The sequence below is a fragment of the Polyodon spathula genome, chromosome 12 (genome assembly GCF_017654505.1).
Source record: "Polyodon spathula isolate WHYD16114869_AA chromosome 12, ASM1765450v1, whole genome shotgun sequence".
Classification (NCBI taxonomy): domain Eukaryota; kingdom Metazoa; phylum Chordata; class Actinopteri; order Acipenseriformes; family Polyodontidae; genus Polyodon; species Polyodon spathula.
In genome coordinates this window covers 13,720,291-13,988,546 of record NC_054545.1, presented here as the reverse complement: position 1 = coordinate 13,988,546, position 268,256 = coordinate 13,720,291, and the positions used below count along the sequence as shown (strand labels likewise).

At 37.4% G+C, this 268,256-nt stretch overlaps 2 protein-coding genes across 5 annotated transcripts in view; both read left to right on the top strand.

Moving 5' to 3' along the window:
• LOC121323814 (60 kDa lysophospholipase-like) overlaps window positions 1-11,635 on the top strand; it is a 40,887-nt gene extending 29,252 nt beyond the window's left edge. Inside the window, exons 14-18 of one of the 2 annotated variants that reach the window (XM_041265041.1) lie at window positions 5,274-5,360; window positions 6,686-6,785; window positions 8,573-8,638; window positions 9,421-9,444; window positions 11,113-11,635. In XM_041265041.1, the coding sequence (XP_041120975.1) occupies window positions 5,274-5,360; window positions 6,686-6,785; window positions 8,573-8,638; window positions 9,421-9,444; window positions 11,113-11,163 (328 nt within the window). In that variant the 3' untranslated portion in view covers window positions 11,164-11,635. Of the gene's footprint in view, window positions 1-5,273; window positions 5,361-6,685; window positions 6,786-8,572; window positions 8,639-9,420; window positions 9,445-9,854; window positions 10,175-11,112 lie in introns of those variants that run through there. The other variant, XM_041265040.1, reaches the window with a different exon arrangement.
• Window positions 11,636-26,578: 14,943 nt separating this feature from the next.
• LOC121324411 (kinesin-like protein KIF26A) lies at window positions 26,579-137,734 on the top strand. 3 transcript variants are annotated; one of them, XM_041266249.1, is made up of 16 exons: window positions 26,579-27,255; window positions 31,211-31,462; window positions 86,800-87,300; window positions 93,124-93,302; window positions 113,767-113,950; window positions 120,451-120,660; window positions 121,120-121,213; window positions 122,870-123,132; window positions 123,928-124,111; window positions 126,011-126,170; window positions 126,739-126,901; window positions 127,217-130,511; window positions 132,936-133,129; window positions 133,612-133,632; window positions 133,989-134,139; window positions 136,152-137,734. In XM_041266249.1, exons 1-16 carry the CDS (start codon window positions 27,121-27,123, stop codon window positions 136,328-136,330), a joined length of 6,165 nt encoding a protein of 2,054 aa, XP_041122183.1. In that variant the 5' UTR covers window positions 26,579-27,120; the 3' UTR covers window positions 136,331-137,734. The 3 variants fall into 3 exon arrangements, with proteins under 3 accessions (XP_041122183.1, XP_041122182.1, XP_041122184.1); XM_041266248.1 differs by having other exon boundaries at window positions 133,609-133,632; XM_041266250.1 differs by lacking the exon at window positions 26,579-27,255 and adding an exon at window positions 30,343-30,717 and having other exon boundaries at window positions 133,609-133,632.
• The last annotated feature ends 130,522 nt before the right edge of the window (window positions 137,735-268,256 follow it).

Genomic DNA, 268,256 nt, shown 5'->3' with positions numbered 1-268,256 from the left:
ATTTATCATTGATTAGGTGACACTAAAAAGAACATAATGAGTTGTTATGATCTGCAACATGTGTTTAATTTTTAAATTTGTGTTATTGTATACTGTTATGGTTATATTGGATTACTGTTGAATGGTTTTAGTTGCTACAGCATCTGTGAATTGAAGAAAAAAGTCAAATTTTTTTCACTCTGGAAATCTGGTATTTCTAAACTACATTGACAGTGCGAGAAACTAAAACTGTGATAAAAAAAAAAAAGTTGTCAGACACCAAAATCCAAGTCGAATTGGACAAAACTCAAAAACAGTAAAATATATTCAGTATTTTCTCAAATGTCTTTGTTTAATGCCACCAGTAGGAGAACAGCACAGAATTTCATAACTGCATACTGTACTATTCTACTGCTGTCTGTAGACTTTCAAGAAATGTATTAATCAAATTAGCAAAGTGCTCCCCCAGTTTTTTCTTCCACAGCAATATGTAAGAATCTAATTCAATAGCTGCTATATTTTAATATGCTTTGCAGGATATTGTAAACATACAGCCTGAAAGTAAATTTCACTTTGGTTATCTGTGTAGATCCTCCTGTGTTAAGACCATTCTACTTAGAGGTCATCACAGAGAGTCCACAGTGTTAACAACAATAATTTGTCATGACAACATTCTTTTGTATTGTCAATCAGTGGCAGTTTTCATGAATAGAATGCAGCCGGTGTGTTTCTGGTCCTTAATGACTCGTCTGTTGCTGGGCAGCTATACATTTGATTGGAATGAAAAATGTAGAGAACACCTGTGATTGGCTGAAACAAAGAGGTGTTCTGACATACCAAAACCTGGAAAAACACCTCAGTGCAGCCCAGAATGGAAAGCAATTGGTGGTTTGTTATTTGGCACGAGAACCCCCACATGCCAGAACAGGTTTCTGGCTTGAAATTTTATCAAGCAGTGTCTATTTTCCAAAGTATGACAAGCGATTTGCAGTTTGTTTAAATAGCAATTAATGTTCAGTCATTCAATTGGAAGTCTGAAACTTTAGTTTGGGGACAGCTCTGAACATACACCTAAATAAATGATAATTAATTCCTCGCTTGCTAGAATTATTTTTAGGACCTTAGCGAGTTTCTATTTGTTGTGGTTGAAATGGTTAAATATTAATATGTATCATAGTTTTTTTTTTTTTTTTGTTAAACCATTGCTGACTGTGTGGAGCCATTTTGTTGTGCTACTTTCTGTAAATTAGATTCTACAAGATTGTGAGATCATCTGAAGGGTAGTGTGTACGATATTCTTTAAAGGAGAATCCTTTCCTGATCCTGCTCTTTTAAATTCTTGCCTGACAGCCAAGATTAAGAGTTACTATCAAAGAAATGGAAGATGAGAGAAGAACATTTGGAAATTAATCTCTAATGATCACAGCAGGGGAATTTTCTGCACCTTCTCCTACCCTTAAGAAAGGCAGTAATGCAATCAGGTGGAACAGGCTACTATTAAAGATATAATTGAAAGGATTTAAACGTATTGGTCACATGTATCATTAATATGAATTGGTTTTCAATTCATGTCTTGTTTCTGTTTTTCATTACATCACTAAGACTTATGTTTAAAAGGTGTGAACTCAGCGAGGTTTATAGCCACAAGTCTGGCTGCTGAAGACAATTTCAACTAGTCTTAGTTTAGTATCCCACATGTTGGGCTTTTTATGTCATCAATGTGAGACTAAAAGTTAAGAGTAAAAGACTAACTTGATTACTAGTCTGCCCGTCAACACTTGTGTCTGCTTCCTTGCAGATAATTGTGTTGTTATGAGTGATTTGTAGTTTAGTCAATTGCTGCTGTTAAGATGGATTAAATGGGGTGTTTTTGTTTTTTGTTTTTTTTTGTAATTGGGAGAAATGCCGTAATTTTATATTTATGTAGCATTGGATCTGAAACTGGTTTGTTTGTATTTAGAAATTGGTTGGTTTGTATTGTCCCCTTTGTGTTTAAATATTTCTATGGCTCTGTCACAAAGACGGCTGCAGTGGGTGATGTCAGACCAGAACCAGGAACCAGGAAATAAACAACAGAGAGGTGGGGTTTAGTGCAACTAAGCGATTTGTTATCGCTCATTATTTAATAATGAAACAGACAGAAAATAAAATGTTGAAAGACAAACAAGATACAAGACACAGGACACGGCACCCGTAGCTAAAACAAAAAGACAAACAAAACTGACTACACAGACAAAAGACGGTGAGCTTGTATTTTAACTATTAACTATTCTTATTACCTCCGTCTCCAATCCCGTTCTCCACTCACCGAACACACAAGTTGCGTGAAAACATGCAGCTTTTATGCAGTTGTACCGAGACTCGATTGCTAAACAATCATTCAGTTGGAGTCGCGGTACAACTGCACATTAATTAATAAAGTGCAATTCCCTATGCTCACATATTATTATATTTTGCTTGCACGTGAAGTGCTGTGCAATCCTCATGCCTAAATAAAAATATACATTTTAAACACTTGTGTTACACAGACCCGTTTATATCCCGTGTACCAATGACTATACACCAACATTAACACACAACATACAACACAAAATACACACAGGGGCAGGGCACTTTGCCACATATACCCCCCCTTGTGCAAAGCCGTGCTGACAGCTCCCAGACTGACTCCTTCAGCCGGGGCAAGTCCAGCAGCGGAAAAGCTGCTGGGGTTGGTGGTCTCCAGACTTGGGCGAAGCGAGGCAGGCATCCTTGGGCGAAGCGAGGCAGGCATCCTTGGGCAAAGCGAGGCAGGCATCCTTGGGCAAAGCGAGGCAGGCATCCTTGGGCATAGCGAGGCAGGCATCCTTGGGCATAGCGAGGCAGGCATCCTTGGGCGAAGCGAGGCAGGCATCCTTTGGCGAAGCAAGGCAGGGAGTCAGGACAAGCTGGGGTGCGTGTGTTGGCCCTCTTCTCGGCCACTGCAGCTGGGCAGTTCTTACCCATGCTTCCCGCAGCATCCTATGCAAGGGCTGCTGAGGACTGCCAGCATCTATTCCTGGTCCTTCTGGTGAAGGGAGAGGCAGCTCCTGCTCCTCTCCCCCTGATGGTGATGGAGACAGAGGCAGCTCCAGCTCCTCTCCTCATGATGGTGGGGGAAGTGATACCAGCAGGCATTCACTCTCTGCTGGTGGACGGGGACCCAGCAGGCATTCACCCTCTGCTGGTGGACAGGGATCCAGCAGGCATTCACCCTCTGCTGGTGGACGGGGACCCAACAGGCATTCACCCTCTGCTGGTGGATGGGGACCCAGCAGGCATTCACCCTCTGCTGGTGGACGGGGACCCAGCAGGCATTCACCCTCTGGTGGTGGAGGCAGAGGCAGCTCCTGCTGCTCTGCTTCTGGCGGTGGAGGAGGCAGAGGCAGTTCCTGCTGCTTTGCTCCTGGTGGTGGAGGTGGTAGAGGCAGCTCCTGCTGCTCTGCTCCTGCTGATGGAGGTGGCGGAGGTGTGTAGTCTCCTTGCTGTGGAGGTGGGAGCGGCGTGTAGTCTCCTGGCGGCGGAGGTGGGAGTGGCGTGTAGTCTCCTGGAGGCGGATGTGGGAGCGGCGTATACTCTGCCCTTATTACAGGGGACTGTTGTGGCTCTCCCTCACTTGCATGGGACTGGTGTGGCTCTCCTTCACTTGCTGGGAAATTTGATGATGCCAGAGGAAGCACCTGCTCCTCTCCTCCAGGTGGTGATGGTAGGGGTAGTGATACCCGCTGGCACTCACCCTCTGCTGGTGGAGATGGAGACAGCAGGCATTCTTCCTCTGCTGGTGGAGATGGGGTCAGCAGGCATTCTTCCTCTGTTGGTGGAGGTGGCAACAGCAGTCCCTCGGGATTTGGTTTCCCGCAGTCCCCCCGTCTGGGTGCTGGCTGCTCACGGTTCCCACCGTCTGGGCGGTGGACACTCGCGGTCCCCCCATGTGGGTGCTGGATGCATGGGCTCCTCCCACACAGGCATTACTTCCGCCTCTGTATATTGCATAGGGCAGATGGCCAACATGTGCCCATACCCCCACAGTTGGGGCACAGCTCTGCCACGAGGTTCTTTTAAAAAAAAAAAAAAAACTCCCAACTGTCATCCCCGACCTCCTCCTGCTGTTTCCTGCCAATCCTTCTCCTCACCTTTCTATCCCTGGCCAGTTCCTCCTCCTCCTCTTGGAAGGAGCAGACAGCCACCACATGCCCGTACACCCCGCTGGCAAGGCACCAGCCTTGGTCCTCCATGCAGCCATCTCTCCAGCCTTACATTTTTGTTTTTTCAAAAAAAAAAAACACTGCAGTTCCCGCTCTGGTCTGCGTCTAGGAGGCGTTAGTAATCCCGCGATGTCACAAAGACGGCTGCAGTGGGTGACTTCAGACCAGAACCAGGAACCAGGAAATAAACAACAGAGAGGTTCCTGGTTTAATAACGAAGCAGACAAAAAATAAAAGGTTGAAAGACAAAGAAGACACAGGACACGGCACTTGTAGCCAAAACAAAAAGACAAACAAAACGGACTACACAGACAACACACGGTGAATTTGTATTTCAACTATTAACTATTCTTATTATCTCCATCTCCAATCCCATTCTCCACTCACCGAACACACAACCCCGAGTGAGTGAAAACGTGCTGCTTTTATGCAGTTGTACCAAGACTCGATTGCTAATCAATCATTCAATTGGAGTTGCAGTACAGCTGCACGTGAATTAATAAAGTGCAATTCCTCGTGCTCACATATTATTATATTTTGCTTGCACGTGAAGTGCTGTGCAATCCTCATGCCTAAATACAAATATACATTTTAAACACTCATGTTACACAGACCTGCTTATATCCCGTGTACCAATGACTATACACCAACATTAACACACAACATACAACACAAAATACACACAGGGGTGGGGCACTTTGCCACAGGCTCGCTAGAAACTATTGTGGTGCGCCGTGATGTAAACAACTGCAGTAGCAGGATTATTTTGGTGGGTTAGTTTTCCTATATTGTAATCCTAGAAGCATTTCAAAATTGTAATTTGTGGTAAATCATTGAAGAATTACATTGCTGAAGACATTGGCCAAAACATTTGACTAGTTTTATCTTATTCACACGAAACAAAATACTTGCTACAGAGGCCTACAGTGCATAACTCATGAAGATCCTTTGTGCTTTCACATGAAAAGTTGCACACAACTCTACAGCTTATATAGATCTACTAAATTACATCCGGTAGTGTGACATTTTAAGGGGGTCTGTATCGAGCTTGTCTATTTCTTCTTTTTCCAGGCACAAGGAGATTATTGGTCTCTTACGGCAGACAGGGGCCCATCTTTCTCGTGAAGAGATGGAGGTAGCGGGGACAGAACTTTGCAAGTGAGTAGAAAACATCTTGTCATATTGTGTCAGTGTTGTCATGTAAGAAACCATGATAGTTTAGTGCTACAGTTTAAGAGAACAATTAACATGAGAAAATAGAATCAGTTACCCTACCACCTTATAAACTCTCTTCATTACTGTTATATTGGCTGGTTTCACATACCCCAATTAGCACTAATCTTGGACTGCCTTACTTAAAGCAACATTAGGTGGTCCAAGATTATTGCAAATTGGGGTCTGTGAGAAACTAGCCAAATATGTGTTATCCATTACCATTGACTCTTTCACAATAATCAGTGTTATTTCTTTTCAGTATCTTTCAGTTTAAGAATTAAGATTTCGTCAATTCAGTGCTGTTTTTGTGTCATTTCCAATCTACAAAATAATTTCTGTTTGATTTCTTTGTACCAAAATGTCTTATGCTATGACATATACAGCTATGCTTTTCTTGCAATCCTGTTGCTAAGAGTCCTAATAGAAACAAATGGCTTTCAAATGAGTGCCGTTGACAGATAAAGACCTGGCTTAGACTGAGCCCTCTCTCCCAAAGCACTTGCTAGTAGTGACCCCCACCACCATCCCACTCACCTTCACTGTTGCAGAGCCCTGTTGAACCAGCTTGTCCAGAATGGAAGTTAAGCAAGCCATGGAATGTGGTCAAGCAACATGGCAGAAATGCAGTGTGGGTGTGTTAAATGTGTTTTCAAATAAAAAAAAGGTATGAATCTACTGCACTGTATTAAGTAATTGTACTTTATTTTATAGAACTGATAAGCCAGAGACAGCTTCTGCAGTTGCTAGATTTCCTAAGTACACCACCACTATGATTGCAATCAAAATTTGAATGGGCTGACAGTATGGGCTTAGACACTTTGTATGTACAGTTCATTATACCATATCCATATAATACTTTTTACTGAAGCTTTCTCTTCTTACCTGGTACAGTATCTTGTAATTGTTCCATTTTAGGCAGTAAAATAAATGAGGTAAGGTAATCACAAGTATGTCAAGAATGTAGGGTGATTGAGTAGTCATGGCCACCATTGTAGAGTCAGAAGATCAATAGTGCAGTTCGGTGTTGTATACATGTAAGTGAATAGTATGATGGGATTCATTTATGTACCCAGAATAAGGATATCATGGCAAATAATACTGGCAGATTGAAATTACTGTGCCCCTGGGAATCACTTGCTTCCACACAACTACTTCTTGTGGATCAGTCAGGATCACTGGTATTGCTTGAAGCACAGATCTGCATATCAGCTGCAGGTTCTGGATGAGTTAGCATCATCTCCCTAATACCCCTCATGTGTTTCTCTCAGCTTGGCAGCAAATGCTGACCTAGTGGGGCTTGAGATTTGGGAGCTCGCTGGTGCTCGCATGGATGTGACCGGCTACGATGGAAAAACTCCCCTGGAAGTGGTAAGCTTGTTGATTCTGGGTTGGGTCTGAAAGCAATAATAATTGCTCTTGTTGGATTCGATGTGACATAACTCTAGAGTATGCCACATTATTTGTTACTAGTTTTGTTAAATGAACAGTTTCCAATAATGGTACAAGTTGCTCTTTTGGCATGAAGACCTCTATACGTTTTATCCCTTTGGTTTAGCTGTGCTACCATATTGTAGTTGATTGTTTAACATTATTATGTATGCGTATGTTTGTGTATGTTTAAATAACTGCAGTCACAGACAAAAGTATTTGGGCAGTAAAAAAAAAGAGAAAAACCACAAAAAAAGTGATTAGTAGAATTTAATTGTATTTATAATAAAACAACAAATTAGTACATAACATGCATACGAAAAATAACATGCAAAAACAAATTTCATACTGAATATCCATGAGCGAAAACCAAGATGTAAGCCTTTGTTAAAAACAATATACAAAAGAAAGCAATTGGAGTTTTCTATTGAATACCTGAAGAAGCCTGATGTTCTTCAACCAAATTTTATGGTCAGACGAATCCAAAATGTAACTTTTTTTCACCAAAAAAGCAACAATATGTTTAGAGAAAGAGAGGAGAAAAATTTAAAGAAAAGTTCATCATGCCGGGTGTTAAACATGGTGGAGGTTGTGTGATGGTATGGGCTTGTTTTTCTTCCTCAGACACTTGTGACCTTTATATTGTAGAAGGATCAATGAATGTTGCAAAATATCAATACATTTTGCACTCTCATTCATTACTACCAGTGCTAGAAGACTTATTGCACAGAAGTTTGTATTCTAGCAGGATAATGACCCTAAGCATTCTATGAAGTCTGTAAAAGAATTTCTGAAAAAAAAGGAACATTCCAGTTATGGTTTGGCCATCTCAGTCCCCAGACTTGAATCCCATCAAGATGTTGTGGATTGACTTGAAGGCTGCTGTTGCAAAAAGGAAACCAAAGTCGATTGCAGATCTCAAAGCTGTATGTGCCGAGGAATGGGAAGAAATATCTCTGGAAAGATGCCAGGAATTGATTTCAAAATACAAAAAAAAGGCTGCAAACTGTAAACTAACAAAGGGTGGGCACACAAAATGCTAATGCAAGGGTGCCCAAATACTTTTGTAAAAGTATGAAATTAGTTTTTGCTGGTTATTTGTTCATTTTATGCATGTTATGTAATAATGTGTTGTTTTATTATAAAGCTGAATCTCTAATTTATGTCTTTCAGTAGAACAATTAGAAATTATAGAAAACGCTTTCTTCATGGTTTTTCTCGTTTTATTTAAGTGCACAAATACTTTTGTTTTGCGACTGTAGTTTTATCATCTAATGTTAAAAAATGTTATCCTACTATATGGGCAGATCATAATCTGGTTTAATGTTCTGCCGAGTTGGGTGTAGCTGTCTTTCCTGGTGCATAACACCCTGACACATTGATAGAATACCTTTTTAAATCATTTTATGTTTACAGTCTAGCTTGGAATGCCAATATTTTCATATGCAATAGTATCTGTTTACAGACTACTTTTTTTTTTTTTTTTACAAGGTGCAAGGAATGGGATCTAGTTACAATAACTAGCTTTTCTTTATCGAAAGAAAAAACACAAAACTGGACTAAAATAGAAATAAATCACCTGTGCTAGAGGGATTGCTCGTTTAAAATACATTTGTAATATATATTGGGTAGTTAAATGTATTCACAATTGAAACGATCAGAAGAGTTTTCTTGTGGGTGCAGTTTTGGTGACAGAAATACTTGTGTGCTTTGTTTTTTGCACACAGGCACAAACAGCCGGGAATGAGGAGGTGAATGCATTTTTTCAACAAACACATCTGCGCAGAGGACAGGTAAGAGAAGCAGCAGGATGCAAGCTATAGAGGGGATCAAAGAGAGGCCTTGCATGCAGGATCAAATAAGCCCAAGCATTTACCATAAATAAGTGCTATGGCATTGCAAATGTATACAAAAAATAAAGAAACTGAAGAAAGAGTCGACAGCCAGGAACTATTGCAGATCATGAATGAAACCTTAAATTCCTGTAGCGTAATTGATATAACATGGGCTGCTTGCTGTATATTATACGCACTCACCAAAAACAATTCAATTGAAAGAAGTAATAATAATAATAATAATAATAATAATAATAATAATAATAATAATAATAATAATAATAATAATACCATACACACATACAGTGTATATATCCATGTATAAAATATGCTGAGTTTCAGTAACAGTAGGCGTTGGAGAATATATTTTGTTGTGGCTGCAAAGAGATTGCCCACCATACATTTCTAGATGTCTGCATATTTATTTTCCCATAGCTTGCACACATGCAGGCAAGGTGGAAAATTATATATTTTACTTGCTTTAAGTCTGTGAGGTTTTCTAAAAGGGCATGATAGATTTACAGGAATTGTGCATATGCAGTCTTGGGACTGAGCTATGACCAGCGTATCTCATTTTACGTCACAGCATCCTTAATCTTACTGGGTTTAGAATTAATTTTTTTACAGCGAAACCACCAATCAGGTGCAACAGGTTACTCTGCACTGTACCGAGGTGGAACTTCAGATTGAAATGAAGGATGTCAACACATTTAACACACTTGTTTTGTGCTTGGTTACAGCTACTGCCAGATGAAAATAACAAGGTAAAACAAACTTTTTTTTTTAAATACTGCCCCTAAATACGAACATCTGTCAGCACTTCTTGTTTCTGCCTTTGTTCACCTTTTATGGAGCAGGTTCTGCTACAGAATCTAAATTAATCTGGAATTTAGGTTTTTGATTCCCACAGCTGTGTTACATATTGACGCATATGAAAAAAGCTAGCTGATGCAGGCATACATAGAAAAATGAGTGACTGTGTCTATTATACATGACTACCTATATTTCCCCTTTTACACAGAAAACAGAAATTTACAATACGATGTAAGATATGGACCAATACACTGATTTAACGTACCATTTGATGGATGTATACAAAGTTGATGTGGAATACAAGTAATAACGTCTAAATGATTCTACGCTACTTTATTTATTTATTCATTTTTTTCCCCAGTTTCTCCCCAATTTGGAATGCCCAGTTATTATTTTTGTATCCCGGTTCACCGCTGTAACCCCACGGTGACTCGGAAAACGGATGCTGAAACACGCGTCCTCCGAGACGTGTTCCTGCCAGTCCGTCATTTTTCGCATTGTGAATCCACAGCGAAGCCACCAGACCTATAGTGGAAGGACAACACAGATCTGAATGGCTCCACTGCAGACCTGCATGTGCCTTATAAGCCCAGGGGTCGCTGCTGCGCGGTGAACCATGGATTGCCCTGCTGACCTAAGCGCTCCTTACCCGGGCAGCGCTCGGCCCATTGTGCTCTGCCCCTTAGGAACCCCCAGTCACAATCAGCAACGACAGCCTGGATTCGAACCTGCGATCTCCAGGCTATAGGTTGCATCCTGCACTCCACGCAGAGCGCCTTTGCTGGATGCGCCACTTGAGAGCTGCAATGCTACTTTTAATAGTATTATGTATTTTTTTTTTTTTAAAGTAGCCTACGTGCTTCAGTACTTGTACTGCTTGTAGTTTGCTGTTATGAAAAGTTATCTTCAAGGTAATTTTGCAGTTTTAACAGGATTTTCCAATGGCTATACTATACATTTGCCATAGTTCACTATAGTTTGCCATGTTTATTAATATGGTTTACCATAACTCTTTGGGCTTGGCAATGCTTTGCCTTGCTTTCACTATGCTTGATTAAACTCCTTTGCTTTTACTATGACAAACTTTTGTAAGGGCGGATACATTTATTTATTTTTTCTCTGTATGTCAGTCAAAGCTGGATAAAAGGTTTATGAAATACTTTCATTTACAGTTCTATCTATAGTTTGTAAGAACTTGTGATGTTTTCAGAAAGGTAAACCTGTACTGCAAACAACAATGAAAACATAGCTGTGCCAGTTACTCTTACTTTACATTTGATATGAAGTGGACAATTTGCCTGCAGGTTGCCCATAGTGGAAAATACAGTCCATGATGTAATTATATTAGCAGCCTGTGGAACATTAACAACATTTCACATGATAGCCCCTATCTCACTCCCACGTTTCAGCCATTCTGTCAGCAAGGGCTTCTATATTCAAAACTGCTCAAATTACTTGTAAAGAACAATTGAATCACCTTGCAGTTCCACCAGGACGAGAGTGTCATTCTGGGTGCTAAATATTTTTTCCCAACCCATGTATGTGGTCCTCATAACAACCTGGATCAGACTGTGGAAACAAACAGATCTCTCTGCTTCATTGATTTTCTTTTCATTTAGATTTTTCAGAATGGTGAGTTTATTGAGTTCACCGGCCCTAGAAGAACCTGAACACCTACAGTATCGGCATCACCTACAAGACAATGGAGACTGCATGCTGCTGATCATCCATAATCTTACAGCAGATCAGCTTCAAATGGACTCTACTGAAAATTGCTGTCATCACTATAGTGGAATACTTGCTCAGTGCCACACTATCCTAAGCCTAGAGTTAGTGTAATTGAAGTCTTGTGTATCCATGTGTGAAAAAAATAGAAGCTGAAAGACTCCTTTTGTTTTTGTTATATATATAACCTTAATGTCAACTAAACTGGGTGCAGCAGTATTTGTTGATTTGTTTCAAACAAGGTGTAGACAGGGAAGTCTTTAAAAAAGAACTTGGTTCATGTAAAACATTTCTACTTGTGTTTTTATTTTATTTTTTTAAATCCCTGTTTGTTGTCAGGTGGAACTACTCAGAATGATTACAAACATGAAATTGCAAGGGGAAAGTTATAATAAATCTCTCTCTCTCTCTCTCTCCCCCCCTATATATATATATATATATATATATATATATATATATATATATATATATATATATATATATATATATATATATATATATATATATATATATATATATATATATATATATATATATATATATATATATATATATATATATATATATATATATATATATATATATATGTATATATATATGTATGTACACACATACCAAATTGTTTTACCATCAGAAATTAATTCAGATAATATGGACAGGAAGATGATTTATTATGAACGGATAACCCATTGGACCAGAAGAAATGATGAACAAACCTGGTTTATTAATATCAAATTTATATTTGCATTAAAGTTTGTCTAAGAGGAAATCGATGAAAAGATCAAGGATGACCAACTACTTTTAAGAAGCTATAAAGCAAGTACAGTATGCTGTATATGCTTTTTTTTTAAGTTTTTGCTTTCTCCGTCATCTTGTCTTATCCAGGGTATCCCTCCCTTCTATTACCCTGGATAATCGAGAGTTTACTGTATATTATTGTGTAAATTGCTCACAAAAAGTCAAACGGGTAAAAGTATGAGAATGAATGCATATTTTAAAAATGACCCCCAGACTGGAGACAATCCTTACCAGCAATCATGTTTAGTATAAAAGCAACCATTATATTACTAGCCAAGATCTAAATCACAATGTTTGAAAAAACTAAAGCTCTTGTCGTAAGTCAGCTTCATATTTTTATTTGAATGGATTAAATGTGCACTTGCATATATTTTGTGTAGGAGAGGATTCTATCAGGCATTTTACTATCATGATGTTACCATGTAAATCAAGTTTGGACAGCAGAATGAATATAGAAACTGGCCGTTCTGATTGTATTTGGTCCTGTAGACCTATGTCACTGGTGAACACAGATAACGTGTAACGTGTTTTTATTGAAGTTTGTTATTTGAAGTAATTTTATTGTATACTTTGACTTAATTTGTGTTGCTGTTTCATTATGTAATGTTCCTCTCTCAGTACCTATATACTGGAAACCAAGTGTTTATTCTAAATGGTATCATTTCTAAATGATTAGAATTATGTTGCCATCCAGTTATCTCAACAAATATAAAACACATTCAGTCAAACTTAAATGTCAGTATTTTTGTTTCATGTATTAGTATTATAATGGATTGATTTTACATCTTAAATGTATTGTGTATTCGTGCAAATAAAAATAAAGATTCAATTGACTTTGTTTTGTGTGTCATGAAGGTTTGGGTGAAGGAAAGAGAATCCTTTGTAAGATTCATGAATAATGCCTGTATTTGCATAGAGCATAGATAAAATAAATAAATAGGCTAATATTAAAAATGTATTATTACTGCAATTTTTATCTGAAAGGAAGAAAACACCATTCAAATTCTACAACTAAGAAGAAACACCTTAAAACTACTTAGAAGTTCCAAAGTTAAAAGTCTTAGTTGTTTACGTATTTATTGGGTGAGTTTCTCCATTCTAAAAAATAAAATTGCTAATGATGATTTTGAGTAAAAAGCTTTGAGCATTTAGACCCATGAGTCCACTGTGTCTTTGAAAACACAATATAATGAAAGCAAAGCAAACACATCTGGCCTTGGCTGTTTAACCTAAACAATCACTTCACTGGTCCTGTCTTTGTGTTCATTCCTTTCCTGGTTCTGACGTCACCCACCCGGCTGTCTTTGTGACAAAGTACCATGGGGTTCATTTCAGAAATGAACTTGTCTATTGCCACATTTTTATTTTTTTAACTGCTCTGTAGGCCTGTAGCTTGTGTATATTTTTTAAAGTCATCAGAATCCACAGACCAGCAGTACACAGCATTTTTTTTTTCAATTTTGTCAATTTTTAGAGCATGTGTATGTCTTCTCATGTTAATGCTTTACAGCATTGATTGGTTTAAGATATTATGGACCAGATTTATCAAGTGTTATTACAAAACAAGTAACAAACCATGTGTATGCTGTGCCTGCATTGTAACATAACATAACCAGCTTTACTTTTCTGTCACATAAAATATCCTTCAAGTTGCATTTTGTGATAAAGACCCACTAAATATGAACCTATACATCTATGTTTTGTCTTACTGTTGTTCACACTGTTCATCAGGCTGCAGCCATGGCTGTTAGGGTTGGTTGTGAGGGTCTCCTCTGTTTTGCTGTGAGCACCATCAAATAGGTGCACCAAGCCAGGGACCCCAGAGAGATGCTGTTGCAGAGCTGGTAGGGTACAGCTGGCATTGAACAAGAAACTGACAACATGTGAATGCTCAGATAATGGATAAACAGGGGCTGTAATTAATATAGTAGGAGGGTGCCCTCACTCCTCCGGAACTTCAGCGAGGCTAAATACAATTTTAAATGCAGCATAATATTGGGGGGAGCAGGAATTACAAGATGAAAAGAAGGTGTAATACATATAAAGGTTATCCGAGTTTAAAAACCTTTTCTACTCATTTGTAGACAAATTCTTTAAAATGTTGTTATTGGTGTCAGAAAGCCTTTTATATATCTGGCGTAATATAATCCTACTTTAAACTTTCTCCAGTCAGATTTGTAATGTTGCAGCCAATGATAAAATGCAGAATAGTTAGCAAGGGGCTGCCAGATCTGTTTGTGAGAGTGCGTGTGTGGGGGAGGGTATGTGTATATTTAAGCACTAGTACTGAAGTAGGACAATAGCAACAATACCCCATTTAAAACAATATTGGCATAAAAAGAATTCTAGTCCTCTCTGTAACGTTAACCTAACACTAAGCATAACCTAGACCTTAACTCGTGGGCCCATAGTGTTCTATGGGTGAATGTTTTGAACAGCCAATGCATTATATGCACCTGTAAAAATGTAATTACTATGCATGGTCTCTTAGCTGATGCCACTTGTGTGGGTGTGGTTTCTCTCTCACCCTTCTGAGAAGTACTGCATACTCCCAAACCTGTCTGACAGTCTTTCTGTCTTAGTGTGGTTTCACCTGGCAGGTAACGTTTCCTGCCAATTCTATTGGAACCTTGAAAAACTGGTCAGGTCGGGCAATAACTTCATTCCTTTACTGATTAGAGGGCAAGGCATTCTGCCTACCGACAAGAGAATGCATAAAAAGACGCAAGCCACAGACAAGAACAACAGTTGAGTGGTGAGCAGTCTCTGAACGCAGCAAACTAATCTCTTGCAAGGTAAGTGGCCTACAACAAATATACAATGCAGGTGGGAAATAATGACAAATATGGATTACAAACTGGAAACATTTACAGTATACTTAAAATGTATACTTATTTTTAATAAGTGTGTTTTACATCACTGTAACAGTGATAATGTAACTATTTTTAAAGTTTAAAGGTCATCTTTGTAAAATTAAATCATAAACAATAATCTGATTTCTTTAACTAAAGTACACATACTTATTTTTGTATTTATTTATTTTTTTAAATAGACATAACCCAAGTTTTGCTGCTTGGATGTTGGAAAAAGACTGTGCTCCACTTGTCCTGGGAATTGAGGATGGCTTTTCTGGTGCAGTGGTTCTAAACAGTTCAACAGTTCTTTAGCACAATTGTGAAATGTTTAGGACCACTTGATCAGGGTGGCAGTAACATCAACACAGAGGACACAGGTGGAAAATTAAGAGAGATGAGAAAGGAAGATGCAGCAAATATAAACCACTTTTAACAGCTTAACATATGGGATTAGGATTAGCATCATGTTGCTTCGACAGTACTATGGTTCTATCAATTGTTTTTTTTAATTAAAAAGTCCCAGCATGTAAGATTGTGGGATGGCACTCACTGGTATACATTGTTTAGTTCCTAAGCAGATTTGACTGAACAAAAATATGCCAACAAACATATACAGAAAAAGTACTGGATCAGTATAAACTCTGCATGGAAAAGCATTACCTTCTGCAATGGATTCTTAAATTAAATAATGTACTATATATTTTAAACATTCTCCAGTCCTGTCGTATAGGCATACATTAGCATTTTAATGTTGTCATCCTAGTTTGTGTAATTTAGTCAAATAAAATCTAGACTCTACCATAACTGTAAATTGCATCCAGAGTACTGGAAGCATTGATCCATAAAGTATCCATACTTTAATGATTGTGTTGATGGTGAATTTGTGTGGGTTAAGCATGTTCATTTTTAATTTCACACAAGGGCGCTGAAACTAGGGATGCTGGGGGTGCAGTAGCACCCCCTTGGTTTGCATAGCTTCCAGTATCTTCTGTCTTTAACCAGTCAGCCAATTAGATTCATACCGATAAAAATCAGTATATGAGAAATCCGATTTTGGCTGTGTGTTTATTTTCATTTATTTATTTCATTTACAAACATGTGTTGTTATTTATTGATTATACTTTCTGTATATATTTTTGTAATCAAAATAAAATCTACCAAACCAGGGATTAAAGATTTAATCATTTTTTTATTGAAGATTTGGTTTTAGCATACTAAGAATACATGTATAACATGTCTGAATAATAAATATATTTTTAATTTGTCATTGTCATCATAGATATCAACTTCAATATCAATGACTTTATACAGGCGTACCATTGCTATATGCAGTTTATGTAAGCAATACATAATATAAATATATATATATATATATATATATATATATATATATATATATATATATATATATATATATATATATATATATATAAGATATATATATATATTTTATCATCAATTTCTAACTGGACCTATGTGTGTAAAAGTCATCTAATGACATATATTTTTAAATCATTTCTGAGATGAGTTTTAAATTGCTCTAAATAGTTAGAAACCTAGTTTTATTGGGTTTTGCCTCTATGGCTGGTCTATTCAAGGTAACAAAATGTCGACTGAAAGAGTTAATAAGCTGTAACACATAATAAATCTAAATACATGTATTATTTTTGAAGATTCTTCAAAAAATTATCAATAAGTAAAGGACACAAGTAATTTACTTATTTTAAATTATTAAAGAAATAACTAGAATAACTATATATATATATATATATATATATATACACATATATATATATATATATATATATATATATATATATATATATATATATATATATATATATATATATATATATATATATATATAATATATATACACACACACACATATATATATATTGTGAACTCACATATTACTCACTCAGGTTCGTTTGCCCTTTTAAAAATGGGACCCAGACACAAGATTTGAATATTTTTTTGCATGTATGTGCACTTTTATTATTTGCAAAAACAAAAAGTAATAAAACAGAAACCAAAAGCCTAGCTCATACAAGAAAGCTAACTAAACTTTCCACGAACCTAAGCTAACAAACTGGACACTTGACAGCTAAGCTGTTTACCAGTTTCAAAAGCACAAACAAAACAACAAAGGCTCACAGAGTACCGTTTTGCTAACTCATCACTGTGACAGCCTCATTTCACTCAGTTTAGAGACTGGCTAAAACAAACATTTCTTCTGGTTTAAATACCTGTCTGCTAATTGCAGGCAGGTAATAATGATTACAGGCTGGAGCCAGGTGAACCCCATCCTGTCTCACTCCCGTGGCATTCTGGGGGTTGTAGTCCTGCAGCTCCATTTTGGGATATAATATTTCTCCTCCCCCCAATTTTGTAACTATATATATATATATATATAATATATATATATATATATATATATATATATATATTATATATATATTGAACTTAATAAAATATGTTTTATTCACACTTGTAAATAAATCGCTAATTAAAGTAATTAGACTTATTTTACATTTTTTAACTTAATCACTTTTTTAGTAAAAAAAAAAAAAAATTCCTTCATTTTCTGAAAAGTGTAAACTATAGAGATATAGAGCCCTCTGTTGTTCAGTATAGTATTGTCACAGTTCAGTAAAGTCAAGATTTATCTGAGCCTTCTTGGCATACTTAAAGCATGCCATACACTTCCTTTTGCATGCCATTTTAATACTGCTCACTGATGTATTTAATTCCTAACAAAAGTTATTGTTGCCAACGACACCCCTTGTTCAAACCTAGGAACAATTACTCATGTGATACAGAGCCACGGGTCCTTATACAATTAGGTATGGGTCACAATACACTTTCAATAAAAACCCAAGACTAGAAATTTCATAAAACAGGCAAAACCTCAGCTTTATTTCAGCTCCACGTACAACTGGAAGGGGTGGTTGGCTGGAAACACATCTTTGCTCAACCGCCATGGTAAACCGTGACATCAAATAACTACGAAAATATAAACTCTGTGACAATATACTACTTAAAGCTGTTATATATATATATATATATATATATATATATATATATATATATATATATATATATATATATATATATATATATATATATATATATGTGTGTGTGTGTGTTTGTATCATATAGTACCAACAAGTAGGGCCTATTTTAATCAAAATGACATCAGATTACAATACTGTTGCAATATTACAGATTCAACATTATTTTGGGGGACAAATGCACTTAATAGACTCACATGTACTGTCCTGTATAACGAATTGTGTTAAATTGCTGCAGGCTGCTTGTGTCCTGTAGTATTTTCAACTCATCCTATAGTTTCATAAAATCATCAATACATTATATTTACAGTATTTTTTACAATGACAGTAAATAGATAAACCTAACGCATATTTGAATTGATTTTGTTAATTTTAAATCGGTTTACAGACTAAGAGTGCTATACATTAAGAAATGTAGACACTAAACAGGTTTTTGCTGAAACGATCCAAGGCAATGTTTAGTGAATTTATGGCGCCACCTGCTGGATACAAACAACAACAAAAAACTGCTGTATTATTGTTCAAATATAGAGTAAAAGCTCGAGCAACCATTCAGTTTTGAAATGTTTGCAAATTGGTTATGTAAAACTCACATGAATCAATGTTAACTTTTAACATTTAATAAATAATAATAATAATAATAAAAAAACATTATACATTTTATGGGTTATATTTTACGGAGGGCTTGTAACCCTGAGCAAGTCACTTAACCTCCTTATGTTCCGTCTTCCGAGTGCAACGTTGTTGTAAGTGACTCTGCAGCTGATGCATAGTTCACACACCCTAGTCTTTGTAAGTAGCCCTAGACAAAGGCGTCTGCTAAATAAATGAATAATAATAATATGGCAGTTTTACTAAAATCGTCCAATCGGGTTGGATGCTGGAGCAAGGCTGTAATGTTCTCAAAGAGACAGAAAACCTGCAACTGTTGGTGTGTTTTAAATTATGTGCTTCTGGAAAACTGTCAGCAACTTATCCTTTACGTGGAGAAACAACTGCAGTTATAACTATCCTTAAGGTACTGGGCAGTCAACAAAGCCCTGTTTCTGATTAGGTGAACTGCATAAGAAGTAACCATGGAAGAATGGCCAATGTACACATTAATCACATGCTAGTATCTGCATAACATGGCCCGTGTTTGTGGAAAACTGCTTTACAGTAATTGATGGTCATCACACGTGGAATTCTGGGGATTGAAAGGAAGTGAATTACTGCAGCAAAAGAGAAAGATCTTGACTGAATTTGAATTGGCAACGTGGAACCCCTACAGCTTTAAACAAGGACAGTGTCTTAGCCAGGTTACACGTGCTGGAGATGATGTGTCAGTCAATCAATACCTAACCTTTCTCGTATGCGTAGAATGAATTACATTATTAGGCGTTTTCATTCTAAGTATTCACTGGCCATTACTAAAGAATGTTAACAAATTAAATTTTAGGGGGAAAAAATAAAGTAGATTCAACAACTCTGGAAATATACTTCACACCACACAGCATACATCTACACCACACAACCACACTCACAGCTGATACAAAACAACCATATTTGCTGTTTGAGTCAGTAGTATTAGAAAGGCATCTGCACCCTCTAGTGCTGGTTAGAGTCTGAAGCATATTTGCGGGGAAAGCTAGGACAGTAGCACATCGGCTTGTTATTGCAAGTACTGTACACCATATCCGAGGGGCAGATCTTTTTGCTAACACCATACTGTACATTGAAAATCAGGAAAACATCGATACTATATTATTGTACATGTTGGGAAAAAAAAAAAAAAAAAAAAAAAAAAACTACTTCACCGTTTTACATTTATGTTGTCACTTACATGTATTACCTTCAACTAATGTATAGTTTTTTTGTTTGTTTGTTTTTTTAAGAGACATACAAAACACATTTTAAACGTATGGACAGTTTTAAATTCACGAACACATTATTCAAAAGGAAGTAATTAATCGCTTGTAATTACCTGGATACGGTTAGCTTCCTCTTGTCAAGGAGTCAATAAACAGTAATCTAGTGTTTTATGGCAAGGTTTCGTGGTATGGGTGACGTAATGAAAGGGGACATTTCTGCGCTGACCATGGTGCTGAAATCCAGTCTCGTTCATTTCAGCCCTGCTTGCTCGATCACAGTAGCCTACAGTAGTTTGACTTATGTTAAGTAAATAACCAATGTTTTTAATATTTACAATGTAAAAGCTTAATACTGCAATGTAAATGTCAGTGACGTTAGGATCATAATCTTGTGAGTGAGTGTTTGAGACTTGGATGAATCTTAGGACAATGTCTTGTTTGAACTATAATATTCGTGTTGCAACACATTATATACTTGTTATATGAGAAAAAGAAACATATGCTTTTGTAAACATATAATGTATACTATATGGATGATATATAGATAGTTTAATTACTAATAACTAAATTAAGAAAACTAAGCTTAAAATTCACACATTGAGACGTAAACAAACAGAGCAGGAAAGCATGGCAAAGATGTGTTCCCTTCCTGATACGGCCTTCTGCACAAAATCAATATGGTCAGAGGTCATTTAACTAGTATTAAAGATCAACAATCTAAATTAATAGAGCAATAAAATACTATAAAAATATGGTTGTTGATAAGTGTATAGTGTTTAAGGCGCTGTGTTTAAATGACAGTTGCCAAAAAACATTGGGCGCAACCAAACAAGCAACAGAGAGTTAAATGGAGGCTCGAGGACTACTTCTCTTCATGAATTGCAAATCGAAATGGAAATTGAAAAGCTTAAATGCAGAATTCCACACGCCTGTCGGACACGGGCTACTGAGCAAACTACTGCATGTAACTGTCTTTCATTAGTAAATGTCAGTCTCTGCCCCTCCTGACCTTCAGCGATTGTTTGTTTAACACTAAATTACCTTTCTGAAGCGGATCGCTGGTGAGAGCGATAATGGAAATAAAGACCTGTGGCTGTTTCTGAAACAATAAAAAAGCCACGACGGATCCTACCGCTTTATAAAATACAGGGGTTGGCCAAATAATTGGGCAAATAACACCCGCGAAATATAACGCACATATGTGCATGAATTGTCTGTCCCTAGACGGGCTGTCCCAGTTTCGTTTACGGTGGGCTTGCATGTCTGAATTTCATTGGGATCTGATAGAATGTGCTCGTTTGAGAGGATCCTTCTTTGTCCAAGAATGCAATTGTTTTCGCTAGACACTGGGAATTCGAGACAGAAATCACTGAGGAATGATCAAGTGTTCCTCTGTCTAGAACAATACAAAAAATCTAATTGAAAACAACTGATGTTGAACTAATAGTCCAGGCTACCAAAACTGTTATTACTTTAAAATATAAACTCTAATATAATCACTTTACAATGAGTATGCATTCATTAATGTGAATATTTGTAGTAGCCTATTCATAAATCGAACTCTCTCTCTCTCTCTCTCTCTCTCTCTCTCTCTCTCTCTCTCTCTCTCTCTATCTATATATATATATATATATATATATATATATATGCGCCACTGTAAGTGCTGTCTTTAGATCAATCGAATATGACTTCTATGCATTTATTTACATATGTATTTATTTATTATAAGTTTGGAACTGCAGAAAGTACTGAATATTCAGTGATGGCATGACACGATAATAGCTAGTCTGACTTCATAACAGAACAATGATATTTTATGAAATCTACTAATATACACCTACAACGTCTGTACCTTTTTATTAACCCGAGGCGTATTACATTTCGAAACAAACATCAAAAACATTTTTAACGTTTTCGCTTGGCTAACACTACTGCAGATAACATTAGGCCTATTAATTAATTAATTTAAAAAAATGACCCGAGATGAGCTTCTTTTTCTTCTATTTATCTTTTGCTTCTCATTTGCATGGTATTATTTCTTTGCGTTTTTAAGCTGACCTCAACAACACTTTGCTTGAAAACATGTGCATCTGATAACTGTCTTTCTAACGTTCTGGTGGCAACATGCTAGGATGTGGCTGACAACATTTTGCAGTGCTAGTAATGAGATGCTCGCCCTGGGCAATTTCATCCATTTCTGAGGACAGCAGATGTGAGAAGTCCTCAGGGATAAGATCTTTGGAATTTCATCAGCATTCACTGGCGACCCAGCCTTTTCAAGCAGGATGATGGACACGATGAATCATCTTTACAACGAATTCTAATTATCGTTTATGTGGCCTGGGTGCCTCGCGAAAAGAATGATACTTGTCCCATTGGTTCCAGATTTTGTTTATTGTGGATGACGCGTGGAGGGAGTTTCCCCCGTAATCCTCGTCTAGGAGGGATTGGAATATGTCTAGATAGCTTTTACTTTAAATCAGTGTTTATTTACTCCTTATAGAAACACTCAATTAAGTTACACAGAGGCCGAGAGAAGGGCAAATCGAATTCACCTCCAATTAAACTATGCTCTGCAGTTTGTGATATGATTAATAATATAGAATTATAGCAATAAATGCTTTAATGCTTCCCTGATTAGTGCGTTATATTGGATTTCACGGATTCTTGCGCTCAGTCGTCAAGATTTCCCCTGGGCCTTAGACAAATCAAACCTTTGTATCTTTGTAAATTAAATGTAAAATCTTTCATAATGATAACACCATATTGTGATTTCAGAATTGCAACACCAGACTTCAGTGATCTCTTTCGATCATTGTAAACAACCAATCTCGTACTACGCTTTTGACGAGTTCTATATTTATTTATCTAACTTATCTCTCATAATTACTATATATCATGTTTTCTTAAATCGCGTTACTATCCTCTTATCAGTGTTCAGTGTATTGTCAAGTAGGCCTACAGGTGCGTCACTGAAATGTACATCATGAAGTACTGCACCTCACAATATAGGCTACTGATAGAAACATGCAAACTTTCCAATTGGCTGGTAAATGTGTCATGCTGAGTAAATATTTGAGAGCTGAGTACGACACTGATTCCTATGGGTTGTATTGTTGCATGTCCTTGTTCAGAAGCGTTTGTTACTACGGTTACTGTCTCTGGAGTATTTCTGTACAATTCACATCAACCACAGCACAACCATATGCGTCAATGTTCACGATTCGAAGTGTTTTTTTTTTAAATAATTATTATTAAATAGGTCATCATCTGAGGCAAATGGTAACACAAGCGCAGCAGCTTTAAAATAATGTACAGGGTAGCAACTGAATTGTATCACGTTTTGGACAAGCTTGGTAAACAGTTGTTTTGTGTGTCTGAATGCGGTTAACTAATGACGCAAATAACTGAACCTTGATGTATTGCACAGTCAACATGACACCTTAGGAACAAGGACTGTTTCTTAATGGTACTTCTGAAATCTTGAAGTAAACAGACTATTCATTATGGACATATTAGGAGAGTCAGCCTCCGGGACGCTACCAATAGACCCTATAGTTAAATCATTATATACCAAAACACACACACACACACACACACACACACGCACACGCACACGCGTGCTCGCGCGGCAAAACATACAAGTCAGATTAATATTCAAGTGGTTTAGATGTAGGCCCACAGCTATGTCTAAATTGGATTTAAATACAATACAGATAAATGCATTTTATAGTTGTTGTGCTTTAGTTATTTAACGTGTGTTGGCCTGCCTGTCATATAGGCCTACCACACACAATGAAACAAGTTGCGTCCTCTAGTCTCACTTGTAGTACTGTACGACACCTTTACGAATTTATTTTAGACGTCTGTCTATGCATGGTCTTAATTAAATATGTTAGACTGGTCCGGGGAATACACTCTCCTCACATTTCAGCAGGGGAAGACTTTTTACATCTGGAAACAAATGCCCTGTGTTAATACAGACTCAACATAACGACTATGAACGGAATATACAGCGCGTTAGCCAAGAAGTATAGGGCCAAATTCACAATACGTTTACACCAATGTTTTGTTATCATAGCACACTGGTTAAGGCCTTAATTAACACGGGTCATGTAATTAATGTTGCCCCACGGGCCTAGTGGATCTCCAGCTCTCAATCCAATTGAGTTCAGTTAAAGAAGTTGGTGAAAAGGGACAGCATTTAAGCATGGCAAGAGATCCTCCTTTTCTATACCTATAATAGCAATCTAGATCACGGAATATTTTCGAGCAATGTGCAACCAAAAGTCACAAAACCGACATCTATATTAAACTCAGCATAAAAAAACAAACAAAAAACAAAAACAAAACTAATTTAACTTACAAATAGATCCTACATTTGATGTACCGTCCCCTCCCCAAGACACCTACAATTAGATGTTGGTTTCTAAACGTATTTGAAAGAGCTAAACTGTAAGCTATAACTGGTGTTGCTGTTTGGAGCTGATAGATAGAATGCCCAAGTGATGCCTACCTTTAATCAGTTGAAAATATTAAAAGTCTCCATAGCTCTTCTGATTGAATATTGCCTCACTCCCCCACCCTCAACTCGTTTTCAATTACAGATCTTTACTTAATCAAAACGCAGTCCATTGAGACATTATATGCGGAAAATCGTTCCTTAAATCTTAAGCCTGTAAACAATGAATGGGATAAACACCGAGCTGGCCGAAAGGGATACTTTTAAAGCCGGTTTGACAGAAATTAGTATATTATGGAGGTAATGACCGTCTGCTTATCTAGAGCGACGTCCTCTGTGTCCACGCTATAAGATGTGTATTAAGAGCCTGACGTTACTGCCTGAGTTTCGCTTTCGAAGAACACAAGAATAATGAACTTTATCTTCTCTATTAGGTTTTGTGCTCAGTCGGCTTGCCGGTGTTTTACTCTTGCTTTAGACGACAAACGTTCAGCAGTCGTAATAACACGTTTCCTACGGTAGCGGTTTATGTTTGGGGCAGCTGGGGATGTTTTGCCAACACATCAAAGCCAGTTTAACAAGACGCTTTAAAAAATGAACTGCTCAATCGAGTCTCTTCTTTTTGAACCATGCGTTTTGCACGAGAAATGCATGTCACGCAGACATCAACATCGTAATGTATAAAGGTATATAGGTAGCTTTAACTGTATTTCACGTTAAATCAGTAAGCTTATGTGAACAATTATTATCTGTAGGGATCCCACTAAGAATGCTTCGATAAATGAATTAAATACACGTAAATAGATTAATGATCCCTCTAATTCATGTTTTTAATATAATGTTATTAATGCTTATTAAGATACACATTTCCACCCAGTAAATCCAGTTTGAATATTATTCCATATTTTATGCATTTCAATAAAAACAGTCATATTTTCTTATCCAGTAGGACTACAGAGTGTCCTGAGCTGAACACGAGCTGTTGCTGCTGTTCCAGTTCAAGATGTTTTCCCCTAAGGCACTGAACGTGGCATTATACACAGGAAACCAGTTTATACACATAGTATGCATCTGCATGCAAGTAGAACTCCTTAATTACTTTATGTATGACACTATTGTCAAAAAACATGCGGTACATTTTATTGGCTCAAAAGTGGTATTTTATTCTAAAATAACAGGAAACATAAGAGTTTGGAAGATGTTTCAAAACAAAATTAAAACGCTGGTTCCTTTTTTGTGTGATTTGATGCAAATATATATATATATATTTTTTTTGTGCTTGTTCCATGTTAAGCAGTCTGCAGTAGCCATGTGCCTGTTATTCTGTCTTGAGATACAATAGTTTAAGGTTGTTTGGGAGATGATGTGCTTCGTTTCGACATAATTAAGACACAAACTGAACTTACATGTAATTTGTATAAAAAATATGCTTTGGTGATTCCCAGAGGATTTAATCGTGCTTTAAGCGTAACCAAATGATGATAAGAATTTGGAAACATTATTATTTCACAGGGCGTGAAGTGGGCAACAGCATATATGCACTGAAGCAGGCAAATGAATACAGACGGTAAGATTTTAGTTGAACACATTTTTTTTTTTTTTTTTTTTCCGGATCGATTTTATATCTGACAATATTACTGTTGCAAGTCTTTTGTTGGAGAATGGAATCTGTGTATGCAATAATATGGAGAATATGCACGGATTAAATAATTGCATGGGGCTCTTTTCCATATGTAGGTCTGGATCGATTATTTAATGCGCTGTCATCCTGTCCTTAGATCTTGTCACACACATGTTGTCCACACTGGGATTGTTTTCGAAGCATCTACAGGAGTGCTGATCTGGCTACTAATATTTCCAGGCTGGCAGACAACAATTAACACACTTCATTAGGATCCTAGCCATGTTTCATGCAAGATACACCTAACCATGTAAAAAAAAAGGGGAGCTGGCTATGGAAAGCATGTGGCTGTTTTACTGTTTTAGCAGGCGTGAAGGTTTGCTTGCACTTCACAACTAATGGATTGGATGAATTTATGGATATATTGTATATCAGTTTTGTCTTGGAAATACACAGCAAGAAAATCGAGTGAAATATGATTAATAAATGAGTTATATCCATTTAACAAAGTCTTAAAACGTATATGCTTTTTCTTAATTTCTGAAAAAAATGTGGGTAAAGAAAACGTGCATTTCCTGTTTATTTATTTTTTAGATCTGTACACACATAGTTATTTTCCGGACATGCTGTTTAATTCTGACGTTAACGTTCTTTTTAATGTTTAAAGTGACAACTGGAATGAAAACTGGCTATGGGACCGCTTTCTTTCTCTCGGCGCTTGAAGCAGAAAATGTATTTAGTCTCCAAAGCGATGAGAGCGAGGGAGAGTGAGTGGGTGAGTGAGTGAGTGAGTGAGCGAGAGAGTTGATCTTAAGGTGCTTATGTTGGTTTTTCGATTCCACTCTCAGCCATGCAGTGGTGAAGGACGGAAGCGTGGCCGCACTGTACAGTCAGTCAGGCGTCCGATAGTATTACCAAATACGACACAACAGATAAGCTGGATGTTCTGATGGATGTTGGTTGCTGATGGATATTGGTGGTGTATTGCGCAGTTGGACTACTGGAGACGGCGAGGATCCCGGCAAGAATAGGTTGCCTTGGTGGGACATAGAGGGGAGTGGTTCTGAAAGACAGTAAGCTCATTAAGAGCGCATCGTTGTGTGAAGAAGAGATATCGCTGAGTGGAATATATTTAATTAAAAAAAAAAAAAAAAAAAAAAAAAACTTGCAATGGCCGTCAGAAGGAATACATAAATGCCCACCCTGCAACTCCGGGCTCAGTATTTTTAACATTTACATGTCATGGCTTTACAAAACACACCAGAGACTTCTGGGACAAACAAGACAAACACCAGTATTCTAGACCTGGGCACTTTCTACGTGGACTCAGATATCATATTTGGATTTACAAGCCACCTTTTGAGGCGGAAAGCTAAGGTTTGTGTATTTTAACTTCCAAAAATAATAAGGATTTGTTTTTTTAAATAAACTTTCCTATTCTGAGATAGTTTATTAAAATTGTAGAAATGTCACATTTAAAACATTTTAAAACTTCATGTGCACTTTAACCATTTTAAATTTGAGAAGTAAATCTCAGCCTTAAACGGTGTTCTAACGTTATCTGATACAAGTGCATGTGCACATTACTTCGTACGGCTCGTGGTAGCCAGAAAAGGCTATTCAGCACCACGAATAGTTCTTCTTCATCGAACATGTTTCAATGTTCGTTCTTAACAAATGCTGGGTGATTCTGGTTAATATTGTCTTTCCTCATCTAGCACAAATCTATGAATATTCTTTGTAGTTTTAAAGCCTTACAAACTTACAAGCCTTACAAACCACACCTGGCAATTTGGTTACACCATTTAAAAAAAAAAAAAAAAATGGTAGTTGTTTTTTTGCATTGAACAATTCTATAAATTCTATAAAAGTTATTTGGCATTAACTCATTATATACTCCTGAATACTATAGGGCTTGTGTGGAATATACTCTGTGATCAACTCACGTTAAGTACATATTTGGACAAGCTTCTGTTCTAACGGAAATGAATATTTCCAAGGAAGGCGATTGTTCCATGAAGGGAATTTCAATCAAACGTTGTATGAGCAGGGGGTAGTTTGCTCTGCTTTACATTTATTCACCTCTTAGACTGATTCAGCGTGGAGAGAGAGAGGGAGCATCAGCTTTCTGAGACCTGGCCCTGTCCTAAACAATATAACAACATAAAATGAGACGATATGTCAAATGCTCAGCTATCAAAGGGATACATCATTAAATGTTTTACTTATTAATTATAATCGGGTTTTGAATGGGAGTGAAATTCTAAATGTTTAAGACCGTGTTACATGTAGCAATCTTATAAAGTCCTGGGTGTTTCCTAAACAGCGGGAGAACAGCCAGTCTTTTCTATGCCCAGTAAACAACTTACTGGGGTATCGCCGTAACGTGGAGGCTGGACCCATATGCTTTGTCTGGGACAATACTATTTTTATTTTTTTTATCTGAATGTTGTCCACAACTCTGAACTATTAGAGTTATAACAATCTGCCAGTCCCTGATTTGTGTCATATACTATGTTTCTCTCTCTCCGCCCCCCCCCCCCCCCCCCACCCCCCACCCACTTTCCTAATAGGATTATATCATATGATTATTTGTATGTAAAGTAAAGTCTGATCTATCTATCTATCTATCTATCTATCTATCTATCTATCTATCTATCTATCTATCTATCTATCTATCTATCTATCTATATACTTTAGTATTAGTGGTAGTTATAGTTAACAATATAAGACAATGCAACGCGATTGCATATTTGAATAAGTACATAAGTATGTTTACATTAGTTTAAAATTATAATAAATACATAAAATGCAAGTTCACATCCTCTTAAAACACTTTTTGTGTGAGCCATTTGAAGACACTAAACTTAGTTTAGTTAACAATATAAGACAATGCAACGCGATTGCATATTTGAATAAGTACATAAGTATGTTTACATTAGTTTAAAATTATAATAAATACATAAAATGCAAGTTCACATCCTCTTAAAACACTTTTTGTGTGAGCCATTTGAAGACAGTACTGTCATTAATATAATATATATATATATATATATATATATATATATATATATATATATATATATATATATATATATATATATATATATGCTTTTCATTTATTACATCATCGTCATTAAATATAAAAAGACTAAACATGAAATATTTAATGATAACCCAGATCCTGTAGGATTAGTCACCCAAGTTCTGCCAAACCACCAAAAGGTGGCGCCAAAGTAACAAAGACGGGAAGCTCCTGCTAATTCCCCGATCCAGCAGTGGGAGAACAGGGTACAGTCACTGCAATAGCCAAGACTACCTACTCTACTTTTGAAATAACAGATGACATCTGGAATGTAACCTACAGAAGGCAGACCACGAGACGCCGCAGACACTCTGAAATGCATTTTGGCACAATGCCATTCTACAATTATCTTAAAGCCCATGTGAATCTGAGTTCGATTATATTACCTTGGTCATTCAGTTCACTGAATGCATTATGTGTACAGTAGACCTATGTCAGAAAATTATGCAGAACCTTCTCTATAGTAATTCAAAGTCATAACTATCAATAGCCCAAATGCATTGTTGTATTCGTACACACAGAAACATGTTTTTTGTTGATCATACTAGCCGAGACCAGATTGTTTATTTATTTATTTATTTTTATAAACTGTTTCTGCTATAACCTCGGCCCATTTGGGTATTTATGAATGTATTGAGCAGGTTTTGTGGTTTATTTTTCCCCACTAACACCTCAATTCGTCACACTTAAATAACATCCCCTGCCTCCTAATATCCCTGGCAAACTTTACCAAATACGGAGCGGTTTAGCAGTAGCATGAGTTTCGCATTGAATCAATGGCATTTCTGTTTTGTAAACGTGTTAGCTGTGCGTAGCTGTTTGACTTCGTGTATAGCGTGAAAATAGTAGCGTGGAATGCGCTTCTTGGTTAAACCCTAAATCCTTGAATTGTATGCACAGCACAGGTAACAAAACCTTTGCATCGCTCTAGAAAGTAAACGCCTGATAGTCAAGTGTGCTTTTGTGACCAAAAAAGTTTGTGTTTAACTCTTTGTGGGTGTGCGTTTTAAATGCACAGGACCTCAACTGATTAAGCTTACAAAATGTGCATTTTTTTCAGTCTGGGCCAATCGTGAAATTAATTAAGCACTCGTACTCGACCAAATTGTGACATCTGTAGTAAATTTACGCAGAACTAACAGCAAGATGCCATACTTGGTACTGCTAAAAAACACATTTTTAATAGGCTGTTTTTCTTAAGCTACTTATTTGCACCCGGTCTTGAAAAATAGGCTTGCATTAAACTCTTGGGTCTAATAAAGGTCATGTTTGTTGCAAGTGTTGCTGCTGAGAGCGTTGAAGACTACGCTATACTGACTTGCTGTCAATTTCAGCAGTCAGTTCTTTCTCTGCGGGCGTCGAGGCTCCACCCACCTCGCTCAATAGAGCCGAACACAAACTTGTCCTAAACTTTCCTCCCAATGTTTTTGACAACGACATGGGATTGAAACAGCAAGTGTCTGCGTGGGGGATTCTGTGTTGCGTTTCGAAAACCAGGCAGGGATCAGAACATCTTGTCCTTCGTAATTATTGTACAAAAAAGAAAGAACTGGATGGAAACCCCTTCACTAAAGAGCTATGCAGTAATACGATTGTTTGAAAGAACGAAAGCGGTTGTACCTCGCAGCAACCAGCCAAGTTACCTTAAATAGCTTGAGTGAAATTGGCACATGATTTCTGACTTGAATCTGAGGATGAACTCGGTTTCAGTGAATGGCACTCTGGGGTTAGAGGCTGAGAACCGGAGGTTGACGGTGAGTGTACAATGTCAAAAGTTGTTATAAGTTTGTAAACTTGACGTATCCAAAACGAGTGATACCAGTCTTCAGGGTACTGCAGACATAAGCGGTACATTTTTAGGAGGTCGCCACAGATTGCTAGTTTGCTTAAATTAATTAATTTATTAATACGTAATTTATTAATATATTAAACATATTGTGCATTACTGTCTCTATGATACAGATCTGTATATAAACTAGTACAGTACTACCGCGATCTAAATCGATTTCAGTTAGTCCAGTTAGCATGAAGTAAATAACACCTACTCTCATGTAATACAAATCGTGCTATTAACACAGAAAAAAAAAAAAAAAAAAAAAACATTGTGTTGTGTATACATTGTTGCAAAATGCTTGACTTGACACATGATAATTGTTTCTGCTTTAAAAGGTTTAAGGAGAATGCTTGATCTCCTCGTGGTATTTCTTTTCTCCTTCGTCCAAATCTAAGCCGTTTTATCTCACACAGGTCGTAGAAGGTTGCTCCAGCAGAGAAACCCCACTGTCTCTGGAACTCGGACCCAGGAAGAGGCGTCAATTTGCAGAAGAGGATCAATGTAGCAGCCGACCGCCTCCAGAGGGGGCCGGGTCGGTTACCGTCTCAGAGTCGAGCCCCTTAGAGAGGAGGGAAGGGAAGGGAAGCTTGTGCAAAAAATGCCAGCTTAAACTGGCAGAACTGAAGAGGCAGGCTCTTGCACTAGCCGTACCCGGATCATTCAAGGTTTGTAGAACTACAGCCCATTTTCTTTTACACCAGTATTGACAATGACGCATAGCTCATATACCATTAACCCGTGCTCTAAAGGGTTAATCGGATTAATAACTCATTGTCATAGAATAGTTTTGAATGTCATTTTTAAACTTCAAGTATTACAATAGTTTCCATTAACAACATGACAATGCTAAACTCTGTGCTTGGGGTTTGAGAATAGTCTATGTTATATCAATAAGAAAACCATTGTATAGTGTAACTAGTATAATTGCAATGTATTTTTACAGTTAAAGGAATACAACAAAAAGTGACGCAAAAAAAGACAATCCCACTACCCAAGTGGCAATTTTACAATAACGGTACTGTACTTTAACTTAACAGACTCAGTTCCATAACTGGAGTGATTATAGTTCATAACCAATGCACTCTGCTATTAGTTAAGCCTTTAATTAGCAATAGATAGTAATGCTTTTGTGATCCTATGTTTTTTCAAGACTTTATTTCACCTTGACCCAGGTGCAGCCACTAGCTCACTTCCTGTGTTGCAGGTACAGTAATTAGACCCCCTGAGCATTACATTTTGAATTTAGTGCTGCACATTGGTAGATGGTAGATATACTTATTTTGCCTTTAACACACGATCAGAACAAGGAGATTAAATGTATGGTTTAGTTTAGTGGCAAGTAAAGCCTGCAAAAGTAAAAGACCAACAGCAAGACAGTATTATACATGTGAAAATGAACTAGTTCTGTGGCTTTCTCATTTACTGTTTTAAACAGGCTAGCCAGCTTTTTCACAGCCCATTTAGATTATGCTTTGGTGCATGGTGGCTGTGCCCAAAGTTTTAGCTAATGGTGTGAATACATCAGCCTGCTGATTGAAAGAGTGACATTTTAACTTGCAGGCTTTTCTGATTTAACTCTTTCAACACTTCAGATTTTGGAAAGATAATGCCACATACAATTTCAAACCAGTAAACCAATCTTGTGTTTATTTTTCAGTGTAATTAACTGCAAGTCTTTAATTAGATGCCTTAGGTTTATCTTTTGGAATTTGGTACAGGAAGAGTTAATATAACTATTGTTAATATAGTCCTCCCTGTAGAACCAAAGCCATTTATTTGGACTTTTCCTCTGCTTGATTCCCCTATAACTGCTGTTGCTTGTTCAGACTTATACAGTTGATGTATAAGCTAAAAGCACCAGCATATTTTACTTACCAAAGCAATGTGGTTTCTTTAAAGAGATAAGTTTGCAATGGAAAGTATGTCACAAACTCACTGTTTCAGGGGAAAAGAATTACTGCTGCATGTCCCTAATGGACATTTTTATACTGGCTTCTTAAAAGAAATTCCTGTTTGTTCAGTCATGCTTTTAGATGTAGAGGTAAAATATGCTGGTGACTTTATTAAACATAAAATCCATTAGGACAGAAACCTAAATAAAGTATGATTTGTACCATGGGATAATTAACAGATAACAAATTAAGTATTATGCAAGCATTCAGTCACAAATATTGTGTTTTTTTAGTATGCATTGTTTGATAGAAACAGTATGTGCAAATTATTTATAGTATTCTGTTTTATAGTTTTTAACATTGTCAATATGGGAAAAATGGGCTATGATTTAATTGTGTGCAGTGTATTTATTTGATTTAACTTTACATGCAGAGATAAGCTGCAGCAAAGATTGTCTGGGAGATTTAAATGGATTTGGAAGTGGCACATTGTTTTGGAAAACAATGCTTATCGCTGTGATTTGTTAAAAAAAAAAACTTGCAAGAAGCAGAGTCTGTAAAGGAAGTTAAACACAGACGACCTTCACTTTGCATTGAATGTGTTCCTGTATGTACTGCTCTAGAATTCCCAGAGTTGTTAAATATAGTTTTCAGACTTTGCTGTCGCTGCCTTTGCTGGGATCAAGTTTTTTTAGTTGTTGTTAGAATGGAAGGTCTTGTACTTGGCTTGGATTACAAGCCCCCAGTCTCTGGACCCCCCTCCAACTGCTCCTGTATCATTGACAGGGAATAGAAGTTATATTTTCCCATTGTTAAGCTGCAGGCTATATGCACTAACAAGTCTGGCTGCATACAATAGCAAGCTTATTTTAGATATATAAACAAGTCTTTATCTATGGATGGGAGTTAGTGGGGACCCTTGTCATGGGAACCAAACTTTGCTTGAGTCCTTAGCCAGGTGTCCAGGTGGGCCTCAGTGAGTGGACAGCCTTGTGTGGTCCTTTCCCGGAAAGACATTAGTTGCACGTTGACAGCTAAATTAGACCCTAATTTTAGACGTACACAATATTGGTGAATTGTTTGTGTGCTTTGGAAAAATAAGGTATCATTTACCTGCATATCCATGGATCCATTGTCTGAGCAGTCACACAGCACATCTGAAAGGTTTGTTTTGTTACACAGCTCTGGCTGATAAGATCAGTGTTGTTGGCGGGGCTGTTTATGTGGTGATGGCGCGCAAAGCTAGAGAAAGGTATCATGCTTTATCAGCTGTTTAGTGGGGTAAGGTAACCGGAGCACCTCCTTATCGTCCTTTATTTAAGATGACTAAGAGACCTGTTTTCATTTGTTCTAATGACCACCATAGTCTTGCATTCATTCCCAATACCCTCACTCCCAGTCTTAGAGACTTTACCCTGTACATTGTGAATGGTATTGAGACATGCTGTGTTAGTTCAACTGTAAGAGTAGTGGGTTAGTTTGAGATAACAAGCAATACTTTATTGATGAGCTTTTCTTAATAATGACTATTAACTTTTTTTCTGCTCTTAAAGAAAATAAAATCAGATTGGGTTTCCATTATAATACTTCTGGTGTGTAACCTGTGCCCCTGAATACTGGGCCATTTCATTCCATTGTAGTGTTACTGCGTTGCTCTCTAACCCTTTGTGAATGGTAACCTCAATGCTGTTTGCATTATTGGGTTATTAAATGCACTTGTGTTTATCACTTTGATCTGCATCCAATTTAAAGTGGCAACCGCAGTGACAAGCTACAAACAACAAACAACTGGGGTTTTAAGGCTTGCGACAGGGTAAAGAATGTGTTTGGAAAGCTCAGCTGTGTTGAGTGAGTGATTAAATTCAGGGCTTATCAGATGAACAGTCATGCTAACTAATGACTTCTTTACAGCTGACCAACACAGCCAGGAAAATCTCTTCAGCTTGAACATGTAGATGGTGCTTTTATTGCATTTACCTTGTTTGTGAAACTTTTAACTTCAACTTTTTCTGAAGCTGGGATATTGAATCTCAAAGAGAAACTGTAAACCTTCTTAAAAAAAAAGAGAAAAGTTTAACGAATGCCAACATTTGTGTGATGCACTAAACTGATTTAAGAAAGTAACTAGGTACCTTAAAATTGTTGCTTCCTGAACCAAATTAAATCTTGAAGATGTCTTTTTCTTTTGAACAATTATTTGTATTAATTCTCGATTTTCTCCCAATTGTGGAATGTTCAATTATTCTGGCTCACCACTGCAATCCCTGCACTTACTCTGGAGAGACGAAGACAAACACACGCGTCATCTGAAACAAGTGCCATCAACCATCTGCTTTTTTTTACTCTGCAAGCCTGCCTTGCAGTCATCTCAGAACTTATAGCCTCAGAGACCACACAGTTTCGAATTGCATACAGGTAGGCCTGCGGCACCCGTCAGCCACAAGTGTCGCTGGTGTGCGGTGAGCCAAGGACTCCCCAGCTGACCTATCCCCTCCCTGCCTGGGCAGCGCTTGGCCAATTGTGTGCTGTCCCCTGGAAACTCCCGTCCATGGTCAGAAGTGGCATAGCTTGGATCTTCAAGCTATAGGTTGCATCCTGCACTCCTGGTGGAGTGCCTTAACCAGATGTGTCCCTTGGGAGCCCCCTAAAATGTCTTTATAACAGTCATTATAAATGATTGTACTTCTGGAATTAGCCTAGTAGTAAGGTCTCCCCGCCAGGTTATTTGGCTCACCTACTGGTGTTTCCAATGTATCTTGTTCCTCCACAAGAAACAATAGCTTTGGGGAATGTAACCAAACTGGACTGTCATGATATGTCTTTTAATAAAGTTGCATGTGAAGAATTTTCCACAAAAATCCTATTTTCCTAATATACTGTAGCTTTAAAATGTTCCACTATACTAGAGTGGTATACTAACAGCATGTTAAGATTTAACAGTTGAAAGAAGTTAGCCTTCAGAGCCATCATGGTTTGAAAGTATTTCTTTCCATTGGTTTAATAATAACGGGATTTTTCAACATTATTTCAGAGTGGTCCCTTGCACAACTGCTGTCTTTGGTGCTGGTGGGTGTGTTTTCTTTAGTGGGGGAATTCAATGAAGAGACCATATTGTGGCAATGAAAGAGGAAGTCTTTATCAAAATAGTTTACTATCTGATGTAGTTGAATGCTGTGGATAGACAATTTCAGAAAATTTAAATTTAAATTTAAGGTTAAATTGAGGTAACTGCCTGGACATTTTGTTCAGTTTTATGCCACGAATGATGAGGAATGAAGCAACATGATTTTATAAACCACTGCATAAAACTACAACGGATTTGATGTCATCTGGTGTGGTTAACAAAAAAAAAAAAAAAAAAAGTTTCCATGTTCAAATTCCTACATTCCTGATGTTTTGTGATGAAGCATCAGTTAAAGTCTGTGCCAGATAAAGTGATTCTTTCTATCTTATCTGCTTATCTGGTTAGGGCTGGAAAAAAGCTTTTAGGGAGAAAAAACAGCATCTAAGTTGACTTTTATATGTATGATGGTAATCTGATTGTTCCGAAGAGCCATCATTGCAATGTTTCAGTGTGGCTAGCAGACCTCGCAGGAGCCTATATTGCATGATTATATTGTAATATTATTTAATATTAAATATGGGGGTCATCAACACTTTAAAATATATTTCTGTATATCTGTAATTATTCAAGTTCCCTTATATATGATGCTCACAATGGGTATTGCAGTATTTCTAAAGAAAAATATATCTATAACTACCTCTGGCAGGGCCACTATAGGCAGCAAAACTAATTTGACTGCATGGTTTTGAAATTGTTCTGAAGGAAAGCATTACCATTCTTCAATGATTCCTTCCTTTTTGGCTTGTGGGTGGCTGAAAATCTGCAGCAAATTAAGTTCTCCCAAATGTCCCTTAGAGTTATCACTTTGGAGACACATAAAAGATTAGTCAAGGATAGTGAAGCACCTATCAACCGAACACCTAATATTAATCCTTTGTCAAAGTCTGTCAGACTTTGGGGATGTAATTTGTATATACTAAAGGAATGAAAATTAATCAGTCATATTGGGACCAATCACACACACGTGTATGTTGACGGTGTTTCTCTTTGTCCCACCCCTGCATACTATATGTGTGTGTGTACACAGTCTTAAGCATTGCAATAGTCTAGCCATCATAGAGAACAGAATTATCTGATAAATCCAGTCTCCCTGAGGCAATGAGATCAGTGACTCAATGTGGGATGCTTGCACAGTGTAAAGAAGCCGACGTATGACAAAGGCAGATAAGATATTCTAGGCTGATTAAACCCGAAGGTTAGTGTGCTCTGCTATCTAGAATCCAGCCCTCAGATGTTGAAGCATCCAGAGACATGTATTGAGACATTCTTTCCTTCCATCAGCAGTGCTCTGCTTACTTCTCTGAGCTGATGGTGTGTGCTTTGCTTAGATCCCCATCCTGATTAACATATGCCAATACCTGCAGCGCTTCAATGAGAATGTTTCAGAAAGACTAGAGGGGGGGGATCTCTCATCACAGCCCTGGCCGCACGTTGAGTGTAATGGAGCTGGAAAGCTGATTCTTATCAAGACATGTCTGTGTTTGAAAAGCTTAGAGAACGGGAACAGGGCTTTGTGATGAGAAAATAAAACACAAATACATTAACTAAACAAAGGTACAGAGCTCCCAAAGTTTTCAATTCTAGTAGGTTATTACCTTATGAGTCGATATTGAAAATGTATACCAGAGAGCTCCAGATATTTGCTATTAAGGTAAAGCTTTAACAAAATTAAGACAGGTCACCCCCCCAGTTTTTTTGGAACTTACTGTAAGAAATCTGATCGAAGAAATTAATAATTGTTACACCTGTGTAGTTTTAGTAGTGGTACCTATTTGCCTGAAAGTAAAAGCCAAGCAGGTAGGTTTCAAATGTGTGTGTGTGTGTGTGTGTGTGTGTGTGTATATGTGGGCAGGTATTACTATCAATGGGCAGACAAAATTTGAAAAAAATGTCCCCACAAAGATAGTAACTCCTGAAAAAACGATTTTGTGAGGGCGTCCCCACTTTGTAAAACACCTTTTAAAGAAATAAATTTGCCTTAAAAAAATTAAATAATAAAAGTGCCAAAATATTTTGTTTGTTGTCGACTTTCACCTTGTGTGGAGTTTTATCTGACTGGACTCAGAAATAGTAAATAAAAATATAGTGAGAGTCAATGAGAAGTCTCCCAAAATATAGGAATGGGGGGGGGGGGGGGGGGGTGATATTATGTAAACAAACTGGAATGCAAACAAGGTTGATCATATGATAAAACTGAGTGCATAGGCAGGCTAACCTGCAGAAGAATGTGGAAAAGAATCATGTTGTAGATGTACATATCAGAAAATTGGTACCGAGGTCAACACTCAACAAATAATGAAAAGAGAAGCAACTAATGAATAACAAGACTGATGGACAGATGCCAATATGTGGACTGCATAATAAAAATGAATTGATCTATGGAAATTGATTCGTCCTGTCAGTAACGGGATCCACAAATCAGGTCAGATATTTCTTATTGAACAGCCAATATGAAAGCACTGAATCTTTAGGGACTGTACTAATGAAGAAAATTCCCTTCAGTTCAATAGAACGTGCGGCATGTACGTTTGTATAGTTGTTATGCTGATCAGTTCTCTGGTCTTTTTTCTGTGATTATATTAAAGCCACCTGCCTAGTGCAAATTTCAATCGCTTTGGCCAAGGCAGCAGATCTAAAGGGCTGTTAGTACATGTAGGTGCTCCATATCTAAGACTGCACAAACTGTTCTTGTTTAATGTGGAACAATCTCAAAAGTGATGACAGTGGACATTCTGGATAAATACCTGCAGATTCCCCAACTTCCCTGCTGAGGGTAATCGCTGAGAAATGGTCAAGTATCATTGTTTAGGACACATCCCAGACTGTAATGTATTCAGTTGATTTAAAAAAAAAAAAAAAAAACTAGCTATCGGTAGTGGTTAATTAGGAGAAGAATGTGTTGTGTACTTCCTCAACCTATTTAGTTTGATTGCATTAAACCTGCAAATTAAACACAATGTCTCCAGTTATAATACAGCTGTTGGACACAAAAGCAGTCATAGTGCAGTTCAGTGATGCTAATTGCGATGACTTTGTAATTCCAGCAATTTTACCCTCTGACTAGCTAAATAACTGAAGAGGAATTGCCACTTCCTTTACATATCAATTAAAATCAACACATCTTAACTAGAACTTTAAGACGCTGTTTAAATGCAGGTTGAACAGCCGCTGTTTTAAAGGACGGGATCTTATTGCTACAGCAGTGTCTGAGAGAGGTATAGGGTTAAAAGAGCACACACTTCTTTTTGATTCATTTGCAGTTCAGGAGACAGCAAGCTGGTGCTAACACATCCCTTAACAAGGGCACACAGGAAGTGTCACTGACAGGCCCATTTAAATTCTATATTAACCTTTGCCCTTTGTGCCCCAGGTCACAGGGGAACATGCCTATCTTTGCATATCTGTACAAGACGCTCTCAATCCCCAGACACCCAGGGAGACCCAGGAAAGGGCAATAATGCAACCTCGCCACACCTGGAATGAAAGATTTTATTAGTGTGCACATGGCATTAAATGTGCTGTGTGTTTGCCCACCAATGAAGTCTAAATAAGATATTGAGCCAATATGCATTCTGTCAGAGATAAAGGTAATGGGAGGTGTGGTAGAGATTGCCTGCACCCAGCAATTATTAATCCAACTACAAAGTGTGTATACTCAGTTTACTTTGTGTTTTATTTTGTAGATAGTGTCTTTTAAAGGCATATTACCTGAAATGAAATCCAATATGTTTATACTTTAAAAATGCTTGTTGAAAATATCAGAGATTTTGCCAGTATAGCAAAAATACAATAGAAAAGTCAGTCTCCTTTTTAAATCTCTTCCTATGATATAATAGAGCTTGGATATTTAATGGATAACTTCCTACAGCTGTAAATAATAGCAGGAGCATGCCTGTTTGGTTCAAAGAGTGACATAATGGCAGGTTTAAAGTGACAACGTTTTAGTATGGACTCTTTTCTATTTAATAATCTAAATTAAAATAAACAAAACAAAAAGAAACCAAAATTAAAACTGAAATTAAAAAACTAAAACAAAAAAAGCTACTCACTAATATAGTCTTTTGCCTTCTACAAAGCAAAATAAAACCATGTGGTTTCAGTCTATGGTATTTGATCTACAAGGGTTTATACAGAGTAACTGAAATACCAGTGCTATGTAGCACACTCTTCTGTGTAAATTGATCAGCAGATCTGACAGACTTCTATTCTGTTGGCAGGATTTCTGTATCCTAGACAACCACAAATACTGATTTTCCAAGCAACAGTTAGTCTGATTCAAAATGGTGAATCAGACCAAGTTCCCTGAAGGAATTAGAGGCTGTAATTTCATTTCATAGCTTTTCCAGTTCAATTCTAAATGATGGCACAAAGCTGCAGTTTAAATCACTGCTTAATCTTTTGGCAGTTGTAAAGGAGACAAATGTTGCTTGTAACATCAAACTTTAAGCTGATCTCCATGCATCTGTGCGCTGATTTAAAAAAAGGGATTTGTGCTACAAATTCTTGTGGTGTTCATTGATTTGAAGCTACGGTATCAGGAGGCGCTGGAGTTCAACTTCCTGTGCTCTCCCTTGTATAGACTGGGACCCTTAACTCTTAGAAAGCACAAGAGAGTTGGGGTGGCTTTTTAATTTGGATGTGGAATGCAGGGGAATGAGACAGCTGGTGTAGCATGGGAGATGTGTAGCACATGTCAAATGAATATTGTGTTTGTTACTGCTTGAGAAAGACCCCAGATAAGGAATGAGGTACTCTTGCAGAGCTGTAAAGGAAAGCTGTAACAGCATCTGCCGGCACCATTCTTTACTATAGCCAACTCCAGTGTCCCTGCCCTGATAGTGTTTGATCAAGGCTGCTGTAAGATTTTTATTAGACCTTTATCTTTTGTAAGTTTCTACTAGATTTTATTTACCTTGCTTTGAGCATCTCTATATTGTGTTGTATTGATCTGGCTTTTTCCCTTTAAAGGGCTAAGACATGCACTAGATGATTGATTCATATCCAAGTCCCCTCATCTCTTCTTAAGCATGCCCGATAACTCTCTGCAGGGCATGCCTCTGGCATCCCCTATCATTGTTGCTAGCTCACTGACCTTTTGTCCAATCTGCTTCTGTTTCATTGAAGTGTAGGATTTCAGGACTCTTACCAGGATCACAACCGGTGGAAGGTAATTGGTTTGCTGGAGGTGGTGTCAAGACTAAGTGATCTTAAACACAGGCCAACGCACTATAGCGATGAAATCTGAGCCCCAGGAGTAGAATAGCTCCAGATCACATTCATACCATTTCCAACCAATTCAGCACGGTTATTAGTGGAAAACACATGTTTATTGAAGGGATTTCAGTGACCTGTAAAAGAATTAGGGGTTTAGTCTGAGCCAGAGTGAGAGACCAAGTACATCAAAGTGAGAACCTTCCACTAAAAATACATAACATTGCGATAAACTGGAGTGCTAAGCCCGGAGATATTCCAGTGCTGTGTGTGAATTGAAGTTAAATGTAATCAATAGCATTTTACAATAAGATGTTGCATTGTAGTATTATAATGCTATATAGCTCATGATTACTGTAATTTCGTGTTTGGTTAGATGGTTGTCGGATTTAGTGCTCAAATCAACAGAGCTCATCTAGCACAGTCACATGTAATGCTTTTAGTTTGGGGAACAATTTGAACAAAAACTATAAGATCCATTACCACTGCGATGTCTTGACAAGCCAGTGGAACCTCTGTTAGCTAAAGTGTTTAATGATTTTCTTTTTATTAAAGCAAACAATTATAATATAAGAGTGATTATATTCAAATAAGATAAGGGTGCACCCAGAATACAAAACAAACAAACAAACAAAAAAACTAAACACATTAAGAAAATATAAGTATATTGGCATCTAAAATAGAAGTAATACAATAATCTAACCTTTTTCTTTTCTTACTTACTGAAACATTTGATTATAACATGATTTTATATTAGAAAATAGGATACAACATAAAAGAACACAAGTCATCATTTATTTATTTATTTAATTTTGCTTCCTTCGCACAGAAAGCCATGCAAAGCAATATTTTGTGTTTTAGGGTTGTCTGATTCAGGATAAAACTCCCCACACTAACATAATTTCCGCATAATAATGTGAGCTTTATGGAAATCTAATTGACATTACATATGCTCTCCAATACCATATGCAGACTCAAATAGAATAATCTGTCCATTTAATGGTGAGCTGTTCGGAACAGATAATGTTTCTGATGACGTGTACTGTAATCAGCGTGAGCTGATGACCGTTGAGTTTGTTCTGCTAGCCAACCGACTGACATTCATTAGTTATGGTGAGAAATAGTCCTGTGTATAGAAGGGTAAGCATGCATTACATGTGCTGAGCGTGCTACTTTGTATTGAATTAGGGTGTGGTTAATCAAATGAAAGCCAGTGTTTCGGTAAGCAAGATGAACTAAACTTGAAATTGGAATGGCATTACATGGCACCACATCTGCCTGGGAAAAGCCTTGCAAATTTAAGCAGACTGAGATCAGACTCAATTGAGATGTGCAAACGCATCCATCAGAATGATAAGATCACCTGCTAGAACCGCAGCTCTTCAGTATTTTCCTGGTTATTCTGTCTTAGTTTATAGCATGCTGGCTGCATAAAGGTGGCGAGTAATAATCTAAGTGTGGTAAATGGAAACCTGTAAATCTTTTTTGTATTGTTCAGTGGGGAAATTGATATGCTTAGATAGATGTGTTTATATTATGTTTCTAATTCAAAGTAATGAATTATCAGTTGTGAGGTTTGACCTCTTGAGGTGCGTGGTTTATTGTGCACAGGTGCATGGGTGATGCAATCCAGATTGTAATCCGATATGGAAAAGTGATTCTTTATTTTATAATCCAGGTATGGTAACCAAAACAGTGATCCCCGGCAATGCACAGCAATGCATAATTCACGGGGTAAATAATAATGGGTTTGCAGTCCCAAACAATAAACACAGGTATCTCTCCCACAATATACAAACATGGTCACCAGTCCTGGGTGCATGCTGTAGTACTCGTGGTGAGTGATACAGTTTAATTCGTGACAATAGTGTAGTGCTGTTCCGGGTTTTATACTGGCCCTTAGCGACTGCTTCGGAAAGTGTTAGCCTTCTATGAAAACACAAGTAACAATTATAGACAAGACAAAAAAACACTCACGAGATCTCACAATTACTGCACAGGTCATTCTGGGGTATATTTCGTAACCAAAGGAACAGAATATGATTCTACGTCCCCCTTATATGCTGTCACGCATGACCTCTTGGTAAACGAGTGCAGCTGCCTTTACAATCTGCGGCTGCTACATCGTTTCCCTTCCAGGTCAATACCTTCTTGCAAGGGAGTCTCGCCTTCTTCCAGACTGACCGACTTCCCGACATGGGGAAAGAACTGTCAGGCCAGCCCGTCCAAAGAACTCTGTCCTTGCTGCTTAGCACCCTCACAGGTTGGGAGGGAGATTTACAACCAAGATTCATTGTATTTCTGTCACAGGTGTTATCAAGTTTTACATCTGAGACATAGATATGTGGACATTTATGTGCTTTTACACTGTCCTGAAGAAACACAGTCTGCTGGGTAAGTTATTAACACCCTTCTTAGCTATATAGATGATAATATAATAGAAATAGAAACATGTTACAATGGGTAATGGGTATTTGCATTGCTTGTTTAATTGTAGCTTGTACAGTGCTTTAACATACTTCTCTATGCTTTACCATGATTTTAAAATGCTATGCACTTACCATGAAATATCAAACAGCGGATGTAGAAATGGTTCATTTTATTAGCCTCGTAGACCAGCATGCCTATCTACGCTAGTGTCTGGTATTCATATTTGTGTGCCGGAGATGCAAGTGGAAAAGAAAAAACATAGCCTGCGACCTTATATGTATTGGATTCCATTCTGGCAACAACAATGGGAAATGACCATCCATTTTGGCATGTTTCGCAGGAAGTGTAAGTGAGAGCAGAGGCAAATGTTTAATCATCATAGTTTGATATGGCCATTGCTGAAGTACAAGAAAGAAAAAAAAAAAAAGATATGAAGCAATGAAAGCCTCTGTTGGGGATTCCCCGGAATGTGTAACACTAAATTGCAGTCCTACTTGTCTCCACTGTTTACGGCCTTATTTCTGAATTCCTAACAGGATACAGCAAGCACTGCTTCCTAATCACCTCTTTTATAGCCACACACTTCAAATTATCCACAAAACATGCACCTACTGTTACATTCAAAGAAGAAGAATCAATAGCACCATGTAACAATTTTTTTTTTTTTGTTCCTAGGTAGTAAGTGTTATTTCCTAATTGCTTATGCCTCAAAAGTATAGAAAATGGCTATTATTCCCCACAAACTTTGCTTTTGTGACCAGGACAGTGATATTTCAAAATATCACTATTTCCAATGGGAAAACGGGCAAATGTGTGTCTTTTCGTTCACATAAAGTCAGAAAAAAACAACATATGAATCCAAATTAACATGTATTTATACTAAAGTAATACAAAAATGACTACAAAAGATTTAGAAGTGAGTAGTTTTTCGAGATTTACGATTATACTGTAAATTTAATTTGGATTTATATGTTGTTTTTTTCTGACTTTATGTGAACGAAAAGACACACATTTGCCCGTTTTCCCATTGGAAATAGTGATATTTTGAAATATCACTGTCCTGGTCACAAAAGCAAAGTTTGTGGGGAATAATAGCCATTTTCTATACTTTTGAGGCATAAGCAATTAGGAAATAACACTTACTACCCAGGAACAAAAATTGTGTTACATAGTGTAATCTAGGAGATTGCCTCAGGACAAATATATGCTCTCCAACAAGTGAGAACTGTATATGTGTATCGTTTCATATATGTACACTGTCTGGCCGAAAAAATAGAGAATGACCCTCATAATGGATATAACTGCTTGTCCCTGGACACTGTTCAAGTGGAAACTGGATGAAGGTTTCTGGAATTTGCGACACTGTGACACATCTGTTGATTGTCAAATTGGTGGTTTCCTGCAGACATTGCCATTTCAGGAACACCTGTGGAACTGTCTTGATTGTTGATCATTGCAGCCTCTGTGTTGGGGGACTATCTTGTTGCATGGGCTCCCATTATCATTCCCCTTGTGAAGTCACAAAGATCCTTCTGCTTTCTTATATTCTTGGCTGAACACTCCAACTCACCTTATATAGGTCAAGGGGATTTTATTATTTGATTTCCATTCTCTAATTTGTTTAATGCATTCACACCATAGTAGCCCTTACCTGAGTTGTATTTACACCACATGCTCTTTGGATATAGTTTCATAGCCAGCATGAATTCTTAGTTTGCTGAATCCATTTTGACTAGGTTTGATTTCCATAGCGTCTTTAATGGCTTCTTTCCTTCTACCTTTTGAATTGACCAGGTGTCCTTTAGGCTGGAGAGGGCATGCCCTGACCCTGTCAACAGCAAAGTAATTGTGCTGATAACACCATATTACATTGATGATTAGTGCATTGCAAGATGCAGTCATACTTCAATCTTTTTTGACAGTGAAAAAGGCACCATTGAGTTAAGTTAGTACAATCATTAAAAAAAAATAAAACTGGCTTCAAAAAGCTTTTAAATTACCATGGAGACACATATCATTTGAAGGTGGTTTTTGGGCGGATTTTTTTAATAACCAGTTTTGTTTTAATTTATGAGTGCCTGCTGTAAAGACTTGTACAATGCTCAGAATTCATTGGACAGTAATACATTAATACAAACTTAGACAGTTATGGGGCAAGGTGTGGTGTTACAATATTAGCTGAAAAATGAACAAGGTAAGGTTTAATCCTTTGCTGCTAGTCTTTGTAAAAATTTATAATATAGTCATTGTTTTGTCTGAAAAGCCTTCTTCAACTGCCTGGCAATAAATTATATCAATACACTTTGCAGTCAGTGTCAAGGAATCTGAATATAGGTCGCAAACACGGAACCTTGCATTCTATATAAGCTGCATCTCCCTCTTGCAAGTTTTAGTGACAGTGGGACAGACAGAAGGGAAGTTAGGGGGCACTCAGTTTAGCATGTGCTTACATAGCCAAGACTGCACGGTTGAAAGATGCACTGGGCCACTGGAGAACACACTGCATCTCCTTCCAAGGAAGCTGGGAGTAGAAATTGAATCTACCACCCTGGCTCTCCATGATGGCTCTTCCTTACTGAAAGTGTTATTAATGACTTTGAAAAATGTTATGTTGAACATAACTATACATCTTTTACAAAATTCTGTTTTGGATTGGCTATACCACTACCGGCTAGCCAATTTCTTGTCACCTGGGTTAGCTTGTCTTTAGTATGCCACATTTAGAATTTGAGCCTCATGTTTAATACTATAGCTGTACTATATTAAAACATTATTGATTTATATCAGTAAGATATGTTGTACGTCATATAAAGATAAAATATAAACACCACAACAATGTTGCTTTCAGTGTGTTTTTATTACTGCATGGCATTAAGGTGAAGTAATCTAAATATTACCTTAGCAGGACTTTTATAGACACAAAAAGATGCACTGTAGTAACCCATGAGAAAATCTCATATTTTCCTACAGCAGGTTTATTGTTAGCATATGCACACATTGAAACTTGTGAGCATTCCTTGGCATGCTGCACTCTGAGCTGTAATGTCTTTGACAGGAGGGAGTCGTTATTGTAATTGTCAGCAGTGCTCAAAAAAGAGCCTACAGGATCTGCCTTCCTTTTATGCTGTGCAATGTACAGCAATAAAATCTTACAATATCCACTTGAGAGTGCCAAGAGTGGCAGGGTAAAGCAGGCAGGAGGCGGGGCTACCCTGAGTGTCTCCAGACAGGGGGCCTCCAGGCTCTCCAGCACAAATACTTTTAACAGGGTCCAGTCCTGGTGCCATCACATTGCAGACATGGATGCAGGTTTTGATTTGGTTTGGTTTATAGCATACTTGAAGAAAGTGGTATGTGTGGATACCATTATAGTCAAACAATCTCAATAGAGATAATTTGGTAAGACTACACTGTTGTAATATTCCAATACTGCACTTCAGTGTGACTACCATATACAGAGTGCAACCTCATTTGCTGCTCCACATATAGATATACAATGTATAGAAATATAAATAGAGAGTGGGTTTTTGTTTATGTATGCCAGACGTCCTGTCATTTGTTATACTATATATTCTACACTGTTTATCGTAGTTTGACCTTAGAGTTAAACAATATGCTACGTGTAATATCAATAAACATATATAAATATTATATATAATATATTATATATAGATATATATATATATATATATATATGATATAATATATATATATATATACATATCTAGTATATACTACATAAGGATGAATTGGATGAATTGTGTAAAAGATCATGCAGTGATGTAATATGTGTTTTTCCATCTACCTCTTTAAATAGATAATGTGCTTGTATAAGATATGTAATAGTAATGTATAAAATATAAATGTATATATACGTACTGAATATTGTGGCAGATTAAGGGGGTGAGAGGTAGTAGTATTATCATTGTGCAGACAAATTGAGAAAATGCCCCCACAAAGATAATAACTCCTGAAAAAACAACATTGTTGTCGACTTTCACCTTGTGTGGAGCTCTGTGTGACTGGAGTTAGAAATAGTGAATAAAAATATAATGAGAGTCAATGAGAAGTCCCCACAAATATTGGAATGCAAACGTGTGTGTGTGTGTGTGTGTGTGTGTGTGTGTGTGTGTGTGTGTGTGTGTGTGTTTGACTGGTAAACGGCTTAGCTGTCAAGTTTAGTTAGAAATGGAGAAGAAAGTATTGTTTAAAATCCATGTGGGAGTTAGGTTTTTGTTTTGATTTATTTTATTTCTGTAATTAATTATAAAAAAGTACTGTTCTCGGTCTGCTTTTACAGGGTGCAAACGAACATTGTACTTGGAAAATCTTTCACAATATATACAGTAGCCACAGTATTTGTGGATGTTTTAGATGTGACGGAGCAATGCAAGCAGCAGAGGCAAGAAAATGCAGAGAGGAATATTTTGTCTGAGGCTGTTTTGAACCAGGCCTTTGATTGTGATTCACTGTTCAGCACTATTCTGTGACATTAATTACTTTATAGTAACCAGATCTGCATGAGCTAAAGAGGAAATCCTGTCACACATGGCCCTGATCTGAAATGCTGGCCTAATGTAATGCAGGTTGGCCTGGCCAGCAATGCCAGAACAACACTGTCTCAGCTAATTAATGGGGATGGTTTACTGAACTGAGTGAAATGAGGTCATTTTTCTGCCTCTTTCAATCGTTCAGTCAATCACAGCACAAAAGATATACATACGCAATAGGAGACTACAGTCTGGTGTCCACATTATTCAAGTGCTGTTGTGATTGAATTCAACATGTAATATTTAGCCAACTCGAATTAGAGATGGAACTCACAGTTTGAAAGGATCACAATTCAAGATGAATGCCACTTTGGTCTCTTGCCACAAGGCATTGGTAACTTGTAATGATTTGGCACCAGAATCTGTGTTCAGCTGAGCCAAATATTGTTAAATACCAGACTGATTTAAATCTGGCATTGAAAGGCACTAGTAAAAATAATTTTTCCATATGGGGTATTCTGACTTCATTGGAACATATGTAATGTTTAATATCTGAATATTAATTAATTGTAATTGAGTTATTATTATTTAATCACTTAGCAGATGCTTTTATTCAAAGTGACTAGGGGGTGAACTATAAATCACAACTGCTACTGCAGAATAATTTACAATAGGACCTCAGTTTTACATCTCATCCAAAGTATGGAACACAAGGAGGTTAAGTGACTTGCTTAGGGTCACAAACAGTGAGTTAGTGGCTGAACTGGGATTGAACCTGGAACCTCCTGTTCGAACCCTCTTTCATTAACCACTGGACCACCAAACATCCTTGGGAGTTACTGTTACTTTACTGCAGACACGGTATACTTGCTGTTAGCCTTTTAATCGATATACCTAATTTGTAAGGCAAATGTTTGTAAATGCAAGACTTTGGTTTTGTGCACCACATATTTGAGCCCCATTAGAATATTTTTTACCATTGACACTTGTATGCTTCTTTACATTAACCAACAAAATTGGCATGGTGCACAGGAGTGCTATGCTGTAGGGGTTACCTTATTTAAACGAGCCACGTAGAATCCGTGGTCCAGATTTACCAAAGTTCTTCTCCAAAGTGTTATTTGCACCATCTAGTTACAGTAACAAGCAACTCAGAAGTTTGATTGGAAGCACATTCCAACATGTGTAACACTTAATAGTTTATTTTCCTTTCACAAAGCAATGGGGCAAAATGCACTTTGTCATAAAGACCTTGATATAATGAGCCCTAAATGTCTTGTGGTAGATTAAAGAACTGTCCGTGGAGACCGAACTGACTGAACCCAACCAAAGAATTGTTTTTGAGTTCAAATCAACCATAATTGCACCAATGCATCCTTTAATTATATCAGTTAAATAACAGACCACCAAAAATATTCAATTATAAAACAAAGAAATAAATAACCCTAAAAAGGCTTTAGCACATGCCAGGGTCAGACTCCATGTCTCCTTTCCAAGTGCCTGATGCCTTCCTTTGGATTCCATAACAACAGGGCACAGGGTCACCATCTCTAAATTGGAAATCAATTCAGCATATTGTCCGGTTTTGGTTGAATTGAGAAAACCATGGCAACCAGAGTGAAGGATAGATTGTAGTTGGCTAATAAGCAGGCCTTTTATGTCATCATATTTTGGGAGTCAATGGGGCTGAGTAAGGCAATTAAGCCCCTTGGTTAGCCAAAGGTTGTCCCTAAACAGGCGTTAGGCGATATTGTGAAATGGCTTGGCCAATTTTTGATTAGCACATTGTCCCATCATGATTTAGAAAAGCACAATCACCCCACTAATCCTGATATTGCTTTTTACTTCTAAACTGTTTAAATTAGTTTATGTTACTGCTGTCAAGTTGTGAAAAATGCCTTCTTACCCAAGTTTCAACAGAAATATAGATTACAGAATCAGTGTGTACTGTATGTCACTTAGGATATGGAGACAAGGTGTTAAAGTGATGGTGGTAGGTTAGGACCACCCTGCCTATTTTGATTGACAAATGATATGTTGATTTATCAAGCGTCTTGAAACATGTAATCAGTTGATAGCTCATGAATACGAGGACTGTTAAGTATTAATATTGTACCGTGAAGTGCTATATTTCTTACAAGTGTTAAGAAAATAAGCTGTCAGCTTTATTTCACTGCAAAACACAATTCTGGTAAGGTGGTACGTTCTATGAAAAGAATGGCTACAAAGTTTAGTTTAACATGAGAGTGTATATAGGTGTATGCCTAGGTTTGTGTTTGTATGGTATTAAAAAGGGAAAAGATTTTAAATGTAGTATACAGAAGGCTGAATTTGGTGGTGCATTTACTTATAGACAAACACATTTATTGGACTTGGGTCATAGGTTTGTTATTTTGGATCACAGGGATTTGGAATGTTGAGGTCTGCTAATGGTTCTGCAACAGTTTTACCATTTGGTATTTTAATAGTTTTTTTTTTTTTGTGGATGGGATTTTACATTTAATGTTTATTCATTCTAAGAGTACCCATTAAAATAGATTACTTCCAAAGTGGCCTAACAACAATAAACAAAAGTGACTAGGCAGCAAGAAAAGAACAGTTGAAAAGAGTCTTGGGAAACCAAGGCAAGGACACTTTGGCTATCATAGTAAAAATACGAGAGAAAAAAAAAGAAGATATTTATTGAAATAGAGCCAGCAGCTGCACAGCTCAATCCTTAGTCACTTACAAGCTGGAGCCTGGCAAGGGATGGCTTCTCATAATAGGTGCCATCAGCCCCTGTCATTAACCTGGAAAGGATGTCTGGACGTGCTTATCAGTGGACTAGCAGGAGGCCTGACAATTCTGAGCCGGGGTGGCAAAAAAACTATCTGAGCATAATAAAATAACCTAGGAATGCGGGAAGATTCACACTGAATGACAAACTAAGTGGGGCATGAGCTGGATCAGTGCAACAGTTGTTGAGATTGTATGCTTTTATATCTGCTGGCTGGCTCATTTTTCTTTCCCCTCTCCACGAGCGTCTGGCTGCTACTGATAGGAGCCTGTGAAGTCAATCTGCTATATTGACTTGGATGGCTCGAAGGGAATGTACGTTTTGGGTCACATCTCACCTCTCTGGCACAGGGGCTCGGTTGGAGTGATGAGTTCTGATGAGCTTGATCTGTTGTCGGTCCTTCATCTCTTTACAGCAGCCTGTGCTGTCTTGTTTCCCCATGCTCGCTAACAAGATTTGCAGTGTTCTCTCATAGCTTCTTTCATATGTTTTTGTTGGTTTCTCAGTGGGAAGGACAGAAACTGGGGCTTAATGCAGAGAAATAAAAAAAAATGGTAATGCACTTGTAATTATTCCTTAGAAACACTAGGAAACAGAAAATGCCGCATTCAGGGTACACTGTCTTAAATGAACAACCAGGCTTTCTCAATGGCTGCTTACTAAGCTAAGTAAATGTCTTCACATTTCTCAGACTGTAAACAGATTGAAAACAACCTATGAGTTAACCAAATAATAATGTGTACTATATAAATGAGAAAGGTCTGTAAACTAAGGCAAATAAAAGCAATCTACCTCAAGATTTGGGGACATTCACATACACAGAATGACTCGTAAACCACAAACCATATGAGAAATCTGTTGCAGAAAATATGCAAGGCACATGGTAGTTCTCTGATTCCAGTTATCTCTGATATTGTCCAGAACGTCTGGTGTGATGCCTGCACGCTCTGTCTAGGTTTTGTCCTGCATCTCCTGGGGTTTTCAGTGTACACTCCTGACTTCAGGAGGCCCCACAAGAAGCAATCCTTGAGCTTCAAGTCTGGTGAACAGGGTGGCCACCCTACAGGGCCCCTGTGACCTATCAAACAGCCTGGGAACAAGCTGACGCAGGCATGTTCTTAAATGGTTTTATCCCGTTGTTTATGAATCACTTTGAATGTACTGAAGTCTTCTGTCTTTATAAGGGTACTTAATTTGCTATCTTATTTTCGAATTTGATTTATGTACTTTTTTTTTTTTTTAAAACAAACTTTAAAGCATGTTGAGATAAATTATACCATTGTGGAATCACACCCATTACTGCACTCAACATTTCAATTATTATCACTCTTCCCTGTTAGGGCTGCATTCTTTTTCACTCTCTTATCTTTATAGCCTGGTGTTGCTTGATTGGAGTTTTGCTTTCAAACTGACTGACTTTTAATGCTGGTGTATGATCAAGCTGATCATGCTGTTGCTATCTTTTGTGATTGCGTAGCCAAAATACAGTACATTATATGTGCTGACAGATTATGCCTTGCTTTTTGTATTTGATATGCAACTGCAGATTTTTTATCAGGTTCTTTTGTTTTATTCTATTTTGCTCAACTCTTTCACGATCCCTTGAAATTCTTCTTCTTCTTCTTCTTCTTCTTAGTAGAAGTAGTTATAGTAGGAGATTAATGGCAAGCCAAATATACATGTGCTAGCCTTACACAGTAGTTTGACGTTGATGGCCTTATCCAGTATTACAAACCTTGTTCATAAAATGGCTGAACTGGTTTGAATGCTTCTACTTGATTAACAAGTATACCTCTGAAATATTTTGCTCACACCAAGTATTCTATTTTAATGTTCTAAACTGTGACTGAACTCTATACCAATCTGGTCAATAATTAACATCACTACGTGCAATAAAAATAGAATGAACCGAGGTTAGCGATAAATCAAGTTCATACATTTTAGGGTGAGGATATTAAAAAACAGACACTATAGATCATTATAATAGACCCTGATCTGTGTTTTCATTTGTAGACCCCAACAAAAATAACACTTTGAACAATTCTGAGACCTTCAAATCATTCATTCAGGTTCCTCTTTAAACCCTTGCAAAAACATTTGCTGGTGTCTCCAGCCTATTCTTACCTAGTTGTTAGGAGTGAAGTTGGCTATTTGTTGGGTGAAAGGGTTTCTTTCCCTGCTTCCTTCTTTGCTGCTCTGCTTAAGTTTATGAAAGCCTCTTGCTGTGGGACAAAAAAAAGCAAATCCTGTGTGACTTTATAGTTAATCAACAGGATGGAACATTTAATGCAGACTGCACAATAACAAGCAAAGCATTTCTTGGGAACATCTCTCACTGTAAACTGTGATAACAGTAAAGCTGGAGCTGTAAAGTAATTAGGTTCCGGCCCAGCTAAATAGGTCCATGTTTATGTGCACCTTTTTTGTTGCATAAATGCTTATGGCATGTAGGGGTACCTATATAAAAGCAGCACTGTATTGCACCTGATGTTTTCTATACGATTAAACTTAAAGCAGTGTCAGTATTTTGGACAACTTTTTTTCAGAGGGGTCTGCTTGTGTCAAGCGTTGCAGCTGATTGGATCAAACACAAGTTAAAGCAACTTATGTTCATGTATGGCAGATTCATTATCTGGATATAAGTTAACAAAGACAGAGTCGATATTGTTGCTTTTGCTTCAGTGGTCAGTGAAGTTCTGATTTAATTTTACAATTCAAAATAAAATGCACACAATTATAGAAAAGAAGCAGTGCGTTGGGATAGCATATACTTCAGAAATAACCATTTATACAATAACATTTGAGTTATTTTCATCCATACGTTAAACATGTGGCCCTGTAGTCTTCAGAAATATCCAAGTGGTTATGCGATACTTACTGTTTATTTTTATAAGGATGTTGTGGTCTAGTGGCTAAAGAAACGGGCTTATAACCAAGAGGTCCCAGGTTCATATCCCAGCTCAGCCACTGACTCATTGTATGACCCTGAGCAAGTCGCTTAACCTCCTTGTGCTCTGTCTTTTGGGTGAGACGTTGTTGTAAGGTTTTATATACCTTTAGCTATTCACCAGTCACTCTTCTGTGTCTCTAGTGTCCATATAAGTGCTACTCCCAGACACTGGAAATGAACTGTGCTGTACATTCCACACAGGTAGCAGGACTACAAGTGAGGGGATGGCAACAAAATCCTTTGTGATAGGCGGGAACACTGGGAGATAAGCAGCTGTGTTAGTCATGCAATATGAGAGCACTCGACTTATCTCTTGCCATTTCTTCATGCTGATGCATAGTTTACACACCCTAGTCTTGTATCTTGTAAAGCGCTTTGTGATGGTGGTCCACTATGAAAGGTGCTATATTAAAATTATTATAAGGTTCTTAAGGAGCAATAAATAGTGTATTAAACTTTGAATATACTAACTTGGATATAACTTAATAAAGACAGGGTTTGAATTGCTGATTTTGTTTCAGTGGTCAGTGAAGTTATAAAGAAAAAGCAACGCTAGTCTATATCTGGCTACCTCAGACCTTGCCACCTAAAGGCTGCCTTCCAGACTACAGGACTGTAGTATACACAAAAAATATGCATTATTCATATATTTCACAAGCATTCAATTATTCCTGTAGGTAAGAGCAAGGAGTTAGATGGTTCATATCCGAGTTCGGCTGCTGACTTTGTGGCATGTAACTGTCTGCCTCTGCCCTACTCTGTGTATTTAAGTATATGCTTCATTAGGTTTATCAGTTATATTAGTATGTACAGCATAATCATCATACAGCAAAAGTGAAGTGATTTTTCACAGGGATACAGAGCAGGTCAGTACTCGATGAACCAGCAACCTAGCTAGCATGGGCCCAAATTTCCCCAGTGTTAGGTTTGCTCCTTACCATTCATTGCATTGGTGCAAATAAAACATTAGCTATGCTCATTCTTTCTTGTAAACTGGTTTACAGGTAAAGCACTGTTAGTTAAAAGGTTCCTGATTCTGTGGTACTATAAGGAGGGTGTCAACAGTGGAATTTATCTTCATTTATAATAAGAGGAGATTGAGAAGAATGGAACCTACCACAGGGTTCCACTCACCAGACAAGACAGGCACTTCCAGAAAAAATTCTCAGATACTTGTGAATTGCCATATTGTATCAGAAGTGAAGTCTTAGACTTCCCAGGTCTACTAAGAAAGCACATCCTGGCACCCACAATGTAACACCTTAATCCTCATTCAAGCAGTAAAGGTATTCCCTCATAAACCTGACAATGAGCTAAATTCACATTTTTTTGATTAATACAATGGGGTTTGATATTCATGAATCTTTTCTAGTGTTATTACAAACTAGAAACAATAGAAAATGCAACTTTCTGTTTTTTGTAATGCTTTGTGACTTGGGGCAGCACAATCTTGTTTATTAAAAATAGCTTAAAATTAGATGTTTGCATTATAAATGTACAAATATCTATTAATTATTTTTAATTGTAATAATAGATGACTGCACTGGGCTTATTTATTCATAGAAGCCTTTTAAAAGTCTGTCCTGATAGTGAATCTTTCATCCTACCTGCTGAAGCCCTGATATGTTGCTTACCATATAGGAAACATTAAGTGGCAAAGCTGTTTTCTAATTCGGAGGTCAAAGTTCATTAGCTAGCCTTAATTTCCTGATTTGGACTTTTTTCTGTTTTTGGGGAGGTGGGAGCGGGTTCCTTTCGCACTTCCTGGCAAAACAGGAAATGACAAGAATGAAAGGGAAGAGAGGAAAGTGTTTCATTAATCTGTTTACTAAAGGACCAGCCCCATTGACAGAGGGCTAAATATATGAAAAACAAACTCATAAATGACAGGAACCACAGCAGGACTCCTGACTGGTATATTTATCACTCCAAAAAAAGAAATCTCAATCTTTTTTTCCAGCTGTTTATATGGTTCTCCATAACAGTATATTCCGAAAAGGAATAATTTGGAATGGGGTTAGGCCCACCTATAATGGTGATAGCTGTCATTTATTATTTATTTAGATATTGTTTGAGCAAGATAGCCCTGTTGGGGTGGAGTATGTTTTTTTTTTTCCAATGGGGGTCCTCCCAGTTCTACCCAGTTTAATAGCTAGGCGGAACTGAAGCACGATCATAGTTGCCTCCTTTTCAAGGGGTAAAACCTAGATAGACGTTATGAGGGTCAAAGTTTAATGGTCAGGCATCCACCCAAGGCTCCAGGAACTTTTGGTGAATTATTGTAAAAATTCTGAAAAAAGACTCAGTTGAGGTATGCATTTCCATATATGAAGAATGAAAACTACTGGAAAAATGGGCCGTTTTTCAGCACTAAAAGTTGCATATAAATGGCACTTACAGCCATCTTTTCAGGAAACAGGAGAAAAAGGTTAATTCCTGGACTGTCCAGGCAGAATCTCAAGGGGGGCTCGAGCAAATCAAAATTAGGTCAAGTGACTGAGCCTGAAATTCATATCCAGTATGAAGACCGAGTTTGAATCCTAAAATGTTCCCTTGGATGCCTTGTTCTAAATGCAACCACTGCCGTAATGGGAGAACTGAACGGAACATTTATACTTTCAACTCAATGATTAGCTGTTGCCAAGACACAGAGGCCTCTCAATTAATCTATTTGGCTCATCACTTTGCTGGAACATAGGTCTACAAACCTTGAAGGAGTATGTACTGTTACTGGACTGAAATAAAATGAGGACCTTTCCATTTGCATGTCCCTACAGGAAACTGATTTCTTTCACTTTACCAGAACAACAATTGTACGTTTTGTCTAAATGAATTTACAAACCGTTGCTCAGATGAGGACCTTGGTTGTTTTCATATAGGCCTTGTCATGTTTCTTCTTTACTGGCACCATTGTGTTTAAGTGGCTTAATTGGTTTAATGGTGTGCAAAGGTTTAACAAACAGCAGGAGTTTATCATAATAAAACAACCTCGATTTCTTTTGTTCGAAATTCTCCATGGATATAAAATGCATGATGGCTTTAACATCAAGGGAGTTACTTAAACTTATTCATGCTTGAACTGGTGTTTTGTTAGCATCTCAATGGATAATGCAAAACAAATAATCATAAATTTATCTGATAATTAAAAAAAACAAAAAAATTAAAAATAACAACCTACTGTAAGGCTGAAAAACAAGGATATATTTTGTTCAAAACACAATAATGTTTGTGGAATTCTAACTAAGAGTTGCTTGCTTTTTCAAAGAACCAGTGTTATTTGACCTAACATGCCCCTCAAAACCTAATTTGAAAACAGTTTTTGTCACATGTGTTTAGATAAATTAAATAAGTCTTTTCCTGGCTCTTTCTATTGAGGGTATGGTGTATATTTTTGTTTCAAACTACTGTATTATTTAACCTTCGTAAACAATGACAAAGAATGTTTTTGAATGGAAGTCACAGAAGGAGCAGTTTCTAAAATCATACGAGTCTTCAGCTGTTATTATTCTTACTTTTGAGTGATTTTAGACTTTGAGTACATATATTTTTCAGTAAGCTTAAAATGATATGGTTCATCAGCTGCTCTTTGTGTGGCTGACAGCAGAGATTAAGCAGAGGGCAAGACAAGGAGACTACTACTGCTATACTAAAAAAGCAAAGGAGTCCACAATTTCTGTCAATGTGTTAACAAGGAGGAAGTTTACTAGCTGTTTTAATTTCAGTTGAAATGTCCATATTTGAACATAAAGGTATTTTAAAGTTACATTCCTCTATAAAGTTTTAATACAGTAAAAAAAACAAAATGAAACAGCAGTGGCATCTGGTTTGCGTATCAACAGTTGTTTTATACATAACGTAGCTTGTTTGTGTTAACCAAGCTATAAAAATAAATGTCTTTTACTCAAAGAAGTGTTTTAAAGGGTATCATATCCAGCATGAAAACCAAAGCTGACGGCACTATTCATTCACTTTACATGACAGAGCCCCGGTCTACAGTTACTCTGTCATGAGAAAGTAAACTCCAGAGGAAGTTCCTGTTTCCAGCGAGGCTTGGGGTTTATGCAGTAGAACTATGTTGTGGGGCTAATTGCTCTAAAAAAACTGAAATTTCCTCTACAGCATGATATGTTCATTGGCGTTGTTGGCAAGCTTTGCACAGAGCTGGAACGTAGAGGACACTCTTTCCTGGTTGGATGTTGTGAACTCAGGAAAGCCAATAGGTCTTAGACTGTCCCACCCTACACTGTTAAAGAAAAACAAAACAGCAGCTGGATGTGTGTTGTGCCCACCACAGAGTATTAAGGTGTTCAGTAGCTTTTGATTATCTTGGAACTGGAGAGCACTAATTTCCTTGCTGTGCTTTCAGACATAATTAGAAAAGTCAGTACTTCTAGGTTAGGGTAATCCTTTTAATGAGTAATGTATCATTTCAAAAAGGCAGATCTTGCTACATTCACTGATTGGAGGGCAGTAACCCCTCACAGGCCCCTGTGCTATATGAAACAACATCAAATGCAGATGCTGTTTGAGTAGCACCTTAATTCAAGTTGTAATGTCTCACAATCATGTTCAGTTTTATTGTAAAATGTGTTTCCTGGTTGACTGTTCCCTACAGTCTTCCGTAGCTTAGCTTTCTGTGCATTGTACTTAATCACACCTTGTTGACAATCCAGTTGGTTCCATTCAATAAAAGTAGTTTCATATTGTTGAAGGGTGTTCTGGGGTAAACACTGAGGCAAAGGTCTATACTCACTGGCATGCCTGTTACCTGACAACTGTGTGTGAGTGTGTATTTATGTGCTTGTGTGTGCGTAAGTGATTAGAAGGGGAACACTCACAGATCTGGCAAAGCTGAACAGATGTCATACAGCGGCACTTGTTTTGAGATTTTAAGGATTTCTTTGTACTGGACAAAAAATGTTTAACAAAACCAGTTTAAAACCAAGCAAATATCACCAACAATGGAAGGTCTGTAGCATGGCATCCTGAATGGAAGATTCGATAACCTGATACTTCAGACAACATCTGGGGTTCTTGCATAGGTACGTGCTTGTTGAGTGAAAGTTTAAGCTGGTTCAGCTATGGTTCTTCCTCAATCCATCACAGATGCGGCACTGGTTCAGCAAAAAAAAAAAAAAAAAAAACAGGAGTGGGGGAGATGATTGGTCATTTTAATGCATTCAAAAGCTTAATCTGGTGTAAGCAAAACTGTAAAAAAATTTTTTTTTTAAACCATACAGGGAAAGCACTTTACCTTAAATGACCAAAATTCAACCTTTCAGCACATAAAGTATCACATTCAATTAATTTAATAATAACAGGCACATCATAATAGCCTGATTTTAGTAAGCAATCAGATATAGTGTATGTTGACACATTTCATCAAAAATCTGGAATGCTTTTGTCATGTATACTGCCAACTGCGTGTCTGTCATTCAGCTTGTGATTACTAGTAAAGGAACAAGCCTTTCAATAAAAGCACCTCTTTGAGGAAACTTTCAAACATATGAAGTGTTTTGTACTTGTTTTCATTCTGAAGTTACTTCCTTGAAAAAACCCAAGCAGGATCCCAGCTCAAGCCCTACTGCATGCAATGACAAGAAATTGAAAGAGTACTGCGTTAAAAAGCCCAAGTTGAAGCTTAGCTACGCCAAATTGCTTCCTGCCTCATCTGTATGAATGCAGCCCATGTTTTGCCCTTAATCTGAGGTTGTTTTTTTCAACACAGACGGGTACACTTCAGCAAGGGAGCACTTCATGTTGGCCTTGCGACATATCCCTAGAAGAGGCACAATATGATGGAAATAAAAAGGCTCCTAGTGTTACGACAGAAGGGGACTGAATTTAAACTTTTCATCAGCCACACAATTAACCATTGACCTTTGGTCCCCATAATCAGACCTATGTTATGAGCTGCACGTGCGGCTGCATCCAAAAAGAGTTTGCAATTAGCAATTTAGGTCCGAGTGGCCTGACATAGTGTTTGCTTAGGGGGTAGTAGCAGTTTCTGTGTCTCGTCTCAGGGCTATTGCGAGGATATATGTGAGGACATTGATAGTTCAGGGATGTTTTTGCAACCCCCAAGGCATTGGCTATCAAATAATTGCAGCAAGGCCGATTTGACTAGTCTGGGGCTGAGAGTTCAACATATATTATAGATTGGCCCATTACTCCCAAGGCTTTTTTAAAAAAAAAAGGCTTATATTAAAAATATAAAGACATTATTTTGCTACATTAACGAGGTTTATTGTTTTGAGGGGCTTTGTCTCATCCATTTTAAGTAAGACGCACACATGCTGGCAAATAACTCTTTTTTTTATTCCATGGGCAAGCTCAATTCATTTGTATGTAAAGTAGCTTTCTGTGGCATGAGGTTTTGCAATTGTATTGTTTTTGGATGTGAATGAGGCAATTAACTAGTTAGAACAAAGGATATGAAACTTTTTTTATGCTGTGGAAATATAAACAAAAAACAATGCTAAAAAAATAAAAAGAAAAAATGAACAAATGTCCAATTCAGTTTATCAAATTCAGGCTTTGGTGCAGTATAGGAGATAATGTTGCAACAGGAAGGGATAGACAGAAAGGCAGGTAGAGATGTATCTCTGATGGATAGCATTTTTCATATGGAATGTGCCAATGCATAAATAAACTATATAAACCAAGCTAGAAATGCAAAAACAAGCTAAAAACACTAAAATATTTAAAGCAAAATAGGTTTGCATTGGAAAGGTGCATGAAATTGCGTGCATGATTAGATTATTCACTCTTAATTTTAACCTGAAGAAGGCTGTAAAGCCAAAATGTTAACGTCTAATCATTTTTAATATTTTCTGAGTGAAGGAAAAAAGAACCCTATTTTCTTTCTAGAAAGAACAGACAAGCAGATGTCTTACACAAGTGCACAAGTGTAGGGACAGGTTGGCAGGCAGACTGACATTGATAAAGAGAGAGATAAGAGCCTTATTATGGTTTATAGTAACCAAAGAGTTTGAATTGAGTCATAGCACTGTGATAGTAAAAACTGTTTTTTTGGTGCCCAGTGTGGTGATGAAAACATTTCAGACTTGGGAGGTAGTCTGTTGCATTGCCCAAATGTCAACACAGTCTTTGATCACAGGAAAGTCTTAAGAAACAGCTGGCTTGAAAAAACGATTGTAAATACATATAGAATACATACCATTAAAACATGAATAAGATATTCACCAGACATTTGTAACATTGTGTAATTTAAACCATGTACTATTAACATGGTCCACTCTGATTTACCATTATCAACTGCTGTTGAGTATATGGCACTACAGCTAAACTACATATTTTCCATTACATGGAACATGTTTTCCAGAACGTGGCCATAGATCACAACCAGTCATTGTTATACCATGAGCTACTGTCATGGTAAACAATGATACCATAGTTCTCCAAAGGTCTGGGTCCTATTTTTCCTGAAGTTTTGTGAAACCAGATGTTTTTGTTCCTCAGATGCTGATATTTTAGCATTCAGTTTTATACATGTAACCATGTAACTTGTGGAGCCATTTCTTGTAATTACTCTTGAGATAGTCAGGGTTATTTTGCTTTTGGGTTACTTGTCGTCTTTGTAAGTAAAGGAACAGCCAAAAGGGTAATTGTGCCCCAGGGCAGCATGGATAAAAAAACAAAAACAAATGAAAGGAACCTGCAAGGGCAAGTGTAAATCACATTGAAAATAGTTTTTTTTTTTTTTTCAAATCTATTTCTTTTTACAGAAAAGCAAATGAAGCACATTGTATTTTAATCTTTATAATGACTTGTGGTTTTGTATATACTAGTATATCAAATTTGCAAATAGGTGACAAACCATTTTTTGTGTGTATACACAGAAGTGTTTTTCAGTTATATTTGAACTGGATTGCTTAGGCTCCTGCAAATGTATGTTGTGAATTTAAGTGAGTTTTAAGATTCTAAAGTCCTGACATCTTTTAGAGGGCATCTACCTGTGAGATAATAACCAATCCATTCAGAATCTGATCTGATCCATGAGGAATATAAGTTAGAGGATGGACTTTAAAAGATAGTCAGTTATACTTACATACAGCTGCAAAGAACTACAAAACATCTCAGTGCCTGATGTTTTAAATTAGACTGATCTGGGGCACACACTTACATCCAGTCTGCTACAGATGTGGAGTCATGCATGCAAAAGAACGTCTACCAAAGCCTGTCTGAGCTCCTTCAATGTGACAATGATGGGAGCTCTAGTGGAACTGGATGAATCTAGAGTCAAATAAATATGTATAAAGGGCATATGTTGTTTGCAATATATAAAGAGAGAGTGGAGAAAAACTATCAAATATACGGTGCCCAGACATTTTGAGAAACCACTGTACACTATCATTGCATGATTGTTATAATGAAAATGTATATGAGTTGAACGTAGTGTGTCTGTTGTTCTATATACCAAGCATGGACTGTCAGAGGTTAACTATGTTTAATAATGGGCAAATGAGCCTAGACCACATTATTAGTACCTGGATTACCCATCTGAATGCCTCAGCTATTTCAGTTGTTCACACTTTAATATCACGTGGAGAAAAGTAAAAAAAGTTGGAAAAATTGTATTTTTCACATTCTTCTTCTTGTTTTTCTCCTTGTACTAAGGACCAGCCCTTTAAATATGTGATATAAAATTCTAAACAATTGCTTTGTCCTGGCTTACAGTAAATATGCAGAGGTGGTAGTTGTTTTTAATTTTGTTCTATAGTGTGCCCCCTCACAGCTAAGGGCCTCCATCTCATTGGAATTTAAAAGGACTCAAAGGAAGTGAGAACCCTTTTTATGGCACTACAAGGTTGCCTGTATTTTTCCTATTGTTCCCGACTGACAACGTGCTAAATAACCATTGTCAGAGCTCTTGATAAGCAGAGCATTTACAACAAAAAACCTTCACAATCATTAAGTGGATTAGTACTCCATGTTTTTTCAATAGGCAGTGAAGTTTTTGTGTAAAGCCTTATCTTTAAAAAAACAAAACAAAAAACAAGCAGACAAATGTCTAGACAACTCCTATTAGCACATACAAGCAATTACCCATGCTTCTGCTACTGCTAAGGTTCATTTGAAGTTTATAAAGAACTTTTTAATGAAATTAGATTATTTTTTTCAAGGAGAGATAGCTATTTGTACCTTCTCCCCTGAGATTTAAATGTTAAAGTCAATGAATCTTTGGGAAGCAGTCAAGGACCGAGTATTTGTTTCTAATCAGCTAGGGAAGTTTGTCTACTCAGAAAGGTACTATAAAACCCATGCTGGTTCTTGCATCTTGTTGGTGCAAGCTTTTCCAGCTTAAGGACAAAGTACTTTATGATATATTCAGAAATCTCATATATCTGATGTCTCCCATATCCTGTTCAGATGACATTTATATGGAAAGGGAAAATATATCAAGGACGTCATTCCAAATTGAAATGTGTGTAATAAAACAGTAGTTACAAAACTAGTAATGAGCTACCAATACCATTTAGATACCATTATAATACCAGTGTATTATCAGAAAAAAGAAGCCATTATTAGCAGACTACAGTGTTAATAATGACAATGCATTTGGAATAAAATAGTACACTTTGGTACCATTATTCCAAATGCCACATGTTCCCCTGCACCACTGCTCCAAAGTAAAGAACTCTCAATTTTAGAATTCCACTGCCTTGCCACTGGAGATGATTTGGGAATGATTGGCAAGGCACGGGTCTGATGTTACTGTATGGGTCCTTCCCAATCCCGATAAAGCGTTTCAGTCCAATCCTTAAAGCCCACCCCTCACTGCTATTCAGTTAGGGGCCTCTCCCTAGCAGAGAGTGTCAGCCTAACTCTACTATAAGAGCTCCACTAACAGATTGAAGCCCTCAAACGTGTAAGACTTCAGCTGGATGCTAACCCAGGACATCAGAGGTTACAGGCGTGTGCATTATCCACTGTGCTAATAGTCACCCAAATATTACCAGCGGACATTGACTACATAAGTTCAGTCAGGCATCATTCACAAATGAATCAGTCGTTGTAAAGATGATGCAGTATATTAGGTCTCTCGCAGGTTATTGTATAAGACATTTTGTTCTTGGATCTTTATGGGACAGGGATCTGTACTGGGTTTCTCTGCTGAATGTGTCTCGCAGCAGCATTTCAATCATGCGCTGATTACTACTCTTGCTGTTCCATTTCTTTTTTTATGTAAAGAGTGGAGTTGCCTAGAAAAGTAATTACTGTCCATCATTACATTAACATTGAAAGGATGTTGGCTGTGTGAGAGGTTTAGTATTCCATATCTGTAGGTGGTTCACAGTGCCTATTAGGATGACAATGAGGGTTAAACATACTGTAATACTGTAAACACACACACACACACGCACACCAAGGGGGTTTCTTCATGCAGAGAGGTATTTTTGTTGACAAAAAAACCCAAAATGTTGACTTATTGAACAAAAAATATACTGAATTTCTTTTAGATAAAAGTGGATTGTAGTTAATTTAGTTCCGATACTGCTACAACCATATTGCATTATTACATATGATGTCAGATAGGCTGGTGAGCGCAACACAACTGATCTTATTTGCACGTTGTACATGGACACTGCTCTGAGGATCACAGGTAGATACACTCTAGAAAAATGGTGTGCTTCTATAAAACTATTTATTATTATAGTTGATAAATGTGTCCTGCCTGGAAGTTGATAGAATTTTACAATAAGTAAAGACAATGATTTGTCAAAACCTTCAAAAGTCCTTGCCCATTGCACTGGTCTGTGTACACTGGATTCTCACAGGACAAAAGAACAAGGACTTCAGAGTAGCCTGGTACAACAACCTGAACTTGGCAGTCACATGCTTTTGCCAGATTTTCATTTCCCGGTGAAGGAGAGGAACCTTAAAAACCAGCCCCCTTCAGTCTCTTTGGTGCATGGTAAATTCACTTTCTCTGTACATGGTACTGTAGATGTAACAGAGTGACAAGAGATATTGACAAGTTAATGGACAGATAAATGGATACAATTTTCTGTAATTGTATCATCTATCCTTTAACTTGTTCATTTTGGAGAGAGTTAGACAGAGCAGAAATGCACATTCTTGAAAAATGTGCAAGGAATAGTTCCATTCTAATATGACATGATGTTGATTTTAAGTTATTATTATTATTATTATTATTATTATTATTATTATTATTATTATTATTATTATTATTGACCCATAAGTTACCTGCGTTTATAGTTTTGTATAGTGTTAGCGTTCTAAATCAAACTATTAATTAAACATAAAAGGTGTCACTATACTGCAATCATCTTATTTCCAGACTCCCCTAACTTGCAAGTCAAAAACAAACCTATTTTACATTTGAGGAAGCCTTTGTCATGTTTCTACCACACGTTCTGTCATTTGAATTCAATGCTAGCATTTTAACTCTAATTTGAAAGTAAAATTAACATGAAGTAATTTTATGATTAAGCCCCACATTGCTTACATTGTGCTTCTATTTAGTAAGCTATATATAATATACAATCATTATCTGTGCAAGTAACGACAAAACAAATAAACAAATTACTAAATTAATCTAGTGGCTAATATTTAAGTTTAAACAATAGAGAATGGCGAAAAGGTTTCATAGTTTGATATTCATTAAACTTTTCCAGTCTATTGTCCAGTCTATAGATGGTTTATGAAAATCAAAATTCATGTAATTAATTCATATTGATTTTAGCAAAAATACTGATTTGGGCCCTACATTTCCCAAATTTGTAACAGCTGTTTATAGAACCTTATGGGGCTGTGCTGTCGAGTGCTTATAATGTGCTTCTACCCCAGGCCAAACATCACTGGTGTGGGCCAGCATTGAGCAGCAGGGGGTCAATAAACAACAGATGTTTCAGTTAGAAAAAAAAATACAAAGACTTTAAAAATCCAACTGAGATTCCCTGAAGAAAGATAAAGCACTCAAAGCTACAAGTGTTGGTGTTCAACATCTGTACCTTTACTTTCCACGGAACTGTTGTCTTGAAGACAATAGATTTACTGTTTACATTTCATATTAAGTGCTACTTATAAATACACCCTATATAGAGAATTATTACACCAGTGATTAAACCTTGATCATTATTACATCCTACTGTTTTAGCTACCCTTGTGCTACCATTGACTCTTAATGCAGAACCATTTTAGTGCTTAAACATTGGCACAGCACATCATTCAGTAAACAAAGTATTGATTTCAGTGTTATATTTTGGTTTTACTTGAAACCATGTACAGCGTGTACTTAAATATAATGTATTCCAATTAAATGCAGACATGATAATCCTGCATGCATAATTTCAGTAGAAGTACATACTCAAATTAATCAAATGACATTGAATTGTCACGATAACAAGCTTTACACACACATTACAGGAACCTACTTTGCATTTGCTAAATAAAACATTTCTGTTCTGCTTATACCATTATTGGGATAATAATATACAGTAAGAGATCATTCTGGTAAGATTCAGCTTTCGTCTGTTTTTCTACTGCCCATTCAGTAGAGGTCACCACCCTTTTTACTATATATTCTAGACACTGCTGTGAATATTGAGCTCAGAAGGGTTAAAACTCAGCCTACAGTTAAGTCAAGAAGCTGCAAATTTTCACACCAGGTAGTCTGTTGGGAGAAAACAAAGGAACCTGCCGTTATCCTATAGCCCAATTAGAGTTTCACGGCTTGTTTAATTGCTGTCAGTGTGGAGCGGCCTTTTGTCAACCACCAAGCTTAAAGGTGAAGCAAAGAGCTCATCAAGCCTCCTATCGTAGTATGTGGTTTAGACTAACGGTGTCTGTTTCTGTTTAGAAGTTTCATTTTGTGTTAGTGGACTAGGGATGAAAGCTAGTACAGTGCTGCTAGATAGTGTCTTAGAGAGAAAGTGACAGTATGGATTGATCAATTACCTTCCTCAGTACATTACTAATATCTGAGATATGTAACAGACACTTTTGTGTAACTAGGCTGTGCCTAACATGAATGTTTAATGTTCATCTATAAAAGCAGCGTCCCCCTGTTGGCAAGTTGTAAGATTGACAGACTTTTATAGAGCAGCTGGTAAGCACTTGGTTGACAGGTGCTTCTCTATCTAAGTGACTCAAAGGAAGTAATGATAATGAATGGATACCTCTAGAACAATTTAAACTCTTTGCAGACATCACTTTAACTTATATCATTTATTGGGGAGGACCAAGGACTGAGAACCATTAAAACCTGTTCAGAAACCTCTAATCATCAATTAACCAAACAAACAAGTCCACAGTCCCAAACTCCATCTGACTGATTTACCTTTTTAAATTCAATTTATCTTTTTAAATATAGGCTTCTGTGTTTTCCCACTGCAAGGAGAATAGCAACTCCTGGAGATGATAGCAGAACAGAGGCAGAAGGAGTTACAATGCTCAAAGTCAGTGCAGATCCCCTGTGACCTGTATAGTCTGTGCTTTCCCCATCTTCTTTCACTTCTAAACCCCCTGAGGTTCTTAGCAAACATCCTCAACAAGCCTTCCAGCAAAAACTAAATGTGCCTTTTGGTAAAACAGCAAAGCACCAAAAGTGAAGACTTTAAAAGAAACCAAGTAGGCAGTTGCATTTCCTAGCAAATGTATTTTAATTTTCAAATGCAAGTAAGCCATAACATAATTACAGCTAAACTTTAGAGCCCATTTGGGACAATTTACAGAGGTGTAACTTTTATTTGATCAGTCCTGAGCTTCAAAGCAGTAGGAAGGAAGTACAATGTTGGGTGAGGAGAATGGAGAGGAGCTGTCAGCAACTGGGCTTGGGTTTTCTAAGTATAATGAAGGGTATTGAGCGCATACTTTTACAGGGCTTTTCATAGGAAGTTGAAATTGAATTATAATGCAATTTAAGGGATTCTGTCAAACTGGGTGACTCAGAAGACTGTTAAAGGAGCCTGGTTTCCTTTTCATTTCCAGCCCTTCTTCATGAAACATGGAGGTCTGAGACAATTTCACAGTATATAGGTATCACAAAATCATTATAATACAAACAAGTGAAAAGTGTGTTTGCCATACCTCCTCAGTAGATATATATATATATATATATATATATATATATATATATATATATATATATATATATATATATATATATATATATATAACTTAATTCTCCTGAGCTCTCTTAGCCTAGTACTTTTAGTCTGCTAAATTCCTCTACAAAATCTGGACAAGTTCCAGTGTTCATGACTGCATTCAATTAAATTTTAATTAGTTAAGAGAGTCACAGTTCACACAGTACACATAGTGGAGACATGTCCCTTGCCGCAAGTTGTAATATTCTTGAAAATAGATTATTCATTTTTATAAATTAAGATCTGCAAAGAAAATGTGAATATTTATGAAATACTCATATTCTCTATAGCCTTTTTCTGCACATAAGTAATTTATATAACAACCAAAAAGTAACCTCTAAAATATACAGTATATAGACAGATGTTTTGGCTGAGGCTGTACTGGTATGTCAAGGTTGATCTGGGAGTAGGAACAAAAAATTGTAATTGATCTCAATGCATTATTACTAGGTTGGGTATTTGGTTCCTCCCCATTAGAATCCCAATATTAAGACAATTCAACTGTATAGTAAGAGCTACACATACACCCAAAATATAAAATAGAGAGTTCTGCCAGTAAAAAAAAAATAAAAATAAAATAATGACCTCATAGACAGACTTCATAAATTAGGTTTTTAATCTCCCTGTCCCAGTTTCCAGTCCCCAGCACTAAATGCCAGGTTACATTATGTCACAATGCACTGAGCAGCCCTGTGTGAGGAATCATAATAAGCTCTCATTGCTTATCCTTTAAAGCGCTTATTATAGATTCAAATCTATAATTTCTGTTTGCTTTGCAGGGGAGAAATGTCCACAGAGTTTACTCGCTTAAATGCTGCTCCCCTTTTACTGCCTTAGGCTTAGAGATTATACCCAAAGCCATTCGATAATTTCCATCATGCATTTGGGGAGCACCAAGATTATTCAAACCACATCACACAAACTAACCATAAACACCAATTTTGTATTATTACACAGCACATCCGACAGGACCTGCAGAGAGTTTAGTAATATAGTAATGTGAGCATGAACCTGCTAAGATCAACAGCCTCTTCTGTGAGCTGATAACAGCATGACTGATCCAAAATAAAGTGTGATTGGGCTGCTGGTGTTAATGCACACAGACTTGGGGATGTCAGAGAGAGAAGACTAAACAGTCTGTGCTTGTGTGGGTGAGACTGCAAAAAGTAGATTAATTGGTACAATATGATGACAAATAGATAGATAGATAGATAGATAGATAGACAGATAAATAGACAGAAATGCAGGTAGGTGAGATGTAGACAAACACAAGCTTTGTATACATTACTGCCGCACAGCTATGGCCAAAGGTTTTGCTTCACCTAGAATTTTAGGATTGATGCATAATTAAAAAAAAACTAAAACTATGTGAACATCATGTAATCAAAGAAACTGCAAAATGGTATCAAAAAGGTCTACCGGAAACCATAATAGTAGTACAGTATTTCATGTTAGATTTCAAAATGTCACATTTTTTTAATTTGTGAAAACTACAAAGAGGTATATAATTCAATATTTTATCTTAACATTCAGAAGGTTTCATTTGACTTTATGAAGAAAGATTTGTTGGTTCTATAGGGTGATGCAAAACTTTTGTCTAGCTTCTGCATTTCATTTTTCACTCCTCAAAAGCATTTGGAAATGACATTAGATTAGACAGTAGATTTATAGGCCGATCTATGCTATTATTGTGAAATGTATGTTGGTAGTAGCTGTAGATAGAAACCAAATTTCCATATCTTAATTTCTATTGTTGTGTTGTGTTGTGTTGGTCAATGTGAATGCCCATCCTACACATAGGTATTATTTTGTTTAAACCTTTTATTTTGGCCCTCATGCCATGTTTGTTTTGTTAAATAAACATCCAGTAACATCTTGGGCTGTGACACTATCCTGTCACACTGTTACTTTATGACTATCTCTATGTGAAAATTGGTAGCAATAATGTTGGGGTATGGTAGTCTGGCTCTGGGAGTGTTCTACCCAACATTAAAGTGAGAGAAAAGAAACAGAGATCCTAGGGTTAAATCCCACCTCGGCTGATGAAATTCAGTAACTGTACTTCAGTCCCTTCAAATGAAGTTATTGTTATAAGTTACATTTGCCTTAAAATTCAGCTTCCTCTCAAGAGAAACGAGGGGCTTTTCAAACAAATGGCCACACCATTATGACAGATGCATGAGAGCTGTGTTGTTTCACAGTGAGTAACGACTCAGGCCCAGATTTCTAAAAGGATTGCGCATGTTTTACGACTGTAAAATGGGCACTGAGGGTTCTGAATTCTTGGATGAGATTTATAAAACACACGCAATGGCATAAACACGCAATTAAGACATGATTTGAGGGGGCAATTTCTCTGTGCGCTTTAGCCTTTGATGTAATTCTGTATATGCATATGTAATTCTGGGGCATTTCTGAAAGAAACTGCTAAAATTGGAAGGGGATTTTGCTAATTAGGTCTAATAAATATTCTGTCTAATTTATTAAAGCTTCTGGTAATTGCAGGCCTTGTATTTGCATGATTACTTTAAGAACTCTGAAAAGCAGGCGTTAATTTGCCGAGGAGAACGAAAGAAAAAGTCGCTCATCCTCCACCGTTATTTTAGTAATGCCTACAGAATGTATTTTTTGTGGTATGGCGCACTGGTATTTAACAATACTGGTTCAGGCCGTATTGTTAAATTGGAGTTGGAAAGAAAACGGTAAAAAAAAAAAAGGACGGAGGAACAGATAATGCAGTTAGTTTGTAGCTAGAGAAAGTACAGTTTTTTGACCATATATACCATACAGATATGCTTACAAATCATACAGAGTAAGAAATACAGACAAACATAAGAAATAGGAGAGTTGTAACTGCATAAAACTTTGAGAAGATATAAGTCGTAGTTAAACTGAAGACTGTTTGTGTGCAGCTGTATTGTTGCTGAACATATTGCTGTACAACAATGGAAGGATTATCCACCCGTTTGGCTGCCATGGTGTAAGTAAATAAAACTAATTGTTTCTGACATTTGAAAAGTCTATATGCTTGGAATTATTCTAACAAAATAAGAAGTTGAACTAATATGCGAAGCACAGTAACTGGATGATGCGTCGTAATGTATAAGCAACCTACTACAAACTCTGAAGTTGTGCATTTGTTTATTAAGAAGCCACCGCACATTCCATATTATATCAATTTGTTCTGGTGAGGTATTTCGAGCTTGTAACACATCTTCATGTGCTACAAGTACTGCTTATACTGAAATCTCCAATTCCATATTGGTAAATTTCAGTTTTCGCTTCTGAGCATCCTTATCACCATGGTTAGTCTTTGTGTGCCATTCATTTTCTATTGGAATGTGTAGCCTACACATGCAGGGTTGACCCAAACCTGCTATTTATTGTGCGAGATGTGTAATTTTCCATCACTAATTGTGGTGAAGGGTATTTAAATTGGTTGATTACGGAATCGCCTGCTTTATCTAATTAGTCTTATAAAATAGGTCATTATTTTGACGGTGAGTGTGGCTGTACTGAACACGCACATTATGTGGCTCAGTTTTTCCCATTATAAATGTGGGCCTCAGTTTTGGTAATAAAAGGAATTCCTTGGGCTGCACAATGAAACTGTTACAACTCTCCAGATATATATCCGGAAAGATAAATAGAAAACAGCGTTTACTCTGTTCAGCTTCTGGAAAAAATATATTGTGTGAGAGTTCTTTCAGAACAAGAACACACAAAAAAAAACACTGCATTTTTTATGGATCTACTTTGTACAGTATACTTTTTCAGACGATGCTGCATACTAAACGTGCAGCTTTTAGTCATCTCTTATCTGGGTCAGTTCTAACTCTTAAAAGTTTTAACTTTTAAAGCCTCTTTCTGTATTTATCTGTCCGTATAATGTATGTTTCACAGTCTCACAGTATCTTCATAGTAAATAAAACAAGGGTCTGGTGGCTTACTCCTACCAAATGATTTTCAAAGGCAATGCAGTGGCCCTACAATGGCAATGCAAGGATATTATGGAGGATTTAACAGAGTTTTGTGTGTAACCTCACATGCCATCCTGTTTTTGCTGTGCACTGCTGCACTGAATTCACAGAAGAAAAAAAAAAATTACAAATCAAAGTTCATAGGTTTGCATCCTTCTCAACGAAGGTCCAAGTCATTATTATTCCGTATCTTCCAACACCCAGCATGATGTGTCTGTGTATATGTCTGGGCGTGTGTATAGAGGGTCACATGAGAGATAAACCCAAGGTCCTGTCTGCTTGGCAGATGTTAAAGATCCCACAGTGATTGGTAATAAAGCAGTGGCTGTATTGACCCCAATACCAGAGCTTTGCTTTACCTCCCCAGCTTGGCTTGAGGACAAGCTTTGGAAATGAGCAAGTATGCTACTTAATTATTTAATGAATTCAATGCGGCCAGCCTCCAGTACCAATGTCTTTTGTTCTTTGTGATCAGTGTTTTTAATTTAAACATTGTTTTAAGTCATTTGGGGTAGTTCAAATATCTAACATTCAAAATGCAATAAGCTGATATGCAAGCACATCAATTCGCCCCCGTCAATTCGTCCCGCAACAATTGGTCCCTGATAATTGGTCCCGGGAACAATTGGTCCCCATGATAATTGGTCACAGTGACAATTCTCCCCTGTGACAATTGGTCCCCAAAAGATATTCTCCATACGAATATTTGTAATGACAAGCAAGTGTTTAAAGCTGTTGGAATATCATTGCAAACTGTAAGAATTACTTGTGAAACGGTTGTGTGAAGAACGGGGCATGTTGGGAAACGCAGGTTGTGTATGGCTTATGTCTCTTTCTCCTCTCGCTATTGCTTCAGCTGTCAGGTCTCTGTCCCTCCCTGCTGTGCGTGATCAGCCGCTATGCATAGCACGCTGGTCTGAGTTCACGTGGTCTGGTTAGGAATATACAAATCGAGACTGCAAATATGAGCCAATGTGATGTAGAGTTAACTGCAGTTCCGGTGGTCAAATTCCAGTTTGAGGATTGGTAACGTCTTCAAACTTTTCTTAAGTTGCATCTGGGGGCAAAAATGCAGCTCTTTCGAAGTCAGTCATTACTGATTATGGATTCATGTCAGGCTTGAATTCCTGAAGTTTTTCTAGGAGACGCATGTATGTCTGATTTCTTCTATGGGAGAAAAGAACATATACTGCGGAAAATATTTTATCGTGTCTTTCTGAGTGTATTGTGTAGAGCTGATCCAAGAGTGGTGGTGCAGCAGTAAATGTTCCGTCAGCATAGCATTCACCAGATACTTCCAGCAAGTCAGGATTTTTGGGGGGTTGCAAAGGTGAGAATTCTCTCACCAGCAGGAAGTGGAATGGGATCTTCAGAGCTGTCATACACCAGAAAGAGCTACTCATTGCCATTGTCTCCATACATTCACAAGTCATCAAGAATATGCAGTTCAAACAGTGTGGCAGGGTTTGCTGGAGCTGCTGCTGCTTGCACTTTGGCTCGTCGGACTAATCGTCTGAGGTTGGCATCTTTTAGCCTCCCCTCTAGCTTGAGCAATTCCTGTCTTTGCAAAATGCAAACTTTGAATTGTACTTGACTGAGTAGTAGTAGTAGCCATTCCTTTTGCTTTATTTGCAACCTGTATTTCTTTTACTTTGGATCTAGTACTGGCATGTGTGTGCTGGTTGACTCGGTTGATAGTTTGCCCATCTAATATATGGATTCTTGCACTACAGAATCTTTGTTTCTTTTTGTATTCTTCACAGCACCATATCACTTTCCCTTCTCTTCACTCTTTTTGGCGACCAGTACACGTAATTTTGTTCATCCACGTATTTTCTTTTGCCTTTCTAAGAAAATAATATTTCTGCCATTCCATTTACCGATAACCAGTGCTTTATTCCCACAATTACTTGACCCGTACAGAAAGTCAACCGGAACTACTGAGTTTAATTTAGCCAGTTTAATCTGTAAAGAAATGTAGGTTTTCTAGTGATTTTTTGTAAAATGTAAAAAATGACTTTTGTTATTGATTCAATAAAGAATTATTATTATTGTTTTATTGTTATTATTAACAGTGCCACAGCATAGCCCACTCTATGACAATGTGATAACCTGAACTTGCAGGAATATCACTTTTAATAATTTATGTGTTGATAAATAAATAATTTTATTTGAGGGGAAAAAAAAAAAAGCTTTGCTTGGTGGAGATCGAACCTACAACTCCTGCGTTGCAGCACAATTTCCTTACCCTCTGTACCATAGCGCTTCAGTAGGAAAACTTGAAACATTTGTTTTAATTCCTGTTTGCGGCCAGCTTATTAAAAAACATTTTGAAAGAGACACCACAGCTGAAGCATCAGTGAGAGGAGAAAGAGACATCAACCATACACAACCTGCGTTTCCCAACACACCCCGTTCACACAAGTGGTTCACAATGAATTCTTACAGTTTGCAGTGATATTCCAACAGCTTTAAACACTTGCACGTCATTACAAATGTTCATAAGGAGAATATCTTTTGGGGACCAATTGTCACAGGGGCGAATTGTCGCGGGGACCAATTGTTGGCGGGACTAATTTAAGTGTGGTTTTAATGCACCTAAGAGTTGCTCAATGGTAATTTAAGAAACCCAATAGCGGTTTGCAGTCAAACTGATTCAAAGGAGTTAAGTTGCAGTCTATGTAGACAGCTTAGATGCCTACCATAATTTACTGCACTTTTGCTGGGAGAAAGTGTTTTTCATATGGGACTGAAAACAAAATAAGCATTTTAAGCAACAGTAAAATCAAAAGATGCTCCAGTGGGAGGGAAAACAGGTTAATTGGTTTAAACAAAGGAGTGTCTAACTGTGGTAAGAATGTGGATTTGTTGTCTTTCAGGTAAGAAACGTCCCCCATATGATTGGTTTAGCCCAGGCTGAGGCAGCCCCACCTGGGTTGACTACCCACAACAACTGCAACATGCAACATCCATAACCACTTAGCTGCTTGTGGGCTATAAACTCTGTTCCACTAGCATGTGCTAATAGGTAAATCATCAAACTACAGGTTTGACAGAAGTATAAAAATAAGCAAACAGTCCTGGCCTTGGTGGAAAGAGAGCTAACACTTTCAGCAAGGCTCTATAATTGTATTTATTGATTTAACAATTAGAATTAGTGAAGGAATAAATCACAACTGTCACAATGTTTACAGTGTTGCTGTAGTGACCAGCAGAGCTATACCTTTTTTTCTTGTTGGGATACAAGCTAATACTTGTTTGTTAGAGCACATGAGTCTGTTGCTTGTTTTATTTTTTAATTTTTAATCCCTTTATTTTTTAAACTTTAATCCCATTCGTGGGACATTATAGCACAAGGGCATGTGGTTTGTTTAGCTTTCAGACATTTATGTTTTCTTTTGTGTTCCAAATGAAATTATTTCAGTTTCAATTAATCTTAGTTACAGCTTACACAAAGATGTTTTCATTGCATAGAGAGATCTGGAACGTTTTTGTCCTCTGCACTCACTCAGTACTGGCTTTTCTGCATGTCTTCAAATGAAATATATGTGTTTACATAATGTATGGAAGCATGCCACATCTGGAATCGTTTAGATAAACTTGAAGTATTTGACCTGGATAACTGTTTTCTTTTCACTCCTAATGCAAACTTTTTTCTTTTCTTTGGCTGCTATTTTAGGTTTCATTAATAAATAAAGAGGATCACTATGTTTTACAGTGGCTCCCATGATGAAATATAAAGTGTAAAAGTACAAGGAAATTCCATAATTGTGGACCATTGTGGATGTAACACATACCTTTCTAGTATTTTAAAATTTTCCACTTCGAGTATTTTGAAGTGCTAGTCTTTTGAATGTTGAATATAGACTTCCTAGGCGGATGCAGCATAAACAATATTGCCATGGCACATGAAATAGCAGGATGCGCAGTCATACTAAAATATGCATTTTAAATGTTGTTGGATGTCTCAGCTTGAATAAGTTTAAGCAGAGCAGAGTTCATTATTTAAAAAAAAAAAAAAAAAAACATTTTCACACATAATTTCATTTAATTGCAAAAATAATTATTTTAATTGGTCTCTATAATTCTCCCTTTTGGTATACTTTTAGGTACTGTAAATGACAATTAACCTTGTTAAATATGGCTTTGAATAACTTAACACTGCACAGAAATATAGTCAGAACTAGAGTTCTGTTTTATTTTTATTGAGAGTGGGGGTGGGGTACAGAAGTCAGTCAGTCAGGAAGGCGCAAACAGAACCCCAGATGTAGAAGTTATGTGTTGGTCTATGCTGGAAACAAAATGTATTAGACAAGGAGAGTGGGTAGTTGGAGGATTGAGTGTCTGTTGTTATACAGGATTTAAACCAAAGATAAACTTTTAATGCCAACTCCAACTTATCAGCAATATAGTTTTATAATATTTTAACCCTGAATGTGTTTTAGGTCATTTATGAAATGTATCCTGAAATTGAAAGTTGAACGAGGAGTGTGATTTTCCCATAGTTAGCATTATTATGACCAAATGGGCATGGTGTACTGTTTGTTTAGTTTATTTAAAACTGCAGAATACATTTCAATTGTCACTTCTATCTAGCTTTGACTCAGTATTCACATTATGTTATTGACTTTGGAACAGATAACAACAGCAAGCAAAAATTGAATATATAGTATTACTGTAAATGTTGAGCCATAATAATTCACTCAAATAAAAGTGTGTTGCTTGGTTAAACTTCCAGCAATAACAGAGGAACAGCTTGTAAATAATTAAGTTAAACACCCATTAAATGTGATTCATCAATATTGCAAGAAGTCCAACCAATCAGGCTTTGTTAAGTACTATGAAGACTGATTAACAGTAAGTAGATCTAGGCAGTCTATGAAATAAAAGTAGACAAACACCTCTTTTTAGTATGATGCACACAAAATACATAGTGGCAGCCAATATTTCAGAGATAAAATTTTGAAACAGAATGATAATAACCTCTGTTTATATGGGAACGACTCCTTTTTATTTTTAGCACTGTATTAAAATCCAGCGGGGCAGTTTGCAAGTTTTGTTGATGCCTTTAGCCAATTGACAGTGCGAGTGGGAGAGGCCTGAAGGTAATTAGTGAGTCTGATGGCTGGAAGGTTGGTTCACATCATTTGTTCACGCTGTGGGGTTAGAGTCACACCGCCAAGGATAAGGTTACTAATAGATGTCTGATGTGTCTGACGCTGCGCCTAGGTTTTATTTTATCTGTAGTACTGCTTTAGGCTGTTCACTTCGCAGAAGACTGTAGTACACCCAGTGGAATAAGTGCGCGCTCTGCGTAAACGTTTTAAGTACAGGTAAGTTTGCATTGTACTGTACTGTGTTCTACATAACTTGTAGGTAAACGAACCTGTTTTGCACTGCAGATGCGAGACTAATTTTAACGTGCTTCAGTGGAGTTTTACGCTGAGTAGCGCTAGTGGACTGCCAGATAAAGTAATGCTGCTGTTAAGGAAGTTACATTTTACACTGTGTAGAACTTCGCTGATACGCGTTGCTAAATTACACCAGCAAGTGCAACGCGTTTACATTAATTTCTGAACAAAAGCCCGGCTGTAATTCAAGGTTAATTGGAAAACTAACTGCTTATAGTAAAGGTATATCAATCGAGCTTTTTTCGTCCATCTTATTTCTTTTAAACCGTTTAACCCAGGAAGCAATGTGTGCTTTTTTATAGTAGCAAATAAGGAGTTTTTCGTTTGTAAGAGATTACCGGGTTTTACAATGACGAGCCAGTAAACAAATCATAAAAACGCTTTTTATGTCAATAAATGTCACGCTGCAACTGGCAGTCAGTCGACCAGGACAGGAATCAACATTTCGAACGCAGAGAAGTGATGCAGAAAAAAGACAACCCGGGGATGAACTAGGCACGAAAGAGTTCTATACGTTTGAAATAAAATATATCTCACCATTGCACGTTCAAAATAATTGAGTTCCATGGACTTTTCTTGATGGCGGTTACTTCCTTGATGTTAACAACAGCGGTACAGTTTCAGGAAAGTTACAGCCTTGAAAACGTCTGTGGATATTATTAGCTTCATAATAACAACATGAATTCGAGAATTTTGCATTGAAAATATAGGAGGGTGCCGATTTTGTAAAGTAATGGAACATTACCCCGTAGGCCTACCACTTATATCAAATAGCACCTTTTAAAGGTTATTTTAAGAGTTACTAATCCTGAGCACATCCAGGTAGTTATCTTTATGTAACCGAGATTGTGAAAAAGAAAACCTATATTGTAAATCTTCCTCTTTATTTTTTGGATAACCACTACCTGGTATGTGCAATCGCATGTAAAATGCAGGTAATCGGCCTGGGTTTCATGAACAATAGGCATTGAAAAGTCCATCACACAGCACCTTAACAACAAAGAAGAGGTAACATCCAAGGTTTAAGAATTCTTATTGAAAGAGGCTTGATCAGGTATCCTGATACTACAGTAAAAGCCGACAGTTAAAAATGGTAAACATTGACTCCTTGAGACAGAATTACAATTTTACAGTGGTCATTTTTATACCCAAATGATTTTGTGTGGTAATCTATCTTTCCAATCAAGTATATCCTAACATGGTTTTTGATCGCCTTGTCATGTGACATTTGGAAAACATACTTTATTCCATCTAATGAATTTGAAATGCAGCTGAAGGCAAAGGGCAACGGGGACCCTCTTCACTATTCATAATAATAATTATTTTATTATTTTTGTTCCTACAAATGTGTTAAATGTTATAGTCCACATCCTTAAATAGTGCCCATGTCGGTGGAAATTGGGCAATTCTGAAAGTTTCTTATGAGGTGTTGGACACAAATTTAAACTGAAATGCAACATTTGATTGATGTTAACAGTGGTCTTCATTCTTCATGGCTGTCAAGAATATACGAAACACTAACAGACTTGAATTGTCAAAGGGTGCCCAGGTGTTGGAGCACAATATTGGTAGTCTAGCCATATAACCAGAATTTAATCACACATGCTGGTCCTGATTAGGCAAACCCTGCTTCGCTTATTTAACAAATTGCCTTAATTACAGAAGCAATAACAAAGGACTTATTTTACAACATGCCAGCTACACCATCAGTCCCAAGTAAAAGTGGAGTTTCTAATTGAAAGCAGTAATTCTATATGAAATATTTTATTATAATCATGTGTCACCGTAGTATTAATTTTGAGAGAGAGAGTTTTAAGAAAAAGTTAAAGTAAAATAAGTCAGTTTGTGTTGTCCTTAACAGATCTTGGTTCTGGTTTCAATAGCTAGGCAACAAAAAAAGAAATTAAATAATTTGTGTTCTAAATCTTGTAGATCACACAGTTCACCAGCCATTTTTAAGCCACTGAATATTTAGGGTGTGCCTCGGGGATGCCATGTTGACAGAAGCAATAAAACTATAAAAAAAGCAGATGCTACCATACAGCTGTCTTTTGATAATGGCTGATCTCTGATAGATGTAACTATAGTGTGTGGTTGTCATATCAAGTGTGTCCATCAGTAGACCATTCCAATGGGCCATAAACAGATGTGCAGAAACTTTCTTGAGGCCAAATTTAGTGTGCAGTTCTGTAGTTGATCTCTCCTGATCTTAAACAGATATCCTATCTGAAGTATTGCATAAATAATGATCCATGCAATGTTCTGATAGTTATTGGTCTAGATCAGGGGTGGCCAACACCGTCCTGGAACACCTCAGGGTGTCCTGGTTTTTGTTTTACCCCAGCCTTTTAATGATTTAATTGACTTAGAGTGGGCTTAATTGGTCAGAATTACTGTTTGTTCCTGGTATTTAGTGATTGATGATTTAGAGCTACCTACAAAACCTGCAGGATTGATGCTTTCCAGGAACATGGGTTGGCCACTCCTAGTCTAGATGATCTCAGCTATGTCCAACCTCAAAAATGTTTTTGGTTGAAGTGTAAAATACGGGGTAGGTGTCATTTTAAGACAGCGGTAATCACTGAGACGAGTGTTATTATAAATTTCAAAACTAGTGGTCTTAATTGAATTCATCAATGCAAGTCGTCTTGAGTTATCTTGCTGGTAAATGGCTTAACCAGTTGTCTTAGAACAACAGTTTTAACATGTGAAAGTAAAAACCCCTCTGAGCATTATTTAGGGTATGCAGAGATGTAAAAGAGATGCCTAATGCATAGCAGTTTTACCCATTCCATATTTTACTATGAGCTTGATTAGCCCCAGTGTATAGGGAACAAGCCCAGGTGTGTCTTATTAAAGTCAAAACCAGGTTGGGATCATACTGCTATGCAATGAGTGTCTTTTCTATCTCTGGTACATGGTAGCTCTTATCACAATAGAGGGGCCTGTCACAAATTTCAAACTAGTTCTTCGCAATTTTAGAAAGTGGAGCTTTGTACATTCACTGATGGCTTTAATTGTTAGAAAACTGGTCTTCTGAGGAATCCGTCCTAGAGCTTTATTCGAACAGTTATGTTTTTTTTATAATTAAACTTTAGGGTGAACAGTAGCCCTGCGATACTGGACTGTGTTTACTTGTGTGCTCTAAAACTCATTGGAATATTTTAAGAAGCTTACAAACCAGACATCAGTTTAATACACTTTAGCAAATCAAGCTAAATTCTACCCTTTTATTTATTTATTTTTTAAAGCATGTCCCATTAATACTGCTATTTTTTAAATCTGCAATTGAGGCTAAAAGATGTTGTGACAATGACTTGTTCTTTATTAGGAGGGATGGTGGGTTTTATTTACGGAGGTCTAATTGTGACTGGAGTGTTATAATACTAGGCTTTTCACACTGGAGGTTTGAGGTTTACAGCACAGCAGGCTCTTCCTGTCAGGTTACTTTTCCCTTGTCTTTCTGAGGACCTGTAATTATGGCTGGAGTTGTTCTGTTCTACAGAGGCCCAGGCACCCTGCAGTTAATAGCCCCCCTCCCCCCTTCTTTAAATATTGCTGTGGAATTTGTATCAGGGTTTTTGCATGATTTGGTGAGGGAGTCATGGTGTTGGATTGGGGGTGGTACTCCAATGATGGGTGTTTCTGACGCAGGATGGTGAACTTATTTTAATGGGTGGAGGTGAGAAATCCTGTCCTTTTTTATGTTGGATAAAGACAGTTAGCAGCTATGTGCATTTTTTTTTTTTTTACCTCTTGCTAGGAGCTGTTAGATGAAAAGTTCTCCCTAGAGATGTGAACATTTGAGTTGAACCGTATTTTAAGTGATTTAGTTTCAGCTTACCTCTGGCTAGTGACTTATTAAACTAACAAGCCAGGCCATATTCTTACCAATTGCATTCAATTAGAATTCACAATGCACTTGAACTAAAATGAACTTGCAGAACAATAGCACATCTATGCCTTTTTTAAAAGTAATTTTTACACCACAACTAGTGGTTTAATATAAGTAGGCTGTAGAACCTATTTTAATTTTCCTCTTCAGTTTTATAATATGTGATGACCGGCAGTACGCTATAGAAGAGTCCCAGTGGCTCTGGGCTCAGTCAGTTACATCGGTCTACATGCGCATCCTGGGGTTGGGAATGGAGTGAGATGGTTTTGGGAGGCATTGAATTATGAATAAACTTCCTCTTGTTTGTCAAGTACTGTGGATTATTTCACAATTTAAAATACAGCTGGATTTACATCCCAATCTCAGGATGACACCACCAGCTACACCTCAATTATTGCTTGTGTATGGGCAGATGGAGCAAGTCAAGGCATCATGGAAACCTGTGCTACTTCATACATCTGCACAACAAAATACGTTTCTGTATTTAATGTTTACATCTTTTTACACCACTATACTTGTTATTAATGAATTAATTTATCTAAAATTGGTTGTTATTTGTGTCTTGCAATCCCAACATTTAGCATTACATTTAAATGCAAAACTGAAAAGTTAATGTCTGTTTATGGGCAAGGTGCTTTTTGCTTTTCTTCGTAAATATTTATCATAAGTTTTTATTTCTCCATACCATGAACATCTTCAAAATCAATGGATTGTATTTATGAACTTTTCTTCCTCAAATGGTCAGTTTATGCTTTTGCCATTTTTTTACAATTATTTTTTCCTACCTTCCTGTGCTTTTATCATTATTTCACTGAGTTTTAACTTTTCTTTAACCATGTATATAGCAGTAAAGCTTTACAAGTTTAGCTCTGACTCAGAAGCGACGATACCCAGCCATGTTCAGAGGCATCTGAGCATCGACCTCCAGCTAACTTTTATAGAAGCATAAACTTCTAAGACAGTTTTACTGGGGACCCCTACTCTGTTACCGTAGTAATTGAAAAGACCAACAAGAAAGCGCTGCCTTATATTAGACTCCCTAAATCAATGCTTAGCAATATATAGAGTAAGGTTCAAATGCTAGGAAAGATTGATTTCTTCAAAGTAAATGCTGTAGATGGGGATCCAGGCTATTGAGGGTCCATGTTTGATTGCTGCTGAATTGTCTCCTAGGTTCTAAATGTTTTGGTAGTGGTATTTCATAATTAACCAGGCAATTGTGTTTTAGGGTTTTTAAAAGCAGAAAGACTGTTACCTCTAAATGGCTAGGGTGATGAGAAACAGATTGCTTGTTTTGTTGTCTTAACACTTGGGCCTTTTCTTTTAAGAATAGTGGGAATCAAAATATAGTTCATGTAAAGATATGTGTCCACCACACAGTGGCTCTATAGCCTGCTCAGATGTTTATAAAGTGTATTTGTACAGTTTAAATATTACCCTAAATGACAGAAGTTACTACGTTCATATTCCAGTGGCAAGAGGGCGCTTTTAAAGTTAGATTAGACTAAAAAAAAAAAAAAAAATTGCCCAGCATTTGCTGCTTCATGCTATAGAACATTGGTGATCCCTTAATGAGTATAATTTTCCAGGCAATGCCCTAAAAGAGCATTAAGTTGGTATTTTTTCTTATTAATGTGAGGCATTTGTTTTGGTGGCTGCTTTACAACAGAAATAGGGTTAATCTCTTCTAAGCTGCACACTGGTCTGGGAGACGGGGGTTTACACTCTCTATCGGTGTAAAAACATCTGAGTGTTTTTACACTGATATGGTATATTATCTCTCAACTAAAGAATGGCAGTGACAGTGAGTGCATTTTTGATGGGATTTGTTGAAAACAAAAGCTTCCAATCCAGTCTAGTCAGAACTTGCAGAGGTTTTGTAGAATTTATTTAATTTTGTTTAATAACTCCCTATATATTTTCACACTTTGAAATAGCTGTGTGTTGACTGCAAAACAGGAATCTCTTCCTCTAGTGGGATGTGACGTTAAGTCTGGGTTAAAGCTGCCTAACCCTGCTCTGCAGTGAATGGCTCAGCAGTGTTTCGCATGCTGAGTCGCAACGGGCTAATGCAGCCAGCAGTGCTCATCTCTTCTCTCTGTGGCAGAGACCAAATTGCTTGTCTCTGTGGTGATTTTTCTTTTTCCTTAGCAGGTTAGGTATATAAGGTTTGGGAGGCAGCAAGGTTGAATGGTTAGCTGTGGGGCAAGAGGTATTTGGTTCAAATCCTAGCTTGGCTTTTTATGTAGAATATTGTGTGTAATAAATCCTGCACATTCATGTATTTCTAATTGGGGAATTATTTATGTTTTTTTTTTATATATAATATAATTTAATTGACTTCCCCAGCCTTCATTTTTACTGTGTTTTACTTATTTTTGTGTTGTTGGGTATGATTCCACTTAGAAAATGCACAAAAGAAATGGAACATTCCAGTCTAATGGATTTAATCAAATATTTTAAACAGATATCAAACAAAATCACAGAAAATGTGAACAAAAATACAAATCAACGAATCATAAGATTTCCATATGAAGCGTGACACACTTTCAATATGACCTCCCTGAGCATTAACACAATCCTGGTAGCGTTGACGCATAGACCTGATCAGCCTCTGGATAGACTGCTGTGGGATGTTCCGCCTCTCTTCCTGTGCAGCTGCAGCCAGCTGTTGAAGGTTGGCTGGTCGCGGTTGTCTCCTGTGGGTGGCACTGGCGATTTGCTCCCACAGATGTTCTGTTGGACTCGGGGCAGGAGAAAAAGCTGGCCACGGCAAGACCTCGACCGTTGTTTTCTTGAAGTCGTTTAATTGTAGTCCTGCTAAAAAATCAACACTTCCAGATTGGCTTGCAAGAACTGTTGCCTCAAGGACTTTGTCAATGTTACACTGAGCAGTAAGGCTGCCTTCAATCTATACCAAAGGCGTTTTTGTGTTGAGATTCTTTCCCGCATCATCACAGTTCCACCACCCCACCAGTTGGCTTGAACAACGCAACAGTCAGCATAACACTCAACGCAACATCTCCACACACATTGTTTTCCGTCAGATCTGTCAAGGGCAAAACTGCATTCATTGGTGAATAAAACACTCCACCATTCTCTTTGCCGCCACCTCAGATGTTCTCTGGTCCACAGAAGATGGCGATTTTGTCTCTCAGGTGTCAACATATTACCCCTGAATGGTCTTCGAGCATGCAAATAATTTTCATGCAGATGGTGAGCTACAGTCATCCTGCTAATGTGTGGATTATTTCTTCCTGGGATTTCTCGTGCTATAGCCATTGCAGTCTGAAAACGATTACGTGGATCAATTGGATGTGACTGTCCTGGGTTGGTGTGGTGACCCTCTGCCTTCCAGGACGTGGCCTGTCCCTCACGGCCGGTTTCCTGGTTTCTCTGGACTAGTTTGCTGATTGTTGAAGCAGAACATTTCGTTCTCCGGGCAACTTCTTTCACAGACAGACCATCTTCAATCATGCCGATAGCAACCGGGTGATCTTCAGTGCTCAAATGGGACATGGTCTTTTTGGGTATTTATACCGATTCTTAATCCACTAATTTTGGCAATTTTAACTTAACTCAAATACCAAACACTGAGCACCTGGCATTTTTATGAAATTACATGAGTTGAGCTCAGTATTCTGTTATCCCAAGGAACAATACTACTCGAACAATCAACAAAGATATCTGCTCACTATTTAAAATGTAAATAACATTATGGATGTGCGTTTTCATTGAGCATCAGTATAATTAAAATCAACTGCCTTACATTTTAAACTTGAACAAAGCCACAAACTCTTAATCCAAGTACAGCTATGGCAGCGTTTTACAGTAACTGTCTAGTTGGCTGGTTTCAGTAAGCTTATAGGACTCTTGTGTATCAAGAACTGAGGGTCTGACTAGAGCGGGATTCAATTTCTGGCTCGTATGCCCATCATTTTAAGACTTGGATAAAAACTGACTGCTGGCAGGAATTGTTCAATGTTCAAGGGCCTAAATATGAACTGGAATGGTGATTGCTGTTACCCTTTAGTGTCTGCTAGCCACATTTCGCTCTGGTTTATTACAGTCCCTCTGAAGAGCATCATAAACATTTATGTATTGGGGTCCTATTGTGCGCCTCTGAATGCTGCCAGGCTTGACTTTTTATGCTGCTTAAGAGACTTCAATGAATTTGTGTTGCATGCTGAGGCTGTAGTGTACCAGCAGGGCTGCTCGCTCAGGATACAGCCTCTCTCCTGAGCATTAGAGACAGGCAGGCGAGATTGCATTTGAAGTGTGGCTAATTATAAGTCAGAGGAGATGTGTAGTTATCAGGTGCACCTCAAGCCTCTGCCTTTCATAACAGATTATTATTTTCATGCTGGGCTTTTTATCATATGTAATTAGTTTATAATTTATAAATAAGTGATGATTTGGTGGATATGTCCAGTTTATCTGCCCCCCCCCCCCCCCCCCCCCCACCTGATTTTAAGAAAGTCTGTTCAATGAGGTTTCAATGAGTTATAATGAGGATGAATCCAAGCATCCCTTCTCCACATCATCTCTCTCTGCCTTAGGAATTCTATTGTATAGATAGCGAACTGGGCCATGGTGTAGAACTTGGCAATGGGAGTTAGTTCACAGCTAGTACAGTAGTCTCCATGCACAGGAACACCTGCTAAAGAGAACACTTTGCCTAACACCCTTGTGGTGGAACAGATTTTTTTTCATTGTAAATGCACCTCCTAAAGGTACAGGAACTTCACTTAAGAGAACACTTTTTGGCAGCGCTAGCTATTCATTCACAACTATAACAGTACTGTTTTGTAACCGTATAACTTCTCATCATCAAACTTAAATTCAAATAGTTAATTCAATTTATTCAAATGTGACTTGTCCTAGCAAGTGTCTTGAGGCATACTGAATGGCTACCATATCATTGCCTCATTTTGTATTCTGATTTCCCGAAGTGCACATCGCTACAAAATGCCAAGTAAACAAACCGTGAAACACAGCGCTGTTTCTCTTGCTACAGAAAATTGGAAATTGTTCAAGCTCCAGAAAAAAAACTTGAACCAGTCACAAGTCGCTGAGCAATTTGGTGTTTTCCATTCTGGTAATTTGGTTCACTATTTGGTTAAATAATTTTGTACATGTCTTGAATGTTGCTTCTGTACAGGTATACATAATTAATTTAGAGCTGCTGCATTTTAACATGTGTAGGATGCTGTGTTAATTTAGTGATGATCTGTTTTGCTCGGTTAATTTATGTTGTTGAACTAAACATGAAAATAATCTGCTTTTTTAGTTTTAGAGATTTACTAAGTCCCCATTTTTCTTTGGTATTGCTAAGTTGAACTTGTTTTGCGAGTTATTTACTTTAACTGTGACTGAAGTAATAATAATCATAATGTGTTATGTAGTTTTGTGAGATTGGATAGCGTTGGTATATCTCAATAAAACAAGCATTACTGTTCAGGATCAAGAGCATGGTACCTAGCAGCTGAGCTCAAATCTGTGGTCTGCTTTACTCCTGAGCATTCTTAATTTTCTGTAAGCAGTCTTTAAAAAGTCTTACCCAGCACCCTTCTCCAAGTTTTATTGTCGTTTCTAATTGAAATTACTCAATTCAACAAGACACACTAAAATATAGTGTGTACTTTATTATTATTTAATAAATGGTTCACTCAATTTTAACATCTTGTTCTTTTGTCTCTTGCTTTCAGGATCCAGGCTTTGCTGCTCTGCTTTTTGACAAGCTCCAAGTGCCTGAGTACCCACAGAAAGGTCGGCATGAGGGTGACAACCGCTGTGAAGTCTGTGCCACCCACCTCAATCGGCTGAAACAGGAAGCCCTCCAGATGGTCCAGGCCCTTGCGCAGACGGGCAGCAAAGAGACACATGACTTTGCCCCCAGCACGTTATCTGGCATCCCTCAAAGAACTGGGCTTCACAACATGGTCACCCTCTCCTCTTCCAAGGACTGGGCCCTGCAAGCCAGCAGGCAGATCAGCAAGCCAACCAACACCCTTTCTGGGGCAGAGAGACGGAAGGGTCTCGGTTGGCCGCAGGGTGTGAGCAACATACCCAAGTCCAGTGTCCAGGTGACCGTGGGACCGGGAGCCTTGAGCAGCACTTTGAGCTCTGTCACCATCCAAGCACAGCAATACCTGGAAGGTATGTGGAGCATCTCCAGGGTCAACAACTTCCTTCCTCAGGCCTATCTGGTAAGTTCTGATAAAATACCTGTGGTTGGTGTTCTTACTGCCTTTGACAGGCACATTCCTTCAGAAGGCAAGCACCTTCTAGGCTTTGGTAACAAAAAGTTACAATCTGTGTGTGTGTGTGTGTATATATGTATGTATGTATGTATGTATGTGCAGTACCTTTGGCGTTACCAGATTATAGGCTGTAGGCCCCCTCCTTCTCTTATTTGTTTTTTAGGCGCTGCGAAAGTTTTTTTCATTTATTGTTTTTCTGTTATGTGAGCTTAACCAAGTATTTGGTGTGTGTGTGTGTGTGTGTTTTTTTTTGTTCTTTTTTTAATATAAATGTATTACAGGCTTGATGATATGTGTCTATCAGGTGCCAGCAGTCAGGCTTCTATTAAATGTGCTCTGAACAGATGAGAAATATTACAGGAGATATCCAAGTGGTAATATGTCCCAGCTGAGTCTCTAAGTCCAGAAGTGATTACTTGGTGGATGAGAGCCAGGCAACCTTGGAGGAAAATCAGTTATCTACAGTAGTTAATACCAGAGTTTACATTGACTGATTGACGGCACCTGGTCAATCTAATAACATTCTAAAAGTTAGTTATAATAACCTGATAGAGACATGAGGAATACCAAATTTTATTTTGACTATGAAGTTTCCTTGTTTTAAAATTATTTTTTTTCGGGTTGATTATGATGTATCTGTGTCAGTGTTCTGACGTGATTTCTCTTCCCTTGTCTGGTTCAAGGCTAGGCACATCACAAATGACAGGCTTAGTGATGCATCATCATCAACCCTCACATGTGTAACCAGTAAATAAATAAATAGTGTCACACAGATGACACAAGAAAAATGACACAGAATATTAAACAACCACTCGCAACTTATGTACAATTTGTCAAACTGAGTTGATTATGTATTCAGCGTAAATTTGATTGACAAAATATGCAAGTGTAGTAACTGCTAAGAATCATGAGATGCTGTGCTGACATCTACGTTGCAGTGGACCGTTAAAGATGGTAACTTGGAGCTCTGACCAGTTTTGTAGGCAATATGGGCACACAACATGACATCACTTGTCTGTCTGTTTGTAATCTGTGGGTGACATGTTTTTAACAAAAGATACAGCTTGTGTTCCAGCAGCCCATCCCATCTGGTGCTATGAGGATACGCACCGTAGGAAGAGGTACCCTGGGTGTTAAGGTGCCTGTACAAATGCCATTGGGCTGCTAAACATACAGTGGTAGTGCTTTTCCTGTACCTGCTTGGAATATTACAAATATGTAGAATGCAGGTCAATTTCAAGAGAAAGTTTCTGGCTCTGAGGCAGTTATTTCACATGCCCTAAATAAAATGGGAAGTTATATTATTTGGAAGTTCTGCTCACTCCTGCTTCCTGTGTGAGGCTAGGAATTCTCATTTAGTTCCCTGCTAGTTTTGGGAGAACGCTATTGTCCCACTGTGTGTAGCATTTGATATTACATGCATGCTGCTTCCATTCGCTTCCAACATTTTCCAAGTCTTATAAGCAGATTTAATAGTTTGCTTAAGGTCCCCATTGTTTTCAAGCATAATTTCAATTCAGGTTACGGCCGCTAAATTATTTTGAATCATTTGTGTGACTTGCCTGCGGACAGTTCATAAACAATAAGTATGTTCTGTGGTGCTGTCTCTTTTAAATGCACTACATTGAGTTTTCCTTTCCGTTCCGTTGCCATATCGATTTTTGTATCAGAACTGTAGCCTTAATGGACATATAATGATGGGTGCTGGCAAACAAATTGATGGTGAGATTATTGGATATGTAAATGGTAGCATGAGTCAAAGCTGAGATCATTTTCCAGAGTGAATAGTAATCATTGATTTAGTAGCAAGATCAGTAATACTGGTAATGGATTGAGGGGGGATTTAGTGAGCTGCATAAGCTACTGTTATGATTTAATTGTATATCTGCCCTGGATACAGTTGTTGAAATGGATAGCGAGTCCTGTTTTTATAAATATTTACCATGCTTGTTCTCTGGGATTAGGAGAAATAGATGAGGTTGGGGTATTTGTGAGCAGGCTTTTGTTTTCTGTTAAGCTGCAAGAGATAATTTGGGATGACTCATGCATTATGCATTTGCTGCATATGAAACAATGATTAGGTACAGGCATTCTGGTTGCTGCCCCAATCGCAGCTTAAGGACCATGACAAAGCCATTAAATGTGATCTACTACTATCTGGCCAGGCTTTAAAGGCATGTTTCTTTGTAAGGGGAACATCTGATCAACCCTAAAAGTGCCTTGGCGCTTGCTTGCTAAATTCTACATCGTGAACAGATTGTGTGCCTGTCATCGTCTCTCAAACTGACTGCTTGTTGGTGCAGCAGTTTCCGTAACATGTGAACATACCTCCCTGCCATTTGTACTCCACAAACATGATATTTCTCTATGACTGCATTCGAAGGTTTCGTGTTAATCTCAATAGTGTCTCTAGGAATGCACCCCTTTAGCATCATTGTGTACAGTGGCAGGAGAGAAAGACTGGTGTCTGCAGCAGTTTTGAAAGACTGGAGCTGACGGAAGGGATGTGATCTGAAACAGAGTCTCATTAGCAGAGACTGCACCATGAATGGACGCTGCAGCCTGGTGCAGCTAACAATGTCGGCCTAATTAATAGATGAGGGGAACTGCTCTCTTTCTCTTTTCCTCTCGCTTCAATAAAGGATCTGCTGTGTTTGTGTCCATCTTGAAATAAGGAGAGAGAGAGAGCGACAGAAAGCTGCATGAGAAATTAACTCTTTGCTCCCCAGAGGAAGACTCCTGACAGCTAACGGCTGCGTTCTGTTTTCATCCCTTTTGTTTCTTGTTAACCTCTACCCTCACAAAATAGGTCTACAGTGCCGTCTCAACTCTGTCTAACTTGATTTCACTGATAACTACGGACCTCTATTTAGATGACTGAAGGAGAATATAATGTGCTTCCTAATTATAACTATAATCAAGCGCCATAGTTACGAGACCGTGCTGTTTGTGTTCCGCCTTATAAGAATGATATTGCTAGTGGACTGGTATTGTGGGTAAAATGGGAGCCTCATCCGTCTTATAACTGATTCCACGGTACAAAGTGCCGCCTTATTAAGGGGGAGCTCTGTATCTCCGTATTTGTACAACACCAAATACCTACCTTAGTTCTGAGGTCTTGAGTAAATAGAAATACTGTATTGATTGAACAAAAACCAGCCACAACTCAGAACTTCATGCACAACCTGACAAATAGTCTTCTTTCTAAAATTAGTCGTTTGATGCAGTGAAAGCTGTATTCTTTAATGGTTTTTAATTAAATGTTTTCTCCCACAAGCTTCACGATGCGATAGAAGATGACTTGCCATTCTTCACTGATTTCATTGATGAAACTCTTCACACACTTTGGTTGACAGTTTCTACTGAAACCCCATGACCCATGTGCAGCACAACTTTTTATATACCTATGTGTGTGTATATATGTATATGTGTATGTATTGATGTGTGTGTATATCTAAATAATTTTACAGCAAGCAATTTGCAATTTCTGTGCTAATTTTAACAAAATGTTATCCCTGTGTGACTAATCCTGCTCGGCTGAACAGACCAGATTTTGTTATCGGAGATTCTGTTTTCTAGAGGAGGGAATAATCTGTTCTAGAAACAACAACAAAAAAACTGCCTCATTTGTAATGTTAATCAGTTAACAAATGAGGAAAAAAATATGGCTTATCTTTCAGGGTCTTAAAATGCCACTTTTTAATATTCGGTTGGTTAAGAGAGGATATGTGTTTGCTTTAGTTATTATATTCTTTCTGTAATCAATTTGCCTTGCTTGACTTGAAGATTATGTTAATAAGACAGTTATTTTGCAGGGAATAATAAAATGGGCTATCACTCAGTGCCTGAGTACATATTGCTCCCTGCGACACCTGGAAAAGAAAAAAAAAAAAGATTCTTTATATTCCTCTCCAGGATACTCCCATCCATTGTAATGCCTATTTATTTCTTATCTTTTATTGTGGCAATATATTTACAGAAGGATATTTTGTGTAATTCATTATAGTAAAGAAATGAAGTAGACCCTTGTGCAGCTTTCTTGCAATTGCTTTTATTAATGATCTACAAATTACACATTTGTCTTATGTTTTTTTATGCAGCAGTCTCATCTAATAAAAAAAAAGAAACAAAGAAATTGCATTGAATTGATCATAAAATTAGATGCAGAAACATCTCCCACCTATTAGTTGGCTTAGCAGCAGGTGCTGTCTTTTCCTGCTATTGTCATCTTTTTTTGCTGTAAACGTTGATGATATAAATGGCTGTAATCCAGTTAGCCGCAGTGCACAAACACAGTAAATTTGTTGACTAATTAACTTACCCGCTTGTACTGTAGTTTCCATTCTGATTATCTGGTAATCTCTCTGCTAACTATGTAAACACTAACACAATGAAAAGATGGAACCTGCCTTTGCAAAAACAAGCTTTTTTGTCCAGCGTTGTTTTTTAAACCTGTTCTGCATTAAATAGCTAACTAAGTAACGGATATCTAGCTACTGTTTGTAATCTTAGCTTCCAGCTGTTTGTAAAATGTATAATGCTTTTTTAAATAGTTGAGCTCAACTTATTTGTTTAGTGTTAAGCAGTATATACATGTGTTATACATATTCCTTTTAGCTGAAAAGATGGGGGTCTAACTTTTGAGAACTGGATATATTAAATAGTAAAAACTAATTAATTTGACCCAAGTTGGTACCATAGTGTGTCTCTCAATCTGTATGTCAGTTTGATAATATAGTAATAATGCAGTGGTTAAAGAAACGGGCTTGTAACAAGGAGGTCCCTGGTTCAAATCCCAGCTCATTCACTCACTCATTGTGCGACCCTGAGCAAGTCACTTAACCTCCTTGTGCTCCGTCTTTTGGGTGAGACGTTGTTAAGGTTTAATATACCTTTAACTATTCACTAGTCACTCTTCTGTGTCTGTAGTATCCTTGTAAGCACTACCCCCAGACACTGGAAAGGAACTGTGCTGTACCTTCCACACAGGTAGCAGGATTACAAGTGAGGGGACGGCAGCAAAATCCTTTGTGACAGGCAGGAACACTGGGAGATAAGCAGCTGTGTCAGTCGTGGAATATGAAGAGCAACAATGAGAGCACTCGGCTTATCTCTCACCATTTCTTCATGCTTGTCAGCCTGTTTGTGTGAATTATCCCAACCAAAGCACTTGCTCTGCTTGTCTACTGCGGTCATGGTTGTAAACCTCTCCAATGCAGAGCACTATACTTGTCCTTTTTTATTACTATTAGCTGTCAAAACTGTGATGTTGGCTACCGGGGCTAGACTGCAGGAATCAAATTCTGTCAGGCAGGTTGACTCCTTCAAACCAGAGTCAAGAGAGAGAGTCTGGGATCTGTGTGTTGAACTGGGAATACAGCTGCAAACTAAACAAAGATACATATTTTATTCCAATAAGTACTTAAAACCTGTATCTGTCAACTGTTAGTAAGGCTGTACATCTTTAAAACATTTTTGTTCTACATTGATTTTTACTTTATTTTTTTTCAATAAGTATACAAGTATTGCCAATGGCAATATCTGCAAACTACAAGTAGGGCATCTTTTAGCACTATCAATCCACAAATATGTCCCTAACATATCAATATTAAAACTGACAGAGTTAAATGAGTGGTAACAGTAGGCAGCTGATAGAAGCCAGCTAATGAGATAACTTTGAGCAGGTGGAGATGTTGGCTGTGGATGAGAGGGAAATAAATTGAGGGAATGCCTTTCTAATCCAGCCTCTGTATGCCCTTATTTCTTCAGACACAGGCCACGATGGCTGAGAATGGAAAGGAGGTCCTGGGTACTGAAGCCACTTGCGGCTCTCCCAGCAGCTGTGTGCAGGCACAACGACACAACAACACAACGCCTGGCGTCCAGGGTATGCTGGGCCAGGCAGGGGTCAGTCCAAGCACCTCAGCTGCTGCTTCCTTCTTCATTAGGTAATGTCACATTTTATTTTTCATCATTCTACAGCACATTATATTCATGGTCCTCCTGTAGGCCACTTTTTGATGGGGGTCAGTTCATACACATGAAAGCAAAAGTCATACCTTTGGACTGGTGTTCACAGATTAATCTTCTCTTTACCACGACAAATATGCACAGCATTGATTTTATCATGTTTAATAATACCAGTACTGTACATCTCTGAGCTGTCCAATGCTTAACTATGCTTTCACTAAGCTTTTCCAAGAGGGAAAGCAGGAGGCAAGTGCGGACACACACACACACACACACACACACTGGGATTATGGGAGTTAAGATTAATATTGTCTGATCCCATTGATGGATGTATTGACTGGTCAGATGGAAACAGTGCCACAGCAAGATGTTCATGACTTTCATGGAAGTAATAAATGAATGCATAAGTAATAAATGAATGCCTTGGGGAAACAGTAATGGTGATGTATTAGCCTTTAAAGTTACAAAATACTAAAAGACAGTAACCTTAGTGTAAGAGCAGTGTGAGAGTTGCAGGGCCACGACTGTGCTCAAAGTGAGAAAATTGATGCAGGACACCAGCTTGAGGCATCTGCCAAATGTACTATTGGAACATTTAGAACCATCAAAAAAAGTTCACTTTGCAGTAAAAGGGTGGAGATTCGAGTGGCCTTGATTAAACCCTGGGCCTGCATTAATCTCTCTTCCTGTGAGTGCAGTTAGTCATGATGACACAGCTTGACCTGTACAGCACGAGGGTTCATTTCATCTACTTATGTTTTTTCTGGGCATTCCGCAAAAATAAACTTTCAAAATTGATTGGTGAGAAAGAGGAAATCAAGGAAAAACATGGTTTCATACAGATGAACTATGAATATATGGGTAGTGACTTTGAAAGAGGGGTGATTGTTGGGGCGCGTTTGGCAGGAGCTTCATTGACCAAGACAGCTCAACTTGCTGATGTTTCATGAGCAATGGTGTCTAGGGTGATGTCTGCATGGAACTCAGAAGGAAAGACATCATCAGCAAAGTAGATTGTGATATCCGTGCATTAATATATACAATATATATTTTTTAATTCTATTCTTTTTTGTTGTATGTACTCTCCAATTATGCACATATTGTCCAAACCGTCTTGAAGTGTTGCAAACCAAATCTTGTCAACTTCCATTAACTCATGCCAGGTTAATCCAGATTCTCAAACAGAAATGTTTCTCTTTTTAATTGTTGCCCCTTTTAGACAGTCTACTTGGTTGGTGGGGCCAAAATATTTGGGGAGGCTGGGTCAGTTTTTCTACAGGAGAGGGTGGTTTCAATCCAAGATTGTAGCGCTGCTCAAATCACACTCAATCAAGATGGTCCGTCATCAGGACCTTTCAAGTGAGATCAGTTACAGAAGCAGTAGTAAAGGACATAATTTCTTCTTGTATAGGATCGGATAATGTTGGAAAACATTACATTTGCTGCATGGTCTGAGTGAAGCTGCACAGCTTTTTTAGCTGTCTGCGCTTTACATATATCACATTCACCTGCGACAGTTTGAACCAGCCCTTAGTAAAGAGGGTTGACAGCATGTACATAGTGTCAGACAAAGGTGGGCTCTTTTTATAAGAAAATCCATACAAAACAAATGAGACAAGAACCTCCTGAGATGTAAAACTCTCTTGTTTGGTATTAGTTTTGTAAAACAATTTCTTTTCAAACAATACAAATCAAATGCTTTCACAATTGACCCCCAGGTGCCACTGGCTTCTGAATTTCTTGCTATGTTTATGATTATTTCAGATACTGGCTGTAGAAATAAATGCTAGAGTCTTAAGGGACTTTGGAGAACTGTATTCACTTTGTACAAAATGCAATTTCATCATCAAGCCTTTACAGCTAAGGCTTGCTTGGGAGTCTTAATGACATTTCAGTGAGTTCCCGCAGCAATAAACCAAGCATAGATAACTTTGCAGTTTAATTAGAACTCTGGTCTAATCCTCTGTGCCCATATAAAGTTAAAAGAAGCTAAATGGAAGCAGCTAAAGACTGGCCAGGGTGTTGAGAAACACAGGTGTTCTCCTCTCACTCTGACAGTAGGAAGGCCCTTCTAGAACCCTTTACAGCTTTTGCTGAAACAGCAGGTTCCAGCAGCTGCACATGTTATGCAAGTGGCAACTTGTGGGCACTTTAAATAAGCTGTGTGTTTTGAATTTTTTATTTTTTTTTCTTCCTGGTGACATGTTGTAGGTTACATTAGGTTTAAACATGGTTAGTTTGCAAGATCCATAGGATATTGCAATGTCAGTTGCATTTTTTTTTAATATATATTTTAATACGGAAGTCGATTTTATTAAATATTCTGTTTCATTGAAGAAGCAACATTAGTCTGTTTTCAGATAGCTGCAATGAAGCACTTTTTTTATTTTACTTCCAACATTCAAAATGATTTGATTTATCATTTTATCCCCCTTTTTAACATCAACATCTGGAAAGAAATCTATTCATACCATAAATCTGATTTACAGTTTCTGTGGTTTATGAGGCAGGGTGAATGGTGTTCCTCGCTTAAGAGTCATTCCGCTTCTGGCTCAGAAGAGACTGCATGTGCTGCTACTTAAGAACAGAGATGTTGAGCAAATGCTATCTTACATGTTCAGTGAAATAATGCATTATATTTTGCATTTGATGATCATGAAATGGTTTGTGTTGGTGTATATGTTTATACTTATTAGTAAAACAAGAATCAATGATATCCACACATCATTGCTTCGTCATCTGACTTACAAATTATGGTTTATAGAAGCTTCACCACTAATTCATCTAATATGCAGAACTCTTATATTTGTGGTATATTTTCCCTAACGACTCAGCATCGTGTTTCTCACAGTTTTCCTGTTCAAATTGTTTCTCGTAAAAAACAGATGCCTGAATGGGTCAATGATGAGCAATTGCCCATTAGACTGAGCATGAAACAGTCCCTTTGTAATTGAGATTAGAAAAAGGCCAGACACCTTCTCAGTTTTAACTGTGTGGGCATGTGTATGTGTTTTTTTTTTTTTTTTTTTGGGGGGGGGGGGGGGGGTGGGGGGGGTGTAGTCAGCTTACTTGTGCTGCCCACACTGATTGTTTTGTGACTGAGCATATGATTAGCGTATCGACAGTCCTTCCTAATGAAAAGGCACGACAAATAGAAGAGTCTGTGAACGTCCAACAGTCAAATGACTAATGTATTGTTGTACTGTGCATCAGACTGCTCAATTAGTATCCGTAAATTGCAATTGAGGGGGTGGGGGGTGTTCATTTATTTGCAAAACAGTCTGCAAATGACGGGAGTCTAAGAGATGGGTACTGTTCATGCCAGAGCAAGCCAGATCGAAATATTAGATAATTAAGATCATGTGGATAAGAATAGCATTATTAGGCTAACCAGCGCTTCATGTAATTCATGAAACTAAAACATTTAAGCCTGCTACTTGGGACATCTTTCCATGGTTGCTTTGAATGCTGGCATAGTTACCTTAAGAGTGCCTGAAGGGAAATAGGGATGTAGATGGGTGCCTAAATTCTTTTGATCAAGGTTGTTCTATGATCGTCAATTCTTTTGAGCAGCAAGGCTCTGTCTTTTGTGTTTAAAGGTATGGTACTTCAAGATATGACCTTGGGAAGTAACCATAGAAACACAAAAGGAGTAAAGAATAAAAAGGAAATGATTATTGAAAAATGACTGTACACAAGAATAAAAGAAAGCTGTGTACATTTCAGCAATTATCAAACATGGTAACACTATCGAAAAGAACAAAGGATTAAAGAAGTCTAGGCTTGCTAATCTCTGTGTAACTGTGGTCCAGCTGTTCTACCAATACCGGATTGACCAATAGTACATATAGCTGTAGGTGGACAACACTGTAAATGGTATCACAAATCATTTAGTCCTCTAAAGCAGTTGAATTGAGTAGTCAGTAATTGTAGCCTACTAGCTAAAACAGAATTGGGAGTCAAACAACGACATCTGAACCAATTCAAAATGTGACAACACTTTGGAGAGCCCAATGACTCTCCCTTTCAGAAAGACAGTGTACTTGGGCATATATGTCTTAGTGTCTGTGGTCAAATGGCCTGAGCTACTGAAAATCTGGAGGGACAGTGTGCGAGACAAACAATGATAATACCAGTCTGTCAATCAGGAGGAAGGAAGAAAGAAACAAATCGGCTGTTTGCACGACACATTTTTACTGGCAGCCGTAATCCTTGTCGGTAACAAATTGACAAAATGGATTAAGCCATGGTGCTGAAAGGAAATGAGAGGTTATGTTCTGAAGTGCTGCAGCAAAGCTCTGGAACTGGTTTGGCTTACTGGATAGGAACTGACCACAGATGGTAGGCAGGCACAAGCTGAAGAACAAGCTGTTTGCCTGTGGACTAGTTGAGGGGGATACTGTGATGAGCCTGAGGTAAGCCTGTGGTCTTTGACTGCCTGTATTTCCATTGGCAGAAGATATTTGCATTTGTCCCAGGAGTATGGTACTGTGCATTTGTGTGAGATTGAACAACAAATTACATGTACAAAGGGTATAAATTAAAGTAAGACAATGATTTACGATTTAATTTGAATTATGCATAGTTCTTTTTATACAGCTGCTAAAATCTGACTAAATTACAGTCTGCTTCCCTTGAAGACTTCTTCATCATTTAATTGCTTTGCATTGCATAATGTCTGTAGAGTCACAACTGTCTGTGACATTTGCAGGAAATCATCAAGTTCTAGGTGTTGACAGAGCCAGTACTTCAGCCCCCCCTTAGGAACAACTTCAAAACTCCCTTCCCCAGGGCCCATTGTTGTAGTTACTCGGCCTCATTGAGCACAGCACACTTTCCCGCCCCTCTTTGTGTTTTCAGTAAATATAAATGGAGCTACTGGCTCCTGCACTGCCCCGGGGGGGGGGGGGTCTGACTCGCGAACTAAGAAAGTAGGGGGGGGGGGGGGGGGGGGGGGGGGGGGGGGGGGGGGGGTCACAAGGATTTAACCACTGCACTGCCTTATACTTAGTTCCAGTTCTTAGGTTTCCAAACCCCTGATTTCAAAACATGTGCAGATCTGGCTTTGTTACGCCTACTGGCCACGCTACTGAGTTTATATAGACATCCTTCATTATTGCAGCAGCTCACATTGCAGGTACTGGCAGGCCACTTTCATAAACAAAACCAGTCCTTGTTTTTCAATAATTAGTTTCTTACTGGATTTTAAAAGCAAAAAATCCTGTTTACATTAAAGCAGGTTAGAGTTTATGCAGTGCAGTCAGATATGCAGTTATGGCTAAAAGTTTAGCATTTCTCTGTATAACTGCTTCATAAAGTCAAATGAAACCTGCTGAATAATGTTACGTTAACATACTGAATTACACACTGCTTTGTAGTTTTTCATATGCTTAACAAAAAAAGGACAACAAGTTAATAATTTTGTAGTTTCTTTAAATTTGATTATGTGTATGTGTGTGTGTATATATATATATATATATATATATATATATATATATATATATATATATATATATATATATAATATATATATATATATATATATATATATATATATAGAAATTTGGGGGGCATTGGATATGTATGCTTAGGGCTACTGCAAGAGGGCAGCTAATGGTAGCTGTTGTGAGGTCTCCAACAGATTTGATTTGAATGTTTGGTGGACAGTAAACAAATCAGCTGACTGAATCCACCCTAGCACCTGACAGGCTTGCCCTGTGGTACTTCTGGGGCCAAAGAGGTTCTTCAGATCTGTTTAGATTTAGAGGAACAAGGGGAATCCTTTTTTGAATTCTGTAAGAGGAAAAAAATATAGACCCTCCACTAATAACCTAATTCACAACATCCTCTGCCGTCAGTTTATGTTCTACCATGGGGGATTTAAGCTTGAACTTTACTGTATGGAATTTTTTGTTCGCTGCATGTATAGAAATTAAAAAGTCTTCATTCACAGCTTGATTTGCAGTCTGGACTGTGAATTGGGTCTTCTAATGGCAGTGTCATCTGAAGACATTTACCAGGGTTGGGGGGAGGCATTTTATTGCAGGAACTTGGAATCTTTAACAAATAGCCATATAATTGCTCTAACCATTCTTTCCAAGCAGTGGGTTGCCAGTTCATATTAAAATGGGTACGAATGTAAGGTGCTCATGCCTTGGGTGGCCGCATTTGAATTGGAAATGTGAAGCTATAGTAGGTAGGCTGGTAACAGGATGCACTGGGATATGGACTAATAGGGGGCAGTCTGTCAGATTTTTTTTTTCTTCTTACCAATATGAGCCATTGGTAGTACTACACTGGTAAATAAATAAAAAATTATTTAGTAATTCAGTACTAAACCATGGAACCTTTCTTCTGCCAGTGGTTATGATGTGGTTTATTCAGGGTAATGCTATGATATTAGAATGATATCCCAATGGTGACTGCTTCAAATCAGTTAAAAACTTGTCCTGGATAGCTGGCATGCCTTCTACGAGCCATGTGTTAAGAGTGGTGTACACGTCATGCAGATACCTTAACTATGAAAGGCTATTTGCACTATGAGCTAATCCCTTATCTGGAGTAAAAGTCAGGCCCTCTGGATTAAATTAACAGCAAAAATAGACCCCCACAAATACCAAAAACCAGAGCTGATCCTAGATGTTTTATTCCCGGCCACCTTCCTTTTAATGTTTGATCCGCCTGGCAGCCAGCACTCGGGTACGAATAGAGGTCATTTGTAGCTGGAGTATTAGGAGGTATTTGCATCGAGCAACTGGATTTTTATTGACTAATAATCTTGGTTTCAAAGATAAAAGCTGTATATGTATGTATGTATGTGTGTATGTATTGTAGACCTCCTCTCCAGACCATATTTACTCTCAATCTCTATCTATCATTTCAGATAGTGCTTTCTACTGTTTCTCATAAGTTTTCCCTTAGAATATATCATACATAGAGGAGTTCATGACTTTTCTCTTCTGATGAGAACACGTTTAGTTGATTTGCTTTTAAAAGGGAGTAACATTGTCTGTTGAATCTTAGAAAATGGTCCTGTAAATTGCGTGGTATTTCTCCTGTGAAAGTCTGCGTCAGGTGCTTAAGCACAGGCCTTAGTGCACCAATGCTGAGAATAACATTGACCAAGGTTTCTTAATTACCCTTTTTGTCTTAATTACAATTTCTTGTATTGCCCTGAAAAGTTGTATTGCAGCAGACAACAGTATCACAATTGATGTTAAACAAATATAGTGTGTAGAATGTAATAGGTAATGATATGGTACCATTGTACTGGATAAACAGTGCTCTTAACTGGTCTTCCTTGTTTTTTTTTTTCAACTTTTACTTACAAATTACCACAGAAAGTGCTCATATTGTCAAGACAGCCTGTTAAGTATTTACCTAATCACTGTGTAAATGTATTTTTCTCCCATTTCTTTCTGGTTTATGACTTTGCTGGTGAGATGACATGGGCGCTGAGCTTGTCACAAATTCAATGATGCTGAAAGTCGGCTATTTAATTGGATTGCAGTGTTTTGGGGGAGTTGTGTGTTCGTGTGTGTGTCTGTGTGTGTGTGTGTGCAAGTATCCAGGCAGAGAAAGTTGTTTTACTTTCATCAGGGGAGTGGGGTTGGATTAATTTGGTTCTGCTTGGTTTAGCATGTAGCCCAAACTGCTGCAAGTCAGATTTATACATGTGTGTATTCAGTACAGTATAGATGGAGAGGCAGTTGGGTATTGTGTTTTTGATAGCATTGACATATGGGGTGTAATTGCTTCCAGGTAAAGAAAGAAAATATAAATAAAAATGCTTGTGTGATATATTTCTTCTGCGCCCAATTTATCCAGGTTGTCTGTCACAAAATGGATTATTTCCTGAAATAAGTCTCTCTCATGTCACATTTGAATTGTGTTCTCAAGATTCGGTTATTTTATTAGTGTTTTCACGGATGTACTGTTGAGGCTGTGGTGCCTTTTTAAAGACGTTTTTTTTGCCAACATGAAATTAAGATATTACTTTTTTCTGCTGGGTTTATTGAACGATTATGAGCACCACAAGAGTAGTACTGTAGAAGCACATGGTGTTAAAATACACACTCGCACTCAGGCCTTTAATAATAAGCCACATTATTCAGAGATGCACACCGTAGATCTGTTTGGCCTATTATAGAGTTGCCATCATGACCAAAGTTAAGCTTAAGGTTGCTACAATGCCAAAGTGCCATCCATAAGACTTGGGATGTATTCCCAGTGGTGTAATATTAGATTTTCCTTTCCACATTGTCTATTGACTGGGGTATAGATCACAGATTCAAAAACACATTGTAGGCTCTGTCTATTTGAAAGCTGTGCTCGGCCAGGCTCTGATTAATCAGTCACAGGCGTTCCCAGCAGCCATCGAACTGTTTGTTGTGGTAGCCTGAGTGGGCTGCACAAATAAATAATCGCTAGGTGTCATCCCAGCTACGAAATGATTAATGAGAGATGAGGATGGTTCTTTTTTTTTTTGCCGATGATTAATTGGCAGGTCTGCAACGTTTCAACCCATACAAGTGTGGGGGGTTAAACTGTTTTGTCTGTTTAATTTAAAATATATCACAGGTGCTGATTATACAGCTAGATTTTCTTGTCTTCTGAGGAAAGGCAAAGGGATGTGTCCTTAAGGGACCGGTCTCCAGTTTGAACACCCTTGTTATAATCCTAACTGTCTATAAAGCTGTATTTTCACTTTTGCTTCTGTTTTCTGTATTGCATAGTCTCAGGAAGAAGATGCCAACAGTTGGAAGCAGTTTTAAGTTGATATAAATAGAAACAAATTGTTACATTTCAACTACATATAGATTTTTTTCAATGTAGTGCTGCAGCAGAATATACCACCTTATCAAAATATCCAGTGGTTAGGGCTAGGTGGTGCCCCATGTTAATTCACCAACCTCTCGTGCCTTTTGAGGCTTGGTTTGAATCTAGTTAAGCTCACAATTGAGCTCGCAGTTAGCTTTAGTGGCCATTACCAAACCACATCACCGTTTGGAACAATTCCCAGTCCCTGCTTGAGAGGCCTACGACTGAATGGCAGAGTGGGTTTAGGTCAGGGGAGTAAACCAATAGTTTTTTTTTCTTTATCAATAAGGTCTTTTTAGCATAGTTTGACTAAAGAAGTGGTGTTTTTTTTTTTGTTTTTTTTTTACCCAAATGGTTACCCAAAAAACACACATCCTAATGTTGTGTATCGCTTGTCTATATAGTGTGAGCGTGCATAAATGAATAAGGATTTTTCTCTCACAATCGGCAGTACCATAGTTGTTTCTATGAGCCAAATGATTCAAAATGCAAAACTGAGCTAAAGCAGAAAACATGTTGCTTGGATAACAAGTAACCCCAGGGTCAAAGAGCAGCTTAGTTTGTTTTGCACAAACACTTGCACAAGGGTTTATTGCTACATCCATTTATTTGTTGTTTGTATTGATGGGCAGTTAAAGAAAGCAATAAATAGAACTGCATTTAACGGCCACTATGACATTTTTTGTAGCATTTACCTAAATATGCAAAAGGTTAATGTAGTAGAGCATGGGGACTATGCTGGGTCTAGAAAGAGACCAACTGAGTCTTGAAATCCTGAAGTGATTCCTGCAGGAAGGCTAAACTGAACTGTGGAGGGCTGCAGGAAGGCTAACCAGAACTTATAATGAATAGCTTTCAAAGAGGATGTGTGTTTATTCTTGAAAGGAGGGGAAGTGCCGGTACTTGACAAAGATATTTTCTAAGGAAATGGTAAAAAGTCGAGGATAACTGTGTGAATGCACACTTGTTTGCATAGATTCCTGTACCTACAGAGGTTCTGCAAGAGTGTGAACTTTGGTAATAAAGTTACTGCCTGGTAAGGTTTCTGTTTGCTTTCAGCATTTCCTTGGAAGTTCTTTCCATTTGTTGTGGATTGAGAACATTAATGAGTCCTGTGGGAAGGCCAGTAACCCCAGTATTGAAGATTGCTGAAGATTTGTTTTTAACTTCTGTTTCCCAGTAAGATAACACTTCCTAGAGTACAGTGCCCGTACAGGCCTAGTCTGTCCCCAAGTAAGGCTTTGTGTCTGTAATATTATTGCAAATAAACCTGCCCAGAGATCCATAAGCAATGACTTGTGTATTTGTGTACTGGCAGGTGGTCTGTAAACCAAGCAAGAACCTTGTTAAATGTAGATCAACTCCTTATTGGCAACGGTGAACGAGATACAAAATCTATGACAGGATGAGGTAAAATGCAAGCGCAGCTATTTGCAAACTGGGGATGCTCAAAATATTATTGTTGGGTTCATTTTGAAATGTTTCCTCTAGAATATTAACATTAGAAGATCATTTTCTGTTTTACTGTATTATAATAGAACAGCATATGTCCGTAGAACCTATTTCTAAAACTGCCTTTGGTTATGATATGCTGCTGTGGGCAGATGCAGTATAAACACCAATTAATTAAATCTGACTTGAGAAAAAAACAAATGGTGGCTTCAAAACTTCAATCACTGGGTGAAAGTGCTTATTTTTTCCTTTTATTATTTTTTTTAATTAGAATTTTTCACATTTGGAGTCCTAGTGTATCGTTTGTAAGACAACAGGGGATTCCAGCCCCTTGCAACCTATGAGTAAAGCAATTTAGGGTTGACTCTAGTGTGGTTTCAGCAATCATATTACCGTGTTCACTTCTCAGGCAGAAAATGATTTAACTTAATATCTGCGGCTGCCAACTGGCAGCTTGTCAAACAGTTGTATCTGCTTTGGACACAACAGTTTGGTGGTAGCATGCAGCTTCTTCCTTCTCTTGTGGTATCACATAATACCTGCTTTCTCATTCTATACCACATACAGGCACCGGTGTCTACAAATAACATCACATGAGATTTAAAATTTTTACACTTCCAGTTTGACCCTTTTATTATGTGTGTGTGTGTGTGTGTGTGTGTGTGTGTGTGTGCAGATAGTGTGTGGATTAAGTAGGTATTTTGCTTCCCTGTAGAAATGGTGTTTGTGCTACTAAGAAAGAAGCACACATTGCTTTAGTTCTGAACAGTGCAATGAAAATGTATTTGATATTTTTTTTAAATTTTATTAGCAAAAAGACGTGGGATTAGCACACCTGTCATTCTGAATTAGAAGAACCAAGGCCTTTCTGCAGTCAACCAATGTTTCCAGCAGCTTTATCAGGTGTTGACCAGGGAATGCTGTGAAATTTGATATAATTTCCTTTTAACCTGTATTCGAGGAGCAGCCAGTATCCTTACACAACCACAAGCTTTCTGGATGAGTGAGATAGAGGCTCTCTGTCAACTGCAGGCCTATTTCTTTTCTTTCTTTTTAACACTCTTAGGTGGGATATGTATTCATTTTATTGTCTGTTGTGAAGTGTGGAGCTTGGGGGAAAAATAACTCTCTGGGGTACCTTTCCAAGACCACTTCTGTACAGCATGAAGCAAGTTAATCGAAAAGCAGTTTCCATGTCTAGTGATAAAAAGAACAGAGATCTTGGAGAAAGGGGGGGAAAACAGAAAAGATTCGTTCTTTTCCTTATTTTCCTGACTCTAATTGGAAAAAGAGAACCCTCTGTCGTAAAGACGGTGGCTTAGCAGATAGGCATGTCTTCTTGTTAGGAGACTTAAAGGATAACATAAGTGTCCTTATGGGGATTCCATTAAAGCTAGATTTAAAGCAGTGCTCTGGGAAGAAGCAATCATAGAAATGGAAACAAAGGAACAAGAAATGTAGGGGGAAAAAGACCCAGTTTATTTGTATTCATATTTTATAGTGTTTACAGTGGTGGGGGGGACATTTTCTTCAAGAGGGAATCCTTAAAAGTAACTCAAAAAATGTATTTGTGAAGAGCTGTGTGAAGCTTTAAGGGCTTCTCTCTCCTCCGATTCTCCACCCTCCCATTAAAGTATTAACAAACACTGCTTTTTATTACATTCTCATTTCTTACCAGTGTACTACATGTACAAAATACATACATACAGGTTTTGGGTCTGGGAGTAACTTACCCTCTAATAACACTGAGAGTGAAATGTATTTTCAAGGAGTAAAATGCAACATTACCTTGAAGTCATGAGTAATCTCAATTTTTAAATACTGTACAATCTTTAATGGTAATGGGGTAGGCATTAAAAAATGAGCCTTCCATTTTAACTGCAATGTTACTTCTGAACTGCTGTATAAGCTCAGGTGTGTTCTACAAAGTTCAAGAAAACAGGAATGTCAATTTTCTCAACCTCATTACTGGATTGTCTTTCTCCCAATCTTCAGCTCCTATCCATAGCCTCCAAACCTAAAGGTGACATCATCTTTGAAGCCCGTAATGTGATGTCATCTTTGATTAATCATTTACTTTGCATTAACCAATGACCTTAAAGGTGCAAGTCTTCAAAGAAAATGTGTGTGTGTGTGTGTGGGTGTATATATAATATATATTTATTTATTTAAAGATACAAAGCTTCTTTTCTCATTAATACCCATATAGACATATTCATTGCTACCACAGTTTGAAATACAAAATTTTGTTGAGTTTGATAAACCTGTTTTTTCATGTATACAGGTGATTCCAGTTTAAGAGAGTCAATCAGTGCTTTTATATAGTATACATTGCTGTTTTCTATTTCTACAGTTTTGGAGTTTTACTAGTATCACATGCTGGGAGATATTTTACCGTTTATATATTGCTGGCGGTAAATTGCATGAAATTGATTTTCTGTCAACTTGGTGTGGAACTTTATTACTGTGTGGAGTTTGATGCATCACCTATTATCAATAGACAGTCAGTCCTTCATTTGACATGCCAGATAGATGTTTCGTCCTCAGACAGCAAAACCTTGCTTGCACTCTTCCCACCCCACATGTAATCCTTTAGCAAGTAATCCCTTTGTATTTAAGCACAGCCTTCACCTAAGGACATCCAGACTCCGCTCCTATTGCCAAGTTTCAAATGTAGGCAGTCATATTTTGAATGTATTGGATTTAATAGCTTAAGCCCTTAAAGCTATTTATAACTCCCCCCCCCCCCCCCCCCCCCCCCGGTACGTCTGTTCCCCAGAATATGGGTAGAGGTGAGACTGTAAATCGGTCTCCTGCTTTTCAGTGATCAGATTGAACATTTATGCTAATGATGAACACTTAGAGAACTATTTTCTATCCAGTCAAATGAACGAGTGATGGGCTATTTATCCGAAGCAGAGGCAGGGCTTGTGAGTAATATAGTTTGATATCAGACCGTGTGATCTGCTCCGGTTGAATGGCTAGGCTACTGTTATCTTGTCTGCGGAGAAAAGGGGAAGAAAAGACTATGTCAGGGATAGTAAATGAGACCAAAATGGTAATTAGCCCCAGGGCAAACTGCCGATTGTTAAAGGGAAGACACATTTTCACAAACACGCTAATAGGAGCACTCACTAATGACTGACTGGAATTTTTCTTGCTAACTTGACACACACTGAAAAGAGCTGGAGAGATTATTGACACCGGGGCATTTGCTAGCTTTGCAGAACACCCTCACCACCACCCTCCTTTCTTAGTTTTGCATATAAATGTTCCGCAGATAACGAAGCATTGAAGGTTGCATTGTTTTTGGTCATAGCACGTACAATAGTCTTGTAATGTCATGACATTATCTTACTTGATGAAACTTTTTAATATATATATATATATATATTATATATATATATATATATATATATATATAATATATATATATATTATATATTATAATTTAAAAAAAGTTCCCTATAAATATATAAATAAATAATGAGAGGGAATTTAATTTGCAACTCTGTCATGATGAATCTGTAATTAGGTTTAGATTTCAATGAATGGAAAGCCACTTCCCCCTCTCAAGAATTTCATAGCCAAAAAAAGAGGTGTGATTAAACTTGTCTACCCATTTATCAATAAGCATGCCATCTGTGTGTTTGTTTGCCTAAGAGCTGTTCTTATAATACTGTATCAACTATTTCTTTTTTTTTTTTTGTTTACAGATGCTTGTGGTTGAGTAGTGTTAATTTGAAAAACATAATTCAACAAGTTGTCATATTTGAAATAATCAGACCTTAAGCCATTCTACTGGTAGCATTGCTAATGTCCCTGGAACAAAAAGTATGGAAATGGGTTACTTTGGTGCTCAACCTGAATATGAGAACTGGGAAGTAATTCTTTGGATTAAAAATAAATTAACTTGACTAGGTGGTTTTGACGTTGCTGCCAAATGAGTTTAAGCCATCTTTTGCTTTTAGTTACAAAGCTATCAATGTGTTTTTGTCATTCTCTGTTTGAATTGTCCAAGTAATATTTTACAGTATATCTATAATAGTAAAAAAGAGATACCAGATAACCCAGTCTCCGGAAGCAAGAAAAATGAGTTTGGTGGTGTCAAGTTTGTAGGCGTTATTGTACCTCACAAAATATTTACTGAATTCGGCATAAGAGTGAATGGCAAGGGGTGTTCGTGCCAGAGCAGAGGTGGGCTAGCACTAGTGAGAATGTATTATAACTTTTAAGTGACATACTTTTAATTCTAGTGACTTTCAGTAGGTGGAAACTGATTCCTCTTCAACCAAGCTGATATTTTCCCTGTTTGTCAAACCAGTGTTTAAGATATCCCCAACTGCAACCAAAGCAGCTCTGCTCTTGTTTCTCTGCCTTGTCCTGCTTTTCTTGCATGCTTCTCATTTTTTGACTTGATGATCCTTAGTCTTTCTAGCTGCCGTTGTCAGTTTGTTTTTTTCTTTATTCTCCCAGCCTTTTGACTTGTTTTTATTGCATTTCTGTCTGTCACTGATCCTCAATCTTTCTCTCCCTTTCTCATCTATCTATCTATCTATCTATCTATCTATCTATCTATCTATCTATCTATCTATCATTAATCGCCTTATTTCCTGCATCTATCTAATGACATCCTATGAAGGGGGAGGGTGGGAAGAGCTAAAAAAAATCTCTTTGAAGTCTGAGGAAACTGAATAACAACAGGCCCTTTTTTTTTTTTTTTTTTTTTTTTACTTATAAACAATTCATAATGAGCTTTTCCCTTGTAAGAGGAGACTGGAGGCAAAGATGCAGTGATCAGATATCAGCAGTGTATTGATACCCCAGCTGGCAGTAGGGGGGAAAAAAGGGGCTGGGCTGTTGTGAGAAGCAAGGACAGCTGCCAGGATTTTCAGCAGCTCAGAGCAGGAACATTTTTCTTCCCGGAGGACTGAAGGCAGGTTTTCTCTACTTTTAAAGCTATCAGTGTGGCAGAGGGAAGGCATGAGGCACAGTCATTAGCACTCTGGCTTTTGAAAGAGAGCAAATTGGGCAGTTAGTGGTGGGATGGGGAAATAAAACATGTAAAAGGACAAGAGAATAAAGCTGTTGGGAGCGGTGCTGGAGAGAGATACTGGCAAGGAGTCTGCTAAAGAAGAACAAACTTATTTTCAGAAGGGAAAGCGGAGGGGTTTGAAAATGCACTGCAAACCCCCAATTTTGAATCCCCTACACGGCTCTCTTCGAATTGCCGTGAGAGTAACTTTTAAAGAGCCCATTCAGACTGGGCATTCAAGACCTTGTCTCTCCTGCTGCTGACACCTTGTGCTCTCTACTGTTGCAGTGTCTCCGGCTTTTCTTTGTCAAGCTCAGCAGTCTGTCACAAGTCAGTGTGTAATCATGTAGAAACCTTGATTGCAAGTGGAGCAAAGTGGACCTTCCCCCTCCAGGTCTCTTGACAAACCCCCGCTTTGCATATATCTATATATGTTTCTAAAACACATGCAGGATAATGGAGTGCCAGGATGAAATGGATGGAGAAGTTAAGGTTTATTGGTTTCACAGACTGGTTATGAACACTAAATAAATGATGGATTGGAGAGAACTGTAAGTACATCCCCACATCTTTTACACTGTTTGTTCCTGATATTGATTCACAGTAGTTGTCTCTGTAAACCAACACCATGTTTACCATCAGTCATATTTATAAAATATTATATTTTTTTTTTGAAAAAACATATTTTAAAAACACATTTTTTAAAAAAAATAAATTTTATATATATAGGTTATATATATATATATATATATATATATATATATATATATATATATATATATATATATATATATATATATATATTTCCCCCCTTATAAAATTTATATATGTAAGTATGTGTAGATCAAAAGGTGTTTTCAGAAATGTTGCTGACTTCAATCTTTTAATGATCAAAGCAATGCTGATAGCAGGTGGATATGTCTACAAAGCAACCGATCTAACTGTCGATTTCTTAATATAGCTATGCATTTCTCCATGTTGCGTGATCAAAGAGACCTGTGTCGACAGCTAAGTGTGCAAGCAGGCCAGTGACAAGCACATCATTTTACTGTTAATGTCTTTATACATCAACAGCATCAGAATACAATATCGGTACCTCAGGCAGAGTTTCTTTAATCTTAATCTTTTTTAATGTGTCTGTGTAGTCTGAGGAAGTACTGCCACTGTTGGTTATTAAAAAAGAAGCAATGGTATAAATACAGTAGTGGTACTTATTTAGTATCTGAAAAGGCTAAATGAACAGTCCCCCTCTCTGTTTAGTGTTTACACCTGATTCACCAACTAGTAGATTAGGTTATGGGGGATATTTGGCTTTCAATTCTGTTTGCATATGTGTTTGTGTGTGTTATAAATGACTGTGTGTTTCAGGCTCATAAGCTTTCGGTGGAAATGCTTTGTCTGCATAAGTGAGCACTAGATGTGCAAATGCAGCCCTTGTAAGCCCCGTTCCCTTTCACAAACCCTTCCCATGGGAAGCGCCTCCTGTATACTTTATGGAAGTAATAATTATTTCATCAGGGGCTCATGTATTTTCTTGATTATGCCTTTTGCACAGCTTCAGGGGTGGAAGGAGGATGCCTGGTAGGACTGTGAAGTTCAAATTGCTGAGACTGGGACACTAATGAGTCAGCTAAGGTTTTCCAGTATGCAAATGCAAATACACACACACGCTCACACTTTGCTGTGACTGGCACGTGAGAAAACCCAATTAGAGCTTGTAACACATCAGAATGGCATAACACAATAAAAGCAAATGGAAATTCTGAAGAACTTACCTCAGCCATCAGACTTGAATTTGTCACAGAATTTTTTCATCCGTAAATCAATAAGGAACTAAACAGGTGTTTTAAAAACAAGAGCTGGTAGCTTTTTTGATACAATGTGTTATATGATAAATGTCAAATGTAATAGTCAATTAACCCACTTAAAAATGTTTTATGGGTACCTACCTAAAGCAAGCCGGCTTTATGCCATGTTAATTTTGTTAATTCACAGAGTGAGTGTCAAAGGAAGGTTCAATTTCATGAGTATAGGTTTCTCAGTTGGTAGTGCATAATCTTATGCGCCAAAAGGTCACAAAACGTATCTAATTTTGCGTTCACCTCAACACACTCCAGCTCCTAGCCATCTACCCAGCATGGTGTCAGGGAAGCTTGGCTGTAAGTGGTGCTTTTTAGAGTAAATCTACAACAAATTCAAAAATCCTGTATGGGGTCAACTTGGATAGTGTATTTGTCAATATAGGACTCCAAAAAGAATGACTGCTTAGTGCTGACACTTTATGAGATAAGAAACCAGATACCACCTTTCCACTGCCAGTGGCAGCAGTGTAATAGTCAAATCTATTAAATATTTCAAATTTACTACATTTTAGTAGGGGAAATGTGTAAGGTTTTACATATGCCCATATAAGGTCATCCAGATGTTTCTTATTATATCTACTGTGGATTTGGGCATAGTGTTTTTAATTTATGATAATATATGTTCAGAATCTATATCTGTTATGTATGCATAATACATGACTGTTCCTTGTGTAATACAATTCAGGTTACCTATCACTGAAAAGAGAATTAGATGTTGGCAACTCGTTTTCCTTTGCAGTTGCCAGTAGCATGCTAATGCACTGTCACAGTTTGTCTGCTTGACACTGTTCAAGCACTGAGATGCATTACTAAGTTCAAATAACCGGAATGTTGAAATTACAGTTAATCTCAACCTTGAATTATATTACCTTGTAGTTGTACGGCACTAATTTGGTCACATTTGCTTATGGCAGTAATTTTGAATATATGCACCTTTTGAGTCTAAACTTTGAATGACTTCTGTTTTCCTACTTAAAATGTAAGTGTTGGTCACATTTTAAAACTCGCATTTTGTTTTAACAGAAAGTTGTTGTTTATGGACAGAGTATTTTAGGATGTCCTTGTGTCTGGTGGCTGAAGGAGCTGCTGAGCTGTGGAATTATTCATGGGTTCCTGTGTTAACTCGTGGCTTGCTCCTCCTGGGTTGAACGTAAAGTGCTACTCTGTCCGGAGTCTAGCCAGCCACACGTCTGTCTGCTTTAAGTTTCTCTGCCACACTCTAGAACTGCCTCAATGGCGTAGAGTTATTCAATATGCCAAAAATGGCAAACGGAAAATGTAAAAAATCCTGCTACACTCCACCTTGATTATACTTCAGTGAAAAAATAATTGCAAATAACAAAATCTATTTAAGGGCATTTTCCTTTTAAATATACTGTTTCATTCTCTTTTACAGCATTATATAGCACTATATAGAAGGTCAACTATTAAATCACAGATTCTAAATGCAGTAAACATCCTGCTACTGTAGGCAGGTCACAGAACAACTGGAGCACCAGGGTACCAGAGTACTATCTACAGAGGACACGGGTTTATGTATTTATTTGTTTAACATTTTAATTAATGTTCTCACTTGGTCTGACCCTAATTTAGATGCAGCATATTATTCCCAATTCATGTACCAGTACAATGCCATCTTAAAACTTCTTGATCACTATGTGCTCGTCAAGGTTGCTGGTACTGTTGCATCAGTGTAATCTGCAACAGTTCAGCAGAATTAGTCTGCTATTTCTTTTTATTGGTACAATTCCTGGCACTGTGTATTACTAGGTAACGTCAAAGTCGATAAGGGTTGAAGTTTTCAGTTATGCAGAAACTTAAATATATTCTACTAAAAAAAAAAAAAAAAAAAAAAAAAAAAAAGTAGAGGGAGACATGCCTTATCTGTCCTCAACTGTATTAAGAAAAAACACCTATTGTGGATTGGTCACCCAGGAGATTAGAGTATATCACTTTTCAAAACTTTATCGCCTGTTCATTCCAAATAGCCTCGCTGGCGACAGGGAGATTTTTTTGTTTTGTTGGTATGTCTTAGATTTCAGCAGGCATTTTTGGGGCCACAGCTGCTAAAATAATTTAAGAAAAGTTATAGTCTAATTGAAACGCCACTCTGAAATAAGTGTGTATATTTATATGTACATGTTGCCTTTGGATAAACTTTGATTTAGATTGAAGTAAGCTGATTTGTAAAACAGGCTGCGATGACAACAAATAACTTGTGAATTATGTTAGATATCGGCATGTTTGTTGAGGTTTGAGATACATTTTGCACTGTGTAATGTATACTGGATATGTGTGCTATGCTTAAAATCTGATATTACTTATTAAACATTATTTATAAACACTTGCCATGTCTGTCATATTTAGGTATGCTGCATGCTGTGATCTTTTTATAAATTAATACATTGTGTGCTTGCCTTTTTAAATTTTTGACGTCATTTTTGGCAGAAATCCAAGCAGACTCAGCAAATCCCATTGATGAAATAGAAGGAAATAAGCACGGCACGGAACTTCAGTGTTGTTGTGGTTGCTTGGTTACGTGTTGCCTGATGTTGTGTCATGCTTATTGTTGCTAAGATACGTGATGCCGTAAGTGAGCGTGTATGTACGACGGAGATGCCAACTTAAGCCGAAGCAACAATAAACAAGTTCCGTGGTTAAGATACAAACACACTGTTTCGTGTTCCTCTGTACAATATAACTACCATGGAACAGTAGTGGTTTATATTTTAATGCATTTTAAATAATGTAATGTGTTTCCAATATTGTGGCCTCACAGACGTTTTATTCACCGCATGTCACTGATCGTATGTAGGGTGTTTCTTGCAGATTGTACACAGGAATAGCTTTAAAACCTCCAAATATATTTTGTCGTGAAATAGCTCAGACCAGAAATGAACCGACACAGTGCCCAATAATGCTTATAGGCCTACAGGTGCTGTGTCTTGGTGAGACTGTTTCTTTTTATAAAAGGGCAACCTGAGAAACCTTACACCAGCAGGATTAAATATGTTTACCTTGTTCAGATTGTAGCGATTTTAATTTATTGCTTTATATATTTCTGCAATTTTCACTATTTTTTTATGACATCTGCACACGGGATAGATGTACCATATTGATTTATCATTTTAAATCAAATTAGCCAGGGGGGAATTTGGTCCTTTTTTTTTTTTAGTATTTTAGTCCTTTGTTAGGTTTTAGCCATGAGACAAGCTCCCATCCCCATCTCTGATGGTAGTTTAAGGTCTCTTGTTTTGTTTTTTTTCTGTACAGGGCAGCACAGAAGCTGAACATCTCTTCAAAGCGAAAGAAGCATCACCCGCCATTGCCTCACTCCCAGGAGCCCTCAGTCTACCCAACCAGCTTCAGTGGCATTCTACAGCTGTCTCCTCCCCCTGCACCGCCATGCCTTCTGAGAGCTGTGTCGAAGGTCAAGGACAACCCAGGAATGGGAAAGGTATGCAGAGGAATTGCTGCTTCATATTCTGTTGTATGTGGGTAGCAGAGAACATGCCACACTGGCTGAAAATATGCTAATTGGAACATTACAGGCGACATTCAACATTCAAACACTTCTGGGGGGAGATTTCCCCAATTTCTAATTGTAAGACTGCAATAGTGATAACACTATGTAACACAATTTTTGTTCCTGGGTAGTAAGTGTTATTTCCTAATTGCTTATGCCTCAAAAGTATAGAAAATGGCTATTATTCCAAACAAGCTTTGCTTTTGTGACTAGGACAGTGATATTTCAAAATATCACTATTTCCAATGGGAAAATGGGCAAATTGTGTCTCTTCGTTCACATAAACTCAGACAAAAACAACATATGAATCCAAATTAACATGTATTTATACTAAAGTAATACAAAGATGACTACAAAAGATTTAGAAGTGAGTAGTTTTTCGAGATTTACAATTATACTGTATTTACCTCCTGGGTATTAAACCAACCCAGCTCTGATTTGCATATGGAAAATGAACAGGAGCAAATGAAACATTAAAATGGCATGAATTAGAAGTAGTTCATTGAACACATGGTGTGTAGAGCACATCTTTATTACTGTTAAAGAAGAGGGGGTGTATGTTCAGGTCTCTCTGCAACATAAGGGACAGTTCAGCTTCAACGCTGCAATGGAGATAGATTGGAGTGTGCTGGATGTTCTTCACAGCAGAAGGACCTTGTCTAATTGAGGCAATGCATGTAATTAAATCTTTCCAGACTGATGGGTAATGGTTCACTCTCTAGATGATGGTCACATTTCTTTGTTAGCATTTAAATACCTGGGTTTGTGAGGATCAGAATCAGCATCACAGACAGAAAGATAAAACTGATGAGTCAAAGTTGCAAACATTTCGGTTATTCTGTGAACATCAGTGTTTAAAAACATGAGAGGCTAGAGAATTGCCCATGTCTTATTTTAATATGGAGTAGGCAATTTGCCCATTCTGAAAAATCAAAAAGCCCAGTAACTTTCAACAGTGGGCATGTTCAGGCAAGGGTAATGTTAACCTATAATACTCAACTTTAAACAAACACTTAGTGCTTAAGAGTAGTTTTCTTTTTAAATGTAATCATTTTAACTGAGGTAGAATAAATAGATTTACTGTACATTCTGATGTATACAATACCTTGGCAAATGTACCGGTTATTTATCGTTGTTTGTCCTGGGTGTAACCTGAGCACTGAAACGCGTCCCAGTTTGTCACCACTTTGCTGAGGGCATGGCCTCTTTTGCTTTGAATTTTACAGCTTTGTCTGTACTGAAATAACAGTGCTGTATGAGGAATTTTAATACTCCCCCACCCTCGTGGAAAGCACAGCATGGATATGAAATTGTGCCATTGTGCTTCATCCTGTAGCATCATTTGTCTAGCATTGTAAAGGTCTGCATTAGAGAAAGAAAAATGGCTCTGCCTTCTGTTAGAACGCCTTCGATTTTTCTCCCTCTACATCTCCCAGCCTGACAAATGTGTAGGTCCTAACAGATGGATTACTGTATGCATTATATCATGCTTTCATACGCTGTTCATTTATAACAGCTTGCTTGGCACCCGCAGCAGGAAACTGTAGGCAGTGCATTGGACACATCTTTTCAAGTGTCCTGGGCTGACTTGGAAAGAAAATTCAAATGTAATGAAGATGCAAGGGAGAGTGCACTTTTAGTGGATTCTCGTATCCTGTTTTTTTTTCCCCTCATAATGGTAGTCTAGAGAATGTCATTAAGTCTTGCTCACAGGAAGTATTCAGTAACTTTGGTGGCCGTCCTTCTCTTTTTCTGTTTAGTGAGCTGCATTATGCCTGGGCATTACTAGTGCTATAGTACCTTGCTGAGGGTGATAGGGTAGTGCTTTTTGCCAGTGAAGTCTTTGTTTCCTCTATGGTTTTGACATTTAGTGCCAGTTGCTTTGCTTGCCTTTTGGTGGGGAAACAAAAGGGTGAAGCAGCACATGTGATCAACTATGTGATGTAGTGACTGCCTTAAAGCAGTGTGCCATCAGATTGCCATGGAGTGTTGAACACAGTTTGTGCTTTATGAAGACACTAAATGTGCATATGTGAGAGCAGAAGCCTTATTTTAACAATTGCTGTTGTCATCTATATTTGTAGTTAGTTTTAAACGTGTTTTCTCGGTTCTCTGACAAGTCACTAAAGACTAAACCCCAAATCCATTTAGATGTAAAACAGTCCTTCCTTTGTAGAATGAAGCAAATGAAACTTGTAAGCTTTCTAACTGGTAGAATGGAGCCACTACAATGTGAATCCCATAAACAAAATGGTTGTGTGGTCTCTCTCAGGAAGTATTTAGATGTAATGTTACTGGTATACAGGGAGTCATGGCTGAAACTGCATTTTTATATTAGCGTTAACTTTGAGTTCACTGACATTAATGTGCTATGTAAGATAATTAATCACACATAGCAGTATTAGTGGCGACATCTCTGCCATTGTGCCCTAGCTAAGCTGGATCCTAATTCAGTTGAAGTACTATTAAAGCCTGCAGACAGGCGTTGTATTCTGCAACGTGCTACACAGGTTTCTAATTCAAGCTTGCTTCCTGGAAAGCTGTTTCTTTCCTGTAAAGCTGTCTCTTAGATCTTGTCAAGCAGCGAGATGATCTGCCAGAACAGCCCTACGGAAGATGCAGAGAACAGCAGTCTTCAACAATTTAAATGCAGCCAAGCTTAAAATAGAACTGCTTCACATGAGGTCTGACAATCCAGTATTGCCAATGCATAAACATATCTATTGTAGTAATGTATTATTACTGCACTATGTACTATTACACAAAACCCAGTTGCACAGTCACCATAGACATACAGTGCACATTGCCACATGTATAACCTCTGCTGTTGGTTGATGTTATCCGAGACTCATTTGTCACATTGAAAGTTACCTCATCTGCAGCAGGCATCTAAATGCACTGTTAAAAATAAAACAAGGCCAGAAGTGAGGAGTACAAATTCTCTATACAAAGACGTTATTCATGTCCATATATTGTACATCTGAAGTTTGCGTTATTCAGTTTATTATTATTATTATTATTATTATTATTATTATTATTATTATATTTTATTTTTATTTTTTTCTATCTTTAGCTGGTTTGGCATACTACACATGTTGCTGTTTTGGATAACTGCCCTGCAAAATTCTGGAGTAGGGGGACTGTAATAAGGAGGTGGTTTTTAATAGGAACTATCCAGAATAGACACAATACTCAAAGCATAGTCAAAAATATATTGTGTAGCATTATGAAAAGGAAAGATTGTGGTAAATGCCGAAGATAACAATGATTAATTTGAAGCACAGACTCCCTTTGCTGAAATGGCTGTTACACTCCGGGGTACATGTGTAAAGGTTTGTATTAGTCTGACATAGTTCACACTAAGCAAGGGGTAGAAACAATCTGTCAAGCTCTTCTATCCAAAAATGTTGCCTGGTATTTCAGTTACTTTGAAAGCCAATTTATATATAGGAACAAGCTTAAATGTGGTGGTAAAAGCAGTTTGTCAGGCATATGTTTATGTCAGTCATTATACTACCCCTAAAAATGAAAAATGAGTTTACACTGAGCTCTAGGAATGCAGTGGTTCATTGTTAGAATTCAATTAAATCCAGACATGGGATCAGCCCTGGATTTGTAACAATATAGATTGAATAGAATTTATGTATGTCAATGAAATAATGGGCTTTTTTGGCTTGAGACAACTGTAAAAAAAAAGGGAAATAGATGTGTATATTGCCTGATATCAAAGTGAATGTGAGAGGCATTTTAATTGTGTTTTCAACCTGAAGCCCTTTATTATCCAGGATTGAATTTCTTATCACTTTGGCAGCTCCTGCTGGGCTGTTTTTAGTTAATGCAGAGGAAACAAGGATGACCACATCAGAGTGGCTCTGTTGATAAAAACACAGAATTGTGAAAGGCTTTTACCTAACATTTAACAATGTTTAAATGGCTCTCCACGCATTCCTCATGGCAGCAGTTAAGTTGAGTCAGAATGGAGGGCAGGCAAAAAAAAGAGTTTAAAACATCTAATAATTATTAACACCTGTATATAGCACAGCACTCTGATGTGGATTTAGAAACTTCTTCAGGCAACTTTTGCCCTTCAAAACTGAAGCCGGGTGGTCCTCATCAGGCAAACCACAAACTGGAAGCCCTGCTGTGTTGAATTCTTTGGGGATGTGGCAAATCGAATGACCTGTAAAGCAAAGTCTCATGCTTCCTGTATAAATAATAAATATATAGTGGAAAATTCAGTTTATGTTAAAGTGGGTGTAAATGGATATAGCTGGTAAAAACAGGACAGCTTAACTTTGCTCAGGGCCCTATAGTTCCAAGGTCTGTGAAGCATGTTTGTGGCCATCTGTCATATGACGGCCTTATGCTTTGAGATGATATCTGTCACAGGAGCGACTTCACAGAACTAAGTCCTCTTAGCATAACCACACAGGCAGAACAAGTTTACACCATTGGCAGTGATGAAAAGTTCAACTGCATTAACCTCAATTAGTGCTTTCCAATTAGTTCCTGCTTGTAATTGCATTGTGAAAATGGTCTAGGAGTGCAGTGGTTTCTTTACAACTCAGATGGCAAAGTGTAGGTGGAATAGAGAAAATAAAGGTGCAGAGCACAATTATTGTATGAGGGGAAACCTTGATTTCAAATGTCAGCTTTACTTACCAAACTGTATAAAACATGTAAATCTGTTATTTTTAGTTTTTCAAACAGTACTTAAATGAATAAATTATAACCTTGAATATCGAAAAATAAATAAAAGAAACATAAGAAAAATGTACTTGGCTGTAATTTGCAAATATGTTGTGGGTTATTGCTTACTGTGACGACTTCTATTTTTCATTGAAAAGTAAATGCCGCAGAATTTCACATTTTCCCCAAAGTCTCTGTACGTTCTTATGCAGATTTCAATGGGGACTATCTAATGGTATTCCTTTTTGGAAACAGCTGTTTCATTAAACCTTCAGGTTCACTACGTTCTGTAGGCCAGTCTTTTCAAATTTGTGTCAGTCGCCACTCTCCAAACAAACCAGATTTGCTTTAAAACAAAAAATGAAAAAGCAGATATAAGCAAATCAAACACTTGTTACACTGTGTTTCTCCAGCACAAGTTATGAATTCACCTCCCTGTACTCAGATTGAAAAGCTTTGAGGTTGTGAGGTCTGAAGGGGGGACTGAAGACACGCATAGAAATTCTGCCTTGAGCAGACTTCTGTAGTTCTGCAAATACCAAGAAACTTTAAGTCTTTGAAGGCCTTATTCCGACAGTTAGAATAATAACTTAAATCCAGCTTGTTAGATAATGCTATCTTTTAATGAGACCATGTCTTTAGTTTATGTATGGCACCACTTTTTTTGGGAGCAATGCTTTTATTAGTATGGTTAGCAGTGCTGTAGTGCCTGCTGTGGTGACAGGCTTTCATATTAACATAATCGCAAAGTACTTGAGCAGCTTCAAATATCTCCTCAGACAAAGTTTTGATGAACCTGAACCCGTGTCAAGCTTGTTAAACAAGCTATCCTATATAATAACAGGAAGAAAATTAGTAGTCAGACCTGGGCTATTACTACTTTATATGGTAAATCACTATAACTATTACTATAAATACTTAGGTATTCGGATCGATGAGCAGCTTACATTTAATAATCACGTTGATAAACTACTTATAAAATTAGGACCTCAACTAGGTTTCCTTTTTAGGAATACGTTCCGCCACCCCCCTCACGACTAGGGGATTAAAGTTAGTGACTGTTACTGTTTTAACTATTTTGGACTATGGTGATTTTATCTCTCAGTTTGCTTCCAAGCATTCTCTGCAAAAATTGGATGCAATATGTAATTCATGCTGCCACTTTGTTTTAGTGTGTCCTTTTTTGACACATCATTGCCAGCTGTATAAAAAACTAGGATGGTGCTTATTGACAAATCGAAGGCTTTATCACTGGTATTGCTTCATTTTTTAAGTTATTAAAGGTAGGCTCCTGATTATCTTAGTACTCTGGTCAAAAAGGTTAGTCCTGGCTATAGTTTGCAATCTCATGAGTCTGGTAGTTTGGTAGCCCCAACGATACGGACACCATTAGGAGAATTGGCTTTTTCTTATCAACTTCCAAAAACCTGGAACACTGGTTTAAGAATGGAATTTGATAACCTCTCATTTTTTGGATAAAGAGCATAGGGATTTGCTGAAAGCTCCTTGCCATTGCTTTTCTTTTAGTCCACATTGAAAATAAAAATACAAATGCTGTATTACTGCTCATTTTTGTTTTATTTGTTGTTGTTGTTTAAGGCTGGACCACAACAAATATTAATTGTGGTGTTTATGTATGACCCCCCTTGTAAATGAGGCCTTGGTCTCAATGGGTTAATTTCCTGTATAAATAAAGTAAAAAGCAAGGTGTTCAATGCTGTGTCTGCCATCTGGATTTTCAGGTAAAGGTGATGGTGCGCATCTGCCCATCTCAAGGCGCGCACGACACGTCAGAGTCAATGTCTTTCCTGAAGGTGGACCCTCGCAAGAAACAGCTGACCCTTTACGACCCTTCGGCAAATGGACACTCAAACTCAGGTCACAGACGAGCTGTTGTTGCTGCCCCAAAGATGTTCGCATTTGATGCAGTTTTCACCCAGGATGCTTCACAAGTAAGTGAAAGAAAGAAAAGTGAGAATAAGGCATTTAACAAGGGAAGTGTGGCTGGGCTGAACAGTTGGCCATTATTTCATGCAAATATTTAATTCTTCAATGTATTTAGGATTAAGGAGAATTTGTTCATTTATTTATTTATTTTTACAGTAGACAAAAGTATGATTTCAGACTCTGCGTATGAAACGCAAGTGTATGCGCAAACACCTATTTACATTACCTTTTGAGAAGGGATTACCTTAATTGAAACAAGCCCCAGCTGGCCTGTAATCAAGCCTCTCAAATGTTAAAAATCTTGCATCTATCTCTTTCTTCACTACAGACTTGAGAGATACCTTAACATCTTTCCTTACTCAAAGCAACCTTTTTTTTTTTTTTTTTAAAAAGAACTGCACTGTTGTCATTTTTTGTTTTGGATGCCAATAGTCTCATTTTCCCCATCTGTATTATTCTTTCAGGCGGAAGTGTGCTCAGGAACAGTAGCGGAAGTCATTCAGTCTGTTGTGAACGGTGCAGATGGCTGCATATTCTGCTTTGGTCATGTCAAGCTTGGTGAGCTCTTAAATTTGTTACAGTTAATTACGATGTCAGCCTGGTAATTACATGCTGTCAGTTACTGGAACAATAAAACTGTACTGTGTAGGTGTCTGTATATGTGTGTGTGTGTGTGGATTAGCATTCTCTCTTTTTTAATTGACTTTGCAATGCGTCCAGAAAGAAACAGGCTTCAGGTATTCAGTTCCCAAGGTTGAAATTAGAAAAAAGCTTTTCTCTTGGAATACATTCTTCTTGAATTGGGTGATAGTAGTTCTATTCTCCATCTATGTAAGTGGGGGAAAAAAAGATGAAATAATAATGACTACAAAAGCACTATTTCAATAACCCCCCTTACAGTGCACCTGAGGTGCTTTAATTATGCTGCTTGTCAAGGACTTAATTAACGTACTCATTTGGCTCTGAGACATTTTTTAGCAAGCCTCCAAAATATATTCTCTTTTAGTTAGCTTTATTTTTAAACTGTAATACCCAATGCTTAAAGTACGATTCACTATGCGTTGGAGTTATTTACTTTCCTACAAACCTTTCGGCACTTTAAAAATAGTTACAGTAAGCATTACTGTGTGTTTAACGAATGACACGATCAGGAGTCACAAGAGGGGACTAAAAGGTGTACTTTGTACTTTCCCTTTCCCTGGCGAGTGTTTTAACCTGAAGAACCATTAGTGGAGCGCTAGATTGCCACAATTAATTTTGAACAAATACTGCACAGTGGCGTGATAAGATAACACACTGGCACTGCAATAGATTATCGGCATGTTTGGGTTCCCACCACTGTGCTACCGTTGTACTGCAAGTCAAAATATGAAAATGTTACCGCTGAGGTATCAGTGAATGCTACCATTGACCCTTAGTGCAGGATCATTGAGGTCTTTGTGCCTAAAATCCTGCCCCTGCTGTGTGCTGGAGCAAACTCACAGAGCAGAACGGCTGTTGTGCTTTCAGTTCAGCTGTGGGGTTTCGGTAGTGGTTTATGGGTAAAAGTAAAAATGTTTAAGGACAAGTAGAAGCTCTGCTCATATTTTTTTAACCAAATTGGCTGTAGCACCTACCTTCTGTTTATACACATACATATTAATTATGCCTGGCTGATCCAGGATTTAGATAATCCTGTGTAGAATTACTTTCAATATAATCTCATTACAGATGTTAATAATGCACCAACACCATTGGTAGATGAGATGAGATCTCTAAAGAGGGCATTTTGGAAACCATTTCTTGACCGTTTGAAACACAAACATGCAAATATAGACACATATATTTTAATAGTACATGAATGTTCCAGTTCTCTGGGTTGGTCTTGCTTGTGTAGATTTTCTAAGGTTTTTGGTGCAATTGACAGCATGCATGGGTTGTTAGTTGAAATTTGATATTGGCATTAAATAGCAGTGACAACAGTGTGTTCTTAGATTTGTTTTAATGTATTTTGATTTTTCTTGTACTTCCTTTACTAGAATGACTATTTATTGATTTGTATTATTCTAATATACTATGAGGGGACACCACAACCATTTTACGTTCTGGTGAAAATGTTGCTATTTTATATATTAATTTCTATATATTATATATTATTCCTTCTTATACCCAGCACTATGTATTTTACTATGTGATTGTACTAACTTCCATTTATTTCCGTCCATGCTCCCTCAGGAAAAACGTTTACTATGATTGGGAGAGATAACTCCACCCAGAACCTGGGGATCGTCCCTTGTGCGATATCCTGGCTCTTCAAGCTGATCAACGAACGCAAGGAGAAGACTGGCACACGCTTCTCAATCCGGGTGTCCGCGGTGGAGATCTGTGGCAAGGACGAAACTCTCAAGGACTTGCTGTCGGACGTGGCCAGTGGGAGCCTCCAGGATGGCCAGTCTCCGGGGGTCTACCTCCGGGAGGATCCCATCTGTGGAACCCAGGTACCTCCATCAGCCTCAGCTTAAGGCATTTTTAATATCTTCCCTGGTAACACATTTTGCATTTTGAAACAGCTGCTATGCCCAAAGCAAATTGTTGTCTTGGGGGGTAAAAAAAACTATTAAAAATAGTACAATCTGTTTATAAAGTCCTCTGAAAGGACCAGACCCATGTAGCCTTTTATATACAGGTGATTTAATGTTGGAATATGGCAGTCACTGCAGCCAAGTGATAAAGTGCAAGCTGGACTTTCTTTAGCAACATTTCTTTAGCAGCTATACATTTCTATTCACTTTGGTAACTATTTGAATGTTTTACTGTATTTTGTCCAGTATAATGGACTCAATCATTATTTAATAAATAAAAATAAAAAATTAATAAAAAAAACCTGGATTCCAAAGTGAGGTTCTGGAGTGGTCATATGGGATATTGTCAAAATAAATAAATAAATACATTGTTAGGTAGAACATAATGTGTTGCTTTTTTGTTTGCTGTCTGGCATCCTGACAAAGAAAATAAATACATATTCTAGCCTAAGCTTCTTTTAGCCAAGCCTGGCTTCTCACAAGATCCCTCCCCCCACTAAACATACAGTAAGTGAGCTCCAGCTGTAATGTTTTCTTCATCTTCCTCTTACATTTTAACACGCTAGGAAGTATACTGCTCATGCTTTCCCTCTCCCTCTGTGTGCATATTTGTTTCTCTGATTGCCCAGGAGACCTAATCTAATGGGCAGGAAATGTGTACTGGGTCCAATTAGTCAACGAGACTTCTCCCCCCCCCCCCCCCCCCAACAGCTCCAGAATCAAAGCGAGCTGAGGGCCCCCACTGCAGAGAAGGCTGCCCTCTTCCTTGATGCAGCAATCGCTGCAAGGAGCACCAGCAAGCCAGATTGTGATGAGGAGGAGAGGAGGAACTCCCACATGCTCTTCACCCTGCACATCTATCAGTACCGCATGGAGAAAAGTGGCAAGGGAGGAAGTAAGTATTTTTTTTGCATGTGTCTATGTGTAATTTGGTTCTGTCCATAACCCAAGGAGTACAGCTTTGAGCCAGGATAGATGGAGAATACTTGTATGTTTATCGCTTTCAGAGAGTGCATGAATGCAAGAACAACATTTGAAATGAATTGGGGGATCAGATATAGTTTGTGTTTGATCATTATTAGTATTGTTGTTATTAATGTACTGCATTGTACAAGTCGTGTGATGTGAGTGCTGATCTTCCTGTAATTTTTTGCTTTGGCCAGCACCCAAAGTGAATATTATGACCTGAAATTTCAAGTGTTCTTTGGAGTTGAGCAAGCCCTTTTGAAAATGTATTGGATTGTACAAGGCATAAAGTATTTTTTTCCTAGCAAACCTATTTTTTAGTGCTTTACATCTACCAATTCAATGCTGTGTGTTCAGTCTAACATTAAAAATAAATTAGGCAAGCTTCTATTTTTAAAAAGCCTTGCCAACAGCAGGAACTGTGCAGCTTTAGAAAAACTTCTGGCAAAATGGTTTGCCTTTTTTCTGTCTCTCTTGTCCATGACTTTGAAATAAGTAAGAGCAGTCTCAAAGTAACCTGTTTTACCTGGCAGAACTACAGTACCATATCTGTTAGTAAATTATTTGATCAAAATGCCTTTATTTTATATATAGATATATAACACTGAACACACATTGATTGAGGTAGCTAGAAAAGCTAAATAGCATCACTATTTACAAAACCAGTAGGTCAGGTACATTCAGTGTGCTTCTGGGATGGTGGAACACAGCATTCAGAATTTGGAACTAGAATTGCTTGTCTATTTGACAAAACAATGAGCTAGATAAATAACCGCAACATCTGTGCTTACAAGGTAAGCACTTACAAGTTTGTGAAGCCTGCATTCAATGATGGTTTGAGAAACTACAATGATTACTATATATGCACACACAAGCCCTTGCTTGCAGATGCCTGTGTTTTAGAAACACACTAACAAGCATTCACGTAATATATTGGTCTCTCCCCCCCCAAAAATTCTCATTTGTCTACAGTACAAAACTGCTAAATTACATGTTCTAGACAAATTAATAAAGCATTTTTTATTTTTGGGGTGTTTTTTTTTTGTTAAGATTTCTTTTACACCAACAGATCTGACATTTAATAAGACTCTGCTGGTAACTGCATTTAGCCCATCATTAATATTTAACTCTGGTTGTGCCCTTGCTGAATTCATTATGGTTGTCAGATGGATAAGCGCAAATGGCTAATGAGGCTTGTGCCCACCTGCTTTGAATGTTTATGGGTGTGTGTGTGTGGAGACAAACCAGCTTTAAAAAGATGTGGTTGAGAAATTTAAATATCCTTTTTCGAATAGAGAATGTTAATGTAACACAGAATGAATTATATATATATATATATATATATATATATATATATATATATATATATATATATATATATATATATATATAACAAAAAGGACAATGTTGACTTTGTATTTTATATTTTTGATATGTATTTCATTCAAACTTTAAATTTAATAGCAAAAACAACAAAAACACCCCACTGGTTACAAAACCTAACAGGTGTCAAGTACAGTAGGTCAGAAATAATTTTCCTGGTTTTTGTTGTGCATGTCAGAAAGGGCATTGCATATTGTTTAGTGATGGGTTTAGAAGCCTTTTCTTCTAGTATCTATTTTTGAGCTTTCCAAGAGAAATTCAGACAAGTGTAAAGAGTGGGATATCTGAAACGACTGATTAAATTAGAAATAGTCATTGTTGAATCAGATCTGACATGGGCTTGCTCATAAAACGGATCCATGCTGGATCAGATGATTGAGTCACCCCGGTATAGAACTTTTTCACCCCTACCTCCAAACCTGTGCCTTTGTTTTGTTTCTTGTAGTGTCTGGTGGCCGCAGCCGCTTGCACCTCATCGACTTGGGGAGCTGTGAGAAGGTGCTGAGCAACAGCAGGGATGGGGGAGGTGGCCTCTGCTTATCTTTGACAGCGCTTGGCAATGTGGTCCTGGCCTTGGCTAACGGAGCGAAACACGTACCGTACAGGTAAGCCAGGGTGTTCCAGTCTCTTTACTACAAAACTTGTCTTTGGTATACCTATAATGGTTTGTGTTGTACTGAGTAACTGTTTTGTTTTTTACACATTAGATTAGAAACAACTTGTCTTTTTGAATGTTTTGAATGTATTTTAATTTCTTCAGGGTAGACTATCAATTGGGTCCTACTTTTCTATTCAGTTTTCTGACTCGGTACAACTGATAAATAACAAGTTCAACTGAAATGCCCCTTAATCATGATGCAGTGAGTCTGTCACAATGACAGCTGGAAATTAAATCCAGGATTTCCTGACTTGTAGCCCTTTCATCTAACAACCACTGTATGCTGTTTTATGTGTCATTCTTATTCCTGCTGAATACAGAACTATCCTAATATCTTTATGTATTTCTATTTATGTCTAATCTTAAGCAGAACCATAGGCAAATTCATAGAAATGCAGAAGCTGCTAGCATCCATGACTGGTGCATGCATTCCATCTGTGTTGAGTGAACAGACTGTGATTGGCAACCAGCTTGCTCCTTTAAACGACTCTGGATGTTTTAATGTTTTAATTCAGGGACAGCAAACTGACTATGCTGCTGAGGGAATCTCTTGGGAATATCAACTGCAGAACAACAATGATCGCCCACATCTCTGACTATCCGGCCAATTACGCAGAGACCCTCACTACTATTCAGCTGGCGTCGCGGATACACCGCATGAGAAAGAAAAAATCCAAGGTCAGACAGTTTACAAATTACCTGGTTGAACAATAACAATATTTTAATATTTTCATGTCACAAAATGTGACCTCACATTTGCTATCCCCAATAACACACATTTAACGCTTGAAATTATTGAATGTAATTAAATTGAATTGATATGTGTTTAAATCAATAAAAGCTTAATTAATCATTTCATTGTGAATTGGGGAACAATGAGAGTAAAAGCAAGGACTAGTCAGTAAACGAGTAGCGTAAAATGAGAGATTTGTAGTTGGTAAGTTGCAATTCAGTCTTGTGTGGTTACTAAGCATTTTTTCTCTCTGTTAGCAGTATGCCTCAAGCTCATCTGGAGGGGATAGTTCTTGTGAAGAAGGTCGAGTCCGCAGGCCGCCACACCTGCGGCCCTTCCATCCCCGCACCATCGCACTGGATCCCGACCTGCCTGTGCTGAGCATCTCAAGCGACCCGGACTACTCCTCCAGCAGCGAACAGTCTTGTGACACCGTCATCTATGTGGGACCTGGGGGTGCAGCCCTCTCAGACTGCGATCTCACTGATAATGAGGGCCCACCAGAATTTGTCCCCATCATCCCCTCGCTTAACCGAAAGCATGTGAAAGACGGCCCATATTGCGCCATCAGGAAATACAACGGGGACCATTTAAAGTGCAACACGTTTGCCGAGTTGCAAGAGCGTCTAGAATGCATAGATGGCAGTGAGGAGCCCTCTGCTTTTGCGGTTGAGGAGGGTCTTTTTGATGTGAAGGGGGGTCAGGTTTCCTTAAGGACTGAAAGTGTATCATACAATCCAGGGAAAGAAGGCAGTGTCCCTTCCCCTCAGACTTGTGAGAAAGCAGCCACTCAAGGAAGCCTTTCTCTGAAAAGGACACATCATTCTCCAGCTGCTGGTCACATGGCTGGTGGGTCCCCACTCAAGTCCAAGTGGCCAACTGCTCAATCTCAAGGAGGAGTGGATGGTCCCTTGGAGCACTTGAATCGAACAAGTGCCGACGGGGAGAAGGTGATTGTTTCTGATCAGTGCGGTACTATGACCCAAGCCAGTACTGCTAAAGCACAAGAGCAGGGGTCTGAGCCAGTGGTGCGGGAAAAGGCATACTTCAACAGGAGACCTTTGCCCAAACCTGCCCCTCCCCCTCCCCAGATGGAGGAATCTAGGAGAGCGTATCACGAATTGGAAGGCAGCTCTGTGACAAGGACTCCTCCTGTTGGAATGAGTCACCAGGCCCTTAAAAAGGAACCTGGAAGTTCTCTAGTTCTTGGTAAGATCCAACCCATGAGCAGAACACCAGTAGACTTGCGTTCAAAGTTGAGGGGAACGTGCTTTGACCGAGATATCCTAACCACCACAGTCACCCTACAGCAGCCTGTAGAGCTGAATGGAGAGGATGAGTTGGTCTTCACAGTAGTGGAAGAGTTATCCATTGGAGGAAAGCTGGACAATGGAAGGCCATCCAGCATAATCAGCTTCAACAGTGATTGTTCCCTTCAGGCCCTAGCTTCAGGCTCCCGCCCTGTCAGCATTATTAGCAGCATCAATGATGAATTTGATGCATATACCTCCCAAGTAGCTGCTTCTGGGGTCAACATTGACCTGGTTTCCCCCTTTTCAAACCCCTTTACCTGTTCCGGTAGTAGGTGCTCTTCTGTCAGTTCCTGGCTCAGCGATGTGAGCCTCTGCACTTTGGAGAGCGATGATGTCCAGTCTAGCAACACTTACATGGATCCTGAGGGTGCTTTCTGTTTGGGTTCCCTGGGAATGCTCCATAAGGAGATCTTGTCACCACAGGGTGCCAAGAGCTCCATGAATGACAGCGGCTTTTGCTTCTCAGAACTGGACAGTGATAGTGCTGCTTCCAGCAAACTATCTCTAAGTGTCACAAAGTGCCAATCAACTCCTGAGTCTAGCAAAGCAGGTAAAATGGCTGCCTGTCCAATGGGGAAAGCCAACACCCTCAACAACTCCCAAATACCCTCAGCCCCACAAGTTGTTCACTCCAGTCTTCCCAGGAAAATGAAACCTACCTCAACAGCTGCGCATAGCGGCAGCAGCAGCATTCACAACTGCTGCGAACTTCAACATCAGGAGGGCAGACCAGATGACCCCTGGCTGATGCGCATGGACAACCGTTCAGACTCTGCTTCTGTTGGCAAACTCTCCAGAAGCGGCACAAACATCCCGACCAAGAAACCAGGCATGATCAGCAGTGTGCCCCGCCCGGCCAAATCTCAGGTGTCTTCCTCATCCCAAAGGGTGGTGGATGGCTGTGAGAAATCAAGCAGCAAAAAATCTGAGTTGCCCAGCAAAATGCCTCCATTTAGGAGAGGTGCTACCACACTTGGCACAGTCCCAGTTATCCAAAATCAACCTTCCTTGGAGTCCAAAGGAAACCATGAGGGTGCCTCAACAACTGGCAGCCTAAAGTCCTCATTAGGCAAGAAGGCAGCTGTGCAGAAAGGCAGCTTACTTCCAAAGGCTGGTGGTACTTCACCTCCTGCACCACCTGTCCGTAAATCCAGCTTGGATCAGAAGAACAGAGTTTTGCTGCCCCCCAGTGCCTTAAAATCTGCAGGCCAAGATGCAGGGACATTCTCTGCACCCAAGGCAGCAGAGGAGGAGGTTGATGTGAGATCAAAGGTTGAGCCGAACAGTAACAATTCCTCAAGCTTAAAGGCCGAGCACACTTCAGCCAAAATTACTTCCAGTCTGAAGCCTCGTGGGGCAAAATTAGATGCTGGGCAGTGCTATGGAAGCCAGATGTCTCTAGAGAGATGTGATAGCTTGAGTTCAGTGGGATCCAAAGCTGGTCTTTCTAGGGAAAACTATGGTTCCAGCTTGGGCAACAATAGCAGGACAAGTCGGTCAGTGCCGAGGCTTGGAGTTCCACCCTCCACCTCCACCCTTACTGCTACCTCCCCACCTTTCTGTGCAATCCCGGGACCACCGGCAAAAACAGGGCAGATCAAAGGCAGTATCAACCCCAAGGCTGTTGCAGTCAGTGGAAACAAAACACATGCTTTGTCTGCCAGCAGTAGTTCCAAGCCCTTGACTTCCTCCATGAAGTCTCTCACTCCACCAACAGTACGGAGTGCCAATTTACCTCCCAATGGGAAGCCTCCAACTCGGTCCATACCAGGGGTCAACGGCAAGCCAGGCCGGGGGACTATCATGGGCACCAAGCAAGCCATCCGTGCTGCCAATAGCCGGGTGAGTGAGCTAGCTTCTGGAAGCTCCGGGAAGGGCCACTTCAGGGCCTCTGGGGATTCGGACAGTGGTAACGACAGTGGGGTAAACCTCAGTGATGACAAGTCGCCCCTTCCGATGTTGCCTTCTCCCTACAGCAAAATCACTGCCCCCAGGCGGGCGCAGCGCTACAGCAGCGGACACGGTAGTGACAACAGCAGTGTCTTGAGCGGAGAGCTGCCCCCGGCAATGGGCCGGACAGCATTATTTTACCACAGTGGGGGCAGCAGCGGCTATGAGAGCATGATCCGGGACAGCGAAGCAACGGGCAGTGCTTCTTCCGCCCACGACTCAATGAGTGAGAGCGGCATGTCCTCTTCTGGTCGCACCAGGACTTCCAAGTCCCCCAAGAAGAGATCAGCCGGTAAGTTGTTCTGCCAGTAAAAATGACACGTTCTTGCGTTCAGATATTACCTAGAGCTCCAGACGGTTCTATTGAGTGAATTATTACAGAATCCAAGTTGTTGGATACAAAAAAGTGTGTATATGATATATACATCTATATGTTGTTAGTCCTAATGCATAGCCAACTTGGACAAACTAAAACTAGCAATAGTGACGGTTACAGGAGTAAAAGTGATTTCTAGGTTTTTTAGCTGATGAAAACATGAAAAAACAAACTTCAAGAATCCTGGGTATCATTTTTGTTTTGCTGGTGTTTTAACACATATTCCTATTAGACCCCAGAGTCTCCTTTTTAATGAGTGTTTTAAGTAACACAACCCCCTTTGTGATGAACGGAAGGAAACAACTGTACATAGTGCAGGCTATAAACCTAAGTAACTTTATTGCTTCCCTAATGGTCTGGTTTAAAAGTAATTGGACTTGGTCTATAAATACCTGCTGATTTGCTACTAGCACAGCAGCCCCGTGATCGAAGTGTTTGCTGATCTAGAAGTGAAACAGTGTTTTAGAGTACAAGTGGCTTGTGGAATGCATATCGGTTTCTGTTTTGACATGCCAGGACAAGTTTTTCTTTGTATTTGGTAGTTACCTAGGTCGGTTACAATAGCTTAATTGAAGCTTTGCAAGCAGAATGCAGGCCTCTCCATCGCAGCCAGACAGGGCCTGCTTTTCACAGCACACATCTTACGCCTCAAATTTATTCTACAAATCAATAGCAACAGCTATTTAAAATTGCACATATTTTTCAAAAAGGTATTACCTCCCTGATGGGTTTGAATTTGTTTTGCCCCAAGGCAGTTCATACTGGATCTATAGAGAAGGCATACTCTTTAACTTTCAATTGGATTTCCTACTTCTCTTTATCAGAAAACTGCTTCTTTCCTGCTGAAATCTTAATACATTTTTGCTCACCTAATACTTCAGAGAAAAGGATTGACCGTTCCAAGCAACCCCTCCACCGCATAAATCTATTTCAGGTGGTGACTGTGTTTAAATGAAAAGCGCAATAGTGTTACATTTGTCTGTCTGTCATATATATATATATATATATATATATATATATATATATATATATATATATATATATATATATATATATATATATATATATATATATATATATATATATATATTTATATATATATATTATATTTATATATATATATATATATATATATATATATATATATAAACATGGCTTGGAAAAATAACCACCTCTGATTGGTTAAACAGCATCACATGACCGTGTGTATATATACCATGACTTGCATACTATTGAGCTGCTTCACACTAAATATATCACTGTGCACCACTACATGCTAAATTCCATGACAAACTGCCATTTTATTTGTTATTAGTTACAAAACCACTGCCAAAAATGAATGGCATTTCACTTACTGTATTTCCATTAATATATTTTGGGATGAAAATAACTGGTACAACACCGACTTTCTGAGTGAAGACAGCAGTCCATCTGAAATAAATAAAATAAGTGCACCAGCAAGAACAGACACAATAATTGATGAAGAACAGCTAAATGAAATAGAAGGGAACAAAGATTAAAAAAAAAAACAACACACCAAAAAAAACAACTGCAGCATGGACTGGTTAATAAAAAAAAAAAAATATTGACATTCATTTTATAGAAATAAATCCAAAGAAATCAACAACATAAGGGAATTTTATGCCAGTGGAAGAAGTTAAACTAAGGACCAGTATTCCGCAAGTTTTTAAGAGCAGCAGTAATGTATTCATGTCAGTCAAGAGATATATATATATAATGTGTGTGTGTGTGTGTGTTGCTATTGTGACAAAGGGTAGTTGCATAAATAGAGTTAACTTTTAATAGAGCATAGGCAGTTTATTTGATTAAACTGTGCATACAAAAGTTAAGAAAACACATGCTTCCAGGTAATCTTAGCAATTTCGTTTCATTATATTAATACATTTGTTGGCACTTTTTATGGAAGTAAATGTTCTTGAATTAACAAATGTTTTAAATTTAAAAAATAAATAAGTGTTTTACAGGAAAACTACATCATTTATTAATATACAAATTATACTTGTTTGTTCTGGGCACCCACCAGAAATTAAAAAAATCTCTGCACATATACTGTTTAGTTTTTTGTTTTTTTTTCTTCTAGTGGCTGTCATCCTGCTCAAGTATAAATTTGATAAATTACAATAGTTTTAACGTCTAATTAATTCGGCCAATAAATCATGATTATCGTGATCATTTACAGACGATAATCAATAGCTGAAAATGTCATAGTCAAAGGCAAGTCTTTAGGAATACAAAACTTTTTTGAATCAGCAAAAGTCATAAGGTGCAAGTTAATATGCATTTCAGTTATATAATTCCATTTGAATTTCCACCACACAGGGCTGCAGCGAAGGCGTCTGATTCCTGCTCCCCTGCCAGACGCCTCATCCTTGGGGAGAAAGCCTAACACGACTGGCCAGTGGGTGGACCTGCCGCCCCTGCCTGGAACACTGAAGGAACCCTTTGAGATCAAGGTCTACGAGATTGACGATGTGGAACGACTGCAGAGACACCGGCATGAGGACCCTGCGGAGGTCAGCACCCTTTTCCAGCAGATAAGACAGAAATGCCAAGCAATGATTACAGCATGCATCAGGAATGCCTGCCTTAAACTCTGTGTAGTTACCAGCAGTGCAGCAGAAGCTGATTACAATTCAATTGCTATAACTATTAATTTAAACTGTACACATTGTAGTGGGCTGGAGAGTAGAGAACACAAATGCAATTACTGTCTTGGGTTAATTGTGTTAAATATGACTGATTGGTGGGTTGTAAAGGGGAGAGTTGGGTGGGGCAATTGGAATGCGAAAGGGTCGGTGAATATGTAATGAATGAAGATCTCTTGCTGCTTAGGCTGCTTGATCAAACTTTGTCCGCCCTGTCACCAAGGCTCATTAACTCTTCATATAAATGTGGAAGTGAGAAAGAGCAGGGGCTTTGAAATGTGCATTAAATCAGCTGTCTGGTGGTCTGATTTAATTCTAAATCATATTTTCTTCTTTTTCTTGTACAGCAGCCATTCCAGGATGTTGAAAAGGTACGTAATAAAGCAGTGCATGTACAATAAACTTATTTAAACGGAGATACAAATGATATGATTATTTAGCATCACTGTAGCCTATATTTAGGCCCAACAAGGTAGGTTTAAAAGTCAGATGGTGATAGATGGCTGTCAAAAAAATATAGACCCACCACTAAGCGAATATATTACTCCTATTCAACAGGGTTCAAAATATTACTGAAGGGTCTTTGAACCCAATGACACCACACAAAAAAAACTGGAATGATAATGTAGCAATTCGGAATTATGTAGGAATTATAATGAGCAAGACTAAATAGGCTTTAGTGTCTATGGTAGACCACCATAACCTAATGTATTTTTTCTTTTAAAAGGGTCTGCTGTATTTCAACACAAAATTAAAGCTTCTAGAGAGGCGTCATCAGCAGATCAGAGAGTTGAAGGCAAAGCATGATATGTTGAAGGTAGAGCTGGAAGTTACAAAGCAAAGGCTGATGATGGATCCTGGCAAGTGGACAGGGGAGTGTAAGTACTTGAACACAGACCTAATTTTTCAAATAACTCTTTCAACAAAAAGCAACCTCTTCTCAGACTCTCTCTCTCCTCCTCTCATCTCTCCATCTCTCTCCCCTCTTCTCTCTCTCTCTCTCTCTCTCTCTCTCTCTCTCTCTCTCTCTCTCTCTCTCTCTCTCTCTCTCTCTCTCTCTCTCTCTCTCTCTCTCTCTCTCTCTCTCTGTGTGTTTTTGCTTTGATATCCCATCTTGAATTTGTCATGCAATTGTAAAGCTTGTCATATCTTGAAGGACCAATTCCCTTTTAAGTACAGTGGATTTACTTCTGCAGCAAATTAACAGGCAGGTAATTGAATTCAAGCTTTGCATTCAGAGGATTTGCTTTAACAAGGTTTTGCGGCTGCTTTGGCAAATAACCGCAAGATTATTGAAAAAATATTGTACTTTATCATCTCTTTTTTTTTATTTCTCTTTAGTCATCTGCCTTTCCCTCCACTTTCTTACATTTCTTCTTCTAAAGCATCTCATGCTGGGAAATATGGGTCTGTAACTGTAGACTCCCTTGTGGCCACAGTGGTGACTTCCAATTAGCAGTAAACTGAGGCAAAGATCAAGAGGGAACCCCCCCCCTCCCACCTTATCAATAAGAAATGCCATCCACCACACTGACACTCGGTTCAGCTTCAAACTGATTTCAGATCCCCACTTGACTACTGACGCATTTAAACTTCTGACATTCCTGTGCAGAATTTCCACATAAGAAGCTCTGTAGTTGCTTTTTAGTATGACTAACTGAACACAGTGGTCAGCAGTTTTATATATTCGTGAATTTCCCATTAGTCTTTTTGAATTAGCAGCCGCAAATGTTAACTACCTTTGGTGACCATAGTTCAGGTTTAACAATATTTATAAACCTTGTTTCACTGCTTGCTTTTATTATATTATTGTTTTTTACATTGCACATCAAGAAACAGACAGTGCTAGTATTCACAGAAAACAGTATAGTTTTCTTTTGTCTTATCACACGTCCTAGCTGAATGACACTATTTACAGTGTATGAGAGGATTGCCTCACAGTTATTCATAAAGGGGCTGTCAGATAGTGGAACATTTTGAAAGGCTGTTTTAAAAATAACAAATTGTTTCACTGTGTAGTCATTCATGTCGTGGGGGAAAATATCTCCATAGGGCCTTCATTCTTAACCCTTAGACCAAAGGTTCTTATTATATCTGGACACAGTCAATATATCAGCATACCAAGAAAAATGCTTTGCAGCGTTGTGCTGGTTACAGTTGTTGGATTTTATGTTAAAGACCTCACAGCACTTGTTAAACATTGATGACCTTGGTTAATTCTACAAAGAAACTTACCCCCACCTGCCACACAAGGAAAACAAGCATGCATGCTGAAGTGCCACCCTACACAAACAAACAAATTCAGAGGTCTTTCTATCCCAACTAGGTATCAAAAAAAGATTATCTTAACCTACTGCAGTTCTTAGTCTCTTTGCTAGGATGGAATATATGTGGTAGTTGTTGCTGAGCAGTGCCCATCATTTTTGTATGTCACGTATGTGTTATTATTTTTGATTGACGCACATAGGGCCATGTCATTATTGTGCGTTTTTTTTTTTTTTTTTTTTAACTGTACTGTTTTTTGCTTAGATTGTACTTGTAATTATTTTGATGTGATTTGACTAGATGTTTACAGTACCCACAGGCAAATATCTTTCTATATTGAAATCTATAGTTTATATATGTATTAATACTTGGTTTAACAGAACCTGATTTGGCAGTAATCTTGGACTACCTTACCAAATATTAGGTAGTCTAAGATTTAGTTCTAATCATGTTGTTTTTTGTTTTTTTAAACTTGCCTAGACAGTGTGACAAGTCCAACCATAGCCTGATTGTAAAACACATTAAGAATTCATGTTCTCCACTGCATCCATTGAGAAGCTCAGCTGTGTCAGGGTTGTTTTGTGAGGTGCGTTTCTAATGTGCTTCTTGTCATTGTCGTTAACAGTTGAGGTTGACCTGGGCCTGGATAAGGAGTCCCAGGAGTATCTGGAGGCACTGGAACAAGCCACTGAGGATCTGGAGTACTGTGTCAACCTATGCAAGTCACGCGTCATGATGGTGACCTGTTTTGACATTGGGATGGTCTCTGACATGCAAGATGGGCTGCGAGAAGTCGAGGTTTGAAGAGGAGAGGAGAAGCAAAAGGGAACAAAAGAAAAAGGAATCTTTTTACTGAGCCATTTCTTTTGGAGGAGAACATAAAGGAAAGATATGCAGTATTAAAAACACTATGTGGATACATTAGAAGATGGGAGAGGAATGTGAGTAAAGACTTAATGTGGAGACAGTGGCTTATAAAAATAAAAAAACAAACAAAAAAAAACAAGACTACAATTCTGTGGTGCCTCAAACCCTATTACTGTGGAGAAAGAGGAAGACTGAAAAAGAGCATACAAACAATTTCCGCTCTCCACACGGCAGAAGGAAGCGACGCAAACCAAGAAGACATTCAATTAAACCCAAAAGTGCCTTTTTTTAAGTAACTATTTTTTTTTTTTTTTTATTGGTGCTAGTATTAAAACCAGCATACCTAAGCAAACCCTAAACATATTCCTATTAAGAAAAAAAACATCGTATTTTATATTGTATAGTGTATTTTATATGATTATACACTATGTACAAAATATCATTGTAGCATCAAAAAGCAATAAGTAAACTATTATTGCATCCCAGACTTTGCCTTCTCATGTCAAACCTCAGATTTTTTTTATATGAACATAGAAGTCGGACCCTAAAGGGTTCATCTTTCCTAAACTAGGTTCAAACTCAATGTTCATAAGTGGTTTCTGATAGTGAAATGGATTTGTATCATATTTTTGGAATTCTTTTCCATTAAGTAACGTGTCTTCAGTTTTTCAGTTGCCTTGACCATGCCAATTCCCAGTAGATGTTAAATGCAGTACAGTAGAACCTTGTTGGTTAAGAATTCAATGACATACTTTTTCATCTCCCTCCAGTCATGGGAGTAGCAGATTATCAAAGCACATTACATTGGCGTTCTGCACTAAGGTGCTACACCTTGTCCTATGCACTCTTCTGGCCTGGCACAGTGAGTTGCAAACTGACAGTCTAGTTAAGTCTGTTCAAGGTGACTGGCGAGAATCAGAAACAGACAGGCAGTGTCTGGAGGTTAACTCGCATATTCTCTAGTCTATAAGTAAATAAAAGATCTATACCAAGTCTTCACAACCCATTTATCATTTTTTTTTTTTTTCCCCCAGTAGCAACAAAGTATTTGTCAGGGTTTGGCAAGCCTAAATAAATTTGCGACAAGCCTGGATCAGCTGTGCTTTAGTAATTCAACTTAAAATGATTATTATTAAATATGCATAACCTGTGATTCACTGTTTTACCGGATTCTGCAAAGTTGACGTCTGTAAAGTTTCCATTCAGTCAAAAGTGTGTGTGGGTGATGGGCGTTGACTCGGGCAGTTGCGAAATTACGGGCATTAGTAACATTAGGTAGATAGGTTACGTTTACAGTTAGGCATGCTTAAAATTCAAAGGTCGAGCACAGCACACAGTCAAACTAAAGAATCAAAAAGTGCAGTTAACATATTTATTGACTGGTGAAATACAATTCAGTTGCTGCAGTGTGTCCACTGTTTTGTCATTTCAAAAATGTGCACAAAACAAACATTAAACTTTGAAGTTTAAAGCACACCATAAAAAAACACATTTGCAGGTGAATAACACTAGAACAAAAGTAGGTATGTTTAATATATATATATATATATATATATATATATATATATATATATATATATATATATATATATATGTGTGTGTGTGTATAAATATATATATGTGTATGTGTGTATATATATATATATATATATGTGTGTGTGTGTATATATATGTATATATATATATATATATATAAACACATGAAATTTTTGCGCCACTAAAATAAATGGCTTTACATAATCTCTAAGTAAGAAATTGGAGTGTCCAATGTGAAAACACAACATGAGAATACATTAACATAGCATCCAAAGTAGATACAGTGCCTAAAAAAAATCCAAAGTATGGATTGCAGCGTAACAGGAAAGCGTAATCTATCAGACTACGGAGTCTATTATTTGATTGCAAACAGCCAAACTTCATGTCTTCATCATCAGAGCCTTCATCACTGATGATGCAAGCAATTGTCTGAATCATTAATGCACATAGCAATTACTTCTGTGATGTTTCCCCTCAGGCATTATTTATGCATGGTTATTAAAAAAAAAAAAAAAAAGAGATTTAATGGTGAAAATTTTACTTTCAGCTAAAAGTTGGGAGGTGATCGTTTAAACTGGGGCGTTGACTCGGCAGAATCCGGTAGTTCCAGAACTTGAGCAACAGTGATTTACTGAAAATAACCTTGGTGATCAAGTTGTTGCATGGCTTGTCTAAATTTCCATTGCCAATAGATATAAAGTAAGCAAAAAAAAAAAAAAAACTACACCAACTGCTATTAGACTAGAGGTCTATTATGATATGCCAACAGGATATAGATTTTTTTGTGTCCTTTACTATTACAGTTTTTATTATTTTACCCAAGGCAGATAAAGCTCTCAGGCTCTTTTTGAAAATGCTGCATGAGATGTGTGCTCTCTTTTTTTTTTTTTAATGAAAATAAAACCAAGGCTTTCACTAATGTATGGTTAATTAACTGTGCTGACAAACTATTGCCAAACTGAAAACATTTTTTTAATGGATTTAACAATGTATGTAATGTTACATTTCATATCAAATCATATTTTCTAATGTCATTGTTTTTGTATAGGGTTTCAGATCCTTTGTATAAATGTATATTATGACAACTTGCGTCAGCTTTTATTTGTGAATAAAAGACATGTTCCTTAAGTGTCCTTTTTTTATATTGTTTTAAAACAAGTGTTGACGTAGCATTAAATGACCTTTTCATATTCAACGCTGAATTTGTACTTTTTTTTTACTGGATCTGATTTGGGAATCTTGATCTGAAGAAAGTAAATCTCTAAAAACAGTTTAATTCAGGTTTTAACATAATCCTTTGCTGTTCTTTGATTATTAGGCCATCCAGATTTGTGAAAGAAGCTAATGGATTTATATGTAGCGGTTTCAAAACATGATTTTCATGCTTTTAGTTTGAATCTTTTTTAAACAATATGCTGTGTGATTGGTCTATAACTTCATGACTGAGATGATCAATCACAGTCAAGACACATGATTGGGACATCAATTGGGTTTGAGAAAACAGCATGTGTGATGTTTAGTTTTATTATTACATTGTAGGCTTACTTTGTCCATTACAATCCGTCAACGTGCATGATAGTGGCTCAGATTATAATACGCCACTACTAATGTGATTTAAGATGTGCTCCACCTGGAAGTACAGATAAACATTATTTGAATTGTAAACCATCAAAATGTTAAAAGATCAAAGTTTCTATCCACCAACAGTCCACTTTGAATTAAAAATTCTCCATAAAAGCCTGCAAGGATTCCAGATTTATATAAGCACCATTTACAGCAGTTCACATTGTCAAGATAAGTAACTGTAGCTGAAAAAGTTTCATGTTGCAACCCCAGAGTCAGAAGTGTTGTGTCTGTCTTCTGACAAAAACTGAGGCATCGGGGTTCCGGGTTCACTGCTTTTGAGCTGTTATCCTGAAGGGGACACTTCAGAACACCCTGCAGTGTTTACAAGAGGCACATTACTCTACCTTTGCTGTATCCTGTGTTGTCTGTATTGGGTGATAGATTCTTCAATATAATCATAATACTTGTTCACTTCTCTTGTGTCATAAATCAGATGGGGGGTGAGAAATAAAACCAAGCTCATTTTTGTCCTTTCACTTAGTGTACAGCAGGAAAAAAAGAAAAAAGAAAATTTGTGTATCCAGATCATGCTCCCTCCTGCAACACAGCTCACTGTTTTTGGTTCCCACGTTGGTACAGCATCAGCACAGTATCAGGAAGGCGTATGACCTTAATGCTCATAAGACAAAAGCCCTTTTTCGTGGCACAAATCCAGAGTAAAACTTGAAGCGTAGTCCCAGGTGATTTGTTGCCAATGATGCATGAATACAAATGTCAAAACAACCATGCTGAAAAATATATTGCTGTGATGTGAACAAAAAAGGATAAAGCAAAGGTAAAGTAACGTGTTTCTTAAACACTAGAATGCTTTGTAACCTTATCTGTTTCCATTGGTGACTTCTAAGTGTCCGAAAGCCTGCCTTGTCCCATCACATCTCAACGGCTTGCTCCCCTGGTGCACTCTGTTAGGTACAGGGTAATTGCATGTTGCTTGGTCTAGACTTTGTTCCCAGGTGAGGGGGCTTTAGACATTAGAACTCTGGAAGTGTCATTCCTCATCACTCAGAAACAGTGAGACAGTTACTTATATATTTCTTTATTTGGTATTTCCCTTTTGACTTCCCGAGGTGGGTCCAATGGTACCCGTGTATTAGTCTTGTGACCTGTCCAGACAAACTTAGCATTTTTTAATTTTTTTTTTTAATGTGTTAATATTTGCATTGCTCTTTTCTATTTCTACAGTGCTTTGTCTTTGTCTATAACAAAGAGCTTGGATAACGCTGCACCAAAAAATTAGACGTACTTAACATGATCAGCCATTTTGGTTTACTTGACGCTTTTATGGCAAAACAAAAATGTTAGTTGCCTTTGAGGCTACATCCTTAAACAAAAAATAGCCGACAACTATGCGGTTAATCTTGTTTACATGCTGGGAAAGATCCAAAAAATGTATTGTGTTTTTCATGTCCTAATGTTTTTTAGTCCAGAGTTTAATTTCAATAACTTCAATAAACAAATTAAGCGGCTATATTCTCAGTCCTAACAACTACAAGGAAACATAATTCATGTTTTACTTTACAAGGAACTTATGTAACGGTAGTACTGTATATAGGAATGGATGTTTGGTGTATCTTGTGTACCAGCATAGTTTATTATACAAAGCATTTAGGCCTTGTACTGTAGACAGCCTTTTTGAACCATTCCTCATTGCTTTATTAGGCTACGATTTTTTTAAAACAAAAACAAACTATAATTGTGATCGTATGTAGCTGTTTTGATCTTGTAGACGTTATACATTTTTTAATTCTTTTTAGAGATTTGGCTGGAAGTTCAAACAACATGAGAAGTCAAAGGCCACAGGGCTCCTGAGTTGTCAAATATGGCCCTGTATTTGATTAGCATTAAGTGTTTACCAGCTGCTCGTGTTGTTCAGCCAAATCATCTTATCCTGCTTTTAATATAATTAAATCATCACTCTTTATATCAGTAGATGGTTTAGTTGTAAACCACTTTAACATGTGTTAAGTGCTTAAACGCTCAGGAAAGCAGTTTATTTTAAATCCATGCTTTTCAAGGCAATACAGTGAGCTAATACAGTATGGTTTTAATTTGTTTAGTTTTTATTTATAATCTGCTTCGCTCTAAGGACATAGAGGTGGCCTTCCTCTCCCCTTGATATGAAGGCTGGTCCAGCAATCAAATCTATAAGCCATGCCTCAAAGTAACCACAATCCAGCCACTAAATTCCCATATACAAAGCACACATAATGGTCAATTTTTTAATGGTATTTTATTCTAAGCTACTTATGAAATACATATATTGATGATTGCTCCTTCTAGATATTTCAGTGTCTCACTTCTGCTGCATCTGTGCATCTTTCTTCAAGAGGTCTCATGAAGGAACATATACAGAACTCTCTGAAGCCTCTTGCTTTAGTTTTCAGTGACTAATTCCAACAGCTCACATGTTTCTATGTTTCTCAATGTGACCCCTTGAAAGGGAATACAGGGGCGAGGTGAAAGTGCAGCATTGGAATATTTGATCTGTAAATGGAGTTCATTAGTAGCTTTGGAAAAATCTATAATTTAAAACAAAGATCTGCACATTTAACTTAATATGTGTATCTTTTTTTATAGGAAAATATGTTACCTAAGAAATTATGTTAATACATATTTGGTGAGATGTACTGTAATTATTTTGTTGGTTCTAAATGGGACTAGATTGCAGAGCGGACTTCACGTCTTTCATCTCTGCAAACACGGGTATGAAACCCTCATTAGTTTTGTTACATATGTGGTTCAGAAGCTGGGTCCGCTGGTCGCAGAAAAAAACAGATCCATTAAAAATCAAAGTACTGTGAAGTTCTAAGGCCAACTGTTTAAATTCCACACTTAAATGTAACTATTGGCTGTAAACCAGAGAATTCGTAAAATTACTGGGGTATTGCATGCCTTTCAAAACCAAAGCTAAGAACAAAGGATAAAACGATCTATAGAATTACATTTTCCTCTTTGATTAGAATAAAAAACCAAATCTTTGGTTTTCTTTTTAAGGAGCTACAATGTCGGGCTTATAACTGTGAATGTGTGAGTGTTCTTTATTGACTAAATATGTTTTCTTGACAAATATGACACTACATTACAAATCAAACTTCTTGAATTCACTTGCAGCACACCCACAGTTTTGTTTTTGGTCCACTGAGGGAATATTGCATTGCATTCTTGGCTTTGTGTTGCATAGAATTCTTTTCAAGATGTTTTAACATCGTCAGGATGGAATGTTTCACAGCCTGCTAACGGTGACTTCTCTTTCTTTTTTATTTCCAGTCATTAGATAATAAAGACCAAAGGATGGCAGTTGTTACAATTTCTTATTTGCTTATCATAACCCATTCCCCTATGTTTTCCCATTAGAATTACGTCAGAAAATGTTGTATTAGACAGGTCATTGGTTTAGAGATTTCATAGACAGCCTTTTATTTGAGACATACAGGGTGATTTGATTTATACTTCTTTTTAGCTGGTTTCTCTCTGTCCTGGGGTACATTTTAAGTCCTGGTAGTGGCAACTCCTGGTAGTGCTTCCCAAATGTGTGTTTGTGTGTAGTCTTTGCTGAAAAAATATATTTTTAAGGTATGTATTTATTTAGTTGTTTGTTAACCAGGATTAATGTCTACGCGACAGAACCATACAATTTACACAGCAGTCCTATGGGGAAAACGCAAAGCAAACAATATTCTATATTTGGGTAGGACGCATTTGAGTGCGATTTGTTATTCAATATTGACTCTGTTGTGTTTGTTTTTATGATTGTAAAACTAATACATGGAATTTAAAACAAACAAACAAACCACAAATAATATTGTTTAAGATAAGCTGTTTAATTCACTGTACTTTACTTTTATAAATACATCTAAATCCTGAAGGTAAATCGATGAAGATCCCTATTTATAATCTTTCAGGGCTGTTTTACAAATTATGTTGTCAGGGACTGTTTTTTGAAGTGCGTTAAGAGAAGTGTGGAAGTACAACGTTACACAACTGGGAGCAGGTCATTAGGCCTACATGCAGTGTGATTCTGTGTAAAGCTTTTTATCACGGTGCAGTAGTTGCAACATCGATCATTATTTAGGGATCCAAAGGCAATGCTAGCCATTATTTCTTGCACCATTATTGCTACCCTTTTCTCTTTTATTTATATATGTGTGACATCTACTCTTTCAGGTAGCAAGGGACACATCTATTATTAGGTATATATAAAACGATTAATATAATATCAAAATACACAATGCTGATGTTGACATGTAGGTAATGGAAAGGTGAAGGAGTTTAGCACAGCATACACTTTGTCATACTCTACCAGCTCTGGTCATAAGTCTACAAATTGGCACAATTTAGCATTAGCATTGCAAATCTCTTGCTTAGGAGAGGCAGAGGGTCAGGGCTGAGGTATGCTGATGGTGCCTGATGATACTATGTCTACCTGTATCCATTGTGCCCGTCACTTTTCAGAAATATGACAGTTTATTGAATAATTTTAATTATTAAATTAAACATACCCTCAGTAAAGGAGGCCCAATTTTTCACACTAGTATATTTTTCAGTGTTTATCCAAGTGTTTGAAAGTGCATGGGTTGGCTACATCAATTTATTATGTAAGCTAGTGATGTGATGGCAACTCCCAGTAAAGTTAGGAATAGTTTGTGCATTGTGCTTTTTTTTCAGGACAGATGTCCATGCATGTGTCAAACAAAGTACAGGTACCCGAGGGGGATTTTTTCACAGTAACTGGAAGTAAGCAGCAACAACGCATTTGAAACTACTGTATAAGAAGCACATTGAATTAGACATCTGTACAGTAGCTGTTATTTTCTTGGTTGGTTTATGGGTGTTTCACTATGTACCAGTATTTATTTTTATTTTTTATTACTGTATACTACCACAGGGATACCCTTATAATTACAATATATTGTCTGGGAGATACCTTGGCACTACAATTAGCAGGCTATGACTGTGTTAGCAGCAAGGCAGCACACTGGTATTTGGAGCTAATGTTTCACTGTGGCCCTGATAAAGTAGTTCACTGGTACCAGCTGTTGGAATGTCCCATACAATATATATATCCATATATCCCTATCCCTCACTACAGAATATTATACCACATTCGTGTCTATTTGAAATGCATATCTCAGCAGGTACCACGGATTTGGATCTTAAGAACTTGTTGTACATCACAGATATCCCTCACCCCTTTTTTAACCTGCATTTGAAAACTAGGTTACTGTTTAAGTGACTTTTTTTGGCACTTTGTGTCAGCTATCAAGTCCAGTATTTCTCAATGCAAAAACATCCCTCTCAATTCAGCCCAGGGCAGCAGCAGAACCCTGTTGCCTTGTGACGAGTCAACCAAAATCTCTCTCACTGCTGTGAAACTCACTTCCTTTGACACACTAATGTGAATTTATCCCTAAAAGCTGATACCCCACAGAGAATATTCATCAGGTATTCTCTCCACTTCTCTATGGGTACAGTATCTATCCTACTCCAAGCCTAAATTGACCTTATAGCTTCTTCGTCTATTTAGCTAAGACTTCATTCTCATTAGTTTAATACATTGTCACAGTTATTTCTCTACAGGGATGACAGTGTGTGATTTAACCCTATATAATAAATAAATAAATAAATAAACTGTTATCCTTATTGTACTTTGTCTAAGTTGCTTTTTAACCTCCTTTTTGAACTGGCAAGTATAGCTGTAACAGAAATGGGTCTGTTTGGTTCAGAGTGGCAGAGTAGTTTCAAGGGAGATTCAAATCTTGAGTCTACTAAGACTACCTTTGAGGAATGTAAACAAACTGAGAGGCGTGCTTTTTGATAAACAAGAATGCACGTAAGGCATAAACTGTTGAAGAATGTAAGACAGAGACGCCACGGAATCGTATTGAAGTATAAAATTGAACATGATTGCAGGACCCTAGCTATAAATGGCAGTCGATGTACAGCTGTTGGGGCCATCAAAGGAAATTTGGTGATGCATAGAAATTGCCATGTTAAAAATAGAGTACCTTAGCCATTTAGCAAGTCAGGAGGAAAACAAATGGTTTCCACATGTCTTCAAAACAGCATGGGGGAGTGAAATTAAAACTGCTGGGGCAACGTATACTGCTGGACCCATGTCTGAGTATGGGAGGGAGATCCCTCAAATATGCCTTGGTTTGACAAGAGACCAGGCTTACATTACAAATATTGTTTATGAGGTCAGTAATTTGTTCTGACAGTTAAGTGATGTCACAAAGGGATGCCTTTATCGGCATGGAGAAATTGGACAGTTGCTTTACTGACACCAGATAAATATCAAATATCACATGTTTACTATTATATAATTATTATTATCATCTATTGAATATGATATAGTTTGTACATAAATATAAATATAAAGAGAGATGAACAATATACCATTCCAAATACATTTCTGACTTTCTCCTCAGAAACAAGCGTTTATATTATTCCAATACAAATATATCCATCTAATGAATGCTCAATTTGTGATAATTAAATATAAGTGCAGAGCTCAACAACCCTCCTTTTCTGTTCTGGGTCTGTTTGATCCAACAGAAGTTGACATGTATCATGCAATATTTGAGATTTTAGACACAATTTGGAGTCACAAATATACACCAAGCTGTAGCCAGCTAGAGGCACGGGCCTTGGTTAAAATCATACTAATTATTACTTATTTAGACTCTCTTATATGTTGCTTTGCCCTAAAATAAAATGCATTTCATTTGTGTGGATGCATTAATTCCCCAAGTCCCGCTGATATATTTAGCCTCTGTGTTCTCCAAAATATTTTACTGTCATTGCAGACTGCAGCGGTATCCCCGTAGAAGTTAAACGTACTCGAAAAGGTTTCAAAAATGACCAAGGCTCATTAACAACTTACAAGGTGAGACAAAGTAATAATGCTGATTAGAAATAAGTACATAATAGCCTAATAATCAGGAATAATAAATTCCCTTGGTAGTCTGCAATTTAGTGAACCCAGGTTATTAATATTCCAATTCCAAGCTGCTAGTAGAAGTGATGTGTAAACTGCAGTATATAAAGGGGGCGGGACAATACATGGGCAAGTGCCTCTCTGATTTTTCATGGCTGGCTACAGCTCTGTATACACATACTTCATGTCTGGTATTTTTTTTTTTTCTATTCTGATTACTGGTATGTACACAGATGTTATGCTTTGGGTCATTATAGAGAGATAATAGGAGGGTGAAGATGCAGTTTGTGGAGTCTCTCATCTAGTAAGAATTCTTAATAAAATGTAAAATACATGCTATAGAGTAATAGACCAGAACATAGCAACTTAGACCTATGAAAAGTGTATGATTTAACAAAAGAAAAGGGTTTCTTAAGATCAAATAAAGGAGGGCATTAGACAGAACTGTATTCTGTGATCTTAATAAAACCAAAAATATATTTAAGGATAAAAGAAAAACCACACACAGTGTATGGGGGCATCTTGTTGATGTTTAGTCTAAAGCTCCTGTACAGAAAGAATTTATTATCATTCTTTTACTTTCAAGATTACAACACTCCAATATAAACTTCTGAGCCCTGACAAAAACAACCAACTTTTTGGTAGCAAGATTCCCAGACTCCCTGTGCTTGACCCTTTCTGTCTTAAGTATACATTTAGATTTGTTATTTTTTCCTTAGTTACGAGTATGACAAATATTGAAGACGTATACATTTTTTTATGAACAATCTTGTAGAGAAGCTCTGGGAAAGGAAGGAGGGTGTCTACTCCTTTCAGAAATAGAATAAGAATATTAAAAAAAATATTAACACAATCCTCAACAAAAATCTACACATTTTACATCCAGACAATCTGCAATTATCAACAAATATCATCTTTTAAATGTTGTAATTTTAATTGTGTATCTGATTTGCTATTGTTTGTGTTAATTATTTGATTGTAAAGCGCAAAATTAAGCTGGCCTATCAGTACTTACCTCCTCAGATATCTCTCTGTACTTTGCATAGTTTTTGTTTTCAGCACTGCTCTTTGTACACAATCAGGATAACTTTGTCACCTTTGAATTTCTGTCCAAAGTTAATCCAACATTCCCACACACCATCTGCGGAATGCATTGACTGATTGATCACTACACTACTTTAGTGGCATTTAAAGTGACTGTAACACAGTAATGAAGTATCCCATGTAAGAGCAAGAGAAATATCAAACAGTGTTGAAGAGAGTATAGGCAGTAGTGGTTTTAGAAAAACATAATAAAAACACATACTGGTGCATTAGGTTTAATGGCTGTCAACTGTGGACTATATTAACAAATGCAAAATACACTAAATTAAACTGTGTTCTTAATATCTCACTGTGTAAGGCTGCAGGAAATCTTACTCTAGTTTAAAATAAGATCTATTAAAAGTATAATTTCTATAATAAATTCTTATATAATTAGTTATTGTGCTGAGACACAGAGATAAAAAAAAAAAATCTGATTACAAAAAAAACGTCTTTAATGATTTTGCATATCCTGAACAAAGAACAGGTTTTAATAATACAGAAACAGTGCACATCAAAAATGATGTAATTTATATAAAAAAAAAAAAAGTTTTACACTTTATAGATACCTATACAGTACATACCCTACAGATGTATAATACACATCAACAATGCATAAGGGCAATATTTTGGGAGTGTCACATGTTTCTAGGGTATCATATGCTAATCAAGTTTATACATCTGATGTCAATCAAGCTCAAGATTACATTCACACACATTGTGCAAAACTAGTGGTCTTATGGATATCGCTGTTGCAATCTGGGGGGCTCTATATTTATTTTGGAAAGCTTTGTAATGTTAAAGATTAAGTCCTTTATAAATTATTTTCTTTCAAATGAGAATGCTGCAAATAAAGACATAGATTTTTCAGATTCATTTCTCATTTCTGTGGGTTATATGATTGATACAAGATCAGTGGAAACACTGGCAATGTGCCACCACTTTGTTTTTGGATTATATCTCATTAACTATCAACTTTAAAAAGTGAAATCTTGTCAATTTTGAAAGAATCTATCAAATCATAGGTGACTGAGCAAAGCAGGTATATTTTAAGATGCAATCCCACATTTATAAACACATCTTTTTAAAGCCTATTTGACAACTACTGACTACAAAGGAAATGGTAAAAGGATACGAATGTGAACTAGAGGAGCAGTATTATCACAGTACAGTGAAGTCATTTTGTTAAATGTATACTATGACATTCTTAATCATTTGACACCACTTGCGTAGCTTACAAAACGTCCAGCAGAGCAGACCAAAATGACCCCTTGGTTGCAGCTGCTAGTGGCACATTGGGTCTCAGATATATCAAGGCTTTCTACTTCAAAGTGCAATTCGAAGACAGTTGTTTATATTTCTGTATGGTTAGCTTCCCTGAAGGAAGTCATGCCCTGCTTTCTTTAACACTTGTTAGATTTTTTTATATTGGAATGGTACAGTTAACAAATATGGGTCTGTAAACCATCTCCTCATTAAGAAAAGGAAACAAACATATTAATGCACTGAAACTGTTGCTGTGATTAATTTCACTAACCAGGTAACTGAAGAAATAAAATGCCAATTAAGGGGGAAGGAAGAGAACCCAGCCACACACATTACTAACTATTAAATATGATTTAATTAAAAACATTGCATAAACTAGATAAACATTTTGAACATCCTTCCAATTAATTTGTTAGACATTTGCCTACTTTTGTTTACACAATTGGAAGTTATGGATGAAGTTTAATATCTAATGGAAAATTATATACTTAAATACAAAAAAAAAAAAAAAAAAAACACACCTTTTTAATCCAGGATACCAGCGCTATATGATGTAATATGATGAAGGCAAAGTAGTTTTTTTTTTCATTGGGTTATTCAGATTTTATGAAGGAACTTTAACACCTGGATTAGGCCTATACATTTAGAATGCATCCAGAGTTTGCATTTAATTACTGTAGCACTCATTTGATAAAAAAGATAAAAGGAAGAGTTGGAAGTACTGTACAGTACATTTCAAAATATTATGGAGTTGGATAAGCTTCCTTTCTGGCCCCTATACCTTTGTCGCAGTTTTTCCTGCTCTCTCTTAGAGAGCCTGTTCACAATTGATTGTTTTGGCTAATTTTGGTTCCCAAAAGCTAGGCCTGGTCCTTGAACAAATACAAACATGGAGAGATCAAACAGTTTCGACAACAAGCCAGGGTCATAAAGGGAGGAGGCTGGCCTTATTCACTTCCACCCTGCTGCTCTAATTAAGTGGGTCGCCGGCACCTAAAAACATTGGGTCCTGCCGATCCTTCTAATAAAGTCTGATTTAATTTGAGAGGTAATAACAGCAGCCTAATATTGATTAGACTTTTTATCACCCTTTGTAAACCGCAACAAAAAGAAACGAACTCCCTTTTCTATTAGATTTCTTTGTTAGTCACAGAATTAAATATTCATGGCTTAATTTGGTGTTTGTTTATAATCACTTGCACCTTTTGAGATAACACCTCAATGCCTTTGTCTGTTTTCTTCTACGGTTTTAGTATATGTAGACAAAGCACCCTGGGTTTCCCCCCTCTCTATTGTGGCTTCCTGCTATGAGAGGAGGTGTAGGAGCAGCTGTGAGTTATGGGCTCCCAGCCCAGAACAGTTCATGGGTCAGAACTATAAGTGGGCTTACATTATAAAGGGTATTTTAAGATATAGTTACCTCAGAACTGCTGTTCTCTTGGCCCCATCTCAGACAAGTGATTTTCAAGAAAGCATCTACTGTACAAATTTGTTTGAACTTCATTTGGATTAAAACGTACTTACATATTTATTTAATAAGGTAACACAAATATAATGTGACGTCCTGCTTAGGCTGCATGTAGCCTATTCAAAATATACTATATTGAATGCAATTATGGTATATCGGGCAGGTAGTACATTTTATTTATTGTTTAAAGATGTTTTTTGTTCCCAGAATGTTATTTGACATAGATTAAATATGTAGTAAAGACCAAAAAAAGCTAAATGTTTATCAAATCAACCACAGATTAATGTGCAATGATTACAATAACTACAAAAGGTAGTACATTTTAATTGTAGAGCTATATAAACAATAATTAATGTCACAAATAATGTTAGCCAGGACTCAATCTCTTGTCAAAGGTGTCAATGCTTACTTACTACTGTCACAGTTTTGTTGAGCCACATAAGAATATAAGAACATAAGAAAGTTTACAAACGAGAGGAGGCCATTCGGCCCATCTTGCTCGTTTGGTTGTTAGTAGCTTATTGAGCCCAAAATCTCATCAAGCAGCTTCTTGAAGGATCCCAGGGTGTCAGCTTCAACTACTGGGGAGTTGATTCCAGACCCTCACAATTCTCTGCGTAAAAAAGTGCCTCCTAGTTTCTGTTCTGAACGCCCCTTTGTCTAAACTCCATTTGTGACCCCTGGTCCTTGTTTCTTTTTTCAGGCTGAAAAAGTCCCTTGGGTCGACACTGTCAATACCTTTTAAAATTCTGAATGCTTGAATTAGGTCGCCACGTAGTCTTCTTTGTTCAAGACTGAACAGATTCAATTCTTTTAGCCTGTCTGCATATGACATGCCTTTTAAGCCCGGAATAATTCTGGTCACTCTTCTTTGCATTCTTTCTAGAGCAGCAATATCTTTTTTATAGCGAGGTGACCAGAACTGCACACAATATTCAAGATGAGGTCTTACTAGTGCATTGTACAGTTTTAACATTACTTCCCTTGATTTAAATTCAACACTTTTCACAATGTATCCGAGCATCTTGTTAGCCTTTTTTATAGCTTCCCCACATTGTCTAGATGAAGACATTTCTGAGTCAATGAAAACTCCTAGGTCTTTTTCACAGATTCCTTCTCCAATTTCAGTATCTCCCATATGATATTTATAATGTACATTTTTATTTCCTGCGTGCAGTACCTTACACTTTTCTCTATTAAATGTCATTTGCCATGTGTCTGCCCAGTTCTGAATCTTGTCTAGATCATTTTGAATGACCTTTGCTGCTGCAACAGTGTTTGCCACTCCTCCTACTTTTGTGTCGTCTGCAAATTTAACAAGTTTGCTTACTATACCAGAATCTAAATCATTAATGTAGATTAGGAATAGCAGAGGACCTAATACTGATCCCTGTGGTACACCGCTGGTTACCACACTCCATTCTGAGGTTTTTCCTCTAATCAGTACTTTCTGTTTTCTACATGTTAACCACTCCCTAATCCATGTACATGTGTTTCCTTGAATCCCAACTGTGTTCAGTTTGAGAATTAATCTTTTGTGCGGGACTTTGTCAAAAGCTTTCTGGAAATCTAAATAAACCATGTCATATGCTTTGCAATTATCCATTATCGATGTTGCATCCTCAAAAAAATCAAGCAAGTTAGTTAGACACGATCTCCCTTTCCTAAAACCATGTTGACTGTCTCCCAGGACCCTGTTACCATATAGGTAATTTTCCATTTTGGATCTTATTATAGTTTCCATAAGTTTGCATATAATAGAAGTCAGGCTTACTGGTCTGTAGTTACCTGGTTCAGTTTTGTTTCCCTTTTTGTGGATCGGTATTACGTTTGCAATTTTCCAGTCTGTCGGTACCACCCCTGTGTCAAGAGACTGCTGCATGATCTTGGTTAGCGGTTTGTAAATTACTTCTTTCATTTCTTTGAGTACTACTGGGAGGATCTCATCCGGCCCAGGGGATTTGTTTATTTTAAGAGCTCCTAGTCCCTTTAACACTTCTGCCTCAGTTATGCTAAAGTTATTTAAAACTGGATAGGAACTGGATGACATGTGGGGCATGTTGTCAGTATCTTCCTTTGTAAAAACTTGTGAAAAGTAATCATTTAATATATTTGCTATTTTTTTTTTCTTCATCTACGATTTTGCCATTTGTATCTCTTAAACATTTAATCTCCTCTTTGAATGTTCGCTTGCTGTTGTAATATTGGAAAAACATTTTGGAATTGGTTTTAGCTCCCTTAGCAATGTTCATTTCTATTTCTCTCTTGGCCTTTCTAACTTCCTTTTTGACTTGCGTTTGCAGTTCTGTGTACTCTTTCTGCGTACTTTCTTTTTGGTCCTTTTTTAATGCTCTGTAAAGTGCCTTTTTTCGCTGAATATTTTTTTTAATTGATCTATTAAACCATTTTGGCAATTTAGTTTTACATTTAGATTTGTCTACTTTAGGGATATAATTGTTTTGCGCCTCTAGTACTACATTTTTGAAGAACAACCATCCTTCTTCTGTGGGTGTTTTCTCTATTTTACTCCAATCTACTTCTGTTAGTCTCTGTTTCATACCTTCATAGTTTGCTTTTCTAAAATTGTAAACCTTAGCTTTAGTCATTACTTTTGGGGATTTAAAAAACACTTCAAATGAGACCATGTTGTGGTCTGAGTTTGACAGTGGTTCTCTGACCTCTGTTTTAGTTATTCTGTCTTCGTTATTTGAAAAGATCAAGGCATGCCTCCCCTCTAGTCGGTGCCTTGACAAACCGTGTTAGGAAGCAGTCATTTGTCATTTCCACCATTTCAATTTCATCCTTCGCGCTACCCACCGGGTTATTCCATTTTATATGGGGGAAGTTGAAATCCCCCATTAGTATGGCTTCTCCTTTGCTACACGCATTTCTAATGTCATTGTATAACAGATTATTTTGCTCACCGTCTGAATCTGGCAGTCTATAGCATGCTCCCATTATTATGCCCTTTGAATTTTTGTCCATTATTCTGACCCATATTGATTCGGTTTTATTTTCTTTGTCCAGGTTTAACACCTGGGCTTCAAGACTGTTTCTTATGTATAGCGCTACCCCTCCTCCTCTTCTGTCCTGCCTGTCTTTCCTATACAGTGTATACCCACAAATATTATATTCGTCCCCATCACTCTCAGACAACCACGTTTCTGTAACACCTATCACATCATAGTTACTTGTTAGTGCAGTAGCTTCAAGTTCTAGAATTTTGTTTCTGATACTTCTAGTATTTAGATAAATACATTTAATGGTTCTTTTACCTGAGTTGTTGTTCTTGTTTTGATGCAGTCTCCCTTCTGTTTTTTTGTTGATTTCTCCCCCCTTCCTTTCTAGTTTAAATGCTTCTGAACCTGCTCGAGGATTTTTTCTCCAAGTAGACTGGTTCTCTTGTTATTTAAATGCAGTCCATCCTGTCTATACAGATAGTCCTCGTTGTAGAATGTGGTCCAATGATCAAGATAGGTGAAGCCTTCCTGTGTGCACCACATCTTCAGCCATGCGTTTTGATTAATTATTTCCAGCTGTCCATATGGTCCTTTGCAAGGTGCGGGTAGCATACCAGAAAATACCACAGTTTTGGTTTTCTACATGATATGAGCAAAACCATGATTGTGTTTAATTCATGGAAATCTGGAAATATATATCATGACTGAAGAAGGCTGATGATGGCGGTGTGACAGTGTATGTGTGGAATCATTTCAAGATGTACTAATTTTGAGTTTATGCAAAACATTTTTTCATTTAACTGGCTAGCAATTCCAATCCAGGGTGAATAGATTTTAAATACAGTACCACTGCTTTTGGGACCAGGTTTGGAAACTAAGGGCAGGTTTATACTTCTCTCACAGATAAAGCCGTACGTCAGCTGCAGACACTTCTACAGGTGCGCCAGAAGGACTGAAGCAGACTTTTTGATGCAGCAAAGTGGTCGTAACTGTTGGTCATACTTTCAGCCAGTCTCCTTACTGTCGGTGTTGACTTGTGACTAGGCTGCCAACAAGCTCCACAATCCTGCGACACTTTGAGATGGAATTTTAAAATGGCTCATCTCATGAATGAAGTGAATGTGTAAATTGGCTCATATATATTTTTGTGTAAAACTGATCATCTGTTTTCCATACTGCCTCCAATCAGACGTATGGAACAGCTGAGCAACATTACTGATTTGATGGGGAAAGTAATTGCATATAGAAAATAAATAGCGAAGTTAACTGATTAGTGACTCAGATATATAAAAAGAATAACAATAATACAAATAAAAATACATTGTATTCATTATTATTGTTATTATTATACAAGTAGTTGCTGTGCATGGTAGCCTATGTAAACACCAATATTCATTTTAGCAAAGGTTAATTACTGCTTTAATTTCATTCAGTTTAGGAGCAAGTTTAAAATCCTCTTTTATTCATGTTTATTGGGTTCCTCTATCGAGCTTCACTGGCTTGAGACAAATGTTAGATTTTTTCAACATCATCCGACCCTGTGTGTTTTGTGATTGCAAACACACAAAAAAAGACTGTATGACTTTTTAAAAAAAGACACAGCTCGCGGTAGTGCGGTTGATGTCATTCCGACTGTCAGAGACCACTGACTGAGACCAGAAATTAGGTCACAGTCAGAAGTATAAACAAACCTTTAGAATGCAAGGGCAGCATACAGTACTTAACCACAATTATTTCTGTTGTATTATATTTGTCAGGGGAACAAAAAGAAAGTCTCTATTCTTTTTGCTATAAAACATTTGAATTGAAAACTTTAAATTATATATGTATTTACCTTTTCAAAGTTCTGTTTTCTATTTATTTATATAGTTATTTTAATATTGGTCATCACCTGCAATCGTCAGCTCATGGTGTATGATATTAGCTTATGTTTATTGTATGACTGAATGCATGTGCATGGTAACCAGTCTGTGTTCCTTTGAAAAATAGTATCATAAACCTTTCGTCCATCAATCAGGAAGCTACATCAATGGGTACTACCCAACCATTGGCATTTATTTATTTTTCCTTATTATTTTTTCAGTCCAGGTGCCGGTGGTGGGGTAATTCCTGTTGATGTAGCTACCTGATTGATTGATGAAAGGTTTCTGATTCTGGTTTTCAAAATAAAAATTGTGTTCTTATGACGGAAAATCAGAACAAAAGAACATTCCACCTAGTATTACTGAAAAACACAGACATGGCTACCTTATGTGTGCATTACAGCCTAAAGCTCAAGGCAGGTTTGTATATCTCTATGTGTGGAGCTGCTCTGAATGTGAGAGGTGAAGGTCGTGGCTTTGAGTGTGCTAAAAACTTTGTACAGTGAGTATATCTGCTCTGGTTGTATTAGCTGGACCAGTCTGTGCCATTGGCAGATTTGACAGAAAATTCAAAGAAAATGTATGGGACCCTGGCAGTGTTTGGTACCTGCTGGAGGCCCGCCTAGTGATTGTCACTGTGTGTGTGCCTGTGTGGATTTACAGCGCTCCAATCAGGCAGATTGCAAACTGACTTGTGTTCGCTCTCTCGAGCAGCACCCATAAACTTCACCAAATGCTGCCACTTACTCTTGGTAATTAAAGCAAGCTGGTGTGGAAAAGGGGTAAATTATCAGGCGCGGAAGAGATTTAAAGCACGCACATGTCTTTTCTGACTTAGGGGAGCAATCATTATTGGCAATCTTTAAAGCATTTTATGTGTCACTAGAGTAAAGGTTTACACAACTGTTCTTTCAAGGCTTCTGTATTTTATAAATATAATGGACAAAAATCTCTTGTGATTGAGATTATTCAGGATAAAGTATCATACAGACAGTCTGCTTAATAAAAGGGAGGGTTAATTTGCACCAAGTGTAAAAACACCAAACAATTAATTATAATAAAGGCTTTAATGAAGGCTTTAATAAAAGCAATTTGTCAAAAACAGCTAAGATATTCAATTAGTTATGATTCACTGTGTTTCAAAGGGCTAGAGGCTTTCTGTTATAAGGGCTAACTGAAGATTGAAAAGATGACTGATCATTATTAGATTTCAGTGACAAGTCTGGCCAGCACCTAAACGCTACTGAAGGGTGCTAGGAGTTTTCTGAATAAACATTGCTGTGGGGTTTCACTATTACACGAATTAGACTTGAAGAAAATGAATGGCTAGCAGAGAATGGCAGTTAATTCAACTTCTGTTGGTTTTGATTTTACATGACATGACAAATTGCTGAAATAGTCACTCTCAACATGTTTTACCTTTTCTGCTGTTCTGTTTCTGCAATAAGTTTAAACAGGCAGTCATAAGGTACAGTATATAGCAATATTAGAAAATAGATATATTTAGTCAACCATTTGGAGACTCATCTTGCTGTTTGTTGGGTAGATTTTATATTATTGAGATGATGTTGGCTGTGGACCAATTGCTAATTTGTATTAATCAGTCCCATTGAGAGAAATTGTTTACCACACAGGGCATGGATTTTTTTCTGTTATTGTTACATGTTGTCTGGTTGTGTAGGCAAGTACTGTAACTTAAAAAGGAAAGAAAATGCAAAATTATTAACATAAAATAAAGAAAAACTGTAAAACAGTCATACCTGATAGACCTTAATTTACAATTTACCCCAAACCTTAACTTAATCCTAACTTCAAAGTCACTATCAGATTGCAAAATTGCTATTCAGTCCTTCAGCAGGACCATTAAAAAAAATTATCTATACAACAGATGCTATTCAATGTGTGTATGTTCCCTGAGTATTTAGTAGTGGACGCAATCCTGCTTACTAATTATAGTACTATAGACAGCTACTATTCATGGCTTGTGAATAGTCCTGTTATTATAATTTGAGTCCTACATAAATGCACACTGAGTTTAATTAATAGCCATCAATAGCCACATAAAGGCCTTTGATTACTGCTACTCCTCACCCTTTGAGTTTAAGGTGCTTTGGTACCAAGTTTATGAATATTTACTGTATAATCTGACTGTTTTAAAGTTATATCTGAATTATTAAAGCAATATCTGTGTATAATACATATATATGGTTGATTTTTTATTTCATTTACGAAAAAAAAAAAAAAAAGATTTGTTTATTTCATACAGGCAAATAAATAGAGGCTACACCATGATTTTTTCATAGAGTACTGTAGTTATTCAACAAAGCGGTTGAAGTTTAACCCTGTATTTAACAGCTGAGAATTAATTTCCTTAGATCAAGCTCCACGTCTGCTTAATTTGGAACCATGTGATCCTCCCTTTCTGGTAAAAAAAAAAAAAAAAAAAAAAAATCGGTCAACTCAGTATGAAAAATGTTTTCTATGCTAGATCTCTCAATATGTATTGTATAAAGCAGATGATCAGCAGTATGTATTTATTAAACCAGATTACTCAAGGGACACTTGAATTGCCATTGCTGTTTTTCATTCAACCTTGTATGACAACAACCTCAAGCTGTTTGTGTCCAGACGTCTCCATATGGACCCATATACAGTAATATATGATGAAACATTATTTCATGCATTTATAATGATGTAAAAGTCCATGTAGAGTACCTGGGTGAGTTGGCAAGCTAGAGAGCTCATATGGGATGCATTCAGGGGTACTTGTTCTGTTCTGGGGTAGCCTTAATGTAGATGCATGCTCAGCACAAAACTGATTGAAATTGGCACTATTTTGGCAAGCGGTTTGTTCAATGGTGGTATCATGTCTGGATGTTGCACATTGGCAGAAAAACAAGTATTAGAGGACACAAGTGGATGGGGTTCAGTAGTAAAATTACGTACTTATATATTTTCCGCCATGGTTTGAAACTGAAATATTTCTCATTGAGGTAAGCCACAGTCAGTTACAGACACACACATATTCAAACAAGATGAAGAGAATACAAATTAAAACAAGTCAGCCATAGCTTTAAACCCGAGAACATACATCTGAGGTAAAACTAAATCCCGCAGGCAAACATTTTGGCTAATGTCGTTAGGCATATGTATGCTGATTAAGTTATTTAATTTCAGCCTTCAACAGTTTGCAGTAATCTGGCCTTTATGGTTTTTGAAAGTGTATCTCAAAATTATAAACAGTAAACTTGCACATGATACACGCACAAACACACACACACAAACAGCACCAGCAACAACCAGGGAAAGAAAAGATAGACATACCCATACAGATAAAGAAGTGGCGCGCTTGTTATGCTGCTCTTCATATATTGTACGTAAATATTTTCACTTTTAATAATTACCATGAAAATAAATTGCTACAGTCCTCCTCGTGAAAATTTATGTAGCAGCCTACTCCATTGTATGTGCAAAATAGATTATTAAATTTATTTTTTAATTCATATATTTGTTTATTATTAGTACATGAATATTATTGTTAGTTTCTTAAGTTCTGTCATTTTTTTGTCTTTGGTTCTTTTTTCTTTTATTTTACTTTTCTTTCTTTGATTTCTTATTTCTATGTCAGTCCAAGCGCACGCAGTTGCTGCAGCCTAGGGCTACTTTGCTTTTTATAGTGTGTTCAATTCTTAAAGTTCCTGATTGCGCCACTAAATAAACCTGGTTTCAGCAGGTCTTAACGCAGTGCTCAATTGCCTATTTGGGACCCCACTGCGCTGTCATCAGAATCGCTCCGATGAATATGTTAATGATACCACACCCCGAAATTTATGCCGACATGTGGCGATGGGGCAGGTGCTATATAACGGTGCAGGACCTTTCTTCAGAATACCATTTCAGCACAATGGATGTTTTTTTTTACATCTCCACTCCATTTTTTTTAACCATTCTGAAAGAAACAAGACTGTAAGAGAATTCCTGATGGGGTTGGATTCTCTGTGTTCTAGATACCACACTGTAATGTAATAAAAATGTATCATTGCTCCCAGAGAAAATATGCTTTAATTTAATAACATTTTTCTGTAAAACACTGAGAAGGATAAGAACTGATAATGCTACAATTCTAGTAAAGATCCACAGGTTGTCCGATACGTGTTTGAACCTGAGCATGCTGTGGATAAAGAAATCACAAGTGTCACGTAGAAGAGTCTAATAGTTTTATAGGAGTAGAGGAGCTCTGTTGCCATAACTGCCCACCTACTGTATTTTCAACTGGTGCGCAATTCCATCAGGTCTGCAGTTTAACAGATGGCCCTGACTAATGAAAAGAGCCGTTTTAATTAGTCCGTCTGAAGACATTTATTCACATCGGAGGACCTTCCCAATAAAGTTTCAATGACCAGGCTTGATGCTGTTGGCTCCAAGTAGCCACCATCTGCTTGGAAGCAGAAACAGGAGCAGAATAGCTGCTTGTACTTCCCACTTCAGTGAGCTGGAAAGTGGTTTAGAGGACATTGGCTGCAGGAGCCCTTGCCTGTGGCTCACAGTAGTGTTGTTTTTAGGCCTTTCTTTCTCATACAGGATGTATTATTTTCTTTTCTCCCCACTCCAAAATGTCAATTTTAATAAAGATAGCACTATTCAGAACCAAGGAACACTTACTGGTACTCCTTACATGAAAGTGCTTAGGTTTCGAATGAACTGGTTCCAAACTGTATGTGATATGTAATCCAGTACCTAACTACATCATTAAGGGTTTACATGGTGACACAATCAAGATTTCTGAGACCCTTTTATAAAAAAGGTACATATTTTTGGTAGGACACATGCATGTTTAAGGAAAATTCATCTTACTGTAGCTAGACAAGGCTTACCTCCATTTGGTGTGACCATGTTTTGATACTTCTCTGTTTCATCCATCCTCTGTGGTTCAGAAACAACTTAACTGCAGGCATGGCCAAGGACATTATACAGCCAATGTATTTATTCTTGTGAACTATATGCATTTTGTTCATTAAAAAAAAAAAAAAAGTGGCACTTTAAAACCATTTGAAAAACAGAATTAAAGAAATAACTATATATATACACATACACACACACACACATAGTGCCTATAGAAAGTCTACACCCCCTTGAACTGTTTTCACATTTTGTTGTGTCAGTGCCTCAGAGTTTCATGCATTTAAATGATGCAAAATTTTTTTCCCACTTATCTATACACCATACTCCACACTTTTAAGGGAAAATATATATATATATATATATATATATATATATATATATATATATATATATATATATATATATATATATATATATATATATATATACAAAACTGAAAGATCATAATTGGAGAAGGCTCCACCCCCCTGAGTTAATATTTGGTGGAAGCACCTTTGGCAGTAATTACAGCAGTGAGTCTGTTGGGATAGGTCTCTACCAAATTTACACACCTAGATTTGGCAATATTTGACCATTTTTCTTTACAAAACTGTTCAAGTTATGTCAAGTTCCTTGGGGAGCATTGATGAACAGCAAGCTTCAAGTCATCCCACTAATTTTCGAATTGGATTTAGGTCGGGGCTCTGATTGGGCCACTCTAGCATATTTACCATTTTGTTCCTTAGCCAGTCCAGTGTAGCTTTGGCTGTGTGCTTTAGGTCATTGTCATGCTGAAAGGTGAACTTCCGTCCCAGTTTCAGCTTTCTTGTAGAGGGCAGCAGGTTTTCCTCAAGGACTTCTCTGTACTTTGCGCCATTCATTTTCCCTTCTATCCTGACAAGTGCCCCAATCCCGGCCGATGAGAAACATTCTCTTAACATGATGCTGCCACCACCACGCTTCACAGTAGGGATGGTGTTCTTTGGGTGATGCGCTGTGTTGGGTTTGTGCCAAACATAACGTTTTGCATTTACGACCAAAAAGTTCCATTTTATTTTCGACAGACAACAAAAAATGGCTACACAGTGTTTTTTGCATACTTCAAATGGGATTCAAGGTGGACTTTCTTGAGTAATGGATTCCTTCTTGCCGCCCTACCATACAGGCCAGATTTGTGGAGTGCTTGGGATATTGTTGCCACATGCACACGTTGACCAGTCTTGGCCATAAAAGCCTGTAGCTCTTGCAAAGTTGCCATTGGCATCTTGGTAGCCTCTCAGTCTCCTGCTTGCTCAGTCATCCAGTTTGGAGAGGAGGCCTGATCTAGACAGGGTCTTGGTGGTGCCATTCACCTTCCACTTCTTAATAATAGTCTTGACCATGCTCCGAGGGATATTCAAGCTCTTTGAGAATTTTTTATTCCCTTCCTCTGATCTGTGCCTTTCAACAACTTTGTCCTAGAGTTCTTTTGAAAGCGCCTTGGTGCTCATGGTTGAGTATTTGCTTTGAAATGCACTACCTAGCAGAAGGAACCTACAGGAATTGATGAATTTATCCTGAAATTATGTGAATCACTACAATTTAACACAGATGGAGGCCACTAAACTTGGCACGTGATTGTGAAGGCGATTGGTTACACATGAGCTAATTTAGGATTGCTATTACAAGGGGTGGACGGTGGACGGTGGACACTTATCCAACCAAAATATTTCAGTTTTTATTTTTAATTAAGTTTCTACCAATCTCTAGAATATTTTTTTCACTTGCAAGTTGTGGGGTAGGATGTGTAGATAAATGAAAAAAAAAAAAAAAACGATTTTAATGCATTTTAATTCGAGACTATAAGGCAACAAAAGGTGAACATTTTGAAAGGGGGTGTAGACTTTCTATAGGCACTGTATATATATATATATATATATATATATATATATATATATATATATATATATATTATATATATATATATATATTTCCACTTGTCTCAGTCAGACCTTGTGGCTAAGTAATTATAATAATATTTCTGCTGACATGTGGGGAGGATGTGATTGTAATTCGTACAACCGAATCCTTTAAAATGAAGAAAGAAATTATTCATTAAAAAACCTCTGTCCCATTTTTGTGAAGATCAGCATTCTTTGGATATTAATAAAAATAAAAAGAGCACAGACTCTTTTTGTGTCGATGTGTCCATCGTCAGATATCCTTATACGGTCAGAGGCTAATGTAATTTATATGTTTTATAGTGAAATATGACTCCCATTTTAGAAAGCCATATTTCACTTGGGTCTGTATCATCAGCTAATTTAACCTGTCAAATTTATGACCGATTTTATAAGAGCTAATCCTAAACTAGATATAGATAGATAGATAGATAGATAGATAGATAGATAGATATTCATTCAGCTTTTCTGTTTGCAATACAGCAGATCTGTCAGGTGAATGTATTCCAAAGGAAAAATGCTGATTGAAATCATTGTCCCTCTGTATGTAGCTCCCCAAGTCTTGTGTGATTTTTCTCTCTCCCCTTATTAAATAGCAAAACAACAGTTCTGTACCATAGGGTTAAAGAACAATGAAGGTCTGTGTATAAACCGATACATCAGCACGAATTAAAGAACAGAACGAGGCTCTGTATGTGTGTTATGATCAAATCCATACTCAGAACCATACAAAGGTCAATAAAGCAGTATGATACAACATAGAAATATATATTTTTTGATATTCATGACCAGCCTTTACTTTGTCCATTGATATTTTCATTTTCATCAATTACAAAGATTATACCATGAAGTAGATGACACTGTGATGTCACAATTTTAATTTGACTTTGCAGTTGAAGGGATTTCCAAGAGGTTCCTCTAGTAAGGTTGTTGTCGTGAATGGTTGTTGTCGTGAATGGAGCTTCTTTGAAATGTGCCGTGGCTTTCATCAGGCAAAACGTGTGTTCCTATTGGCTGAAAGATTATTAGCTGTGTAAAATAAGGGGCAACATTATTAGTTACAGAAACAAAAAGATAATCTGTTGGTATAATTACAATAATAGTGGTTCTGTTTTTGACAAAGACAATGCTGCTGTGAATTGACCTAGGAAGTTCAAGTGTAACAGATTTAATAGAAGGCAAGCACAATGAGATTGATCCTTTACCTAGTATAATACCAGATGTCATGTTTAAAAATACAAGTTTGCAATATAATGTGTTTCTTTCAAAACCTTACATTTTAGACTTATATAGTGAATGGAAGTGCATGACAGGCAATGTTTATGACATGTTTTTGTTAGCAACCTACTTTAACCTAAATGTTAAAGTAAATGTTTCCTTTTATCCTCAGTTGATACAGGTCTACAGTGCAACTTATTATAACAATGACCATCTCCTGTACTGTAATTGTAATTGTATATATAATTGTAACTGTAAGAGCAGCATTCATAATTTCACAAAAAAGAAGATGAAACAACAAAGAGAAGCTCAGACACACAGGGATTGCTAAAACGTGCATAGGCTTCTTTGTAGTGCTGTCACTCTGTGACAATTTTGTAAGATGGTATGAGGGAATAAAATACCGAACATACTACATATATCTCTGTGGCAGCTTAGAAGCTTAAAGTGATTGTAGCTAACAAAATAATTCTATAAATCTTACCCAGTGTGTATTTCCTTTTGCTATATAGGTCTAAATGTGCAGTGGTGAATAAAGCACATGCTGTAGTAAACATGTATTTTTTATTTTAAAACATAATATTTGGTACTACACAAGGTTAAAGAAATCTCTGTTTGCAAACAGTGTTTTCACATAATCTTGCACTTCCTAGGTCATTTCACTGCTTGAACGGTTTCTTTCCTGTCGTTAGGCAGGTGCTTTCCCTTTTGATTGACCTGCTTTCAGTCAGTAATACATATTGACCCGAAAGATACTGCTCAGGTGAAGTGACCTACTCTGTGTATGTGCGACAGATTTACTGAGGCTGAAACTGAGAACTCTCTTTAATCTAACTTAGTACCAGTTATCACGTTTTAAAATGAAATGGCATAGTTGCTGTCTTTCAAATTTACCTACTGCCAATATTTCCCCAACAGTAAAACATATTACCAGCCCTTATTTTCTATTCACATTTATTTACTGCAGGACTCTCACGTTAACACTGGACTTTCACCATCAGGGATTGTGTTCTGCCTGTCCAGTCATGAACAGGGAGCCCCAACTGAATTCGTTTCAATCTCACTCTTTTACTGACGGAAATGAAAAAGTCTCATTTTGAAACCAGCTCCTGTGACAGGTGGAAACATGGCACATGGGACATGTCAACAGGAATAAAAAAAAAGGTATCTTGCAAGAGAGTGCATCTTTAAATTACAGTATGTGTTATACTTTTTTACAATTCCCAAAGGCAACAGTTGCTGTTGTGGCACATGTCTGGCACACTACTTGCATCCTGCTGTTTGCTTATTTAAAAGACTGGAATCATTGGCAGCCATGCAAGGTTTACTATGTTTACTGTGTCTTATTATCTTCAGCAGCAGCCAAAATAGACGAATGATGAGTAAATTCTGCTCTTTAAATTACTGAATCAAACCTTAGTCAAACCTTAGAAGCTGGACAGAACATTTTCTGGATTAAGCTGGCAATGGTTATTTTGTTTATTAGTGGATTCATTGACTGTCAATGTCAACAAAAATGATTAAATAAATTTAACATTCTCATATGACAAATAACACGTTGAGGTTCAACAGGTGGAGCATACTGCCTTCATCATAAAACATAATGATGTGTGGATGCACCAAATTCCCCATACATATTATGCATAGTGGCAGATATATTTTATTTGTGTAGTTGTACTGGTGTGAGTGCTCTGTCCTTAAAATGTTGGGACCAGTTCTAAGCATTCAAACAGAGGGTCATTGAAGGAACAAGTATTGATGAATTAAAAAAGTTTCCAGTGGAGCCCAATTGACTTTCTAAGGAAAAGCAGAGGTCCTGTACTAGAAGCACAAAGGTATCTACAATGGTATGAGCTGTTGTTAGAACGGATACAGTAGTAACATGTACCATAATATCATATCTGTGCCAATGTGGTACCATATTTGTTCCAAAGCCATTTTATTGTCATTGCAGGAAATCCTTTGGTCTGCTAATTTTACATGTTGATTTTGAACACTGGGGTGAAAACATCCAGGATCTTGGTCAATTATAAATGCAATAGAGAACTGTAGGATTGACTTAGAGAGGGTTGTGAAAAGAAAGCAGTCTTTGGGCTTTTGGTAAAACATATGTTGAGAAAATATCCCCTATTCTTGTGCAAAAAGCATGTACTGTACAAGTCATCTAGTTTGATAACCTTGTGCTTTTCAATTTTCCCTAATAATGGAACTCTCGGTCATACATTATTATAAGCATTATTATTTTTTAAATTCATCCTGTTGTGTTTTTTTTTTTACCCTTTAATATTTTGAGATAAAAAAAATGAAAGCATACACTATTCAATTGTACTGTCTGGTATCTGAACCGCCCTAAAGCTTCCTCATTTGTCAAGATATTTAATAAAGTTAGCACAGATTTCCACATGCCCTCATTCCCAGAAACACTTAAAAGATTGTGACCTCTAGTGCAGTAGACAACGAGTCTTGCCTTTGTCATAAGACCAATTCCTTTAAAACCAAAACTCAGTATCCATTTCCTTTTCAGTCTCCATTCATTAATGAGACCTTGGCCTTGATGTGCCCCCATGCTTTGCTGCAGTGGATGGTGGCATTACCTCATTCCCAAGCTATTGAGCTAATTATGAAATGTGAGAATGTCTTGCAGAATAGATGCCAGTTACACTGACGAAGAAAACAGTCTGCTTTACTGCTAATTAACTTAGCTACATTTGCTTTGCGCATTTGTATTTAACTGATGAGAATTGCATTCAGTGACCCACATCTTTGCAAGAATTTGTCTATAGGAAGTTGGAATGGGCAACTATTGCATGTTTTTATGTGATCCATTTTACTTATCATATTACTTTACAGGATAACCCTTTGGGCACGGTTACTTATTTGAAAGACTCTTTACTTATACTGTAGGAGTCTTGGGTCAGAGGGTTAATGAATGCAGCTCATCAATAATAATTAGATATTTAACAAAGCAGGGTTTATGTTTCATTGGTATGGGATTGTACCTCTCACAGCACTACAAAAATCAAAATGCTATTGAGTTGAACCATTGAACATTTGGATTAGGAATGAATGTATCTAGGCCTGACACCCATTTTTGAGTAGAGACATTTTATTCAAAAGATTTTATTTAACACAGTAACATTACACATTTCTTGTTTTAAATAAGTCATTATTGTTTATGCTATGTTTTAATTTTAATTTAGTTCACTTATTTATTTTTACCCTTTTAAGTGTGTTCTGCCCAGAACAAAACTTTTGAAAAGGCAAAGAGACTTCCTGTTTTCCCCAAAATAGGCTAGATTTTCCTCCTTCTTTCTTAAAGAAAGAAGAAGAAAACAAACAGGGAAAAAGTTACAAACATGTAAGTGTTAGTAAAGAATACAATCATGACAAAATACAACTACAGATTCAGAAACAAACAGCGATTACCAGCAAGTACAGGTAAACAACACATTCCATACTTTTCTTCAGTGATAGCACGAAAATGATGTTGTCAAACCTGTAAATGTGCACTTCAGTAGAATGTAAAGACTGATTCTAGCCAGCATGCCTATTTTCTCTTGGCTTAGTAGGGGTTTACTTACTCCTACAGACTTGCAGCCATCCTGAGTCTAGACTCATCTAGCCTGATCCAACCACAGAGGGATTGAACCAACGACCTTCCCAATCTAATACGGCCCACAGCTTCCCAAAACCACCATTGCTTTTGGTCCATCCCTGTGTAATGGGCAGATTAACGACATAACCCCCCTGATCTATTACTCTGCCAACCACCACTGTTTGAAAGCCTCTTCCAATCTGGTACCAGCAAGCTGTTTTTCTTTTGCTTCTCTGTCCACAGGCTTTGTTGGTTTGCAATTACCTAGTAAATGGCTGTAAGAGGCTTTTTATTAGTTTGCTGGAGAATAAGCTGAGAGGTGTGCACAGCTCTGCTAATGTAGAGTCCTATCGCTCTGATAGGGAGGTGAGCAGTCTGGAGAGTATAATAACGGTGACCAGACTGACCACCTTTAATGAGTGCTGACCTTCTATAATTCTATTTAATAAACCAAAGATCACCGAGCAATCCTGCAACATTTGTAATCAGAGTTGCTGAGCGATATGACATTTCTTCTGAAGTCTCCCTGTCAGGTAATAAAGGCAAAACACAAAAAAATAAGCACTAGGAGTAAGCATTACATCTATTCGACTGCAGGCATATATTCCCCCCTTTTAGTAATGAGGAAACTGCTACAGACAAGTTAATGAAGCAGAAATGTTTTTCCAAGCTCCCTAATTATTGTGTGTCTGGAAGATTTTCATAGGCACATATTTTTCATCCTATTCTAAATAGCTGGAAGGCATATCTAAATGTACAAAGAGAGATGGAGATAGAGAGAGGGAGGTTTTAACTGTGTTATAGAATTTAAGTTTGTGTTGAATTGTACTTCAAAATACTGTACATTGCTTAAACTTTACTATGTGTGTAAATGTGAATCTGACCTCAGTTGCATGCTCTCAGCCAGTGAACTCTGGCCTGTGGCAGTCTGCTAGCACATATGCCCAGAGGTCTTTCAGTAGGAACAGCCATTGTTAGTCCCCCCTAAATCGCAGTTGTTCATGAATATGGATTTTTTTTCAGAAACCCTCAATGGTATCCCTCAATGGTATCGTTAATGTGCCAGGAGTTTAATATAAATTATATCAAAATACAAATTTCAATGCTTTGATATCATTTCTATTAAAATATTTTGAAAAAAGGGGAGGAAACTAAAACGATGCTTGAGAGGGAAACTAATTATAAATTAAAAATCAAACCAATTTTTTTCTTCCTTTTTGAATTTTTTTTTTTTTTTTAAAGATACAGTATACACTATTCTTATGAGAGTAAAAATCTGAAATATATTGGTGTGTTTTGAGGGTAATAACATGTTGTAGATCTAAGGCAGAGTTTTTTAATTGAAATACATTGTTATTGTGATTGATCTCAAAGCCATTATAATTACATGCACTCTACAAGATTTCCTTTACATGAGAGTAAATGTTAAAACTTCATGCTGATGTGAACTCATCTCTCGCCAAGATAAACACCAACTAAGACATAGCTTTACAGTAGCCTAATGTGATCCATCTGCATCTCCATCTATTTGCATTTCTTTCCATCTGATGATGTAGATATCCTTCTGTCTGATGATAGCTGAAGTGTATTGCTGGCTCCAGGGATCAGCTTATTTTTCCTCCCCAGAGCAATAGCACACACAACGGCTGTGATGCTGGCTCTGGGGATCAACCACAGTGCGGTCTCCCCAGTGCATCAGCATGACAACCGTCTGGATTGAGCTAAGTAGGGTACATCTCTGGGGTCTTCAGATGGGCACCTTCCATTCTTGGTGTTTCGTCGACTAGCCCACAACACCTCAAGAGGTCTCGACAGTGATTCCAGCATTACCCCCTTCCGCCCCCAACTCAACTCAGCCCAGCTTACTTACCCATACATCAGCGTTGCTTTCTTCCTATTGTGCTTGAAATCCCCAGCCAGAATCTTTCAGTCTCAACCACAGCAAGTTGCTGTTCCTTTCTGCTGCTTCAGTTAAGTTCTTCACTGTGCGATGCAACTCTTGGCCGCTGAAGCCGACATCTCTGAGAAACTGGATTGTAGAGTAAATCCTCGACAATCCACCTCCACTGGGTAAACCCAGGCTCTCCATCCTCGCTGTTCTGCTTCAGCAGCTAGTTGAGCATAGCAAAGTTTCTTCCTCTCATACGCCTTATCCACAGCATCCTCCCATGGCACTGTTAACTCTACCATATGAACAAGGCGTGCTGATCCAGACCACAAGACAATGTCTGGTCGAAGGTTAGTGGTGGCAATCTCAGGTGGAAAAATTAGCCGTTGACCAACATCTGCCAGCATCTTCCAGTCTCTAGCAGCTTCCAGTTGTCCTTGGCTTGGTTTTAACACCTTTTCTTGGTGGTTGCTCTCCTGCATGAAGGAATATTGTCTTTTGTGTTTAATGCTTTGATGGAACTGGTGGCAACTTATTGGTCAGGTTACGTTTGGTTTCGAGAGATTAAAATGGCTACATTCAAGTGACTTTGCCATAAGTTGGTAACTGCTCTCTCCTTGAGTGGGTGAAAATCAGCTTTTATCTTACTCAGCACCCTATATTTTTAATAACGTGTAGTTAAATAAGAATATTTAAATAGTATGGCTAATTTTAACATAACATTATTTCCATCTGAAACAAGGCATCTGATACAAAGAAATGTCAGACTGTAGCAGTATAAGAGTCTACTGTATACTATATAAAACTACATTTCTTTTGCAAATATCAAATAGCTGTTCAGAAAGAACAACTGTTTTTTGCATTTAAATTGACTTGAAATGACATTATATTTTTCATTTGTGAGAAGAAGTTGAGTACATTTTGCTAGATTTGACAGAAAAAATCCTGAGATGTTTGTTTCAAACCTTTTTTTTTACGTTTGCATCGACAATGTATTGAAACCTATTAGGTATTAAAACCTAGTAAGTGCAGTATTATTGCACATTCTTTTTTAATAGTTTAAACTTGTGCACTCTACTTTTATTGAAGGGCTGATTGCTGTGTCTTTGGCTTTCAAAAATTCAATTTTAGCCGGTGGAGCACAAGCTTCCCATCATGAAAAAGTCTGCAATAAATATCTGTAGAATACAATTACCAGTATTCCATCAAATATTAATTAGTTGTTTTGTGGGTAAGAAGATATGAAGGAGTGCTTTTAACTTGATTTTTTTACATTAGCAGCAATAGCAAATGGACTAGGAACAAATACTGCAGTGACCTTTCAAGGAGTAACAGACTGGCAATGAGCAGTGCCTTTGTTAAGATCTCCCCATGTGCCATTATATCACTCCCAAAGTGAAATAGCAGTAGTAAGGTGTAGACATTAACAAAGTGGTTTGCCTTTCTTTCACATGTTAAAAAGCAGTAAATGAGGGTAACTATTAAGGTGGAAGCCCCCTTCTCCCCTGTCTCTCACGCTTATAAAAAAAGAATGGCTTGTCACTACTCAGACATAAGAGAGGGACATTAAACATTCTGGGGAAGCCAGCTCATGTAGAGATGACAATCATTACGAAAACCCACTTGATAAAGAGCCTACTCGGCTGTACATGTTGCAGTCTGCCAAAGGGCTGTCAGAGCTGAATGTTTTGAGTGCTGATTATCAGAACATTTGAGTTTGTTTTACACGCAGGTGCCAGGAGAAGACCTGTCACTCTGCCACTAAAGATCTGCACATTTGCCTGTTGTGCTCCTAACCTTTATGTTCATATCAAAGGCAATTTAATCACTTGTGGACAGTGAAAACGTACTGAGGATATGTTTTACAACTTTGTAGTAAGACAGGTTGTAATATGAATGGGTGACTTCTAGCAGTTTGTTTTCTATAGAACTTTGAAAACACATGTCAGTCCGTATATTTGTGCATCAGTATGTTAAACTTACATGTTTGCATATACCTGGAAAACTGTGTACTAAATTGCGATGAAACTAGGTATTAACATGGGAGTATCAGATTAACAAAAATGTACAATATCATGCATTTTGTATTGTACAGTGTACAGCATACAGTATTGGGAGATTGCAAGAGGATGCAATTCTCATTGTATTGTATTGTGTTACCCAGGCTTAATTAAATGGTCATCTTTTCCTTCCAGGCCTTCAGACATGGAGATTAAAGAATTAACAGCTGTGATATGGAGTTGATAAAGCAGTATCTGGAGCCTCTTTTGCACACATTTCTAAAGCAGCCTCATTTATGTTTAATAGTTAGGGCATATTATAGAGTATGGTAACATCATCTGTGCCAGCCACAAGATTTAAACCACAAAGTAAACATCTGTATGTTTTTAACTAGAAAACACAACAACTTTGTCATTATAACTATAAAAAGAAATGTTGTTTATCACATGGGAAAAGGAATTGATATATTTTCCCTTTGAGTAAGTGTGTTGGCAAAAGTCAGCATCACTCATGTATGTCACATTTCCACATGTTGCTTTTATGTTGCACCTCATTTACTAAGATAATTCCTTTAAAAATAAAAGGAAAACCATTGAGGGTTCTTCAGCTGTATACAAAGGAGCAAGGAGCATCTAAGGGCATAAAGCACGGCTCCTTGCATCTGTAAGGCATTTTCCTCCAGTATAATCAGTAAAATATATGTTGCGCATTCTGTATTTAAAAATATGTTGCAATATTCAAAATGTGGCATATATCATATTATTTGTAGTTTTAGAAGAAATACAGTTAGGTAAAAGTACAATGTAAAAAAATAAAAGAAAATAAATGGATAGACTCAATACCATGATGCCAGAAGGTTTAAATAGAAAGGACTAGTAGATTGTTACATTAAATATGTAGTAAATTACATCACAAAATACATTAATAGATTTAATAGTTAGCATGGCATCAAGAGCCTATAAGTGCCTCCGCTGTTTGTTTTCAAACACACCTTTCTTGACAAAGGCATGTTAAACATAACAAAACATTGGGAAGTTGGCTCTTTTGTGCAAAACACAATATATTTGAATACATTTTTAAACGATAACTACAGGGCACATCAATTGTTCAAGATGAGTCAATAATAATAATATCTGACTGAATAATATCCAAGTATGTTAAGCCCCTTTTCACAGTGGCAGTCCTACGTGGGTCCCTGATTGAGCGAGACATGCATGTCGTTTGTAAGCTGACGAAACAACAAATAGCCGCGCCTGCATGCAGGTCTCACTTTCACAAGGAACATTTCTGTTTATTTTGTTTATCCATATTCCTGTTGATAGAGACACCAGATTGCTGCAGGGATGAGGAAGCATTTACTTTAACCAACTGGGCTGATGTTTCAATCCAGAGAAGCTTGGACGGAAGCACCCGCAACAAGCTGCTTCTAGGGATTTAAATACGCACATTGTGTATTTGCTTCAGTCACCCAGGTCGACCCTGTTTCTTCAAAATCAGAGTGAAATCACAAAGAACAACCCACATGACACTGGGTCCCGATATAGGTAGGGTCCGACCCAAGCAGAGCATGCCAGTGTGAAAGGGACTTTAGTTATACTTGTGAGGGAGACTGTTGTCCCACTAACACTAAATAAGCCGGTATTATAGGTATTACAAGTTTGATCTCTCCTTGTTTTAAGGTGATGGTTTCCTAATAATAAAAAAGTAAGTTAAATACAGCTTACATTCTGATTTTTACTGTGATTCAGCTCAGACAGGCTGCCTTTGCTATATCAATAGACTCTATGTTGTTTGTTTCCCAAAAAATGTACTATTGGATAACAGGATTTTGAATCCGACTGAAAGTGAATTGCACATAAATTCTACGTGTCATTTAATTCTGTGTAACTGATGGCTAAAAGCCTCAACTCATCTTGAAGACAAGCCTGTATTTTTGTGCAGTTGTAAAGTTAATGGGGAATGTTCAGTAGCTGGTTCAGGCCCAGCTTCCACTCTCTTGGATGTGCAGAATGCAGCTGTATATATTATTCAGAACCAAACTGAAGAAACATGTAAGTCTAGTAGACAATATTTATATGGGGAACTGTAAAACATTTTACTTTTAAAGTAATGTTCAATGACATCCAGGAAAGTTGAAATAAAAGCAGATTCAAAAAGGAAATATACCAGAACACAGACTCATGCACATGTATCATCACAGGATCATGAATATGAAATCGGCCATGACTCTTGGAAGTCTGTGTCTTCTCAAGTTCAAATGGCTTACATTGCGGGGGTCTAGACTTGTGTAAAGTCATGAAAGACAGAGAAATGTCACTGTAGTAGTTGAAAGCCTTTGTCTTTGAAATAGAAAAAGCATGCAAAACGTACAAACTATGCAACATTTAAGCACGGTGGGAAAGAATAAAGACTGCTTGGGTCTGAGGAAGGTTTCATACATCTCTGCTCTTGACTGATTTATCTACCATTTGTATTGATTTGTAGATTTGTATGTCCTGTATCGAACAAATAAAGTGATATTTGGGTATTAATTAAAGAATATCAGCTTGTTCCAGACAATTACTTACAGAGCTTCCACGTGCCATAGATAATTATACTAATAAGAATCTACCCAAATCTTAATACATCTGTGTGACTGAGTGTATGACCTAAGGAAGGCATATGTAGGCAATTTTTTTTGTTTCCAGCCACACACTGCCCAGTTAATTTATATTATATATGGTTTACAACCTGTACCAACCACTGACATATAGTAAGTGACACCGTGCTGTCATTGGTCTCGCAGACAGCACGCAGTGTGGGCGGAGCTACAATTACTCTCGCAGAAAACAATAATGGCGGGTGACAAACAAACAACAAACAACTTTACAATCCCTTGGCAGGATGAGGAAAACAACATACTTCCGCAACAGCTAAAATGTTAAATATTAAAGTGTTTGAATAAATCACTTACATTGTTAGAAGTGATGGAATAGATAAAAATGCAAAGAAAAATTCAAAGTTGAACATAGAAAGTATAAAGACCACAACGTAAGTAGACATGATGGACACATTTTTAAATATGATAATTGTAATAAGTCATTTTCTTGGGGACAGCATTTATCATGGTAATGTCAGCGTGATCTGTAGGTACCATACTGACACAGATCGCAAATACAATTCGTGGAAACAAGGTCAAAGTGGTCAGATTTTTGCTCCCTTAAATTGATACTGCTCTAGCTGTGTGCCGCAAGATACAGTCGAAGGCTTTACTGTTTTTCAACACTTTGTACATTATTATTCTAAACATACATTCTTCCTTTAACCTAGTATCCATGACAGCTAGCTTAGCAACAGTACTTCCAACAGTAATACTAATTATTTACTTTTGTTAAATACAAACGTGCAAGACTGCATAGGTCGCTTCATGGTGTGCTTTTTTCCCGGGAGACAGAATTACAACTTAAATTTATTTGGTTCCCTGTCTCAGGTAAAAATTATGCCTGAAGCCCTGGGGAAGCTTTTGGTTGTGTGTGCAGATTTGTGCACTTGTGTTTTTTTTCTTTTGGGGGTGGGGTGGGTATGCACTCTTTTTTGCCTTAATTGCAGAATGCATGTGATTGACCCCAGCTGTGCGTGTAAACATTACATTCTGTGTCCCATATCAATTTTGTGAGGCTTTGCAGGTCTGCTTTTAAACCCACAAAGCTTCAAGAAAAAGACCTACAGTGGCAGTGGAGCTGACACTACATTTTTTTGTAGGTTCACAAAATAGTAAAAGAAAAAAGAAATAAAAGAAATACTGAATAGGGTGCTGAATATAATGCCACATGTCCATCTGTCAGTGGGACTGACTTGAAAGTGATTTTAAATCAAACTGCTTTCCATAGAGATCAAATCAGTTTCGACTGGGACTGGGATTGCAGTCTGGCAGACATCGTTCTCTCCAAGTTGCACTGATGGTGAAAGTTACCTAATGAGTGCCCAATGAGAAAGAAACCAGAAGCATCTTGAACTAGAGAAAAAAAATACAGAGCATGCAGGTCTGTGAATATATTATACTGTCAGGGTACTATTGGTAGGTTGCTAAGCTAATTTTATGCTACCATTAAAAATGCAAAGTAATGATCATTGAAGAGGAGCAGAGTTGTTAACCTTGTTGCGCTGGGAATATTCTCTCGACAAAGAAACAGCACTTCCCTATCCCGACATGGTGCGTTACCTCTTTAGAGAAGAGCATGAATGCTGAAAAGGCTAGTAAACATAACTTTGAATAATAACAATAATGCTAATTCTAATGATAAAATGCAAGTAAGATTTCATTTTTTATATTCTGGTGGAGGATTTTTAAAAGTCAACAGCCTGAGGCTGGGAAGATAAGAGCTTCTTAATGCTCCTAATCCAGCCACTGCTGTTCTCTTTTCATTCTTTTTTATAATAATTTAATTGAAGCATACGCATTATTGTGGAGAATGCAAGGAAATTACCATAGAGCATTCTGAGATCCAGAACTTTCGTATTGAAAATTCTCAACAAATACAAGAGAATTGGACAAATGTTGATACATGCATAGCATTTGTATTTAACATTGACGTTTTGTAAAACCAGACTGCAGTATTTCCAGTTTTATATGTATACAGTAACTGTTTCAGATGTGTATGATCTACAAACAAGTAGTACAAAGTTAGAAGCATGCAAGCTCTTGTATTCTCATTTGGTCTTGTGCTTCGAATGAGACTGTCAATTTATTTATTGTGTGGTGTTATTGTTATGTAAATTAATGTCCACTGTGGGATCATTTGTAACCGACAAATGCTATTACAGTAATACATGTTTACGGGAAGTTATGAATCGGTAGGGAAAAGAACAGGATATTATTTTCTAAATTACATATTCAACTAATTTAGTTATAGCTGGAGCTCATTGCTTCTGAAGCAATAGTACACAATGAAGTAACTTGTCCAGTGTTTTGCCAAACAACCAAACTGAGGTTATTCAAGTACCCATTCATGACTCTTTAAAACTGACCATGTCCAACACACAATTCTGACAAGTGTACAGTGAATATATATATGATACAATGATACTGTACATATGGTAGTGCTTGAGAAAACAGCATTTAATGAATGGCCACTGCTGAGACCATCCAGCGTATTTCACTGGAGTAAAACCAGTGTTTGCTGAGCTGAAAGGCTAGTGATTTACTCACTGGACCCCATACTGCAGCTCCAAATTAAGAAATGCAATTTACTCAACCACTATTGATTTTAAAGTTTCAACTGTTGCTTCCTGGTACTTCCCCTCCTGCCTGGAGATCTGTTAAACTGTGGCTGGGACCATGGGAGTAAGAAGTGTATCAATCCAATGGAACAGGAAGTGATAAGGTACCAGGAAGAAGCAGTTTAAACTTCTATAGTGAGGTGCTTGAATTATCTGCACAGCCCACTTTTAGGAAGATAATTAGCACAATATTAAAGGAACCAATGAAAGTGTTTCTCAAGCAATGCTAGGTAAGTGAATCTCATATAAAGCTTTGACAAATGTGACCTTTTGTGTGTGTAGCTCTGCATGTGCAATATACACAACACATGGTCTGGAACAATCGTTAGAGACTTGACTGTATTTGCATACACTGAAACAATCAAATTGCAATTGTCTACTGATTGATATCTGGAGACGTCTTACACTGTGGTATAAGTGAGTCATACCATGTACTGTATCTTGATTATATTATTGATTTTCATTTATCAAATCCAAAGGTCTGTAATCTGTTTAATCTATGTGTAAACTGATTCAGTAGTAATTTGGCGAAGCAGGGGATGGTGAAGATATGAGATTTTAAGAAGATGGTGCATGTATTGTACTGAGCGCTTAAGTATATTTAACCTTCAGTGCATGTTTTTTTTTTTTTTAAACATTTTCTAAGATTTATTCAAAGTACATCAACCATTTTAACTCTTTAATGCAGGGGTGGACAATTCTGGTACTACAGTCCCATTTCACTCCATTTTTTGAAATATCACAAATAAAGAGTAGTAGCTCCAACAGTCATCTTGTTTTACTATTTTAGTGAGTATGCAATTCTGGGTGGCTCTAGGTTCTACTGCTCTCGAATCTTTGCATAAGCTTGCGCTGTCCCACCTACTCTACATGTATAGAGTGAGTAGGTAGGGCTGGTAGATCACCTCGCCATATAGTTTAAACATTCAATACATTATTAAAAACATACATGGAAAAGTCCTTAAATGGTTGAAACAATACACTAGATAAAAAAAGTATTGATACAATTCTGTATTATAGCATTATTGTGTAGAAATTTTTTTTTATTATTATTATTTACAATAAATGCATTACTTTCTTGAGTGATATATTTTATTGTTTTTGTTTTAAAAATAAAACTGCATTTGGTGTACAGTATAGATACAAATAATTTGGCATGGCATTTTCTGATGTCAGAGTATCTTTACCTGTACGCACTGTTACGCACTGTTACATGGGGGGTCGTTTGCTACAACCTTTCAGAATAGCCACGACAAACCTTAACCAGACAGAGTAGCATTATCCAAATACATCTTTATTTTAAACCTTTAACAATGAACAGTAAATAATCGATTGTTATAGAAATGACTAATCCTTTCTAGAAAGATGCTGTTCTGTATCTCTTTAATAATGATAATAGAGAACGACTATAGTTTTGTTTGCTTGTGCTTTATTAAAATCAAACACAAAATCATATCATCAGGGCATGAATTCAAAACTTGACACCCCTTCATCTCATTAACACCAAACACATTTTCCCTGGTAGATGTCTGACAGCGAGCTGCACTTATTTTCAGTTATAAGGGCAATACATCCTTAGGCATAAATGTGATATGCTTTCATCACTACCTTCAGTAGCCAACTAAGCGATGGAAAACTTCTCCTCAATCATTTATTTTGCTGTTCCTCTATATATCCAACTAGGGGGGATGGGTTTAACAAATTAAATAATGTCTTCCAGATCCTGACATACTGAATATGTAACACAAACGATTAGGGGAAACAAACACTGCCTTGTGTATTCATTGATATCATATTTAAATTAGAATGGCACAAGGTCATTTAAAGATGTATATTTTTCGTTTATCAAATATGCAAATAAAATTTAGATCATAAAGGGTTATGCGCAATATGAAGATTTGGGGGAAGGTTATAATTTCTTTAAATCACAAAATGCCTCAGCAGTCTAATGCTGTCTTATCATTTATGTTACAGATAGAGGCACAATATGTTGCCCTAACACCCATGCTGCTCCGCTATCTCCCTAGTCAGTATGGAGCCCAAATCCTTCTAAAGACATCTGCTGCATAATAAACATTTCAGAAATCATTTTGTGATCAGAGTGACAATGAGTGATCATCTTTTGTTCACATTTTGCAATAATTGTTAACAGCATGTTTAAAGCTTTAGTGTGCTACACTGTTTAAAAAAAAAAAAGTTTATATATATATATATATATATATATATATATATACACACATATGTTGTGTGTATTTGCATACAAACGAGATTTTAGTTTCTAAAATCAAATCACAAAACCATTTTACTACATTTTTTAGATCGAATTCCTACGAAAATCATCCTTAAGGATTTATTTAGGAAATGAAAATGGTTGACATTAGAAGTTGTTTTGGGTATATATATATATCTATATATATATATATATATATTTATATATATATATATATATATATATATATATATATATATATAGTGCATGCTAAAACACTTACCTATTCTCTTAAATAGATGCAATAAGGTATCCCAAAAAATAAGCCTGGAATATCAAGTAAAGTTTTAAACAGTACACTCCAAATAGACCCATTTCCTTTTATTTATTAAAAGTGCAAATTAATCATTCCTTTTTTAAAGGAGTCATATGGTTATCATCAGCACATTAAAATCATAAAGGAGTTTTGCTTAAAACATCAGAATACATTTACAAGTCATCTATTTTTTTATTTCTAATCTTACAATTTAAGATTAGGTAGCAAATTCCGTCCCCCAAAGACGAACTGACCTAATTTGATAACCTTTTGAGATGATGAAAAAACCCTTTCAGGGAATTATAAGTTCATGTTCATAAACTGAGTGAATAAGAAGCAATATATATTTTGATTGAATTGACATTGGTGCTATTTCGATTCTATAAAATATTGCTGCAGGTTTCGCATTATATTACATGGTCCTAATACATAATTGCTCAATGATTTTTCCTAAATTAATTTTGGGTCCCAACTGAGTTAGCCCGGCAAGGGTTATACTGGTAAGATAATTTAGGGCGTGACTAGAGTACCATCTCAGAATCTCTAAATCAACAACAATAACAACAAAAATAGAGTAAATCATACCTAATATGTTTGCCATCAATTCATAGCTCCCAGTTTACTACCTGGAGGTGGATTAGATTTGTTTTAATTGTAATTTATTTGAGGCTGTTAGTGAAGAATATTTATCTAATGCTCCTTGAACATGTTTCATTGCTGCACTTCAGGTCAACCTTGTAAGATTGCATGAAAGAATTCAGTGGAAATTGAAAACATGTCAGTCATAGAAAAACAGTGATTGGTATTCCAGTTCAAGTCAATTAGTCAATGCTTTTGAGTTCTTTTACAGGTTTGAAGAAAATAAATGGAAAATATTTCGAACATATCTATTTATTTATTTATTTTTGTAGAAGAGTTATTGTCTTAAAAAACTAAATGTTCTGAATAGTTTTTCCAACTGGGACTCGAACTCCCAGAAGCAACTCTCCTGTGTTGGTGCTGCATGGAAAAGAGTGCAAGGTATGTTTGCCAGTTTTATTAGGTACTTTAAAAAAAGTGCCATAATTAGATACTATTATAGTGCCAAAATAGATTTGAAGCTGAAAGAAACTTAAAATACCAGAACCATTAACAATGATAATACTATGAATCTGAAACAAGTATTGCACTATGGCCCTGACACAGTAACATGCTGGTACTGATGTGGTATAGTACCAACTACCCTACCACTGATTGGTTCATACCATTGTAATTCCAGTGTTGAAGGTTTCTGTGATTTATTCTACTGTAGCATGTCTTTTGCCGACCACAATAACATGTACATCTGCAGGCTCAATTCTTCAAGAGCTGCTTACAGTTTTAGTTCTGCTTTACCATAACTTTTGCTGAATGTTGCACACACTTCACACACAGTGGTCAGGTGACATGTCACGGGGTCTTTAGGATATTTAGATATTAACACAGTAATGCAATTACAGTTCCACACTGGGTATTGAACTAAATATATAACTCTGTAATGATTTCAGAATTAAATTACGGGAATATCAGCATTTCAGGCTTTTATGTACCAAAATGTTGAATGTTATACCACTTGACATGTCAGCAGAATGCTAAATTAATACTAAAAAAGGGATTATCCCTCCAGTTATTAGTTCCAGCACCATCTTCTCTCAGTGTAATGTGTAACTAGGGTACATAGCCTGGGAACATTGAGTTATGAAGGTAATCCTCTTTCTTTCTGTTGAATATTTTATATATGGCTGTGATATTAAGGGCAGTCGGTCAGATAATTACATTTGATAAAATACAAAGAGAACCTTCTCAGGTCAATATTTATTTTATAAATTTTTATGTAAGATGATACAGTACTACATACGTTTATTTATTTCAATTTTAAATATGGACATCCATGTTGCAGTCCATTTGGGCTATCCATGAAATAATTACAAATATTCACACAGTAATACACAATAATATTTTGCAGGTTTTCTGGTAACATCACAAGAGTTTTGTTTTTGTCAACATTGCCTAATCATATGCTGTGGTTCATTCATTCAAACCCATTTAGGGACTTCAGTGACAGAATTAAATTTCTATTACGTGGGTCAAATAGAAACAGACTTCTCTGAGAAAAAATCTTATTGTTACTCAATTTTTAAATTTTGCTAAGTTTTCTTGTGTTATCTTGCTCTAAAAATATACTTAGCCTTGCTTAGCCAATCCAACTTTAGGTCTGAGGAAATTGTTTTAAATATCTGAGGTCGCTGAACGTTTTACCACCAGAATGCATGTTCAGTCAAGACAATCTTGCGTTAAATAAAGCTCTTTATTATAATACAAAACTGTAGGAATTTCCAAAAACATTGAACCCAAAGAAAGGGTGAATAAAAATAAAAAATAGTTTGAGCACAGCCTCATCCCTTGGAGCATTCTGGTGCCACTTACTAAACAAACAAACAATAAAATAACAAATCTATGCAACGTGTTAATCCTGGTAAAAAATTATTAGGTAGAGGAGCATTGTATACCCCCAACCCCCGAAGCGACAAGCGGAACTCTGCAGTGATGCGTCAAAATGAATAGAACCTATGCTTTTGGTAAGTATCTTTCACACCACAGGCGACGCGATGGGCGATGCAGGCGCGGCACCAGGGCAGCACTGGAGCGACGCAAAATACCCAAAGCTTTATGACAAGGGCATCAAAATTATAAATATACAGATTTAAAAGATAATATATGGGAGTCCATATCAAAGGAATCGGATAAGCCTGGTGTTTATGATTTATTGCCATATATGTTGAAATACCGTCAGAGAAGATGCTCATAATTTCCACATCATGTTGACTTTTATGTACCAGTCTTGATCATAGTTTTTTTTAATAGCAATTTTGAATAGTTGTATAGATCAAGCAGTTTTCAAACCTGTCGTATCACCTCTGTGTCGCTTCTGGTGTGTATGGTCATGTCACTGTGACAGTGTCTCATCGCATCGCATCGCGTCTGGTGTATGGAGACCTTTAGGACAAGGCTGGGATTGAGGTGGCGGTAGTTGGGGTCAAGGTGATAATTCAAAAGCACAGCAAGGCTGAGTTTGAAAAATCGGTTTATATATACACCCTATAGGTTAATTGGAACTTGCTGGTAACAGGCTTGTAGATTAACCAAATGAATGCACCAGACACTTGCACTATAAATGTCCTACCTGAAACCTCACAAGCTTTCTATTTAATCTTTATTATTGGCGGCAAACCTACTGAACTATAATAAGCTTGTCAAAGTATGCAATCTATATAGAAAACACATAATGTAAATATGTATTGTAGCTGATGTCATACCAGTAATAACTAAAGCGTCACAATTCATCTCTCCTATAATTGTATACTTTGGACTTCTAATGGACTCAAATCATAATAAATACTATACTAATTGGCTTAAACCTTAATTAAGATAACCATTGGCTTAATTCATAAATAACCAAGGCTTTAAAATAGCTAGATTTTCTTATTGTTACCAGCTTTATCTGTGGTCCCACATTGTGTAGAAGGTCTTTTGTTCCTCTCTTTTATTATTCAATTAAGATTTTTTTTGTTCTAATAAAGAAACTCAACACTATTTATTAAGCATTTAAACTGCTGCTTTCAGGTACCTATCACTTCCTGTGTTGTTTATTTCATGTACTTTGGAGTGTGGACTGCTATTGCTTTGCAAATGACCCAAAAAATATTTTGCATGAGAAAGGTTGCCAATGATACTAGCATCAATAACAACAACTTTTTAAAGTCTTTGGGTAGCAATCCTTTAGGTATAGTATCTGCTTTGAACTGCCCCTCACCTATCATATATAAGTATACACTTACAGAATAAATAAATACAAAATAAAAAAGCAACAATAATAAGATCATACTAAATGTTAATTTAAAGAGCTGTATACTTTTTTGTAAATTGAATTTTGAAATAATTAATGATATATTCTTCAGTAGTATAATAATAACTGTGTAGTCTAGGATTTTGGAAAAGTGCGAGTGTGTATGGGGGGGGGGGGGGGGGGGGGTAAGAAAAACTAGGTTAAAAATTAATAGGTTTATAATTAAATCTCCAATAAATGCCAAATGCCAACAGCAATTGTTTCCTTAGGCGAAATTCCGCAAATGACTAAGAAAACCTGACCCCAATATATGAATATTTTATTTAGTAGGTCTGATTTAAAGCAGGGGGACTCAATTGAGACAAACATCGGTCACACAGATCTTATTAGCACTCAAGGTCAGGAATAGATACGGATGAAAAAGCCTGGTAGGTAGAAATATGCATTCTTGATTAAAGCAGCCCGCTGTTCTAATGAAATTATAGACTGGGTAGAAACTGATTCTGTCTGTATTAGAATAAGACAGTGGTGTCTCCCGGCTTTATTTCTCTGCTTTCAGGGTCTGCCATATGCTGCCGAGTCAGGAAGCTTTTTAGTGAAAAAAAAGAAAGGGAAAAACCCTGGGGTTACAGACATGACACCAAATAAGAAAATAATGAATATGTTAGAGGATTGCTCAGAAATTCATTACTGCCTATATCAGACTTGCTTCTCTTTTACTTTATCCTGTGTACACAAAACCTCTGCAATGGGATGTGCTTTCTTTACTATCATGTTGTGGGGTGTGTATATATTAAACACCACTGTTTAAATACCAATCATTAACAAATATGTATATTATTACAATATTTATATACTTAAATAAATTACAATTCAAACTACAAGTAACCTTTTTCCATGTGTTCAGTGAACCTTGCTACTCACTTAAAAAACTGGGTTCAGGAAGAGTCCAATTATTTGTAACAGAGGAAGTTGATGTGGTGGGATAAATTTGGCATCATATGCGTCAAAGTGAAATTAATATCTGGAAACCAAAAAAGATTAAAAGATATCCAATAATAGGCTTATGACCATGTTGTTGTGCTAGTGAGATGTAAGACGCTATTACATTACACTTTCAGGTTGATGAAATACAGTAACTTCCTTGCAGTTCTTTAAAAATAACAGCTCACCTTTATGCTTCCATTCTGGCACCCGAGAAGATTTTGCATTTCATTTATTAATTTCTGTTCACGTTAAACCAAACACGAACCACCTCAAAGGCCTGAGACTGTAGTTTTGTTTAGCTCAAATGTTTACATTGACAACTAACAGCAGCCTTTTGTATTTAATGCAAAAGTAAATCTGTTTCAGATTACATTCTGTCTCTGGCATTTCAATCACTGAAGCACTATTAGATAATGAATGTGTTCCAGCCCTGAAAGCTATTCTTCCAAACAATAATGTGAACGGCTTTAGTAATGTAGGTTGAATTATACAAATTTGAAACAGTTTACTACCCACAGTTAAAGTTGTGTGTATTTGAAATGGACCAGATGTGAAGGCTTGTAGGTTTGGAGATGCTCTTCCATCTTCACATCAGGCCTTGTCAACAGAACAGCACAAAAGTAACAACGAAGTCTACGAGTGTGTTGAATCACTTCAGTTTATTCCATGACCTCACTGCGATTGTGATAAGTTTGAGACAACAACAGAAAGCTTAACAGATATAGCAGTGAATTGAAGACGCTTTGAATGGGTTATATACATGGAAGGAAAATACTGTTGCACAGATGCCTTGTAACTGTCAGTCTGAGATCAAACCTGGGGAGGGGGGTAGGTTTATATCAAAGAAAAATATTATGTTGGGTATAATTAAAGCTGACCCTATTTGTGCAGAATACTCTATATTGGACATGTTGCTTATTCTGTATTCATTCAAAACAGTCCAAGACAATTTTCTCCTTCACGCTCTGTCAGTTCATATTCTGTTTCCGACACTTTGAAGGGCCTCAATATATGCCCTGTACATACTGTATGTGTTTGTAAATCTGTATATATATATATATATATATATATATATATATATATATATATATATATATATATATATATATATATATATATATGAATGTGTGAATGTGTAAAGCTAAATAAATACTGCAGTGTATATTATTGCTCATAAGTAACACTGGATTGACTGAAGGATTCATGATTTGTGCTATTTTGTATTTTTAGCTAAGTTCAAATGTGTAGAATTCGGCACTTGAAAATGATAACTAAAATCTGTGCGTCCCATTTCTTTAGTCGTTTCTATATTAAAATAAGGAAATCAGCCTTCTCTCTACATAATCTGATCTTCAAGATTAAAGTACCTGTATACACCTACAACTGCATGCAATAATTAGCTTCAATCAGTGTATGTTTCTGTACTTCTGTGGAGATATTTGCATACAGTGGGTTTCTTTTTAACATGCATTCATTCCTGGTGCAAAAATATATTACTCATGTTCTTTAGAGTAAAATTCAAAGGCAGGAAGACCAATTAGGGGGACTGGTAGGTGGGATATGAAAATATTCTGAACTTTAGACCCATCGGCAAAAGTGTTACCTACTGTGCCACAACATTAAGGTTTACAATGCAGCACAAAGAAACGCTTTGCTGATTCCAACCCCTCCTCACACCTCTACATCCCCGCAGTTAATCTTGGAAAAGCAACATATCCAGCATTGCCAGCAGTAACAATTTCACAAGCAATCCTCCTGAGGAAAGACAGCGTCACATCTTCACAATGCGCTTCCCTTCCAAACATACACCTGTGTCTCGTTTCCTCAGGTCACCAGGTATTCTGCTAAGCCAGAATATGGACAGAGTTCCTACTGGGTCTTGGGCTAATACAGGAAATGGAGTTTCCCAACCACTGCCACCCCCAACACCTGTATTGCTAGTGGGCAATTGCATTTACATGTTTCTGCAGCCTGCCTTTAGCAGCGGAGAGTGGCTGTTAAAAATAAGACTCCAGAGAAATATCAGTATCTGCACTCTTCCTTAATTGGCCCCCTTAAACAAGGTAATCACTAAACTTCCATTATAATTTTAACATTTGTCATGCTTTGCCCATGCTTAATTTTATTATGAATTTACTGTAGCTGTATAGAATGCTTTGCTATGTGATGTTTTTCTTGCTATGTCTTCCTATTCTTTCACCTTTATTTTTCATGACTCTAACTTGGTCTACAGTAGTAAAACTCAATTTCAGAAATACTGTACATATCTAAAAACACAAGACACAGTACATTTAGCTCTGCTGCCACATCTAAGCTTATTAAATAAATAAGATGTTCAGGGTTGAGTTAAGTGATTGAAGAATACAATAGCTTCTTAAAGCTAATGGAGACTTGATGGTTATTCAGAAAAAATAATGGAATAATAAATAAAAAAAAACTTGATGGAACAGGATGATTTCCCAGAATATATGCGATACATTAGTCTGCTAAACCCGTTTGGTATGTGGCAGCCAGCAGGCCATAACTGGATTCCTGACTTGAAGCATTTCTATTTATTTTTATTAAACTATTATTGAAAAACTAAACAAGTCAGCTGTATTTGTATATGAGATTATGCAGCAGACAAATGATATTCACATGGTTATTGTTAATGAAATATTTCCATCAATCGTACCTGTCTTGTACTTCTATTTGTTATGTGCAGTTTTTAATATAGCAAACATGTATTTTTTTAAAACAAACAAACAAAAAAAAAATGATGCCATTGTAAGTTAAAGGTAGCTTTGTCTACATGCCTTAGTATTGCGCTTCCTTGCAATAGGCCCTACCTCTTCAGTGTCTCATTACCTATTTGCAGCGAGTGACACTTCCGTGATGAAAAGTAAGACTTGAAAACAGAAAATAGAGAAAGTAAGACTTGCAAACAGCTCCTTTATCTATTATCATACTGGATATCATTTTTTAATGTGCATGTCATTTACATATTTCCACTATAAAGCTGAATAGTGACCTTTATATATGATATACCTTGCCGAATCAGTTCTATTTTACCTCCCTGTTTGACTGTCTAGGACTGTGTGCTTTGAAAGCAATGCCTAAATGTGTGGGATTTGTTTTATCATTATTGTAATCATTATTATCAAAGATCTCAAACACTAACATGTCACCCTTTTAAGAGCACTAACATGCAACACTATTTCAGCTAAATATAGCAGACAATATAATTTACATATACACTCCCTCCATGAATTTTGCATGCCAGTGTTTGCAAAGGTTAATACTGGAGTGTTCTCGTTCGGAGTCTGGTATTAAGGTGGTTGAAATTTCCTGGCTGAACACTGTAATAGCGACTCTTATCAAAACTGAAGTGGATTATTGTTATTAATAATTTAGAAAATAGTTCAACATCCATAGTGAGGCTATTTTAAAATGCATAGAATTGATTCTGTTCAAATATTGATTTTTCTTTTTCTTTTTTCTGAACCAAGGTTAATTTGATTTGGTATTTAACATTTTGTCTCAGAGTAATCATTTTAGTAAATCCCAATATATATATATATATATATATATATATATATATATATATATATATATATAAGGTGTATCACATAGTAAGTAAAAAAAAAAAAAAATTATGAGTACTGTAAAGGGTGCTATATATATATATATATATATATATATATATATATATATATATATATATATATATATATATATATATATAAATAAAATACAGCAGTTCAGAGATACAGCAATGCCTCCTGGTACCTCATTGGATACCCAGTGTTTACCATTCACACCACTGACATATGAAACAGTTATAATTCTACCAATGGTTCATACCAATGTAGCTACCCTTGTGTTACCATTTTAACATACAGCAAAACTTGACTGTAAAACAATACAGATTTAGAATGACTTTTGTGGTTTTCATAAGCTTAGTTCCTGATACCAGTGTTCACTTTTGTTGATGCTAAAACAGTATAACAGGAGAAGCTAACAAATATTACACATGTGGTTGCGGAATTGTTTTCCCTCCTCCTTACAGGGTTATTTCAGGGGAACTGTAGTTTGAAGACACGTTGGAAGGACAGTATGTGCATGCATGTGGAGGCTTACATTGCAGCTCTGTGTCCCGACACTTGGGATGCTTAGCGACCTTTTGTCACAAGCATTTTCAATCTAGTGTCTTTACCAATTTTCAATGAACATTCAAGATTTTATAAAATATCCAGCCCTGTAAGTATTAAATCATAAGACCTTCGTGTCCTGTTAATGTGATAGTGATATTTTACATACACTGGTCATTTTGAACAACAACCTGATTGCAGATAAACACATTAAAACAGGTCTGACTTGTTACTGCTTTAGACTGTGTTTTGGTCTCTGTGATGTACTGTAACAGTAGATGCTTGCTGCTATACAGTATCAGAAGCAGTGCTGTGTGATGCATTGTGTTTACAGAGTCTGGCTGTTTTGTGCGGATGGTAAGACATACCCTTGAGGGGATTGTGGTCACTGGTTTGTGACCAGCCCCTGACCTGTCATAAAAAAGAAAATGTTCAAGAGGGGTTTCACCTGGTAAAAGCTTGGCCTTGTGTTGTCCAGGGTGAATCGTGCAATCAGGGGAGTTCAAGTTCCTGGGTGTAAAGAAACAATTGGCTTGGTCGTGGGATCGAGGGCACCCATTGACCTTCATTTCTCCTGAGCTGTTGTGGGCAATTGCTGTGGTGAGGGAACATAATTTGATATTCAAAATTGGGTGATAACTGGGCACTCCAAATTAATATTTGGCCATGGTGGTTCAAGGGGCTTTAATGATGGTTGAACAGGTAGTTATGGTGGTTTAATGAACTTTAACGATACAAATTCTGCTTTGAATAAATCAACATATTGAATATAGTACTTGTACACATGTTCTGTCTCTTACACATTAGCAAAGGTACCCATACGATGTGTATTCCAATTCCCATATTTTGCAGCAACTGTCATCAGTGTAGGTGTATTGCTGAGTGCATAATGGGTGCTGTGTGTTTGCATACTGCTCACCTTGCTCTAGTCTAGCAGGTAATTCAAAAGCAGTTTAAAATACTTTAAGGCATGGAAAGTGTTAAAACACAATTAGGCAGTTTCATTGATAATGCATTGTAATTAGAAGGCTTTCTACAACTAGTAATGCTGTTCTTGGATTGACTTCTTTACAGTCCACAGTGGTCAATCATAGCTCAAACTGACTGTTAGTAAGGTAATTTACAGCACAGTACCTGCATTTACAAAACTCTGATACATTTACAGGAAAGCACCAAAATTATTTGAAGAGGTCTAAAGTACATAGCTTTCTACACTGGGGTTGTTAGTGCTGTCAGTCTTTGCCACAGCATGTTCGTCAAGGTATATAGCTTCGGTATGTGTGACAGGGTATCATCATGTATTTTGTTTACATAAATACAGACGGGGATATTAACAGCATGCATTTCAAACAGCTTAACACTGTCTGCAGGCCACAATTGATCCTTATATTTTGTGTTTCAGGCAGGAGTCCATACTATTGTGCCAAAAGTGGATATTGTATTTGCAGTATTATAATACTTTTAAAAACCGATAAGATCCTCCTGGGGATCAATGGTCTGTGAAGTTAAGAACAAATGTGATATTTAGAAAAATCTGTTTTAATGTTTGTAACTCTATGCATGTGGTAATAAACAACTCTTTTGTTACATATTATTGCTTTACTATATCTGTTTAAACACCCCCAACACACACACACATCATTCCCATGGTAGTGTTCTGAACTGCTAATGTTGTTACATTGATTAATCACTTCTGCCATTAAAAGGAGGCATGCTTTGTCAGCACTGCATTCAAAGGGCATGTCGTTTATTGATGTGATGAGGTCATCCTTTTTTCACATATATATATACAAACCAAATTATTATTATTTTTTTACTATTAGTTTTGTGATTATTTTCTCTTATTATATTGTATTGCTTTAATACATACCTAAAGGAATAATCATATTTAACAATTTAATATGATATTCAGTTAGAGTAAATGCTAGCTTGTCTTTAAGCACAGCATGACATTGACCATTTCATAACACCGTGTAACAATTTTTTTTTTTTTTTTTGTTCCTGGGTAGTAAGTGTTATTTCCTAATTGCTTATGCCTCAAAAGTAGAGAAAATGGCTATTATTCCCCACAAACTTTGCTTTTGTGACCAGGACAGTGATATTTTGAAATTGACCTGTTTTCCAGAACATTCCAGATAGATTCATTCTTTTAAGTAATATAAATAGTAGTATAAATACAGTGGCCTTAAGCCCACCAGTTCAGTTTAGTTCCAGCTGCCTAAGTGGATACATATCTGCATTTTTCTGAGATGGCATCAAGAGGCTGCAATGGTGGCATTCCTGATGGGTCTCCAAGGCGGTTTTACCAAGTTTCCCTGCTATCTTTGCCTTTGGGACAGCAGGGACACCAAGGCACACTACCAGGCGGGACTGGCCACAGCGGACTGAGTTCTCTGTGGGGAGGAACAACGTCAAGTGGGAGCCACTGGTGGACCCCCGGAAAGTGCTGATGCCACCACTGCACATCAAATTGAGTCTTATGAAACAATTTGTCAGAGCTCTAGATAAGGAATCGGCAGCCTTCAAGTACCTTCAAGACTTCAAGCACTTTCCGGGGGTCCACCAGTAAAATAAATTTATTGTCAACATGGCCTAACCGTAACCTAACCTTGTATATATGTATGTATAAAATAAAAAAGCATGCATGGGACTGTACTTGCTGTCTGTTTTAATATTATAGTTTTGTTTTAAAATACTCAGGGAATATTTAATCTTAAGGATCTATTTTATTTTACATGAGTGTCGTAGAGAACTGCTTGGTTTACAGCATACATGCATTGCCAAAACAAGAAATTATAATTGATAAAAATCACATTTACACATTGATTAAAAAAAAAAAAAAAAAACATAACATAACAATATCCAACAACGATACAACACTCTTTATATTGTCAATAAAGTACAGAATGTCTTATTATTATCTCAGTGCGGTTGCACATACCAACAACCATCAAAACCCCTTAACAATGTTATTATTAGCAGAGGATTCAATATACTCAGTCAAGCCTTTTCAACCACAAGGTCACCCTTGTCACTTTTACCTTGAATCACAAGGTTGACTTAAGGACTCAAAAGTGTTTTGCAATAGTTGCATTCCACAAGCAAACTTTGGCATCAAAGACTTTGATACATTTGTCTCGAGTTCTTTGTCAATTTGAACTGCCACTACCAGTACAACAAGTTCTCAATCAATGTGCTTGGTCATTTCTATTACAGAATGCGGCTTACAAGCCAAGACGAAAAGATGTGAGTTTGGAAATGGAATTACCAGCAGAGTAGAAAATAAATGAATGGCTCATGCTTTGTACTGTATTACTAATCTGCTTGCCAGCAATCATCACCTCTAGGCCTTTAATCTGCACATCAACTGACAAAATTCTATTGCTAGGTGATTTCAACATCCATGTCGATTTGCATTCTTCCCCACTATCTTGGACTCTCTCAATTTGTCAATGTTCTTACTCACACCCTTGGACACACCCTGGATCTGCTCATCACCAGGTGTCTTGATATGTCCAATCACTCAGTCACATGACTCTCTCTCTGGCCATTTCTTAATCACTGCAAATATTAATCTTCCTGCAGTTTCAGCTACTACTGTTACTGTTATTTCCTTCCAACCTAAAAATCTGCTAAATCCTACAATACTATCGGAATGTGTCTCTTCTCCTCTGACTGGTACTTTCCCTTCTTCAGTCGATGCTGCGATGTCCCTCTACAACGCCACCCTTACTCAGGTCATCGACAGTTTCCCCGCTTACAACTAAAATAGTGAAGAAACATCAAAACTGTCCATGATACACCCTCGAACTTCAACTGTTTAAGTCTGAGCGCAAATGGAGGTCGACTGGACTAACAGTTCACCAAGAGCTTTGGACCGATTACCTCAGTAGTTGCCAGGGTGAAGTATTTCTCAGAACTCATATCTCTGGGACATGGTAAACCAAATATTCTTTTCAAAACCATTGACCAAATCCTGAATCCAGCCATCAATAAATCTGCCTCCCATTCATCCTCCTCTCTTACCTGCAGTGATTTCTCCTCTTTCTTTCGGAACAAAATCGACACCATTTATTCTAAGCTCTCCTGCTACAAACCCAGTATATCAGTTGAACACCTTGACTCTACTCCGATTGCCCCTCCAGCTCTCCCTTCTCTCCTCTCTCCATTACTGATGTATCCAGCCTATTGTTGAAATCAACTACTGCCACTTGCCCCTTGGACCCCTGGCCAACAAATCTTGTCTGTCTCTGTGCTTTGGTTCTTGCTCCTTCCATTATGCATACTCTTAACCCTGGTCTCAGGCCTGGTTCCTGCTGCCCTCAAGACTGTCTGAGTAATGGCAGTGCTCAAAAACACCTTTTCTTGATCCGGCTGTCTTATCCAACTTCTGTCCCATATCCGGCTACATCACAGTACTGAATCTGCTCTTCTCTGGATTGTAATTGATCTCCTGCTCAATGTTTATGCTGCTGCTCCCTCTGTCCTTATCCTTCTTGACCTAACTGCTGCTTTTGATACCATAGATCATACCATTCTTCTTAACTTTCTTGACTGCCTTCAGAGGTATGCCGGGATCTCTGGAACCTGTCTCCTCTGGCTGTCTTCTTACCTAGCTGGACGCATGCAGTCTGTTTTCCATGATGTAAGCAGTGCTGACGCAAACCCGGCCACGTGCGGTGTCCCCCAGGGATCTGTTCTCGGGCCTCTTCAACATCTATATGCTTCTATATGCTCACCTTATATATATATTATATATATATATATATATATATATATATATATATATATATATATATATATATATATATATATATATATATATATATATATATATATATGTGTGTGTGTGTGTGTGTGTGTGTGTGACACATATATGTATATATAATATATATATATATAATATATATCAATATATAGATATATATATATTATATATATATATGTGTACCACACACACACACACACACATCTATCTATATATATATATATATATATATATATATATATAATATATATATATATATATATATATATAGATATAGATATTAGCTTTGCCTTACAATATAAATTTCTAACACGTTATAAAGAAAATATGTAGCTGGTACTACATACAGTATTACTACACACAAACAAACAAATAATGAAGGTAGTTCAATATAGAATTTAGAATTTAGAATGGTCACTTTAGGTTTTGGATGAAAATGTAGTCTTGTCCAATCCCATTTTAAAAACTGTCTATTGAAGGAGGCCACACATCGAGTTTAGCAACAGCAACAACTGTGAGGCTCTGGGGCTTGAGCAGCTGCAGTCTCACTCTACAGCCTACTGCAAGTGCCAGTTTCTGGTTTACCTGGGGGTATAGGATGAAAAAACCTACTGTAGCATTTGCAATGATTTGAAGTACTAAAGCACAGTGATGCTTTTGTATGCTACATGTGCAGGATCATAAACCACCTTAGTCAGACAGACTCAGCTGGAGCAGGTTTTCACAACAATCTCAAGATGATCCACTTAAAACATAGAAGGACATTAAAAAAATGCACAAGGGGCCAATCAAAGAAGGGGTCTTGTGCAATTACTCGGTTTTGTTACCGAGTGTTGTAATTAACAACACTACTTTTTAAATGACTGCAAGTGATGCTTTGCATGCAAAATGGAGCTTTGAATATTCATCAGTTGTTGTTTAAGGCTGAGCCATAGAATATTAAGCACTAATCTTTTGTTCAAACAGTTTGAAAGTCCTTGACTGCAAGAGGTTTTACAAGAGAAACATAATAATGTTTACTTAAGAATGTTTGGTTTGTTTTTGTAGTACAATGTGCGTGCAGGCTTGTTCTTTTCAATACAGATACTGAATTTGTGTGTGCATGTGCTGGTTATCATTCATGTGCTAGATCTTAAAGGGTAAGTGTCAGCAAAGCTTTTTTGGGCTCAAGGCTTGCTTGTAAGATTTCTGAAAAAGATTAAATATGTCACTTAATAACTGACAATATGTTTCTCCACCTGTGACTTTCTTACAAGTGTGCATTGAAATGTATATTAAAACATTCAAGCCTAACAATAACCCAATGTAATAAAACAACAAATACAAATACTGTTCAATGAAAAATCACCCTTTTAAAACTGATTTGTAAAACACCTGAAGATAAAACCTCACCAGATGACACAGTATTGACCTTAACCAAACCACTGCCCCACAAAGATGTGTTCCTCACAAGGTCAGTGTCATGGATTTCCCAGGGTTTATTATTCTAGTAACTTCAGCACTCCATACAGTTACTTAAGCTGCCTTGCTGGGTCTGGCACATACATGGTGAAGTCATCATTACATGCCATAGCTTCACATCCACAGTGAATCCAGACACCCTCTTCAGTGTAATTTATATATAATGATGTGAGTAACAAAACACCTGCTTTTTGTTCATTCCAATAATTATATAAAATGAATATATCAATTTACTATTATATCTGTTTGAAACAAAATGATCTGATGCACTAATGGTACAGTACATTTAAATGTAATCATAATAATATTAAAAATGATATATTTTTGCAAATTTCTGAAGCAATGAGGTGCATTACGAGGTGTACCGTCTACTTTGTTGCAGTTTGCACTTGTATGATAAGTCACAACCTACAGAAATACTAACCTGTTTTTCTTGCAGCTTTCAGCAAAAGCAAATGTTCCAGTCAAGCCTTTATTTGTGTTTGAGAAAAAAATATAACAAAAACTAAAAGATTTTATATTGAGATTGTATGCTTTGTTTATGTATTGATAATATAGTATATAGACACTGTATAAAGTGTGATTGATCACAATTAATTTTTACTTTACTTCTTTGCTTCTTGGATTTGCATTATGTAAGGTGTGAGCGTTATACAAGGGGTGTTAAATGAAACTGCTCTGCCATGTGCACGATACACAGGGTGCGTGTTATTTTCTGAAGATTACGGTAATGTTACAAAACAAGCAAGCAGCAACTAAGAAGCTTGTAGGAGATCCTCCTAAATTAATTAATACCTTTTGTATTGCTTAACCCTTAGCGGTCCATTTAATCAGTACCTGTCAGGTGCATCAGGTCCAATTTATGTATTTTCACAAGTACTGTTTATTTTACATACGCTGTTTAAATTATTATTTTTTTCATAGTAAAACAGGCACACCATATCAAAAGGGCACTCAGATTGCATATCCGACCAACCCTCACCCCTTGTTCGCTGTGTTTTTCACATACGGTACCTCTTCATAGTCGTGCATACTGCTAAATCCTCTCGTGATCACTCGTTTTAGCACCAAACTCCTCAATAATGTGATCCAAATCATTATTTTATTACTATAACATCTCAAAAAACTCTGCAAATGTCTGTGATATTCTTTCTTGTTTGCTTATGTCTGTGCTATTTGTGTGGTGCCTACCTCTGTGTATTGCTCCACCCCTTTTTTTTTTTTTTTAGTTTCTCTCACTTCTATCGGTCTCACTTGTCCATTGAAAGGTTTTCTCAGCTTTTTCCGGAGAAAAAACGACTAGAGACCTGTGCTTGACATCTTTTTGATGGACTTGAAAGGGAAACTTGTAATGTCGGAGCTGGTCCGACAAAGGACCTCAAAGGGTTAATAAAGCACAATCCAGTAACTCCTTAACTTCCAAGAATTCCTCCAGTAATTTCTATGCAATCACCTTTAGCACCTGTGGTTTCCCAACAAGCAGTGGCTGTCAGCCCCCTCTCTTTTGCCAGCAGCACAGCATGCTTGTGGCTCAGGGGTGCAGCATATAAAACTCCCCTTTATTTTTCTCCCCTGGTAAAAGATTTCTACACATTTTCTATCGTCTTCTGCATCACCTAAGGGTTTGCAAATTTCAAGTACTGACTAGTGTTGCAGGGACAAGAAATCTGAATCACTGATTACATAGAGAAGATCCACTACCTCATCCATTTGCAATTTACAGTATTTTAATTAGAATTGGTTGCATATTGTGGAGACAATCCAATGAAGCCAGAGGCATGGGGTGGGACATCTGGCCTGGAGAATAGATAACAGATGGACAAGGCTTGTAACAGAATGGTGGCCCAGGACTGGGACATACTGTAATCAGGAGAAGATACAGGTCAAGGTGATGGACAGATTAATTACAAAAGTGTGTAGGTATCAAATATATAACAATACAATAACTGCCAATAGGAATTGCCATCCAGATATAGGGATGCTTCCAAGCTTGGCTCTGTAGAATGACATGTCGGTGCCTAGGTGTTACCGTGAGATGTTTACATGTGTTGCTTATTCCATGAAGGTGTTATAATAAAGGTTTTAAAAGCATCTTCTTATCTCTTATAGCAATAATAATTCTCCCAGTATCCCTTACTCTTTTACTATACATATTTTTGCTTTCTACGCTTTATTTTCACTTTGACTTCTCTGAATCCTATTTTTACTTTCAGAGTACTGCACATTTGATGGAAGTATGGGTATCTGATTCACTTACTGCATTACAAGTGATATAAGTGAAAGACTCTGGGGTCCTATAATAACCTAAGGGAAGTTCACTTTTTATTTCATTTTGTTATGGAATGAGAAATTGGCTTCTCCTTAGTCAAAGCAAACATAAATTACAGTATACAGTTCTTGTGAAAATGTTGTTATGTTAATGTAAGTTAAGAAAAGTATTTTTTAACAATTTGGTTGTTTAAATACAGATGTATTAGCAGGTAAAATACAAAGGTTTCTTAATACATATTAGCATGTATATGGCCAGTAACCTTAAGTAAGGTAGTCCAAGATTAATGCTAATCGGAGTCTGTGAAACCAGCTGTTAAAATGCTTTGAGATTTCATTACTGTGCATAATAATATTCAGGGGTTTGACAACTGTTAGAAACACTTGCAGGACTATATGTAGCATACATGTTTTTGTATGTTGTAATAGATAATACCTTTGGCATATAAGAATTCGCCAACTATTGTTGTTTCACTTCAAACAATATCAACAGTGATGGTTCAATGGGCCATCATGGAGAACCGACCTGCAAAACTCCTTCCACTTCCCTGAAGGAATTGATGAATGGCTTTGTATACTACAGAACAATAAATCTCCTTAAAGACTTGTGCCTTTGAATCTGGCTCTACTCACTATTGACATTGTGTGTTTCAAATATGTTTGTTGAACTGCAATTTGTATGTTGAACATTCATTTTACATGTAACCTTAAGGCGTTTCCATATGTTAAAAAGGTGAGTAAATTGTAGTACAGTTTCCCAAACACCACAAACCCGGTAAAGTTTTCGTACTGCGTCTCGACGTATTGCACATGGCTGAATTCTTTCAAAGTGGTTTTTAAGGGGTAATTAATGTACTGGGTTTGAAGAGCTGAGTAAAAAATAAAAAAAAACAAATCTTGAAATCCCCTATGCACATGTATCAAAGGGGAGTGGCAGTTTAATTGTTGAACTGTTAAAACAACTATTAATAAGCTGTTTACCCTGAAAAACTCAAAATAGCAGCAATTAAAAATGCTGTTTGAGTTTATTTTGAATCTAATTAGCATAATCAGTTTCTTCTTGTTTTAGTGAAAGGATTTGAAATTGCTCCAGTGCAGCCTAATTAAACAACAAACTGAAGGAATGTACTTATCTCAACATTACTGGTAGCTTTATTTGTATTCTGATAAGGGATGTTTCCTTACACTGATATATCACATCAATCACCACAAAAACGTCTTGCAAGTGGCCAACTCTTTCACTGCACTAATGAAGTAATCATTTAGGGCTTATGTCTATACTAATGTTTCTGCATGGGAGCAAATGATGTCCAGTAAATACTGGGGAGCTTCACAAGCTGCCAAGCTTATCCTATAAATGTGTCCTCCCATGTGTTAGCATAATTTGTGAATGAAATAATGTTCTGCAGCTTTAACATTAATTCAAAGAGAAAGGGAGAATGTGCTATGCTACTTCACTATCTTCTGAAGAATTACTTTAAAAAAAATTCTGAGCGAACAACTGGGTACACATCAGCTATCCCATTGAAAGAGCTTGTGAACTAGATGGGAATTCTGGCAGACAAAAACGAAATGTTTATGATGTTTTTACCTTTAATGGAATTACCCTAGGGTATAGTTGAAAAAAATGAACTTGTGTATTGTCACATTTCTATTTCCGTGTTTATTGAATCCTATTTAGGACTACTTGTACAATGTAGATCTTTTCTCTATTCTATTAACATGAGTGCCATCTTTAAACAATACTTATCACAACTTCATACGGAAAGTACACCCTATGGTAGTAGCATAAAATGTGAAACGACTTCAATAGTAAATATCTAATTTTTGGCAGTCACTTGTAGGTAAATTCCAATATTATCTCGTTACAGCGTTTTGAAGCCACAATGAACATAATAGATAGGGAATCCATACTGCTACTGAATCCAGCTTTATTGATGGAGGAGCTAGAGTGTATAGTGCTGAGAAGCCTGCATTCAGGGGGTAAAAAATCTGTGTTTTTAATTTTTGTAAAGATTCGATATAGGTTCAAAGAAAAAAAAATCATTTGTATGGTAGGAGTTGTGATTAGTTAAAAAGTCAATTCCAAGTGACTGGCACCCTCTCTTAATCTTTTCATTGTTTATGTGTCTTGGTAATTGACAGAAACATTTGAATTCACTGCAGTTAATTGGGTCACCTTTGCCATTTCTGCAATTTGGCTGAGTGAAACCAAAACATATTTTTATATTTGTCCAAATTAAAAATATTGATTTATTACAAAATACTGATAATCCAGTCAATGACAGATTTCTGATTAACCTCTAAGGTCAGCATTAGTAGTCTGATTGTTAATTGGCTTTTTTTTTTTACAACATGTCATCAAAATAAGCAAACATTATTAAATAGTAACAATTCTTGAGAGACAAAGCCACAGATTGGGTTAACCAGAGACCTATGTCACATTTAGGATAGCAAATTTTGATACTGTTAAGATCTTTTGGCAATTCAGCGTTGCTATTGTTGCAAGTTAAAGACTGGAGATTTTTATTTGAATGTTCTTAAAATTATATTTTTTGGCTTCCCATAACACAAACACACCGGGAATGGAGGGTGCTCAATAAGTCTGCAATGTCTAACTGCAGTGTTCACTTACTTGATATGGGGGTAATACATTTAAAAAAGTTCTACCCGATTAACCTGAGGAATAATAACAAGACAGTCTTCTTGTCTGTTACAGTAGCCAGGAGCCTTGTTTCCTGTTTCACATTCTGTGTTCAAAATTGTGGGGTTTGTAACTCCTAAGCTAAATCAGTTCTTTAAAATTGGCAATATAACAGTTTTAATCAACTACTGAACTGGGAACACAAAACACAAGCTCAAGGGGGTGGGGTAGATTGCTGCAGCTAGATGCTTTTGCCACACAGACACTCCAATGGAGCAAGTTAATTTAATTTCCACATGGTTCCTAAATACTTCCTGTGCTTAGTTCCAGTAGTTATATCCGACTCACATTGCCAGTGGGAAACAGAGCACAAAATAGACAAAGTATAAGCTGAAGTCATCTAAAAAGCTAGTCTATATTCTAGACATACTGTATACTGCTGATCCTATTAAAATATATCAACATCTTGTACACTATGTGGATGAGTCATCTTATTTTACTTTAAAAAACATTTTTTTTTTGTTTTATATTTACAAACTCACTGAACTTTATGATTAAGTTTATACCCCAAATTAGAGGGGGGGTTAGACTGATGCACCCTACCTACTCAACTGCAAGTAATATGTTTACAGCAGACCCTTGTCTGAAGTTTATAAAAAAAAGAGTTATTAGTTATGTCGGGTAATCAGAATTCTTTAAGCAATTTTCCCTGTTAAGAAAAGTATGACACATGGACTGTATGTTTACAAAGAGGTAGAGCAGAGAATATAAGAAGACCATTAGGCACACGAGAACTGACAGAGGCAGTAGGAAAAGGAACAATAATCATGTCTAGCTATGGGATGCTCATAACATTGTTTGCTTAAACCATCTTGTTAAGTTCAGCACTCATTTATTTGTTTTATGAGCTCCCTGAATGTTTAACCGTATAGGAAGAAAAAGCACAGGAGTCTTCAACTTCTGAGGGAAATTAGTCCCAAGGGAGGAAGGTTTGCAGACAAGTTTTCTGAATCGTATGGCACTGTTTTCAGATGGAATGACTGGAAGATGCAAAAAGTATGTGCATACTCGATAACTGCAGGGCCCATCAACTGTACAAGGAGATAACAGTCTTCTAAGTGGAAAACTCCAAGATGAAGTTTAGGATTTTATACTAGAGAGGAAGACTGTTTTCTTTATACACTAGATATACCCTGCTGTTATAGCTATTACATGGCAAATGTTTTGGTCTTTCTCTTTTTTTAAGGTCAAGTATTTTAATAAAAATGTCAACTTTGTGCAGCTTATGCTCTGATTTTGACTTTGAATCAGTCATTTGGTTCTGTAATTGTCTGCTTTTGCTATAGTCCCTTCAACATTTGTTTATCCAAGCTGTACAATGTTGTTTTATCACAGATATCAGGATTTGGAATCACAATTAACATGAATGGCAGAGAGATTCCACTTGTCATTCACTATAGAATATAGTTTCCATCCAGGTGTTGCATGAAAATACCCATAGGAGGTCCAGATTTTCAGTGGGTGAAGATGGCCAGTGCTAAGACTTGGCATGCACAGTTGAATATGCTGTTTTATCAAATAAGCTACAGTGAATAAAAATAGGTTGGTATGCAACAAACAGTGGAGGTACTGTATATAACTTCTATATGTAACCAGGATACAAAACACAGAGTATGGGATACAACAGTAGTGTTCTAGGAGCCTCAGTTGCTCGATAGCATTGAATATTTACTGGAGGGTATACTATACTTATTGGAGGTTAGTATATGAAATACAACTTGTCATGTTATTGAACTCAATTCAAATAGTTCCTTAGATGAATAATATATGTCTTTCTTTGGGGCTGCCTGCCTTTGTGTTATCTGAATTTATCAGAAAAAAAATTACCTTTTTTTGGTTTCTAGCTTGCTGTCTTCCTTCATTTATATTGGTAATTGTAACATGTATATATGTGACCTTTTTATTTTCCATCATAGTCAATTTAATTAATGTATGGTTATCCATGTAGAATCATGTAAGGTTTTTCAGCAATATGGGAAGATTAAACCTTGTTTCATTGTGGCTCTAATACACTGTAGCTTCCTTGCATTGGTCTTCTTTTTGTAATTAGTTCTTGTTTGTCAGTGAAGTATATATCTGCATACTGGTGTGTGTAGTCAGAATACCTCAAAGCAACTGTATCTCCAAACAAAAAGTATACAATGGAACAGAAGTGGTAAATTTGTACTGGAATCCGGAGACCATTACACTATTGTTTATTAGTATGGTAATTCAAGTGTTGTGGTTTCATTTAAAACACATGTTTTAGGGATTGAATGCAGATGGCAGCTGGGCTATGAACCGCATGGTGTGGGCCTTGAAGAAGATCTATGGGTGCGACACCAAGACTGATTTAGCTCTGGTCTGGAGGTCTGTTAGACGTCCTGTTCATTGTGTAGTGTGGTGCTCTCTTGTCTGTACTATCCTGTCAGCTGTAAATAAAAGCATCCAGTGCCATGTACTTGGTGGTGAAGATTGTTACATCAAGCCTTGGCCTCTGCCTTCTGATTTATATGTGGTGAAGAATTTCTTTGGTCTTTTAAGTAATGCCTTTTCATTATTCTTTACCAACAGGGCAATGTCTGACCCTGTTGTGTGGCAATACAATAAACATGTAAAAACGTGGCAATTGTGCAAGTAAAAGAAAGTTATAATCCAGTAAATCATGAGATATTAAAAAAGTGAGTAGGAAAAGGATAAAATTGAAGGAGAGACATCAACATTATTATTATGAAAAAATGTAAGTATTTATGTAGAGACAGACAAGGTATTAATTCAAATTCATAATGTAATTTCAAAATTTGTATTACAATTGGATAAGTGGTTGTCTAGATAGACGAAAATTTAGATATGACATATTGACAGAAATGGTATGTCTGAAGGTCTGCACGTTTCCTTTTTTGGGGAAAGGACATTAGGAAACATATTAAACATTTGCAAGGATATTTTTTCAGCAGTCATATTTGGGAGCTTAAACGAGGTCTTAACAACGTGCCTACAATTAAAACCAGCATTATTGTTCACTATTTCTTTAATATAATGTGGCCAAACCACGGCTTCCGGGCAGTTCAAGGGTGGCACGCAGGGAAATGCTGGGTGACGCACACTTTATGGCTCTAATGAACTGAAGAAAGAATAGTTAACAAAAATGAAAAGAGAGAAAGCAAAAATAAATAATAGCTTATTATTTTTGTTCTCTGTATTCATTTGTGATTATTATTCTTTCTTCTGTTCCCAGTGGCATTGAGCAAACCATAAACGTCAGCCTTAAATGTAATTATGAAATAAATTACAACAAATTTTCATCTGCATATCCTCCTGGATCAGAATTGAGAAGGAACAAGTTGGCCTCTTTAAAAGCACGCCTCAGCAGTCAGCAGATGCTCTTTTTGGCATTCAGTAAAGAAGATGATGCAACGACCCAAGCAAGTTTTGTATGGCTGGATGGGGCTCTTTGTTTTAGTTTTTATTTTTGGTCACGTGCTGCCCCTTTAAATGTTATATTGAGCCAACTCTGTTTCTTAATTAAACTCTTGGAAATGTGATGATTATAAAAAAAAGATCACTTTTGTATTTTTCTCCCAAGCACAAAAAGCTAGTTCAGTTAAATTGCTTTTCCCGGATTTTAAATGTTATAACCTGCTTTGCACATAATGGTTTCCTCTTAATTACGATTTAATTAAATCAGTTTAGTTACACTCGCTGTTTGAGTTCGGTTTGAATTAAAATAAGGAGCTGTCTTTTTTTTACATTATCAATGAAACAGAATCACAATCTCAATCAACTTATGGGAGAGAAAACTAAAGTGATCTTGTTTCACAATCAACACTTTCCAAGAGTTTGATTGAATGGAGTTGGTGCAAAAAAGGAACAAAAATAAAAAACAAAAACTAAGAACCCTAGAATATAGCTCGTGCAAAATTTCCTTATTCAGATGAATGAATCTTTCTTTATAAAATTGGAGTGTTTGGCACTAGACTAGAGAATGAATGTTTAAATGTTATATTACAGGCCTAAAATGAATATTATATTTATTGTCTTATAGCTCGTCATGAGCAGGTATTGTAATCCCTTTCAAAATAAATACAGTGCATTTGTCATCCACAAAGCTCTCAAAAGTATTGAATACATACAAAAAAGCAAGCATTCATACCTTCAAGGGAAGAGCTTATAAAAATGTATCTTTTTATGTGGTGTTTTTGGTGAAATCAGGTTAGTTACTGTATTTTGCTTCAGAATAACTGTATATGTTTCATGTAAAGTGCATAAGACACTATAAACAGAAATAATAAAGTCTAATACACTGTTCAGTACAATATAAAACAATATAAAATACACACAAACTGTAAGGCTCTGCAATGTTCTCCCTTGTTCTTGGATATTTTGCTGCCATCAAGAGATAACAATTACTGTACTGCACAGAGTAAGTGCAAGATTCCCTTATAATGTTTGAGAGAATTAAAAAAAAAAAAACATGTTTTAATGTTTTAGAGTATGTGTCTTGCGGCCATATGAAAATGTTGGTATGCGGCTCCTAGGGTCAGGAAGTTTGATAATATGTGGATTGTGCACATCTCATCTGGTTGTAATGAGTTATAGACACGGCTTCCTCCTGGCAAGAGCTTAGCACAATTCATGCTGAATAAATTGTCCTGCATAATTATCTTATCCATCAACATTTTTTCTTTACATAAAAACACTACTGCCGATAAAGCCTAAAGCTTTTCCTGTTGCAAATATTTTGCTTGAAGTAACTCTTGTCACATTGTCTGCCATTTTAACCTACTGCCCCTCATAACTATAATAAGAACATAAGATTCTTAATTCAACACTTTTCACAATGTATCCAAGCATCTTGTTAGCCTTTTTTATAGCTTCCCCACATTGTCTAGATGCAGACATTTCTGAGTCAACAAAAACTCCTAGGTCTTTTTCATAGATTCCTTCTCCAATTTCAGTATCTCCCATATGATATTTATAATGTACATTTTTATTTCCTGTGTGCAGTACCTTACACTTTTCTCTATTAAATGTCATTTGCCATGTGTCTGCCCAGTTCTGAATCTTGTCTAGATCATTTTGAATGACCTTTGCTGCTGCAACAGTGTTTGCCACTCCTACTTTTGTGTCGTCTGCAAATTTAACAAGTTTGTTTACTATACCAGAATCTAAATCATTAATGTAGATTAGGAATAGCAGAGGACCTAATACTGATCCCTGTGGTACACCACTGGTTACCACACTCCATTCTGAGGTTTTTCCTCTAATAAGTACTTTCTGTTTTCTACATGTTAACCACTCCCTAATCCATGTACATGTGTTTCCTTGAATCCCAACTGCGTTCAGTTTGAGAATTAATCTTTTGTGTGGGACTTTGTCAAAAGCTTTCTGGAAATCTAAATAAACCATGTCATATGCTTTGCAATTATCCATTATCGATGTTGCAGCAGCACAAATCCAACACAAACTATGTACATATATCCTCAATTATGTAGTTAGATTGTTAAATGTGTAAATGTAGCAGTTTTACTAGAGCCCTGGATTGAAATGTGCATCACAATTGAATTAGACAGAATGTATGTGCCATAGTTCATTTCAAGCACAGCACATGTCTGTTTCATTATTAAAGTTCCATAGACTCCACTGTGCCAACTCCTTTAGCCGGAATACCTGTCCTTTCTAAAAGACCACAGATAGAAGGAACTGTAGACTAGCATCCAAACCAGTGCATAAATTAAATAATTGAGCTGCGCCAATTGGGGAAAAAATACACTTGATCAGCAGTAACTAACCCTGGCTAACTGGTGTGTAAATATTCTCTCGACAACCAGAAGCTGCTACTTGATTATTCCATATGTGTTGTTTGTAGCTGGTATGTGATAATTTTGGAAATGTACTGAAAAGGTTAATTTCAGAACGATTGCATTTAAGTTATGGTGTCTCTGCATTATCATTGAATGCATTATGTTAGATGTAACATTCTGTTTAAATTGGGTGGCATTTCAGGTTTCTTCCCAAGAGAGAGCTTGAATAATTTTCACAAAACTCCTAGCAAAAAGATGGAATATTTGTCCGGTCAAACTGGAGATATTTTCAATTTCAATTCTAATATAACCCCCCACCCCCCCAACACAGTATACAATTAATCTAACTGCTCAGGGGGGCAACTGAAATTATACTTTTTGTTAAGTTATAAATAACACAGCAGTTTGAGCTGTTAAAATAATTTCTAAAAGTGACATCTGCTGGAAAGCCAGTTTAGGATAACCTTTTGCTTTTCTACAGCTTTCATAACTCAAGTTTTTTGTTGCAACCATTGCAACAGGGAGAAAAAAGGAACATGTTTCTTTATATCAACTCCTACTTTCTGTCAACAATGTATTACAATCTACAGTATGTATAGTTTTGCCAAACCAGTACAGTCATGGATGAATAGTGTTGCTATATACAAAAAAATAAAAATAAAACATGTATAGTACATAAAGCTAAAAGTGTGCTTCATAAAGAAAGATAGAAACTTGCATTTTACTATTCAGTTGTACCATAAATGCACCCATTCAGGTGACGTACACTATATAAATGAATGGGCACATACATAAACAGTAAAGGCTACTGTAGAGGTGTAAACCACAAAAAAATGATAGTCTTATCCTGTATATAATTTACACAAAATAAGAAATACTGTACATATTGCCCATTCCTCTGATTTCTTATGCCGGTCATACCACAAATCTGTGCTGTGAATACCCCAGGTGTACAATGGTTTTCATATTTTAAAGCTTGAATTATGCAATTTCTCATAAGCTATTAAATACAAAGCTTTTGGAATGAATTTTAACAAACACTGTAAATCACCTCAACAAGATAGAGAGATTTGTAAAATTCATCAATAAATAAGAAACTCAAAAAGAAAAACGAAACCTTTTTTGATGTCACTGAGGCAGGTGCTCAAAAAGAAATTGTATTAACACTTGGCTTGAATCAACGGTTAAATTGGGGGGTGACAAAAATGCAGAATTCACACTGGTTATGGTAATTTTCTTCAAGTGATAAAATCAATAGGCTATCCAGCTGTGTTCTTGATGTCTGTACCCTAATCCCACAGGACGAGGGCTGAGAGTGAGATGTTTGTGATAGAAACCTGAGAGACCGTGTGGCATCTTCAACACAGTCCCCAAAGACCATGATTTTCCTCTGTGCAGGGGTCAAACAATTTATTCAGCCATAAACTGCAATAAATTACTATGGCGAACTTTACTGAATAATCTATAATGATATTAGAGAGACTCATACGACCGTAAATACCAAGGTTATATGTTACTGCTGTGATGGATTACGGCCCAAGGTTTGTTGTTGGATTGTTGCTTACAAAGGGTAAGACAGATATTTGTTTTTCTTAATTCTGTCAAGCAAAACCCACATGGAAATTGTTAAAAATAGACTTGGTGGTTTCTCAAAAAGAGGGGTTTCAATATCCAGTCCAACATGTATTAAAGTGATTTCCCGAGTTCATACAGTGTTTTACATCTACTCTGATCAACACTCCAGGTTCAATCTTAAACTTCTACACATGAAGGAGGTAAACTTTTTGCACAGCATTTATTTAATGTTAATTCTTGGCAATCACTGACCCATTTTCTGAAAATGTAGCATTAAGTTATGTCACTGGCCATGTCGCTTTAGACTTGAACAACTAATAATGTTCACCCTTTGAGTCCGAATTGCATCAAACAGAAAGCTGCCATTTGATTGACTACTGCATTGCATTTTGCTGAAATTCACATTTAAGGAATGGGCCTTTTTTGTTTAATTCTGATCGCACAGCACATCAAATCTGGTTGAAACCTACTTGGAATACGACCAGTTAAAACACATGTATTCAAATATGGACCAGCTCTGAGTCAGGGCCATTATATGGACTATTACACTCTTTTCTTAAATAATTAACCAGTCATGTAGGATTTATGTGCAATCAATCATGTTTTGTATGCACTGATCTGTGAGTCTGGTCTTTATGATTGATTTACATTCACTAAGGCAGCCATACACCTGGTCGGCTATGGGTTTTCAAAGGGTTGGTCATATGACTCTCCTGACATCTGTGCCAGTTCTCATTGGCAATTCTGCTAACTTTTTTCCTAATGTAGAAAACTGCAAAACAAGGTTTGCAGAGCCCAAGGCTCATTGCTTTTATCCTGCCTTTGTATGCATTGGTTGTCTTGTTTACCCTGCTGGGATGGTATGAAGAAAAAGGGGTTTGCAGTGGCTTGAATGTAGAACACCATTCTTGCATTGTAGTGCCTAAAATATATTCATTCAGATATTAGCCTGATGTTCATTGAGGACCAGGGGGAATTTTCCACAGCGATTTTACATTCTATAAACATTGAAAGGTTCAGTATACTTGTTCTCTTCCCATGTTGGTAAATATTTGTGAGTGATTTTGTTCTCTAATAGTCCTAAGTGTTTTTTCTAGTGGCTTAGTCAAGGTATCAGAGTGTTCCTAAAACTTTTAAATATTTTCAAAAGCTGAAGTTTTTGGCATTGGCCTGTTTCTCGACATGATTTTGGTAACCTGTTTATGTGATAAGTGGGGCTCACCTTTCCATTTACCATCTTGTGACAGGGTCTTGCTCGTGTCATGTGTGTGGTTAGCTGCTGTTCAAGCATACGGAGAGACACATGGAGGTGAAGTTGAAACGCCGACATAGGTGCGCAGGTTTTATTAACAAACAGAAAACGAAAGTGAAGTTGGTCATGTGAAGTTGCCAGCTATGGTAACGCAAAGAGGACTATTACAGCAAGCTGTACAAAAAGTGTAAAATAAAACACAATACAGCAAACTATAAATCAAAGGTGCCACGAAAACGGCAGGCCTTGCAGCAGCTCTGCGCTATCTCTCGCGGATGTTTTTAAACTGACGGACACTCGGTCAAGACCCGCCCACCTGCTGATTGAGGACCGGCACAGCCAATCAATTGCTGCCCTTCCCCTCAACCAAGCCTAGCAGGCAGCACGTCTCAATCAAGTGCAATCAAGTGCCCATCTATAAACAATAATTCAATCAAACAAATCAACTCCAGAACGACACACAATAAACCCATTCCCACATACAAATCACACCAACACTAGCCACACATCTACAGTACTGTTTCTTACATTTGAAAATATTAACCTCGCACACAGCCAGACACCCAGAAATCATATAGAGACTTGTAATAAATTCAAGCAATAAAGAACACACAGGTCTATATTGTCACACAGGACTTTAAACTGTTTTAACATGTTTAAATGTTGTGAACTAAAAGTACTTTTAAGGGACAGCTTGCTTGGTTGTTCAAATACACCCCTTTGTGTGAAAAAATACATTTATTTGCAGGTGGCTCTCACTAGTTTTCTGAAAAAGACCAAATTAATATATCAACCCAGAAAGTGATTTAGAAAGTGATTAAATGACAACTTTTGAAATTTGTGATCTCATACAGTAAGACTGCGTATGTAAAATTGTAGTAAATTTTCACAAAATGAAATGCAGTTGTCAAAATAATTACAATTTTTATACTAGGCTAACATAACAATTAGCAATATCCAAGAGCCAAATTTGTATAGTCACTTCACTACAAGAACGACCTTTCAGACAGACTTTGATAAGGGGCTGGTAGTAGCCTCTTGATTGGTCAGTGTTTCCATCTCCAACACTGCTTAAATGACTGATGTTTCACTAGAATAATCATTGCAAAATGACTTGCTGTAACCCCAGATCAGTTTAAGCATCTTGCAGACTTGTCATGTCTAATTAATATCTGCAAATGCAATAATATATTGTATGAGTTTTCACATATGGTAAAAGCTTTGTAAATAGTAACATAGCATATGAAATCTTAGCCAAGCATCACAGAAGCTTGGTAAAGCATGAGGAATCATCATACAATTTTGCAAAATTACCACTGCAAAGCACACACATTTATCATGAAAGGAAAAATCATTTGCTTTGCTACTGAATTTGAAAGCTATGCCTCGTGTCCTCATTGCTCTCTAGCAATCCAGTGGTTGTGGGAAAGGATGTCCTCATCATTATGACTGTCAGAATGGAATTGGGAAATCTTGCTGGGGTTTCATCAGGTCTTACATGATGAAAAATCAGATTACTTTTATTTATTTATTTTTTTTATTTTTTAGAACTGATTTCTTCTGGAAGTCCGATTTAGATGCAAATTTCATTAGGGATTTAGCATGTACTTATTAGAGCAGAGGAAAATTGAGTGAAGGTCAGGCAAAGGGGATGTTGGTATTTTAAAAGATTTTTTATACCATGTTGTGTTTTTCTAAAATGGGAAAACAGTCATTTGAAGAGTAGGTTGGCATGGGTATGAAATACAGTTTCTAGATTTTTTTAGTGAGAAATGTTCCAGGAGTATCTATACAATAAACTGAAAACATCTACAAAGCCTTTGTGATAATTGATCACTTTTTCTTCAGGAAAAACAACAATGTAATTTACAAAATTTAGAGGTTGCTACTGGAAACATATAATTTAACATTGCCTTAAATTCATTTTATGAATTATTAATATTATTAATTATTAACATAAGTACCCTTTTCTCTAACCCCTAGCCAAAGTTCCTTTAGAAAAGTTTACCATAGTAACTTTTCACAACTTGTCCAATAATTAAACTATGCATTCATTGTTGCTTACCATGATTTGCCATGTTTTTTTAATAGGCTTTACCATACCTCTTTGGGCGTTACAGTGTTTGCCAATGCTTTACCATGCTTTCACTATATTTTATTACACTTTGTTATGCTTTTAATATGGCACATATTTATAAAGGCAACCACACATTCTAATCTTTAACTTGTTTTTGATTGAAAAGGAATTAAAAACGAAGTAACACAATACAATAAAATATCATAATACCAATCCCCAGAATTGAACATTGTACACGGTGGAAACTCAGGACAAAACAAAGCAATAACGAAACAAAGCTCTCAAGCAAACTCTCAAAACAGAATGCCCCCGCTGTTCTTAGAACAAATAGCCAATACCCCTACAACACATATCTCTTAATGTATGTAAGAAATATGTCAGTAAGAAATACCACACTGTATTAGTTATATCCAGAGTGTTGCAGATAGACAGTTTAATGGTTACACTCTGGTCTACCAGCTGTACTTAAAGTCGAATGCTCCATTGAGGCCATAGCGTTACTTGGTTTTGATTACTGAAACAAAAAACGATAGACAAAGTGATTCTAAACTACACATTGTAGCTCTATTTAGCTCAAGTTGGAATACTGCCTTCTGATATCTCTACATTTTTTCTAAACATTTAAAAAAAAAATACTAGTCTAATTTGTTGTTTTTTTAATCTGTATTTGTTATTAGATAACAGGTATTTCATCTCTGTCAAAAGCTTATTTTTCACTTATTGGTTTGGTGACACCAACAGGGTTCCCCATTGGTTTGCGGCTATTTCCAACATTGTTTATGTATGATAAAACCCATTCTGTATCCAATTGGCTTAACAGTGAAAAAAGGACTTGTCATTATTTCAATTGTCAAAATGTCACTATTTCAGATTTTACTCCTGAGAATAAACTGTGTTTTTATGTATTTTACTGTTTTAACTAATGCTCTGCGTATGGCACAGTGATCACCAAACTAGAAAGATTATTCTCATGGACTACAACACCTGCAGCCCCACCAGGGATTAGCCTGCCTGGGTTAGGCCCCACATTAGCAGCAATAATGGTTTCATGTAGATTCAGCCAGGGACACATTCCCATTTGTAAGAAATTACTGCTCCAATTAGGAGCAATATGAGTGTTTAGGCTTTTGTACACAAACCAGATGTTGCTTTCATAAAGAAAAAAAATAAAAGATTACAGCAATAATGTAAGCATTATTTCATCTTTAGTTATGGGCTCAGAGTAACATGTGTAGCCGAACAGTGGAATATAGAAAGTTGTTTACTGTGAAAAGTAATAATAATGGGCCTAATTGTATGTCGGCTAAAACTTTTTTTGTCGAGCAATGACTGTAGGATTTTAGTAAAAGGACTGGGTTTCATGTTCCAAGTGAGTAATCGTGGGTTCCTGAATGTATCTGCTACAAGGACCACCAGGTCATCTTTAAGGAATGGCAAAGAACCTTCCCATGGTTGCAACATCTTAAAGGTGTCAAAGAACAGATAACTCAAACTCTGAATAAAGGTAACACGCCTTATATTACTGTTTTACTGTTTACTGAGCAGATAAGAAGTCAATTTCCTGAGGTTCTGGTATGTGCACTGTCCCCATGAAGGAAGTGCAAGTCTTTGATATTTTTACTTGAGTGTGGAACCATCAGAGATCCGTCAACACCAATGTTTGAACCAGAGTAGACTTATACTTGATGCTCTTTTTTAAAAAAAATATCTTAAATATCATCCAAAGGGAGTCCAGCTGCATCCGTTCTTTAAAATGTATGTATGAAATATAAAAACTGGGAAGCAGTAAATAAAATAAACTAATGAACAACACCTTGATGGTAATGTGAGCACTTATCTCGACCATTGTTATACCAAATCTTGTTACTCTTGGTGTTATTGGTAGTACAGTAAGAAATGTCATTGGCTTTTGCTTCCTTTCACTTTTGGAGGTCTGACAAGTGAAATTAGTTTAGTGGTTTAGACAAAGCCACTACACACTTTAGCACAACTGGCAGTCTCTGCTTGAGTGAGGCCTATGACTGACTGGTAGGTGAAGTAAGATTTGAGGGAAAACCAGAAATTGCAGGCACCATATTAGTCAAATGCAACACTATATGACATAATATGTGGTACTGTGGCCTTTGTTGTATATAGGGTGTTATTGTTGGTATATGTATAAATGCACAGGATAAGGATCTTTTAAATTATATAGTTGTATTTAGGCATGGGGATTGCATGTGCAGCTAAAATGTGTATTAGTATGTGGGCCCGGGGATTGCACAAATTAGTTCACGTGCTGGGATTCAAGTGAATAATTAATTAGTAATTAAATCCCGGCACAACTGTATATACACATATAGGTGCACATTTCACAAGTATCATGCAAGTCCTCCTCATGAGTAGCATTTGTTATTTTCTTTTTAAAATTTACTCCCTACTTTCTCTCTCTTGTTATCCACTTTCGAACAAACAACCCAGAGTAAGTGAAACATGCAACTATATGTACAGTTGTATAATGGAAAAAAAGGAATGTAATTATTTGTTTTTTTAAAGCAGCTGTTCACATTTAAAAAATTGTATATTCTTAACTTTTTCCCTTCCTGACATAAGATTCCCCAATGTATCTGGCAAGGACGTTTGTTTGCATTGATATTGATAGTTGTAGTGTCAAGAATAGTGTGTTTTAGAGATTAGAGGTTAGAACTAGCAAGTCAGAGGAATGTGCTTTTTAGTTTCCCTGCAAACTCACTGTATTAACCTGAGGGCAATTTGATTACCCTCCTTGTATCTCAGTCTAAACCAGCTGTACAGCCATGTGCAACCATTTTATTCTCCACAGGATTGCATTTCATGAAACTTAATTGATAGTCCACAATTAAAAGTGCCTCGCTGATCTACAAAAGGTTCCAAGTTATTTTTTCCTGCATTAAATTGTTACCATCTGTAATATAAACAAATGCTCATCTACCAGTTCCCTTTCAATTCGAAAATAACCATCAACATATGGGACATTGCCGTCAAGCAGTAGGATTGGCTGAGCTTTATAGCAAAGCTGCCGATAGGCCTCCGCACGAGCTGACGTGTAAGCCCGCCCCCCTGGGAGCTTACAATACGCAGCGCGCGGAGACTCTCATCCTCTTTTGCCTTCAGCCTTCGTAGGAGTCTGAGCACATAAGTTCTCTCTGTGAGATTTATTTTCACTGATTGTCGAGCATTTTATATATATATATATATCTCCTTTCACGCTTTGCTCCTGCATAGCGTTCTTTCCGCGTTGGACCTTCGTCTTCCTTATTCTTATATTATCTATATATATATTTTTACATATATTTTCGTTGGGTTTTTTTGTGCTGTCTATTCTCCCTAACAGGCATTGAATAGAATTTAGAGGACACGTTGCGCGCCTGTAAGGCCACACATTTCTTGCAGCCTCGGTCTTGCCCCGCGCCAGACCCGGAGTTAGACTGCTACTCGTAGTTATTCAAAACTACCACCCGCGGCGCTTTGGAGCAGCGCTTCGGCACTTTGTGCTTAGTGCTTAGGCACTTGGGGCTTGGTGCACGTACCTCTCCGCTCGCCGCTTCGGGGCTCGACACTCGGTGCATCGACGCTCAGTGCATGCACCTCGACGCTCGGCACCTCGATGCTCGCCGCCTCGATGCTCAGCGCCTCAACGCTCGGCGCTTCGGCGCTCGACGCTCTACGCTTCGACGCTCGGCACACGCGCCTTGACGCTCGACACTCCCGCATTCGACGCTCGGCGCATCGACGCCTCGATGCTCGACGCAAGCATCTCGACGCTCGACGCTCCCACGATCGACGCTCGGTGCATTAATACATTGGTGCTCGGTGCACGCACCTTGATGTTCGGTGCTCCCGCGATCGACGCTCGACTCACGCATCTCGACGCTCGACGCTCCCGCGATTGATGCTCGGTGCATTAAGACATCACTCAGTGCACACACCTCGACGCTAGGCGCTTCAACGATCGGCGCATGTACTTTGACACTTGACGCTCCTGCGTTCGACTTTAGGTGCACTAACACCTCGACGCTCGGTGCTCACACCTTGACGCTCGGTGCTTCAACAGTCGACGCACGCACCTCGACACTTGACTCTTGGTGCACTAATAACACGCACCTCGATTCTCCTTGCTCGACGGTGAGTGCTTTAACGCCTCGACGCTCGGTGCACGCACCTCGACACTCGCCACCTAACACCCAACGCCTTGCCGCTCGGTACACGTACCTCGACTCTTGGCATATTAATCAATGACGCATCCCAAAATGTCTAGGTTCCATCGTTGCATCACCTGCCAGGCTATATTGCCGGCGAGCGACCCCCACGAGGACTGTGTGGCATGCCTGGGACCAGAGCATGCCACGTCTGCCTTGGCAGACAGATCGTTTTGCTCGCTGTGTGCTAATTTCCAACAGTGCACTCTTCGCCAGAGGGCGAGGAAAGCAGTGGGGAGCCACTCCCCTTCCTCTGAGTCATCCTGTACGGTGTCTGCTCCTCTGCCACCTACACCACAAGGAAAATTGCAGCTATCGAGGAGCCCCTCCCAGCTTACAGCTGGTCAGAGATCTCCAGAGCATAGACGTGCTCGGGAACGCTCTCCATAGCCCGCCTATCCGACGCCAAGGCCCATCCTCTTTTCACCCCGTCATAGGGGGGCGCTCTAGTTCCCCTTGCCGGGACAGACGCCATCTAAGATGTCCCAGTTCATGGAGGTGATGATGGGTCAGCAATCGCTGCTCATGTCACTGACTAACAGGGCACCGCAAACCACCGACGCTCAGATCGAGTTAACAACCGCCCAACCGGCTCTGCCCGCCCCAATCATCCAGCAACCCCAAGGGGCTTGGGATGCAGATGCGATCTCTAGAGACGCGTCGGAAAGTGAGCCTCCCACTGAGGAGGATAGTTTGGAAGCCGAACTAACCTCTCACAATTCTGAGCTGGACATTGAATCGGAGGTGAACGACCCCTCGACCCCACGAACAACCCCTTGTGGTCATTTGTGGAACGAGCAACTCGCCACCTAGGGGTTGAGTGGCCAGCCGTAGAACCACCCCGGCGGTCACTGTTTGAGTCGCCCTCTGTGCGATCTCCGCAGCCCAGGATGCTTCCAACCTTCCCGGACTTTATTAAGGAGGTGCAATCCACCTGGGGGGCCCCAGCTTCTTCACCGGCAACCTCGTGGAAAGCTTCCACATTTGCCATGCTGGGAGCAAGTGAGGCGGGACTGGCGTCTTTTCCACCAGTCAATGTCACCTTCGCGGCCCTGGTCAAAACACCGACCCTCTCGGGCCTAACTAAGGATCCTGTATGTCCTAATCGACAGTGCAGGATCACGAAGGTTCATTTAAAAAAGGGCTATGCAGCGGCTACAGAGGCAGTCAGACTGTCCAACGTGGCCAGCCTCCTGTCAGTCTACCAGGCGTAGCTGGTAAAAGACCTCCCTGAACACCTTTCGGTGTCCTTGAGGGCGGAATTGGCGTTGATCGCCCAATTCCTGGTCAAAATAGCTCAGCTAAATGCTCGGGCCCAGGGCAGGAGTATTGCGTCCCTAGTGGTCGCTAGAAGGCAGCTCTGGCTCTCGCAGGCGACGTTGTTAAATGCCCCCATCACACTGGGGCACACGTTTGGCCCAGCGACGGAGGAGATGCTGCAGCACTCTGCTAAAGCCTGGGAGGCTTCCCAGCGAATGGCAAAGATGTGGCCGCATAAGCCCTTTCAGCCTAAGCACCAGCAGGAACATCAGTGGCGAAAGACACCACCACAGCACCTACCGTGGCCGCGGGGTGCTAAAACACCTCCGTCAGCTGCAGCAGCGCGAGGTCAGCCTCCATTTTCTAGACCGCGGCGCGTAGAATGGCACCCTAGAGGAGGTGACAGGTCGCTCGTGGCGCTGGCCAGGCCCCTTGTGAGCGAGCTCAACCGAAGCAGCCCTGAGACACCCAGGCAGCTATCAGGCCACCCCTACACTGTTCCACAACTCCAGTTCTGGCAACAGTGTGCCAACGACATCTGGGTGCACAAGACCATTTCCACCGGGTACACCCTTCAATTCCGGTTAAAGCCCCCCCCCCCTTCAGGGGGGTGGTCATAACTGCAGTGAAAGACTCGGTTCAGTCCTCAGCTCTGAATGTGGAGATAGAGGCACTGCTCAGAAAGCGTGCCATTCAACAAGTAGACCTTGCTTTGATCGACCAGGGGTTCTATTCCAAATACTTCCTAGTGCCCAAAAAGGACGGGGGGTTCCGCCCTATTCTAGATCTGCGAGCACTGAACAGATACCTACGGCGGTTATCATTCAGGATGCTTACGCACAGGCACATTATCCAATCAGTTTCACGTTCCCATCTGCCCAGGTCACAGGAAGTATCTGTGTTTCGCATTCCAGAGCAGGGTGTACGAGTTCTGTGTTCTCCCATTTGGTCTGTCTCTAGCTCCTCGAACCTTTTCGAAGTGTATGGACGCTATCCTGGCCCCCTTGCGGGCTCAGGGCGTTCGACTGCTGAACTACCTAGACGACTGGCTCGTCTGCGCGCAGTCGAAGGAGCAGCTGGCACAGCACACAGTGATGGTTACAAACCACCTGCAGCATCTGGGTCTGAAGGTCAACTCAGAGAAGAGCCGCCTCGTGCCAAGCCAACAGACCGAAATTGTGGGTCTGCATCTGGACTCAGTGTCCATGGAAGAGACCTGGAACGGTGTCTCTCCCTGTTCAGGTTGAGAGAAACAATCAGCATGGAGCTGTGTCAGCGCATGCTGGGGCTGATGGCTGCCACCTCACAAGCCCTTCCCTTGGGCTTATTACACCAGAGACCTCTACAGGCCTGGTTCAATGCCTTCGCGTTACATCCGCAGAGAGACAAACACCACAGGTTGACGGTATCCCGAACCTGCTGGGAAGCGCTACGCTGGGGGAAAGTTCCAGCAAACATCCGCCAGGGAGTTCGCCTGGGTCCCATCTTCCGGAGGGAAGTGGTTACGACCGACACTTCCAACCAAGGTTGGGGAGCAGTCTGGAACTGCTCAGGGACCCACAGAGTGTGATCAGGACCCTGGAGGTCAGCCCACATCAATGCTCTGGAACTCAGGGCAGTGGACCTCACCCTCCGGCACTTCTTGCCGGTGCTTCTGAACAAGTACGGAACAGCCGCGCTTGACCTCTCTGTGCGCGGAGAATGGCGTCTCCACCCTCAGGTGGTAGAGCGCATTTGGGAATGGTTCAGCAGAGAGCAGGTAGATCTCTTCGCTTCGCGAGAGACCACGCACTGCCCCCTATGGTTCTCAGTGAGGGATCCCGACAGCCCCCTAGGAGTCGACGCACTGGCTCACGATTGGCCGCCAGTCCTTCTATATGCATTTCCACCGACTCCGATGCTCACCGCCCTCTTAGAGAAGGTCAGGGTAGAGCGAGCGACAGTGATTCTGATCGCTCCTCAGTGGCCTCGGAGAGTATGGTTCCCGAGCGTGGTGCAGTTGCTGCACGGTCAACCGCGGGAGCTTCCCCTGCGAGCAGACCTATTGTCACAGGCCGAAGGATGGCTTTGGCACCTGAACCCCAAGCTCATGCAGCTATGGGCTTGGCCCCTGAGCGGGAGCGCCTGTGAGCCTTAGGGCTTTCAACAGCAGTAATTTTGACCATTCAGAGCGCCAGCGCGCCCTCTACCAGGTCACAATACACGTACAAATGGCAGTTGTTCCAAGATTCGTGTCTGGAGGGGGACCAAGACCCAATATCTTGTCCTATGGCAGTAATATCTGCAGAAACTGTTAGATGCAGGGAAATCTCCCTCTACACTTAAAGTGTATTTAGCCGCCATATCAGCCTGCCATTTTCTGGCATCTCAGTTCCTTAAAGGCGCAAGATGCTTGCGGCCTCCAAGGATAACCAACTTACCGTCATGGAGCCTTGACGTGGTGCTAGAAGCCCTTACCAAGGCATCGTTCGAGCCTCTCCACACAGTGGATATGAAGCTCATGTCTATGAAAATCGCGTTTTTGCTGTCGGTATTGTCAGCAAAACGCGTCAGAGAGTTACATACACTGTCAGTGCATCCTTCATGTATCCGCTTCGCAGGAGACGGTTCTAAGGTCTCCATGCGCCCAAATCCAGCCTTTTTGCCAAAGGTTATATCTCCGTTCCACATGAACCAGCCGGTCAAGTTGATGGCATTCCATCCTCCTCCCTTTTCCTCTCCAGAGGAACGATGGTTACACATGCTCTGCCCTGTGCGGGCATTGAGGTGTTATATTGACCATACAAAGACCGTGAGGCAAACAGAACAACTGTTCATATGCCATGGCTCTAAGACCTTGGGTCAGCCGTTGTCAAAACACTATCCCACTGGATAGTGGATGCTATTAAATTAGCCTATGAGTCTGCAGGCCTTCCGCCGCCAGGGCAGTTGAAGGCACATTCCACTAGGGATATGGCAACGTCCTGGGCCCTCTTTAGAGGGGTACCAGTGTCTGATATTTGCGCGACATCCAGTTAGGCTACACCGCATACCTTTACGAGGTTTTACAGACTAAACGTGCTGGATTCCTCTGCTCCATTGTTTGGAGCATCTGTACTGCACTCTATGGAACCTCAGGTTGCCAATGTAGTGGTTAATACCCCACCTTAGGACAGGTGTCATTGCGAACATAGACGCTGAGGCGCAGCTCCACACATGCCTAGATGTATTGCCTACGCAGTTGCGTCATGACGTAAGTCTGTTCTACTGCCGAGAATCCTCCCTCGCGACGGCTTGGGTACACAGGTCCCATACGTTGATGGCTATTTTCGAATTGAAAGGGAACGATAGGTTGCGGCTGCAACCCTGGTTCCCTGAAAGAGAAAATAACCATCAAACCGCGAGGTTGCTTCGGAAGCCTTCACGGCCTGAAGAGCAAAAGAAGATGAGAGTCTCTGCGCACTGCGTATTGTAAGCTCCCAGGGGGGCGGGCTTACACGTCAGCTTGCGCGGAGGCCTATCGGCAGCTTTGCTATAAAGCTCAGCCAATCCTACTGCCTGACGGCAATGTCCCATACGTTGATGGTTATTTTCTCTTTCAGGGAACCGGGGTTGCATCTGCAACCTATCGTTTTACATGGTAACAGCGGCTGATGATACTGCAAATTACTAGAAAGCTATTCTTGTAAAAAAAATATGTTTTCCCCCTTCTATTGAGATTCCTGTTTATTTGTGAACTCTCTTGAGGCATGGTAATCGACAGAGTCATTGACTAAGGGTTGTGTTTGAAGGACAAGGTGCATATGGACCCATACGAAGCATGTAGATGGTCAGAAATTGCAAAAAGTCTCCAATATATTGTGAAATCTCCAGGATCTTTTGATAATACGTAACTTTAGGCAGGTTAATTTCAAGCACACATACAATTTATGCATAACCTTTTTGTGGTTGACCCTTTACTGTCCTCTATTATACTGTCAAAAATTGTTGTATTGAGAAAACTATTCTAACTAATAATTAATAAGAGGGCATCATTTATTTTTAGATTCTGCCATTTTTCATCACAAAACAAACCAAGGAACATGCAAGGAAAGCACATGCTACTGGGTAGCTAAATGGGGCTCCAAATAGGACAACATTCATTGATTTATTAATTGATAAAATGAAGGCTTGCAAAATAAAAGCCATGGCAATCAATAATAGATTAATCGATTAATTGCTACTGAGCTGCCTATTTCTAGTTTAGCTACATTACTGCCTGATGCCATTTGGAACATGTTCTGTGGATCAAAGAGTCACCAAACCTTGTGTTTCAGGAAGAGCTTCATCATTACCCAGTGACATTGGCATTATAATAACAATGTAAGGGTTCTGTATGAAAAGGCAATGGTAGTGTTGTATGATCCACCAGTGGTAGAATGACAGGCAGACAGTGTTTTGAAGTCCAGAAATCTTCGTAATTCCGTAGGACTTTGTACTTGCGTATTACTTGTACTTGAAAAAAGTGTCATACTTGTTATGGGTACTCTTACATACTCCTTTCGTGGCATATCTCTAGCAGCTGTTACTGTAAAATGTAACCCAAATGACATGCTTTGTCAATGGTATGAACCAATGCACACCAAGACTTCTTTGCAGTTCTCCCCTGTATCAGTTTGCTTGAATGCAACTCAAAGTCTTGTGTCACAGATATAAATTCTGACTTAAATTCAGAATAAAAGTAAGCCGACACATAATGTAATATTTTCCACTTTTACTGAGCCAGCAAAAAGCAACCACCTTTGCAAGCAATCTTTTGGAAATGATAAACAGGCATGTTTCTGAGGAGACTGCTTTCCTGGGTCCAGACAGGGCTGTGATTTTCAATTAGACCGCTCCCTGCTGTGGTTAAATCTATCGTTTTCTCTTACCCTAGGTACATTTAGTCTTGGGCCCTCTGCTGTTGACTATCAAACTAATTGCATCCAGGTTGGTTGGTGGATAAACAAAGCTCAGGTCATCATAAAGAGTGAAAACTCTGCACAGCTAATTAGTACTACTGGGAGGTTTTGTTTAGTTCATTAACCTGATGTTCTCTTTGCAGTCACCTATTTCTTCTCCTAGCAGGTAACTGCCCTTTTGAACTGCAATTCCAGGCACACAACAGCACAGACAGAAAATATCAATAAAATAGCCTGAGAGTATCACTCCTGGTATTTTGATAGCGGATTCTTACTTCGGAACAAGCTAAAAAACTACTTGCAGTGACCAATTGATATCAATTTAATAGAATGAAATTAGAATAATACAGCTACTATTTGCACTCTAGCTTCATATTACATGTGTTTATAGTTGAATCAAGGCTTGTGTTCAAGGCTATTTGCTATACAAAATCACTGTAGTCAAGGGCAAGCAGTTGGGCCTGTTATAGGGTCATTCTAAACTCAGTTTAGATAAAATACTCATGCAATAATATTACAGCACTACTTTTCCTTTACTATCTTTGTCCCTTTAATTGTTTTATATATTTATATTATTAGTCGCCTTAATATTGCAAAATTGCATTTGGTGTGACTTATTTAAAAAATATCCTTTTAACTTATTAATGGTTCAGAAACTGACGCTTTTAAAACACAGTGTTGGTAAACCTAGTATAGAAGGGGTATCTTAATTGAACACAGGTACCCAAAAGTCAATACACATATATATAAGGATATGCTTTGCTCTTCAGAAAATTACTACTGTAGCATGTTGGCTTTGTTGTAATTAAAGTTAAACTTTATCTCAACTCAGATAAGTCCACATGAGCTAAGGTTGTGGGTCAATATCATTCATCTCTAACATATGTATTTCTACAAGTAACCAATTTGGGAATTGGTAATCTTACAATGAACACATTTCTGACTATAACAGTAACATGTATTAACTAAAGTGGAGTAGCCACACCACTTTTCTGACCTTGGACATGAACAGGTTCACAGATTGCTGGTGGGAAAACCATCTGTCACTAAAAATGCCCTCAGAATAATTTCTCAACAGGGGGTCAGAAAGGTCAAGTGATCCGGTTGTCTTTGTTAAAATTGTCCAACTGGACATTGTCTCCCTCAGTCTGCCAGCTTGTGAGTCTGGGACCATTGGTTTTGAGAATGAGTCTAATACATTAGCAAGGAACACCAAATGGAAGGAATTTAAAGCATTGTGCTGCATTTGCATGAAGTGCAATGTCATCTATAACCTTAGCATTACTTTCATTAATTAGGTAGTTAATCTGTCCCACTTTTTATAAGTAATATGCCTGTTCTGGATTAATCAACCAGTGGCTTATATTGAAACATTAACTGAACCTTGAGAGGTAGGGGCAGAACAACCAAGGGATTGGTTTAACCTTCAAAATGCAATGTGAAGCTTTGTGATACAATTCACTAAATAAAAATAAAAGCATCCCACTGAATATTCTTTTGTCATATGAACAATTTAATATTGAGCATATCCTAGCAAAATATACAACTGCATTAGTTAGGAAAACCGGAGGAGCAACCGCTATATTAAAATGCATATAAAACTACTGTATGTTGCATGCTATGAAACTGTTTTATGTTATTGTTTGTTTTCCTTTCCTTTGTTTGTGACACCGTTTTTGCAGCCTGCTTGCTACACGTGAGGGTCACCTGTTACAGCACAAGACTTGGGGGTGGTGTTGGAAGATCTGACTTTTGGGCTGCTTATAACACTGTCGAGCAGTTGAGAATTACAGTGCCCGAGATTTGTTTATTTTACTGTTTTATTTTATACAAGTGTTTTCTGTTTACCCGTCTTTTATTTTGTGCCTGAGTTCGACTCTGTTGGCTATTCAACGGTAATTTCCATCTTCAATCTTGCAATAGCTGGTTTGCTACACTATTATCCTGTAACTTTATTTTAGTTTTTCAATATAATCATGCACAACAGGACTAAATTACAATAAGTGGTTTATTAACATGTTCAAAAGCTCAAAGGATGTAACTTACAACTTTTCGAAACATGGATGTGTCAATTCATTCTTGAAAAGATGGAACATACAACTGTTATAAATGTGGATTATTCAAATGTTCAAAAGATGGAACACACAACTGTCCAAAAGTGGAATGGAAAAACTGTACCTGTGGAGTCTAATTTGTGTAATCAGCACATACATGCCGCTTCTGTACATGTGCAGTGCACTTGCCACAGCTGTGGTTGTGTTTGTCTCTGTCCCAAAATTTGTGCAACTTCGTTATCATTTTCACTGTCATTATCACTAACCTCATTAGGATCAGAGCAAGTTTCATCACTGTCTTGGTCTGGCAGGTTTATCGTGCAGTCATGCATTGTGTTGGTCTATTCATTTTCATTAGACAGTGAGTATTTTTACAGTTGTTGATAAATAAATCATGTCTGAAAAAGTCACCTGTTGTAGCTATTCAAAATAAATGTGAAGTTTTCAAGTTCAGCAGCTCAATCATAGAATCGATCTCACGTGCATTAAGCCAAGCCCACTCTTTTTACTATGACGGTCAAAATGACAGCTCTGGTAGTTAGTTCTAGGTATAACATTTTATATGTCCACAAGGTTCTGTAACCCTGGGTCTACTGAAGCTTTGAGATGTTTAATATATTTAATTAATATATTTAGGAAAAGTAGAAAATGCACAGGTGCCAGATCTAGAAGCCAGATCAGTGGATTAAAATGCATTTAAAAACCGCAATAGGCCAAGTTCCGGTAGATCTAGTGTTAAATTAATTTGTTATTTAAAGTTTAATTTGACTGCACTTTAACTTGAATATAACAATTTCTTCACCCATGTTTCCTATGCAAGTCTTTGAGAAACCTTACTTATAAAACTGTTCAGTAATATGACGTTTTACGAAGAGACTGTAATAAAATATGCATGAAAGAAAGGCTGTGGAAACACATTGCAGTTTCATGCATGTTCAGTTAATCAGCTTTGCAGAAGTTATTTTGAAATATAAATCCTAGGCATATTCTTTGTTTGCATTTTCCATACTAGTACACAAACAGTATTAATATCTGTTTTGCAGTTCATAGCTTAAGACATAGGTGCACTACATTTGCACTTTACTTGTACCTGCTCCTGCAATACAGTTATACTGCAGACTACACTATCCCTGCAGATTAACTGTATTTTTCCAAATGTGAAGGGGTGGATGTTTCAATGTCACATAGCCTGTTTATAATGAACTTTTTTTTTTCTGGCACCATGAAACATGTTCTAAATACTATACTTATTTGCATGTGTTTAATTATATAGTGTATTTAGAAGATGTGTTCATTTCCAAAGAGGCTCTGTCCCCCCCATGACCCGAAGATGAAGAAAGAGAATTTTTAAAGAAAAATGATTCCACACCATTGATGTAAACACCCCTGGTTTTCTTTAACGAATCCTTTGGGATATGTAATGCTTGCAAAGAAGGCAAGACCGTGAGCTTTAGATCTCACCTGACAGTAGGATAGATAAGCTTGGTGTGAATGCAAGGAGGCTTCTCTTTCTGGCTATCAACAATTGATCCCTGGTCACTGTTGATGTGGACATAATTTATTAAAGTCCACTATAATGGTGAACCATAAGAGCCCCTCTGCACTTAACATATGAAGAAGACAAAGAGATGAATTGGGCAGAGCTCGACTGATCATCAGACAGAACAGATTTAAGCAGCAAAATCCAATGTCTGCAGATCTATTTTGCCTTAGGCTGCATCTAAACTTTTAGCCCTTTTAGTTGTTTGTGAAGAGAAGTGTGGCAGAGCAAAGCTCTGCCCTTTAGAAATTGGCAGGGATGGGGTTAAATTCCCCTACCTGCCTGAGTTCATTGTGTTCAGGTGGCTGGGGTTGATTAGATGATTAGTTTAATTAATGATCAATCAGCCCCCAGCCACCTGACATAAAAGGAGGCCTCTGCTTCTCATTTGGGAAGAGGGAGTTGAGGAAGCAGGTTGTTTGTATGTTTGTATGTTTGTATGTTTGTATGTTTGTATGTTTGTATGTTTGTATGTTTGCATGTTTGCATGTTTGTATGTTTGTGTGTAGTGAAGGCATTGCCCAGCCTGGAAATTGTTGTTTTTGTTATTTTTGCTTTTTTGTCTTGCTTTATTTGTGTTTAAATCCCTTTATTTTAGCCCTTGTGCCCTTTCATTTTTGTGTTTATTTATAAAGTTATTTTTTTGAGCTTCAGACTGTCTCTGGGCCTCTATCCACTCGCCAGCCTGCCACAGCAAGCCTTTCATCCTTGCATTTCAAGAAGGCAAAAGTTACACCCAACAGCTTAGTGCAGCCTTAACCATGAGTTACGATTACCAAGATATCACTGGCCAACATATATTTTATTCTATTGAAATGTTCTTATATCAGATTGACATCACCAGACATTTCAAGGAGAGCATTATATATATATATATATTTATAATACTTATAATACTTAGTATGTGTTTGCTAACTGGTAAATGGCTTAGCTGTCTGGTATTAGTTAAGGAACTTAAGTGACCAAAAAAGTTATTACACAGCAGTAATTAGTACACCTTTATAATAGTTATTCACTCTTTGATTGCATTTTATTAAACTACTTATTGTTATTTATAAGTATATTTTATACATATGCTTTTTAAATGTTAAATTGACTACCCAAATGGAGACCCAAATAGCTAGGTCACTGTATATATGTGTGCTTCCCTTTGTTTTCATTATTATCACAAGCATGGTTGCAAGGCTTTCAGCTCGAAATGAGGGACAGGTGTATGTCATCAGACACCACTTGGTTATTCACACAAAAGAGGAACTGAAAGTCTATCTACCCTTTGGGCCATGGATCTTGCTGTGAATGCAAGGAGGCTTCTCTTTCTGGCTATCAACAATTGATGCCTGGTCACTGCTGATGTGGACATTAATTATTAAAGTCCACTCCCTTATGGAAAAACATTTTTAATATATGTATACACCTCTTGGTTATTCACACTATAAAAGAGGAACTGAAAGTTCAGGAAGAGACCAGACAACCATTATGTCTGTTGAGAAGAAAGGACATTATCCTTGACCAATAAAACAGACAAGACCACTTGTTAAAGAAGGAAAGAACTGAAAATATGGCTGGGGAGAAGGAAAGACTGCCATGCAGTATTAAATAAAGCAGAGTATCCACTACATCAAGGAAAGTTAGTTAAATAGAATGTTAAGATTAATTCTGAGCTCATCTGTTCTTTATAGATGATACTTCAGTGAAAAATGTTGTTTGTACAGTAGTTGTGGTTTATAGTTATTCAGTTATGGTATGAAAGTATAGTTAAATTAGCTTATTGTGGATACAATATTAATGCACTCCCCAATATTTCTCTTGACTGAAGGCAACTGCTTGATTGAGTTTGTTTTTGCTAACTATTAAAGTAACCATGTTTTTACAGTGTTGTGCCATACTCAGATGAGGTTATATGGCATGCATATTTAACTATGTATTTGAAGATATTCATACAGGACACCAGTGTGGAGTATGTATGTTTATTTACAAGGCTTGAGCTGCATATATTGTTGTGCAGTACCGAGGGTCCAGGGTACTAAACATTGAAAGGACCCAGTGCCATAGTTTTACAGCCCTTTCACAAACGCCACATTTGAGTATTATTGAATCATGTCTGGTTAAAACTGACAAAATACAATAACTTCAATGGCAATGCAATTGCACTAGAATGGCACTGGTTTTGTTCTAAATGGTAACACACGGGTATATACAATGGTATGAATACAATGAAACCATTGGTAAAAGTTTCAAATCCATGATGTTGCCATTGCTGATAATAAGGTTTATTTAGTTTAATACTCATAAATGCTATAAAGGTATATAAGTGCGTGAATATATACATAATCAGCTGCCAACAAAGATCCAATACTAAAAAGCTGTGGTTTTAATTAAATTACAGGTTGTTTACAAGAGAATAATATTACATCACACTGAACTGTGAAGAATGTTACTAGATGTTTTAAACATCAAAATATGTGCCAGCATTTTAGGATAGAAACCACTGCAGGTTTGGCTGCTGGGGGTTGTGAGAGTAACTTGGGCCTCACCAGTGCCAATGTAGATGATCCAGTACTAATCCAGTAAAATGTCCACTAACAACATGGTAGTCACATGGAATGAATGAGCTTTAATTTCATTGGACTCTAAGTGGCCAATATTCTCAAATTATTTAACTTTAATTTTTGCTGACTTTGCTCCAGTCACTGAATGAGTAGGCATAAACTCAGTAGAATACAGTCCAGTCATGAGATCGTTTACCAGCTTTGATGGTGTTGTTTTGGAGCATCTTGCCAAAAGAGTGCTTCCGATAAACTAAGGAAAGAAAAAGACAAATATTGTATATTTTGTATAAGGGCAAATAAATATGAACTATGACCAAGTATGCACATACTATGCCTGTTTTTAGGTGTCTAGAGGTTTTCAAAGTTAAATTTAACAATAAGCCCCCTACCCCCTCTTGCCTCTGTTTCCACATACAAAGCCAAGTTTAGTTGACATGGTGCCTGGCCTGTAAATATTGTAGTAATGCTGGGAGGTAACTAAGTATCTACCAATTTAGCTACCTCAGTGAATAATTAGAGGCCTATAGCCAATACAGTGCTCCATATGGGATCCCCAGTTACGACAGAGAACTTGACACACGCAGGATGAAAACTTGTGCATCCCTGACTACATGTTGTTATGAATCAATTGTAATAAAATGTATGCAAAATATATGTACTTCAGTGTCCTTCACTTCTGGCTTTACTGTCCTTTACAAAAAGGAAGTTTACCATTGAATTTCCATCAACAGAAAGCTTCTTGATTTTAACCTGTTATAAGAAATAAGTTATACATGATTATATTAAAAAAAAATGTAAATACACAAAAAAATCACATTACCGAATCATCCTCTTTGAGACCTGGAGATTTTAGTGATAAACTTGATGATGTTTACCCACACTGAGGCAAAGTGTAGCATGGAGGTCTTGGTCTAGGTTTGTTCAGCTAGGTATGTAATTGTTCTACAGTTTTGCGTAGGTCTGTAAATAAATAATTATGAACACATTAAAAGTAATCACATTAAGAAATAAGGTTGTTATATTCAAATTAACTGGAATATAAACCTTCATTTAGTCATGAATCTGACTTTTAAAATACAATCCCCATGTAAGAGGTGATATTTTTTAATGAAATGATTTAGTATTTAATCTGAGAAGTCTCAGTGAGGTATCTCATTTTTGTTTTTTAAACACACAATTAAGTAAGGCACAATATTTTGTAAACAGTGCAACTTTATATATTAATATCATACAAAAGCAGAAGTGTCCAGTGTTAATACTTGTATGTAACCTTAACAGCTGTCAACGCCATTCTTAGATGGAAATCCTCCTCTTTCAGGTTTATTATCTCTTGTTGTAGTCTATGCAAATGTACATTGGTTTTATGTTGGGAACTATTTTTAAGAAAAATAAAAAAATGAAATATCTTGCTTGCATAAGTATTCAACCCCTGTGCTGTGGAAGCTCCCAGCTTGCACCGTTGAAAGAAATTGCCCTAATGAGGACACAATTACCTTACCATTGGCCTCCATCTGTGAACCATTAAAGTTGCTGTCACATTTTCTGGATAAAAACCCCACTGTTGAAGGATCATTGGTAAGGCTGTGAATCTGAAGGAAAATGAAGACCAAGGAGCATTTTAAAGAAGTTAGAGATAAAGTAATACAAATGCATAGATTAGGGAAGGGTACAAAATAATATCCAAGTGTTTGGATATCCCAGTGAGCACAGTTGGATCAATAAGCAGGAAGTGGAAGCTGCATCACACCACCCAGGCACTCCCAAGAAAATACCGTCCCTCAAAACTCAACGCTCAAACAAGAAGGAGACTTGTGAGAGAAGCCACAGAGAGGCCAAAAATCACTTTGAAGGAGCTACAGAGTTCAGTGGCTGGGAGTGGAGTAATGGTGCACCAATCAACCATATCAAGAGCTCTGCATAACACTGGCCTGTATGGGAGGGTGGCAAGAAAGAAGCTGTTACTCAAAAAGTACTATCTGAAAGAGCGTCTGGAGTTTGCCAGAAAGCATGAGAGTGACCCAGCTGTGATGTGGGAAAAGGTTTTGTGGTCAGATGAGACCAAGATAGAGCTTTTTGGCCAAAACTCAAAGTGTTATGTGTGGCACAAACCCAACACTGCCCATGCTTCAAGACACACCATCCCTAAAGTGAAGTATGGCGGTGGCAGCATCATGCTGTGGGGTTGCTTCTCATCAGCAGGGACTGGGCATCTTGTTACAATTGAAGGAAGAATGGATGGAGCAAAATACAGGAAAATACTGCAAGAGAATCTGTTTCAGTCTGCTAAAAAACTGAAGCTGGGAGGAATTTCACCTTTTAGCAGGACAATGATCCCAAGCACAAGGCCAAAGCAACATTGGAGTGGCTCAAGAACAAAAAGGTGAATGTCCTACAGTGGCCCAGTCAAAGTCCTGATCTCAATCCCATTGAGAATCTGTGGCACTATTTGAAAATTGTGGTCCACAAGTGTCGCCCAACCAACCTGAACAACCTGGAGCAAATCTGCCAAGAAGAATGGGCCAAAAATCACTTTGATACTGTGTGCAAAGCTGGTACATACTTAAAGCTTTAAGACTTAAAGCTTTTATTGCAGCGAAAGGCGGCTCTACCAAATATTAATGTGTGAGGGTCGAATACTTATGCAAGCAAGATATTTCATTTTTTTATTTTTCTTAAAAATAGTTCCCAACATAAAACCAATGTCACCTTCCAGTAATTGATTTAAGTGTTTTTAAATAAAATATCGAACAGAACGAAATTTCAATGTAATTTTGTAATTCAGCAACTCCTTAATTTGTCTAAGAGACTTCCCAGGCTGTTCTGAATATAATATATATATATATATATATATATAGATATATATATATAGATAATATATATATATATATATATATATATATATATATGCTGCAGTGTAGTTGTACATATTGCTGCAGTACATTACATTTCTTTTTTTTTTACTATAGCTACTCTAGTATTACTGCATTTTCACTATAAAAACTATAGTTTTAATATACTATTTTTTTCCTGGGAAGCTGCGAGTGATTATTGACAAAGAATTGTATGAGAAAACCTGTGTCACAATATAAAAACAAGCAGCTTTAGTTAAAAGGGTAGTGTGCTCAGAGGCGAAACGAGAGTTGGGAGGTAAACAAAATAAACCATAAAAATAGAATTTGCTACGGATGCTGCTTATAAACCAGCACGATACTTGTTTGTTGGTTTCTGTGTCTGTTTGTTTTGGCCATCGTGCCATTTTTGTTTTTTCAGTGTGATTTTAATTTTTATTTTACCGTTTTTATTTATTATTAAAATCGGTGCATCAGCGCGTCCATATCCCAGTACTGTTGTTCGGTCTTTCTTCCTGGTCTGATGTCACCATAGATATCCTGCCACACATATATAGGGCTTGAAGTTTTCTGGTTTAACCAATAATAACCAAAAAAACACCCCAAAGACGTATTTAGAAGATTTGGTTTTTATTGTTTTAAACTGAAACGTGGGTTTGGCAACATATTTTAAATAGTCAGTCATCCACTACTGTCGTTTTACATAAAAGAACGACTTTCAGAAGGCCCACCATACATAATAATGACAAATCTATACACTTTTTTACCATCTAGTTGCTATAACAAGCATTTAACTCTAAATTGGATTGTTCTTTCCGTTCTGTAACATACAAATAGGTGTTGTTTTAATGTAAATATACTGTACATATAGACATATGCATTACATTCTTTTCTTGGGGTTTAGGATGCACTTGATTTGCCTTGCCTTGGACTGTATCTTACAGGGTAGGACCCTATCCTACTAATAGTGCACTTTTCTGGCCATCAACCATAGGGCTGCCTAGGGACTGAGCAGTCCATTCAAAATTTCCATTCATAAACTTTGATAGTTTAATTGAACTCCTAGGTTCAGTAAAACAAATACTTGGTTGGAAGTAGACTCTAACGACTTAATTCAATAATTAAGGACATGGTGGGAACAAGGTCCTTGATGGAATGGATTGAAAGAGGCACAGGTGAATTATTTGATCTAGACTTCCAAAGCTATATCTGAAGTCATGGTCAGTGTGACAATTTGACTCTCATCTGACAACATATTTGACTCTTTCTTTGTTTTATCTTATTATACGGTGCCACTTACTGAAACCTTGCTTGGTAGAGCAAAGGGAGTTGTGGTCTCTAATAAACAGCTGTTACTGCAGATGGGAAATGAACCAGTGCATAAATTCTTGTATAAAGCAGACGTGCCACTTCAATAAAAGCTGATTGCTCAGTCTGGATTATTTGCCCCTTGATCTAAAGCAGCTTTTATTTGTCATTAATTTCAAGAACCTGAAGAGCCAAGGCAAGGTTTTCATTTACAGCTAGCAAAATTCTTTCACTACAGTATGTGAATTATTAAGTTTCCAAAAATGAGGTTGCCGAATTACTTAAACATTATTGTTCAAATGTATACAGGAGTCAGCTGTGCTAAAGATTTTACAGAGAGAGCTTTACCATTGATCACATCACTGAAACTCTCAAAACAAAGGTTCAGTATTGCATTTACTTTGTGCACAGCCATTTCCGTTTGTCTTCTAATAATGCTTTAAACATATGCTTATTATCCTTAAGTGGTTAGAATTTAACTAGTGATTAAGTAATTTAAAATTAATACTGTTTTATGTAACACTGTGTGACAGAGATCGAATGATTCTCGGTGTTAGATCTCACTCCCTCCCTGCAAGGGCACTGTGTAAAGGGAACAGAGTACCCTGGACTAAATGACACACCAGTTTATTCCCAGAATGTGGTGGAAGTTGCCCATCTAGAAAGGGGACAGAGCTACGGTACATGAAACTAATGACACGGATGGGAAACGACATTGCATCTGGGGATTGGAGGAGCGGATGAGCTTGTTGACCAAGGGATAACGGGTGACATTATAAAAATGGGACGTAGTGATGTGATCTGTTCCTTTGTGAATGGTTAACTTAAATGACCAGAAGGAGAACCTGTGTTGTAAAATGTGAGTGTTTTGTTTGTTTTTTGTTTGTCGTTAATACTGTTTGTGATTATTTGGATGGCTAACACGATCCGGAGTTGTCGCCAAAGGCCAGCACTAAACCCAGATCAACAACACTGCACTTTTGTTTTCACTTAATAACTGTATTCACCACGAGCACTAGAGCATGCACTATGTACTGGTGTTTGTATTTGTGTATGTGTTACATGTGGGTGAACTAAAAACGGGACTGTTATTATTTCGGGGCAACCCGCAGATTACAAATTAGCAATACACACCACTGTATTGCTTCATTACCATTGTTATTATTTACTGTTGTTTTGCCATCAGGCCATTGGACCATTAAACAACATTGCACCTGAATTATAATTGTCTGTCTGTTTATTAATCTATGCTGCATTACCTTCACCTGCACACAGTTAACCAGTTTGCCACACACTAGAACAGCAGGTCAGCTCTACTGCATTTTGTAATGATGATATATATATATATATATATATATATATATATATATATATATATATATATATATATATATATATATATATATAGAGAGAGAGAGAGAGAGAGAGAGAGAGAGAGAGAGAGAGAGAGAGAGAGAGAGAGAGAGAGAGAGAGAGAGAGAGAGAGAGAGAGAGTTACTTAAAATCAGTTTTTCAAATGCAAGTAACAGTTTCAGTCAATACCAACAATAATGACTAAACTACTTTCATAATAATGTCCCTGAACTGTACACAGTATCCCAAGGGGACACTCACACTTATAGCAATTTTGCTGGCCTTTCTGGAGGCTGAGCCACCGTATTCAGGTCTGTTGAACCTCATTAGGGAGTTCATGCATATTAATGAGTGGTGACAGAGTGGTGTCTTCTTAGCCTACAGTCACAGCAGGTTAGTAGATTTGGCAGTATGAGATTATTAGAAATAAATTGCCTTGCAAACTGTAATTGTGGGTGGTTTAGTGACCCCCTACCTGCCCCTGTAGCTTTTTTGCGACTTGGACCCTAAGTATTAGTGACCAGTTTTTATCTCCTCATATGCTGATTATGTTTTATAGTAGAAGTTTCTACTGGCAGGACTGGACTAAAACTGGAAAGCCAAAATTTCAGTTCTAAGAGGCAATGGTAACATGAAGGTGGCAACAATACCACAGTGCAAACATTTTCATAATATTCATTGCATATCCAAAAACGGTACTATGTTTTGAACCAATACATTGGTAATCCATGGCTGTACTATAGTGTGATATTAGAACCAGTATAAAGTGTGGTTGTTTCAGAGACAACTACAACCATTGTTGGATATTAGTTCCAAATAATACAATGATTTCAAATAATACCCAACTGGTATTTATTTCTGGAGGTTCATGCACATAGCCATAACTTGATATCAGTGTATCCTTATTGTTTAGCAAGGAATGTACTCCTTCTCTCTCTCTCTCTCTCTCTCTCTCTCTCTCTCTCTCTCTCTCTCTCTCTCTCTCTCTCTCTCTCTCTCTCTGTCTCAAGAAACTATTCACTAATTCAAACATAATTGAAGTTTGCAGCAGTAACTTCAATAAATATAATGGCATTAACAGCAAGGCATAGACACTATAAAATGTACAGACATTGTGCTCACTTTGGCCACAACCCTTCATTCATTTTTTGCCCATAAAAGGTGTTTTTTATTTAACAAAAGTGGTGAAAGTGTTTTTCACTGTGCCAAAAAGCTGCCACATGGACAACTGTAAAGGTCTGGTGGATTATATCTGTTGATAGCAACTATACACTATTCTAGTTGAAGCTGGAGTGTTTGTGTGCTGTGCAAGGAACAGACCAGATGTTTCATTTCAGAAAAGAAAAAAATCCAAGTGTATTTTAATACAGCAGATCTGATAACCTTCAGGGGTTTTAATAGTCTGGAACTGTATTGTTTCAAAAGCAACTGCACTGTAAATCACAAATGTGTGGAACAACATGGAGAAACAGGCTTCTTTGCATGACTTCAAAATTATAGTGTACTTAGATTTGTATAAATTCCACTTCATTCCATGCCTCTCACCATTGTTGTCAGATTTTCAGAGAAGCAGTGTGTTTCACTCAAGGGTGGTGCTGACATCCATAAACCGCAAGAGCAGCGTCTGAGCACTACACAGAGCAGTAAAGCCCTGAAAGTGCATTACTTCCTTGTCTGACAATCTTGGGACAATTTATTGTTTTCTTTACACTATACACAATAGTATCATGTTGCTGCCCTAATGGTATTTCATGCTTTTCTCAACAACATAGCTTCTAAGGAGATTAATGTCAGTCATCGTTTTGTCAGTGCTGGCATTTCCTTGGTACACAGTTGAGATTTCTTATAACATATCGGATATTTTTATACTGTTTATCAGCGGAGGTTTGGCAGACATTTTTATTTTCTTTTACTTTTTTTGTTAGTCTTGGCATTGGACATTTTATATTCCTTACCTTGAAGTTAATTAATGCCATCAGAGATATCTTGCCCCTGGGCAAGCAAAAAAAAAAAAAAAAGGAATGTGTTTTATAAAACTGCTGATGTTTTAAAATAATGTTTTTTTTAGAGCGGACAATTTATATTCCTTGATTTGAAGGTAAAATAAATGCCATTTTTGATTTCTTATTGGAGGTATTCATTCTGAATGCCGTTCTACTCTTTGACTTTATTCCTAGGGTATTTTTAATGTTAACACTAGAACCACCATGCGGGTCATTGTGACCCATTTTGAGCTTAAAATGTTAATTACGCTTCCATTGTAAATCGCATGTGTATGTCCGTGTTTGACTTTTCCTAAATATGTGAATTAAATATCTAACAGAGTTTGATAGCCAGAATCACAAAAATGATACATTTATAAACAGTTCTACCTAGAACCACCACATGGGTCAAAATGACCCATGTATTACAATATATATATATATAAAAAACGTAAGATATTATATTATTTTTTGTAAATGCAGCAAACAAGACATGCCCCCTCCTCCTAGCAGACATGTTTTTTTTATTTCTATGATAGTGGATTTGTCAAGATGCCAACTCATTGAAAGTCTAGTTGCTTATTTTTCAACAATCCTTCATTTTGTTCCACAAATGCAACTGGGAGTATATCAGAAGGAAATATTTAATCTTGAAATTAGTCATTTTGATTGGAATACGGCAAGCTGCACTCAGATGCATACAGCAAACTGAAATGACAGGTAGGATAACAACTTATGTGCCTAATATGAAATATATTTTTTATATTCTTTTCTTTATATTACTTTTAGAAAAAAAAACGTTTTGGTTTTGCAGGTTTGCATGTACCAGTTTACACATGTTTACACAATAGTGTTCAATGGAACTGCGTCTGTTTATAGCACAGCTGGATGCAGGCACAGTCAGCTGGCAGACGCGTACACTCCTCCATAGAGTACAATGCAGCCATCAAATAGTGTTAGACTTTATTTTTATGTAGTATTAGAAACAATGATTTCAGTTTTATAGTTTTGTGTGTACATATACCCTTCATTTTTTTTTTTTTAAATGTATTTGATTTTAGTGGTTCAGGAAGTTCAGCATACCTGCTATGTCAGAACACGTCTGTCTTACCAATAGATTTGTACAAGAATCATTGCCTCAAAAGTCAAATGAAGATCATTCCTCGCACTTCTACTGGGCATATTTACGCAATTTATGGAAAAGTCTTGTCTTAACAGAAAAAAGCAATTTATTCGACTGCAGTTTATTTTTTTGTTTAATTTGCATGTTTTTGTTTTGTTTTTTGCTTTTTTACAGATATGCAGTAGAATAACTTCAAATGTACATCAACTGTCAATATAGCTGTGAAATTGCAATTGAGTTATGGATAAACCATAGCACTTTGTACTATACACTGCAATTTTTACAACACTGCTCTATTCCTTTTTGTAGGTGTAAATTACTATTGCAACTTCATCTTTTTATACCACTGCAATTGTTTTGTTATGTTTGCACTAGCTTAAAAAAATAAGGGAATATATTTAAATATCTAGCCAATATGTCTGCTACCTAAGAAGGTGTAGCATTAATTAACATGGTTCATTATTGCAAAATATAGAGTTTGCAGGTGTAAAGTTTACAGTGAGACCCAAAAAATAAACACTGCTACTTCCCTACATCTTACCCCTTTATCTGGGTTTAACCACAAAAATCAACAAACAGTTGCACCTTCAAAAAAGTGCTATTGGGATATCATTATAATACCTGTGTGTGTTGCCTTGAAGAAACTGTAATGGAACCACTGATAAATCAACGCAGAGTAAGTTACTGGATATGGAACATACAATACTCAGTGTTCCTGATACAGAACCACACTGCTCTGAAAGACTACCATGCTACTGCAATATATTACTTGCGTGTATTGGTTATTACCACTGCGATAGCACTGGCTTGAAATATAGAAATACTACTGTCTGTGGTACCATTTTACTATTGTTTCTGCCATTGTGCTACATGTGTTCCTTGGCTGTTGGTTCAGATCATTAGTTCAGATCTACCTCCTTTAGTAAGCTTGCAAATTTGTAATATTGCCCCTGCTAGGTTGATGGCATCTTTCCCCACCAGTATGGATATACAGAAGGTGTTGATTCATTTGTTGGTCCCCAAGGGAAATGAAGAAGGCCCTGACTAGTGCTTCTTGCAAGCTTGTGCTTCTATTTAGTACCTCCCCTCCCCCCCAAGGCTGACAACCAGGGTGGGGGCAACCTTATTTATTCCCAAGTAGTTTGATGCAGTAAATTGTCCCTCCACTTTGGGAAGTGATTAAAGTGAAATCAGCCTCCAAGATCCAACAGGGTCAGGTGTCAGCAGAGCAATTGAGAATCTGACGACTGAAGGGGAAAAGAAATCACAAGTGATCAAAGACATTAGCATCTGCTGGCTGACAGAGAGGTGTCACTTTTAGGAAGAAATGGAAAGCACATTGTATATTCATGTAAAACACTGTAGTGGATTGCTGAATAGATCTGAATCTGCTGTTTAAGTCCATTCATTGCTTTTTTATTTTTTCAAACAGACACATTCAAAACTTAACTAAATCTTGTTAGTTGTTAGTTAAAGTCCTTTCCTTACCTACTATAGGCTAAACCAAAAAGCTAATCAGAGCACTCAGAGCACCAGATATGTCTGGTGTGAACCCAGGGATTATGTATTTTGTGCTGGATACTGTACTAGGTCTTTTTCAAAGAAAGTATACTTTGACTCAGTGTGTATGTTTCTTTTATATTGATTAATTTGACCTATGTAACTGGTATTTATTGGGTCAGTCGCAACATTCTCCCCCTACTTGTATGTATGACTGTGATGAGTCAAAGCGATTTCGGTCTGTGATTCAGCCTCCCGACAGTAGATGGCATCAAACCAACTCGGGACTTCCCTTACCAAGATCTCGTGACCATGGCAAAAGTCATCTTTTGAGGGGAGGCACATTGGTGAGGGGCGGAAGTACGAGTATGTAAATTCCAGCCACTGGAGTCAAGTGAAGGATAAGGACACTTGTCAGTTGGGGATTGGTGTTCCACTGACTACAGAGGCGGGACATTACATACTAAAGGGAACGTACTACTGTGTTCGGGGTTGGTCCGAAAGTAAAATAGGAGGAGTAACGGGTGGAGGGAGAGACTAGGTTGGTGCAGCGGGATTTAAAAAAAAAAAACACTAACATTTCTTTTGTCTTTTTTTGTTTATGTATGGTTCGCCACGAAGACGATTAAAGACGAGTTATCACGGTCTGTTTTGGATTTCACCCCTGCACTCCTTCCCTCACACCATTTTGTTTTCTTTTGTTATTTAATTATTTTGTTTTGTATAGATAATAAAAATAAATTATTTTATTTCTGTACACATAAATTACTGTCTGGACATTCCATTTAATACACTCTCGCCTCACAATGACGATAAGATAAACACACTAATTTAAAAAATATATATTCTTTTTATATTTCTCTCAATATGTGTTATGGTGGACAAGGCCAGGGACTATCCAAAGAGTGACAGTCAGCACTCGGATATCCATTACCCAGATACACGTCAGTCGTGTTTTACCACTCTTGTATTAAGAATAAAATCAATCCCCATTATATATATATATATATATATATATATATATATATATATATATATATATATATATATATATATATATATATATATATATAACCAATTTCTGATTCCATCACTAGTTTTCTGATACAAAGCTCATCTCTTCAATGTTACAATTTATTTGAATATCCACCCACAGACTACATTTTTTTTCCCACTCTGCATGCCAAATCAGTCTGTAGTTACACAGTGCTTCCTTCAGTTTCACCTGAAGAAAATGCAGCCAAAACAAAGAGAAAAGTCAAGCTACGGTAATGTAATAGTTAATCATTAAACAGTTTTAGATACTGTGATGTATTTTTTTTATAAATCTGTGATCTTGACTTGTTTTTATGCATTTTCATTTGCAAGTGAACTGTGACATTAAGGCCTTATCAAGCACTATATTTTGCAATTCTGAATACTGACATTGGATACTCCTTTAATTCTGAAAACTGTTGTGATTTTTTTTAAATCTTTTGCTAAAATGCATTGCCTTTTATCTTTTACGCAGTTCCTTGCATGGGTAACATTTTGATTTAATTTTGCTGTTGGGTAATTAACGGAGAATTTTACATACAGTCCTTTCAGATATGTATTTTTGATATTGTATTCTTTTTTTCTCTTCTCTGAAAGATGGACAAGGTTTGTAACAGGGCAAAATGAAATAATCAGATATGAATCACACACTTTTAACCCTTTGATGTCCATTTATTCAGTGCCTGTCAGGCGCATCAGGTCCAATTTATTTTCACACGCACTGTTTATTTTACACGCACTGTTTAAAATATATATTTGTTTCTAAGTAAAACAGGTTTAAAGGGCATTGCAATGCAAAACAACATCAGTACTTCATCTCCAGCCAAGCCCCACCCCGTGCTCACTGTATTTTTCACGTACCTCTTTATAGATGTGCATACTGATAAATCCTCTCCTGATTACTTGTTTTATCACCAAACTCCTCAGTAATGTGATCCAATTCATTATTTTATTACTATAACATCTCAAAATGCTTTGCAAATGTCTGTGATATTCTTTGAGAGCTGGATGCAGAAGCAGCTACCTCCTTTATTTATATTCGCTCCCCCCCCCCCCCCCCTTTTTCAGCTTCATTCGGCTCCTATTGGTCTCACTCGGCCATTGAAAGGGTTTCTCTGCTTTTTCTGGAGAAAAAAACGTCTACAGATCTGTACTTCACATCATTTCGATGATGTCGGACAGGGTCCAACATTGGACTGGAAAAGGAAAATCATAATGTCAGACCTGGTCTGACATTGGACCGCAAAGGGTTAACCGTCACTGAAGTCAAAATTGTATGGGGTCGGATATATGAGTGCTTACTGTATTTGTTTTTTGACGATGAGCACATTTCTGTGACATATTCTAGAAGAGCTGTCTACTTTGGTCTTGCTCTCTTGAAACTGAGTTTTCCCAATAACTAAGGTTAAAACCCTTGCCATCTATTTATAATTATATTTTCATCAGTGCTCATACAAATGGAGTCCACACAGGACACAGTACACCCCATACTCCATGCCGTCCTGCAGTTACATCGACAAATTTTGTTTTGAGGAATCCCATGTATAATTTACAACCTATTCCGTTGGAAGTGGGTGTCCTTTTTGTTCTTATTCTGGTGTGTAAGAAGCTTCAATGCCTACCGTGCTTGAATTGAATGATAGGGGACGATGGTTTTCATTAAGGGAGAGCAGAAGAGCCATAACTTTGACATTTAGAAAGTGACCAGACAGTGTTTTAATGTTACATGGCAGTGATTTTGATTGTTTTGCAGTCTTAATGTGTATAGTTGTGTTATACTTGTTACAGATAGCCATGTATACTAGTTACTCGGCACACTCCCTCATTAATTTATATTTTAATCACTACATGTTCTTTTCAAGAGTATCTTGAGACAAATTACACATCTGTGAACACACTGATTATATAAGAATTTGTTGATTGCAGACAATTTAAACCTTTTGGCTCCCTAAGAGTGCTATTGCTTTGATAGTTTATAGAGTTTTAAATACAGTAGTGACATTAAAGAATCATGTTTGTGTTGTGTTGTCCAAGTGGCTATATCATGAACTCAAAACCAGGTTTCATGCTTTTTTTTTGTTTTGTTTTTGTTTTTAACAGATTAAGTCCAACCTGACAGATTTTATGAACAGTGTTTAAGAATGAAACTGGTCTATTTACAGCAACCTTCAGATAATGTAGCTTTCAAATGTAAGCTTGTCTGCAGATTAAACAAGAATTGGCGCATGTTTTTGTTTTTTGTTTATTTTGTTTATTTTTTTGGGGGGGGGGCTTGGGCTGGCAGCAGGCCTGCTAGTCAGTAAGAGGTTAATTGTTGATTTTACACAAAACATGTCAATATTTCTAGTCTGATTTTGGGATGAAACTGAAAACTATTGGGAGAATTTTCCAATCTTATTTTTTTTTTTTTTTTTTTTGCTTCTGTAGCGTATGCAGTCTTGCTGCTCTTTGTACAGTACCTCAAACTGAATGTGAGACATTATTTATTTGAATGAAATGTGCATGTATTTGCATACTGGAAGCATACAGTATAACAAATAAAAACACAATTTTCTGGCATTGAACAAGTCAAATTATTATAGAATAAAAAGTGTGGAGCAGGATCCTATTTCTCAAACAAAAGTAAAATACCATGGAGTGACATCTCTGGTGGCTGTAGTACTATTTCAGGAAGGCATGTGAATATTTCAAGCGCTATAAAAGTGTAATCATTTTTTATTACAAAAAGAAAAGAAAAAAGTGTACACAGTCATGTAGAACAAGCGGACCTGTAGAACAAGAACAGGAACCCTCGGTACATCGTGTTACTCAAAGGATTTCAAGAACCTTGTTTTACTTACAGGCAGCTTTTTCTCTTTTAGGGACATGGGGTGAGATGTGTCTGGAAAACAAGTAAAATAAACCCTGCGTGAAAGCTACATACCACAACAATGGAATTTGCGATTTTGAAATATACCAATAAGCCAGGCGTTTGATAAAGATGAGGTCATTGCCCTTAAGACAAGGTAATTCATTGAGGGGCAGAGGAGTCAGTGCTTTCGAAGACACTGTATACATGAAGGGGAAATAATGAAAGCCCATGTGTTTCTACTGTATGTGATGAGTGTCTTTATCTTTCCTAGTTTATCCTCAAGACTGCAAATTAACCCAAGGCGTTTGAAAAGGGTGCGGTTGTTGTGATGGTTTATGTGTGTTTGTTGGAAGGGGGGGTGGTTGTTTGCCAGAAAAGGGTGGAATTGCTAAGTAGTCTGGGACCATCTGTCCTCCCGGGGAGGTGAAAATGTCCATGATTGACTGACACCTGCTTGTCAAGTGGGAGTCTGCTGGGAAATGTGCTCCTGGATCACTGAATCCTGAGGCTAAGGTACCTGCATGTGAACCAGGCGCAGGGGGTCCCAGAAGCCCTGCATGTTTGAGATTACCATAAATTTACCCCGGACTTAATGTGTGTGTTGGCAATTACAGCCGGAGCCCCATATAACTGTTGTGTTGATTGCGGCCGCTAATTAAATTTCTACATGGCATGCGTGAGCTGCAGCTGATTTAGATCATACGTTAAGAGCAGATTTGTCGGTTTGTAGTATTTATGGAAAAAACAAATCTGCTATCATCCTCAGCAAATGATGTATCGTAGCCCTTACAAATACATCAATCAAGTCTGTGCCCTTCGATTAGGCTAGATCAGAAGTGACAATGCCTAGAATAATTTCCGAACAACCTACAGATTAAATCAACCTACTGACCCCTGGTCAATGAAAGAAACATGACAGAAAGGCCACCGAATCCATTTATATAAAGATAGATTAAATAGATTAACAGATTGCTATATTGTCTGGCTTTGAAGCTAGGTGATCCAATTAGACATTAGTGTACATAAAAAAAGAACATGTTCCATTGTCTCATCTTGAACACTTAATTTGCAAGACATTTTTAAAAAAGCAATGTTAAATATTTATTCCAAAAGGGAAAAAAAATGGCAAACTTTCATTTCAATAGAGTGCATCAGATAAAAAAAGAACAGTTCAATTCACAATGAGGTTCAGTATGCTACAGTACTTTTACTGTATTATTGAACACAATCTCTTCTCTTTGGCATATATATGTGTGCACATATTGTATGCATAGGAAAGCTCCCGTGATGTTATCTACTGGCAGACACGGGAAAACCTCTCCTTGCTGTTTCTGCACCCAGATCAGTAGATTAGTAAAGGACACTAGCGTAAAAGATTTCCAAAGTCCTCAGTTACTGTACCTCCAGTGTGGACATGATAACGAGTCCTAAGAAAAATGTGTGGCAAATGGAATACTTATACAGAGTAGTGATCTGGAAAGAGATCAGGGTTTTTGTCAGCTGAATGTTACTTTCAATTAGTAAAAGCTACATCTAATAACTTCCTTAGCTATCTAGACCTGTTCCTACTGTAAAGTTTTAGATGGTACCATTTGCTTGAATTTTATGCAGAAAAGTGATGTTCAGCTGAAGAACCACCACCTACTTGTTCGGGTGAATTGTCCAGTTAATTAAAGGACTGTAACACTGTGATGGGAGAAAAGGGTCTTGTGCTGTTATTCATCCTCCTGACAACAGAGGGCTCTGGGCCAAGCCAAGCTCACAAAGATCATGTGACCGTTACAGAAGTCATGTTTGTCCGGGATGCCATCTTTGTGGGGGGCAACAGTGCAGGGACGCTAAGCCCGGTCACTCAGGTCAAGTGTTTATTAAAAACACCTGCTGTTTGTGGAGAGGTGTTTCACTGATCTCAGGGGTGGGATTACGAGTACAAAGAGAACTACATTGTTGTACTTTGGGACTGGTGTTCAGATTTAAGAGAGGGAGAGAGAGCGAGATGTGGCGGGGAGGATTATAAAGATTAATCATTGGTGTTTATATTTTGGACCTATTGCAGATGGGACTTAAAACTGTTTTGTTTTGATTAGCCCCCGCTCCCTGACTCTGCACGTTTTAACTTTTATTTTATATAAATAAACTATTAATTACAACAAAATGCCTGTTTCAAGTCATTTACCACTCCAGTCACAAACACATAAATAAGAAAAGCAACACAATGGTGATCATATTAAAAGGAGTTTCCATTTCAATACATTTGTCCATGTACAACACAGTATATTACACTGCTCGAGTTAAGTAGAAATGACAGTATATGCCACACAATTCCTATGTACGAAACAACAAAGCTATTTTAAAAGATGGATTTCGATTTTAGTAGGAAAAAGTAAAACATTTAGCTGAACACTCTTTCATAATATATAATAATATCCTGGGTTCACCTCTATATCTCCCTAAAAAATATATATTTTTGTTTAATACCTCAACAGCCTGGTATGCCAACAGCCCAAGGTCAAATGTAAGTTTTTTTAACCATCAATATTTGTACTATATTTACGGAATTGCATCTTGTATAAACGCAGTATAGCATAATATGTCAATAGCTAAACTGCAAAGAGAAGTTCTATGCTTAAGAATGCAAGTGCAATTAAGTACCTAAATGACATTAGATTTTAAAAGAAAAGAGAATACAAACTCTGATTGACTTCTAGTAAATCCTCCAAGTACAGCAGTTTAAATTAGTCAATTTAGCATTTGGAATTTGTGATTGGGAGATTGGGAGTCTGATACCTGGCCAAAGTTGACTCAGTCTAGACATAAATCTTGCATTAATATTCCAAGGAAGACTGTCACCATGGCCCTGGTGATGGATTAATTCTATGTGTTTAGAAAATCACTATGGGTTAACTGTTTGGTCCTAAAGAAAAATGAAATAAATGGAAACAGACGTAAATGTTTCCATTTCAGTACCTTTAACCAAGTAACACCCACTGTTGCAACACACATTAATTTCTTATTGGCACGAGATAAAGCTGTGATGTAAATGATAGCTTATGGCAATGCAATTATACCACAGGTGTAACCTATTTTACTATACCAACAATATGACAATTGTATAAACCTATGCACACTTGTAATCTTATTTTTCAAGCCATAATGAAAGCCCATAATAGCCTACTGTCTGTTTTTGGTTCTGGTATCATTATGCATCTGGTCCTAGGTCATTGTTTAGTCTTCTCATCAATACCAATGACACCTGCAGCATCAAATTTGACACAGATAGCTTTTAATGAAATGGCAATCGCACTGGGAGTGCACCCAACAGGTTTCAACATGCTCACAAACTGCCAAGCGGTTTTTACTCTCTTCCGCTTCCATGCCCAATCAGCTATGGACTAGAAATAGCTGCAGGGGAAAGCAGAGCTTCTGTTTTAATTTGCCAGGTAGTGCCAGCATCGTGAATCAAAGCAGTTTGGTACTGTTTTACTGAGGCTTGACCTTCTGTACGCTCTTCTTATAAGTTGGTCTCATGTCAGGGGGCTTCAGCTATTTAGGTATTTAGGCTGTTTTCAGGCTTGGGGGGGGGGGGGGGGTGGGAGGGGGGGGGGGGGGGGGGGGGGGGGCAGATTTCTTATCAGGGAACAGGAATGGTAACTAGGGCATGAGAAATTTCACACCTGTCAATCAGGAGAACAGCCGTGAACCTTGTGTGATGCAACATGAAGATCCAGGTTAAAGAGTAGGTGTTGACCTGAGTTACTGGAACTGTTACTTAAAAAGTATGTGGTTTCGGTGGTGAAGCTACTGGGCCTGTTCCCAAGTGCTGGCACCCGTACTCCCCATTAGTAAAAATGTCCTCCATCGCATGACTATTTTGGTTCATAGAGCTCCTGGAAGAACTTCGGTGAATGGGAAATATAGTGCTCCATCTTTACAGTGAAGTACAACACATATACAATGTACTGTACAGTTTACATTTATATGGCCTAAAAGTGAATTAACCACATTTAAGTTGTGAAATATAAGTATATAAATATATAAATATAAGTACTGAATATAAATCGTAGTTTTAAAATGCAAAGTACTTATTTTGTGAAAGAACTGGCCACAGTGATTGTTTTTTGGAATCGTATTAACAATTCGCAATTTTGAAAAAATTTGTTGAACTATTACAAACCACACAAATGTCTGACCACTTTTTTCTTTTTCTTTTATCACACATCAATGTTTGATCTACATCTGTATTATACCCTTTATAATCTAACCTGATTAATGGAATGGTAATCAAGGTTTTAAAATCAATTAATTTCCTTACCATGTATTATCACAAGCGATATTATCACTGTTCCCCTTTCCCCTATGAAAAAGTCTTTGATTATTTGCTTTCCTTGCTATTTGGAATATGCATTTATTAAAGACAATGGCACCACATGTATCGTAGTTCAGTCTCATTCTTATGGTCTAGCTGCAATCAAACCATGTGACCTAAAGGGCTGGGACCCAGCAGTTTATCTGCCAAAAAAATGTGAAGAAACAGTCTGTTAATACAGCTTTTAGGAAAGAAATTATTTTAAACATTCCTTTTACTCAAATTAAATGGCAATTGGAGACTTGTCGCTGTGCCTTTCTATAGTCAGGTGAAATATGTCAGTTCACCATTAGTTTTTTGTCTTGATGTTTGTTTTGTTTATGAGTGAAGACTTCCTCTGCAGTAACCTGATAACCTTTGACACGGTTTTTAAACAGAGTTAAGTGAAGTCAGTCTAGAAGAACACTCAGCAGAGCAGGGTGGTTTCCTGTTTGAAGACGCACAGCCACATACAATTTCTTAATGCATGTATGTGTCTGGCTAATGTGCTATACTATGAAAACTGGACAAGAGTCACTTAGAATTTTCAAATGTGTATACCTAATGCAAGCAAAAGGGCATTTCACTTTTTTTCAAGGCTTTCATTTTTCTAGAGACGGTATTCTTATTCCCTACTGGGAATGAAAGGGGTTGTAGAAATGGTTGTATGTACATACGTCACACTTCACAGTTTTCCATATACAGCAAGTTATTGAGAGTATCAGATTCTGGGCATATATGGAGGTGTTTGCTATCCATTCATCTCTCTAACTCTATGTAACATTTACATTTTTGCATATATCTGGAGAATTGCTTATCAAATTGTGATTAAACATTCAATGGCTAATTCTCATAATGTTCTATTATGTACATGGCCATGACCATTTTCACCATACTGATGGCTCTGTTTTTGAAGTGTTATTGATATACTTCCTATAGTCTTAAAACAATGTCAGTAGAAATGTAGGAGTTTAATTGTCTTTCTTGTGGTTTAGATCTTCTCTGGAAAGTCGGTACAATAGCTTGCTTTTAAAATGTTGAAGCCATCCTATATCTTGTCAGATAGTGTAAGAGGCTGGAGACGCAACAGGTGTGACACTGTATATGAGAATAATGCTTCTCATTCAATATGATTCCAAGTAATGAATGCAGTACGTGCATTAAAAATAAGCCCTTTTGTTTAGTAAATGCATCTGCTCCAATCCCAGTTAATATTGATATTTGTAGTTTTTTGTTGTTTAAAGTAAGCTCCTTCAGACAAAAAAAAACAAAAAAAAAAAACAACATGTGCCAGGCGGCAGCATGCATAATTCATAGCGGGATTCAAATAATTATGTTACAAGTATTACTTAAACTGGAACCTTTAGTGTAATTGGTCCTCAAGTCACTGAAAAGAAATGTAACGGCAGATGTTAGACAAATCCCTTTTCTTACTTTGAGAATAAAGTCTGTCATTGGGAAACGGTGGGCTGAGTATTAAAAGCTGTCCCCATCTATTCCTTAAGTGGCTCCTCATGAGAATCTTGCACAGCTGAACCCTAGCTTTCTTTAAGTGGTGCTTGTGTATAAAACAGGTCCTAACAAAGAACAGAGGACCAGAAGACCGTTTTTTTTTTTTTTAAACACTGTTTTTCTACTCTTACAACCAGATGGACTTCATTGGAAAGGAGTAATTGCACCATCCCCTTACCTTCATTAATTATCATTTTCAACAAAAGGTAATCCTTGTGCTAATAAATACCAATTTAAGAGCCTATTCCAACATGCAGTGATTATGGTGCTTGACATACACTTTATATGAACTTGCTGATTAGTTCATACATCAGGAAACCATTTTATTTTTCTATTTTTTTCAGGAAACATGCCTGAAAAATGGAGGAAAGTGCTAATAATGAAGTGCTATACTTTATTTGGTATAATCTCAGATGAAATCAGTAAAATAACCAATTTGCTATGGACAGTTGCCATCTTACATAGTCACGTTGTCTGCGTCACATGCTGAAAGAATCCTGCTGATTGACCATAGGCAATATCTTTCGGGAAACTCATAGAACCCAGATGCACTGTGAGAACCATGGTCCTTGAAATACAGAAACACCTGAATTGATGAGAACTTATTTCTGGCAATATTTTTCCTTGATAATGAAATGAAACAGCTAAGAACCTGTTCAAGTTTGATTTTTTTATTTTTTTTTAAATGTTTTCATTTTCAATTTGAGATGAAGAAAAAAAAACCCAAATCCTCAAAACTGGTAATACTGGTAAGATATGTTAAGATTGGATCTAGGAAAGGGTTAGGTTGGTAAAGCAATAAAAAAAGGCTTGTTCCTAATATACTTTAACAGTCTTATTGACAGGCAGTTAAACATAAAGTGTTACCCATTTTAGATTGTACTGAAAATAAGCCTTTTAGAATGTGCAAAAGAAATGTGCAAAATGTTAACTATTTACAATTGTATAATTTATAAATCCCACAGAAATCAACCAATCACAGTGAAGTATTTGCCAAAAACTCACCATTACAGAGCATCTGTATCCCTTTGCTTTATTTAGGGACTGTGGCTGGTGATTCTGACTGCACCATTTCACAACTGAGGGAGGGGAGGGATAAAAGTTATATTTTACAAAAAGAAATATACCAAAACGTTTTAAAGCTATTCCTAAATACAATCTTATTTTCTTTGATTTATAATAAGTTAATACATTATGTATGCTCAAACTGCATGTAATGACGTCTTATACAGTAAGAGATGACCCACATACAGCGTATTAACGTATAGAATGTTAATATACTTGAGTTAATATGGGGATACACTACAACACCTGGACACAGAATGACTTGTGTGATTATCATGCATTGATCTGTTTTGCTCTGTCACAGGTCAGACACAAAATTAAAGGTACAAACACAAGTGATATATTCACTGGTGTTTTAGTTACCAAGCTCTTGTGGTGTTTGTGAAGAACCATACAGTAAATATAGATCTTTGAAGTGGTTAGGACCTGGTAGTTATGTTGCTATTATAACGTCATCACTTTTCTGGGAGCTATTTAGAAGATATTCATTTCAAATCTATGCAGGTAAAAAACACCCCTTGGCCAATGTGGTTATGATCACTACCAGATGATAAACCACCAGTTCATTCCTCCTAGGCCAAGCACACGACTCTGTATCAGAATTGCGGTTTACCTGTTTTATATTCCAATAGGTATTGCTCACTCTGAACTTCAACCTTTCTGAAACTTATTTTGCTAAATTCTCCACATTTTCTAAACAAATGAGAGTATGAAATTATAACAATAACAGGGAAGCAAATGAAGGAATGCAACACTACGTAACCTACTTAAAATATTGCCGGGTGAGTCATTCAAGCATGGTCTAAATTAAAGATCTTGACTGGAGAACCAGAGTGAACACTGCATTGGCCTTTGTACTCTCTTGGGGTTAGGGAGGACATTTGTTGATATTATTCTAGGGCTGTGTCTGAAGGTTCGAAGGTTTGCTCGCTAGCCAGGGATTCGAAGCTTGTTTTAAAAACTTTGAAGGTTTGTCAGACAGGTTCATGCACTGTATTGTTTTCTTTTTCTTTTTTTTTCTGTTAACAGAAACTGTTTGACAATGTGTGAATACCATAAATCACACATTAAATGTCACTCAGATGCAAAATTCAATCTTTTGATTTGTATAATGCATATTATGTAAACAAAAGTTGTTATTAAAATCCTCTACCAAATCATTACGCAACAACTCTACATGGCGTGTGTGGAGCAGGATATATAGCAACCGAAGCAGTGGTCTTGTACCTCTAAGCTCTAGTGCATCAGTAAAATATGTACTGAATTCCTAGTGTACAAGACAGTGTAAGAGAAGTGCTATGTTAGAATATGTTTTGAAACATACAAAATATACGCTAACACTAAAAATTTTAATTTCGAAAACTAAGCACTTGTCTTTTATGTTTGGTGGGCAAAAAGAGACTGTTGGCTTGACAGCAAGAACACAGGCTACATGATAATCTTCAGTCTTCCTGATCAGTATGTGGGTTGCAGCAAAAAAACAATTTTATAAAACATTAAGGTTAGGTCTAATAACAAAACATTGAATTTCTATACAAAGGGAAAATTACTGTGATCATCATTACGGCAAGATATAGCTTGCCTTGTGACATTCATAGTACAAAACACAACAAAATATATTTAAAGAGTGTAATTAAATAAATAATGATAGGCTTTATGTAACTGTTAACTGCTGACTCTCGTCTCATTTTACAGTACAAAATTACTTGGCAATATCTTGCAACAATCGTAATTGCCTAGCAACATAGAACAGAGAAGAGAGAGCAGCGTTAAAACCAAGACCTTATGTTAAGAAATATATTTTTAACAAACTGTCAATCTCTGCATGGAAGAGACACTGGAGTGGATATCATAGCAAGGAGGGTGTGATAGGGAGGACCCTGTCCTTGGTTCTTGCATTGATGTGTGCCTTTATGAAAGCAGCTGTAACGCGAAACAGGAGGTGCGTTGCTAGGCAAACAATGAACAGAAAGGCTTGCCAGGTGGCAGTGGAAAGGAATATCCACTAGAAACTGTCCTCAGTGCATCAGATGATTCTAGGGCATTTGCAAAGCACTCCTTTCACTTCCCAAGCTCGGCACCTCTCCAACATCAACCCACCCTGACCCTAACACACCCCAACCCCAACCCTAACATTAAACATCTTCAGCCCTAAAATCTAACCCTAACCCAATACCTAACCCTAAACCAAACCCTTAAGAATCATCTGAGGGGTGGGGCTTGGCTGGAGATGCAGTACTGATGTCCTTTTGCCATGCAGTGCCTTTTTGAACCTGTTTTACTCTGAAAAAAAAAAGTTAAACAGCGCTTGTAAAATAAACAGTGCATGTGAAAATAAATTACCTGTCGGGCCAAGTGTTGTTATTAAATCTGTGCCCCTGGGCGTGTCTGACTCATATTATTCAGTGACGACCCACACAGGTAACATCCCTCGGTTACAGAGGGTTCGACTCTAATGTCAATCAGATGTCTACCAAAACTTTGCAGGAAGAGCGCCTATTGTCTGGTCAATACTATGACTATATCTATCATGTGTTTACTAAATTCACTAGCGAAGAAAATAAAGAAAGGATCAAATAAAAATACTTAGCTCAATAATGTTTTGCTCATTAGTCTTCCCCTTTATTATTTTCTAAGCCAATCAATAAACAATTTGAATACTTTATTTTATCAATATTTAATGTGCACCGGCTGCAAGAGGTTTTTCGTTTATAGCGTGGACTGTCTGTGGCTTTTTGATGTTGTTGCTCTGAAACATGACAGAGACTAATAATCTGGCAGGCTCTTGAAGTGTAAAGAGACAGAGAGAGTGGATTCTCCATTTCAAATACAACACCTTAGACTGCTGCTGGTCCCATGGATTGCAATTAGACCTCTGCAATGAGTTTGAACTACATGTATAAAACATAAAGTACCAGGAAGAAGCATGAACAATAGTGTTGACTTTGAGATATCTGTATTTTCCAAATTGAATTACAAAATACAAGCAAAGAATCAAAATATCTTCAATAGAATTAATTTTAGAACCTTACCCTTTGTAAAAGCTGACAGAATTTAGAGCTGCTGCTATTAACAGGCCAATAGTCAAAATCACAATAATTTAAAACCTTAAATATAATTTTACAAACCCATGTACAGAGAACGGATACATCCTAAAATAAATCATGACAGTTAACCCACATGGCGAAATCTGCCGTCTGTTAACATTTAAACAATCTTTCTTATAAAGAGATAATATTATCAGGGCAAATTGAAAAATGATTGTAATTTGAAGAGCTTAAATTGATGAAATTAACTTTGCTTTTCTGTTAACACTTAATTTAATCTATTGGCTTTAATTAACGTTAATCAGTTCTTCTGCGGCACACATTCTTTTATGACTGTTCTTATATTGTAGATTGTATATTACATGTTATGGAGCTTTAATTATCTGTATACCTTGAGCGAATTACTCTTTTTTTTTTTTTTTGTAAGGATCTGTGAGGCGAGAATGTATTAAATGGAATGTCCAGACAGTAATTTATGTGTACAGAAATAAAATAATTTATTTTTATTATCTATACACAACAAAATAATTAAATAACAAAAGAAAACAAAATGGTGTGAGGGAAGGAGTGCAGGGGTGAAATCCAAAACAGACCGTGATAACTCGTCTTTAATTGTCTTCGTGGCGAACCATACATAAACAAAAAAAGACAAAAGAAATGTTAGTGTTTTTTTTTTTAAATCCCGCTGCACCAACCTAGTCTCTCCCTCCACCCGTTACTCCTCCTATTTTACTTTCGGACCAACCCCGAACACAGTAGTACGTTCTCTTTGGTATGTAATGTCCCGCCTCTGTAGTCAGTGGAACACCAATCCCCAACTGACAAGTATCCTTATCCTTCACTTGACTCCAGTGGCTGGAATTTACATACTCGTACTTCTGCCCCTCACCAAGGTGCCGCCCCTCAAAAGATGACTTTTGCCATGGTCACGAGATCTTGGTAAGGGAAGTCCCGAGTTGGTTTGATGCCATCTACTGTCGGGAGGCTGAATCACAGACCGAAATCCCTTTGACTCATCACAGGATCATTCTCTTTTTTCTCTTCTTCAGTAGAAACTGATTTGCTTAAAGTATTCTGTGTTATTGGGCTAGTGTTCAAAGGAATTGAAGTGCATAAATTCTGGAGCTATCATGCAGTCATAACAGGCTGCAACTCTGCAGGGTAGAATAATTCAGAAGGTTACTGTTGATGTATGGTATTTGTTTCAATCCCGAACCAGTCTAAAACTTGTAACACCTCCTGCTCTAAGGCATAAAATCTCTTCTGTTTTTGGGGAGTTCCTAGTCCCAGCAATAATAATAATAATTGTTATTTACATCATTCACTTCTGATACAATAAGTATCAGTTGTTGGTCAAATACAATATTTAGTGAAACAATATGTTGCTACTGGCACCAAAAGTGTGTGAATCCCCCCCCCCCCCCCCCCCAAAAAAAGAAATCAACACTGATCTTTAATGTAAGTTAAGAGGATCCGAACAGCACACAGCCTTATTTTACTAGTTTGATTTCCAATATTGTGTAAAGAGCACTGTGTTCATCTAGATTGCTTCTTGGAAAGTATATCCCATTATGGTGCCACTGTCCTTATATCAGCTTTTAAAAATAACCAATTACAAAACAAATAACAACTATGATAAAGAAAACTGAACGTTATTGGTTGTTGGTGCTTCGTGAGCATTACAATTCCAGTATCACAGTTTTGTACAAATACAGATAATAACTGGCTAATTAACAGAAACCGTTACCAAAAAAAAAGATACTGTAAAGGGGCATCAAGACTATTATTTTTTCTTACCACTTGCAACATATATTTACCACTCACTTCCCAGGTCAAAAATGAAATAATCTGCGCAAAACATAAGCTTTGTACTGAGATGCTACTTTCTTATGTCAATGAAGGTTTGAAACTCCTTGATATTTGTCCCTTTATTAAGAATCCGAGCCTTTAGTTGTTATGTGCTAAATCAAGATTACACACATCCATCCCAAGGCTGGGGATCTTTTGAGAGCATAAATATAAAATAAAATGATTGCACTTAAAAGAACAAAGTGTTGCAAAGTTGCAAATTTATATTAAGATTTCAGAAAAACATTAGCAACATTCAATAGCGCAACTTGGACCATCACAACATTACCAGCGGAAAATGCAAAATAACACTTGAAGTTGAAGTATAACACACCACAATGACTTTTTAATTTTTTTTTTATTTTAAGCCACTTGAATCAAGGCACTGTAACTGTAAAGCCATCAAATGCAAATCATTGGGTAAGTGTATGAACAAGCTGACTGATGGTGACGTCAGACCCGGGAGAGAATGGACGCACAGTCAGTACTGCAGGGTATGAAAGTGCTGATGCGCAGTTTAATAATGAAATAAATCAAATAATTGAACAAAACAGGAAACAAAACACTAAACACAAACAAAACGGCACAGTGGCCAAAACATACAGAGACAAAACCAAACAAATATCGTGCTGGTGTAAAACCAGCATGGATATCAATTGTCATTTATCTAGACTCTCTTATCTCATGACTCAGGTCTCTCGTTCCACCTCTGAACGCAATCAGCCTCCATCAGCCAAAGCTATGGGTTTTTATACATGTCACTGTCTCCAGATTAGTAATAAACTAACCAATCTGGAGACAGTCACATTCTGCATGAGTTTAGCATGGGTGTGGAAGTTTAAACCCATCCATGCTGCAAAACAATTAACAATAAAATAATTATGTTTTTACACACATAAACAATACATTCAAATAATAATAATAATAATAATAATAATAATAATAATAATAATAATAATACAATACACATAGGGGCAGGATGTACCCTGTCACAAGGTGTTTCCCAGATTTTAGGTGAATTCTTTCTCATGTACCTTCTTTGATTTCCCTTTAAAATGTGGAGTGTGAAGCAATACGATAGTAAAAAAATAAATAAATAAATAAAATAAAAATAAACTGTTGGAATTAAGACAAAAGCCAACTAAACAAAAAAAACTCTGAATTAGTATGCAAGCCTTTTTTACAGAGGTATTTCAAATGATCAACCTATTTGCATGATAGAAAATGAAACTGTGTCAATCATGTGTATGGGCATGTCGTGAATGTTAAGAAGACTGCACAGTAGATAGATCATAGAGCTGTGAACAAATCATGATATAATTTATTAGACTGGGAAGCTCAGTCCTGTGATACTGCCAACAGTTTTGGACTTGATGATAGACACAGGAATAAAGGGATGTTGTCAGGTGCTGAAGGGAGTGGCTGTGCCATGATGTAAAAGTCTGCATGCTCATCCTTGAGCCAGAAGGTGACAGGTTTATAGTTTTGCACTGGGGTGACCTGGTCCTTCTTCATTTACCAATGCCCCGGCTTTGAACTGTTTTGATTCTAGTGCTAAAGCTGCATTTCAAGATCTTTTTGATATGACTGAAGAAACTGTCCCTTTCATTCTTGGCATTTAAAGGTCTAGCAACTGAAGTTTTAAAATATATTTTCCTGTTATCAATTTGCTTAGCTGCCCTCTAATCATCAACAATACAATACTTTGCCAATACATTTTCTTAAATGTAATCTATAAAGGTACAATACAATTAGAGCAGTCATGTGTTGGTCTGCAGGTACAGCATTAGTCCCCCAGTGCTCTACATGGTCGACACTGTGTCACTTTTAGGGGAAATACAATTTAGTAATAAAGTAGAGTCGATTTAGCATGCTATAACAGTAATATATGCTGAACAAGGCAGTTTCCACAAGGGCTACCAGCAGAGGACCGGCTTGTTTATTTGGTCAGGTTGTAGCTATGGAATTTTTTTTTATAATAATGTTGTAGCAGCTATGTTTTCAAACCACTGCAGTAAAAATACATCCCATATTACAAAATAATTCTGCTAGAAATCCTATAATACTTAGATACAATATATTAATGGGTAGTATGGTATTTTCTAAAGGGATACAGAATATGACATTTACCCACATGTGTAATGTGCTTGAGGGAGCAGTCTTTATTGCCTGTATAATGTAAAAACACAATCATTTACTAGGTATTAGCTTGTTTATAATATAATGAAGTATGCTGCATACCTCATAAGATGCAGGCTGGCTGTACTGTACATTTACATTTGAAAGAGAATGAGCGTGTTGAAACAAAATATCCATTTGAAGTTTTCTATAAAAGGACTCGTAACATAATGTGCTTATACAGGACAGCATGCTGGGCTTAAGGTGACATTCCGACTTATGTTCAAAACATCAAACCTTTGAAAAAACTAACCAAATTTTAAGCAGCATAGCGAAAAGTGTGGCATACAAGTCATGGGAAGTTTGGCAAAGATTATACATCTGGTAAGGTTCTTGTTAAACTACAATTATGCTGCCTCCAGATTTGGACATCGCATTAGAGTTGAGGGGCAGAGAAGGATAACTATGAGACTAACCCCTGGGACTAGGACTAAATGGTATGAGTTATGAGGAAAGGCTGAAAAATTGTTATCAGTCTGGAGGAAAATGATTCAATGGCTAAAAATTAAAGGAGTTAATTCCAGCTTAGAGTATTCAATCACATAACACAATACTGTAAGTTCAGTAACAGCGAGTGAATAAAGAAAATAAAGAGTGGAAGGTATGATGTAATACACATAGGCATTTAATAGTGTACCAGGTGAAACTGTAACAGCTGGAAAAAACAAACAAAAAAAACAAAACAAGTAGATACAGTACTTCCCTGGGGTAAATAAAAGGATGAGTCTCAATGGGCCTAACATTTCCTCTCAATAGCACTGTGTTCATCCTTTGTTTCAAATGTTTAATCATACATTCTGTGGTAAATCTACAGGAAACAAGCCTGTTGGCTAATGCTTTAGTCAGACACTTCAAAACTTTTAGTAGACGTGTATTTAGGTACGTCCAAAACAGTGAGACTCTTAGACAGGGACAGCAGACTTGCACTGGTATTCCTCAGTTTGCTTGATGAATGGGTGCACATGCTGGGCATTGGTCTGAAATTGAAAATAAATCTTGTTTTCTTATTATGAGAGACAAATCTGCTGAGCAGAAAGCATATGTTCTGCTCTGGACCCCATGCCAGCACACAAGGAGCCCTGAGGTCTCACGCCAATCAGCCTCTTCACACAATAGCCAGTAGCCACCTGAGACATATGAAGAGGGGAGTGTCTGCCCTGAGTCTTGACTGTAGAAGGCCTTTAGTGCCAAAATGTCATAAGGGATTGGGCAGCGGGGGTAATCACTAACTATTGATCTGCTTGTGTTGGAAAAGGAAAATAGAGGACAATTATGCGTGCCTCCCTGATAAAGACATGGTGATTGAAATGAGGAGGGGGGGTGCTCTGAGTGGGCCACACTGGCTATAAATGTAGTTAAAATGCTGCAATGCAGTGGAAATGGAATTGCGATAAAAGATGCAGGTTTGTTGTTGTTTTTTTTTTTTTTGGCTAGAAAGTATTGAATTATAAATGATGAGTTTTTAAATGTTTTGTCCTATATGACTTACATATTTTAGCCACTGCACTCTGGACGTGCTTCTTGCAGTGGATCTTTAATTAATAATTCATATTTTCAAATTGTATTAAATGCATTTATGTATTTACAAGCAGGTCCTCTACCTTTAAATAGACATGCACTCACCACATGCACTTCAGCTGTCTCAGGTCACTTTAAGCAAGAAGTGGGCCTACATTGTCAATAGGTTTTCTTCCCCAGTATAAAAAAAGAAAAATACTTATAACTAGGAATAAGTATGACAATTAAAATTCTCAACCAATAAAAGACGCACTGATTAGCTTTTAGCAATTCCAGAATCTGTTTAGCAGAGAGCCCTGACTACAAGTATTTGCTATTATTTTAGAATATGGAGGCATGCAAACCTGATTAGTATCTTTCTCCATGACAGTTCTTCATGTTTACACAATGGTACGTAAATGACTGACAATAATTTATAAACAGATCAATTATGGGGTGGCGTTTCTCCATGCTTGCTACACTGCATGTACTTAATTGTGTCTTGAATGTTTCAGGGACAAGGAGGTGCAATGAGTCTTTTCACCATTGGGTGCCCAGGTTTAAATCTGTTGTAAGTGTAATGAGTTGATCTTGACTTATTCCCAACATGCTTGTACAGGCCAGAACTAGAGAGGCCAGGTTTGAATTATGATGTCCTGATTTATCCCCTTATATGAGCTGTAGTTTTCCTATGAAAAAAATAAATAACAACAAAAAACAGCCTTAGCCCATCAAATCTTCCTCAAAATGTATGGTCCCTTAAAATTGTAACTGCAATTGTGTGTATAATATGCACTTAGCATGTTTTATAGTGGTATTTATTTTTATTTTTTTTACTATACTTCAATTCTGACTTTATTAAGCGGAGGTGTTATTTAAGTCACAGGGGTCCTGAAGCTGCAAGACCACATCTTTTTAAATTCAAGATTTACATTAACCTATTCCAATTGTGTAATGAGTAGATTCCATTGATTTTGGAGAATTGTTTTCTCACAGCTATCCTCTTCATTAATTAGGGACATGTTTAAGGAAGTGTTGAGCTATTATTTAAAATTGTGGAAAGCAATACCACAATTCATCAGTCAGCTGAGCATATCTGTCAGATTTCTAGTAATAAATGTTATGAAGCTAGCAGCTTTGCAACAGTAATTCTTCTAAATATTGCTCGATTTTTATGATGTTTTCAAAGTGTTAGTATTTACCTTAATGCTGCAGCATGAATCTGACACAGGGGTTATGGATAGAAGTGTGTCTCTGTATTGTAGCTTGACTACAATTCATTTTTAAAACAATGTACCTTTAAACAATACTATTCCAAGACTGTCCTGCTGAAGTCCTGGTATCAAGTCCTTCTAAATGTGTGTTACTATTAGTATACTTTGTGAAAGAAAGAAAGAAAGAAAGAAAGAAAGAAAGAAAGAAAGAAAGAAAGAAAGAAAGAAAGAAAGAAAGAATGTTATGGTAGTTAAATTTCAGTTATTTATCCATGTAAAAGTACCAGTACAATCACTGTGTATCCTTTGTCCAGAACCACTGCACTGAAATGGATGATCATTTTGTCAGGGTTTAGGAAAAAAAAAAAAAGAATGTGCCAGAAAAATAAACCAGGATGAGTATTCCAAATATCTACCTCCGGTACAAGCAACATTATCTGCCTTGGGTCAAATTGAGACTCCCTACTGTAACTGAAGCTAATTGAACAAAACTTTCCAGGGACATTCTGACATGCCTAAGATAGCTAAACAGCAGGACTGTTTCCAGGAATGTTGAAATAAATGTAGGCCTGTCTAAATACTTATGAATCACATTGACAAGTTATTTGTCCTTAACTCTTTCTCAATTCAAAATTTCTGCTTGCAGAAGTTTTATTATGAATCACGTATAAGAAATCAATGGCATCGGGAGTATTTCAGTTCTAATACTTTATTATGTCTACTAGCAACCCTAATCTTCATTCTTATGATTTATAATAAACTAATAAGGGTATCTTATAAATACATAAATAACCTTTCACCCAAATGGACATTTTAGCAGTTAGTCAGGTTGGGTTTTTTTGTTTTTTTTTATAACTTTTGACATACTTTTAATAATTCTGTATGCAAATATGCAAAGCTAATGCTGGTATTCATAGGCAAGCAGTTAAAAACAAAAACTATGTTTTTAATTGACAGGTGTAAGCATATCTATAATTGACAGTAAATATATAATTTCACCAAAATGTACATTAAACATTAGTTAAGAGATTAAGGTGTTAATACAGTTAATTTGCTTGTGCATAGTTTTGAGGTTGTCCACCCCCTGCCTCTTGTAATTGTATAGCAGTCATATGATATTATCACTTTCACATAAATGAGATGAAATCATGCTTATCAGACCTTTTAATTGGGGAATTTCTGCTTTAGGCTAGTTTTAAATGTCAGAAATTTAGATCATTCTGCACTTTTCATTAGAAACCAATTCAAAATAGATTAGTACAGCCTTTACAATTTTTTGACTATGTAAGGTTAATAATTTGTAATATGAACAAAGGGTTTCAGTGTACATTCTGTCTATATATCCTCAAAATTATTAGGTTATAACAGCAGTATTTCATGGTATATCTCGCTTCAGTTAAGTGTTGATTGAATCGAGTCTTTCACAATGGTAGAAATTATTGATTGATTTTTAACAATGAAAGCAAAGCCTGATAATGTATAAACAACATTTTGTTATGCTTGAACAGAGGAATTTGTATTTCTACATTTATTTTTATGTATAATGAGAACATTGCAGCGTGGTTAGATTTTATGCAAATGTTTATTACTTAACATGTTCAGTACTACTGTTTATAAAACCATTTCTAAATATAAATATGCAATACAGAGATGGGCCAGCTGAGAGCATCTGAATACTGAGCTTAAGATTTAAATCACCCTAACCCTAACCCAAACCCTAACCCTCCTAACCCTAACCCTAACCCAAATCCAAACCCAAACCCTAGCCCAAAACCAAACCCTAACCCTAACCCTAGCCCTAGCCCTAATTGAAATAATGTATAACAGTTTTACACTGGCCTGTCTTTCTGCACCAGGTAAAGAGCACGGCCCGTCTTTCTGCCCCTATGCCATAGTGGTAGTTCAATGGATTTTTTCAATCCTGTATGCTAGCATTCAGATATGCTAGTACTGTAAGCCTGGTATTTTACAAACAAACTCAATTAATCAAAAATAAAAGCGAAAATTAGGATACAAAATGCAGTAAGCTTGTGTAAACTTGTGTTAAGAACTGTTCTCTTGGTATGGAAGCCATCAGTATGGCTTGCTTTGTTTATAGAGGTCAATCCAAAAGGCAATATCATAAATAAAATGAACATCTTGTTGACGTTATTATCAAGCCCACAATATGTGGCTGATACACTCTGCTGTGTTTTTGTTAAGTTGCAATGTAAACCAAAATAATTACATTCAATTCAAGCTCCACAAATGAAACACTGATCATGGAAAAGACATACCATGGAACCTATTAGTCTAATGCAGATAATCTCATTATCAAGCCTAGCCATGGCAGCTCCATGCATGTTTTAAGTTACATGGCAAACATAAAAACTGATTACACCCACTTGTGAGCAGCTTAAAACAAAAAGGAATGTGATTGCTTTAGTGTCTGTTATTGACCTTGTTTAAACCTAATAGCCCATGGTAGCCTTAAGTTACCATGTAAACAGAGGCATTACACAGATGCCTGAACCAAAATAATGAAACCAGTGTCAACTACTCCAGCTTAATCAGTGCAATGATTTACTGTGGTACTGTTACTTTAACTTTTTTTTTCAGTTACAATATATTTCACCAGGGTAGCTTTCTGTATTACTTTGTAGAATGTGATATGATCTTTGTCTTGATTCTGGTTGTGTGAACACTCCAGCCCCTCTCAATATACCAGACATGTTGTACTCAAGCGCAGACATGGTGTGGGGCCAACATAATGACCTCTGCAGCAGTAGTTGTGAGGCATAGTTCACTCCCTAGTCACTGTACGTCAATTTGGATAAAAGTGTCTGCTAAATGACCAATTAATAATAATACTAGGGTTTCAGAATAGAACTGAGAAATGTGAGAACATAATCATTACTATTACTATTTTATTTTTTTATTTTTTTTCTCAAATCCAGATTAAATAGTAAGTGATATGGGGTTGGTTGTTCCATAGTAGTCCTCAAAAAGAGGTCAGAAGTCCACATCACATAAAGACCATATTTTAACACTTAATAGCTTCTTTTTCCTACATGTTCACATTTCTCTAAAAGCCAAATTTAATAATTCAAGAGAACATGCTCTGCACTACACCACTGTTAATGTTGCCCTTCAATTTAGGTACCATAAAAATGTTAAACTTAAGGTATCTCCATTTTAACGCCTGTGGAGAAGAATGATTAGTTTCCTCTAGTTTGCTAAGCACCACCCAAAAACATTTTCTCTTTTTTATAATCTTTTTAATAAACATTTAAATAAAGGCATCTAATTGCTTATATGTTTATTTTGAAATCTCTGAAAAGCGAGTCCTTTGCGCTGAACATTAGACAACAATCATACTATTATGCAAGGGTGAATTAAACAGGACTGAAATGTGCATTACTCTTTAGTCTGATGAAAAGGGATACAGCTGCTTAAGGAAATAAATTTACAAACATTTGATATATTTATCACATATGAACAAGTAAGGAAGATGTTTATTTATCATGACTTATACCGTCCATGGTCTGTCAAGTAAAGAAAATGTTTTTTAATGTTTCGATTATTACTGATGAAAGGGGCCTACCTCCAATGGCTCTATCATGTCTGTTGACATAAAGGCCACAATGTGCCTCATATCATTAGGACTGTCACGGTAGACATCAATGGCCTCCAATCTATCATTTTATATTGAGAGCTACTGAAAGAATAGATTTATTCAAGGCTTCTGTTCTGGTTCTCCCAATGCTTGCTGCCGGCTGTGTCCCACACGGGGGTCCCAAGGGAGCTTTCATTTAACGAGTCACCATATAAAGAGCATTACAAACCTTAGGTTTATTTAACGAATATCCACACGTGTCTTGTAGAGATATCACATCATGTCAAATGATTTCGATTCATATCATATTTTTTTTATGTTAAATTATGTTATCTATCTTTGGTCAGCATCTATCTTTTATTGTGTATTATATTTATTTATTGTAAATATATTGTTTATAAAGAGAAGGGACAAATGGCTACCGATATGATTAATGCAGTCCACTCTCCAGTAGGTGCTGCTAATCCTGTGGTGGTGTTGAAATGGGGACTGATGTCCAGACAACTAAACTTATTTCACAAGTGACTTGAACATGATTTAAACCCAAGCTTAATTAAAGTCCAATGGTGAAAGTCTAATTAATTATCAACTGCATTACTATAGTAATATACAGTAATAGATAACAGTAGTTTACTGTTGGGCAGAGTGCACATAGACAAAGAAAAAAAATGTTCAAAAAAGAAATGTTGAAAATGGTAAAGACGTGCTAACCATGCAACAACAGCAACTGTATGAATATGCACCATATGCATGGTAAAATGAGCAGTATGTGCTATATATGCTGTACACAGAGCATGCATTTCTAAATGGGCTGCCGCTCACATGACTGTAAATTATATATGCAAATAAAATCCAAGGCTTGTTTTATGTAATATTAATAAATGTATCTTCCAGTTATATATCTTTCACAAAAGGGTCAAGACAGAGGTCAGAGACAGAATAAAAATGGGCTGGTGCTTCTGAATCCGAAGGCTGCACAAATGTTATTTCAAAAACAATAGTCTTAAAAGTGAAAGAATTATATGGCCTATAGGCAGGTGTGAGGAAGTTTGAAATAACAACCCCCAGCATTCCAGTCCCAGGACGATAGATTTTTTAGCATTTTAATAAACAGAAACTCCCTTTTAAGAAGAGAATGCACGCTGATACACAAAAAGCTGTACTGGGAATTAAGCCGTGGATACACACAGTATTTTCGGTTTCCTTTTGTTTTCTGTCATCTAGACTTTGCCAAGATGATACAAGTCTGTATACTGCCTGCATCACATTAAACAGTACCGTACTTTTCTCTCCAGACTGAACACCCCCCCCCCCCCCCCCCCCCCCCCCCCCCCCCCCCCCCCCCCCCCTCACCCCCCCCTTGCTAACTGACTGTTCTAGAGTCATCGTACCTCACATCAAGGCCTAACCTTGTCCATAATGGCCGATCCATAGTGGTGCTTTACAATACCGTATGCCAACTTGTTCTGGTTAAGGTGTGATCTTGAAATTATGTTTGCTTACATGTTTTCTTACATGTTTCAACAACATGTTGAAAGCATCAAGGTTGTTTGAAGCCACCGTCTAAAACTAAATTAATGAGAACCCTTACCAAATGACAACTCTGTAGACTAGATGATTATTGTGCTTTCATTTTTTGATTTTGAGACACTGGTAGTATAGCAATGGTATGAACTAATGCATTGTATTTTTCAACATTGTCTATAGATTATCCACATCTTTACCCTGCTGAATGTGTTACTTTGAACTGTCATATAATAAAGTCCATTTTATTGAGTCTATCAAATGGATGCAAGTTATTTTTAGTGTCATACTTCAGCTTTCTTGTGCTCCATAGAGCCATTAGGGAACTTTCTTTCAGACAGACACTGGGGTAAACATGTCAGCTTTTGCTTTTTTAGTCCTCCCTCATCCTAAACCACTCTGTATCACTTTACCAAATTTAAGTGGGCCGCACAGGGCTTGGGGTGATTTAAGTCTTTTTTCCATTGCTGTCTGCTGTTGGCTGAAAACAGCTTCATGTATTCTGTTTCAAACTTAATTGTATTCATTAAAAAAAAAAAATATTGAAATGACTTACTATCTGGTCTGTCCATTCTTTACTAAGGATCTCACAGGGAGAGTTACATTGACCTTGTAGCTTCCCCAGCTTGGGAAGGTAAAATCAGCCGGGACTGTTTCACCTCGCCATGCTGCAGTGGCCCCTACAGGCCAGGCTGTAGTTAGCTTGAGCGAACACCTGCAGTTCTGGCCTTTGTTATCCTGGGAGCAATAGCACCCTGGAAACCAACTTAGAACTCCTGGGTGTAAAGAGGCAATTGACTTGCTGATGGAATTGGACAACATCTGTCAATTCTCCTGAGCCCTTAGGAGGAGTTGCTGCTGTGGTATCATAGTTGGACTTTCTAAATTAGAAAGAAAAATGAGGCTAAACCACTTATAAAAGTAAAGAACCATGAGACACTTTGAAATCGTCATCAAATGAGTGATTATAAGAATGTGTCATACGCAGGAGCATCATTAGAATGGGGTTGTGACACCATTCTTATTCTTTGTAACCCCTTAGTAAATCACCCCAACATAGTGTTCAATTGTTAGCATTAAAGATAACACACTGGTTCATACATATTCCATTTTACAACAAAAGATAATAGAATAGTTGCACATTAACAAATTCAAACAATTAAACACGTATTTCAAATATATTTCATATTCCTAGAGACCTTCATATATGTTGGTCAGTATATCAGGGATGCAAATATGCAGCCATTGTGTCAACCCAGATTTGTATGTATTGTCTATACTAATTATTTTATTAGATAATTCAGGAACTTGTATTTCTTTTGTGGTAGTTTTGTGCAAAGATCAAATACAAATATCAAAGCAAGATTCTTCAAATACTGTATTTTGCAAGATTTGATTGCCTTTCTCTGTGCTTAACCCTGTGATCAGAAAAAAAAAAAAGAAAAAAAACTGCTTCACACATCATAACTTTTATAATATCATCTTCACTTACTGTTGCTAGGGTTGCCACTTCTGACAAGCAAAACTAATGTACAACAATGCAGCTGTAACACCATGGATAATATTTTGACCTCTACTGCCAGTTAATATTGTGTGTATCTCGCTGCTGCAAGAAATGTTGTATATTGGTTTATCTAAATAGAGTAGACCTCTGCTGATGCTCTAGTTAGTTATCGATGTGGATACAAAGTATACCTCTCAGCAGGGTTCCTCAAATGAAGAGCAAGCAATACACATTAGCAATGATGCAGAAGTGTGAAAAACAAGCACATATGGAAAGGAATGAAGTGTGCACTATAATATCACATGCGCGTAAATTCGACAAACTGTCATATGATAGATAAGAGAGCCTGCAGTTATACCCTGTTCTGTTGTGAGGGCGTTGTACATGCATTATGATGTGCAGAGAGGGAGCAGTTTGGTGTGCACAATTAAAACCCAGTATTAGTTTCACTGGAAGGCATACACAAATCTCTGAGCACCTGTCTTAAAACTGGAATAATCTGGAGAAAAAATAAATAAAGGCTGATATATCCTTTAAAACACTATTGCCAATAATAAACAATTGTAGAATTGCTGTACTACTTTTGTATTCTACTATAACAAGTCCAGAAATCAGCATAGCAAGTGTAGACACGGAAAGCGGGTATGTGCACAGAACACATTTATTTTGGTAGTCCAATATTTCAGACCATACATTACCTAGTTACACAGTTCCATGCTGCATGTCATTGGTAATTCTAATATATTCACAAGGCACACGTGCACAGCTCTCTAACTTCTGCTTAACCCATAACTGGAAGATGCTTAACACGCCAGTAAGTATTGCTAAACAACTGTTGACGTTACTTAGAGGTACAGGTATCACTTAAGACCTTCACTTTGTCAATATCATATTCCTCTCAGCCATGTTCTCTGTTTTAATTTCAGACTAGGGGATTTTTTGTATAGCAGTTGATGGCTGCATGACTTAACAGTACTAGTTGTTAGCTGTGAATTGAATTTCGTAGTAATCATTTAATGGATAAAGACATTAAAACAACAGTAATAATGTCACAATAATTCAAAAGCATTCATACCCTGACAAAGACAGTGAAATTAAAGCTAATTGAGGCACCTTTATCAATCATTACTTCTTTAAATGATTAGGATAATTGTGAATAAACTTTTTAACATGATTCTTTAGTGATCTTCAACTCATTTGTTCCAGTTCATTCAAATTCTGAGTACTCCTCTTGTGCACAGCAAAGATTCTCACAAAGATTCTCAATCAGATTTAGATCGGGACTTTGACTAGGCCATTCCAGACCCTTGATTTTATTCCTCTTTAACCATTTTGAAGTAGATTTTGATGTGTGTTTTGGATTGTTATCATGTTGGAACATCCAGTTGTGCTTTATACCAAGTTTTGTAGCAGAGGGTTTCAGATGATTGGTCAGTATCTTTTGGTATGCTATGGAATCCATTTTACCATCAACTGGAACTAAATTTCCTGTGCCATTAGAGAAAAAACAGCCCCATAGAAGGATATTACCACCTCCATGTTTGACAGTAGATATTGTGTTATTTTCTTTGTACACCTCACAACTTTCTCCAAACGTAACGACTATCAGCATGACCAAATAGCTCAATTTTTGTTTCATCACTCCACAAAACCTTTGATCAGAACTCTTATACATCATTTAAATGTTTTGCAAGCTTTAAGCGATTGTCCTTGTGACATTTTACAAAGAGTGGCTTTTTCCTTGGCCTGCGACCATTGAGACCTTCACCATGCAATACTCGACCTATGGTTGAAATGAAAACCCCAGTCCCACTTGTAGCTATATAATATATATAGCTATTTAAATATGCTTTTTTATTTTATTTTTTTTTTAATTTATGTACGTGAAACCCCACCAGCTTAAACAGGAAATGCCACCAGACAATCAGAGTGCATTTGTATGCCCGACATCTCCTTAACTTGGAAATCAAACCATGGCAAGACTGGTAAAAAACATCTTTAAAATTGTAGTGACTTTCAGTATTAGGATAGCCTGTTACCAGTAAATATTTGTTTAAGATTTGCACATTTGCAAGAGGCATACTTGAGAGAAAAAAAAAAAAGCATTCAAATATGGCCTAAAGCAAAAACAGCAACCAAAAGCAAGTTTCAAATATGAGCATCTTAAATCTTGTGTCAAAACATAGTCATTAAAAATGTTGTTGTTTTTAATTTTGAACAATTTTATTGTGCTCAGCAAGAGATTTGATTTAGGTTTCCCTATGATCTGAATTGCATAAGATGCAATAAGTAGTTTTCCTTGTAATTTCCACCTCTGACAGTTTCTTTAGATATTTTCCCAGAACACATATATTCTTCCCAGTCAAAGCGTTTATGTGTGTGATGGATCAGAGGGAACCTTCTACTGCTAGCTGAGGCACCATAAGGTTTTACTCTTTAGAAAACTGCTTTTTGTTCATAACAATAAAAGGAAATAAATCAAATAGTTCTAATGCCAGGTAAAAAAGGAATACATCAAAATTGGTGCATGCATTCATAGCTCAATGAGCCAGATTAATTCTGGTTTACCAAAAAAGTATATAATTAAACTTTGAAACTGTAGTACATATTTGGGGCAAATGTTGTGACTTGGAGTCGATCGTCTGTAAAATGCAAATGCTTCATCAGGAAGAGGCATAGTTATTTCCATAAAATCATTTCAATTTTTTTTTTTTTTTTTGCATTCAAGTACTAGCAAATGTTTTTCTACCTAGGAAATTTCATATGATATGTTGCTGTTTGGGATATAGCTTTGGAACCAAAATAAAATGTCCCTTTTTTTGTCCCGATAAAGATAGCATGTTTATATTGTTACCAATCAAAAGCATTTTAAAAAGTGATCATTTACTGTCTATTAAATTACATAGTTTTAATGCAATGATGAATAAACTGTCAAAATAATAAACTAAATAGTCATCATAACATCCAAGTATAATGCATATTGGCTTGTAAAACCGTTTGCATATGTGACTTCAAAAGCAGTGCACTGAAACAGGGCTAGACTACAGTACATGTAGAAGGAGGAGGTCAATTTTGGCACTAAAATATTCATGCATTTTGTTTTGTCCTTAATTCAAGGGTTAGTTACAGACAAAGCAAAGCACAACATACTGGAATAATGCTGTCTGTTTGTTTCATTTGGATAAGATTTTGTACGCATACACATCACTGTAGGTATGAACTTTTCAGAAATCCATTAAGTAGGTCATGCCCGTGTTCTTCTTAAGGAACAGTGTTAGATACTCTGATGATGTTGTCCATATGCTGCAAGAAATTAGCTGCGGATACATGATTCTAGTTTAAGCATTATTATCCATTGTGGCTAGATAATTGACCGCATACTCCTCAAACTGTCAGAATACAGGCAATGCCATCTAATCTGTCAAGAGAACTGGTACAGGTATTGCAAAAGGTGAAAACTGAGGTGTCTGCTCTACAGTGACTAGAAATAGATACCTGTGTAGATGTTTCCAGTCATACAAGATATAGCAAGGGCAGTATTCTTCTGATTGTTAAACATTTAAGAAAACTGGTTTGCGGTGTTCGTGATGAATTTGGTTTGGCTTGGGGATGGGCCACTATCTTAATGAACTTGTTTATTGTTTATTCAAGGATCACATTTGCATACTGCATATATTGGAGTTTAAGACTATATCTTATGTTAGCACTTGTATAACACACATTGATACAATTTAAATGATCAAAATAAATCCACAAGGGGATAAAAATGGTGTTAATTTAGTGTATTTTGTCTGTAAATGTATGTAAATCAACAGAAAGGGCCATATGTATCAGTTTAATAGTTAAACTAAGAGCCCATTATGCATCCTTTAACAGTTGCTGCATGAGCAATATCATATCCCAGGTCATTATGATAGCATGCTGTTCAATGGTTTTTCATCCTCAATATTGTGGTCTTTACCTTTTCTACTGGTGTCTAAAGCATTTCTGGTATATACTATCCTACTGTATCGTGTTTAGTATTGTCTATGATATGTATGTTTAAAGAAAGGTAGAAAGTATTTTTTATATACTTCATTCAACATACAGCCACAATATTTACCTCAGCTTTCAAATGCATTGTGTGTCATGAAATGCATTTTCACGTGGAATAACCAAAGCATTGTAGTAAAGATTAGAAAAAGACATATAAAATGTGTGACTATGTATGTCCCAAAGACAAGGTCTCAAGAACTACTGACTGTCCAACACGTTGTGTTTAATTAAATGTAAGGTTGCCTTTGACACGTCACTGACTCTCCAGGGAGCTATAATTAAGAACTATTTTATTTTGTGATGATAAACATTTGAAATGAGATTTGTAAGTGTCATTTAAAACTGTGGTACACTTTATATTCTCGCCTTTTCAGCTGACAGTTCAGATTCTATTGTACGCCATGCAGGCAAGACACGAAAAGGCATGAGAGAAAATTGCTTTAGCGCGTTGATAGTATTAAGGATAGCCTTTTAATAGAAGATTAATTAACTCTAATGGGCTATTGATTGAAGCAAGTGGAATGTAAATTGTTTGCTGCAGCATTTGGTTTCAGACACTGTCGTTTATTACGTTTATTTAAATGTCTTTCAAGCCAGTTGCTTGTTGTCCCTTTTCTAATGTACTTTATCATTATTATCTTTGTGTTGTTATTTCCCTCTGGCAACCTAGGCACTGAAGCTCATCATTTTAATAATCAATCGTTAGAACCAGTGTATGGTCGCAGAACGCCATAAGTGATCATTTTCATCTGTCTTTATTTTCCATTGATATGACATAATGTTTTGAAGATTGTCCTGTCTAACTTTTTATTCTTGCTCAAGACTACAAATCATGTTGGTTTAATTTATTCTAAACAACACCCAGGGCCTCAGTCCTGAATCTGATACATTGAACAGCTCACAGTGTTACCCCTCTATTTGTTTCTATTTCAATGACTGTAACAATAGGTGCAGGTCTGGGAGATGTCTAATGCATACATGCCAACGGTCCCTATGTGGTTGGGACAATCCCGATTTCCTAGTGCGGCTGGCACATCTGCTGAT

Excerpts from the sequence above, each read along its gene's own strand:
- LOC121324411 (XM_041266248.1), top strand. The coding sequence starts at position 27,121 with ATGGCTTTACAAAACACACCAGAGACTTCTGGGACAAACAAGACAAAC. Across the intron at positions 120,661-121,119 it reads TCACCCAGGATGCTTCACAA|GCGGAAGTGTGCTCAGGAAC; the intron begins GTAAGTGAAAGA and ends TTATTCTTTCAG. Across the intron at positions 130,512-132,935 it reads CCCCAAGAAGAGATCAGCCG|GGCTGCAGCGAAGGCGTCTG; the intron begins GTAAGTTGTTCT and ends TCCACCACACAG.